The sequence below is a fragment of the Oenanthe melanoleuca genome, chromosome 7 (genome assembly GCF_029582105.1).
Source record: "Oenanthe melanoleuca isolate GR-GAL-2019-014 chromosome 7, OMel1.0, whole genome shotgun sequence".
NCBI classification, from domain to species: Eukaryota; Metazoa; Chordata; class Aves; order Passeriformes; family Muscicapidae; genus Oenanthe; species Oenanthe melanoleuca.
The window spans coordinates 7,236,004-7,495,443 of record NC_079341.1 but is presented as its reverse complement, the minus strand read 5'-3'; the positions used below and the strand labels follow the sequence as shown (position 1 = coordinate 7,495,443).

The 259,440-nt window shown below is 38.0% G+C and overlaps 2 protein-coding genes and 1 long non-coding RNA gene across 3 annotated transcripts; 2 read left to right on the top strand and 1 right to left on the bottom strand.

Moving 5' to 3' along the window:
* The first annotated feature begins 53,424 nt into the window (after nt 1-53,424).
* Nucleotides 53,425-149,926, top strand: COL5A2 (collagen type V alpha 2 chain). The gene is made up of 54 exons (XM_056496295.1): nt 53,425-53,877; nt 102,707-102,931; nt 104,316-104,329; nt 105,589-105,621; nt 106,223-106,255; nt 106,957-107,010; nt 110,599-110,709; nt 112,332-112,409; nt 114,344-114,388; nt 114,892-114,945; nt 115,555-115,608; nt 117,027-117,080; nt 117,850-117,903; nt 118,627-118,680; nt 119,718-119,762; nt 120,697-120,750; nt 121,624-121,668; nt 123,967-124,020; nt 125,751-125,849; nt 126,301-126,345; nt 126,449-126,547; nt 126,937-126,990; nt 127,458-127,565; nt 128,052-128,105; nt 128,799-128,897; nt 129,532-129,585; nt 130,082-130,180; nt 130,283-130,336; nt 130,435-130,488; nt 130,966-131,019; nt 131,586-131,639; nt 131,968-132,012; nt 132,442-132,540; nt 133,298-133,405; nt 133,495-133,548; nt 135,017-135,070; nt 135,194-135,247; nt 136,269-136,322; nt 137,084-137,191; nt 137,299-137,352; nt 137,515-137,568; nt 138,630-138,791; nt 138,892-138,999; nt 139,874-139,981; nt 140,132-140,185; nt 140,506-140,613; nt 140,717-140,770; nt 141,946-142,053; nt 142,874-142,927; nt 143,205-143,312; nt 144,810-145,101; nt 145,250-145,437; nt 147,246-147,470; nt 148,296-149,926. Exons 1-54 carry the CDS (start codon nt 53,775-53,777, stop codon nt 148,440-148,442), a joined length of 4,491 nt encoding a protein of 1,496 aa, XP_056352270.1. The 5' UTR covers nt 53,425-53,774; the 3' UTR covers nt 148,443-149,926.
* Nucleotides 149,927-158,426: 8,500 nt separating this feature from the next.
* On the bottom strand, nt 158,427-207,351 carry COL3A1 (collagen type III alpha 1 chain). The gene is made up of 51 exons (XM_056496173.1): nt 207,140-207,351; nt 189,371-189,576; nt 187,737-187,775; nt 187,048-187,164; nt 185,408-185,479; nt 182,183-182,248; nt 181,550-181,603; nt 181,289-181,342; nt 180,475-180,528; nt 180,291-180,344; nt 179,914-179,967; nt 179,410-179,454; nt 179,175-179,228; nt 178,198-178,242; nt 177,436-177,489; nt 177,049-177,147; nt 176,882-176,926; nt 176,660-176,758; nt 175,853-175,906; nt 175,617-175,724; nt 174,383-174,436; nt 174,164-174,262; nt 173,090-173,143; nt 172,641-172,739; nt 172,434-172,487; nt 172,268-172,321; nt 171,707-171,760; nt 171,320-171,373; nt 171,064-171,108; nt 170,877-170,975; nt 170,682-170,789; nt 170,158-170,211; nt 169,170-169,223; nt 169,016-169,069; nt 168,363-168,416; nt 168,041-168,148; nt 167,822-167,875; nt 167,242-167,295; nt 166,455-166,616; nt 166,222-166,329; nt 165,301-165,408; nt 164,869-164,922; nt 164,586-164,693; nt 163,901-163,954; nt 163,686-163,793; nt 162,483-162,536; nt 162,194-162,301; nt 161,314-161,596; nt 160,656-160,843; nt 160,248-160,490; nt 158,427-159,618 (listed from the first exon to the last, which is right to left on the bottom strand). The coding sequence occupies exons 1-51, from the start codon at nt 207,216-207,218 to the stop codon at nt 159,472-159,474; spliced, it is 4,383 nt and encodes a 1,460-aa protein (XP_056352148.1). The 5' UTR covers nt 207,219-207,351; the 3' UTR covers nt 158,427-159,471.
* On the top strand, nt 201,526-203,077 carry LOC130255467 (uncharacterized). The gene is made up of 2 exons (XR_008840936.1): nt 201,526-201,888; nt 202,797-203,077. It is a non-coding gene; the product is annotated as an uncharacterized LOC130255467 (long non-coding RNA).
* Nucleotides 207,352-259,440: the final 52,089 nt, after the last annotated feature.

The following is a 259,440-nucleotide window of genomic DNA, read 5'->3' as shown; positions in this document are numbered from 1 at the left end:
TATGGCAGATTTTAGTTTGGCCTTATTACTTCCAGTTCTATTCTATCCTTTTTGAAGGCAATTTGTGTAAATTCTTGTGGTATGTTCTGTGTAGTTTCACTTCTAGATTCACAGTTACCTTTCATTGCCTTCTGTGCTATTCTGCTTATAAACGGCAGTAAAATGTGTTTGGTTTTATTTTTTTTTTGAGACACTGAGTGTGTTTACTGTGCTACTGCTATTCTTTTCCTGCTTAACATACTATTCTTCTTCATTCTTTTCAAATTGTTTTCTTCCAAATTTCAAATCTTTCACTAGTTTATTGATCAGTATCAGAGGAAAATAAACTGGCACTCCCTAGTAATTTCCTCTGTCTCTGAAGAAAAATGTCCCCAGCACAGTCCACAGGCTGGTGCATGCTGTGTCCTGCTGTTTTGCTGACATTATAGGTAGGTGTCTAGGGAGCTAATGCCCTTTAATTTTAGCAAGGTTCTGCTATGTGCCCACTTCTATCAGTAAGATTGACACACTACAAAGGTATTTACTATGTCAGGGATGAATAAATAAGATCATATTTAACATTTGTGGATAAATATTTGGCCTCCACTCTTCCCTGAGACTTGCAGCTGTCATAATTTAGGAGAACTCATGGGGACTGGCTGTGAAAGGCTGGACAGAGCTCGTGCCAGAGCCAAGAAAATCTTCTCTTTGGTCAGCCAGCAGACTGGATGTTGAGCAATTAGAGATCCTCCCTTCCCCCAGAGACTGGGTATTTTGTTACTGCAGTGCTTCTAGGCACTTCTGCATAAAGGAGAGAGAGCCATCGGAAATGTTTGGTCTCTTACATGATAGTATAGGAGGAACTGCAGGACTTGGCTGGCAAGGCAGAGTTTGATAAGCACTCAGGCTCTCTATAAAATGTTTTTTTTTGTTAACTAATTGATGACTTCTGTACAATCTGGGCTCTTCAGTAATCATCAGGGCTGAGAAGCAGAACCAAAGGTTATAGTTTGCAGGTTAAATAATCCTATCCTAAAGAATGGTGCAGCTTTTGAAATATCCAGCATAATCTAGACTGTCAAAATAAAATAGCAAAGGTATCAGCAACTGACTTTTTTGGCTGAATTTTCTTACTCTGTTGAGCAATAAGGTCTGTAGACAAAAAAAAAAAAAAAGTAATTCTGAGAGCTCCACAAGAGAGTGGCTGCCAAATACAACAAAGGTTTCCTGTGCAAATCTAGAGAGCCAGGCTTCAGTTAGCCTTATGCCAGTTGCTGGAATTTGCTTACTTCTGCATGTCGTTTGACTGGATGTTCTTCAGGCCCACAGAGGTAACCATTTTTAACTCTGTGAATTAAGAATTTTCAATTTAGATGGAAAAAAAATGTAAATAGTGTAAGAGAAAACCATATCAAATGGTTTGAGCAAAATGCCATGTGGTTTACTTTTACTTGTATGCTGCCATTTATTACTAAATCCCAAAAGCACAAGAACTCTAAATTATTTATAAACTATTTCCATGGGCAGTGCTGCAGGTTCTTCCTGTTTTGTGTTATGTGAAGCCAACTGAATGTTAATTGATGAAAGGTAATTTCTGGGTATTGCTTTTTTCTGATGCTGTAACATCAGCATCATAATGTTGTTTTGTTTGATGTTTTGATATTTTGTTCCCCACTAGCAGACCTTCCTAGTTGGCTTGATGGGCAGGTATCTGGCACCAGCTGCTTAGTTGTGTCATTTTCCTTGTTATTCTTTTCCTCAGGTATGACTCCCTTCTGTTTGGTATGGACTCGTCAACAAAAATATTTTTCTCTGCAACGTACCATCTGCACTTCAGTTGTAAGCTAGGCCGTTTGCTGCCTGGGAAGTCCAAGGGAAATAAATGTTTTATGCTTCCTTTGTCTCACTTCAGATTCAACAGCTTTTCAGTATAGACCCTCCTTTGACCCAGGATGCCCTGATGTCAAAAATACAGTCACCTGAAACTAAATCGGAATAATCTTGAAACAAAATCACTGAAGCTTTAATTTTCTTTTTTATTTGTGGAATTATTATGGAATAATAATTTTGTTTCATAACTTCAAGCTGAAAGATAGATTTTCACATCTTTCAAGATTTTCCTTCAAATGCATGTAATCTTTTATGCTTGATTCCTAAGAGGCACATTAATATTAGGAACAGGGGAATGAAAAGGGACTTCCTCAAGGACAGAGGAATTTTTTTTTTTTAATTGATTAGGTTTTTGTTTTTGTGTGACTTTGAAAGCTTGAGGACAGCTGAGTTTTCCAGCAGCAAAAGAAGCAAGAGGTATGTACAAAAAATGCAGAAGGCAGCACAGGAGCATCAAGACAAAGAAGCAAAGGAGTGTGAAAATAGAAGTATCAAGTTTTTCTTTTAAAAATATTGAAAAGGCAGTAAGTGAACAAAGCATATATTAAGCGAGGGCACAAATCTCAGTATGATGTTACAGTTTTCTGACTTGTTAAGCACACCAGGAATTCTTAGAAAAAAAGGAAAGACAACATTCAAAGCTGAATACTCTGGACTATAATTAGTCTGAAAAGGCAAGTCCCCATGTTGAAACTTTTAGACTTAGCCAAGAGGAGTGTCTTTCCCTTTTTGCCCCATATGACAGGATCTAAAGGTTTAGATCAAGAGACAAAAGAAATATTTTTGGAAAGTCAACAGCACACCAAGAAGCAGTTTGTGGTGGAGGACCAACAGAAGTAGAAAGGACTTAGAAGGTAAAACTGAATTATTTTAATCTGACCTTTTTCTGTGAATGGTCACAGCCCAGAGTTTTGGGAATGTGAGGAGCCAGTTGAAGAGATGCTATACTGCCAACAGTGTGTGCTGTGTGGGTGAAATCAGAGATCCTGGTTTTCACCATCCTCTCCCACTTAATTAGCCATAAAGTTACATATAGTCTTCAAAAAGAGAATTTTTAAACAGTGAAAACTGCCAGCCTGATCTTTCACAAAATAACAAAATGAACCTATTTGTGGCAGCAAAAAGAAAGGCCTTTTTTTTATCAGGGGCTTTGTATCCCTCCCAAAGGTTTTTCACCAGCAGTCTTAGTATAGCACCAAGCGTGAACACCTAACTTTTCAGTTTCCACTGAATAATCACAGAATTGCATGCAATCACACTGCAATTCAACCAAAATGGACAAATTACTGAAGTACTTAAGGTCCGTTTACCTTGAACAGGAGAACAGTAGGACATTTATAGAGGTCTATTTCTATATTCCTTGTGGATGATGTAATGTGCATAGAGTTTGTTAAAATGCTGAATGAGGGAGATGAGAGAAGAAAGGTACCAGACATTCTTTGGCTAGAAGGGCTAGTGTGAAATGAAATGTGAAAACCAATCAACACAGGAGATGGACGAATAACTCCTGTGCAGCTTTCAGGTGGTTCCGTAAGTTGTTATGGGGTTTTTTGGGTGGGGGCTTGGGGTGGTGGTGGTATTGGTTTTGTTTTTTGTCCTGGTTGGCTTGAGAAGTCTTGATTTCTGTTCAAACTGTTAAAGGTATGGAGTGCTGAAGCAGGGAATCCAAGAGTTCGATGCTGATTTAATTGCTCTGCAACTGTCAAGAGTGTGTGACCCCTTGGCAGCTACCCTGTGTTCTGGCAGCAGGCTGAGGGGCAGGGAGGCAGAGGAACAATCTGATCAGTTTTTCCAGTGAGCTAACTGCTGAGCACCTAATGTTACACATTGGTGTTTAATAAATCAGCTTTCAGAACATGAGTGGGGAGAAGTCACAAATTATGTATAGCAGTAGGATATATGTTTAAATATGACAGTGTAGATACTGATAGCTGCTCAATAAACACAGCAGGTGTTAAAGGACATCCCTGTGTCTGAGCTTTGGGAGAGTACATCTGTCATGTACATTAGGGGGTCTGCACCAGATCATACTGCTCCATGGTGTTTATTAGTTCACCTTTGTCTACTTACACTTTCAAAATCCCTTTCTCTGCTTTCTTTTTGCCAGCTCCTGCTCTTGGTCAGCGGTCAGTCCTGATTGAATGAGTTTACATTAAGTCAACTCCTAAATCATCCGCCCCACACTCTGAGAAATGCTTTGGCATAGGAAAGAGGAGTGGCTGGAGCCTAATGAGTCATACCCAGCTGTTAAGTAAGATTTATGTTCATAATTAGAAGTTAATTGAAAACAAAATAGTGGCATTTTTGTTTTGAATGCACTGCACAGTCTTCTACTTCCCTTTCATAAGTGTCCTTCAATTATTTTCTAGCCTGTTATGTGTTTTAGTCCCAGGAGACCTTACCATAAGTAAAGAGAAGGTTGGAAATAACTTTGCTTAAAGGCTTAACTTTGCTTTTAAGTCTGTCCCCTGTCAAACAGAGGCTCTGCTTTCCAGAATGTGACTCATAATTTTAAAAGAAAGTAAAATACTAATTACTAGTTGAAAATGCTAATTGCTAAAATATTTGGGACAGTCTTCTATAAAATTTAAGTGAATTTCTTTTAGTTCTCTCTACACTAAGAGAAGCTTGACTTGTGTATTTCCATTTGGCCTTTGGGAGTACGGCTGAGGTTTGAGAAGATATACTCTAAGAAAAATATTTTGTCTTGGAGAAGTAATCACTTGTTCTGAACTGAGACCTGAGTGGCAAAATCTGTATAGTGCATATTCAGGAGAAGGGCAAAGCCTGTATATCACCCTAAATAAACCAGCTCCTCCTAGGTGTGTGTAGGAAAAAGATTAACTTGCTCTAGAGGAAAGGTACAGCACTGTTAAAAAGAAAGGCATTCAGTAGTTAGGAGTTTTCTAGCAGTGACACATAGATTATCACCCTTTTAAACTGTTCTTTAATATTTTCAGTTTAGTTATTTTTGAGCATCAAAACAGACAGATTTTCTTTCCAGTGTTTACTTAGAACTGACCCTCCCAGAGAGTAAAAGAAGTATCCAGCCCGTGTTATTTTTAAGGTGTTACCTAAACCCATTCCAAAGCCAGTTCTTCAGAGGAAAGCAGAGACATAATTCATCTGCTGAAAACGAATAACTTTTTTCTAGCTATAGCGGAAAAAGCATTCCCTCATTTTGTTAGACAGCCAAGCAAATCCCTGACAAGTAATTAATCAAAATAATATATTGACTTTTAGTAAGAAAAAGAGAAGACTTGTATTCCTACTGAAGGAGGTCCTAATGTTTTAGCTATACTGAAAAATATGCATTTGTATTAGTGATTGTAGCAGTAGGGAGAGAATTTGATTGTTGTATGTTTATTTATGTGGGCTTATTTGAAAATCAGGGTAAAAAGTTTCCTTTGAAATAATTCACACACGTGCAGAATGCCTTCCTAAATTGAACAGATCAGAGCCAGCATCTTCCAAGGACACTGATGATTCCATATGAAGTGATACTTGTCTTCCTCATTCTGGAGAGTTTTTTAGCCACCCATCTTCCTGGGAAATTTACATGATCCACTTATTCTGAAAACCAGGCTTTAAATCCTTTAAAAAGGATTGCAAATAGAGAAATATATATGTGTGTTCACTTTTGGCTTTTTTGTGTTCACCTTTCTTGTAGGGGTTTGTTCTTATAAATATTGTGGATTCCCCCACTTGACTCTTTTGACTTCATTGCACTGTACAGTAGTTAGCAATGTAAATTGTGATCCAGGCTGGGCTTGTTACCAGAGATGGTGCCACAAAAGGTGGGGATGGGATACTCTGCTATACTCTAGACTGGAATTTTACCTTCAGGATGACAACAGTAGTGCTATAATAAGAGGATTCAGGAGGTAAACTGAAAACAAAAGTAATGAGTATATTGCAAACTTCAGACTAGTTCAGTTCTAAAGGCATTTTTATGGGCTATGCTTGCAGGTACACACACCCAGAAGAGAAACTTCAGGAGGAGCAGCCCAGTGCCCTGCACATCCATCCTCATGATGTTGCTTTACTTCATGTTCCACTGCCCTCTTCACTTACCATTGGCATTTTGACTCCGTGTATGAACACCAAACCTTTTACTTTTGTAGAGAGGTTTGTGATTTTCCAGCAAAATGCTATTAACACAAATATTTCTCATTCTTGCTTCCATCTCACTTTGGTCAGTAGTAGAATAATTTTCTCTTGATCCTCTACACTGTTTTATGAAAATGTGGCGTTTTAAAAGGGACGTAAGTACTACATACCTGAATGAACAGCATTGGCTTATATTCCTGAAATATGAACTAAAAAAATGAAAATAGGTGTGTCTTATTTCACATTTAAGAATGATATTTTTTAGCTAATAATTAAATTATTCTTAGTTCAAGGCCCTTAGAATAAAATACAGAATACGAAGTACAGTTGTGCATGTCACTATTTTCTGTCATATTTGTATAGGTTGGATGATTGAAAGTGACCTAGAGCGACCAGGTCTGGTGGGAAAATACCAGTATGTGTTTGACCCTATATATGTGATAGTCTCCTAACACCTGCTGTTGGCCAAGGTTGGTGGTAGGAGAATTGGTCCATTGTGTTTCTTTTGTTCGTTCTTGTTTGTTTTTAGTAAACAAAACCCATATTCTCTTATCCTTTTTGAGCAACATTTTCAGTTTTCATAAAAGTAGTATTATTTTATGTTCCTTCTAACTGCAAACTATTTTTCTATATTTTGAAGCTGCCATGAGGTAGTTAAGAGATGCTGTATGTGACTCCACAGTACTTTCTTTTTAGCTTTCTGTTTCATTTGGTTACCAGTTCATGCAAATTGGCTAGCATTACTCTATAAGAAAAATACAGAAAGCCAGTAACTTGATCTTAATACCTAAAAGATCAGTACCATCTTGGCTCATGCCTATTTCTGCCTTTAACTAATGGGACTAGAAGGGTTTGTGTTCTGAGGTCTGTTTTTTTTATATTGGGTTTGGTACGTTAAGAAATATACCAAACGTTCATGCTGTGTTACCAAGTCAGAGCCCAGGATTTGTCCAGTCTCCAGCTGTCTGGTTAAATGTGGCACATCCTGGGCAGTTTGGCACGTGTGAGATGTTTACTGCCCAATGGTCAGCACTTACCCCTGAACAGCACAGCCCAGCAGTAACTTCACTTTATTCCTTGCTAACTGTAAATATGGAAAGTTCTCCTGCTCTGGAGAAGTGACAACAGCAACAGTACATTTCAAGAAAAGCTAGATAGTTAACCCTGCTGATTTTCTGCTATTTGCATCTACATTGATTAGCTACTGTTGGGGGTTGGGGCAAACCAGGACAGCTACCATCACCTGAGTTCCAAGAACAGTTGTCTAACCCTCTGTATGTTTGGGTAAGATATTTACAGAAATAGCTTAATAAATGTTTTTCTAGAATTCTTAGCAACTGCTTTTGATGACAGTTTAGTACCACATATATAATCTCTTTTTTTTTTTTTTTTTTGATTCGAAAATCTAAACTAAAGCTCTTCTATATTTATCTGTTCTCTGGGCTTGCTGTGACAAAGTAAAAACCCTCATGTCTATGGCATGTTGTTTTTTAAGTTAAGGGGGGAAGAAAGCATATTCATTAAGCATTTGCCAAAGCATGCCTTTGAATAATTTCTGTTCATCTCTTCTCAAATATGGAGCTGTGAAATGTATGTTTTGTGCATGAAAATGGATTATTGGCAAGTTGTCTTCTAATCAGTGTTGTCAAGGACACTTTTTAAAAGCTTTCTTCCTCTTCGTGCAGCATTCTGCTAGAGACTCCATTTTGAAGGAACACTGAATATTATTCTGTATTTCAGTCTGAGTTTTTCTTAATTAAGCTTCCCCACCCACCCCCAGCAATGACCGTCTTGCTTTTTAATCTAGAGTTACAGTATATTAAAACTGAGCAGACATTTTTCTCATGCAGTTTTATTTTTTTTTCTTGGAGTTTAAATGCTCTTAAACTGTGCATGCTTTAGAATCTACAGCATTTCTCAGGGAAACAGATGCCATACATCAAAATCCATTTATAAGGTGGTGTAGCTTGCCTCTGCAATCACAAACTTCTGGTTTGGGAAACAGCTTAAGTTCTAGATGTGTATGTTTTTTATTTTTAATGGGTCTGCTGGAGTGGCAGCCATGACATCAGTCCAAAACAGAATTACACAGTCACTGGAAAATGCACACTTTCATTAGCCAGCAGTGAAAGAAAGAAAGAGTGTGTTAGACTGTCCGAGTTTATGCTGTGGAACAGATAAAAGGCCAAGTGTAGCAGCTGCCAGTTAAATAATTTCTAAAATAAGCCAGTGGATTTTTTTTCAATTGGAAGATCAGTTTTTCCGTAACTCCTCTAATCTTCTAGTTATAGTCCTGCTTTAGAAACACTACTGCAAAACAGAGGCAGCAATACATAATCCAAGTTTTTTCTTGTTAATGTAGTTTTTATTTACATATGTATACAAATTATATGCATATAATTTATTTTTCAAAATCACTCATTGAGCATGAGGCACTATTTATTGCTAGTCTGCCTAGGTCTTTGAAATAAACCCTAGTGAGTTTATTTTTTAATCCTCTTTAAAAAGGTTTGGGAAATCTGTGGCATCTCAGAAGATGCTATCAGGTGATGAAAATGGGTGTGAGGGCTGCAGAGCTGGAAATGACTTTAAAGTATTGAAGACTTAGCTTCCTGTATATCTGAAAGTACTGATGTAGGACAATGGCAACCTCTCCCCCTATTTCTCAGTCTGGAGCTATCTAAAGTCTTTTTCAGGAATTTTGGAGTATTTTTCCTTCAGCTCTAATATTTAAATTATTTTACAGGAAAATTATCAAATGGCATCTTAGTTCTGTCCGTGATTTGTCCTACTGTCATCTGTTATTGTTGCTTGAGCTTCAGAATTGAGACTAAAAGTGATCAAGGCATTCAACAAAACCCCTTTGCGTTTCAGTTTGGAGTTGAAATTTACTTATATCTGCATCAGCTGTGACTTGCTCACATTTTTGTCTGTGCTTACAAAGCTTAGTCCAAGCAGGATGAAAACCCAAAACCCAGAATTTTTCATCTCACCAGCCTTTGGAACATTCTCTGCTGTTTCTTACAGCTCTTTCCATCCACAGTGAATTCAGTGGCAAAAGACGCATTACAGCTAAAAACCTAGTTCTGGTTTTGTAATCTCACTTCTGGTTCCAACAAAACTCTTGATACAAATGTCAATCTGAACTTTGTCACAGGTTTGTAAGAGACCAGGCATGTGAAAATTAGGTTAATTTAGTGATTAAGCTATTTGTTCATTTAGAACCAGCCTTCATAGATCTCTTTCAAGTCATACTTGGGAGCTATGTGTTTTAAGTCATAGCCTGCTTTCTTGGGAAGTGTAGGATTATAGGGTCCAGGATACGTTTCGTGTTTTGTCTTCCTTTGTGTGTTTTTGCTAGTTAAAGAACAAGGCTATGAACGATTGTCTCTGGCTTTCATTCTTTTCTTATTATTTTTTCCCCCTCCCAACATACAACTAATTGGGCTCATGTAAAAAAAGATGTTGAGAACCTGATGGATCCTGGAGTTTCCAAGCTTTCAACAGCTTAAGTATTCATGTACTGTAGATTTAACTTTATCAGCTTTGCATACACACAAGCAAAACTCGGTTGGATACATACCAGCAACTTTCCAAGCAGTAAAATGATGCAAACTTTTGAATCTCTTTAATGGGCTGTTTATAGAGTAACTTTTCTTTCTGTTCTATTACTGAGTTTCTGGCACTGTGGAGGATTCATTTTCAAACTAGGGTTGCTTTACCTTACTGCTAAGGCGGTTTATCTCTGTTTCAGGGTTGCTTAACATATCATTTGGGTAGATTTAAAGTATAGCAAGACAAAATTTGGAAAAGCTTTGTTGGAAGAGAATGAAAAGTTGAGGCTTTTTTCCCACTTAATAGGAGATATAAAACTGCAGAAGGAGAATAAACCTGGACAAACTGTAGCAGATATTCCGGAGATTATGTCCAAATGATTTTGATGCCACAAATACAAATCCAGGAACCATCTAACACTCTTCCTAGTAAAAAAAAAAATACCCTGAAACTAACCTTTGATCTTCACTGATATTCTTGGAACTGCATTGACCAAGTATATGGCATAATAGCTGTCAGTGCTTTGCAAACCAGTGAGAACTTTATTTACCCATTGATTTCAAGCATATAAGAAATTTCCTTTCTGGATCAGTGGAAAGCATGTTCATGGGCTTATATCTGTCCTCATATAAATCTATCTTTAATATGCCAGCGCTAGCCTAGGCTTTGCAGATATGCTTATTTTTCTTCACATATCACCTTCTCTGCTGTCTCCCTTTGCTGTGTTATGGCTTTAATTCCAAATCTCAGGATTTACTAAGCAGTTTTATTGCATGCTTGGTGTTAGCACTAACTATTCTGCCCTTGCTTATGATGAATCTGCAACTGAGCTCAGAGCTGCTGGCACCTTACACAAACATATCAGAGGACCATTTCCTCACAAAAATAGATTTACCACCAGAATTGCTGGGAAACTGAATGTTAAACTGCCACCACAATAAATGTTTTAAGAGAAAGGAAAATAATAAGAGACTTTTAGTACATCTTTCCATCTGGTTGTGCTTATGGCCCTTTCTGACTATGAAATAACACATAGCACTGTCATGATAGAATTTTCCATGACAAAACCTACTGGCAAAGCTTTGTTTTCTGCTTTTGGAAATTATTACCTATTTCTAAAAAGTAGGACATTTCAGAGGGATAAATTATTCACATTATTGAAATATTAATTGCACTAAGAAATCATCTCTGGAGAAGGTGTGAAACTTTGAAATGTAGTCGGAGTTCAGTTTTGAGAAATCTAGTCCAAGGAGATCAGTAATTAATAGGACTTAGGTCTGTGGCGGGGCCAAATAGAAAAATGAAGATGTATTAATCATATCAAGAAGTATTTTCTGAACAATGAATAATATTTTTTTTAACTGATTTATGCATTGTTGATTTCTCTATCCAGCTAATTCCCTGGAAATTATGTAGAGGAGATGAAGTTCTATTGTTCGAAAAAGCAGAAATGCCCTGGCTATAAAAAACTATCAAAATATGTGTGTGCCTGTGTTGTGCATTGAGTTTGAGAGCCCTTACAGAAAGACACAATGCCTTACAGATTCCCTCAAAACACACACTCGTGGTAAGTGCTGTTGTAATAGGCAGAGCTTTCTACTATCTGATAGCCACAGAAATGTAATCAAATTCTCAAAAATCTTTCCTTTTATATTTGTATATCAAACCCATTTTTAGCAACAATAGCTTCTAAGGAGTACCTCTGAAATATCTCTTCACCCTTATCTCATTTATCCTACATCAGAGGAACCACATAGATCTCCTAATACCCAGCAGACCAAGTTTTAGTCTGAAGTCTATTTCAAACTATTTGCAGGGTTTGAATAAAGGACATCAAATATGTATCTAATAAAAAATTCTATCATGGCCAAAGGAAATATCTTTTATCTGTGTTCAAATATTCTGTTCTGACCCACTTTCCTAGGCATCTATTAATTGCAGTATTTTTACAGGTGTTAAAGGGTATGACTTTATTTCAGTTTTTTGCAAGTTCTAAATTGAAAACAAAGAAATAATCAACAGGCTGGTAATTAATGTGGATATAGAAGTGGAACAGAACACTTAGGAATGTTTAATATGCTCAAAAAAAGAATCAGCAGCTGAACTTGTCTGGCCTTCTCTCGAAATAGTCAATTTTCTGTTGTCCCTTGTGGCCCTTCTATGTGCACATCAATGCAAGGTAGCTTTGTGCTTCCCTATAATTTATAAACTACCCTTCAACTTGGTTTTAAAGATATTTGCTTGAATTAATGGTATTATTTTGTTCCCTCATAAAACACAGAAATATAACTCCTTAACAGTAGAGGATACTACATCTATGTAACAAGGAAAATACCATCTGTGGTAGATCAGAGTAGAAAACACATGGTTCAAATAAGGAAAAAAATCCATTGTTTACTAGAATTTTATAATCTGCAACAAATACCATATGAAACTTGGGCTGTTTTTTTCAGGTTGCTGTGTCAAATGTCAAGGAGTAAAGCAGGAAGAATGCATGAATTGTGGCAGAAAATCTAGTGTTACATGTCTTATTTCTTGAAGTATGCCAGAAATTTGTTTGTTTTCAGAAAGGGCAGCTGTAAAGTGGGAAGGAAGGACAGAAATACTTTCTCTGACTGTCTAGGAAGTCAAGCTTAGGACAGCCCTAGGTATTCTGTGCATGTCAATATGTTCACATGGATGTAATAAAGCTTTCCAGGCATGGATACACTCCAGACTTTCATCCTCACCATGCAGCTTACTACTCAGTGTACCTCCTGCACAGCAGATGAGTTTTCCATTGCTATCAGCAATGTGGTGATGTGTACATGGCCACCATCACCCTACCTATTTCATGGAAAGTAACAAGAAAATACTTCATCCTATTACATTTCCCAAACTACTTGAAGCAGCTGTGAGGAATTTTTTTTTAATTTGATTGTAGATAGGAAAACTCTACCTTTTATTGTAAACGTAAAAGTGCTGTTAAAAAAAGGTATTTTACATTGTCAGGCATGCTGTGTGTTTGACTTCAGGGTGAGAGGCTTGAAAGGGCAGCAGATTTGGTTTTGCCTGGTATTCTGTAGACTTACACGCACTTGTAACAAATTACCCTTGAGCAGGTGCACGTTAGGGAATGCATGGTCTGTTGACAGAAGGTTTTAGAGACACATATCTGCATTTTTAGGATTTGTTTTGGGTAAGTAGCCAAAAATTGTTGCTGTTACGTGGAGGCTAAGTAAGGGATCAGCAGACACCTAGAGAAAAATGTTGAGAATGTACATTATAAGTAGTGCTGAGCAAGGTGAGTGATATAGGTAGGTAGTAGAAGTGCAAGAAGAATTTATTGGCATACAGGCAGCTTCTGAAGGGAAATGCGACTGGGTTGGCTGATGATCCTCATGATCATAAGATGTTGCAGGCTTCTACACTTGGCTAAGATTCCTGGGTGCCTAGAGCATGAACTCCAGGCAAAGTCATAACCCAGCCTGAGGCCATTGTGAACGCATACAAGGTTGGTTTGAAAGCAGACTCCAGTCACTCCTTGGCATCTGGGAGCTGGCTTTCTGTATGCACAGCTGGAGCTGTCTTGCTGTAAAACCCATCCAGAATCTTGAGAAATTAATGTGTATGTGTTTTCACACACGTTAATGTGCGGAACAGTTGACACCAAGTGCTACATCTCAACACTGACTTAAAATCATATTCCAATGAAAGCAATGGAAGACTAACAATTTCATTGTTTATACTGATACCAGGATTAACTGAAATTGGTAAAACTGCTTAAAAAATAAGCACAGTAGACTGAAGTTGGTCTCAGTAAGATTATTATTTTTCCCATGTTTAATAACCTCTTATTCAGAAGTCAACTGTCCTGCTGTAGAGACTGCAGAGGGAGCAGCAAACCCTGTCTTGCTTTCACATTTCCTGTGAAAGGGTTCTGGTTGACAGCAGTGGAAACAAATCTTTCCTTGGCGAGACTTCATGCCAGCAACTGCTGGGAAGGGCAAGCTTTTCACTCTGGCATTGTGCCTTTGCCCAGGGAACAAACCCATCCTGGTGCAGACTGCAGCTCCTGGGGCCATCCCATGGGTGTCACCTTTCCTGGAGCTGCTGGTGAGATGTTTGCTGCACCCGGGAGAGCAGCCAATTCAGGGGGATCAGAGACTGCCAGCTTGGTGTTCCAAGCTATGCTGAATAGGAAAGGTCACACAAAAGAAAAAATTTTGTGCAAATTGCTTGTAAGAGAGCTCTTGTTCTGTAGCAGACTAAGGAGGAGATACAAGATGAGTGAACAAACGTTTATTCTGGTAGTTGTATGTGTGTTACTGTGATGAGAAGGGCTGGGAGCAGAAATAAGCTTGGACAGCTTCTGTGATAGAAATTCTTCAGAGATAGGCACTTGTCCATGTTGTACACAGGAATCAATTTAGTATTCATTAAATTCTTAGCTCTTGCTGTTGAAACAATGTTTTTTTCAGTTAGTTCATTTGAAATCTGAAAACCATGTAATATTAGGCCTCAACAGGCCCCAAAACTGAGGATGTTTTGGAAGTGCCTGTGGGACAATGCCAGCCCCTCCCTAGTCCTTACAGTTGTTTCCCAGACTGAAAGCTTAAAGAAGCTAGAAATAACTACATTGATGTTTTATATCAGACAGGAAGCTATTTACTACAGAGAGACTGCCCAAATTGAAAATTGTATAATGATTGCTCCTGAATTTTCACACATACTGTCAGAAGAAAAATATAAATGCTGTATTTCAAGAATATAAAATCAAATGTGAATTTATAGTTCAATGCATTATTGTTGTCATGCAATAATGTGAAGTTTGGAAATTGTAGGGAGACTTGGTTTCACTATGCCTGTAGGTTGTATCACAGGGAACCTGGTTTCTCCTTGGCCATACTTAGTAAAGATATAGACGTCAATTAACAGTAAAGGCATAATTCAAAAAGACGATTTTTCTTTTGGCACTGAGTGTGCAACTGCAATATTCTGTAGTTAGCCAACCAGTAAAGTAGCCACCCCAAACTGCTGTTGGGGTTGCAGGCCAGAAAATAGGAAAAAAAAATCTATTCTGGCTGAATAAGCTGTTAGTCTGATGATGAAAATCTGGAAGTGAGACAGAAAATAAACCAAAAAGAACAGTCTTTACTGCAATGTAACATGATTTTAAATTATAAACTGCATGGTGAGCTTTCACAGTAGTTGTGGGGACTTTATTTGCCATTGTTTCTTGCCCAGCTGTCTGCTACTGTGCTTAAATTGCTTTAATTCCCCTCCCCAGTGAATTCCTTCTGTCTTATCTATTATCTAGAGAACATGTTTTCCATATTCTTTGATTTAAGGTTATTTCTCAAAAGTAATACACACTCCTAGTGTAGGGCTTAGAGACCATCTGTAATGTAAGTGCAATTCTTGTAGTGGCAAAAGCAGTCAGTAAAAAAAGGTGCTATTAACTGTGTGGCTTCTATACTTGCTCATATTTCCTTATAGCAGAAGCTGCTGCTTTTTAGGGATTAGAGAACTGAAATGTCCTGGCATCTCCTGCAAGCAGAAGAATTGCAAACCTTGGCCATGTATCTGCTGAAGTAGTTGTGATACTTAAATGAAGGTCTTGAGACCTTAATTAAGATGAAATGAAAACTAATCAGCAACATTCGGCACTCAGGAAAACTGTACTTCATTTTATTTGTCATGCTATTGCACCTCCTTCCCTGCACATGCACTCAAAATCCTGAATAGTGTTTTTCCCTGTGAAATATAGTCCCTTATATGGTTCTGGGATTTCAGTATTTTTGACTGTCTCCATTATAAAATAAAATAAAAAAAAAAACAAAGAAAAAATAAAACTAAAGAAAAAACACAAGCACAGCTCTGTGTTCCAAAACCTCAAAACTTTGCAAAACGAGTGCTTTTCCATTAATGGAACTTACTTATTACCGTTTCCATGTTTTTTAAAGATGTGGGGTTACAAAAGTTATTCAAAGTGTTCTCTTTGGAGGGAGGCTTGGTGTGTTTCTCTCAATCAGGTTTTACTTGTGTAATCATGCATTTTTGAGGCAGTGTTAAACTGGATTTCTTAAGGTAACAGAAACCTCTTTGTCTGAAACCTTCAATTCTAGAAATACCAAAGTGCAGTTCAGAAAAAAGAAATAAGAAACATCTGGTAAGTCAGGATGCTGTCTGCACTGGCACAAAGATGCAATAATAAAGAGCCATTTTTTCCAAGTCTGTGCTTGCAAATAACATTATTACAAGAGTTTGCTGGCTGCAGAATGCCTTATGGGAACAAGGACATGTTGCAAAGTGTTTTGCTGTATGGAACAGCTACACTTTGGAAATAGTTCTCAATAGTTGGCTACTTGCATGAGAGAATAGTGAGGTTGGCTGATATTTGGGGAGGTTTGTGCATCTCACACAGATGTATTCAAGCTAGAGCTGGTAGCAGAACTGAGGGCAGTGTAAAAGCTTAGCTTCTTAGTAGCTAAGACAGTCTTTGGTCTGTCATGTAATTGGTTCTTTATAGTCTTGAAAAAAGTCTTTTAAATACCATTGGGATCATTCTCTCTGGTATGTCAGCCTGTTTTTGATATCCATGATAGTGAAAGGCTGTGGCCTGCAAGGAAATGGACATTATGTGTGCATATAAAGATTGCACCGCAAACTATATTTTTGCTAGATTCATTGATACAGATTGGGCTCAATGCTCCATTCCCTAGGGACGATTTGTTCTGGGCAAGTAGCTGGCACAGAGGAATTCTCCTGCCCACAAAACAGGGCATGTAGTCGTTGTAGCTGTTCAAGCAAGGTAAGCTCATGCCAGCCACAATCTAAGCCCTTGCTTTCAGAATGAAACAACACTTGAGGTTTTTCTAGTGTGCAAGCTCTGCTCCTCCTGGCACAGATTATCTTAATACAAAAATGGCAATCTCTGTTTTAGCAGCAGCTAAAATTATCTTGTGATGACAGCCAATAGCACCATTTTGGAAAAAATGCATTATACAAAAAATATGATTAATGTTCTCTCACTTCCTTCTCCTGGCTTTAAGTATGTCCCTGGTTTAATTTCTTTTCCCTGTAGTCAGACTCTGCTGTGGCTTGGTGCTGAATAGGTGATGCTGATTTATCTTAGTGTCAAACTAGCAGCTCTTCAGTGTAGTGTCAAGTGAGACCTTTGTCCTCGTGTAAAATGGCTTTGCTGGCACCAGATGTCAGTGTTGGTCTGTGCTAACTGGGCACAGTGAAGGGCACCTCTGTGTGTCCCCTCTGCTCCAGGGCCTGCAAGTGCCTCAACAGGCTGGATGGTGAGAGCCTACTTGTGAGGAGTCATCGCCTGCAACTAAATTAGAGGTGAGGGCTGCTTGCTGCCATAGGGATTTTTTAAAAAATAAAATAGTTGCTTAAAAACGTGATTTGATAAATTGTATCAACAACACAACAGCCATTTAGCTCAGTTAATACGAACTGTTGTTATATAGACAGTCCTAGTTGTATTTTAACTCCTGCTGCTAATTATACTGAAAGTGCAGCCTGTGGAAATCTTCAGAGATTTTGCCTTTACGTAGTGCTAATTGTTTACAGGCTAATTATTTTTACTGGACACTGATTACAAAGAGCAGAATAACATAAATTTATTAGCTTTATCAAGATGCCTGAAAACTTAAAGAAGTAAATGGTCATTATTGTAAAAGAATAATAGTCCTTGATGTAATGGATGACGCAAACGCTGCCAACTCAACCCATTGAAGGGTTTGTATGTGGGAGGAAGGAGTTTGGATAAACTAGCAAGGCAGATGTTTTGAGCCCAGTGGCTGAATCTGATTTCTGGGTCAGGTTCTGTGTTTCACCTTTGGGAGGATTGTAGAGAATTCTTGGATTGTTGTGATCTATGGGCTGAAAGAGCTTTTGACATTACTTTGCCAGGGAAAAGTTACTCTGTGTAATGGAAGCAGATGCTGGCTGGCTTTGCTTTTAATGGCCACAGCGGTGTGAAAGCTGGTGCCAGAGTGTTTGGCCAGCACTGCTGCTAAACGATGGCATTCCTACATAGCAGAGGGAGTCAGAGTTCAGGGTTAGGGATGCTATTTCTTGATTAACACCCTCAGTTTTGAGGGAAATAAACAAATCTGTTTTAAAGTAATTTTACTGAATCAAAGTAAAACCTATCTGTGGCTTGAATTACCTCTAGAGGTTCTTGTTCATCTCTGATCACTGAGGAGAATACAGCAAACAGTACCTGGGCTTGTATATATATAAATCATTTAAGTGCTTAAGATTTAATGTGATTGATATCTTGTTGTTTAAGACATCTTCATAAATTTTTCTACTATCAAGTTATGCAATTGCATTTTGCATTAGGTCCTCAGAGGAGGGAAAAGGTGAAGAAAAGCAAACTAGTTATTTCAGCTTAGTAGTACTGAAAAAAGAAATCTCTTTGGTAAGGCTGGGAGAGAATTGGAACGTTGGTCTAATTGAAAGGAATGCTGAACTAATGTTTGTATTAGAATAAATTACTGGGAAAAAAACCAAGAGAAAGAATGAAAACATATCTAGACCACAGAGTTGAAATAGATTAAATTTTAAGAGAGTATAGGAATGAACTGGAAATTTCCTGTTATTCTCCTAATTTAGATTTGTAATAGAAATAAGAAAATTATCTTAGCTGGAAATGTATTTCATTCTTATCTCCCTTTTTTTTTTTTGTATTACCTTGAAAAAACAGGATAATGGATATAAAGAGCTCCATGTGCCCTAGCATATATGCTTTGCTGATTTATACTTATCTTGGAAAAATTTTAATTCATATTTGTGATAGAAATTAGGGTAAGAATGATATGAAAAAAAATAAACAACTTTTTCCCTAATTGAGAATAGTGGGTACTCTCCATCATGCCATACCCCAGGATCTGAACACAGAGCAAGAAGACATGAAGGAATTGGAACACTGAAACTTCAGAAAATATTGAAGTATTAGCAGGTGCTATTTGATGCTAACATCCTCCAAAAGTAGATAGTGACTAACAATAGACTTTGACCTTTTATGTGAATTTATGTGAATATTTATATCAGATCTTTTATCTTTGCTTTTTAGCAGTGATAATTCCTACAAATTTGGGCTTTTCAAAATATCAAGATTTCTGTCCTTTTTTTTTTTTGTTTTGTTTTTGTGTGGGGTGGGGAAGTCCAAGGAGAGGCCAAGGTCAACAAACAAACATGTAAGGAAGAATAAGTCTATATCGTGTTATGGATGTCATTACATACCTTTTGCAAGCTCACCTCAATGACAGCTCAATTTGTCTTGCATCCAAAAGCCTGTTTTTCTGCAAGGAAAGTGCGAAGTGTTTTATTATAGAGGCTGCTTCTGGGATTTTGCCTCCAAATTAATCCTACTTGTACTCAGTACTGTTTCACAGAACTAATTTAATTCACTTCTAATCTGTTAAGATGTTTTCTCTAATACCTCCTTTTTCAAATGAGTTTCTAGGTTGGAATATGCAGGTATGAGTGAGAAAGGATCTGGATATTTATATTGTCCATTTAAAAGTTATATTTCATACACTGTTTCATAAACTATCCTGACAAGGAGAAACCCCTTACCCCTGCCCCAAACCCCAACCTCTATGACCTCTAGGGCCATCTTTATAATTCCTGTCAAACTGGAGTTACTCAAATACCCAATACTATTTAGGCAGGAGATTATTTCTAATTTTATAATTGCTTAATCATCCTGTCTGCTTATTAATTTGTAGTTCTATCTGTGATTTGCATCTCACCTGTTACACTCACATCTCTCTTACTCTTTCCTGTTCTTACCATAATGCTGTTATGACATAAACTTTGCCTGGTACTTCTAAGTCCTTCCCCAAAATAAAATTAAGTCATCAGTTGTTTGAGTATATTCTGACAGGATAAATTTAAAATATGTTAAAGCTGTGATAACTTGGTTAATAAATGGAAATACTGGTCTATAGAAATGTGTAGAAACCAAAGAGTAGCCACAGCATATATTAGAGCTTATAATTCTTGAAGAATTACAACCTGTCAGTGTATTTCTAAATGTGTAGTAAGACTGCAAATTAAATACTCTATTTACTGAAATTTTACTGCTTGGTGATAGTAAGGCCAACTGATGTTATGGAAATGGTATGTTAATAATGTTTTGAGAGATGAAGTAATATTTTGAGTACTAAAAAGGATTATCTGTCTTTAAGGAATTTTGTCTTGATCTACTGAAAAACTGAGGAGCTTTCATTTGTGTGGATTTTATGTGTTTTATCCAGGGGAAAATAGTTGCCATCTTCTAGTTCAGTGACATAGATCCAAATCCTATCTAAGTTTAAGAACATTTCATCTGTTTCTGAATCTTTTTGCATCAAGTTAGAAAAGAATATCCTTTTGACTTTCATGCAAAGCGATCTGCTTGTGTCTCAGATCATAAATCTAACCAGCAGTGGAAGTCAGACAGAAGAATGTCTCTTTGTAGGCACTGAGCCATTGTCTAGGATTTTTACACGCACTCTTTCTCTTCTTGTGTGCAAGTAGTGACTGAGCAGGACTCAGCTTTCCAGAGGTGAGGGCTGATGAATCTCTTATTCCCCATTTTTTCATCAGGGAGCAGACAGATCTTATCCTTCTCCAAGCTTGCCCAGCACGGTGTCCTCCTAAGAAGGCAAGAATAAGAAGAATGTTTAATTCTTTCTCACATTTCTTCCTTTAATAAGTTCTGTGCTTTATTTTCCTTGTACTGGATTAACTCCAATATTTTCACCATGAGCTCAGATTTTTACTTAAATCGTACGTCTGTTAAATTAATCTATTTCTGTGTGGCAGACTGCTACAATGATTAACATTGGTGTAGACAGTTGATGCAAAGCACAGGATAATATTTTTAAAACTGCACATTTCTAACTAGAATCCTATTAGTCATCTTTTCTAGACAAAAATGAAGGGTCACGTCTACACTCAGAGTGAGGTTAGTTTAAAAAGCAGACAGAAAATACCATGTAAAAGCTCACAGCATTTTCAGACCATGCATTGATATATGTAGCTTTAAAAAATTCCATGGTGTGAGCTTTTTCATTTCTGGAAGAAAATACAGATGTTCAAACTTCAGTACTATCCACAGCACTAGTCATGTTTTCCAAGTTGGCTTCCTAGATGGACCGTGGCTTCCAGTCTTATATCTCTGGGATTCCTCTTCAACTACATCAACATCTGGCCCAGTGATTTTATACAGTGTTGTTATTACTTTCCCCATTTAAAGTACATAGACCATGAAAAATATTACAGGATGGTGACATATGTTATCATACAAAGGAAAAAGTTTGTGGCTTCAAAACGTCACCTCTGCTTTAAAAAATCTTTTTTAAAGATTTAAGTCATGGGAGGATAGAGACGCTGGTCATAACTTTGATTTCATTTTAATTTTTTAACTTCTGAATAAGAACCCTCATCAAACAATAATCAGTGATAACCTAGGCATCTGAGTGAAACAGAGAGAGCAGTCTTTGGAGCAATGGAGACACCAAGGAAGTTTACAATCACAGCTCAGGGATATTTAGCATGGCTGCTGTGGTCCATCCCTCCTTTAGCAACACTGGAAAATGCTGCTGAGATCAGAAGGTTTCAAAGGAGGGAAAGTCAATCATGGTTCTTGTTCGTTCTCCTTAAAGATGATAAAGAACCCATGTGTTGCACAAAACTGAGTTTTGAGAATTAAAGTAGTGCCCAAGGTGAATTTGGGGCAGATGAGAGTGTGACAAAATCAGCTGACAAAAGGTGCCTTCACAGAATTACAGACTTGATCACTTTGGATCACTTCTATAAGTCTTTAGTTTGTAGCATCCAAATTGCAGGGTTTTGTTGTCAGCCTTAATTTGCTTATAAATCAAAAAATCAACATGCCGTATTTCCATTGCCTTTCTCAATTCCTAATTTAAAACTATGGCTTTTATACATTTAATTTTATATGAGGCCTGTGCTTTATGATGTCATGTAAGGTAATTTCTACTATTTCTGCCCAGTTTCTGTCAGAGTTTCCCTAATGTGTAGCTCCATGTGCTGCAGATACAATTAGAGCTGCCAGAGCTGTATCTCCCTGTTACTAACATGGCTGAGCTGCACATAAAGTCATCTTACTGGGGCTGAGAGACCAGGGGGTTTGCAGGACTTACTCAGAGTCAGCTTGAACTTAGTGACTTCTAGGGATACTGGTAAATAAAACATCTCTGCCAGGCAGATTAAACGTTTCAATTTTAGATTATGGAAGAGGAAAGCAATAGCTGCTAGCCAGAATTCTGTGTTTTAGTTTAATTACAATTTATGTAATTAAATTAAATCATCTAGTGTCTTAGAGGAGGGTTTCAGGAATTGATTTAAAATTAATAATAAAGAGAATTATTAATTCTTACGTTTAATCTAGTTCAGACTGTTGCATAACCCAAAGCAGAAAGGAAGACTTATACCAAATTTAATCTTCTAAATCTTTCATTTTATCAAGCAGTCTTACGTCTGTCTTTTTCTCTAGTAAGTGGAATTCATCACTTCTATGGAATGAAGGGGGGGAGCTGAATTCTTAGTGTGGCAGTAAATGTAACTTCCTAGCAAGAAGCCCTGTAATTCAGAGAGGGATGTCCAAAGCTGTCTATAAACACTTAGTCATGAAATAGGAGTCCCAAACACGAAACTGTGATCTTTTCTTTGATAAGAATGCATTGAAATAAATCAATTAATAATCACATTTATTACTCCCAAGCTGTCTTAGCAGCTGTGCCATTGTAATGTCTTTCTTCCTGCTCTGTTCTTGCATTGTCAAAACTTTCAGAGTACAGCTTTGACTTCCTACTGTAGCCTCTCAAGTTTGCCAGAATTTCTGAACTGTAGTCATCTTCATAGCTGCAATCATGGCAAAGTCTCTTGTCTTGTGCTCCCCTGAGAGTGCCTCTTATTGGGATTCTTGGAAAATAAATCAGTGACTGTTTCAACCCACGTTCTAGAAAGTTGCCGACCTCTGTATCCCTTTGGATAGCTCTGTAGTGACTCATAAGTCTTGTCCAATCCTGGCTTTTTTAGCATTTTTCCATTCACTTCAGTTGCAGAACAGTGTTTTTTCTGCACTTCAGCCCTAAGAACATAAGGGAATTCTATTTAGCATACATTAAATTAGCTAACTAAATCTGTGCCTCTTACTAGGTTCTTTACATGGCAGTTCATTTCCTTTTCCCTGCCATGAGCTTCTGAGGTTGGGTGCTGAGCAAGCCAAGCAGGCATCTCCTGGCCAGCTTTTGGCTCTGTGTGCCAGCAGTGACCTTCCTCTGGCACTCCACAGATTGCTGCCATGCTCAGCCTGATTTCCTTTACCCATTTGCACAGATTTTATTTTGGAAAAGAAATCTGGCTATGCTGATATGTGGAACAATGTGTTGACAAAACCTCTGTGTTGTACTTTGGGAAGTTAGTGATTTGTTTGCAAAAATGGACAATCCAAGTAAAGCATGCAGCCAGGACATAAGATTTTTAAAGGTACAAAAACCTACCAGGAATATGACAGACATTAAACTGAGACAGTTCTCATACAGCATTTCCAGTAATAACCATTCATTGAAAACCAGTTACAGAAAATAGTGTTCCATTACATGTACTCCCTCAGCACAGATAATGAGATCTTGGGGACTGTGGGCTCACCATGACCAGGTTTCTGTAACTAGGAAACCATGGCATCAGTATTGGCTCTCCATATTTTGGGGAGGTAATGGATTTCAGCAATGTGCTTCTAGAAGACAGCTTTGTCCTGTCCATCAACAGAATTCTTTTCAGAGCTTCCATAAACCCAATCTCAGTTTACAAGACCTTGTAATTTACTCTATCAAGCAGCATGATTTCTTGTGAGAAGTAAAACTGAATGTTGTGATATTTCATAAACTATGAAAATGTATAATTTTCTTTGTATTTTTCTGGTTTTGGGAATTTATCATAAGTGTTGTACTTTGGCAGACAAGCAACCTGAGATTTAGAATCATGGAACGAATTAATCCAGGTAATTGGAAGTATTTATTAATCATAAGATTCTTGTCAGGTGTATAAGGGCAGATCTAAAAGACAGCCAAACAAAATGCTGTTTTTTGAATGCTTTTTTCCTGCTCCCTCTGAAAGACAAAGTGAGCAGTGTCAATTTTAGTTTTGTTCTGGTTTTGAACACAGCATGAGTGCCATTGTTCAGGCTTACCTGTCACCTGCTCTCTTGAGCAGAACCTGTCTAGGTCTGTGTGGGTAGTCAGGCTGTACCTGGGGTTCCACTGATGTCAGTTTTGGGTTTTACTCCCTTAACTGTTTCTGGCCATAGCCCAGCCTCAGTTCCTGGACTCTGCTGTCCATATTGAGCAGAAAATCCTGTCAGATTAAGCCAGATTTAATCCATGTAAAACACAATATCCATGTGCAGTGACAAAGTTTAGCAATCACAATGATGGATTGATTGTGTAATATAAAAAGAGCGAGTCTCCTGATTCAAATCCTGAAAGTTGTCTTGTATGCATAAACACATCTATGAAACGGTCATTACAGAGGAGAAGGCTCAACTGTTTGAAAAAAAAAGTGTCATTTTTAAATACAATGTTGTAACAGGAAATTTTTATCAGCAGATTTGTCTACTTGGCAAGAAAGACCTACTTTGATGAAAAAGATTGATTGAGTGATGGAATCTTTATTCTGAAGGAAAGCTTGTATGCAGTAAGTAGCAGAAATATTTTGTTATTCTTATTATATTCTTAAAATATTTAAGACTCCAGCATAGTGCAGTAGAAATTATTTCATTCAGGCTGAGTTAATGATGCTTAATACTACCAGTCTCCAGAATGGTTAGAGCTCAGTTTCTATAAAGGGTTCCCTGCCTTACATTGTTAATATTAATTTAGCTTCCCCCCCCACCTTTTCCAGTTAAAATTACCTACACTAACTCATTTAACAAAATACTGCTCTATAACTTCACTGAGCTGAATCTAACGGCACTGATGCCTTCCTTTATTTATGGTACCTACTGCGTTCTTCCAACTTTCGCTTCCATGTGGTGGATGAAAGAGGAGAATTGCTGATCTCAAGTAAAAACAGCTCTCAAAGGTACTTAAAAGTAAACATCTGAATGTTAGATTAAAAATATAAAGCTGCATTTTGTTATTACAGCCAGCATTTCTGGGGCAATGGGGCTTTCTGTGGCTTTCACCCTTTTAAAATTTGTTCTTTTTAAACACTAGAGATTACTTGAGAGAGTTTTTTTTTTTCCAAATAGGGTAATGTCTTAGCAAACCTATGCCTGAAAGGTGGGTCTTATTGAGGATAATTAACTGCAGAGAAAACGCAGCTTTGAAAAGGTATAGCAATCAGTAATAGCAAAATGTTAATTAAAAAGCTTTATATCTGCAACTGATTACATTTCTGATTAGTTTTCATGGCAGCCAAGAAATAGGTGCTCACTTGTTAGCAAAAAGCAATTGTAATGACAGCTGTGAGTCATCCAGGTTGCTAAGAGGTTAATTCACAAATCAGGTGGTACTAGGTGGAGTTGAAAAAGTGTCCCAGGCACTATAGGAGCTTTTCCACAAGCAATCAGGAGAAACCTTCTCCAGTATCATGCAGCTGTGTCAGCTGGAGTGTCAGGGTAGGTGAATTGTAGCTCTCACAAAGAGCTTGAGAAAGTAACCCTTGATTGCACTGGCTTTGACCTGGACTTCTAAATGTGCAAAATGTTGAAGGAAAAACCAAAATGAATCAACTTCCAAGTGGAGGAGTTGATAACTTTGTGTTCTTGAGAAGTGATTCAGATAGCTTGATTTTTTTATGTACTTTACTTGCTTTAAAAACAACAACAAAAAATTCCAACAAACTAAAATTCCACACTGAATCCTGCCCCATCAAAAAACCCCTCACCTGAATATATATTTATATATCTGTTAACCAGATTTTTGTGATGTTTGCCCTCATAGAGCTTAGTTGTGACAGAGTGTCTGTATTTGCAAATCTTGCCCACGTATATTTTCCAGAAAAAAAGAAAATTGATAGATATTAACTAGAGCAGTAATAGAAATTGCTAAAACATTTCCTTTTATCTTTTTGAAATAACCATAAAGAGCTTCTTCTGCAAAATTCTATGGTTTTTTTTGTGGGATTTCTACTTATGTGAAAGGACTTGATCACTTGGTGAAAATTACCAAATCTTCTAGATTCCAGAAATCTAGAGGAATGTGGGTGGTGTTGCCACCAAATCAAGATAACTGAATATATCAGTTCTGACCTTTTCTATCTTTATTATAACCAACAGAACTCTTCAGAGATGCCAGTTACTGCTGTGGTAAATCTTGAGGAGGGGAATTTTTATTGTTTTCTGTTAAAGATTTTAAGAGCAGGTCTTTCAAGCCAACTACTGAAGTTTATGAATTAGAGGTGTGACACAAAATCCCACAGGTAAATTCCCTGTGCCTCTGGGGCTGTAAATCATCCAGCATTCAGATCGGTGGCAAAAACTATAAAATCAGTTACTACTAGTTGTTTTTTTTTTTTTTTTTTGTATGTGTATATTTGTGGCACAAAAAATGTGACCAATTTTTAAAGGGTTATCTGAAGGGCCTCTGAGTTTCTTTGTGCAGGGCTGTGTGGCGTCACTGAACTGCATTTACCGAACAAAATCTATTTTACAGGTTGGACATTTTGGATCAAAATGACATATCTGTTTATATAGAGTTTTGTAAGCTATAAAGACATAATTGGGCATTTTATATGAGCAGTATCTAAGAATGGTTGTGTTTTATTAATTCTGAAAACAGTAAAGCTTGCACAAATTGTTTGCATTAGCCTTTGAAGTCTGCTTTCTTAACATCTTGAATTCTGCTTTGGCTTCCTGGCTTTGTGACAGAGATGCTCTCCAGAATGATTAAAGAATGGTAGCAACTACCCTTGAGCCCAGCTGCTTCAGTGAATCCAGGTTTTGGTACATGGTTCCTATTGCTTCCACAAAAACTGTAATTTAAAATTGACCAGAATGAAGTAGTCTCATTTGTAACATCAGTCATAGAACACAGTCCTTGCAACTTCTGCCTGCTAGAAAACTTGTAGGGTTAAAATTGTATGAATTTGTTCTATATGTCTATAAAATAGAGAAAAAAAATCTGAACTTACGCTCATAAAGTTCGAATTCATGTTTTTTTGTTCCCTCTCTCCTCTCATAGGAGCTTAATAGGCACTTAAAGCATTGCAGTAAGTTCAGTGGGATTGATGCTCTTCCATGCTGCACAGATGTGTGGGGCTTTTTCTTTGCTGTGATTCTCATCAGGTAGTTTGGACTCTTTACTAAATTATGTAGTGGAGGAGAAAATGGGAGACATTGGAGTTTGAGACTAAATAATAGTGAAACTTTGTTATCTCTTTAAAAAAAAAAAAAAAATCTAGTGGGTTCCCCCCCCTCCCAAACCCCATAACCATTTTCTCCATATTTGTTAAATGATTTGCATGTTCTCTTGCATAGTTTTTTATTGAAAAGTCATATAAAACATGTTTTTTTGGTTTTGGGAAAGTTTATTCTAAAAATGTTAAGGTTTTGCATTTTTAACTGGATGATTTATTTCTAAAGCACTTCTGAATTCTACTGGGTTTTATAAGGAAGATTTTCACAGCTGTATAGTGAGGTATTCCCATTCAAATTCAGCTGTAGTTGAACACTGAACTCATATTCTTTGAAAACTTCCCAGAGTACATTTGAGTATTGGGAAAGGGCTGCATGGCTCCCTGCAAGCTTGTGCAATGACTGGGACATTCAGAAAGCAGCTTAATTTGTGGCTTCTAAAATCACTGTATGTGAAAATGAGTAATAAAATGTGATGAAGGATCTTAACAGTGTTTTAAGAATTGCACTGATGAAAATTATGAGAGAACTTGTAAAGAGAGAAACAGCCAAAAAACCTAAGCAACAACAATATTCCAAACCAACTGAACTACTGATATCAGTGTTCTATAGTTAAAAAAAAAAAAAATGCATGCACCCCACACCCCCCAAAAAACCCAACTCAAAACCAACTCAAACCTAAGGTTCTATAGTGTTGTAAACCCATGATATGCTACTTTTAATGTGAATGTGAAAAATCAAAGTGACTAAATGATGTGTTCCCCCAGTTTAATAAACATACAAGCCAACAGAATATACTTTGTAAAGCTCTGAGGTACGACTGCTCTCTTTAGATTATGCTGACAAACCAAAAATTTTGCCTGTTTATTAAGGGTTTTATTTTCACAGTGGGTTAAAGTGTGAGCACTTTTCCCTGACCATCCAGGGAAAAGTGAAATTTAATATATATTCTAGAGTGTATTTTTGGGGTGAAAAAGTTTTATAAATACTCCATGCCTGTAGGACAAGAACACTGCAAAATTAGAAAGGCGGAGAGGGGAATGCAGCAGTGAACAAAATGCCAAATCCCCAACAGTGCTTCCCCCACACCCCTTCATGGCAGTGGTATGGGACCTGTTGTCACCTTGGGGTGCTTATCACTTCCCAGGTGACATTTGCTGACAACTAACTTTGCAGTCATCAGAAGAAAAATTTATAAAAGGCACTTGTAAATTACTCTAGTTCCCTTCTTATATACTATGTATAAGTAATCTAACTCTCAGAGTTAAGCTGGAAATTAAGTGCCTTTGATGTAATGCATTGAAAACCCATATGGGCAGTGGTCTCAGGGTTTTCTGATGGCCTGGCACTTTGCCCTGGCTCATGTTTCCACAGATATTCTAGAGGTGAGTAAAAGGACACCTTTCCTTCAGTCTGTAAAAAGCTGATGGAGCATTGCTTTGGTATGAAAGACAAAGACCTGTCTATGAATTATTCAGTGGTAACTATATGGGAGAAATTAATACTGTAGCTATGGCTCTCCTTCTGCTGGGTCTTGGCAGTAACTCCAGGTTATTCCTATGCAGAAGTGTTGTGTGTTACTGACTGAGGGGAAACTTCAAGGCCTCATGCAGGTCTGGAATATTATTTTAGAAAAATTCACTCATGTCAGACCAAGTAAAACAGTAATGCAGAAACCATAAAAGGAACAGCAAAAACATTTGCAGTGTCTGCCTGCCTGGTCCTCTCCTGCTACTCTTCCCTTTTGCTCCTCAGCACCTGATAGCAGTCAGACCTCTTGGTTTTGTTTGTGCAATTGCTGCTCATGTTCTGGTTTACTTACTGGGGAAATAAAAGAAAAACAAAAACCTCTAGAAATTAAGATGAACAGTTCCCACAAACAACAAGAGTGGAGTTTAAAATTGAGAACTTGAGTGGACTTTGACAATTCCTGTCACCTCCTTAAAGCTTTATCTGAACTTCTCTCTGAGTTTTTGTTCAGCAGTTTGGGCAAAAATTGATTTATGACACATGCACTTTTCATCTAAAGCTGCACTCAAGTCATGAATGGGTAGGATAGGATTTGCTTTTGTGATGGCATTATAAAAATAGCACTGTCTGGAAGCAATTTGAAGAGTCTTTGCAATGTGAACAGCACACTATAAAGGCTTTCTGATTTATAAAACGTTTTCTACACCATCAGACTTAACTCTTTGGTGACTGTAGATGTGTAGGAGTTGACAAAATACATACAGTGATGTGATCTTGCAGGAGACAAGCCATGAAGGACATAAAGGTAAGATATTATAAAGTCATAGATATGGGCATTCCAAGGATTTGAGGATAAATTATTCATGTATTTAGCATACTGCAGATTAAATGTCCTAAAAATTTGTGGAGTTTTACTGAATATTATATAAATATAATATTTACATCCATGCACAGAACTGAAATACATGTATGTTTTATGCTTTAGATACATTTTTCATGAATATTAACTGGGTTTGTGGTATTTCGACTTAAACTGTTAGCAAACACTGTCCTAAGGGCAGTTTCTTGAGTGAGGGCTTTTATGTAGCTTGGAAATGCCTTGCTGTTTATATACAAGTGCATACACAGTATGGACATTACAGGTAGGGGTCTAAAACAGCATCTGTAAGCAGTTTGTGGCCAGCTTGAACTGCAGACTTCTATCTGTGCCCAGGGATGTCACTTCTTGTAACAACACTGAAAGGACTTTGCTCTAAAACTTCGGTTTCTCAATTGCATTTTTAGTATAAGTAAAAGATGTCTTGCCTGGAAGTAGCTGATAAAATTATTATTCTTAGGTTTGTGATGTCTGAGTTGCTCCTGAATTGAATTGAAGTCCACTACAATTTTCCTTGTAGCTCTTAAAGAAAAGTGAACTGTTGGTTTGGGTTTCCTTAAAATTCTGTGTGAGCTGTGCCAGCTGAGGAGATGATTGCTGAATATTCCAGTTGCTCCAGGCAGCTGAGGCCACTGCCTCAGCAGTTTTCTCAAGCCAAGTTGTTTGTCTTTGTGGTCAATGAGCTATGGCTTATTTCTCTTTTCCAGTGTATTTTGGACTTCAATGTACAGCTTTTTCTATTCCTTTTTTCCTTAAAGAATCATGAATTTCAGTGTTACTGTGCTGAGAAAAAGAATGGCTGGTGTCCCAATAAAGGCCAGGTGGCTGAGGCAGGGAGGGCCAGTGTGAGGAAGGGGAGCAGCGCACTGCAAGTGCTCCAGACAGCGTAGCACAGAGAGGGCTTGGATGAAGAGAAGTTTGCTGCATGTCTGCATAATCTACACTGAAGAGGACATCTTTGTTGCTTTCCTATGTGATTGGATAGATTGTCTTCTCTGGCTGAAAAGCAGAAGGCAGAAAAATGCGGTATGTTAGAGCAAGCCAGAAGTTTCAGGTTCTATGAGCAGGGAAACTTACATTTCTGGGGGAGCATATCTTATTGCATAACTTCTGCTTAGCAGCTAAAGGAGAATGGAAGCACTTTCTCCAGCCTAACGCCCACCCATGGCATGCCTTTTGTTCCAATCTGAGAAGCTCTTGAAACAACCATTTACTTTGTACAAGTTTTCCATGTGAGCTGAAAGAGTAGCTCAGCTTTATGATTGCAGCTATTACTTTCATCCAGTGTCAAAGCTGAGTTCCAAAAAGGTCTGAGTTTAGTCTCCAACGAATGAAAAAAAGTTCCCTGCTCCTACTGAAAACTCTCTCATATTTTCCAAATAGTTTCTGTGTGAAACAGAAGATGTGTCTGAGCAGTAGAAGTGGAAGCAGTTATGCTATGTCTTGGCTACAATGGGAATTTGCAGAGAAGTTCTCTCTGTCTGAAATCCAGACCGAACATCCCTTCACTTGAGTAGTATAGCCCTGAAAAGGCAGGATAACAGAAGGAAGCCATGTCCCCTGTGTCTCTGCTCCTTGCTTAGGGATGCACATGAGCAAAGCCTGAGTTAACTTGACAGTGCTTTCCTTTCATGAAATACTTCCTGCTTTATGTACTAGCTATTCTTCTTTATTTATATGCCACTAAACCACTCGGTGGAGGATATTTAATTAGGAAAAAAAAGTGAGTGTTCAATTTTGATTTTTATTTAAAATTGGAAGTGACGGCATTTTAGAATTATGATTCTTTAGACTTTTAAAGAAACTCAGTGGGATTTTTGTTATTTGAAAGTAGTAATGAGAATTGCCATATGGTTGTGAAAAGATTTTTAGGTTATTCCAATCTAAAAACCAGAATCAAAACTGCATTTTGTCCTTAATGTTGTTCATACTTGTACAGAAGCAGTTTATGAAGCTTTTTGTCTTGGAGAGGTGGGAGTTTTACATAGACCTCCATCAGGTACAAATAGGTCTGCAAAGAACAGAGCAGAGGAAATCAGTCTCTGGTTGCTCAATGCTCTTTAACAGCTTTAGCATATGACATGCAAGTTCTCTGTCTGCATTTCAGAAGAGAGGAGTTGATTGCAGCAGTACTCTGGCCAGATTCCAGCAGGGAACTCCAGAACTCCATCTGCCAACTCCCTCCCACAGTTACAGACGGGCAACTCTTGCCTAAATAAAGTACCCACCCACTGCAGACTCTCTCCTGTGCACAAGTACATGCAGTGTGCACAGTTTAAGTGTCTTCATGCCTATGTCTAAATACTCTTGTTATGACACAGCAGCTTCTCGTTGTGTGTTACATGGCATGGATGTTTGACCACCACCAAATTTTCTGAAATGCTGAGTTATTTTCTTCTTTTTTTTTCCTCATCTTTGAGCAGGATTTTGGCTTTAGAGAAATTTTTTTACTTTCTATCAAGTTCAATACTGAAGAAGAAACTGGCAGAAGTTTCTTTTGTAACAATGTCTAGAAGTACAGAAGTGCAAAATTAAGTACTGTTATATAGGAGGTGGCAATCTCTGTGAGGGAAAGTGGAGAAGGCCTGGCATCTCAGCCTGAGGATACTGGAAGGAGGGAAACCTCTCTCTCCATCCAAGAGTAGGATTTAGGTTTTGCATCAGACTTTGACTTTTGAAGACCTGCTTCAAAGAAGCAGTCATTGTAGTTTTACCTATAGGAAAACTACATTTCTTCTCATGCACAAACCAAGATGTGTGTCTTTAGCAGGATGTGAACGAGCATCTTTTCCAGCCCTGGATCTTGTCTTTGCTTTTTCTAAACTGGCTCCTTTGAACAAGAGGACAATATGAAAAAAAACTATACAACAGGCTTCCAGGAAGGAAAATGTTTAAGTGAAAAGAGAAGAAGAGATGCAGTTCAACAGGGCCCCTGATTTGAAAGACATTTGCAGACAGTGGCACAAGGCAGTGTTAGTCTGACATGAACATTCTAGGCCAACAATTGCATTGCCTTTTCCTTTTTGCTGTCTGCAAACCAGAGAACTTAAGCCAATTTACCCTGACCATTAGTGTTATGTATATGGTATATGCAGGCATTTTCTGACTCCAAAATAAGTAAAAAAATCATTATTTGATGCTAAGGTACATTTAAGATTACTGTTTGAATGTATGTTTCTGTTTCTACTGCTACAGAAAAGTAATAGTTATAGAGCCATTGCCATGCTGCTGCTTCTACAGTCTTTGTAACTGAATATAAATGAGGGAAAATTATGTTCCTTATCTCTAGTTTTCAATAGATTTTGTTTTCCCATTTCCCCAAGGTTTAAGGAAGCGATTGCTCTTTGACAGTCAAATTTGCAAAGAGATTGCTTTGGCATATGTGCTTCTGGCATAGCTGTATGTTGATAATCAATTTTACAACAGAATGAAAATAAGAAATAGATGATGGTAATTTAATATTTCCTTGATAATAAAATGGTTATTCAGTATGTTTTTTTTTGTACCCTAGCCCCAGATTTATGTTAATTATTGCTAGACTACTGCAGAATATAATTATTTATAAACTCTTGTCAGAAAAATTAGTTTTAAAAAGTGGTTAAAAATCTGGGAATATCAGATGCAAATAAGACTTTCACAGTGATAGGATTATGTTGAGAGTTGTCACTCAAGAGATGCCTGAAAGCTTAAGCAATTTCTTTTTTCTACTGGGAAATAAGAATTTGTTTCAGGCTTATGTCAAAATCCATCCAAGTGGGTATGGAAGCAGGCAAGTTCCAAAATCACTTTAAATTAAAAATCAGGCCAATGATAGTTTGCATTCCCTGCAAGCAAAAATTTCTCAGTATCCAAATATAGCTTTAAAATACATGGCCCCAAGGAAGGATTAGTACCATCTTATGATAAATATGATTAAATGGAAGAGTCTGTTTGAAGTTCCTCTGGAATTTGCCACTCCTATATTTGTACACCTTTAGCTACTCCTGGAGGAAAGTGAATGAAAGGAATTTTCCTGGGATTTGTATTGGCAAACTTCTTTTCTAAGAGCCAAGGAGTCTTAAATTACTCTAAAATTTATTTGGAATATGAGAATGTGAGTCTATGCTCTTTTTTATATTTTGTCATACTTCTGATAAACAAAATATTGTGACATTTCAACAACAAACCCAGAGAAGCTGTCAATCTTGTAATGCAGTAGAAGGTTTGGTGAACTATTGACTAAATGATTTCTATTCTGAATGTTTAGTAAAGAGTGTGAAGAATTCACAGTTTAATCTTCAGGTTTTGTGAGACATAGCAGGCTGTGGATCAGAGTCTTGGCAGAAAATTAATGGATTTGAAACTTAATGTGAAAATATAGGAGGGCATGACCCAGGCAGTGAATGTTCAGAGTGTTCAGAGTGTTCTGAGTGTTCTGTGGTGTTTTGGTAGATGATGGCACCAATGTGGCTCAATGGATCTTCTCCCTCCCTCATTGTGTGATTTCTCATATCCCCAGGACTTTTGTCTGAACAATTATTGTCATGGAAATCACCAGGTGAGCAGTTCTGCAAATGATTGGTACCACAGTGATGGTCTTTGGTACAGAGGTGGAATTTTTGTGACTGCTAAAGTTGTTGTAGCCATAGGCACACTTAAGGGATCAGGAGATTGTAAGTGTTTCCTTGCTGCCCTCATACTTCATTCTGTTTGTATGGATTCTGTACATAAATAGATGGGTGTAGAGTGTATATGTTCACGTAGAATGAGTGAATTTTGTGAATGGAAAATTCTGATTTGACAGCATAATAGGCAAAATGATTGGGAATTGAGGAGATTCTGTCAGGACAGTAAGGCCTCAGATTTTTTTTCCCCTTTAATTTAACCAGACATAATACTTGTGAGATATGTCATGTTGATAATACTAAAGAATAAAATTCATCTTTTACGAGAACAGACTCAGTTTGAACAGGTATAGATCAAGCTGTTAATTTACTTACCCTAATTCAGAGGGACAACTTTAAAGCATGTTTCAGCCTCCAGGGCATCTTTTGATGGAGAGTTATGACAGTTTATGTACTAATAACACTTGTTCACTAGAAAATTATTTTGAAACCATAGATCTCCTATGTCATCCCACAATTTAACTTTCAGTCATTGGTAGAGTCAAATACATTGTTTGAGTCACAATATTTATGTTTCTTTATGAACCCTCTGGATCCCCTCATGTCCCCAGAATTACTTCATTTAGGCACCTGAATAAGCTGACATTTATTTTAACACAATTAAGGTAAATAATATTTGTACTCTAGAAAATCAAAGTAAAGTAATCTTGGGCAGGGTTATGAGAGATGAAAGGTCAAGCTGGTGTGTATAAGGTGGATGTCTTTTACAAAATAGAATAAATTCATTTAATAGCATAGTTTTAAAAATTCATGACCTTAAAAATTCATTCAGGTTGCTGGTGTCTCCTTTGTAACTTGACAGACATCATGATAACATACAGGCCTCATGATTGCTGTTAAAAGATTGAATAAAATTTGCAATTTGATACTTCTGCTACTCTTAACACCATCATAAGTGCCTCTTCCTTCTTGACTGGCTACAGTGTTTATTTTTTACAGTGGAAAACCATGGCTGATGGTGAATCATCAGACCAGCAACTACTGGCCTTGTCTGTAATGATGTAACTGGTAGTCAGATGCATCAGAAAGGCAGTAATTTTCTGAAGCAATGCTAAAATTACAGTGTTCTAGACAAAAAAAAAAAAAAAAAAAAAAAATCAGATGCCACAGTAAAAAGGTTGCTTTGTGAGAAGGGTGCTTAAGTTACTCAGGATACTCTGAAAATTGTCACAGAATGATGGATCATTTCCTGTTTGAAGCAGACAGGGTTGTTCATATGTAAGCCTTCTGAGGAACCGCTGAGGAGCTATAGACATGATGTGTAATATTTGCCCTATAATTTTATTATCACGTCCTATATTGCTGCACAGTTGACTTTTAAGTTGCAGCTTAGACGTGTTCCTGATGTGTTAAGGTTGGAGTGATCTATATTTAGCAAGTGCAATGGTTTTCAGGATAGCATCTCTCAAATGTTTTTTGGCATACTACTCTGTCAAAAGGCAGGGCTTGAAACAGGTTTGTGCAGAATTCAGTGTTTGGTGAATGGAAGTTCATTCTTAACATGCTAAAATGGCAGCAGGTCCATAAGCACTGAAGATTCACAGCCTATATATTTTCAAACAATGGAGAACACTTTCAATGGACCACATTTAAACATTTTACTGTCAGGGAGGTACTATTAATACCTTAATTATGATTTGTTCTTAGTCTGCTCCTAAAATGCTTTTTGAACACAAACTAGAAACACAAAGTACTTTGATGCACTGTTAAATGACTTATGCTTTCTGTTGAGTCACATCCTGCCCCTTTCTTAAGGGAAATGAATATTGGAGACATTGGATTTTATGCCAGCAATTTTAATGTGAAACACTTGGCCCTAGCAGACCTCACTTTCTTGCTCATGCTGATTTTGCAGATTGGTAACTGCACTTATTTCAATCGTGCTAGTGATAGTTCATCTTGCAGAGCAAAGCTGTGCAAAGGGTAAAATGCAATCTTCAAAATGTATTAACAACTGTTTTGGGAAAAGCAAGTGTTTATAATTTTCTGCTCTACATGAAGATACCCATAATTTCTACACTAAGCTCCTTATGCTACCTGGGAAAGTCAGTATGAATTCATTAATGCCTGGATAGAGGAGATTGTTCTCAAAAGAGAGCTTGAAACAAATAATTGTAGTGTAATTTTATTTTATTGGCGTTGGTAATTAGGCATAACCATTGCTGTGAAGTTCTGTAGGTGTTTTGGAGATACAAATAAAATTAAATTATATATTTTCTGTCTCTGCAAATTATTCTGCAGAGATCTGTTTATCAATGAGACAGAGCTAAAAGTTTTTCTACCATTAACCAAACCAAACTGTCACTTTGCAAGATAACTTTTAGTTAAACTCCTGAATGGTTTCATTACTGCCTTGAGATTTCAATTAACTTTTTATTTCATGGAGTACAATGTTATTAATTGCCAAGAGAAAAATGAACTAACGTAACACAAATGTCTTACACAAATGGAGAATTAAAAGTGGGAAATGTTAGTGCTACAGTGGTCTGTAAAGTGAGTTGTTTATGGTTGATCTGTGCTGAAACAAGTAGTTGTCCAAAAAAAAAAAAGATGTGAGGGAGAGGTAAGGTTTTAGGGAATTTGATGACAGATGCCTTGAAGGTGGAGAGAAGCTCGCCCAGAAAAGTCTGCTCCAGAAGCAGCATAGGAGAAACAGTGTGTCCAGTTTGTGGCAGCTGACAGGAAAGAGGTGACTGCTTTGCCTCTTTCTTGCAGCAGGACAAGGCTGTCCAGCACCTCCAGAGAAAGGAGCTGTGCCCAGAAGTTTATTCCCAACTTTTCATTCTGGTCATAGTGCAGTATTTCCCTTCAGGTTCAGGTTTCAAATTTTTGAATGAATTTTTTAAATGTTGAGATTTTGGACACGTAATTTATAGTTCATAACAACTTGCTTTTTGTAAAAGTGTATGAGGTTCAGCTCTTGCTCAGAAAGGTATTTATTTAATTAGGCCATGAAATATGACTGCCACACCTAGTTTAAAATTTTGTAGGTACTTTTAAAGTCAAGAGGCATGCAAAAATGAACCTATTCCATTTTTTTTTTTGTATAGAATCCTTGAATGGTTTTGGTTGGAAGGAACTTAAATGTCATCTTGTTCCAAGTCCTCTGCCATGGGCAGGGACACCTTCTACTAGACCAGGTTACTCCAAGCTCCATCTAACCTGGCCTTGAACACTTTCAGGGATGGGGCAGCCACAGCTTCTCTGGGTAACCTGTGCTAGGGCCTCACCACCCCCACAGTGAAGAATTTCTTCCTAATACCTAAGCTAAACCTGCCCTCTTTCAGTTTGAATTTATCTCCCATTGTCCTACAACTAAATGCCCTGTTTTTTCCTGTATTAAGGTGTAAACCATATTTGTAAATCTTAAAAAATGTACATTTTTAAAACAGCAGATTACAAAAAGTACAATCTGCACTGTTTCTTGAAAACATTTAAAAAGGTAAGATGAGTGAACCATTCTTTAAAGAAAAAAAGGACGTATTTTAGAACATTTGGGGCTGCACATATTCAAAATAAAGTTGTTCTTTCCTCATCTTTTTCTTCTTCATTTCCTTCACTTGAACATAGCTGTGGAGAAGCTCAACCACTCTGGAATACCAGACTGCTTTTGGTAGGAATATAAATGATGACAGATGCAGCTATTTTGGGGACTAAAAACTGCTAATCCACGTAATTGTAAAAACACATGAAACTCCATAATGGCTTTTTTGTACACTGAAATGAAGATGTCCACTTGCACTTGCCTTTGAGCTTAATCTTAAGAACTCAGGGTGATCAGACTACCCAAGAAACTGCAGTACCTCAAAAATAGAGCACTTAAATCTGAATTGTGAAGTTAATTTTTCCATGCCTTTCTTAAGTCGGATTACAGCTAGGAAAAAAAAAAGTTAACTGAGGTGGAAAAAGCATCTTTATGACTGAAATGAACTAGCTTGATCTGATTTTCTGAAATGCAAACAAAACAGCATCTTCTCATGATTTACAGCTATTCAGCAATGTCTGATTGTACACCAGAGGAAATATCTTGATTGAACAGAAAACCTGATCATATAAAGTGGCTGTTCTGCTTACTATTACTCAGGTGTTATGCAGAACTACAGTTTGTCAAAAAAGGAATATTGAGATGTTTGTGGCTTAATGTGACTTTCTATATGAAATCTTGTCTCAGATTCTGTACTTGGCACAAGGTAGTTTCTAGCTGCCTTTCTTTTTCCTCTCCAACCAAATGTGCTTCCAACCCTCATTTGATATTACTTCAGGACTGGTTGAAATAGAGAATGGTCATTATTAAACTTTGAGTATATAGTGGAATTTTTGAAATCCCTTTTTGATTTTTTTAATGGGTTAAAAGGCATACTTGTAAAATTATTTGAAAATTAAATAAGGAGAAAACCAATTTCATCTTCTCCCTTCATATTTGCTTTGCAGAAGTCAGAGGGACAATAAGAGACTAAGGTCTAATGCCTAAATAGGAGTATTGCTTTGCAAATCTGGTTTTACAGTTGCCTTTTTTCCATTTTTTTGCTTACCAGTGTCTGAATATCTAACCTTCCTTTTCTTCCTTTTGCAAAGCATATGTATTACAGTGGTATCTTGGATACTGGGAGATGTTTAAACAGTAGGGGAGAAATGTCATTCAACTGGCATTAGATTGGTTATTTATATTTAAAACCAGGAAAACCAACAAAACCCTGTACCCTTCCAAATAGTCTTTTCATGTAGAAAGCTCAGTGGTTAAATTCATCATTTTCATGTTTTTCTTGGATGCTTTTTGCATGTCTTTAAACACAGTTAATAGCCTTGGATAACATCACAGGATAGTTTGCAGTCAACTCTGAGAGTTTTTCACCTCAGACCTTCCCAGTTCCTTTGCAGTCTGTTTTCATTTGTTTAGCTGCTGTTTGGTGGCAGCCCCACACACCTACTGTTAGTTTCAAACCCTTGCAGCTGGATTGTAAATGTTTGTTAACAACATTAGCAATGGCTAGTGTTCTCAATTTGGATGCAAATAAAATATATTTTATATATATTTCCTCACTCCATCTGTAAGGATTAGGATGACTTTGAACTATTCTATCATAATACCACCAACAATTTATGCTGTTTCTGTTGAAGTCTCTGGACTTCTTGGCATACTGAGAGTCCCTGGAAGGCCATCAGTAGCTCAACTAACTTCAGCAATTCCAGAAACATGTACAGAGATTTAATTTGTGTCATTGTTGTTTTTTTTTTTTTTTTTTAATAAAAGGGATTTGGTTTTTTTTGCTTTGTAGAAAATCTGGAAATTCAAATTTTTGCTTTTCTTGACTAGAAGTAATTTCAATTTCTGTCTTACTAAAAAGTTGCAGCAATAGAGGATATTTTCTTTTAGATGTATTTTTGCTGCCTGTGCTGAAACTATATAGTCTTTTAAAAGTAGTTTCTGCCTGAACTTGAAATGTTAACTTATGTCAAAACAGCTATCTCCTGGTTAAAAGAAGCACTTAAATACAGCAGGGTGAGATTGTTCAATTCAGATGGTGGCTTGGAAGCAGCTGAATTAATGAAGAAGAGTAAAAATTAACTGGAAAACTCTTGTCTGAAGGATGTTAGCAGGAAAGGTGTGGCTCAGAAATTCAGAGTTAGCAGGGAACAAATAGTCCCCAGAGCATTTTATTTCAGACAGAGATCAACATGATCTTCATTCTTGTTGTGGAATTCTAATCCACATATATTAAAAACTCACTCCTCAATGGATTGACTTTTAAAATGTGCCATCATTTTTTTTTCTTAATACTGTGAGAACTAAGACATAAAGTTAGTGACTTGTGAAAGGGTAGTGAGCTCACAGGACAACCCAAAATGAAATCCTGGTGTACTGATACTGAATAGGTCTATCTTCCTTGTGCTGTGATCAGATTGAGATGCTTGCACTATAACTGTACCAGTAAGTGAACTAACAAATATCTGGATTTTTATCTTAATTTCTTTAGTTCCTATTTATTACAAAATTTAATGACTTGGATCAAATGTTCATATCTAGTTCCGGAGAAAAAGTTGCTGGAATTACAAAAAATGTTTTTCAGCATTTGAACTCCACCCTTCTTGGCATCCCAGTGTGATGTAGGGTACTCCTATTTAATGAAGCTAATATAGCCATTCCTAGGTCTGTGAGAACAGTCATAAAGTTGTACCACAAACCCCCTCTGTCCCACAGTTTAATGAAGTAAATCCTAATGTCTGCACTGCTGAAAGTCAAAGAATTTTTAAAGCACTTCCCAAGGAGCAAGAAAGATGAGTCAATCATGATTCATTTAATGGTTTGGTCCTCCTTAGTCTTGTAGTATTTCGCATCTCACTAACTGTACGGTCAAAATTTTGGCAACCCATCTAGCAGTAAGTGGAATAGGCAGTTCGTGCTTTCCCTGAAGTGAAAATCAGTGATTTTCAGCAGTGATCCTTGAGAATATCAGTAGGCAGATTAGCATTGGCCCCAGCTAGGTCTGAAATGACATCATTTAAGATCCACTGCTGCTTGTTCACTGCATCACTGCAGTCAGAGGATCAACCTACTGCTATCTGTTCTGAAATGCCAATATTTGATCATTTAGAGTCCCCTGTTAGATGGCACACAGTTGTTTCCTTTTATTATGCGTGGCTGGACATGTGAAAAGGCAGCTTTTCTATAAGCATAGGTTGGAAAATATGTTACTTTTGAGAAATATTTTGGGCATCCTTTTAAAAGACTAATTATTTCTGCAAATTACAAAGGTTACCATTATTTCCTCAGAGCCTTCTTGGAGTCAGGAATACCTTAGCCATTGAGTCAGAACCTCTTCACATTTCACCTTTTAATAATTTTCCAGTTGCAGTGGTTGCCTGTGTTGTTTTTCCTAAACCCTACATATGTAAAAAAAAAATAATCTAATTAAGTGAAGACAGACTGAAATGTGACTCATCCTGCTTGTCAGGGATTGGTTTGCAGATGTAATTTTACTTTCTATAGCCAAAACCTGAGAATAGTTATAACTAGACTAACATGATATTATGTTTCTGTTCAACTAAATTAAATCTCAATACTTTAAAAAACAGTTTCAATAATTTTTTTTTTCAGCCATTCTATTATTAAGAAAATTTGAGCACTCTCCAAATCAGTCCTGCACTCCTGCATGTCTCACTAGAACTTAAAAATCCAGCAGGGAATTTTTGAATAAAATAGCAACTTTTATGGTCCAGTAAGAGGAATTCCTGGTGGATGACAGCACAGCTATAGTAACCACATTGTTCAGGGGAAAGTGAGGTATTCCTTAGCATAATGCTGAATTTCCAATCTCCCTCTGTATTTTCTGGGGAACTTTATTCAGAGACCAAAAAAAAAACAAAAAAAACCAGCCAATATTTTTAAGATTGCATTGCTACAGAAATACACAGGAAGTTAATTTTTGATACCTTATAAATTCTTTGGTTCCAAAATTCTTTAGCTCACAATCTCTTTACTTCCTTTATTATTTTATTAGCCTGGCTGGAAAAAAGACTTTTAAGTTCTTATGTGGGAGGAGGAGGAGGGAGGAGCAAATAGATTAACATCTGAGAGAGAATTACAAAGCTGGGAAATAAAAATAGCTTTTGGGACAGCACTGTGAAGTGAGTCAGACTTTTGGTTAGGGACTCAGATGAAGTAGGGCTATGTGAAGGAGGCAGCCAGTTGCTGAGGGATGTTCTGATGGTAGAGTGCTTGGCCATCTGATGGAAAGAGGAAATCTCAGGCATGTCTGTTTCTTGAAGATGATGTGATTTTTAAGTCAGGTGCTTTATTTCATGTTTGTCAGCTCTCTTAATCTGGCCAGAATTGTGTTTCCTGCAATTTGCAGACTTTGAATGTTCTCAGTTGTGCACTTGCATGAAGCTTGCCCAGAACTGTTTTTGAAGCAGTTTTTGGTTCTTGGCTTTTGAGCTGGTTTGAAACAGTTTTGGTTCTCTGTTTGGCTCTGCCCTAGCCCTGACCTGCTTTTAAAGCCCTAGCAGCTTTCATAGCAATTTAGAGGGATGTATTTGGAGCCCTAGTGAGAAGTGGAAATGGGTCCTGAGGAAACAGAACCCTGCCAAACAAGGGATCAATTGTGTCTAATCCTCAGAGCTGCTGTGTGAATTTCATCACTGGGTGCTGACACCAACAGCTCTCCTTATGCCCAGCTCTCTTTCTGAGAAGTGGGGAAGCTCAGAGAACTTCACATGGATGTGCTCTCCTTTGAACTGGCATGTGCTGGGCTGCCAGTCTGAGTCCCTCGCTGTCCCCTGGCAGTGCGGGGACAACGGGAGGAGCTGTGCTCTTGTGAGCCACAGCTGTCGGCAGCTCCAGATCCAGCACCCACAGCTAAGACTCAAGCCAACAAATCCAAAGCCAAAAAAGTTGATTAGTCTGTTGAAACATACTATGGTTTTTGCAATCTTAAATTATAATCTGGCCTACAGTCATAAAAAGCCATGAAAATGAGCAGTCATTCAAGAAGATCTGCAGCTGTAGGAGAGTGTTTTGCCCCTAACAAATGTATAAAATGTCAGTTAAGATTAATGAGACTTACACAGGTGCATTGATGACCTTAGGATTTCAAAGTATTTCATTTTTGTTTGAGTACTAGTGACTGAATTTCCCTGCCTGGTACACAGCTGGCTTTCTTACAAAAATATTTATCTCTGTTTAGCCATTTAAACCCTTCCCCATTTCCACAATGGGAGCAGAGGATTGTGCAGATGAAGGACTGTGCTGATTTCACCTGATTTCCCCAAACAAGTTCTGTAATTATTCATTTAGTTTGAGAATACACAATTTTAAAACTGATTGGGATATTACACCCATAGAGGGGTCATTTCATAGAAATTCTGCATTCATCAGTTCAGATGTGAAATAATAATATTTACATTAATTGTTTTCTAGCTCTTTAAATTTTCTTTCAGAGATGGAGGAAATAGGTGAATTAGTAGAATTCCAAAACCAACAGAGAACTTGGAGAAGGACTAAGTTCCATAGGCCTGGTGTAGATCATGCATGTTTGCTAAAGAAACAGATCAAACTCCAGTTATGCCAGTCCTCAATAGTATGGATAGATTCACTTTCTCATAAAAACACTTGTCAGGATAAGTGTTGGGCACCCATATGTTTAGAGAGCATTGTAGACAAGCCAAGCTATAGGATCAAAGGCTTCCAGTAGGCCCTGTGTAAATGTGAATGAAAAAATGACAGAACTAATTTTGGTATATCCTTATTATTGATAGTGGAGGATGATTTCCATTAAGGCTGGTAAATATCAGAGACTTAAGTTTTAATAGCATTTACAATAATTGTTTCTGCAGTTTCTTTGAGTAATTTCTCACCATCATTATAAAAACATCATTTGGCTTTGAGTTTTCTGACATTGGCTGACCTCTGTGTTCAGGGCGCTTAGAGCTGACTTGAATCTGACTATGTAAATGTGACACTAAATAAAGCTTGAAAACAAACAACTGCAAACAGCCTTTAGACAAATTGAAGGATTTAATGAAGCATCTACTGTTGTAGAAACTAATGGTTCTTTGGGTACAACATACAGAGTTTTAAAACCTTATAATAGCACAGAAGGAGTAATCCTGTTGAAAAGGATCCAGCTTCATGAAAATAAAGGAATCATTCTATGATTACTTAGCTGTTCTTTTCTTTCCTGTATGACTTTGGGTAGTGACTTTTTCTTTTTTTGAGTTTGGATACTTTAGTTCCTGCAAAAAGTGCATGATTCGACCATGTTCCTGTTTACAGAGACTTGTTCTCTGCCAAAGACAATATTTGTCTGTGTGCCACTCTAACTAAGTAATTCCTGTAATCTATGTGTGTGTATTAGGTTCAGCTTGGCCTTCTGATGGTCTGTTAGAGCCTATATATAAGATAGTGGGCTTTTAAAATTCCTTGTAATAGGTCTAGCTGCAAACATTTAAATAGCCACTGCAAGATTGTCATAACAACATTGTATTGTGGTCTGATATCCTCAGTCTGGGGTTATGGAGAGTGTAAAAGGCTCCATCTACCTTGTTGGTTTTTCTACCAGAATCTGTTTTTTGTTATTTTGCTGGTGACAGGCAGGTTGCTTTCCTTTGCCATGGTGGAAGTCCTATCCAGGAGATGCTTTAGCAGATCAGTGGACTGAGTTTCTTCTAGTACTGATCCTGAGGCGGTAGTGCAATGAGCTCTTCGTGGTCTGGTGGTCCCCCCACCATTGGAAATAGTTTTATTCTACAATTTGAGTGATTTTTCAGGGGCCTAAAAATTCTCCTTTATGGCTATAAATAGTATTTTTAAACATCTGTGGCACTGAGGAGAGGTTAGGGGTAACTTTTCCCCCCTCCTTTCTCTTTCTATTTTCTACATGTTAGAAACCTCACAAGATGATTCAGAAAGGCTGGTGTACAAGCCTCAATCTAACATTTCAAAAAGACTAAAAAAAAGAAAAAGAGAAGATATATTAAATAAACTGGATCCTGGAGAATGTCTAAGCTCTAGAGATATTTGACTAAATGCTGGTGACTTTAAAGAGTTTGCTGTGTCCTTGAGTTAACATCTGCATGGAATCCTGTGACTTCAGTGGGGCTTGTGACATTTTTGACAGTTCTGAAGGGAGTCTTGCAGGTAAGGCTGGGATCAATGTCAAATTCCTTACAGGACTTTGCTTCTGACATGTGTTTGCTTTCTCATCAGAGGGACATTGTCACAGGCTTCCTGAATGGAAACAAATTAGGTCAAGATTTTATATTAAAACTTTTCCTCTATTCTCAGAAGAGCAGGGCTACACTGTCACACCAGTTTCTTACTCTTAGATCTTATTCTAAAAACAGTTCCAAGAAGCAGATAAATCTGAAAATTCTTCCAGCTTCATTAAAATTGTATATGAATTGACATTTTCTATTGCAACCTTTGTAAGTAATAGCAAAAAATCTTATATGAATTAATAATAGCAGATAGTTAAAACTTACATTCTAGTTGCAAAGGATAAGGTTTTTTTAACACTAAGCAAAAGTTTATCCTGCTTGAAATTATCCTTCATGTAACTTAAACTTCGCTCTTCATTGGAGAATTACTGCATTATTAAATGTTGGAAGTATACAGAAGAAATTGAATGAGCATTTCCATCTATGTTTTGTATCCAGTGTATGAGAAGTTTAAATATAAGGATAAAAATAGTCAATAACAATCAAACATTTAATTCCCAGTATCCTAAAATCTGTGGAATGTCAAGTACTTGCTATTCAGGCCCCTTTTCTTTCTAAAGATGTGATTTGGGATGTATTTATAATGGTCACATTAAATAAATTAAGCCATACAATCCTTCTGAAAATATAAAACACAATATGAGATATTAATAATCAACAAGCCTGATTACAAGAAATACAGGTTGAAATTAACTCATACGTATGCTTAGTTTTTGTGGGTGTGTTTGTGCTTGGATTAAATAAAAAAAGCTTAGTCCAATAAAGTTTGAATATATGTGACAATTAGAAACACATGATAGTGGTCAGAGAATATTAAAAATCTGTCACTGTCGGGGATTTTTGAGAAGCAAATAATTTGGAAATGTACAACCATTTTTAAGCTTTAATAATTATTTTATAAAATGACTGAGGCTCATCTAAGCTATCAATCTTTAAAAATGATAAGAGGCTGATTTCCTGAACTACATCATGAAAGCAATCAGTTGAGGCAAAATAAAGCATTTCAGTGAGTATGGCCAGTAGATATTCTCTTCCACAATCTGCCTCAGCCCATTAACCAGATGAAAATCCGCTCGGTGATGGGTCATAACTTTGAAAATAAGCCTACCTCATAAAGAGCTCTGCCTTGAAATAAAATTTCAAAATGTTTTCAAAAAGGGCTCAGTTTGCACATTTTTTCACAGCAAAAATTAAATGTAAACTTGATGAATTGTTTCTGAGTAATCTATGTTTTCAATTAGCACTTAGTGTTTAAAGGCAATCCAAAATGTGGTCCCCACATGCATTCACAGAATCTTAGTGCAATAAGGCTCATAAAAGCTATAAAATATTGGAAAGAAGACAGCATGGAAAGGAAATGGGAAAGTAAAGCAGGCAAAATAAACCTCTTTTGCATTCTCTATTTGAACCTAGACACAACTGTACTGACATTTATTTAATGTCCTGTGCTTATGTTTCCAGTAGTGACACCAACATCCCCAGTGCTATAATTATAACTCTATTACAGAAATTTTTCTTTGTTTCTTTGTGTGAATGTGATGCATAAATTCAAGTCTTATATCCCTGACTTACACAAATTCTGATTCCTTTTCCCTCCTTTTCCTTTATTACTTCCTTCCACTGTTGTTGTTTTTCCCCTTTCTTTTATTGACTATCCATAATTTTGTCCATCTTGGCACAGTTTTTCCCTAGGTGCTTAAAGAAATAGGGAATGTCCATATCAACCTGGAAAATACTTTAACTATGACAAGTTTTCCTTTTTCATTATTTTTAAAATTGTTTTTAAATTGAGTTTTATGAATGCCCTGGTTTTCCATGTATCAGATCTTACCACCTGTTAGAGGTAGATTCTATTTTCTAGAGGAGGACTCACTTTTAAGAGAGAATACAGCCCTTACATAAATCACATTTTATTGCTGGAAGGAAAATAGTGCTGGAAAGTATCTAAAATGATCATCTCGACTATTCCAAACCTTTAAAGCAGATTAAAGTTTATGTATTTAGAGAGTGATCAAAAGATTGGTAAAAAAGGGGTGGAAGCTTCCATCTCAAGAGAATACATTAATTCAGCAGCTGAAATATTGCTGCTAACTTCAACAGTCTTTCACCCCTATGTCTACTACTTTGGTGTCAAAAATGTCTGCCCTGAAATTATTAAATCTGTTTCTTCTTACTAATTAAAGATATCGAAGAATGTGTTTTTAAGGTTACCTTATAGAAAGCAGAGCAATTCCAGTAAGATGCTGAGCAAGCTAAGTTCCTTTTGTCAGTGGAGCTGAGGCCTTTCCCTCGATTTAAAATAGTAAATAAGGGGAATTAAAGGCACCTCAACTATCCAGGACAAAAACCAATATGTTTTAAAATTATGTTTTTCTGGAAAATGTATATTTAATATAGGGCATTATATCATAGAATGTGCTGAGCTGGAAGATCATTGAGTCCAATTCATGGCCAAGCACAGCACACCCAAAGAATCCCCCCATGTGCCTGAGAATGTTGTCCAAATGTGTCTGTAGATACTGAACATTCACTAAACATCTGCTAAGGCTTTTTTTACATGGGAAATAATATCCTGTGTAAATGGATCCCTTCAGTCCTACTTTATAGTGTGTGTAAAGTCACAGGCACTTTATTTCATATGTATGTAATAATAAATATGGGGGTTTAGGGGGGAAAATATATTCCTTATGTTAGTGGCCCTTTCCTTTGAGAGAAGACACTCCTTGGACCTGTCTCTACATTTTGGCTTGCACAGTGCCCCATCTGCTCGAGACACTCCCTTCTGCAGGCCACCCGGCGTGGTTCCCCCATGGCTCCCTGCAGGCAGCAGGCTCAGGCCCAGAGCAACTGCTGACAAAATCTCATTTTGAGCTCACACACATTCCAGTGCAATTGGTTACCTTGGGGTTTATCTTACTTGGAAACTTCGTCTGTAGAGCTTGATCAGAAACTAAATTTTCTTGTAGCATTATATATGTATTTTTCTCTAAAATTAATTTTAACATATGTATTCTGCGACTGCCTTGGTGATCCTAAAGTTCCTCCTGGAGCTGCTTTAGCCATTCTCCAGTCACATCTGTAGGCCAGCTCTGTTAATTGACATGTAATTTCAGTGTTTTCATTTTGCTAGGAAATCAGATGTAACTTGGGAGCAATGTGGTTTGTAGGGCTGCATTCTGAACTTCTTGCTTGTGTTACGGTTGGTAAGAACATTGCTACAAGCTTAAATGTTTTATTCCCTTGGTTTCAAGTAGATGAATCCATCAGCTTTCCATGTTCCACAAATTCAATTCTAAGGCTAAGATTATTGCTTTAAAAATAACAGTGTAATGATAGGGAAAACAACTGGCTGGAGAATTTACTATACTTCAGTCACAGCCTGATAGTGGCCAATGGGATGTTAGTCCTTGAGACCAAAATGGAAGCTATGGGCTCTTTTCTTACCCAAACTGAAACAATTATACAGACAGGAGGGCAGAACACAGGCCCAGCAGCATGCTGTGCTAATATGACTGTTTTGCTTCTGGTAGTTGAGGACATATGCTCTTAGGTCCATACCTTGCACATAAATACTGGTGACAATAGGGCTCCATCTGCATGGGACTTTAGATAAGAGCACAGGCAATAAGAGTTTATTGAGCCCCACATCATCTTCCTTTCAGCTGGGCCATTGATGCTTCTTACATTTGTGAGAATAAATTCTGTAATATTTCTGAATATGTGAAACTTGCAGCAATTACATACATTTAAATAAACAGCAACAGATACAAAATTTCAACAACCATGGATGGAATCAATACATAAGGTTTTAATCATGTCCTTAGTTTACACAATTTAAACTCTCAAAGACAGATACAGTGTTTTGTTTCTTGAAGACATGGTATGTTACACTAGGACATAATGAAAAGTTACGAAGGGCTCGTTCTGTGCTTGGGGCTGCACTGTGTGTATTCAAGCACAGTTCAGTGGTCTGAAATCTGTATTAGGACAAAATAGTTCTACATAGTCTTGGGCATGAATTTTAAAATAAAGGAATGACAATGAAATAGTACTATTTTAAAACTATGGATAAAGTTTGGTGGTGCCTGAGCCTCAACACATCTTACAACAAGCCTATTCCCACAAGAGAATAGGGTTAAAAAAACCTTGCAGCCAAATTTTTTCTTTACAGTGCCATTGGTTTAAGTGATTCCCTAGGTCAGAAAAATTATTTCAGTTATTAATATGCTTGTTGGATGGGAATTTAACTCCTTTTGATGGCACTTTCAGTCAATGAAAAAGAACTAAGTAAGATATCTTAGGATACCAAGGTAAATTAATTAAATATTAGGGGGGAAAAAACCTAGTAAGGCCACCAGTTAGGATCCATTTGAATTACAGATTAGCATTTGGCCTTGCTACTTAAGTGGGTAGCTTGCTGTGATCCTTTTATGTTCTCACTTAATCAGTTTAAATTCTTAGGCAGACAAAAGCCAGCTTGACAATGAATTTGTAATAAAGAATAAAATAATTATGCTGTTTTTCCTGTTCTAGGTAAAGAATGAGTATATTTTTCAGAGGACTTCATGCAAGACCTTCCCTAATTATTTTGCTAATTAATTAATTGACTTTTTTTTGCTTAGACTAATGTTGAGTTTAATTTAATTGAGACATTCTAAAGGAAAGGCTGCCAGTGCCAATAACTTATTGAACTTACTGGGTTTGGAGCTCCTCATAGCAAAAGCCCATTTATGGTGACTGACATAATCCAAGAATCCTCACTAGCAGTTTTAAAGCAAAGTATCATCCTATGTCCTGTAATTAAAAATAAACTGAAAAAAACATTACAAAGGTTGAATGCCACTAAGAAAGATATCTTTTCTCTATTAGGACATAAATTCATTAAACCTTCCTATGCAAAGGTTGATGGGAATATTTTCCTGTAACTGGGCAGCAGTGTTACTGATGTAGCATTCATTAAATCTCTAGCTGATACTATTTTTTGGTAGATTTCTCTGCAGGAAAATTATGATTTTGAGGCTGTGCAGTTTGGAATCTAGTCCATTTAAAATATGATTGAAAAGTAGTATAATACTCTTCTGTTTTCATTCTTGCCCTTTTCTGTAGTTTCCTATTACATTTTCTAATTTTAAATAGCAGAATTTTCTTTCCTTTTAGTATGTGAAAGACCTGTATAAAATGGGAAAACTAATTCCTTATGCAGAAATGGTCTTAAAAGTGCAAAGTGAACAAACTTCAAAGGTAGAACTATTTTCCTCTCATATATTATTTCAGACATGTTCATTTTAATGGTTAATTCCAAGAAAGGGCAAGCATTTTATGTGGACTATATTTTTTTGAGTTAAATATATGGTGTGGCAATTTGCTGCTTTTTTTTTTTTAAAGCTAAGTGTGTGATCGAAGGAGTTATACAAGGTGGAAATTTCAAACAGTGCTTACTGTGGGTTTAACTGCCTACATAAAACTTGATGGCAACTCTCACATTGGCGTGAGCTCCCTTTGGTGAAACTGCACTGGCTTTGAAAATCTTGCTTGGCTTTGAAGAGATGCCTTTTGAATTCAGCTAAAGTTTATTTCCAGTTTCCATGAATCCACTGATTTCATATTGATCTAAAACACCGGTGCAGGTTCTCATGTGTTGCAGATACTCATTTAAATGAAAATACTTTTTATCAGCTTGGTACAAATTAGTTTAGAAGAGGAGCAATGTCACACTGTAACAGTGTGAAAGGCGTGAGAGGCTCTATTGGAGAGACCCTCCTAGAGATTGGACTTTAATTGCTCCTATGCATGCATGCTCGGATGCATCTGAAGCTACTAATTAGGTTTCTCTGGCCTAACTTTGAGATTTTGAAAGGTTTAAGTGTGTGAATTATATTTTAATATATTTGAGTCCTCCCAATTACCTAAGAGTATTTCCTAGCCTCATCTATCACTGACAATGTGCTTTGACTTCTGAGTAATTTTGAATTTTGCATGTGACTTTTAGGTCAGCTAATTTACAGTACTAATTTACTAGCTAAAAGTAGGCAACATCAGCCAACAGGATATTAGGGAGTATTTAGTTATACATTTTTTTCCTGAGTATTGCATCTTGACATTTCTAGGAGTGTCCTAGCTTTGGGGACAGCTCTCATTTCACCAAGACTCTTTAGAGCTTGTCATTGAGCACACACTGCTTTTGTGTGAGGATTTTGCTATTGAGCTGTTGTTTCCCTTCATGATGTATAAAGCTTCTTAAAATGTGAAGGTTGTTCTAAAGTGAAGCACAAAACACCTCTCCTGTGAAGACAGGCTGGAGGAGTGGGGGTTGTTCAACCTGGAGAAGGTTTTGTGGAGACCTTATAGTATCCTTCCACTACCCAAAGGGGGTCTGTCAGAAAGATGGGGACACATATTTGGCAGGGCCTGTTGTGATTGGATGAGGGGTAATGGCTTTAAACTAAAATAATCTAGATTCAGACTAGCTATAAAGAAGAATTTTATAAGAGTGATGAAGCACGGGAAAAGGAGTCACAGTGAGGTGGTGGATGCCCCACATCTGGAAACCTTCAAAATCAGGCTGAACAGAGCTCTGAGAAGCCTGATCTATTTGAAGATGTCCCTCCTTGTTGCAGGGGGCTTGGACTAGATGACCTATAAAGGTCCTTTATAATCTTAACTATTCTGTTGATGCTAGTTAAAAAATCACTTTCTATTAGAACATGTCACTTTTTCACATCCTGTGAGTAATCAGCCACAAATTGGTACCTGAGGCAATCCTGAATTCAAAGTGTCTCCTGCTGGTAGAAAGAGGCTGGGTTTGTTTCCTGCTTTTTCACATTTATTGCTCTACTAAGATGGACTAGACAAAGAGGATTCTGTCCAATCACTTCTGCAGTGTCTCTGTCTACTAAATTTGTTACATACTGTTAGCTGGATGTATAACAATGAAGGTGGATTGGAGAAGAATCTGCTTCAGGAATTGGGGCCCAGGATTCTCTTCCCAAGGAATTTTCTTCTTGTGAAAGTTTTTGTTGGCACAGAAGCAAAATGAGCTCTGAGTAAGGCTTTACTAGTGAATCCATGACCTTGGGCTAATTTGCAAAATTCCACATTCCTCTGTTCTTACAGAATCCTAAAATCTATGGGAAAAGTGAAAAAACATTGGAGAAAGGTTACTGCATAAATATATAATATTATTCTTTGCAATGTTGGCTTCTCCCCTGTTGAGAGGGAGAAGGGAGAAGTGAACTGAGCACTTGGAATTATTTATCTCCCCACACTTAATTGCTTGGTCTGACTATAGTTACAGTGGTGCTACCTGAAGATTTTCTCTCACTCATAGCCAATGGAATGCTATCAAGTAGCTTAGACCTGAAAGTGAATTTGTTTAAATGAAAAATGATAGACTTAATGACGCCATATGATGCTTTCAATAAAAATGAACCCAAATTTAAGTTCAGAACCATGATAAAAGGAAGTATTTATAAGGGGGCATAAGGGGATGGATTCAATTAGTATCTATCTCTATTCTATTCCATTGTTCATCTGTTTTAGTTATGTGTTGTAATTTATTGGTGAGACCAAAACAGAATTATATATGAAGAGCAACTTTTAGATATCACTGTAGAAATCTCTCCTAGGAGTGAAATGGCAGAAGGTATCTTTGAATAATTCAGAAAAAAAAAGCGTCAAGACAGCTTGGTGCAAGAGAGTGGGGAACTTTGATGTTGTTCTCTTTCAGTGTATTTTAAGCTGATCTCTGGTTTTACTGTTAGAGCAGGTTTGATGCAGCATTGCAGTGACCATTTTCTGGGTTACCTTTCTTCTTTTGGGCATTCTGGTCCTTTGAAGAGACAGAAGAAAACTTCACAGGCTTTAGGATTCTGCATCACTGAGAGGTGATAAATCATGCTGTGATTAGTACAGATTTGTACTTTCCTGTATGAATCCAGGTGAAGATATTTACTTCAAATAGGTTTGTTCTCGAGCTGAAATGGCTGAATACAGAAAACCTTCCAGTAGATGAATCTACATTTCCCTGCAGCAGGTATAGATGACCCCATTCTTAGCTAATGAGGGGATTAGTGACTGAGCTTCCTTTCAGCAGACCATATACACTGTGGGAAGAAAGAAATTTAACATTCTACTCCCAGTTTTGAGTGATCCAAAAAAAGAGATTTGCTTAGTGCTCGTGCTACAATGCTAATTAAGGCACATTGTTAAGGGCTAAATACTAGGCTGGGGCTTAGGTAGGTTTGTCAGGGAATGGGGCAGAGAACCTTGAAGAAAAGCAGGTAATTGGATAATTTGGATGGGCATTCTGGTATTAAAAGTGTAGAGCATCTTCCAGTGATTTCCAACATTCTTCCCAACTGGTAGGACAGTAAATATAGAGCACATAGGCATTTGAGGAATGGTTGTTCAGCAAAAGAATTTATTTGAGAATGATTATATCCCTTTGGGTGATGAGGGCTTATTTACAAGTTCGTAAAGCAAGCTGCCTTATTTTAGCTCCGTGAGCCCCTCTCAAGGGACTGGAGTCCCGTTTGATAACAGCAGGGCAGGGGGCAGTTATCAGGGGAGAGGAGGAAATCCTCCTCTGGCGCTGCAAGGGATCGAGTTCCTAAAAAGGGAATCGGCTCCAAATGGGGCTATACCCTCCGTTTCCAGGAAGCGTACACTGGGTGTGGTGAAAGCAGAGCTTTCTCTTCCTGACAGCTTCTTAAAACTCTGCTTTTGCTTGCTTAATAAATGGTCCTGGAAAAGCACATGCCCTGCACAGCAGCAGGAAAATATCCTGCAAGTGTGCTAATAAAGAGAAAAGTTCAAGGAAGAGTGAAGCCAGCTCTGATTCGGTTATTTACCATCAATCAGACTGTTGCTTGGCAGGGAGTGGATGATTAGGAGCATGAACGAGCTGAAAAGGGGCAGGAAGAAAGTGGAGGCAGCATTCTTCCTATTTAAAGCTGCATCCCCTGAAAGGAGTGTTTGCAGACTGCGCTGGAGCTGGTGCTGAAAAGAGGGCTCGCAGACTTTGTCCTGGAACTGATGCGGAAAGGCAGAACGACTCCTCAGCTGGCTTCATGGTGCTAAAATAACCTTACGATTCTGTACTTTTTGCTGCCCAGGGAGGATACATGTCTAATATCTAGGCATGATGGCAGTCTTGGTACAAACGAGAACTTTTTTCATCCTCACTGCTTTATTAGGCCGATTTGTAACCATAAAAGCGCAAGAAGTGGAAGAGTATGAAGTTGGTGAGTTTCTCTCTACCTCTAAAACAACTATCATAATCCCTCTCTTTGCATGCAGTGTGTTTATTGTGTGATTTGGCTATTAAGTGGAATGGAAAACCTCAGGGGTAAGAGAGTAAGACTTTTGCTTTCACATATTGAGGAGGGGGCAGAGAGGGGTTCTCGCTTTGGGTTTTTGATCGGAAGACCGAGGCTTGCGGCGCTCGCTGCGGGCACAGAGCGGGAGGGGCGGTCAAAGGCCAAGTGCTGCCGCGGGGCGCTCGGGCTGAGACCCCCTTACCGGCGGGACTGCGGCCGCTGGGAAGCTCCCAACAAAAGAAAGGGCTTGGGACGCGGCTGGAGGACAGCTGGGCAAGCGAGCTGGGAGAGTAAACACCGAAGCCTCGCAGGGTGGAGTCGTTTGCGCTGAACTACATCTGCTTTCTCACATTCTTTGTTTTAGAGAAATGCAGAAACGTGGATTCTCCCTTTTTTCACCCCTCCCCCTTTTCATTTTCCTTTCTTTCCTTGTGCGGCTCGTTTTCCCCAGGCAGCGGAGGGGCTGCCTGGTGCCGAGGATGGCGCAGAGCCGCCCCTCTGCCCGGGGCTGGCGGAGCGGGGCAGCGGCGGCTCGGGGCAAGCTCCGTGCGGGCAGAGCTGCGAGCCTCGCCGCCCAACCTGCGCTGCCTGCGGCGGCTCGGTGACCATCTGTGTTTAATGGCATTTCAGTGCCTGCGAGAGAGACACTGACGGGCAGGAGAAGGCGTAGTGACTGTACTCTTTCATCAGTCGGGATGGATGTCGTGATCTGTGTTGATTTCCTGAAATGTGAGCAGCCTGGCTGTGGGACAGTCTGGAGCTATTGTACTCCTGAACGTACTTCCTAGGATTCTCATATGTAACACTGGCTTCTTTTCCAAATTATACCCTACAAAGACTTTGTAGGGCATTCCAGAACCTTGTAGGATGTACCCTACAGTGTAGCTTGCACTTACTTTACCGTGTATTTTTGAGAGTGTAATTTTTCTTGTAACTGAACTTCTCTGGTAATACGCTGGATTGCATAAGTGAGGAGGAGTCAGAGACTGATGAATAAACCAGTGCCATATTTCTGAAACTTTTGTTCTACAAAGCAAAATGAGCCTGTACTGCCCGTGCACAGCTTTGTAAGAAGTCCCATAGAGGGGGCACTTTATATAAACTTGTGAATGTAATTCATATACTTGCCATAAAGGGAGGCATATATTTTTTTCAGTTACATGTAATACCAAACACTTGTGAAAATACTGACTTCATTTTTGGTATTATTTTGCCTATTTAAAAAAATTGCAAAATTTATATAAGTTTTCTGTGAGGCTATTACATGTAATTTACTAGGTTGTTGGAATTATGGAAATTATGGGATAGGCCAGTAATATAGCAACATGTTCTGGGATGTATTTCCCATGTGCTGGTGGCTGTGGCAACTGAGAGGTACATGGTAACTCAGAGAACAAAATATGTTGTAATAAATTAGTGACATCTGTTTACACTTACATCACTTACTCATCTTCCTGTTAGAGAATTATTAGCTTTTGTCTACTGTACAAACCCTTCTCCAATGTTCATTGTATTAAAAGAAAACCCAACCCCAATCTATTTAAGTGTGGTGTGAGGGTTGATGCTGTGAAGCTAGAAGTAGGGTGTGTTTTACACATTGTTCTGGTTTAATTGCATAAGAAATGGATTTCACCTTTCATTTAGCTCCTGATTGAAATCTACAAATGCTGAAGAGTGGACAGGACTTATCCTTAGTTTGTCTTAGGTTTGGTATTTGTGCAGAGGTCTAACATCAGTCAACATTGTACTGCAGGTGACTTTGTCTGTAGAGCTGCTTCATTTCTCATTCACTTATGTGCTACTTGGATATAGGTACTACCAGATAAACAAATATTAGAGGTATCTGGGAAAGCAAGAAAGGCACTTCAGGAAGCATAGACTAGGAAAAATCTATCTGAATTTCAGAAAGGGCGTAAATCGGTGTTGTACCTGTCATTTTTCATGACAATCCTAGAAGAAATAAATACTGCTTGTCAACTTTAAACACAGTGGCAGAAAGAAATAGCTTTTGTGGTAGTATGCTGCAGAATTTATCATAGCGGGGATTGATATTGATAGATAAGATGAATATAATATGATATAGCAGGTAATATGTTTAAAAAACCTTAATGGAAGAATGGTAATACTTCTTCAAACCAAACATACTGTTTAACAGTAATTTACTTTCTTGGCACTTAATATTGCTGTGCTTTTAAGTAATGCCAGTTTCTTTATTTATTTTCTTTTTTCTCTTGAAACCATTATGGATTGATCTGTTCTGCTCTAGAGCACTTGGCTAGTAGTGCTACATGGTGCATGTGCTGAAAATGCATGTAAAAATGTGAAAACCAGACACTTCCAAATCTAGTACCGAATAATTGGTCATTTTGAGACGGACAGTTTAGATGTCCCTATTTAAAAGTTATTTATCAATAAGGTCAATGCTGCAAAATCCTAGAAGGACTGAAAGATCCTGGTTTTAAATTCTTTGTTGAGATCTGGTCTAGTTCAGAAGTGCAACAGGATCAAAAAGTGCTCAAGAGGTGACTGAAATTTTGTGCTGTTTGAATGCTGAATACCTGGAAGCTCTGAACCTTTGGTGCTGCAATCCTTCCCCTTTCCCTAAGGCTTGGGATACAGGAAACTACTAGCAGAAGCAGAGTGTGCTTCTGGGATCCTTTCCCAATCCCTTGGGAGTGTAAAAGTTTTTTTAAAAATAAATTAGAAACACATCTTTAATGGAAAATCAGTACACTTGAGTTAGATTTGAAATTGTGGGAATCACCTTGTTCAAAATGAGTTGTCTGTGCAAATTGCATGTGGGCATGGCAGTGGTGGTTCATTGCCACCATCTCCCATATATCTTTTTCAATCCTATACTTGCCTTTGGTTTTCATTAGTTTTTGCAATGTACCTTTGTCTGAATTATATTTTCCTGTCCACCTTTTGTGGTGTCAGCCCTCCTTCAGCTGAGATCTGTGTGAACCCTGGTATTGATTTAAAAGTATCTAATTTGCCTTGTTTGAGAGTGTGAACGAGGAAAAAAATAACAAACAGTCATTGTTCTGTTTAGATTAATGATTCTCTTTGCCTTTTTTTGAATTCTCAAGACATTTTGAATGTCTGAAAACCATGCAAGGGGGACAGGAGAGTGGACTGACTTTGGAGACACAAACAGCTCAGCTAGTGGAATGGGGGCTGTTAACTGTGTCCATTATCTTCTCACTGATACTGTCTTTAGGGAGATGGGATATTGTTACTTTGCACAGTCCCCATGGTAGGGCAAGTGTTGGGAATAAGATGGCAAGTGAAAGTCCTCTGTAGCTATGAGAAAGTAAGAGAATTATTGAGTATTTGTGCCAAATGCTTCTTTAGATTTTATGGGTCTTTCATCTATGTTAAGAGTTCTCACAACTCCTAAGGAAAATTATATTGTGTGATTCTATTTGAAGGAAAAAACAAAAACACACCCCTGTTTTTAGAAGAGTGACAATTTTAGTGAGGATCAGATAATACTTAGAATTACAGAATTATTGTTTAGGTTGGAAAAGACCCTTAAGATCATTGAATCCAACTGTTTGCACAGCACTGCTTCAGTGCAGCTTGGTGTTGGCTGTGAACTTGCTGTGATCCTTTCGTGTAGATCATTGGCAAAGATATTGAACAGGACTGGGCGCAGTACTGAGCCCTGGGAAACACCACTGGTGACCAGATGCCAACTGGATTTAACTCCATTCACTGCCAATCTTAGGGCTTGACCATCCAGACAGTTTTTTACCCAGTGGGCAGTGCACCCATCCAAGCCATGAGCAGCCAATCTCTCCAGGAGGATGTAATGGGAAATGGTGACGAAAGCTTTACTAAATTCCAGGTAGACAACATCCCAGCCTTTTCCTCATCCCATAAGAGGGTCACCTTTTCATAAAAAGAAGGTCAGGTTGGTCAAGCAAGACCTGCTTTTCATAAACCCGTGCTGGCTGGGCCTGATCCCCTGGGTGTGCTGTATTGATTCTTTTTTTCCCCCAAAAGTTTGACATCCCTGGGTTGCTCTCTGATCTCTGTATCTCTGCTTTCTTAGTGAGAAAGCCTGCATGTGTGTGTGTGTGTGGGTGCGTGCATGTAGGTATATCTGTTTGGGGGTTTAAGCAGAGCAAATAATTAAAAAATAGAAATTAATACAACTCTAAACAAGCAGCAAATGGGAATCTAGTATCTGTTAAACAAAGTTGTAATTCTGTGGGGACTAACTCATTGACTTAGAATATTTGGGGTTGATTTTCCTGACTGTAGAAGTGTGGGAAGGATACTCTATATAGAAATTTCTACAGGAAGACTCCTCAAGAGGATTCCTTCTGCTTAGCCTGAGCAAAAGTTTACTCAAAGTTATGGAATACATAAAACTGGGGGTCATGTTAAACTATTCACATTAACTCGTTTTTTTGGAAAATGCTTTGTGATTGAAGAATAAATACATGCTGCTTTTGTTAGTGCAGGCATTTTTTTCCCCATGATGTTTACAAATATGGATTATTGCCATGGAAACCAAATGGTCCTTTCATTACTCATGTTTTGACATGCTCAGTCTTCATTTCTTGGGGAGGTCTTTTCATCCTTGCAATTTGTTTCAGTGTGATAACATTCTATCAGCTTGATTTGTTCATGCAAAGCATGCAGGATTAGTCCTGTTTAACAATAGTTAAATGTAAGTTGGTTAAAAATAAGGTTTTTTTAACTTGCTAATGCTTTATAAGTTTTCAGAAAAAAGAACTAGCTACCAAATCCCTTGACTGATGATCAATGCTCCTAGGAAACTCTGCTTAGGAACAAATCTTGGTGTTGAAGTTGTGTTTACTATCTGGGTAAACTGTATGTTACAATTTTTTTGTGGTTAGCATTAAAAGTGGTCAACTTGCCACATAACTTGGTTTTTGGTGTTTTTTGAGAAAAGAAACACAGATTGTGTGTATGTGCAGGGAAGCAGAAACTGCAAAGGCAAACCTTCATGCAACAATATAATCCTTTAAAAAAACTGAGCAGATGTTCATGGCCTGTATACAACTATTTTTCTGTATACAGAAGAAGGCAACAAACTCAGTGCCAAGAAATAACAAAGTAATAAAAAATAGTCGAAATTCCAGCTGGAAGCATGTGATCTATCCTTATATGTGCACTGTTTCACTTATGTTTGTCATTTGACCCTGCACATTTTTGTGTGTAAAGTCCTGATGATATAATTTTCTCAGAAATTCTTCTTAGAATAAATCAAAGTGTTAATCCAGTGGATTCTCATTTGGGTCAGGGAAGAGAGACTGGACTTGCACTTCAGTGTGTAGACAAACCCCCCATTCTTAATATAACCAACAAGGCAAACCCAAGTATCCTTTAATGTTAAATGAATAAAATAATCAGATTAACTTGGAATTTCAGTTTTTGACAAAGGCTTCTTGGAGTTTGAACTTTCAGAGCACGAGGAAGGATTGTTGCACTGCCTGAAATCTCAAGCTGCAACAGACCCACCTTGTTCCACTGTCTTTGAATGCCCTGGTGAGACAGTTATGTGCAGATGGTCAGGTATGATTTGAACTGGAATGCAGGATGCATTAAGTTCAAGTTTAATGAAGAAAATTAATTTATTTTCATGGTATAAAATGAGAAATCAGGTACTTTCAAGATGGAGAAAAATGGCTCATAAGTCATGTAACACGTGGAGTAAGAGACGTACCCCAGGGGGTGGCATCATGTATTGTTTAAGTCTTTTGTGTAATCAGTGCATTGTGTGTGTTTTTCTAGATACTTTTTATTTTTTTGGTCATGGATTTTTCTGTGATTCTATGCTTTTCCTAACTTAAATTTAGAGAAATTTGAAGAGATAGTGCTGTTCCTGAGCTACCAGAAAGGATAAACCAATAGTATTGACTATAGGAAGTAACACAATTATTTTCCTATAAATGGTTATTTTATACTTTCATTTATAATTATGAAAGCAGTAACATGCTGGAAGCCTTGATGGTGGTAAGCTGTGGTAATTAAAATATCCAAACCGTTGCTTACAATTATCTCTTCTTAGTAAGCAACATACATTTTTCATAGCCTGCTGTGCTGTCTTTTATTCTTGCAGTGAGAAACAATTCCATTATTCCGCTATCCCACCCACATTTGCTGCAGAAAGGTCATGTGTTATATAAGCATGAAGACTAAGAATGATTGTCAGAGGGCCAGTAGTGGGATGCACTCTGTCCAGGGAGCTTCTATTCATGCAGACCCTTGGGATTCTGTTTGTATCTGCTGCTGAAGATAGGTCTAGTCTTTGGAGAGCTGTCCTAAGGTTGTTCCTTGGCCATGCTGCTGCCAGCTGAAATTTGATTGGAGCTTTGGAGAATTTGCATTTTTCTGCAGCTTTGTGTGTGCAGTATAGTTGGGAGAGTGATATAATGAATACGTTTTTATACTGTAAAGCTTTCATGGTGTTTTGTGTCTTCACTACTTTTCATTTACACCCTTTGGACTATGGAGCAGTAGCATAGGAGGACTAAAGAATTAATTTGAATCTTTGTGCCCTTGTTCTTTGGATTATGTGACTGAATACAAACACAAACAGCGACTCTGATACTGCTGGCAGGAATTCAGAGCTTTGGACATGAACTCATTTAGAGTAAGAACAGAAGAGCAAACTGTCTTCCTGAGGTCTGCTCCCTGCTGAGCAGTAGATGTCTGGCAGAGAAGGTCCATACAGTATCTTCTCCAAATATTCTTTAGTCATTAAGTCCTTGCCAGCATCCTTCAGCGAGCTGGCCACCTGAAGTGCAGGATTATGGGCATAATGGCAGTGTAGTGTAGGAAGAGAATGAGGGAGATAAGAGTTATCACAGAACAAATTGGGTTGGAAGGGACCTTATAGCCCATCCCATTTCATCCCCTACCATGGGCAGGGACACTTTCCACTATCCCAGGTTGCTCCAAGCCCCGTCCAACTCGGCCTTGGACGCTTCCATGGATGGGGTAGCCACAACTTCTCTGAGCAGCCTGTTCCAGTGATTCACCCAACACTCAGGAGAGAATTTCTTTCTAATATCTAATCTAATCCTGCCTTCTGCCAATCTGTGACTTTGTCGTGGCCCAGTTGCTCCAAGATTATCGCTTCACATTAAAATGATATTGAAAATTCAGCTAAAAGCCAAAAGGAAACTTCCTCGTTTGAGAACTGTCTCAGGCCAGCTGTATTATCATAGGTAACCTCAGAGGTTATGCTGAAGGAGAATTTTGCTTAAAGCAGTTCTCTCTCTTTCAGGAAATCGTGGACAAGCTTGATTGATTATTAAATCACTTTCCAGTCTGAAATCTCATGTCTCCTATCAGGATAAACATCCCAGTAGATCAAGAAAAAATATATAAGGAAAAAATTAAAGCAGAAGCTGCAAACAGAAGCTGGTTTATGCTCAGCTTTTCACAAATGCTTTCTTTACAGGATTCTATCAAATTTTCTGATCTAATAAAAATGTGCTGAATTGCCATAGTGATTGCTATCCTATTTATGTCTTATTTTCTGTCTACTTTAAAGTAGGAGTTTTTTTCCCCCTCAGGTGGAGTGTCTCAATTTCCAAATACTGAGGACAATTTAGTTATCTTTAAGACGTCTTTGCTATTTCAGAAACACCAAGCTACTCTGAATTTAGGTGGTCCAAATTATGAATTAAAATTATAGATAAAAAGTGATATAATCAATAAACTAATAAACTTTTTAAACCAAGTATGATCTATTTTTGGCTTTCTTGCTTATATCTGTGATGAGCCTCTTGGTTGAAAAGATACCATTGAGTATCTGATTTATCTCACTTCTCAAAGGCTCCTGGAGGCTTCCTGAAATTCTTCTGAATAATCCTCAGTGTGTCCAAAGCTCTGAGAATAGAAGAGGAAGCGAAGCAAGAGGCAGGAACTTCCAGAGAGGGGTTAGAAGTGTGATGGGGCTTGGACCTCTCGAGGAGCCCTCAGCTCCATACAACCGAGGGGTCATTGTCCTTTTGTGACATCAGGCTGTGGAAAAGGGATGGAAACAGCCTGCATTTTCCACTCCTTCAGAGGCACAGGAAAAAAGTGCTATCTCTTTTCCTCTGTATTAATTTTCCATCAGAGTGACTTCTTTTATCCTTAAAATTCCCAAACTGGCATACAATAATGCATGCATTGAAAACTTGTTGGTTTCTAATACTAAAAATATTTCATGGACAAGGAAAAGAACGCAGTTCTAAGAGTAAATATCTGTACTTTAGAACTCTCTCGAATTAGGAGTGTTGTGGTCTGTAAAGCTCCCCACTAGATATGCTCACATCTTTAAAGGATGTACCATGTGTTTGTAACTTACTGCATGGTAAAGATTAAAGTAGTTTATGATATAGTGTGTTAGATATATATAGTGTATATTACATATATATGTGAGTGTGTTGTCTTCCCACTGTATGGGAAGGTAGATGCACCTCACTGGTGAAAGCGATTGAGGATGGTTTCCAGATGTTTAATGCTTGCTTTGGCAAGAAGCAGAAAGTACTGGAATAGGCATTGGCGGCAACAGAGGAAGGGAAGAACCCGATTTCAAAGGCATTGAGCCTGGTGACAAGAGAGCAGAACATGGAAAATGGAGCCATGTGGGGAAGGAAGAGCCAACATGACAGTATGGCTGCTGTCACTGCTCTGAGCCTTGGAATTATAGCGGTGACTGGCAGTGTGCTGGGAGCCTACGTCAAAAATTAGGACTGGGATTAGACAAATTGCCCTTTTTTTTTTTTTTTTTCTCTGTAATGATAGAAAAATCCATCTAAACCTGGACACTGAACTTGAATAACTTTGGCATGCTTTGATTTTGTATTTTCACTGTGAAGTGCAGGGCCTTCCTATGACTTTGTGCAGTGCAGAGCACAAAGCATCCTTGATATCCAATGAAGCCTCAGGGTACTTCTGCAATATACATACTGAGTCATTGTGCTAATAATACATTTCTGGAATGGCATAGATTTTCATGTTGAATAGCTGGCTGGTTTCAGAAGTGGAATCTGGCTCCTCAGCAAAGAAATCCCTGGCTAGTGAATCACCTGCTTGCTGTAAGGTTTCAGTAGGCACCTCTCTGGGGCTGGCTGCCCTTTTTAGTGTACACGCCAACACTCTGCAGCTTTACCACAGTTTAGCAAAACACTCGCAGTTCTTGGTTTGGTTTGTTGCTGTTTTTTGGAGAGCAAGGTGAAATGATGGGGAGAGAAGAGATAAATCTTTATCTCTTTAGGCTAGGCATGTTTGCCCTTATGAAGAGTGCCAGGGCCAACCAGTGTGAAAGGCACTGCTTTAATGTTTGTTAGGGATAGCATTCTACTGTTTTGTAAAATGAGGGTATGGAGCACTTAGTTCTTGGGGTTTTTTTTTGCTCCAGCTGTTCTCTGTTTCTTTGAGCGTTTCCTGGTTTCTTAGGAAACCTATGCAGTATGGAATTTATCTGTTTTACAGGCAATTTATTTTGTTTGTGTTTGAATGTAATGAACATGGAAAGTAAATATTTGGTAATTTAAATCTCCCATTCAAGAGAGTACTTTAGAACCGAACTTGAAGCACATGACTAGTCTTATTTATTAACTTATACCTTTATTTTGTTTTCTCCTTAATGAATGAAAAATTTAATTACTTCCATTTTTCTTTTAAAAGCTGCAACAAACTTCAGGATCTTTTATTCTGAAGTAAGATTTCATCAGATGAATTGAGTTATCTTAAATAGAATAGTTATCTTAAATAACCTTTGCCAATTTTTTTGCACAAATTCATGTGATTAGGCTTCCTCTCATCAGTAAGAAACACAGCCCAGTTTCTAGTTTCACAGGAAACCAAGGGAATCTCAGTTGTTTTAGTTTGAGTTTGCTTTATGCTCAAATCTGATTTTGTAAAGGTTCTTGCATTATCTCAGATACACATGTACAGAAGAACATGGAAGTTAACGCTTTCGGGGTTCTCAAGATGATCTGTGTGCCTAATAATGCTTAATATAATAGGTGAACTCCTGGTAAATTTTACATGAAGCTACAAGGGATTCAGTAAAGGCTTAAGTTTGGGACAGACTTCAGCATGCCTTATTCTGGAGAGTGACTTGGCATTTGGTGCTTCTAACATCCAGAACTGTAACTCTGTCTGGAAGAATGCTTTGGGACCCCTAGGCTGGAGTGATGATAGCAGAAGGGAATGTGGCTGCCTGGAAAGGGGATGCTCCTATGGTCCCATTTTCTAACAGGATACAGCTGTGACTTAGTCTGAGTTTTATAAATGTCAGTGAGAGCTGACTCAATGCCATGAGAAGAAACTTTCTGGTGTGAGAGTACCCTGCCTTTCTTTACTGGGATCACAGCAATTCCTGATACTCCTGAGCAATTTCAAAATGCCACGGAAGAGAGCACAACCCTACTGCTGCTCTTCATGACTGCATCCACATCCCTGCATGCAAAGCTCAAGTTAGATCATTGGTACTACCTGTAGAGTTCTCTTGAGAAAAGGAGTAAGACATTCTACCTGTGCTTTTTTTTTTTTTTTTTCTTTTCTTTTAAGTCTTCTTATCCCATTGATTAAATATTTAAACTTCTGAAAAAGAGTCTGCAAATATAGCTGAAATACAGCACTGCTTTTGAGCTAAAGCTGGTCTGTGAGCTGAAATAAGAGTTGAAAGAGTGAAAGCATGCACTCTTAAATACCATTGTTACCCAGACTTAGTATGCATCATAAGTCAAATTAGCTGGGATGGTCTTAGGATGCAGGAGTATAGCTCCTGGAAATGTGGAGCTTCATCAAATAATGAATAATGCCCTCTGGGCTTTGCTCTTGGACGAAGCTGGGAGACACTGCAACGCTTGCTGAAGGGTATTACAGTAGAGGTATAGGCTATGCTGAGCCCACATTTAAAGACCTTTATCCAGTTTGTCCTTTTGTTTCCACCCTCACAAGAAAAAAAGGTATGACTTTAATGGCCCATTATCTCCCAGTGTAATCATATAAATCTGAATCTGGCTAGGATTAATGGAGTGGATCATCTTCTGACTTTGAGTTGTTTACTTTGAAGGCATTGGTCTGGGGCTGCTTTAGCAAAAGGATATGCTTCTACTAAAGTTAGCTTTTAGTTTGTCAGACCTGCCACCTTAAACTTCTGGTCACCAAAACCAAAAAATCAGATTTTTTTTTACCCCAAAGTGGATTTATTTCTTAATGAGATGGCTAAATAAGTCTTATTCTTGTGTGTATATACTTTCTCTTACTTTCTCTCTCTCTCTTTTTTTTTTTTTTTTTTTTTTTTTTTTTTTTTTTTTTTCTTTTTTTTTTTTTTTTCCCTTAAATCTCCTCCCTTCCGGAGGCTGAAAGACTGAAATTCCTCCTTGAAGTCTGCGGACTTAGAGAATTTTAAGTAACTTGTTTATACAATGGAATGCAGCTCACAATGAGATGTAAATACCAGACTCTGATCCTCTGGCTTTTGCTTTTGTCTTGTATTATAACTATTTATTGAAATGGCAGAGTGAGCTTTAGGACATTTTGTCAGAATCAGGCAAGACAAATAACTGACTATTATGACCTCTTTTCATATCTAACAAACTGTGAAGTTTGAGGCTAGATCTTGCTTAGGCTTGGTTTTTTTAGTATTTGTCTCAGTAGGCAGGATATTTTCACAGGGATGGGAGGGGTAAAAGTTTGTTGGATTTTTGAGGGGGATGGGCATAGTTGTTTTGGTTTTTTTTCCCCTTCTTCCTGGAGTTATTTAGGAAGATGAAGATTTGACAAGGGATTTCAGAACTAATGCAGAAGAAGCTTCTCTTGCCCTTTGTGTGTCCTGTTAAAGCAATGCTTCTTGTACTGCTTGCCTTGCTCTGTGAAGACATCAACAAATGGTATAGTACAAATATGACTAAGGCAAGTTTAATAAAAAAAATTGCAGATGGTTCTGGCTGACAGTAGCCTCTGTCACGCTGAAAAACTTATCTTCAATTTGATTAGGAATAGAATGACAATGTTTCAGGAATGTTGCTGTGTAACTTGTAGGTTATTACAGAGGCAGTTACAGCAATTATATTTTTGTGCAATGCAGCACAGTATCTTCAGGCATCTAAAATGTTTCTTTCAAGTCTTAATGAACTATTCATAGCCCCTGTCCCTGAGGGTGATGTAGGTATGTGCTACTCTCTGCTATACATTTCTGTAACAAATCCAATAGATTTGAGGCTGTGAGAAATTACAGATCTATCATCACTAATGATAGATGTACTACTAAAGAACACTAAGTATTTCCTCAAAAAATATTTTTTTTTCTGTTCTAGCTTACACTACTTTTCTTGTTGTTGGTTGTTTTGCTTTGTTTGTTTGTTTTTTATTTGTTTTTAAATTCCCATCCTGTGGGAAACTTGTAGCTGCCTGCAACCAGGCAGCTCTGGTTTTGGAAATGAGATTGTCTTCATGCAAACTGCCTGAAGGGTAATGTTCTCCTTTTAGTCCAACTAAATGCATAATGAGTTTTCCAGTACCTGTGTTAGCACACTCACAGCCCTCTGAGGAAGAGTCTGACATGCTTACAAAATTCAGATTTTTGTAGCCTGTGAAATTTTTGGCATGTCATATGTGATGAAAGCTCGTGGCATGTGTTGCACCAGAACTTTAGACCATGTCTACTTAGAGAAACTTTCTGCAGAAAGAAATGTGAGTAGTATGAACCCTAATGTGTACTTTTTGCTCATGCCATGAATATTCCTTTTCTAATAAAGAGGAAAAATCTGGTGATGCCTTGAACAGACTGGTCTATATGTTATGCAGTCTGCATAAGAGTGTAAAAACAGAACAGAGGGCAGAAAAAACTTAAACATATTACAGCTCATTTTGATCCAAACTGACTTTGTATTTCTGATTAAGTAATATTCTCTGAGTCATCGGGCATTTGTATTCTCTATTTTCCTAACATATGAATAGTTGAGCAATCACCTAAAATTAATCAGTTGTTGTGTAGGAAAGTATCCCACTCAGTTTAAGGTGGTACCTTCGTTCATAATTATAAGCTCTCCTGGTCTCTCAAGCTTGACAGTAAAATGGCAGGAACATTCAATTGTGTAGCTCGGTTACAGGAGGATGTTTTCCCAAAGATTATTACACATTTTTATGTGCTGTCCCGCTTGAAAGAAGATGCTTCTGTAAGCAGGTGGATGATTGACATCAATGCTATTCTGTGCTTTCAGAGTTTATTACCAGGTGTGCATCTGGGATTTAATTTATTGCCCTTGAGAGATTTTCAAGGGTAATTATGTTCTGAATAAAGCAGTCACAGATTTTATTCCTTACCAGTTGGCTCTTCTGTCTCCATGCCTTTATCACTGGGCTTCTTGGAGTGTATTCTTTTCAGAGACAGCTTACCTTGCCAGTGATGAATGAGGCCTTTTTCTATATTGACCTCAAACTTAATTACTTCTTAATTAGATAAATCCAGCCACAGCAATGAGGTATGCACAGAAAATTTACTTAATGGAGGGACTTTATAGAGCTTACAGTGCAGTTAAGTTGAAATTACACAGCAGTTTTGGGAAATGGATGGTTAGTTATGCCCTATGCTGTGCCTTCCCTCCATTCCATGCCATGAAAGAAACACATCATCTGTATCATTCACTCCAACATTGTTTTTGTTGTCAATGAATTACTTTGAGGGTAAAAAGGGAGAACTAGTTTCTTTAATAGGTATCAATTCCTATTAGTGAAACAAACAGAAAACCTTGACTGTTTTGTTGTGTGCTTGATAGCTGATCCTAATTATGATTCTGAGTTGATTCCTACATTGGAAAAAAGAGAATTAACATGTATACTTTTATTGTTTGCCTTTAGAGATGAGCATGAAAGTAAGGAAAATGATTAATTTTAAGGTTTTGAACAGTGAAATTTTATTTTCACAACCATGGCGATTGTGAAGTGGAAATTTGATTCTGATATGCTTGGCACTGAACTACCAACCTTGGATATTTTACATGTAGTGAAAATATCATTCACTGAAATAGTTTGAGGGAGAGCTGCCTGTGGAGATTTTGTGTATAACTGAGATGATAAACACTTTAATTGAATGTGATATTTGCAGGTTTATTTGTACAAGAAAAGTTTTGGCTGGGAAAATTATGAAACTTTTTTATTTTTACCATGCAGCTCTCAGTAACTTCACATGTTTTATTTGATTTTTCTCTCATTTGCAGTATGTAGTGTAAAGTCAGGGCTTGATAACCAGTGGTCTTTGGAAAATGGCTTGGAAATTTCTCCCTTTTGCCAGAAGAGGTTGGGGCCTGATGTCATTGGTGAGACCCAGGAGCAGTTACTCATCCTGAGGTGACATCTAGTCTGCCACTGTGTGTGATGAGCCTGCTCCCTTCTTGTAGGCTGGTACCTTTAAATGCCAAGCCAATCTTTGTAATTCCTGAATTTAACACAGAACCAAGTGAAATAAGGGCAAGCCACCATTTTTCTACTTCAGCTTTCATGAAGGAAGCCTATCACAGGCTCTAGGCAACCTGCCATCAATTATCTATACAATTCATAACAAAAAAGGCAAAAAAGCAGTAAACCATACCCACGTTTGCCAACTGCCTTAGCTTAGGGCTAATGAAATCATTCAGCCCCTTCATTCCCTTAGTCCTGTAACTCTGCCCCTTTCAAGCATTTGTTCCAGAGACAAGCTATGTCTCTGTTGGAGTTGAAAATGTACATGTTAATATATTCCAACAGATCATGAAATTTCCTAGTTTAGAAAGCTGGCTGTGCCAAGCTCTTCTATAGACTATAATTTCCTTTCTGAAGAGAGAAGGAGCATCTGGACCTACTCAGTCCCCAGCACAGAGCTCTTCCACGTCAGCAAACTGGAGCTCCAGTGTGGCTGCCCAGGGTCAGCTGTGGACTGCCTGGAATCTCCCTATTAAACAAGCCCAGAGTTTTGGATCTGGACCAAACCCCTAGAACTGAACATGCTGGGACATTTGAAAAGTCCTGTTTCTATACCAGAACTCAGTTGGAAAAGGTCATTGATGCATGCTGGAGACATTTCTCTGTGTGCTCCAAGTCTCAGATTTCCAGTACAAAATCTTATCCAAGTATAACTATGATTAAACCCCCAATTAATGGAGGGGTATGCTTCCATTAATTTCTCCAGTGGACAAGGGAATAGACTGTGTTTAACTTTCATGATCTTAAACTTTCAGTTTAAGATTGTCTTGGTGTCTTTAGAAAGATTTGTTTAGAACTTGTATGCGGTCACTTAATTTTCCAGCAATTAAACTTCTGTCAAAGGCCATACTTAAATTGTGGTAACATAAAATTATAATTTGGCATGAATGGTAGATTATTAATATTGGGGAGAGGCTAGTGTGATATCAAAGTTCAGTCCTGGTTCTGTCCCCATGGTTCTTTCTACATAACTCCTCTTCTGACTTTGCTGAGAGAAAATACAGTAACATTATTCTTGGCACTAAACCCCAGGATTGTTGGCTACTGCCATCCTTGGGTAGATGGAGACATACAAATGGGATCCTCAGTACACATTAGTCAGGCAGATTGGAACAAGATGCTTCCGCCGGACAGCAGTTGTCTCCTGACCTAATTGCCTCAAAAAACCCCAGCCCCAAACCCTACACTAAAAACCCAACCCCCTAATCCCTCAAAGAAAACTCAAAACCAGTCTGGATTTTCTGGTTTTCAAGGTGCTGTGTTGGCAGCCAAGTCCCACCCAGGATGTTTCTGGTTGAGCAGTGCTGAACCAAGGTCACATCTGCAGTGGATTCTCTGGGGTTGGTTTTCAACACCAAATAATTTTGCAGTATATTTTTCCTTTGATTGCAATTTCATACTTAGGTTACTAATGCATGAAAAAATGTACTGTCAAGTCAGATAATTTGACTTACTCTCCTGACATTTTGGTTTGGAAGAGGCAGATCTTGGAGTAGGTCTTCGTCTGGTGTAAATTACAGTGCTACCGTTACTTCAGGGGAATAATTTACACAAGCTAAAGGTCTGCAAGATTATCCAGAGACCAGGTGTGCCACATTGTTCTGTTTTACCCCATTGTCTGTAAACTTGTAATGTATTAAAGACCGAAGAGTTCCTATTGTGTTGTTTGTTGTGGTGTGTATAGCTAATGCTAATCATACTTAGCAGCCATGCAATGAAATTCTTATCCTTATTAGATTTATCTTGCATGTAAAAGACAGGCATGAATTTGGAAATATTTCCTAACCTCCAGGCTGTAATTTGGGGTTAGGAGAAACTCCCACAACACATACACACACACACACACACACACACACACACACACACACACACACACATACTCACTTCTAAACTGGAAAAAACAACTGAAAATGTAACAAATTGTTGTTTTGGATTCTCATCCAACACAGCCCTGAAAAGCCTGAATTAAGGCTTGGATTAGGGCCTCATTCTGTTGTTGTGATGTTGTTACTGAGATTCTCAGTTCTTTGCCCTAATTGGAGAACATGAAAAATAACTTTTCTTCCCTCCTGGGTGAGAAGCTGGGCCCCAGTATGACCTCGTATTGAGTGATCAGTGGATGCCATTCAGGTGTTGTGTGATGTTGCACAGGAAGAGAGCTGAATTTAGAGCCCTAAGAAGTTTGCATAAGCAATGAGGACTATGGGGAGTGAAACAGACAGGTTTCAGTGTGTTAATTCCCATTCAGAAGTAGGTAATTCAGTATTTTCACTGATACCACTGTAAATGTCTTGAAAGAGGAGCAGATCTTTTTTGCCTGGTCCCTCAGGAGTTGGGTAGTGTTGCCTTAGATGCTGTGATATTACTAAAACTACTAATAGTACTACCTAAATGTAACTGTAGGAGGCTTGTTTGTCTCCTCCTGACTGAAATGTTTTGTTATTCAAATAAAGCACTGGGATATCATCAAGCTTGTGGTCCACTGAAATGAATACAATTAGGCAAATTATGTCCATGTCTATCTTTTCTGTATGTTAAGTCAGGAAGAAAAGCAAGTGATAAGATTAATATCCAGATATTAAGTGAACATTTGAAGTTTTTGAGATCATGTAATTTCCTGGAAGTATAGAAGTCTCCTGATTGCTGCAAAGCTTTTCTTAATAGACTGGGCAAATGCTGAAGTGTGTGTAAACAAATCTGTGTATGCATATGTAGGGCAAAAGTAAGAAAAACATTTACTATGTTGATGAATGAATATTAAGTGTATCACTTAAAAATGAATGTTGGCATAGTGAGATACTATTTCTTGATTCTCCCCAATTTTTATGGAAATGTTCAGGAATAACTTACGCTTTAAAATTTATTTCTCTTCTGGTCAAACTATATTTCTGAAAAAGAGGCAGAAAATAGTATTAAACAAATAAAACTTCTTTTGAAAAATTAAATTTTTTATGTCAGCAAATTGAATTACTAGACATAAATGCACTGAGAAGTTTGGCTTTTTGCCATAGGGGAATTTCTTAACTGATGTTCCTGTGTAAGTAGTCCTCAATACAATGGGATAAGCACCCCCATCTCTTCTACAGCATCTGCTCTTCTACAGCAACTTCTTCCCCTAGAGCCACGAAGATATGTGTCCTTGCTAAGAGCACTACCATAAATGTTCCCAGTATTGCCGACTTGATTCACAAATTATGTAACCAAGAATTCACAAGCTGTGAAACTCAAGTGGGGGAAGAGTTGAGACCCATGCTGAGAGGAGACATTTGTTATTTCACTGGTTTCTTTCTTTTCAGCATCACACAGTAGCACTGGATTGTTGGTGAGAAGGGAGAAAAGGAAAGTATACCTTTCTTTCATCCTTGTGCTACATCAGCACAGATTTCAATTAAAACTTAGGGATTTTCTGTTTTTTCAAGGTCTTCAATTTCTGTACTACTTAGTGTTCTCTGGAATTGTCCCAGAACTCAGTAAGCAATATGGTTGAATGTAAGTTATTGTTTAATATTGTGTATTGGTTAATAATATGCCTTATGTTCCAGAACAAAAATAATCAAGAAAACATAAATTAAAAAAAAAAAAAAAGAATTAATGGCAGAACCTGCTTTTGTATTTAATGAATAATTATAATGGGAAGAGATATTTCTTATTGTCTTAATAACTCTCTTCCCTCTTTCCTCTCCCCCAGTTGAAAAACTGTTGATAGCTGATAGTTTGATAGTTTGGGAAAATGGAAATATGAAATATGACACTGACAATATGACATCAGCTTTCTAAAATTCCATTTTGACAAACATTTTCTATACTTCCATTAGATCCTGATAGAAGCACAATCAAAATATTTTGTAGCCAGTGCAGAAAGGCAGAAAACCCTGTTAATCTTTGTGAGCTGGGGTGTTTATTTTTATAGCTATGGATTAAAGCTCTCTCCTGTAGTTGACAGGAGAAAACCCTTATTTGATAATGCTTAGTAACTTGGCATCACATCGATTTCCATAATTCTCTTTGCATGTATTACACTGCAGCTGTTTCTTTCCAGTGATGCAGGTATAACACTGAGTGACCTGAGGTAAAACCCTTGTTAACAAGTATTTCTCCTGTGGGTGTAATGTTGGTGAGCCCTTTAAAAAAATTGCTTTCTGTATGTTTATAAATGAGTTAAAAGTGTAGCTCTTCATTTGGAAACATTTCTGACTGTAAGTATGCTTGTCACTCCAGTGTATGGAAAAACTGCCAGTTCTGGAAAGTCAACATAAATGCTTAATTAAAACAACCACTACAAAAGTTGTGTTATTCCATTGTAAGGGCTCTTTGGTTATGATGAAAGTAGTGTAAGTAACTGTGTGTATCAGTTGATCCTCTTTTCATGTGACAAAGGTTTAATGTGGAGAAATATTTCTTTTAGTTATGGAGGAGACTAATTATAAAATTTATAGAGTAGAAAAAATAAGAAATATGAAATAAGTTATTATGCAGTGTTTGAGAGTCAAATCTGTTTAAAAAGTACAGCTAGAAAGTTTAAAAACCCACCAGGAGACTGTGTGTGTATGAAAATGAGGGTTTCCACCTAGAGTTAACTTCAGCACATTTGAGGCAGCCAGAAGCCATTTTTTTCAATTGAAACAATCATGTCAGAGGATGGAATGTCCTTGCAAAAGAATTCCTGTGAGGAAAGGTACCAAAAAGTGGGAACTGGACATGTTTATTTGCGTTTGATAGTCACAGATGAGATGAAATCAGAAAGTAGTACCTTTGGTTAGCTGTTGTCTTCTGTCAGCACCAAGCTGTAGTTTGTTCAGTGTGACAAAACAGGACATGCAGTGTGTTACAGAGACTTCTGGATGTGAAGAGCAGGGGTAGATCACTTTCTAGTCAAACTGAAAAAAACCCCAGATACTTGTGGAGCATCTCAGAACAAAACCAGATTTTTCTTTATTTTCCAGTGGATGGAAGGTAGGTAGTTGAATGTGTTCTTTCAATACCAGTGTTATTAATGTTGCATGTGATGTAGCTGTATTTCTAAGTAAGAGATATCTCATTTTAAAAAAGCTCTAAAATACTTTAAAAAATATTAGAAGAATATACTCAGCAAATGTAGCTTCTTGTCCTTTAAAATCAGGTGAAATTAAGTGCAGTTCTCTTGAATGCTTTTAAGATATGACCAGAGAGGCAGATAAAATACAGTATTGCTCCTGTACAATTCTGGGAAGAAATTTCTTTCCAAGAAACAGAACTACATGACTTCTCACAGTGTCTGATTAGGCAAGCAATGGTGAAATGATTACAGAATCATAGACCGTCTTGTGTTAGACGGGACCTGCCAGGACTGTGAAGTCCAACTCCCATCATAATATTAACACCAAGACCACCATCCTCATTATTATGGAGAAGCAAGTAAACTAAGCAAAGCAATAATTTTCAGTCCAACATTGAAAATCCTTTCAAATTTTATAACAGCTATTAATTTACACAAATCAGGTGTTAAATAGACTCTAACTAAAAAACCATTGAATTTATCTTTCCAACTTAGACCAGACTAAGGTCAAATTTCTGCAAAGTGACCTCTAGTTGGCCTGCCAAAAAAAAAAGGGAGGAAGGAATGCACTTGATGAGTAGCTGTCCTCACAGTATCTCAGGGTGAATGGGCCTACTATTTTGGAGAGGTAAAGATTTCAGTGTTCTAAATTGGGAGGCATGTAGGCCTGAATTTCTGAAAGAAGCAATTTATTTGCCCTTTTTACTTCAGGTTGAGTGGTGGTTGTACATCATTTCATTAGAAAACAACAATAAAAGGAGTCTTTCCATCTGAACAACCACAGACAAGGGGCAAACACTTTCAAATACTACACATTCCTCAACTATAATATAGGAACAAAGTAATATTATATAACCTAGAGGGTGTTTTTTTGAAACTTCAAAGTATTTACTATCCTTTGATGGAATTAATTACATTTCAAAGTATTTTATGTAAATTAAATGTCACCTTCAAATTGCTGTTTCATGGTACAATGGAAAAAGGTCTCATTACATTATAAATTTATAAAATAATTTTCTTGAGTATTAATCATAACTGAAAAGGTAGCATGCTCAAATCACATCTGTAGGTTTGAAATACTTTAGAATGTATACACAATATATGCATAATACAGAATTTATTCAATAAAAGTTAAGGATCCTGATCTTAGGAAGAGATTGTACAGGAAACGTCACCAAGTCTTTTCTGAATTCATTAAATGAACAGAAGAAAAAATCATCAGGAATAAAATAAATTTCAAAAGAGTTATCTGAGAATGATTAGCATTAGTAACTTTTAGGCAAGGTGTGTGCAAATTGCATCCCTGATTCCATGATTTGACATGCTGCATCAAGTATTTTAAGGAATTCAGAATTAGCCAACATACTCTGCCTTTTCTCTGGAAGGCACTAAGTACCAGCAAAATATTTCCAACTTCATTAAAATTTACAGCAAATAGTTCATGCTAATTGTGAAAAATAAATACTTGGTAGATGATTTTCATGTTCATAATATAAGAAAAACCAAATTATGTTTTAAGGCTCTAAATAATTTTGCAACTGGAAGATTACCTAATTCAACTCATTGAATTCAAACATTTGCTTTTTGCAAAGCCAGACATGTGCAAGCTGAAACTGGAGTTGAGTTAAACCAAAACACAGGTTATTCTACAAATATTAAAAACCTCCCAGCCCTGTGTGTAGATTATTCAAAAGTAGCATGAAGCTTGCAAACTAGTGCCAGCTACAATCCTGAACATACCAGCATGACCCAACCTGCTGGTGAAGCCATGTGACAGCCTGCTGGATGTGCACACACTTTTGCACACCTCAAAAAAAGTAGAATTTTTTATCTACTAGGGCTACTTAGGGGTTGTCTACACCTTGGTATCCAAAATATCACTAGAGGAATTATATTTAAGCAAGTGAATCAAGCCCAATATATTGATGAATGTGTGCCTGTGGAGGTTTTTCTTTTGCTTTGTTTAAATACGTTTTTGTGCCGACTTTGCACTTGAAGCAATATTCAGGCATTATTTTTGTCAAGTGCAAACCTGCAGTTGTTTTTCAGCAGGTAATTCATAGCCACATTTAAGTTACTAATTTATGTAATGTAATATTTTGAATCTTATAAAATGCTAAGATTTTTTTTGAAATATATTTTACCTTTACTTTTGATTTGAGTGTAAAATTGGCTAGTGATGTGATTACAGAGTAAATCCAGCAAGCACATTAATAGTCACTTATGCTAAGTCTGTATTGGTGAGGGTAATGGTGAACCAGTTGAAAGTTGAATAGCAAGCCATGAGAAATGCAGCCCAGGGCAAGATTCTCAGTGACAAGCAGACATTGAGGGAAGTCAAAAATGCATCAGGAGAACTAAGTAAGGGACTCCAGACCAGGAGCAGGAATGAGAACTCAGAATCCTGAGCTCAGCTGTGTGAGGATGAACATCAAGCAGAAAGAAAACTCAATAGCTTTCCCTTATATAAATAGCATAAATAAATACCTGATATGTCAGGATTTCAGTTTGAGGAAGATTGATTGTGAGTAGTGCAGACCTGCCAGAACCTGATGCTGAACATACAGCCAGGACTCATCATTAAGCTTTTTCTGTTCTCATGACCTGGAAAGGATTTTACAGCAAAATACCTGAGCTCCACTTTATTTATAATTGAGTTGTTTTCTACAAGGTGGGAAGGTAAACTAAGTTCAAACTGCTTGATGATGCAGAAAACCAGTGTCCCCCTCAGTGTTTTTTGGATCAATGCATATGATGAATGCCTGATGCTCTGATGCTGACTAAATGAGAATTTATTAGCCGTGGGTTGCTTTAGGTTGTTTTGTGTGACTCTGCAGATGGTTTGTGGGAGGAGGACATAGGAGAAAAGGTAGGAGCTGGAAAATTATTAGATGCATCTGATACATATATTGCTGATGTTAGGCTTTTCCTGAAAACTGGGGAAATGTGCATTTAATTAAAAAAACTTGGTTACTAATAAACCATTTTGAAATGGAAAACTAGAACTAAACAAAAAGGAACATTCTGATGCTGATAATAGTAGATGAGGTTAATGCCATGAAACTAAAATACTGGTAATGCTGTGTCACTCATTAAGATCTTTAATTCTATAAAAGTTAGCTGCTAAAAGTCTAACAGTACATTTGTTGCCAGAGATGACATTATTAAGCTTGTATTTTTTGTGTAAAAGACTGCAGCCTCTCAGAAACAATAGATTAAATGCAGCCAAAATGGGAGGATGTTTTCTGTTCATGTGCAGGGGAGATGAGCAGACAGCCATGTGCCGCTCTTGCACGGCCTGCTCTGTATGAAATCTATGTTGGAGTGTGACAGCAGCAGAGCAGGCCATTGTGTCTGGTGTTCCCTGGGGCTGGTTCACGTGTGCAGTCAGGTAACTGCAGTGTTCTGTGCAAGGGCTGTCTCCTACCACCATGATCAGGTATGGAAAGGATTGGTTGTTTTCTTGCACAGGTCAATGGGCTGGGCTGCAGCTGTGGGAACATAACAAAGGTCTCCTTTTTAGAAGGTTGAGACAAGTAAACCAAAGAGCCTTCCTGAGTGCTAGAATTACAGAGGTAAAGGTACAGTTTTAACAAGAGACAACATAATTCAGAAACATCTTAGTGTCACCTTAGCAGAACCTATAATTTTGCCTGAAACTTGTAAAATTGAAATTACCTTTTTCTGGAATTCAGCTTTGAGTGGGACCCCACTGGATTTAAGGTAAAAGGTGCAAACATATGCTTATCTGGGAAGAATTCCACTTTGATCTTTCCTTAATCTATTGGTTTGTAGATTGATACTCTTCTCTGATTCTGTGTGTCTAAAAGAGAAAAATCAGGAATAAACCTGTATGGTAGTGAGGATGATTTTATAGATGTCTACTCTCCGTTTAGCTTCAGCTTCTTAAAACTGCAGTGCTTTGATGGTTAGCAGGTACGCTGGTAATTAAATAATTAAACATCACATATATTGATAATAAACACCAAGGGTGCTTCTGGATTCATATCAGCCACCAAAATTAGAGTTTGTGCATTCTAAATGAATCTGTGAACTGTTTCTATACTATCAGATGGAATACATTTGAAAATTGATTTTGTGCCAAAGTGAACAAAAAGATAGCTTTGTCCTCAGAGCCAAGAAGATGTGTTTTCACCACTAGATAATTAATGTGCATTTACTCATGCCAATGTGGAAAACCAGCCTGGATTTTGCTGTAAAGTAACTGTGTGAGATAGAGTTACTCCAGTGATGGTTGACCTTGACTCCATTGGGATTTTACAGTGCACTTTCTAATGGTTGTTCTTCCACTGTAAAAAAAAAGTCCAACAAAGGAAAAACTAAAACAGCTGCTTTGCTCTCATTCTAAGAAACCAAATTTGTATTTATAAAGATTTTTTTCGTAATAGTATGTCTTTTAGTCTATATTGATTCTTTTCCAACCAACTGCAATCATACGAGGTAAGGAACGTAAATAGGGCAGGACTGGTTTGAAACCTGGAAGACCAGATAGAGAGGGAAAGGGTGCCAGAGATTGGGGTGTTCCTTTCCTTTCTGGAAGGAATATAGAGAGTTTTAGGGGATGGTGAAGGAATATTTAGGGAATGAATGGAACTGAAATTCAAAGGACATAGAACATGTGATTTGGTAAGAAAGGGGATGCAGTCCTGACTACATATTTCTAAAGGAATTGCTGAAACAGAAAACCTTATGAAATTATTAGTCTTATTAAAAAAAAAATTAAACTAAGATTAGCTTTTTAGTTGTGTTCTCCACTTTTTTAGGTTTTTAGGTGTTCCTCCATGCTTTTTTTCTTTTAAGTTAATTTGTGTTTCAAAGATTTCCTTTGCGTGCTTGGGGCTAAAATTCTCTTTCTTTTCATGAAAGATTAAATCCTCATAAATAATATGACTCAGAACCTAGAGTTTTAAGAAAAACACCATGCATCTTCAGTTTCATCATCAAATCATGAGAGGAGATAATGTATCCACTATATCTTACTCCTTGGTACTGACAGATATAATTATGTTTGGATGATATGTGAGGTAGAAATGGGTAGAATTCACATTAAAATGCCATTTAAGAATGGAATAATAACTATGTTTATAATAATATTTATTATTACCATTATGATAAATATGTTCTACTTATGACCAGCAGAGAAATAGATGCCTTTCTGTGTCATGGTGAAAACCATGTATTTTCTCTCTGTAAACCAAACTATATTTAAAATGAAATTTTTAAAACTTTTGCTGTTTATTTTTAATTTACACACTTTATTTGTTGTTTTGAATTTGCAGAGATATATGTTTAGTCAAAATATGAAGGAATTAGAACATATAATGCAAGTATTTGATATACCTAGAAATATCTAATCGTGGTGTAAAGTTTCTAAATGCTTTTTGTACCATTACTCTTAAAAATTTCCAAAACTGTTCACTGTCTGTAAGAAAAGGTGATACTGACCTGACTTCAGAGGTAAATGACAGCTAGGAAACAAGGTTCAAGAGTCTAAAAATAACCACACTCTGAAAAAGCTATTTTGAATTGCACTGTACCTTAATTTTTGTGTATGTGAGAAAGAAAGAGATGCTCTAATGGATTTTTGTCTAACTAAGTTCTAGGAAATTATTCTCAGGTGTGAGGCTTCTGTAAGTAAGCATTGGAACAATGATTTCTGAGAGTAATTGATAAAACCTGCCATTCTTTATGTAACAATTGAATCCTCAGATCAATAGGGCTTTGATACCGATTTCTCTCAAAGGGCTTGGAAGTTTTCAGCTCAAGGATTGAACACTGTGGTTGGTGGTGTTGGGCTTCTTGAATGCTCCTCTGGTTCATTAATATGAAATAATGTGTCATCAGAAGAGAAACTGTGCAGTGGTCTCTAAACCAGTATAAAGAGACACAGTTATTTGAACTGTGTCCATTCATCCCCTTTTGTTATCATTGCTACCAATATAGTGATTTGTGCCTTAGTGCAAGCTATGTATAAATTCTACATTGGTTTTATATATATATGTATGTATGCATATATGTATGTATATATGAAATACATTTTATTGTTGTAAGCTGAGAAAATGGGAGGGTACTGATGTGATGTTCAGTTGTGCTATTTCATCATCTTTAGTGGGAAGAATTACTTGTATATGAAAATGCTCTTCATAAAGACCTGGTGTGTTTGCAAGGGACCTTTTGTAGGAATTTTGGCACCACTGACCCATTATTTAAGTAAGCTCTGTGGCTAGTAACATGTATGATTCTCTGTCAGTGAGTGCTACACATCAAAGAAGGTAGGCATTTTACCTATGAAGAGCATTTTTAGAAATGGAAAACCTGAAGCAGTCGAAATTTAACAGGCAGGAAGCCGGGGGGCTTTGCTTTACTGAAAGGAAAATGCTTCACATGTGCCTGCTTTGCATTTCCCAAACACACTGTATGGTGAACATGCAGTCACCACACTGAGCAAACACTGAGTGTACTTCATTAAAGGCTTGTTGGAGCTGCTGGGCTGTTCATACTCTTCCATGGGTTCCTACAGCTCTCTGGAATTTCTGTGCATCTACTGTGATTTTTTTATTTGCTTTATAAAGTAGATGTTGGTTGATGCCATGCTATGAAAGTGGTGTCCTCTCACCACCCAATTGGTAGTTCCTGCTGGCCATGAACTACATTCCCCATAAACTCCCCTTTGGTGATGTCTTTGAGACTAAAACACATCAGTGTCAAGCAAGCAGCTGACTTAGGGTTCAGCCCAGTGGTGCATCTCTGCTGGATTATGCTTTTCTCTTGCCATGAATGGCACCATTTCAGCTGCTGTTGCCTAGACCAGGCTTTTTCTTTATTTTGAGTAAGTCAGGGTGATAATGTGAAATAGAGAGGAAAAAAATGCACAAGCAGTGATTTGTTGAGTGTAAATGGGAAGGGAAATAAACTCTGGCCAAGAGTTGAAAATGAATCTCATCAAGCTAACCTGGGCCTTCAGACTGATTTGTATTCCACATTTTCTGGATTTAATCTGCCTTGGGATTTGGGAGATATTTTTAAAGAAATGGAATAGTTTTCTGAACTCTGGAAGACTGAAGCTATTTCCGTTTGAAATGGCCTTCCTGGCTATATCTCAATTTCCCATATGTACTAAAATGCTGGAAAATGTGCTTTTAGTTCTTTTGTAGTATGGTGGGATGTAATCAGTCATAAAGACAGATGAAATGTAGATTTTTTTTCCCCATACTTGAGTTAGTAATTATTACTGTCAGGAATTTTCCCTTATCACTCTTACATATTTATCTAGTTGTCTGAATCCAAAATATATGGGAACTGCAGGGGGCAGGGGTGTAGTGACTGCAGGAAAGGAAACCCACAGATATTTGCTAAGAGCAGCTGAACCTGAGATAATGGCTTTTCAGCAGTTTTTTAAACGTAAGCCCTGAAAAATGTTGGGAGTGCAGTGTACTGCAGAGCGTTTTAAATCTGCAAACAACACATTGCATTTTCCTTTGGCTTTCTTTAAAGTGAGAGGCTGAGATTCATCTCCTGAATACATCTCAATTCTGTTTTGGAAAAAGGGGACATTTCCACAATCCTGGCTGGTTTGTTTCCTGTTATGCCCTGGGTTTTTTTGGAATGAAATGTCAGGGGCTGACTTAGAAGTTGGGCTCTGATGTCATCTGTTCAGGCCCCAGGTTTGGAATGTCAGGACACCAAGCTGCAGTTGCATTTTATGCATTTAATGTGCTCTGATTTTGATAAGCAAACACTTGTATTTGCTTGTAGTTCACTGAGCTATATGGATGATTTTGTGAGTTTAAGTTTGCTAGACACATTTATAAGACTGTAAAAGTTGCAATGGAAAAGTGATTGGAAAGACATTTGTTTGATTATATTAAGAAATGTAGTCGTATTGAGTATTTCTAGATACTGGCCATGAAAAAGAAATCTTTTCCAGGATCCATCTCCAATCCACTTTTATTGTTTTTCCTGTAGGGAAGTTTTCTGTCTTTGGTGCCTCTTTGTATTGCTGAACTTGGATAAATAAAAATTAGTTAGGATAAAAGAATTATTTACAATAATATAATATATGCCTAATACAAATATATTGATGCCTTCTTTCAGATTAGTTTGAATTTTTTAAAAATAGAGCCCTACAATCCTGATTTGGTCCTGGCCCCCCATATTATTATGTGTCCCTTTGTTAACTAGTCAGAACATGCACTAAATGTCTGTTAAATACAGTAAGTTGAATCTGGTATGTTTCCAGACTGGCCTTTTTGAAAGACAGAAGGAAATTTCATGCATATAAATCCATAAAAAATTCTGAATGAATGAAATCCCAGAGTGATCATGTCTGTTTTCCATTTATTATATATGCTATCCTGCACAGAACAGGATATTATAAAATAATGTAATACATAAGTCATGAACAAAAATTTTGTGAGAGATTTTAATTCATAGAAAGAAAATGGAAAACTCTGGCTCACATTCCTTGAAGCCACAAACTTCTGAATAGAACCCTCACCTGAGGACAGCAGTGTACATTGTAAACTGGTTGTAAGGTGCTACTTCAAATGAATAAGTTTGTAAAAGAGATTTTGCACCCTCTTAATACCCTGCCATGTATATATCTTTTGGCAAACAGTTAAATAATCCACTGTGTCAGTAATGTAGATTTTTGTCTTGCCAATAGAAGTCATTATTTTAGGTTTTTAAAAAAATTCTGGTTTAGGCTCAAATCCATATTTTATGAATTTCTTGTAAATGTGAGATAAATCTTGGTTTAGTTTAAAATGGGAAGAGAAGAAAAATCTCATGTTACTTTATGCTGTTTGCCATTATTGACAGATATCTGAAAGGACTTTTTAAAAGCAGTTGAGGCCATTTCCTGAAAGATAAAATAGATCCTGAACAATGTGCTTGTTAAGTGCAGGGGTGTGTCTGATTCAGCTGCTTCAGTTTTCCAGATCATGCAACAAGGGAAAGAGTCGAGTGCAGTAGGGTCAAGTCTCCTGTTCCCTGGAGTAGGATTGACTGGGGTCCTAGGGATGAAATACCAGAATCACAGCCTGGCTGTGATTAGCAGCCAGTACCAGAAGAGAAGTAAACAGCAGCAGGACATATTTCTCTCCACCATATGAGACAGAACACTTAAAAAGCAGAACTGCTAGTAAGCACTAAATCGAAGAGTCTGGAAAATAAATTCCTGCAGCATCGTTTTGATTTTCACTACGTGTCTTAGAGCTTTGAAGTTGTTCTGGCAAGTGATGATTGGTTTGTTATTGTTGGATGTCTCAGCATGTATTCATTATGCTTACAACAGACATGAAGATTGCAAATAAATTGAGTAAACCATTTAAAATATGCTATATGCTGTAGACAGAGGAAATTTTAGGAATGCATTTAAATTTTAAGCCCTCACCACTTGTTTGCAGCACAAAAAAAAGTTGATAGGTGCTGCCTCCTTTTTGACCCTGAGTTAAGGGTAACTTCTGTGGAGGGATTCCTGTAACAGATAAGTTGCTTACATCTTGGGGTAAGTGTTTTTTTAAAGCAGCATTTCAAGTTCCTACACACATGCACACACACACACAAAGTTGTTTGCTGTAGTCAGCTTCTTAAATTTTATTCTAAATAATTTGTTATTGGTGGCAGAATTTTTCTATATGTATTTATTGGACTTAATGCTGAGGTAACTGAAGCAATTTAAACTTACAGAGAGAGCAAGGAAAATGGACTAAAAATGGTGTTAATAGTTCACTTTCCCATCTGTCATCTCCTGGCAATATGCCACTAAAAGGAATTATCTATGTTTGAAAAAGAAAATCAAAGACTGAACATCAGTAATGGCCTGCAGAGGGCAACTTTTATGTGTGTTAAGGTGAACAGCTGATGCAGAAGATTGATTGTGTACTGGAACTTTAGGTTGCAAAATTTTGATCAATGTTTTTTTAGGTAAAGTTCTTTGATCTGTGTTGAACCAGAGTTCCTTCTCTGGGTGTTTTGAAGCACTCACCATGAGAAGCTACAGTATGAGTGGGCGGATGTGGCAGGAAACTACCACTTTCAGCCTAGAAAAATGATCTCCTGTGACATAAAAATAGATATAAAATGTGGAACAGAAGCTCTTTTGTTTCTTGAGTTTGGCAAGCTTTCTGCGAGGATGAAAATTTATGTGAAAGTGCTTATTGATGGTATTGATTTTACCAGAAGTTTACCAGTCATCTACTGAAGGAAAATGAAAGAATTGCTGTGCAGGTGGCTTTTGAACCACTTGGGATTTGGGAGCCAAGAAATACATCTGCAATAATTGAATAGAAGTCTAAAGGTGTTAATTGAGTTAATCTTACCTTAAACAAACACAACTTAAACAAGTTTAAGTCTAGTTACTTTTCAGAAATGCTTTGTTAGAAGATTCAGTTTTAGTTTTAAAGCTTTTAGAACAGATCTTAATGAAGAACAAGAGAATCATTGAAGGATAATTAAGGCAGATTTTGGAGTTTGGTTTGGAAATGGACTTGTCTGTTATTGCAGCTTGGGCAATGGTGCATCAGTTTCAGGGGACAATATGCTTTGCTTGGTATTGAAGAAGTCATTAACTAACCTCTCATTTTTGTCAAGTTGCTTTTGGACTGTTTAGTGAGATCTGACATTCCCAGTGTGTCTTCATAGCCATAGGTCAGTGTTCTGGTTTCTGCATTTTACGAAAATATGTTTCAGTGTTTTAGTTTTATTGACTCATACTGTTGAGATGAAAGCATCCTGCAGAGCATATGCTGATGATCTAAAAAATGTCAGTTTTGTTGAAAATAACATGTTTACATGTATGAAAACTTTAACATACTGAAGTGGCAATAAGTATCTCTAGTAAGGAAAAAAGTAACCAGTCTGATTTTGTAATTAGAGACTAGTTACTTCATAAAGCTTGGTATGCTGGCTCTCCAAACTGTTCCATTGGTGTGGGCATCCAGGCAGTTCCCAGAGGAGCTGCTGGCTTGCTGCAGTCTGGGGCTCAGCATCCTGCTGGCTCTGTTCCATTCCAGCCTTGTTCTGGGATCCCTGTTGGAACTGCCGCAGGCTCGAGCTCACCCTACGAGTAGAATGCAGGTGTGTTTGGAGATGTCCATGCAGAAACTGCATCTGCTCGGGCAGGTAGAATCTGCTCCACAGATCTTAAATACCATCCTGCTGCTCTCTAATTGACTCAGCAGGAGATGGAATTTATCACTTAGGGCTGCTTTGCTGTGCTCTGTAAATTAGGCTCAGGTTGGGTATCCCAAGCTGCCCTCTGTGCTAAGAAATCTCTGGTTATGGAAATGCTCAGGAGTGGCTCTTTTCAACATCCCCAAACTTTACCTGGATTTCATATATCAGACCATGTATTCTCACAGGCCATTGTGATTTAGTGAGGAAGTTTCACTTCTCTCTTTTATTATCTGAGGTGGCATCTTTGGCATTGAGCTAAAATAATTTCCTGTTTGTGGAGATGGGGAAGTTCCCACTTGTTGAAAGGAGCATTATAACACAGATGTATTAAGGCTGAAGCTCGTGCTGTTTGAATAATTGCTTAGTGTTTGTGCTGTATTCTGTGACTTCAGATTGGAACTGGAGCTTCAGAAGGCAACAAACATTGCTCACTTCTATAGGTGGTAATATATATAAAAAAGTATATATGCATATATATAAAGTATATATAAAATACAAAATATTGGGGGTCCTTATTTACAACTTTTAAGCCTAAATAGTGAGTCAGTGCTGAAGAGGGAATTTCACCACTTTGAAGAAGGCAGTATGATGCTCATCTGTAAGCCATGGGTTGCATCCCAGAATTTTCTCCACTATTTAAAGAATAATTCTTCTGAAATATTTGAGTGAACTACTTATTCCATAGCACCAATAAATGATCCTATAAAGTTATATAGTTTGGAGTAAAAAAATGAAATCATGTTGACCTAATGTAAATATGGGTGGGTATGTATAAACCAGAAATTTTGGTAGTACTTTGTTAAATTTCTGAAAGATTATTCACTGGATTCTTGCATTTGGAGGTGAAAGTAACTGTTAGATGATCCATTATGTGACCCTTTTATCTCATACTTTATTCACTCTAACCACTTTGCTCTCAAGCCCATTATTCTGTGCTTTATTGATTACATCACTGTTGAAAAATGTAATGTGCCTCATTATCCCAGTCCTTCCAGAATTGTTAAAGGTACCTTCTAGTTTTTGATGGCTCCTCACCTATCTAGCTGTTGACTGTGATCGCTCAGGGAGGTTCTTAGGGATATTTGTCTCCCATCTGTGCTTCTGGATAACTTCAGTGGGGTCTATTGTGTCTGGTGTGGTCTAATGTCTTGTCTGCTTGCATGCTGGAAGTCCTGGGGTCTCAGATGCAGAATTAAGGTTATTGTCTGGTATCCACATGCTTATTTCCTAATAGGACAGAATCTGTATTATTCTTTAGTGCATCACTACTAAAGCTCAGCTGTGATTTCTGTTACTTAGAGTTTGAAATTTTTTTGTTATATCAATATTTACATTGGCTAGAAGTCTTGTCCTAGGATTGTTTGAGGGTTTTTTGAAGGCTGACTACAATGTGATTATTCCCTAATAGTGGCCAGGGATCATGGATCCCATTACACCTTGGGAGTTTGCACTGCCTCTTACAGTGAGATTTAGTGGATGGACCTCAGTAATATTTATCTGGATCTGTGGAAGATCAGAGATCAGCTCTAGTACACATAACTTCCTTTTCAGTTGTAAGACTCCTGAAACTGCTGCTAAGCCAAGTGCAATGAGATATGAGTCTCAAGTAAATTACATTATGGATAATTAGAAAACACACTAAGAAATTATACAGAATTGAAATTATTTTTGAGAGAAATAATTTAATATGTTCAGAATCCAACCAGTATGCTGAGCTCTAATTGCATATCTAATATTATTTCTTTAAAAATGAGCAGTGACTGGCCTACTAATATAATAGTTAAGAAAAATATTAGATTAGCAGCAAAAATTGAAATATTCTTTGCATCAGATCTTGAAATGTAATTACCAAGTGCTGTATAATCATTATGGAGATTGTGGTTTCTGCAGATATATCTAATAGTTTACATAGGTGTGCCAAACCAAAGCTTTCAATTCATTTGACAGATTTTATAATAGAATCAATAAATGCCGGTATCTAAGAATTATTTTTTATTTTTATGGTGTAATAATTTCAGTTGGATCATTTGCAACCATTACTATCATATTATATCCTATTTTATATTTAGAGATTGTGTATTTATTGATAATTGAATAAAAACTAGCAAGTGCAGGTATTTCTGGGTTTTGTATTCAAACCTAAAGAATACTAAGACTTTTAGCCTGTTTCAATGGCCAAATACTCAGCAGCTATGCAAAGTTATTTTTTTAGAATGGACATATCTTAATTATGATTAGTCCTTTTATTAATGCTACAACTGTATCTCACTGAGCAGTCACCTTTCTGATATGTTGGCAAGATTCTATGCAGTACAACAAGCAGCTTCTGAGTTATGTGCCTTTGTAAGTTGTTATATTTGATTTATAGACTGTATGGAGTGTAAACTGCACTGCTCTGCTTAATATCAAGAATACAAGGGGCTCTGAAACAACAAGGCTGTTTTATATTCTTCAAGTGTTGATATCCAAGGAATGCCTGAATGAAGTTTGCTTTGAACACAATGTATTTATAACTTTGTTTGTTAAAATGCCACAGTCAAACATGTGAAACTTGGGATTCCATAACTCGTATTGTTCTTCTAATACATTGAAAGGATATTTTGCATCCCAGAACCTTGTTGATGCCACTCTGTCAAGTAACTGTCTTCTAAAATATGACTGGGTAATTTACAAAAATGAAGGTATACTTTGTAGTACCAAAATAATTCTACGTTCTGGCATAATATGTTTCAAGAACTAAGTCAGACTGACTTCTGGTATTTGCTCCTGATAGGAAAAAAAAAATCAGAAAACCAGCAAATTACACTGTTCTGGTTTTAAATTACTAGATTTCTAAATTGGTGAGTGTTGTATTAAACCCAAATCAGAGTGATTTCTATGTAATAAAGGAGTTTATCAGGTGAGCACAGTGGGGTGCTTCTGTAAGCTTCTCCCTGTTTGTCCTACAGTACATTTACCGGGAAGATTCTCCATGCACCCCGAACCAACCCCAAATTTATATCAATTTCTTGTGTTTGCATTTAGAGGTTCAGAATTGCAGAGAAGGCTACACCCCTGCTGAGATGTCATAGAGCTCAATACTCAGCTAAATTGGTCATTCATTCAATTTTTTTTAAAAAAAAAGCCCCAGCCAAACCCAAAAAACAACAGTCTTCAATTTTCTGAAAATTGCCTCTTGGGGGAATTTCTCTGTTAAAAACCCCATGTATGTAATTTACCTAATATATAATTATATATATATATATAAAGCTATTACCTAGCTTTAGGTGAGTGCAAACCTTGTTGCACTTTGTACATTTTCATGGTTTACATATGAGACTGACTGCAATAGCTCATGGCATCTGATACAAATTTAATCTGTCATGTTGACAGTGTTTATAATTCATTTTCAGTGTCTTCCACAGCAGTAAGAAAACCAAAACAGTCTGCCAACCACAAATAAACCCTGTCAAAAATTCCCCTGTCAAGCAGTGAGCAAATTCCTTGTCAAGAAAAGATTTGTGATTCAAATATAGGAGGAAATTCAAACACTCCAAAGTTTCTAGCGGAAGATCAGAGAGCTAGTCAATGTGAATTGTAAATATACAAAGAGGAGCCTGATCCAAATTTATTGAGATAGATCAAGTTATTGAAAATACATTAAATTATCCCAAGTAATCATCAATTCTAGATCAAACCAGTCCATGCTTTTGGGAAGGACAAAGCTGAACTAATGTTTTCCAAAATGTAACTGTGTGACTTGTTAACTTGGGGTTCATTTCAACAGTAATGAAATCTGTGCTGGCTCATCCATTAGACAGAGATTTTTACTGGGCTTTTTTAAGGACTAACCTTTCAATCTCTCACAAATAGCTGTATTATCTGTGTTATTTTCTGTTTCAAACAGATCTTATCCTTGGTTTATGAGTGTTTTTGGAAAGATGTATTGTATGTGCAAATTTGTGCATGGATGGCACAGTGTTTGTGCATGTCAGTGCAGGACAGAGGTGCCGTGGGCTGGGGCTCCGTGCCAGCCAGGTCACTGCAGCAGTACCTGAACAGTGGCTGAGTTACCACTGTGCACAGCAATTCCTGTCAGGAATCTGCTGGGATACCAGCATAGCCTCTCCCGGGCTGCCACCACAAACACATCCCCTCTCTCTTTTCCAATGCTAGCTCCAGAACTACTCTTCCCCCGCTTTTTCCAGGTTACTGCTGTGATTTTATCTTGCTAGTTGGGGTAGAAATGTTGCCTGCCAGCTGGAAACTGCTGGAAACAGGGAGGCCTTTTATGGAAATGCTGACACAACTTTATCTATAGCATAGCAGTGTAAACCATCTGTTTCTAATAAGGTACTTATTATCTTTTCTTGTCAAACTTATCACTCCAAAAATATTTTGCTCACTTCAATATAAAGGTTCATTCTTATCATGTCCAGTTATGGACATGATAAGAATGAACTTTATGAAGGATGGTTTTCCCTTTTGATACTGATTTATGCATGTTTATTTTATTGCCAGAGGCCTTTTATATTCTTCCAGTTCATCTGTTTTGGTAGTTCTTCAGGGATACAACACAGAGGACCACACTTAGACATCTGTTTTATTCTGTGGCTTTTAAAATTGCTACAATTTATTGTTTTAAAACTGGTGCACAGGTGATTGTGCTGAAGGCAGTGGTAAACAGCGGGAGAGTATGTCAGTGAGGATGACGATCCATTAACCTGGTGCAACTCTAACGCTTCATACCAATTCTGTATATTTAGTCTGTGAGAATTTGTCTGGTTTTCTCTCTTGCTCACTTAATGCAGTTCTGTCCATTGTTTTATCATGTGTAATAGATTCATGACAACAGGTAGAGGTTAGGAGAGCACAGACCTTGAAGGATTTTACTTTAAACATTAAATAAGGCCCTGGTGAATAGAAGCAGAGAAGAATTGATTCATATGGTGTTATCAACTCGGTACTAAAAGCCTGCTTCTTGTGGGTGGTCTGCTAGTATCAATTTGTTTTATTACATGCATCTAGTATATGTTGCAACATCACTGAAAGCCTGAGCTCTCACAAGAAGCTTTGAGAGGAGCCAGGCAGAAAGCCCTCTCCCAAGGAGATGTTCTTGGTGTATCAGCAGCTCACTTTTGGATCACGGCTGTCTTTAAGGCAGAAGTTACGTTGTACTTGAAGGCTGGTGAACAGCTGTTATTGGAATCCTGGCTGTTCATTGGGTGTTTGGGAGGTCTGTGTGTGGCACAGAGGTGAGGCAATTGTGCCTGGGATGAGATTCAAGTTTAGTGTCGCTGCACAATGTGGCTCCTTACCCATATCTGGCCTCCGTGTTGGTGCACATCAGTTGTGTCTCTCTCTTGTGTTGTAGCTTCACTGTGGGACACTCCTCTCTCAGAATGCCCTGTCTTGAACACTGATGTGCATCTTTAGTGGGCTGAAATTGTTACTTCCTAAGCCCTGTAGTGCATTTTATTTGAGAAAATTTGTTTGATTGTAACAACCCTTTAATGAATTTGATTCCAAGCCTACCAACCTGGTAGGATTAGTGATAATACAAAATAATACAGTGATGACATATTTAGCCTTATTTGCAGAAAAGATTGCTGGCAGTAGATGCATGAGGCTGTGATAGCCCAGACCACCAGTGGAGAAGGAGTTAGCGAGGCAGGGCATTGGCAATGTTGCAGTTCTTCACTAGTGTAAATAAATCTAGCAATAGGATACTGCATTCTGGAAATTGTCACAAACCCTCTAGTGCACTTTGTGGATAGATGCCAGCTATTTCTAATCCTTTGGGAATTGTCCAATAGGTATGTATCTATGTGAAAAACAGTTCCTGATAAAGGGAGTGAAAGTCAAAATCTTTAGCTGGCATTCACTGGAGAAGGCTCAGTCTCCTGACAGCCATAGATTTCTCAGAGCTGACTCTTCAAATCACCTGTGAATGCAACATAAAATTTCCAGCCTTTTTCTTCAAGAAAAATGAGTAGTTTTTGGTGGTACCCTTGGTGACTGAAAAGTTCAGAAGGAGCTAAAAGATCAGATTTGTTTCAAAAGCTTTATTAAGTCTGAATTATAACATCCTTAACTGATTAATTGAATTGCAGTACCAGGTAGAAGAAAACACATTAATTTGCATAGATGTTCCTGTCTTGTTTTATACAAAAATGCAAGTAGTGACCCAGGCAATAAAGCCACGTCTTAAAGGACTTGAACACAAATATCTTGCAGACTTTGAAGAACCAAGATAATGATCTCACTTCTGCCTTTGAAGATAACAAGCATTTACTTTACTGTCTTCACTGTTACTAGAGAGTATTCCAACATGTTCAGTACTTTGCTGAACTGGATTCTAAATTCACAGTAAGGAACAGTCAAATCATTGTCTACTTAGGGTGCTGTGGTTTACTTCTTACTACAGAATTACTGATACCTTAAAAGTCTCGTCCAGCAGTTCTGGAATGGGGAATTGTCATGTTAAAGTGTCTTCTTGGTGTAACACTCGGATGCGTGAGGTGGTGAAGTAAAGCAAATATATGGTTTTTTCCTTAGGGAAAAGGTTTAAAAGAAAGAATTTGGGGCTTGAATGGAAAAGTTGAAGTGGAAGGCTTTTGTGGTTCAAAAAATGAAAATATGTAGAAACTTAAAAAGATATGAGGAAAAACAAGACCTTCGAGGACTGGTGAGCTTGTGATAAGCTGGAGTTTATCTGAACCAAACAAAATGTTCGAGGTTCCCCAGGTAGTGATTTGAAAAATACTGCAGAGATTTGGTGAATGGACTTGCATTATGTTTGTATGCCAAACTGCTGTTTCAGTCACAGCATGTTGTTTTAATGCAAAGCCAGCAATAATTCCCTGTTCAAATTGAGCCCACTGGGCCCTAAAGTGGACCTTTCTGTCCTTTATGAAACTCCTGAACTATAAGTTTGAAACACATGGTTGGGCTGTTGTTGTTTGTATTGCAGTCTTAAATGCTGTGTGAAAGATCCAATTTGAGATGCATTTCTTGTGCCACAGAAAATCACTTCTAATGATCCACTGCATTACAGAGGAAACAAAATAACTATGCTGAGAGATGTTTATAAGGAGTTGATGTGATGCATCATGAAATTTCAGTGCCTCTAGATGTAAGAATGATAATGCTTTATATGGGATTAAAGCCCACTGACATTAATAAGTGTCTTTTGATGCCATTGGCTCTGTCCCCAAAGATTTCTCATTTAATGACACTGAAGACTTAAATTAAAAAAAAAAATAGCTGAAAAGCTGAGTTTGTGCCAAATTCTTTCTTTGAAACCTTTTCTCTAAGGAAAAGGTATATATTTGTTTTACTTACTATCATGTAAGTTTAGAGATGGCTAAACTAAGACACTTTGACTGTTTAACTGAGTCAAAGGTGTTGTGGAGACTTCCAGCTGGTTGTTTCCTCTTCAGAGCCCAAAGTCCGGTCATGTTAGAGCCCAGTTTTATGTCAGGGTTCCCTGTATTGTTTATACTGGTTACTGAGTGCAGTGAAGGCCAAATTTTGATACCAGCAATGGGGCATAATCACACTAAAGTGTTCACACACCCTGGATTGTTCCCTAGAAGTGATCTCGAGCCTAAGGTTTGAGTTCCATCCTTTAAATATGGATGCTACTCTCAACTACACACGGGTTTCCATTCTTTTATAGAAATGCTTTATTTTCTCTCTTGTACTTTATGCATTTACATGAGCCTAATTTCATCTCCTAGTTCTGCTTTGAGAGTTAGATGATTCAACAAGATGTCAGCATTCAGTGTGCTTTGCTTTGGAAAAAAATGCTATTGTAACTTGGATACTGCCTCCTTGGGCTTTTAAAGGCTCATATCAAAGAAACAATAGTAGGGTGAAATTAAAAAGATCTGAAAAATGATGAAGTAGTTTTGAAAGGAGGAAGTAAGGGAAATACTAAGTAGATTAAGTTCAAAGCAAACAGTAGCTGGAGGTGATGACGGCTGGTTTGTTTTAAACTGGGCATCCCTGCTTGAATTTTAATTCATTCCAAACTTTTTAGTATGGATTATTTGCCTGACAAAGTTCATAATGCTTCCTCCCTGAAGTATGGAACAATATCCAATGATTAGAAGCAGGAGAGCCTGCAGAAAAGCCTTTCATTTCCTCTGTCCCAGAAACCATAATCCTGCAGCAGAGCAAAGTAATGGCTGGTATGTATCCATTTATCACTGCTATGCATCTAAATGACAGGGTGGATAGTATGTCTTCTTTGCTGACCTTTTTATTTTCTTTTCTTTTTTTTTCTTTTTTTAAACATTTGTACGGACCAAGAATTGGGACAGTACCAAAGGCAAGTTAAAAATTAAATGGAAATAAAAAGATGTAACTTTATTCCAGTGCATCATACAGTAACACAGAATCTCCAAGTGGCAAAGATACCTGTAGTTCTTCTTTCATGAGATTTTTTTTACAAAGTTAATGTTGTCTTTTCCCACTGTTGCATCAAGGCAAAATAAGAAAGTGGGTTTTGCTTAAAATTCCTTCTTAAATTTGGTGAAGTTATGCAGCATTCTGAAAATGGAGTGAGGACGTTCTTCACCTTGCCCTAGTTCTATTGTTCTTCCAGCGGGATTTAAAGTATCCTGGTCTACAAATATAAGTCTACTCGAAGTCATTCTTGTTGCATTGTACAATCACCAGCCTGTGCTAGAGGGGAAGCTGCTCTTAAATAACTGAGGTTTCCCTTGCCAGCCTGGATGAATTGGGGCAACCTTGAAAAGGTCTCATGACTCAGAAATGATGAAAAAAATGGAATTGGGTCAGGTCAATGAAAACATTTTTCCGCAACTTGACTTGGATTTTTTTACAAGACGTTTGTTGGTGTGAGGTTCCCTGTAGCAAATCCCAGTGGGTTTTTTGACAGAAATAGGTGATTTCAAACATCCTGAGAATGAAAGAAAATGTTTTCAAGTTATGTAGCTAATAAAAGGACTGTCCTTGGTATTTCAGTAATGAAATGCTTTCCAACAAAAAAAGCCCTCAAAAACCCATGGCCCACACTGTAGAAGAATTCCTGAGCAATGCTAATTGTCTTGCTTTTTATTCAGTCTTAAGGATTTTTGTCATCCCAAACCTTTTTTGAAATGAGCTGAGCCCTACTCACATGTTACTTACTAACACTGTTCCTTTTACACACTGAAAGGAGGAACCTGCTTATTGCTCCTGTATCTGTAAGTAATAAATAAGTCTAACTCTCTCTTGGGCGTGACACACATCTAAATCCTTGTCTCTTCCTCATGTACATGTGTGTGATTATCTTCAGGATTACACTTAGAAACTAGGCTGCTCCTTTAGAACCTTCCTCCCTGATGCTGTGCAGAAAGGAGCCATGGTGCCCTGAGGGCTGCCAAGGTCTGTTCCATGTCAGCTTGGAACCAAAAGTACTGACTGGGCTGTCTCAACTGTGGTCAAGGTAATGGTGGCAGAAAAGAAACAAGAGGCTTTGTTCCTGAATTTTTTGCTGATTTATTTTGCTTACCATTCTTCTTTTTAAATTTCTTAGAGCCCCAGAATTTCAGCAAATGAATGGCTTTGCTGTACAAACAGCATATTATGAGTACAGCTTTCCAGCAATACCTTCCTACTCCACCCAAACACTGGGCAGTTTTCACTTCAACTTGAAATGCTGAGCCTGTTGGAATGCAAGGATTTTTAATTATGGAATTGAGCTTTCTTACTAATTACAAATCTTTATTTTTAGTTGAAAAAGAGGGTGATATTAACCAGCAAGGATGCACTTAGGGGATTACAGGAGTCCACTTGGCAAACCACAATGTAGAATAGCTTTGTGGAAAAGGCAGCATGTAATGATAGGTTTCTGTTGAACTTTGATGTGTATGGCTTCAAAGAATGAGGGTGTTTGGGCAGCAGTGTTTCTCTTAGATATAATAAAAGACATCCATATGCATTTTGTGTGACTTCAAAAGAGCTAAATCTTGCAAAACAAGGAAGGCAAACCAGTTATTTTGCAGTGCATTGCTCTTTTACCAGTTAGACTCTGAGTATTAGAGCATATGTGAAACTGGAACAGTGGAAATTTTAAGATTTGGAATAGATGGCTACAGAGAAGAATAGACAGAGTTAGGGGCTATTTATTTAAGGCATTTCCCCCTTCCCCTTGAATTGGTTAAATCTCATTGCCTTCTCTGAGATGATTGGCTGGGTGCACAAGTGAAGATGCTGTTTATTTTTGGGTCAGCAACACTTTTGACACCATCTCCCATAGCATCCATAGACAAATTGGGGAACTGTGTAGGACTGAACAGGTGGATAACAAGGTGAATGAAGGCCTGGTAGGACTGCTGAGCTCAAAGGAGTAATGGTTGGCAATTCTTGGTCCAGCTGGTGGCTAAATCATGGTGACATTCCTGAGAGATAAGTGCTGAGAGCATCAAGAGATGATTATTTCAGAACCTGGCTGAGACTGCAGTCTCATCCTGCACGGCTTGCTCCTTTGGGCCATAGATTTCTGGCTCACTGGACAGCCAGGGTGAATTGTCCCTAGATTTACTACAGGATTCCAAATGGACTGTGAGTGGAAATTGTGTCTCACTGATAGTGGCACAGAAGTAGCTGGAAGAATTTTCTTCACAGCCAAAGTGCATTCTTTTTACTAATTCACACCAGTCCAAGTCTGGCTTTTGGAAAGACCAAAACCAAACATTTATGGATTCCAGAAAGGGAGCTAAAATAGACCATGGAATAATACTACCTTTTTACTGTAATCTTGCTATTTTAGACTTAAGTTTAGAAATATTATGTGCAGTTTATTATGTCCTGATCACATTTGCTTTAATTTCCAGTGGCAGCAAGTTGGGCAGAATTTCCACTGTTGGGGTGTGTTTGCTTTCAGAAGGTTTCAACCTCTTATATTTTAGGCAGTGTACTAATTGCAGGTTTAGTTTTGTTTTTATTTTAAAGACAATGTCTGCATTGCTGAACTTATCTGTGTCCAGCAGTGCTAAGCCCAGACCCTGCCTCCACTGCCTGAAACGTGTTTGCTGCGTGTTCTCTTTGTGAACTCCCCACCAAAAGAATCTGATATTTCTCTGGGACCAGCCAAAGAAATGCAAATGTAGTGATTCCTCTTATAAATATCATCCCTTAGTCAAGAATGTGCTCCAACATTTTGCTTATAAAACTGAATGATCTCTGTTGCCTCAAGCCTCTTTTGAGATAATAAAGCATAATAGTTGCCCATGATAAGCACTTTGTTTAGGCTTTTTCTGCACTGAGTCAGCAGTAGCTGAACTGACTTTAACTACCTTGCATGACAAAGTCGAAGCAGAGCATTTGTGGCCATGTGGGCTCCAGCAGAGACCAGGGACCCTGCTACCCACTTCAGCTTTTGACTGATGTGCTCCAACTGCTGAAATCTGCAATAGTGATTCTCAGGCGTGCCCTGAATGCCTCCCCATGACAGTCTGTGTGCAGCCTTGGACATTTGGAAGTAATTTTATTTCCCACTGTATGCTGGAGGCTCAAATGCAGTCATCTGAGAGTATTTGTATAAGCACTGCTGGCATATCAGGCTCTTCAACTCCCTCTTCACCCTATTCTCCTGCAGGCACCCAGCAATATGTCCAGCCAGCCTACTTATGAAGTGAAGTAAAAACAGAGAAAAAGAGAGTTAAACATGTTTACATCTAACCTTGTTCATGGGATAACTCTAATGGGTTATTTTAATTTAGTGCATTTGAAATAGACCCATCCAAGACTGGGATAACCAAAAGGAAAGGACCAGTCTGACTAAACTTTGAGCAAGGTTCAAATAATTTGCTTCTGCACAGTTTCCTGCCTTGTCTGGGGTGTATACAAGGATTGAATTGATACTTGTTTAGCAGTTCAGGACCAGTGAGGTTAAGATGCAGATACACCATCATGATTTGCTTTTAGGGACTTGATTAGTGTAATAAACATTGGATAGTGCTGTGGGACAGGCGAGAGAAAGCCTTTTTACTGGAAGGGATCCCAGTATTTTCTGCCTTTGTATTCAGCATGTGTTGGATCTTGTAATAAAAACATTGTTCTGGATTGTTCTGTGTTGGAAATGAAACTTATCCATAAAAAAGCAAGCAAAACTTCTATTTGCCCTGATGGAGACATAAATTCATTTACCTGTGAGAAAAAGGAGAAATAGGGGCTACCAAACCAATTGTAGGGTGGTATTGATTCCATCTGATTAAGTGTAGAAGCAGTTGCATACTTCAGATATTGATTTGCAATTGATTTGGAGGTTTTTAACTGTATCCTAAGCATAGTTTTTCCTATTCAGTTTCCCCCATTCAGTCAAAATTGAAATCACAACACTGAGTGGAAAACAGACTTATTTATTTAGGCACAACTTTCTGGAAGAAACAAATTCCAGCTGCCAAGTCACACTAAGAGGACCTGAGAGATTATTTCTTCTCCTAAGTCAGGGTATATTGTTCTGCTGTTGCTTTCTGCTTCTGGACTGCTGTTTAGAGCTTGGAGGCTGGATTTTCTTGGTTGGTGAATCTCAGAGGATGAACTCCTTGCCCTCAGTGCCAGGCAGAAGCAACTGGCCACATGCAATATATGGCATTTAGGAGGGATTCATTGACGGTCACAGCAATTTAAACAATTAATTAAGTCTCTTCTTGGGAGCTGACTTGCACTTTGATGCTTCACAGTATTTTTTCATACTTAATGGTATTTGTGGCCTCTACAGGAAAAGCAATTTAACCTATAGTTTTCCATCTGAAAATACGTGTTTTAAAATTACCTGCTTTATTTAAGAGAATACCCTGGAACTTTTCTACTTCTGAAGGCTTGCAGCTCCTTGTCTAGAGAGTTGATCTCCTCAATCACATCAAAACTCACTAGGACTTTAAAGCATTCAACACCTTTTATTCTGTGGAATGCTGTTAAAAAGGCTTATTAATTGTCAGCTTTGCAAATTATCTCCTAGGATTTTTTTTAAGCAGGAACTCTGGAGGATGGATTAACCCTTCTGCCTCTTTTCTTTAGAAAATGTTCCGATGAAATCTGGTTTCGTACAGGTTTGTGTTTCAAACTTTGTGCCTGTGTACATTTCCATAAGTAAAATGCAAGGGATTTGTTCTTATCCACTTTTTTTACAGGGAGAGGGGGCAGTAACTTGGAACTCCCTCCTCTTCCTAAATGCTTATGTGCACAAAATTGGCAAAATTATGCATCAGTTCAGTCTTTTATTAGTAAATTATCCCAGGTTCATCCTCATGTATGTAACTGTAAAATACTTATGTGAATTCTCCCTATTAAACATTATTAACAAGACTTATTTCTGTGCAAGAAATGCAAAATAGATTTTGTATTTGTCAGCACTTCTGAAAACTATCTAATTTTCATAATAATTGGTGTTTACATTATAATTTGTAAGTCACAGTAATTTTATATATTAAATATATTAGTATTATAAATTATATTTATTTAGTATTATGAAAGATAATACTTTATTGCTATTCAAAAAGACTACCAAAATATAAACAAAACAGGCAATCTGATTCTTATTGGAGTGAATGAGAGGGTTTTTCCCATTGATTTAATGGGATCTGGATCAAGCCCTACATTATTGTTGCAGCAGGCTGACAGTCAAACATTTTTAACACTGAGCTCTTCTTGTCCCTGTCTTGGCAGTCTGTACAGATGCACAACAGTACATCTGCAGAATGGTTGTTAGCATGTATCATCTTTCACTTTGATTTACTTCTGCACCTCTGCTTTGTGAGTCAGCAGGATTAACTTTTGTAATTCATATCTCAAAAGTCAGCTTTTCATTTTCTAGCTTTTTAAACTTTAAAACCACTGTATCTGTGTAATCTTATATTTTCCTATGCTTTTCACAAACTAATGTGGGGATGACAAAGAGCGGATGAGAAGACCCCTGTGTAAGCTGTTTTATTTTCAACCCTTTTTCATTAAATAACTATACCCCTTCTGTTCCAGGCTTTTTATATTAAACAGTGCAAAAGAATTTGGCTTTGGTTACACGATGCATCAAGAAGCATGGCAGAAGAAAGCCTAAAACTGGCAGACTGCTTTCAGTACCAGCCATCATCTTTTTTGCTATTGTTAGACTGTGTTCTCTACCACTGTAGGTCTGTCAGTCTGTAGACTCCTTTAATTAGCAGATTTGGTAGGACCAGTAACAATGTGATGAAATGAAGCTGCTTTGATGCCAGATCCTTTTATTTTCCTTGTCATTTCATCTATGACTCAATGCTCTTCATGTCTGCAGAAAACACTCATATATGCAGGTTTTGCTTGGGCCATTTATTTTCTTCAAGTAGGTCACTGAAATATATATTCCTGTCCTTCATATACCTGCCATCACCTCAACTGAGGTGGTGGTGGTTCACTGCTTCTACTTTTTATGGTGCACATTTTTGTGGTGTCATTTTCCCTCTTTCTTCTTTCTATTTGTTCTGCCTGGTTCCATGTCCAGGCCTTACTTTCCTTTTTACATGTGCAAGACGCAAACAGGAATCAGTGAAAGCAATATGGGCAGAATAATGTGAAGTAAGTAACTTTAAAGAGCAAATGAAGCAGCAGTAAATTTCCAGGTGTTGCTTTCAAAATGATGTGGTGAAAAATTGAAATGATTTCATATGCTGTCTTTTCAAATCCTTGTCCTGCTGTTGGCTTGAGAATTAACCTTGAGAGAGATGTACTTGAAATGAAAACAAGTTTGGCACAAGCAGCCCAAAGCAGAGAAGGCCTTACACACCTGATCTGTGCACAAACTTTGATACTTGCCTGTGATGCCTGATGGACATTGACAGCCAGCTAGTGGCTGGGATGGCATGTTGGATCCCCTGTCCCCTTCCTCCCCTCCCAGTAATTAGTATGGCTTCAGTGGTGACACCAAACTGGCTCTGGGTATGTCAGTGCTTGGTGTGATTTTATTTCCAGGCTGCTGATGGTGTAGGCTCTGTCTGAGGATCCAGTAAATTAGTTGTAACCGACAGTTTGACTGCTGATAAATTAGTTCTTTAAAGTAAAACCATATTCCAACACATCAATGTATAGCAGAAAAAAAATGCATTTTACTTACTGTGTTTTCCTTTGAAATCCTCTTTCTGAACGTTGGTTGTCGTGTAAGCTCATGGATGAATGAGTCCTTAAAGGTATCATTGGGTATCCCTCCTACCTTGCCTTTTATATTTGCAGACTGCTTTGAAGCTTTGTGGGTTTGAATTCTGTTAGGCTTTAGTCAAGTCCAATACCAATTAGAGTTGTACTTTTTTGTTGGTAAGAAAGGAATTGGTTAATGGTCCTCTTGCCTCATTAAAAATTTCCAAAGCTGCTTCTCAAGCCACTTAGCACCTTATGTTACAGCTGTAGAGGTAGAAAGAACATGTGATATATAAAGAATTTGTGACTTGGTCTCTGTGATTAGAACAAAACTGCAAATTTCCAAGCCAGAGAGGAGATGGTAGAATGGTTTCCTTTGCTGCCTTTACCACTCTGGGTGTAGCTGGATAATAAGCCTGCAGTTCAGGCCTGGGAATAGAATGTCAAAACGTTCTTGTGAAATGAGTTGGCTTTGAAACAGTTGCCCTTTCCAGGTTACTCTTTCAGTGTAGTGCAGTCACAGCAGAAAGAAAAACTAGGAGCACCAAATGTAATCAAAAGACATACTGTTGTGCTTTCTGACAATATTATGAGGTGGTAGGTTTTGTTTTTGTGTGGTTTTTGTTTGTTTTTTTTTATGGATTTTTTTAAAAATTACTATCATATCTGCAATCTGATAGGGAAGCAGACTTCTTAGTATCTTTCAGAAATTGGTATGTGCTTTTCCCCTGCCTTTTTCCCAGCTGCAGAAGCTAGTCACCATCTGGCTCAGCTCTGATTTGCCAAAGCAGTTGCTATGTGGTTTATTTGAAGTTATGACAGAATGCTGACTTTGGGCTCAATAACTTAGAAATTTCATTTATGCAAACTGATGCTCTTTTGAACAGCACAACGAGTTCTGTGGGTGATACGTTAAAGAAGACATAGACCATATGCCAGACATCTGGGGGGAAAAGGCTAAATATGTCAGACAGTGCATTATGTCATGCTCACAAGGGAGAAGTGAGAAGAGTGGTTTCCAAAAAACAATCTGCAGTTTGGAAAATGATTCTCACAGTGTCATAAATGGACTGTACAGCACACTTGGTTGAGGTCTTTACTTCACACTGAAAACATTTCCTCCGGAGCTTCTGCAGCACCTCTTTGAGTTATTTTGTCTGTAAAGCAATTGAAGAGAAGCTGACCTGGTGAAAATTTCAATTTGAGTTTGTGTTAGAAAGCTGTTAGTGATGGCAGGCAACAGTTAATGACACATCTGCTCCCTTTCTTCAAGCTTTGACATTGATGGAGTAACTGGGCTTGAGATGAGGCACAAAGCTGAAATTCCAAATCTGCTCATATTTATTACTTCATAATGTTCTGTTTACATCTGGTTTAAATTAGGGCATAAATGTATAGAACAGTGAAATTGTCTTTGTGCTTAGAGCTGTTAATTTTTGCACTAGTAGCAGGTTTGCTTAAACAAACAATGGTTATGATCTTTGATTAGTGGGATGTGTCCTGTGTATACAATTGACCCTACTCCCAGTCTTGTATCTGTTACAAATTAGACCTGTTTGGGAATTTTTAGTAGTGGTTTTAACTGGATTGTCCAATTCCAAAGATATTTTTGATAGGAGGGATTTCTGTGGAGCTCCCACCCACATAAGATCAATCTTCTCTGCAGCATCTCAGGGTCAGGAGAATAATTTTTGGACTGTGAGTGACAGCTTTGCTGTGTGACTCAGACACTGTCTTGGCACTGGGATTCTTGGTTTGCAAGTTGTGACACATGGTCTAGGGACAGCCTCAGGACGGTTCTTTAGTTTTACAGCTGCTTGCTCCTTTAGAGGATGAAATATTCATTAGGACAAAATGAAAAATCTTTTCTTGCTGCTAGGGTATTCTGTGAAATGTTGGATACATAAGCAAAACTTTCTACTTTATTTTCTCTGACATATTTTAATTTTAGGAATAGATAGTGAGATATACTCACCTCATGATTTTAAAAAAATCCAAACATATCCAGTGTAATTGGCTACAAAGTAGGAAGAGAACAAAGGCAAAGACATATATGATAAAACAGTAGAAATGTAACTATGATTGTGTGAATAAGTACATAGAGAGGATGTATGTATATAGAGGATGAATGCTGTCCATACTGGTTCTGTATAAATAGTGATAAAAGATGGTCTTTCATATATGGTTAAAATATGTAAGGGGCATTTTGTATGTAGTTAAGATATATCCATGGCAGTATTATTGTGTGTGTGCTAAATGGGTTAATCATGTGGGACCACGACCAACTTGACTATAAAAACTGAATATAAATCATGTGAGGAACCTCTTGTTACTCAGCTGGAGACACTGCTGCAAGCACCACTGCAGCTGGTGTTGCTGTTGCCTCTGGATAGATGCTGGCTGTCCTGTTTGGAAGATTTGATTCTCTGTGCTGGTGTTCCCCCACACCAATAAATAAAACCCCACCTAATAAATGGGATGGTCTTCTTTCTTTTCCCCAACTGCTGCTCTGTCTGTTGAACCCTGTCCCATCTGGCCAGGCAGACCAGCAGGGAGCAGGCAGAGTGTGCTGTTCCAGACAGAAGTCACAGGTTCATGTCCTCAGTCAGACCTCTCCAATGCCCTGTGCTCAGTACTTACACAGAGCAGGGAATTAGCAGGAGCTCCTCAGGGCAGAGGTGACACTCCTCTAAGCAGAATGACATCCAAGGACTCATGAGGCAAAGTTCCTTTGATACTGTGGGGAAATTGGTGACTCTATTTTACTTGTTTCTGATCAAGATATAAGGTGGTAAAATAAGAAAGACACATGTCTTAAAAATTCTTAAAATCAGCTTTAGCTATACTGGTGTGCTGTTTTCTCCGTGTATGTAATGCTGCTTCTCATCTCCAGATGTGCTCCTTCCTCGTCCAGTCCCATTCCTTTGATTTCATGGTTGGAAAATGTGGTTTGTGTTCTCTACTCTGTCCCAGGAGATGATGGTGAAGAAACAGCCTGCACTCAGAATGGACAGATGTACCTGAACAGGGATATTTGGAAGCCCTCACCGTGCCAAATCTGTGTCTGTGACAATGGAGCCATTCTTTGCGATGAAATCCTGTGTCAGGATCTGCTGGAGTGTGAGAACCCCCAGGTGCCCCCAGGAGAGTGCTGTCCTGTGTGTCCCCATACACCACGGGATTTTGACCCCACCATTGGTAAGAGCCTTTTCTAGTTTGAAAGGAGAGACAGCCCAAAGAACTAGGAAGCTTGTGATATTGAAATTCCCAATGCTGTTTTTATGGTGAAAATTTAAGTCTGAAAATAGTAGATATTTGACAGTTATCATCCCTCTAGGGCTGCTTCACGGCTGACTCAAAACAGTTTGCTATAGACTATGAGTCTGATATAAGCCCAAATGGCTTTACAGCTAAAAGGTTGGTCTGAAATCTATCTTGATATTTTGAGGAGGTTGAATTCTGGCTTCTTTTTGTGGTTCATCTGAAAGGAAAAAAAAATATATATAATACACATGTTAAGATAAATATATATTGAATGCATAACTATATGTCATAAGTATATTCTTTCAAATGCTTGATTCAGGGACCCTCTAATAAATGTAAACTGAGTAAATTTAAAATGTTTCCCTTTTGTGAGATAGAAAAGTGAATTATTATTGACTTCCTATTTGCATCTTTTATGTTATACCTTAAAGATTATGTCTTTTACAGTCCAGGTCTTCTTCATGGAGAGACTTGGATAAAGGAATCCCCCTTCAATTTTCCTAAAAGAAATTTTTTTTACCTTGCAATTTAAGCTACATAATGCTATGCATTCAATTATTAGAGTTACATTCAATGTATAATAATTAATTTCCTCAGGAGATATAATTGCTGTTGATCAGCTTAACATTGAATAAGGTAGTGATAAAGACCAAAGCAGGGACTTGTGTAACTGAGCAGTGGAGCAATATGTGGTGAGCATTAATAAATAGATGGTGCATTCTGCTCTGTTTTGGGAGGCATTGGGCCAACACCAGCAGGGTACACCCAGCACATATAAAAGCAGTAGGGATAGATTCCCAAATTCCTCACTGTTATTCGAGGAATTTATAAAATATTCTCCTAACGGATTTTTGTGGGCATGAGTGTAGCTATATGCTACATGCACGCCCATGGTAGTGTTTTCTAAAAAAGAAAAGGTCAAAAATCCCTCTGTGAGCTCTGTCTCCTGAAAAATACCATGTAATATGTTGTGGATACATCATCAGTTATTGTTGGAGTCAGTAATAAAGCTTCCCTTGCCTTCCTGTCAGTCGTTAGGCCAGCATCTGACAATCCCCCACAAGATACTCTGTTTTCCCAAAGTGTTTTTTGTTATTCTGTGAAATGAGGGAAAGGGTTGAGAATCAGAGGACGTTTTTGCAAGTGTTTTAATTCCTCACACCTGAACCAGCTTCCTGTAAGCAATGCACCATCTCCTCTACATCTAGGATCAGGGATGGCTCTAGTTGTAACACCTTCACTCAACTCTTATTTTATTCTGTCTCTCAGAGTAAAATCACTAATTTCTTCTCTTTTATTCTTTTATCCTTTCTCATAGGTAGAGGAAGAAAGGTAAGATTTCCTTTACTTTTTTTTGGTAATGTATTGCTACTGTCAAAAGACTCCCATGCACCTCCTTGAAACATATCACAAAAAATATACATAATCTCTGTTAAAAACATTTCTTGGCCTTCCTTGGTGGCTAGGGAGATTGCAGTCCAGTAAAAAAAAGTTGGGATGCAGAAAGGTGGAAATCCTGATCTTAATATAGAGAATCCCCTGGCTGAAAATCCCCTGAAAATCTACATCAAAGTTTAAGTAGTTTGGTTGTGTCACCTCTAGCAGTGCCACAGGCTGAGGGAAGGGACCATTCTGTCAGTAGAATTGTTAAAGCTTGCAGTTGGTTTTTGTGCTGAGGCTGAGCTGCCTAGTGGGCAGGAGGTAGCACTGGAATCGTGTCCTTGCCCAGAGCCATGGTTCTGTGGGCATTTTCTCATTGGGTGCAATAAAACACAGGGAAGACCTGTTCTCACAGAAGAAATTAAGGTATTCCCATAAATAGGCTTCTAAGATAGTGAGCAACTGCAAGAAATAATTGAAATAACTTTTAGATGATCAAGTCCATGCACTCATCAAAATGGAGTGCTCTCTATGCAGAAGTAGTTTTTGGAAATCAATGGACTGTACCTACCTTATTATTTATTACTTGATAAGCAAAGCAGAAATTTTTAAATCTTTGCAAAGTCCTCTTTTTTTTTTCCTTTAAAAAACCAGTTACCACTGGTAGCTCTAAACCCAGTTATCTGATGTAACATACAATCATTGTCAACCATTCAGCTCAAAGAAAAGTCAATTGTCAGTTGCTATTGTCCTTCACTCTGAAGCTGTGCAATATTATTGTCTTCTGTCCCTAGGCTGCAGATGGATTTCTATATCCATGGATTTGATGATACACATTTTAATTTAGTATCTTGAAGGGATGGAATCTAAATGCTGCTCTAGGCTCTGTATTTCACATGAATCAAATCGTCCAGCAACAGAACTCCAATGTATTTCTAGCATTTTCTAGCAGTTCTAACAGAAGAGTTTCATATTTTTTTAGTTTAATTCATCTTTCAGACAGTGTGTTTTGCAGCATTCATTTAATCAGTGTCCATAGGCATTAAAATAATATGGGTTATATGTCACAGGTACTTTAATTTAGTCTTGTATTTTTAAGGAAGCCTTACTTTTTATCACAGTCACAGGGATGGTATTGATGAAACTGGTACTGGTAATTGTACTTGCACTTCTTTTCTGACATCTGATGTTTTGGTATCTTTTTCTTACAGGGACAAAAAGGAGAACCTGGAATAGTGCCACCTGTAAGTCAGTATTTTCCTCATCCATCAGAGCAGCCTAGAAGTACACACATATTAGTGCTTTAAAGCAGAATTACAGTAATGAAGTAAATACAAAAAAACTATGCAGCCTATGAATGAAAGGAGTGGAATTAAGTATGCTGTTTCACATAGGTAACATTAGAAATTCCTGTAAGTTTTATGGCAGAAGAACTAAATCTTTATGGTTAGATTTTTGTGGAAGTGTTATGGTAAATTAGTATCTAGAAAAGGGTGAAATAAAATTTATTATGCATTTATTCCTTTCTAGTGTGAAGACAAACAGATTTAAATAATCAATAGGTTGAGTCTAAATCATTGTAATTAATTTATTTAATCTTTTTTTTAGAAGAGCAGTGATTCTAAGGTTTTTCTCACATCGTTAATAAAAAGACTGCAAACTGGAAAAAGATAACCAGTGGAAATTATATTTACTACTTTCTTTCCCCCTTTCCCTAAAAGACCTTTTAACTTGCTTGGCACTTTAATGTCCTGCCTTGCTATTTGCTTTTCAGTAACTGATTTTCTGCAGGGCAGTCACGACAAATGCAGCCGTGACGTGTGGTGACTTTAATTTCTATTCTAGGTTTCAGGCATACGAGGCCGCCCAGGACCAGCTGTGAGTACTTTTTGATCCTCTGCTTCTCTGATAAGGCATCTGCCACTTTCTGCCATGGTTTGTGTTGGGAGGGTGATATGAAGGAGGATTCTTCCAGGCCTCAGTGGCTATAATCTGCAGAGCCATGGGCTTGGAGAAGGCGAGAAGATGATGGGATGTTTTTACCAGTGCCAAGTCAGCCCATGCCCAGAGTGAATGGATGTGTGCTTGTAGCACATGGACATCTGAGGCCCTTAGTGCCTGGTGGATGCTGGGGAATGCCTCTCCAGTAGGGACCAAGCAGGAGCAGGAGGAGCTGCAGGATGCTCTGTGCTGTGGCTAAGCACAGAACAGTCCTGGACTAGCAGGAAGGGTGTCTCAAACCTCTACATCTCTCCATGAAGAGCCTCCAGCATTCAGAAAACCTTTGCTGGATTAACCTGTAGAGCACATGGAAGATAAAACCATTTTGTAGATCTCTGCATCATGGTTCTACTCCCTTCAGGCAGTGTCCAGTTGAGAAGAAGTATTAAATTCTTAGTGATTGTAGCTGTTTTCTTCATCATGATGTAGAAAACCCCACAAATTAATTTTCAAATAAGCACTGGATTTCATATTTGCAGAGCTTTATTAATCATTAGGTAGTTTAAAAGAGTTTAAATATTTAAAATAAAAGAGTTAAACTTTAAAAGAGTTTAAAGTATTTCTGGTCTTTCTTTTAGGGACCTCCAGGCTCACAAGGTCCACGAGGAGAACGAGGTCCAAAGGGAAGACCTGTAAGTTATTAAATATCTCAGAAATAAAGTACCTGAAGCAACCTCAAAAGATTAAATGGCTTTAAACTGTCTCTATGTCTTCTAGAGTTACCAAAACTGTCCTCGTATTTTCCAGGAATCAGGTAACAAACAGGAAAACATTTCTATTTCATCATTGCTGGGGTAGATTGAAACCTGAATATTTTGAGAAATGGACAGAGGTTTAGCAGTAATTCCACCAAAGCCATACTTTCTCAACAAACATTGTCAGACAGAACAGGAACATCACGTTCCCTTGGTTGGAACTTGATGGCTGTTTGCTGGTGGCTGCTGTGCAGCAGGAGCAGTGTGAGCTGTGTGGCTCAGAGCACTGCAGAAAAGACAAAGCTCAGAAGTTAGCAGGAGTTAATGTGTGACTACATTTGTTGGTATGCTGGCGAATAATGTAACCAGGATTGCTCAGTGGAAATAAAGACTTCATAAGGGAATTTCAGTGTCTGCATGTGGAGAACCACAAAAAGGCCAAAAAGGAGTGCCTGAAAATACCCCAGATGACATGTTCCTTTGAAAAAGCTAGCTCGAAGAGCAGAAGCTGCTAAAAGCAGATTGGAGAGCCGAATCATTGTAATTTCAATGTGGATATTTTCCTATGCCTCAGGAGAGAGCAAGCCAATACTGAGGTTAGGCATAGGCCTAAACCAGAATCTCTTGCCTGTTTCCAGTGTGTGCCTGTTGTCTGTAGATGGTAATGACGTCGTTAAAGTAGTGCAATAAGTGTGTAGCTTCTTGGAGATGCTTGCCAAGCCACTGCTGCTTTTCAGATCTCCAAAGACATTTGTCAGAAAAATGAGTATCAAATTCCTTACTAGAAATCTGGGAGTAGTTGTGCAGTCTTGGGGTGCACAGGGAAATCTTGACCTGTGTTTTCTGTATGAAGCTGTGTCTGAAGTGCTTTCCCAATGTGCAGTATTGTCAATGAGATGCTAAATAAATTCTGATTCCCTGCCATGTATCCCTTGTGTCTCTACAGAGTGCTGGCCACAAGCACCTAAAATCCCAAAAGGCTCTAAATGGCTTTGAGTGCTTTTGACACAGGTTATTATTCTGCTTTCAAGGAATAACAAAGGATTGAGAAGCAGTCAGGCCCTTTACAAATGTTCCACCACAGGTTCTGATGAGCTGTGTGTATGCCAGAGCATGGGTCTGAGACCAAGAACACTGCTCTCAGGGACACAGTAATTGCCAGTGCAGGGTTTTTATTTTTACTTGTGGAAAAGAAATTATAGCTCACACCTGCAGTTTATGTTATGAAAAAAAACCCTCACAGAGCAGATAACCTTGAACGGACTGCCTTTGTAAATTTAATCTGGTTAAATACATTACCAACTGGGGACATTACTAATGCACTAAGCACATTTCCAAGCTGTTTATTTATTTCTTCAGATTGCTTTTTGTTGTTCTTTAAAGTCAGGCTCCTCCTGACTAGTGAGCAGAAAGAACTCAACCTTGTGGATCTCCACCTTTTACAAAAGCAGGACCCTTGGATGTAAAATGAATTCAGGAATATTAGCATGTTTTTTACACCAGATTCTTTGTTAGTGTAACAGTGAGAGACAGCTAGGGCATAGTATGGCTGCATTTTCAGAATGCATCTATGGAGGGGGAGTTTTGGAGGATGATGACATTTTAGTTATTAACAAATGGTCTTTTGAAGACAGAATATAAACTTGGACATCCTCAGAATTATTCATATGTTTTTCTTTCTCTGTGGATTTACACTCAATTTTACTTGCAGTAGCAGTTTAAGTAGATAGAAGTTTGGGAGTGTCTTACCATGAGCTGCTTTTTCCTCCTATTTTATTACAAGCAAAACCTTTAATTGTTTCCTGGCCAGCAGCAGCAGTGGGCCAGGAGGAGAAAATTGCGTGTTTAAATGGTGCCACCTCGTGGCCTATGTGAGAATGTTTTTCCTTTTCCCTCAGTTTTCTCTCTTTTTGTTTTCCTTTGTTTTTTTTTTCTTTTTTTTTTTTTTTTTTTTTTTTTCTTTTTCTTTTTGACCTTACTGACATTCAGCTGGTGAAAGAAAATGAAAGGATTTTTTCCTATGCATGTAAGCATAAACATTCAGTGAAATAAATAAAATTATATCAATATATTTTTTAAATTCACCAAACTGGTTATATGCCCCTAGTTACTTGCTACCTACAAATATGAACATGCATTTTGATGATTTTTTGGTTTTGAGGTATGCAGTTGCTCTTTGAAGCAGCTTGAGTTTTGCTGACTAAAAAGTAGGCCCTTGTCTAAAAAGAAATTTTAAAAAGCCTTTTTTTCTCTATTAGGTTTTGTTAAAGTCTTGTGTGGGTATTGAAAATTGGCAGTCCTGGAGAGTCTTGCCAAATTCTTTATAGCCAACTGTGGTTTTGTTTTGTTTTGTTTTGTTTTGTTTTTCTCTAATGCTTAACTTTGTTTTCTTTTTGTTTTGAGAACAAACAAATAAGGTATCTCATTCTTTTCCTCCTTGGGACAGTAAGCACTTTTAGGTTTGGCACTTGTGTTTGTTAAAGATGGTTTTAAGAATGAAGTTTTGTGCTAAACACCTTCTGCTTCCATCCAACATGCACAGATGCTTTCATTTGCTCAGCATATCATCTACTAACAGCTCCTTCTGTGAACCATACTAGTTCAAACTGTACCAGTTCAGACAGAAATTTCGTGAAATCCTGGCAATCTGTCTGATTGTTAATTGTTTTGAAAAGATGACCCAGTGAGCCAGGCTTCTAAAATTTTATTTAAGGTTTAAGGATCCTTAAAATGCAAGAACTCATTACATAGTCTGAAACTTCCTTGCCTTGGTCAAGCATTTTATTCTAATAAAAAAAGTAGTAACAAGCACTTTAAAGTCTGTATTTTTGATTGAAGCATGTCTGTATTGGCCCCATTACTACTCATTTTGTTCCACTAATGTTTTATTAGCTGCCTCCATATTTAAGTTTTGTTCTTATACGAGTTGAGTGCAGTTTAGGAATTAAAAGTGGGAGTCCCATTTAAATGAGAGCCACAGGATGGGCTCTAACCTATTCTGTAAATACTAGCTAGAGGTGACCTCAACACCAGGTAACTTTGCCTGCATTTCTGCCATTATAACTGTGTTGAGAATTCAACAGTGGTATGAACTGGTTAAACCATTCATGATGTCAAATAGGCTGTAAAAATCCAGCAATAGTTTGGAGTTTCCTAAACCTCTGTGTATATTTACTCTTATCTGAGCTGTACTCATTTTAGAAGTGAATTAACTTCTTTCTATAGAGTGTGCAAAGACAGAGAGTTTTTCAGGAATAATATACTCTAGTATGGAATGATAGGAAACCTGAGTTTCTAAAATATCCTGTGATAGAAATTACTGCAGTTTACTTAAGTGTTGGATTCATGATTAATTTCAGTCAGTGCTTCTGATCTGAAGGTGGGAGCAGAGCTTTAGTGATGTTGTTTGTTTGAAGATCTTTCTGTAGAAATACAGATTTATCCTGAAGTGGCAGGTGTTTGCCAATTGCAATGATTTCAGTAAACACCTTTGCACACTGCTGGAATTCTTGATTTTCTTTGTAGGGTCCTCGTGGTCCTCAAGGGATTGATGGGGAGCCTGGTATCCCTGGCCAGCCTGGTGACCCTGGTCCTCCAGGGCATCCCACTCACCCAGGACCAGATGGAATAAGCAGGGTAAGTTTTTCATTTGCTGAAAGTGGAGTGTTGGACCAGACCCACGTGATATAAATGGTGGCTTGACTTTGGTTCTTTGATCATGGAACTCTGTGCCTGCACATCTGTCTCCCAGTCATGAGGGGCAGCAGCCAGTGGCACTGCAAATTCATCCAAAAACTGGGACAAGTTGAATGTAAGAAACCTGGAAAAGGATGCACCTTTCACAGTAGATTTTAGCACCAACAAAGCTGAACTGCCCTAATCTAGAACCACCATGAGGGTTCTTTTGCTTCCACCAGCCAAGATCTAAGCAATACTATTAAGGAAATCACTGCACCAAATTAGGAATGTAGAAAAGTGAAAATTAAGATAGATGGATTATAAATAACTAATGAGAGAAACTAAAATGTGGTTGATTATACTTCTTGCTGGAATTATTCACACCAACACTGACAAGATTATGTATGAAATTGTTTGTGAAAGCAATGCTAACCAGCCATAGATACAGACAAGGTATTCAGCAAATTTTTTTTTCTCCTTCCCCTTCTATTGTACACTAATTATGATTGATGACAAATTCAAATATGTATTTAATTGACTGCATTCAGTTACACATTTATTGCTGTTTTGACACCTGTTTTGATTTCTCATTCCATTGTTCCTGAGATGTTACTGAAAACAATAGTTACAGTGAAAAAAATCTGCCATATTCATGTTAGGCCAATAGCTTGCAAATTTGGGCAGAATTTCATAACTTAACCACATTTCCCAACAGTTCTGAAACCAGCAAACTCAGCATCCAGGAATCTCTTAGAATCACAGAAACACCATGATGGGTGCTATGCCATTATCCTACACAGAATTCCACAGAAAATATGGAAGAAAGGTGTGGCTTGTTTGCCTCATGTTAGAGACAGGAACACAGTCTCCAGCCTTTAGGAAATGTGTTTGGGGACCAATCTAATGAGGAGCTAAATGTAAATGCTGGGAGATTTGTATCCACATTTGAGCTGTTGCTTGTTCTCAGCCCCTATAAGCTCTGGCCTGCTATAAGTGAGGCTCTACCTCTGAATGAAGCAAAATAAATCTGTTGATTTCAACTATTTGCTTGCTTAAGAAGGAGGGCACTGAAGTTTCCCTTCTCTAGCTTGTTGGTCTCTGTGAATTGATAGGAACAGCACTGGTTTTCAGCTTTGCTGGGTAAGGGCAAGATGCTTAAAAATTTTAATTTGTCATCATGAAATCAACTACATCTTCATTTATCTTAAGATATTTCTGAATTTGGAGCATGGTAAGTGAATCAAAAGGAAGACTTAGAAGACATGAATGAATATGGTAATTTTGGTAAATTTAGATTTGTAAGTCATGAAAAAACAATTAATTTAGTTGGAGGCTTTCCTCTTTTTAGGTAATTTTACACTTGTTTAATATTAAAGTGGAAATAGAATAGTAAGCATATAATGTGTTCACATGGAACTAAAATTTATGGGAAAGGCAAAGTTTTTTTCAGTGATTAAACTAAGAGTTAGGCTGTTAGCACTGCAAAAGCAAGGTAAATAATGAAGATCTGATTGCATTGATTTTTGCCTTGCAAACAATCACAATGACTTACAACTAAAATCACCCATTTTATTTTTCAGCCCTTTTCAGCTCAGATGGCAGGACTGGATGAGAAGTCTGGACTTGGTAGTCAGATGGGACTGATGCCTGGTGCAGTGGTAAGACCACATTAGCCCTGTACCATAAGAGAGGCTGCAAGTGGAGTGCGTGTCCAAAAACCCAAAAGGGAATTCATCCTCTACAGCTTCTTGTACCTCTAGAACCTGGATGTGCAGTGTATTCTAGTAGAGTTTTGTACAGTACCTGATTAAACAGTGTTTTCCTGTTAAATGACATCTTCTTCTCCCACCTGTGTATCTCCTGAAATATTGCAGCTACTAACACTAAGGTACAAGAGAAAAAAAAACAAACAGCTCCTCTTGAGTCACTGCAGTGACTGAAAGTTGTCAGGTATAACACAAAGCGGAATAAAAATAAGTAACTTCTTTTCACATGTGACATCAAATCAGGGATTTTTTGGGTAGTAATTAAAAAAAAATTACTTCCAAAACCCACTCTTAACTCAAATTTATGCTTTGTTATTTCAAGACAGACTTTCTGTTTCTCCAGTGGGCCCAGTTTTTCACTGGCATCCCTCACTTTAGATATGCCCTTTGAGTGCACTGGGGACTTAATGGCATCACTGAAATTTTCTACTCTCCGTGAGAGCTGTTTCACCCCCTAAGTTTTCTCTTCTGGAACTCTTGGAGTTGTTTCTTAATAATACTGCTCTTTTCATTTGATATCTTGGAAATACTGTTACCCTCTTTGCTGGTATTTTTAACATCCCTTCTGAAGGAAACCATTCTTTAGTGATTGTACTGCCCATGAGTTTGCCCACCTGAACCTTATCCAAGTCCCCACTAGTAGCCTTCAAAATCATTTCCAATACCCTATGAAAGGTTCTAAAGGTAATTTCATACTTTGCCTTAGGATTAACATTTACAGTGATTTTTTCAGAGAATTTTTTGATGAATGTCTCTCTTCAGTGAATTTCCTTTCTGAACATAAAACAATTTGTTCCACAAGTCTGTCCTACTTTGTTACTTTCATTGTTTTGCTTAATCCTTTCTCAAGGTGGTGTGTCTCTTGTATTGCCTCCTCTCTTATCATTCTTAAATGTTATTAAATTTAATGGTAATATATCTATGGCCTTACACAGTGTGCTAAAGTCAGTTGGGGCTTGCTTTCTTTGGATTGATTTATCAGGTTATGTGACATTCTTTTTTCCTTGTCTTGTAGACTGGGTAAGCTGTTTACATTGACAGCTGAAAGACTGGATTTTTTCCTAATGTTCATTAGCTTTTTTTTTTTTTTTTTTTTTTTGAACGGCCCATTGCTAATTCTTCTACATTTGCTTTGTAAAAATTAGTAAAAATTATTGAATTTTAAAAGACATAAGTCTTGATCTTCTGTCAAAATGGATGGTTGTCTGTTATGGATACTTTTGTATTCCTAGACCCAAGATAATTACTTTCAAACAAGATGATGTTTATTTCATGTTACAAGTTGCAATTAGATTTGAGATTGTTCCTAAAAGTCCCATGACACTTTCTAAGGGACAATCTGAGTTTTGTGTAACTAACCACAATGATTTGGAAAGCTCTTTTGGTGGTTTGTATGACACATTTAAATATGTCCTTTCATTACTGCTTTTCAGCTCAGGACTGAGAACAAGAAGATTAATTTGTCATTGATTCCATTATGAGATTCATTGGAGTAATGACATTCCCTTCAAGTGAAGACTCCTCCCCCCAACTCTTTTGTTACTACATTTTTTTCATGGAGCTAGACAGACCATATGGTAATAGTGATTCCAGAGAGTGTGAGGTTGCAGGAAGCAGCCAAGTCCATCTTTTCAGCTGCTAATGAAATTATACTCCTGTGGCTTTTGGACTTCGAAGATTTCATTCAACATGCACTTGTGTTTCATAATGCCAGTTTTCTGAGTAAAAACCTTTCAGAAATGCTGGTAGACACTATCAGGCCATTAGGATGAATCTTACTTGGGAAAGGTTGTTTTCCAGTGTGTAACAAGTTATGTGTTCAACAGGGTCCAGTGGGTCCAAGAGGTCCTCAGGGTCTCCAAGGAAAACAAGTGAGTGCTTCCCCTCGGGGGATTTAATTGGCCACAGCTGAAGGAAGAACTTGTGTGAGTGGGGTTTGTGCATCTCTGGGACAGTGTCCATCCTCAGTGTCTTGTGGCTGAATGCCCCTTCATCCAGAAGGGAATTTAAACAAGGGCTCTGCTCCAGATGGGCTCTATACACAGGAATTGGCTCCAAAAGAATAGTTTATTAGATCTTTAACAGGGTTTTAACCCAACACATTTTTTAATGAGTGAGCAGCAATGAAAATGGAGACTGTATGGTTTCGGTATTGGCATGGTGTTGAGTTTCCAGTGGGGTTTGTGTATGGCACAGGATTAATCTACAGCTTGAGGGGTTTTAGCATCCAACTTTCACTCATATGGAAATGTGAACTGGTTCTGAATTAGAATCCAGACTCCCCCATAGGCTGTGATTTTCCTGGTCATGGATTTTAAATTATATCCTTATAATTGCTATTGGAATATGTAACTGTATTAATCTTTAATTTTAGGGTGGTGCTGGCCCCACAGGCCCACCTGGCGAACCTGGAGATCCAGGACCTATGGTAAGACAAATAAATGCAAACATTTCTGCAATAGAATTGCAAATATGCTATACTTCTTTATTTCAGAACAGATTTTTTGTCATGTTGTTTCAGCTGAAACTATTAAGTAACTTCATCGAAGAGTTGTGGTGTTCAAAGCATGTTGTCCTGGGTCAGTGAATTTGAATTGTTTTGAATGTGAATAGCAATGATTATATTAGAAACAATCATTCTCACATTTCCAGCACAGGCCTGAGGATGGGTGGGCAATGGTAAAACCATACCTGATAGTGTAACTTACATAAAGGATGATGAGAACACTTGTTTTTTGAGGCAAAATGATTCAAAAGTAAAAGCAAGAGCCAGAAATTTGAAGCAGCATCAACTGTGATTTTTAATGTTTTGGGTTTTTTTTCCTAAAGAATCCATCCTGTATTTCCATAAAATATAATGCAGGTTTTCTAGAGTGAGGATGGTTAGAAAGAGCACCACAAAACTATGCAAATGTGCTTAGGCATAAAATATTCCTTTTCTTACATCTGTTTTTGTAAAACCAGACTTTGAAATGGAGTAAATAGATATTTAAGTGATGGCTAAACTGACTTCTCAACAAATATATTTATTTATTAGGGGCCAGTTGGTTCTCGTGGGCCAGAGGGACCTCCAGGCAAACCTGGTGAAGATGTAAGTTTGTTATTCTTTGTATCTTGTTTTATTTTTAATAAAATAAACATTGGCATCTGTGAGACAGTGACTAACCAGCAGATGTGCCTATTCTAACTGCTATTGTCTGCTTTCCTTTGTAATTGTACTCCTCATTAAATCCAGCATCTCAACTGTGAATCTTGGCAACCATTTCCCAGCCCCTCCTTCCTCTTCCTTACATGTCATCATCATACCTAAAGTTTAAGCACCATGTCCAATTCTTACCTCAGTAAGTTCTTAACTGAGATAATATTTCTTGAAATCAAACATAATAATAAATCACAGAGGGTCACTTGGAGGCATCTACTCTCTTTTGGGATTGCATGCTGGGTTAGAAGAGCTGTAATGGCAGCATGAACATGTATCTGGACAAGATTTTAGTATTTAATTTCTTTATAATTGCTTATATTCCTTACTGATTTTATTCTTTATCCATGTATGCATACATATATATGTAAAATGTGTGTTTTATACTTCTTATATGAGCATATATGTATTGCACAACAGTAGCCTAAGACCTTACTGGTAGGTGCACAGTATTTATTATTGCAAATCAAACTAATTTCATCTGAACTTGGAAATTAGTTAGAAAACTGCAGATGCCATTTTAGTATAGAAATTATTTGTGTAACAGCCACCTTCCCATTAAACTGTACAAGGATTTTTAAGAATCCTTGGCAACAGTTAACTCTTAGTGCAGGGAAGTCAAATCTTGACACTGCTCTAAGAACTTCCCCCATTTCCAGTGTTTGGGTATCTTTAATTGCATTTGTGAAGCACTTTGCCTTCCCTCTGAACTGAAACTATTTTTCTGAAGCCTCCCACAGTCCTGCATCCTGGTGTTCTGGATGTATTTGGCCTGATTGATGCATGTAAAGGAATATTGGCTGTAACTCTGGAGGGCTTTGATTCATCTTCAAAATATACTTGTTTAGTTTCACCACATTGTTTTTCCTATTGCAATACAAAGAAATAGTCACTAGAATGAAATTATACACGTATTAAAACTTTTAAACAGGAGAGTCACAAGCTACAATGCAGGTAGTTTTGAACTGCTGTCCCAGTGGGAAATAACAGCAATTTGATATTCTATGTGAAGATGACAGAAAGTTGCCTCATGAATTCCCAGGAAAACCAGGTGGCTGCACCATCTCCTGACTGGGATACATTGTGGGCTCAGCCTTCAGTTTTCCCAGTTCCTGGCTAAAAACCCTTTGTGAGTTAATGTGTCTAACGCACATTTGCTAGGCAGCTATGCAGTTGATTTATGCCACTGACATTGTTACAGCAAAGAGAGGATGCATAACACTGATGTGAATGTCCTCGTTTCTTTGAATGGAAGAATGATATTTCATTTTCTTTTAATGTGTTATTTTTTTTTTTTTCTCTTTCCTTAGGGTGAACCTGGTAGACCAGGACAATCTGGTGAGCCTGGATTTCCAGGATCTCCAGTAAGAGCATGATTATTTAAATTTTACCAAAATAATCAAACATCATCATATGGTACTGGTTCCTTACTTCATCATGATGTGACTCATCAGTATTGCTTTTAATTATGAGTGCAGAGTTTTGCCATTCAGAATCAGAAGTCCTTAGCTCACTCCTAGGCTCCAGATTGGTGTTTGCTTTGTTGCTGAGACGATAACTGTTGTTATCTGAGGTTTCTGTTCTGAATTCCTATCACCAGTATTCTGACACAAGGCACTTATCTCCCTTCTGTTAGCCTTTCCAGAGAAACCTGGTAGCAAGCTAAGTGCAAGAGAGCTTTGGTTTAATTGCTAAATGTGTTTTGGTAGCAGTTGTTGATCATGTTTCTGGACTAACATATTCTGAAAGGACAGGTAGAGTTTGCAGGTCTGAGTTTCTACTTAATTTTAAGTGATTGATCTGAATTTTGAGCTCAGCTCAGTGAGTGTTTGTCCATATTAACCCTCAAAACTTGGCCTTCCACTAATCTTATTTCATTACTTTTGTTAAAATTTGAAGTTTGATCACACAACAATATAAATGATAAAGCTTTTAATGTCAGTGAAAATGTGTATAATGCTGGGAATAACTACAAGGCTGTATCATCTGTGAGATGCTCAAATGCTGTTCCTCACTATGATGAAGGTGAAGGAGTGTCAGCAATACCACTATCCCTTATCCCTGTTAGTACCATTATTGTTGTGTTTATCTGCAGAATCAGGATTGTATTTGTTTTTTCTTTTTCCTACCTAGGGCCCTCGAGGCTTTCCTGGTGCTCCTGGTCTCCCAGGTCTCAAGGGTCACCGGGTAAGAGAAAAGTTTTTCCCTCTGATATAGATAATATTTCCTGGCATTTTCAGAATGAAGATCTTTCTTTGTATCTGTGCAGAATCTGCCTACACTACAGTTGACCAGCTGCAGCAGAATTACTGGCATTTGATAGAAAGAGGTCCTTGTAGAAAATCAGTGCTATTCCCCTTTAAGTTGACCTCTGTATTACATGCTCCAGTGCTTTCTTCACTCTATTTTCAAATGTTCTGGGAATCTGGAAGGAGCTTGCATGCGCCCTGCCAAGCTTCAGGAGGCGCAAACCTGACAGTTCTCTCACTTTGTTGGCAAGTCTTGTATTAGGGTGGGGAACTTGAGAGGTGGATATGTTTGCAACATGGAGTGATTACAAATCACCAAGTTTTCTGGCCAGAATTTTACTTCAGGGAGGAATAAATTGGTTTCCTATGGCTCAGAGCCTCCTCCTTGTTGTTTTAGGATTTTTTTAAAACATTCTTGTTTTAAAAAGGAAACCAAATCCAAGGAAATGTACCTTGTACAAATGGTTTCCATTTAGGAAATGTTTAAAAACTTTATTCCATCTGTTTTTTCTTCTTTTTTTTTTTTTTTTCTTTACTTACTCTTACCACCTCAGATCTATTCCTAACATTTTAATATCAAGTTACTGTAACAATAATAGTAGGAGTGCTCTCTGTGTATACATATACAAATACAATTTCTTTGTATTTTTGTAACTTACAGGGATTGAAAGGACTTGATGGTCCAAAAGGTGAAATTGGAGCAGCTGGAGCAAAGGTATTTTTATGGCCCAAACAACTAATTGATTAAGCAAGTTTTATGTAAAACAAAAATCTTAAAAGGCAGGAGATTTTTTGAACACAGCTTTGTACCCTCTCTGACCTTTATATGGGCAGAGAGTTCAATAGTGCCAGACTCAACTTCAACTGGGGCTGCTTGATGTCTGTAAGGGAACACTGGGTGAGTATTTGTGACATGTATGTAATACTGAAGGCAATACAAAGGGCCCATGCGCATTTTGCAATTCTCCACTTGGACAGTTCATGGTTTCTTCTGGCTCTAGATGACCAAGTTGAACATTTTTTAATATAATCAAATGAAGCAATGCATAACTAAAACCTGACTCTCCTCCTTCAAATCATGATAGATTGGCTTAAAAGAAACAGGCATTGGAGAGGAGAGGGGATGTAGTTTAATCAAACTGACTATTTTATTAGCTTATTCTCTTAGAATTTTTGATCCCCATTGGCACTGCACCACTCTTAAAACTTCAGATCAAAGCAGTGGTAACACAGGATAGCCAGCTGGAGTCAGTCCTTTCAAGATAGGTTAAAAGATGTTTTAAGAGAGCATAGAACACCTTTTTAAGACTTTTCCACTTTCATCATTGCTGATGCTGAAACATTTTTGGCCTGATATAAGTGATAATTGAAGGTGGGAGAGAATTCTTTCTTTAGATAAAAAACATCATAAAAGAAGTGAATCTTCCAAAATCTAAATTTAAATGTGAGATTAGTAGTTAAGGAGAGTTTGTGTAAGAAAAGATTTCTTTCCCAAGATTGCCTACCACCTTCTGTGGAGGCAGCAACAGCAGCAGTCTTGGCAGAGAACACTTAAACACTCAAAACACATAAGCACGGCATTTCCATCAGTCTGGGGAGCAGTGTCCTTGCCATGTGTGATGCACACAGGTACCTGTGCAAATCTGCCCCTGAGGTCCAATATAAGAACAGAGGACTCACAAAGGGGTGAGATGTGACTCAATTTTCCTTTCACCCATTTCTCTAATTCTGTTATTTCATTTCCTTTTCTAGGGAGAGTCTGGACCGACCGGAGCCATGGGTCCAACAGGTCCTCTAGTGAGTGTCACATGCATTGGGTATTGCAGAAGGGGCTGTAAATACTATTGCTAGAGGGAATTTCAGAGATTTGATATTTGTGTTTGAGATCATTGAGCTTCATGAGCTCCTTTTCATGAAGGCTATTACTCTGTGAATTTGGTCCACTGTAAGCTCTTCTTCCCCTTCAGTTGCAGACCTAATTAATAATGATAAATCAGGAGGTTCTGCAGGCTGTAGGCAAGGTGATGGTTTCCCAACTTATCTAAGTGTAGGGTTGATAGTTTTCTAACATGTTTTACATGTTGATGCCTCATATGGAGTGATTTCAACATGAGAAAAACTGGCTTGGGTTGCTCTGAGGTTGAACTGGAGTAATTTAGATCAGGAATGAACTAGCTAAGAAAACCATGGACAGAGGATTTTGGAGGTTACAGTGAGGATGAGTATGCATGACATGGAAGGGAAATGGAGAAACTTTATTTTAGAGTAATTTTCATTCACATGTGGTTTTGGACAACTGAATATGTGTGAGTAGTGTTACATGACAAATTGACTCTTGACAGTGCTTCTGGAAATAAAATTATATCTTTCTGATATCAGATAATTGTATCTCTCTGTGAAGCACTATGTTGTGTGTAGAATGTAATATCCCTGAAGTGGAATCTAATTTGTGAATGAGATTTAGTGAGAGAAGTTGCATTATTGTCCCTGGTGAGTATATACAGAATTTATTCTATTGTATTTAAAACTAGAAATACTGTTGGAATGGGAAAACAGAAATTACAGTTTATTAAATTTCCACTGGGAGGCTGTAAGGATTTATTTGAGCCACTACTTCTTTTCTGCTATAGGACAAGATAAGTTACTCCTACAGGAGTGCAAAAAACCAACCCTTTTTATTATTCTGGCATGATGACCTCCTAAATAATGCACTTCATTTTTTTTCTTCAAGGGACCTAGGGGAATGCCAGGAGAAAGAGGACGGATTGGACCACAGGGTGCTCCTGTAAGTAGAATCTTCCTTCTCTCTTGTAATACTTCTCTTGCTAACTTAAATTTAAATCCCTGAGCCTGAAAGTGTTTGTTCATGTGACTTGCTAGTCACTTGTGTTGTGAGTTCTGCTATAGCTTAAGAAAGTTGAGGTGAACAGTTTTGTGGGCTGAGATCTTTACTATAAATTTAAAAAGTTAAATACAGTTTTAATATGAGAGTGGTAACCATATGGTAATTTCTCATAGCAGCAGAGCTGCTCGTGAGTGCAAATACCCTCACAGCATGATTTTCTGGGACATAAAAATGTTTTCTATGTTTCTGTGGGATTTCTTGTGGGAGGGTCATTTCAGCAAAAAACACTGAGCAGGAAACAATAAGTTTCAATTTTCTCTGGAAAAGATTTAAAATGAAAGTTGAGATGAAGTCTTTCAATCCAGATCTCAATTTAGATGAAATCTAAAAATTTAATTCCAGATAATAAGGCTATCTTCTTTAAAAGTATTTTGATTTTCAGCAAAAAGAGGGATTATCTTTGACATGAGATCACATTTGAGTTAGAACTTTTCTCCTGCTGCTTTTACATCCAGTGTCAAGTTTTTCTGGCATTTCTCCCCATGACTTTTATATGATCCACTTGTTTCATGTGCCCCATACAATGACACTCTCAAAATATTGTCCTTTCTGAAAATAGAGAAATCCATTAACTCAAATGGGAGCATAATTTCTTCCAGAAGTTTTCCATGATAGTGTTTGGAGGAATGTGCAATCCAGCATTTCTTCAATCACTTTAGTATATGTAGTTTTATCACAAATGCTGACAATAAATAATTAAAAAAATAGGTAGAGTTCTTACAAATATCCTGTGTTTTCTATTTCTGTGCCTAGGGTGGACGTGGCCAGCATGGTATGCCTGGCAAACCAGGCCCAATGGTAAGTATTTGGTTCTCAGTCACCCACTTTTTCACTCTGTGTTTCCACTTGCCTTTTGACACTAAAAAAAAAAAAAAAATTGGCTGTTGCTGGTATCAGTTAAGTGCATCTGGAATTAATTATCTGAGAATGATTCCTAGTTCTACTCAGTTTTAGTGCTGTCCTCTGCAAAATTGTGCTCTGTTGCTTACTTCATCTAAAGGTTTTAATTTGCAGAGGAGTTGGCCATAGCATCCCCTGGGGAGGAGATGCTCTGCTGCTCTTATGGAGTTCATGGTAGGGAGGAAAGTGTCTTAAGTGCATGCACTGCAATCTAAAACAGTTTATAATTGCATGTTATCTTCCTTTACATGCAAAGCTGGCAGATGAGGCTTGTTGTCAGCAAGAGGAAAGGCACTCATTGATAGCATAACTTGCTCCCTGCAATTGTTCCATTACCAAATGTGTAAAAGGGCCTTTTAATTAAGGCCAGTCCCTTTTTGAATTGAAGGCCAGATGCCTGTGTCTGAATGTCTGCCAAGCTGAGAAAGCCTGGCTTGCACAGCTGCTGAAGTTCTCCCACCATGGCAGCAAGGCTGCAGAGGAAGATGTGGCTGTTTCCACTCAGAGTGCCAGTGTAGCAAAGGATGATGGTTTTGATCCTATAGTGCTGTCTCATACTGCATTTGCAAAATACATGTGTGTGAATGCATATGAGTCAGGGATTATTGCCACACATATAGTTAATTTTGTGTTGCTTTTACACGTTAAAACTGGTGATGGTTTTGTATTATTTGTGCAAATTTCAAAATGTGGTATTTATGTTTGGGTTTTTTTGAAAGTGTCATTTGTAGGATATGGGTAACAGCTTCTACCCACTTATTTAGTCAACCTTTACCATTTTGTGATGTTTAGCTTAGAAAAAACCAAAAACCAAACACAAAACCCAACAACCAAACACCCCAAAAGTATTGCACCAAAAAAACCCCTCCTCAAAACCCTAAACCACACCTGCCTGCAGCTAGAATTTCAGTCTGTGCATACTCTTTATTTACTTGAGACAAAGTTCTGAGAAAAATACATTCACCTGTGTCATCTTATTTAATATACTGTTTTATTAAACACTTAATTAAGAAAAAAATACTGTCAGAGAATCTCAAAAAATTAGTGTAAATGCCTAAAAGCTACAAAACTCAATTATTTAGTGAATCATGAAGGAAAGGTAAGTTGTTAGAAGAAACTTTAAAACAAAGAAAAATTTTTTTCAATATTTAAAACAAATTATAAAGTTGAAAGAAGCTGGGTGGCAAGCTAAGAGGTTTTACATGAAGCTTGCAGTTTTGCTTTGGCATAAAATGCGAGCTCAGCTTCACTGGACATGATAAGTGGTTGGCTAATATTTTTGGAAAATCCCATGAAGTATCACAAGGGAGATACTCATCCTGAATGCACGTGTTTCTCACTGGAGAAAGCATTAATGAAATATGTTTTTATTTGGGTCAGTGCAGTGGTACAGCATAATCCTGGAACTCTTCCTGCAGCAAGAGAGAGATTTGGCAGACATTTGTGGTCCAATAAACTGGGACATAGGTTTTCAAAAATATACTTGGTGAGCTGTTACATCAGTTCTGTAGAAATTCAGTTCAAGGTCACGGCAGAAATGTTGTCTGTAATTAATGCTCAGTGGGACAGATTGTTCTGATTAAGTTTGTCAGGAGAGCTTTATTACATAGAACATTTTTTTTCTCAGCATGAATCATATTTTACAAAAAGACAGCAAATCAGGAAAAGATAAAGAGGGATTATCTGGGAACAGTGTTGCAGTGAGTATTAATAACCACAGTGTGCCGCCATCCCAAGACTTTGGAATACAGTAGAAAGTTCTCTTGAGTGTCTTGTACAGCACAGGAAACATTATGGAAATGGAAACATCTTTGTCTCTCTAGCCCTGAAATTTTGGTACAAGACCTGTGTTTTACAGCTTGAAAATTAATTTTGTGAGTTCAGGAATTTTAATTCCCGTAATTGTTCACTGTGAAATGTGTACATTGTGATTCAAGCATTAATAGCTGAATCAAGAGCTGTAAGTCAGCAAACACATTATTAAAGAACTGCACCACAATTCCATAAAATGTATATGTATCACTTAAAAATGTGGTATTTATAGTTATTTTGGTTTTTCTATAAATGTTTTATGATGTATGTTTTATGTTTTATGAAAAATAAATGTAATTCTAGACCCACATTTGCCCAATGATGAGATACTAATCTGTGTAATCTAAACCACTGAATTGTAGCTTTGTGTGTTTGTCTTTTTAGGGCCCGCTTGGCATAACTGGATCTCCAGGTTTTCCTGGTATTCCTGGTATGAAGGTAAAAAATAAAATGAAAATGTCTTTTTAAAATGTTGAACAACACACAACTGAAAATGTGTACTAGATTATATAGAACTCAGACTGATGTGTGTACAGATCCCCAGAGGCTGCTGTGAAGTCAGTCAAGATCTCCAGATAGAAGATAAAACCTCAAAGCCAAATGAAGGAATTGCAATTCACCACTGTTAAGATGCTTTGCTTTCCCTTTTGCTCATATCAGTGGGTGATTTTAAGATGATTGCCATGCTGTGCTTCAGCAATCTGGTCCAGAATATTCAAAGAATAGCAAGATACTTTGCTAGAAGGGAGGCTGTGAGGGCACGTCGAAGACAGTATAGAGACAGGACCTTCTAGTGATGAAACTTCTCGTTTTGGCCGAGAAGGCTTTTTGAGATGATCTAGACTGATAAGGGAAATGCCTGAACCCCAACACAGACGTGTGGATCATCACAATAGAGCAAATTACAGTTACTGCCTTTTGTGGCTTGGAGTGATTGGGCTGAATGAAGAACTTTCATTTGCTGCAGCACTGTCTCACTTCCCTCCTTTGCTTTTCAACAAAGTGCTCTTTTTTTTTTTCCTTCTTAGCCTTCAGCCACTGTCTTCGAAGACAGAAAAAACAACTCATATAGCTTCCTTATACTTCTTATACATGCCCTGCATCCAGCTGCTCCTCTTTGTCCCTTTACACTCCTAAAACATGATAAGAAAATGTTATACAAGATGAAACTCTCAGTTTGTCAGGTAGCCAAGATCAGCAGATGTTTTCTGTTGTTGTGAAGCTGGCAACATTCATGACACTGTTTGGAAACAAGTCTTAATAACAGTATCCACTTAATCATAGAACAGCAGGTTGGAAGGGGACCTCTAGGATCATCTGCTCCAACCTTTCTTGGAAAAAGCACAGTCTAGACAAGAGGAGTGTACAGTTAAATGATAACCCTTGTAGTGCATAAAATGTTTTAGTATGGCTCAGCATGATTTTACTTAAGTAAATGTTTAAAAAAGCTGTCACATGATGAATCACTTGGAGCTTTTGAAAAGGAGAAGATACATTCAAGTTTGATCATCAGATGAATTAAAATTGGAATTGGTGCTTTGAACTTGTAAAAGCTCAGCAGATTATACAATGAAGATGTGGACTTGTTTTATGAAGATGTGATATTATTAACAGCCATCAGTTCCAAAAGACATATTTTCTATATAAAATTAAAATTCAAAGATGATGCTGGGAGGAATTTTTTATCATCCAGTCTAATCTAACAGGGATTTGATATTTAATATAGCTCTGTAACAGTGAGTTCATCTGTGCAGTGCAAAAAAAGCCCCAAATCAACCAATCCCTGATGTGTTACCATATCTAAATCTTAAGCCTTGCTGTTAATGAAGGTAAAAACATTAGTAAAATTACAGATACATAGTGGGATTTTAGAGAGACAGGTCTGTTCTTCATCTTATTTGGACTCCTGAATAGTGCTGCTTTTCTGCAGAGAGTTTCCTTGTCTTGTACATATTGGGGAAAAATCCTGGCTATACTTTTAATGTTTGCATTCATCTAGAAGTAAGAGAAGCAAAATTAAGTAATCAAAACTGTATTTTAAGGATGATAAACTATTTCAAACATGAATTTTTTTTCTGTTATAAGCTCAGTATTCCTCCTGAGTCACCTTATAGTGCTACTTTTTGGAGCAAAATAATCTGAAATTGTTTTCTCATGTGGAATCCCAGGGTGAAGCAGGTCCAACAGGACCTCGTGGTCCTGAAGGTCCTCAAGGACAAAGAGGTGAAACGGGTCCTCAGGGCCCAGCTGGGTCACAAGGTCTTCCTGTAAGTACATTGAATTGAGTTCCTCAGTGCTCAGCTTGTGCATGTTCACCTCTTTATGGGGGTTTTTAGTGCCTCATCTGACAACAGAGTTTTACTCACATTGCCTTTTTTCCCAAGGAAAAGAGGTCTCATTCCTTTCTTTTGTGCTAATTGTATTGATAATAGCTATTTATTTTATTACAAGTTGGAAAACTGAAAGTTATACCATCTCAATATAGTTTCAGTCTTCAAAGTACTTTAATACTTAAGCTTAAACATAAGATTTTCAGCATTAAAAATCACATTAACTTGCATGCTTTGTTGCTTTTTTTAGCATTTGCATATGTTGCTGCATTTATTTAATAGCCTTTAATTTCTGGTCTCATAAAGTGGATAAAATAACTATCTCCTGTTTTGTGATTGATGCCCATCTCATTAAAATGATTTTTAATGATTGGTACCTTATCTTCAGGGTGCTGAAGGGACAGATGGTTCCCCTGGTGCAAAGGGCCCTACTGTAAGTAATTGTATTTCCCATTGAAGAAATTGTGTATGTTAATTTATTTTATTTCCTTCTTTTGATTGTGTTTTCTTACTCTGCTTCCTGTTTGTATTTGTAGGGATCCCCAGGCACTGGAGGCCCCCCTGGATTATCAGGCCCCCCTGGTTCCCCAGGACCACAGGGCAGCACTGGCCCCCCTGGGATTCGAGGCCAGCCGGTAACTGAGTCTTTGTCTCTTTGGGAATTGTAGTGTCTGGAACTGGAACTGGAACTGGAGCAGGGTTAGCAGTGGGCTTCCAGTAGCATGCCAGGGGGAGGGCTAAGGCTCAGATCTGTGAATCTGCTGTGTATCCAAAATACCACTACTTCTTTGAAAAAGAAGTGTGTCTTTATAAACCTGGGAAAAGAGATTTATTTCAGCTTTTGTCTCGATAACATAATAATGAACAAGCATAATAACGGTAAAGACATTATAAGCATCATATTATACTGCCTACAATTAGTGATTAACTTGGGAAATGTTTGTTTCATGGCATAATAGAAGATGATGAAGTTGTTTATGCAGACTCTTAACTTTACTGGTGCTATTCATGTGTTTGTTTTCAGGGAGACCCTGGTGTTCCAGGTTTCAAGGGAGAAGCAGGACCCAAAGGTGAACCTGTAAGTCACCATATGCTTTTTAAGATGAAGGGGAAACACAGAGGTTTATAACCATGTAACTTTTGGGAGAAAACTGACTCTGCAGAGTTTGAGTTGGTTTTCTTTCTCACCAGTTAAATAATCATGTAATAACTGACAAAAATACCACTGTCTTCTCTGAAAATTTCTATTAGAGTCTCACTGAATTTTGACTCCTTTGCAGCTTGACCAAATACAAATTATTGTGGGTGGTTACAAGAAGCAGTGTACAGCCCAACTGCAGAATTACAGTTTAGTAGCTTATAAACATTGTAAAAGAGAAAAGCAGATGCTGAAAAGCTGTTACTTTTAACTGATCCAAAACCTAACTTTTTTTTCTCCTTTATTTGGAAAAATGTTTATAGTGTCCAGAAGACAGTCTATTTCAATATGCCTGAAAAATGGTGAGGCTCACAATGATTTTTAAAATAACATTTTATTCTCACTAGGGCCCACAAGGTCCCCAGGGTCCCATTGGCCCCATAGGTGAAGAAGGGAAAAGAGGTCCTAGAGGCGATCCAGGGTCAGTAGGTCCACCGGGTCCTGTTGGAGAGAGGGTAAGAAATCTAGAGGAATAAATGTCTTAAGAAATGCACTGCTAAGCTGAAATACCTTTTGGTCTACCCATGGGTGTTCTTAAAGCTTGATTGTGAATGTAGTCAAACCTTATTTTCCTTGCAATACTTACTGCTGTGTGTTATTTTTTTACCCTGGACACTTTCATGTGGTGATTCAGTGCCCAGGATAATATGGTAGGAGAAAGGATGGAGATAGAACAAGCTCATCTGCAGACTTTTTCCTACACCTGTAAAACTGCTCATCTTTGCTTTCAAGGAGGCTGGTCACACAGAAGGAGCTGTCCAGCACGCATGAATGAGACACTGATATTTTTACCACTCTAAGTCATAACCCCAAGTTAAAGTACCTAAGTAAGAAAATTGTAAGGAAACGAACTGAATCTTCAATCCATAGATCTGGTCCTTTATTTGTAATAAGCGCTGTAAAAATTAAGAGAATTGTCTCATATCTACTGCTTTTCCTAGGGTGCTCCTGGGAACCGTGGTTTTCCAGGTTCTGATGGCTTGCCTGGACCAAAGGTAAATTAAGTTAAAGTATCTATCTTTTATGGTGTAGTTTGTTAAATCTTCCTACATCCAGGCATATAAAAAGAAAGTGTTCCATTAAAAATGTCTGTTTCTGGGCAAAAAAGCAGATTCAATTTACAAATGCCAAAAGGGGGTCTGAATGTTTTGAGGCAAAAATTTTTTGGGAAAAGTCACTTTCAGTTCCCATGATGTTCAGCTTTGCTTACTTGTCCCTGGCTTAATGCTCCATCGTTTTGAAATGTGCACAGATAAGGAATTGACCTCTTCTACTCCTACATTGCTTTATGTATTGCTGTGTAGGAGTGGGCTCTGTGAAAAATTGCCTATTCTTTGTGTGTGGTGTGATATCCTAGATTTGTCCCTTAAAAAGATGGGTTTATCTGGCTTTCCTAACTGCTGCAACACTTCCAGAGAAGTGACTCACATAGGCATTTGTCTAGTACTTCTGTAAATTCCTAACTTGGTAAAAATACAGGGATACTAAAATGCTTTGAGGAAGAGACAACTTTTAAGTAATAACTTTGGGGAGAAAATATAATAATTAGGAAAGTAATAATAGTAAAAGTAGTAATGATTTACAACTTTGCAAAAATAGGTCCTTAATAAAAGATACTGTTTTTATTTAACCTTCTCCTGTTGTTGCTGTTCTAGTTGTTAATTAGTAGCTCACTGGTGTCTTTCTAGGGAGCCCAAGGAGAGCGTGGTCCTGCAGGATCTTCTGGACCTAAAGGAGGTCAGGGAGATCCTGGACGTCCTGGTGAACCTGGCCTTCCAGGTGCAAGGGTAAGGGATAGCAGTATCCTATAATCCATGATACCTTTCATTTTTGAAAGGCAGCAGTGAATATGTGGGAATTCAGAAGCTCTTATGCAAGGGCAGACTGGTTTCAGGGGAGCTAAAGGCCAAAGCTGTCTTTATTTCCTGCTGGTGTTGGGAAGCACAGGAGACATAGACCTGATTGAGAACAGCTAATGCAAATGAAGTGTGTATGTAAAGCACAGTTACCACAGGTAACATGGATTGAAGGCCAGCCTTCCTTAAATTGGTGATTGATAACACAGAAGATTGAGTGGTATGTATCAACTAGGGTTTTTTTTTCAGGAAAATTATTGGAGGATAATTCAAAATATCAGAAAAGAGAATAAAGGGAGCAGTAAAATGTGATCTAGATCATAGCAGAAATAAAGATGTGCCTGTGAGAAGCTCAAGAGGTGTAAAGCAAGAAAATAGAGAATAGGAAGAAGATTAAAGACAGTGAGGGATGAAGCTGTAAAGTGAAGATAAGGATGAAGACTTTTGACATAGAGAAGTTTGTGCTATGGTAGTAACTGAGCATTTCTTTGGGATTTATTTATATTTCTTTATTATTACAGAATTATAGACCTAACCCTAACACCAATACTATTCTTGCATTTAGGGTTTGACAGGAAATCCAGGTGTTCAAGGCCCTGAAGGAAAACTTGGCCCCTTGGTAAGTGACAAAATTAAGTCTTTTCACTTAATGTCACAGTAATTCAAAGGTCTCACCTCACTGAAATTGCTTCTATTAACATGACACTTCTGTATTTATTAAGGCTCATGTTCTCTTTTGATAGTTCACGTCACATTCCTAACTTCAAAATTAGTACCAATGCATTTGTTTAGTTTTGTCTGTGTAGCAGTGTCTCTTGCTTATCAGCTGCTACATCGTTGTTAAATGTTTGAAGTAAATATTTTTCTAGTTGTTGCTTTAAGGGTGCAAAAAATTATTTGTGCATGATTCAGTTCTAATAATTGCATAGCATTTGGTTAAACCCAGCAGTATGGCTATTGCTAAGTCTGTCCAAAAGACATTTTGAGTGATAAGTGAAGCCTCAAACTAGGTTAATATTATTTTCTTTATATATAAAAGCATTAATTTGGGATTAATAAGTTCATATGAATAAATATATTTAGAATTTAATGTGGAAAATGTTTTATCTCTGCAGGGTGCTCCTGGGGAAGATGGACGTCCAGGTCCAGCAGGTTCCATAGGAATCAGAGGTCAGCCAGGCAGCATGGGCCTTCCTGGGCCAAAGGGTAGTAGTGTGAGTATGGCAATCCCTGCTTGACTTTAACCATTTTTGTATATTTTAATGGATGAAAAAAAAACAAAACTAAAACCAGTCATTTTTATTTCTGCAATTTAGGGTGATCCTGGAAAAGCTGGCGAAGCAGGCAATGCAGGTGTTCCGGGACAGAGAGTGAGTGTTGCTGTTATTTGAGGTGATCACAGAAAATGGTGCTTTTCTGTTATGTGTGTTCACTATACAAGATTTCTTCCCCTGTCATTTTAATGTAGGGAGCCCCTGGTAAAGATGGTGAAGTTGGCCCTTCTGGTCCTGTTGGCCCACCAGTAAGTCAGCTTTTAACTCTCTGCCTGCCTGCCTGGCACTCTGTCTACTCACTGCTCGTTTGGCTTCTATTCTTATCGACCTTCATGCCAGTTGTTGATTCCAAGCAAAAAATTCCAAGAATATTTAAAGAAAAAAATTGTCCTAGAAAAATTGCTAGCTTTGTGTTAAAATATATATTAGTAGTCTAATTTCTTTTACTAACCATTACAAAAAAAATTGCAAGGAGTAAAAAATTATTGTAGTTAATTTTCCTGTCTTTCTTGGTTTTAATGGAGCTGAGTGTTTTCCTGTTACCAGAGAACCTTTAGGGAAAGGATTTCATAGAAATGATGCACATCTTATTACAACTTTTAGATAGGCCATCTTGTCCTGGGATAAGTAAAAATGTATAATAAATAAATACATAATTATAAAGAAGAATTGTGAAGCCTGCCTATATTTGTCTTCTGGTTTACTTATTACTTCCTTTTGTGTAGGGTCTGGCAGGAGAAAGAGGAGAACAAGGCCCTCCAGGTCCTACAGGGTTTCAGGTACGTGCATTCATTTTGTTTTTTTTTTTAATTAAAAAATAAACAAACATGTCTTTATCAACTTAAATTGGAGAAATTCAATCAAGTGATGTATAATATAACACAATTTCAGAACTAAGGCAGAATGTTCAGAATAATTAATGATCCATAACTTTCATAGCAGCTGTGCACTAAACCCAACTGGCAAAGGCTTAACTATCAGTGAGGTATCCCTTGAGAAAACCTTTTATGTTATTCAGTTTTAATTTGAAGATTTTCCAAAAAGGTTCCAAATATGCAGCAAAATAATTATCTTGATAATGAAGTATTAACTAAATCAATATCTGTTTATAGATAACTTTACTTTTAGGGCTGGGATGTCCTGGAAATGTTAAGGAAGGGCTGCTATCTCATTTAGAGAGGGGGAAACACTTTTGTGCAATATTCATATAACCCTTTCCCTTGGGGATATCTGAGGGTGTGCTCTTGTAATAAGTGCAATGCAACATTCATGAACTTGTCCTAGTTAAGTCTGGATTTACACAACTTTCTGTCATGTTAGTGACCATTTTAATTACTTTTTACAGGGCTTGCCTGGGCCACCAGGTCCTCCAGGAGAGGGAGGAAAGCCAGGTGATCAGGTAATATATGTGTAACATAACATTAAAAAGAATACAATTTATGAAGTACTTTTACATTTTCATCTCTTTCTAGTTGAATTTCCAACTCTGTTTCAAAATACTTACTGATTGACTGCAAGCTGTCTAAGAACTACTTTGGCATAAAATAATTATGAGAATCTGTGTTCTTGGACTGAGCTAGACTATCACCTCTTGTCATTGACAGATAGGATTAAGAACTGGCCATCTACATTTAAAGTACTTTGGAAATAAAAATGTTTGTCTCTAATTTCCATAACTATGAAGTTATGAATAGTGATTTCATTCTAATGGTGAATTTTGTTCTTAGGGTGTGCCTGGAGATCCTGGAGCCGTTGGTCCTTTGGGCCCCAGGGTAAGTGTTTTCTTTCAGAATTTAAATATTCATAACAGTTCTCTGAGATTGGAAGTTGATGTGCAATATGGACTTGAACAGCTAAAGTCAGTATTTGACCTTTTTCCTCACCAAAAAATAGTAGTAAATATGGATATGTTTTAAGATGAATTCTTTAAAATCTATCACCTTTAATGATTTTGTAGCTCCTGAAGTGGTGTTGAGTACTAGCTGCTAAATGATTTGGTTTATGCATGAAATGAATGTTGTTAGTTTGCTGAGCAACATATTTCCCCCACCTCTAACAGTAAAAGCATAAAGCTAGTTTTTATTTAATCAGCTCTCCTAGAATTTGTTCACGGGCTCTGCTACACTTACGATGCATTTAGGATTTTGTCTACCAGATTTCTATCCTGCCTTGTAAATAAATAATAATCTTCCATTTCATAGGGAGAACGTGGCAATCCAGGGGAAAGGGGAGAACCAGGTGCCTCAGGACTCCAGGGTGAAAAGGGCATGGCCGGAGGCCACGGGCCCGATGGCCCAAAGGTAAACTGAGTAGAGATTTGCATTGCTGCAGTGATGTGATGTACAATTCTGCTCACTTGCATGAACACAAGAGAGAGTTTTTTATTATTAATATGAAAGGCATCTCCATTGTATAAGAAAGGGCACACAATTCCAATTATGACAATATTAATAAATTGCAACATACTTAAATGTTGAGAATTCGCAGTAGAACTGGGCAAAGCCATTTCTGAACTGCAGAAAACCTTCTAGCAATGTTTTAAGAGCCATGCCAGTTTACACAAAGACACTTGGCAGGGCTAAGCAGTTAAAAGAAAATGCTGAAATCTTCATGTCTGCATGAATGTACCTGCTGTGGATGTGATTAGGTCATTAGTCAGGTCAAGCAGGGAGTGCCTCTAGTTATGTGAGACCTGTAATAGACATGAGCATCTCTTCCCCTGGCAACTTCTACCTGTACCTAGTTTCTATGCTAAACTTGTGTGACATTCAGGCCAAGGAAGAAAGATTCTCAAGCTTCTTTTTTGTCTGTTTTCATCTCCAGTATGCAATGATTAAATATTAATCTATCTGGAAGAACTATGGTACTACAGTTGAACTTCCTGAGTAACACAATGGGAAAAGAAAAGTATTTGGATGTGAATAAAGTCCAAATTTCAGATAAAATTATTACTTAAAACTGTACCCCAGAGACTTCAACACAGGCACAACATGTTCTGCAGCCTGTAGACAAAGATGCTTCTCAGATGAATAGGCAACAACTTGTTTTTTGTTCCAGGGAAGCCCAGGCCCTAGTGGGACACCTGGTGATCCAGGCCCACCAGGCCTTCAGGGCATGCCTGGAGAGAGAGGGATTGCTGGAACACCTGGCCCTAAGGGTGATAGAGTAAGTCTGTTTATTGCTGTCCTCTTGAGTAGAATGACTTGTCCCTTAACCCAGTGCCATAACTGTGACTTTCTGGGTGTTTTCCATAGGGCGGTGTAGGTGAGAAGGGTGCTGAAGGTACAGCTGGCAATGATGGAGCAAGAGTAAGTAAATCTGTCACTCTCTTTAGACCTACTCTTCACACACAGGTTTGTTTACTGTGCTAGGTTACTCAGCTTGTAGAGTTAAACATAAGCAGTGGTATCATGGTATGTCATGGGTTTACAGTCATTACCTCACCCTCCAAATTTTCAAGTTTTTATTGTGCACAATAAGCCCCTGTGTACCAAGCCCCTATTTGGTATCATCAATAATGCAAGCTGAGAGCTCAATGGAAAGGATTCACAGTTGATTAAGGATTCATCTAGGTTAATTATAGTAAAAAATATGTAAGAATGAACAGGTAGAGATGAATAGACAAAAAGCAAACTTTCCAGCTCTCAGTCTTCGACTAAGGCAGATGCCTCCTTATTGTCTGCATCAAGCTGCCCACAATCTGTCCTGAATTTCATGGGTGAAAATTCCTGTAGATATACTAAGCCTCACATATACAGTAAGCTGTTGGCAATTCTGGAAAGTTTTGAATTTCCATTGAATTAATAAGGTCTCTATTCTGCTCAAGATGTGTTCAAGACACATTGCACACACACTGCTGCACAGACCAACTGTCCAATAATCTCAATTGCACTGGGTTTTCTTTGTATGCACTGACCGTTTTTCCTTCCCAGATGTTTTTTGGGTTACTTTTTAATTGAGAACAAATCTGATTCTTGGGTTGTGCAAACCAGTTGGACTACTAGCTGCTAAGCATCTGGAAATTTGAGGTAGAATCAAAATACAAGGATCCTGTCTGGACTAAACTTATGGTTAAAGAGGAAAACTTTTTTTAAGAAACCCCACTATACAGAAGCTCTAATAAAATTATCATCTTTGAGCTGGAATTGGTTATCTAAATCAAACATCATCCAAAGATACAGAGCAGTTCTTAGTCATTGTAAGGGATGTTTAGAGCTTACAGTAGTTAATGAACAGGTGAAGTAATAGTGAGCTGAAGGATCATTATATGGAGTTGGTGGGATTGGATGGGGAATTTGCAACCTGTTTGCCTGCCTTCTGAAGAGATAAAGGACATTTTTGAGTAGTTTGTAAGACCTAAATTAATCTTCAGAAAAAATGATGGATACTTTAATTTAAAAAGTTAAATACTAACATAAAAGAAACAGAGCTCTGTGCATGTGAGGAAAAAAGACTTGATTACATTTCAAGAGATTGAAATAAAGCTGGGACTTTTTTTAAAATATCATTGGCCTTATTTATAATACTACGTAAAGCAGATGATGAACTTAGAGAAGAAAGAGAGAATGAAGGAAAGCAGATCTTTCGTGGGGAGTTTGGTCATTGGGAGAGGAAATGCAAGTCAATTTTAGATAAAGAAGACAAAAGAAGTTTCCAGAGATTTAGTAGAAGAATTCAAAAGAATGAAAAAGGGAATGGTAATATATGAGAAGTTTTAAATTATCTTTTTTGGTACATTGCTTTTCTAACTTTCTTTTGTCTTAATTTTTTCAAAAGGGTCTCCCTGGTCCAATAGGCCCAATGGGTCCAGGAGGTCCCACTGGTGAAAAGGTAAACAGATTTTTTTATTCCATTCCCTACTGAAGTTTCTTAATATTATCAGACTTCATTAGTGTTTTAATGGCCAAACAAGTAAATTACTTGGGAAATAAAATCCTTCCATTTTATTTTAAGGGTGAACCAGGTCCTCGAGGTCTAGTTGGTCCTCCTGGTTCTCGTGGAAACCCTGTGAGTAAACATGCTTTGTTTTTGTCTGGTGTAAGTTAACAATACCTAACTCTGATCCAAACTCCAAGCATTTTTCTTATTTGCTGATATATTTTCCCTTTTTTCTTTCCCTTTCTCTGTAGCCAAATGTGAAGTTCTGATTTGTTGCTGTGCCCTTGCAAAAGTATTACCAGATTTTCTTCCTGTGACCTATACTTGTTTAAGGACAAACTTTATAGAGTTACCCTCACTTACCTCACTCCTGAAACTATGCCACCACTTACAATTGTGTCAATGTTTTTAAAAGCATGCCCCTAGCAGATACCACTGTAAATAAACAAATATTTAATGGGCAAAGCGCAGAGGTAATCCTTAGTTCATCCAGTTATGTAACTCTTGTCGTCTTCCATCTATTAGTGATTTGAAGTATTTTAAGTGTTGACTTCAATTAGGGAATTAGAGGCTCAGCCCTTCTAGATCCTTCATACTGCTTGAAATTGATTATGCCCCTGTCATAAATCAGAACAGTCTTATTTCCAGTATAATTTGGAGCAGCTTCCACCCTTTTAGGGAGTGCTGGAGTTGGCAGCCTTCAACTACTACTTTTCCAAGCAAATGTTGTGTGGAAAGCTCAGTCAAAGCCTGTTGTGACCTTACAGAAGAGCACATCTTTGAACCACTGCTTTTTTTCCTCCATGTGATTGGAGTGATAAGTTGAATGAAGTGTGTGCTCTTTGGCCGTCCCTGGAAGGGGTGGGTTATGACCAGAATTTCTCCTAATGCTCTGTTAATGCTTGCCTGTGCCTTCCATCTCTGAATTCTGAAAGCTCACTACAGTCTTGAACATATGGCAGCTTTTAAAATCATAGCTAACATCCTTTATTTTATGATTAAAAGATCATTTGATTCTGATTAATAGGGCAAAAGTATGACACTTATGATGGTAAATAGTTAACATCATTTCTGATATATTGAACTGTAACTGATAACTGCCTGCAGAAAGATGGTTGTTAAATACAGTTATTTCAATTTTTCTGACCAGGGTTCCCGAGGAGAAAATGGCCCAACTGGCGCTGTTGGTTTTGCTGGCCCCCCGGTATGTTCTGGAACACTAATGAATTTCATTTGCTCTTGCTTTGAAACACTTCATTTCCTTCATTATGAATAATATTGTGGTGCTCTGGATTGGGAGTCACATTTTTGCTGCAAAAGAACTATTTCTTTCTCCCATCAGTATATCAAGTGAAGGAAAGGGCCAATAAGCACCCTAGACAGTTGAAAAGTGGTTTTCTTGTTAAGATTATGTAATTGCTCACCAGATTTCATATTTTCATTAGTATGTTATGTTGCTCCTTTGAGATTAAAATGAGGGAAGTTAAAAAGTGTAAACTGAAGGTAGCAAAGATTTGTGCCATGACTAGTGAAGGCTGGAATGAAGGTGAGAGACCAGATGGCCTCAAATACTCAAAGCTTTCCCACAGCCTAAATATCCTGTTTCAGGATACCTTTCACAGTCTTGCACCTGCTTCCCCTGGTGGGAAAAAAAGGCCTAAAAAGGACATTGTTTGTTTTGTAGCTGCTGAGGAAAATAGAAAATCTGTAGAGAAGAAAAATGGGAACTAGATAAATGAAATATTTAAATGGAAATACTGGTTCACAGAATGTTTAGAAAATGTCATGTGTGGTCTTCTAAAGATCGTGCTGAATAGTTAAACAAGTGCAGTGTTTTCTGGACTGATTTGTACCCCTGGTATTTATTTTTTTTTACCCTTTTAGAAATTCTCTACAGAATTACTTTGTTAGGAAAGATTTGGTGTTCCCTGCCCTGATGTTTCTTCTAAATATTATTTCGTATAGGGCCCTGATGGTCAGCCTGGTGTGAAAGGTGAACCTGGAGAACCTGGACAAAAAGGAGATGCTGGATCTCCAGGACCACAGGGTCTTTCTGGGTCTCATGGTCCCCCAGTAAGCATCACTTAAATCATGACAGAACCGGTGACATAGGCTGATCTTGCTAATTTAAAAAGTTCTATGTGCTCACTATCATCCCTCTTTTTCTCCTTTCTTTTTAGGGCCCTCCAGGTGTTCCTGGTCTAAAAGGTGGTAGAGGAACTCAGGGTCCACCTGTAAGTAGATATTACATATTGAGACCTGACTGCAGAAAATCTAATACTGAAATTTTATGTAATGTAAATATTATTTGCTCACTAATTCAGCCAAGAGCATTTGAGGTAACTAGTGCTGTGTTTCTTTTGATAAAGATGGCATTAAAAATGGGCTTGTTTTAGGGTGCTACTGGATTCCCGGGATCTGCTGGAAGAGTTGGGCCTCCAGGACCTACTGTAAGTTAATTATCATTTTCCTAATAGGTATGTTTTATAAAACAGTCACCAAGGAGCTGAAGGTTAAATAAAGCAGGAGAGGAAAAGGAATGTTTATGGCCTGATGCTATTGAGGAGAACAGTTTGTCAACACTGACTTCTGTGACTGATTGCATTGTTAAGTAAAGTTCATTAGTCTTCAGCTTGGTCCAATGCCTGATATTGGTCCAAGGCTTTCCATTGCGTTAAATAGGGTTTCAAATTGCTGCTCAAATTGCTCCAATGACTTGATTGCTTAGAGAAATAAAAAACCTCAACTTATATTTTCCTCTATATTTTACTTTTTTTGTCCCCTTGGTGGTGACTGGAAAAGAAAGAGCCTCTCCTGGGCTCTCTCATTGGTGATTACTCATAAGTTCCATTAAAATAAACTCAAAACAAACCTGCAAACACAAAATCTCTCCTGTTTAAACATTTTCAGGAAGACTATTCAAAAATACTAGCTGTAGATCAAGTTGAGGGTTGAGCTCCACACAGAGAACTGTGTCATCCTTCATATGCCTTTTAATGTTATGATGAAAAAACAACTTGCAGTCATTGTAAGGTTATAAAATGTAAAGTTTATGGAAAACTTAATATACATGTGAAGTCTTTTAAAAGTATTTGAGAAATGAACAACGGTCTGTTGAAACATTAATTTGTACCATGGAAATGAAAAGTTTGGATATGGACTTTAGCTTGATGATATTAGAAAGAATGGGCAAGGGTGAGTTTTCTAGTAGTGGTTATATAATTGAGGTGAAAGAAAAAATAAAAAAGGGAGAAACAAAAAGAAGTGTCTTTTAAAGAAGTGAGTTTGGAATTGAAAATTGGGGGGGCATGGGTGGAACTTGGACATAATTTGATGAGATATTTATTTCATTTCATTAATTTGATCATAAAAGAGATGAAAATAGCTTTTAGCTCATTCACATTTGTTAGCCTCAGAGTGTGCATTTGTAGGTAATTGAAACATAGTCCGTAGAATTTTATTAGTCCTGGTCAGGAAAGGGTCCAATGTAATGATGTTTCCATTTTTTTAGGGAGCCCCAGGGCCAGCTGGGCCTATTGGTGAGCCAGGAAAAGAAGGTCCCCCAGGTCTTCGTGGTGACCCAGGTTCTCATGGCCGTGTGGGAGATCGAGGTCCAACTGGGCCTCCTGGTGGCCCCGGGGACAAGGGTGACCCGGGAGATGACGGGCAGCCGGTATGTCCCTGGATTGTCCCTCCACCAGCTCCAGGCTGCCTCTCAGTGCTTACTGCTGCTGACATGACAGTGACACTGCTTTCTCCTCCATGGGTTTCAGGGCCCGGATGGCCCCCCTGGCCCAGCAGGAACTACTGGGCAGAGAGGAATTGTTGGAATGCCGGGACAACGAGGGGAGAGAGGCATGCCTGGGCTGCCAGGGCCTGCAGTAAGTAATGGCATGGCCATGTGCCACCTGCCTGGGAATTTCTGTGGGGCATTTGCACTGTAGTGCTCCTTAGCATGAGCAGAAAAATTCCAGTTGCAGGAGTGAATAGAGAGAGAATAGGATAGAAGGAAGTTAATCTCATGCAAATGAATGCGGTGGAAGGTTTACTTCCTTTTTGTTTCTGCCATAATAGAAAGTCTGGACCTGAATTAAGAGTGAGTAATAGCATTAAGGCTTCTGTCTAAAATGTTCCTATTTGACTTAAAACTTGATCCCTGAAAAAAACAACTCCACACGCTCGTTTAAGTACCCAAAGGTTGCTTGAATGTGAGTAGATACTCTGTAAGTACTGTTTCATAAATTGTGAACTACAGCCTTCCAAATTGCCACTAGAGCTCTCTTCACTTTCATGTAGGATTTATAGGTATTTGTTGGGTAGCCTAAAGATCCAGTAGATCAAGCAATTAAATAGACCATTAGTAAAAGGGTTGGTATGGAGGATCTGTCATTACCACTGGATCCATTAAGTCACGTTATAGCTAAAGTTGGTCAGAAATTTTTTTTAGCTAACAATGTTTGTTGGTAGTAAGACAGAATCCATAATATTTTTCTGAAATCTAAAACACCATACCTATTGCAGATAATGACATCAGACTTACTGATTTATCAGTAACTTCTTAAAAATACAAAGTGTATTAAATACATATTCAAATTCTGTAAGAATATTTTCTTTAAACATCAGGAGTTCTTTAAATTTTCAAATGTACATGGTATTTCAGTCTGGATTAATGAGTAGTTTGGCTGGCAGTAGGTTTTTAGTGCTTTCTTTGTTTTGTGATTGAAATTTTAATATGATACTTGTCATCTTTTTTAGGGTACTCCAGGAAAGCAAGGTCCCACGGGGCCACCTGGTGACAAAGGTCCCCCAGGACCTATTGGCCAGTCAGGTGCCACTGGGCCTGTAGGTGAAGCTGGTCCAGAAGTAAGTATTTCAACATTGTAGCATGCAAGAAAAGCCTGGTGGCTGTTCTCCTTGACTTGAAGTTAGAGGTGGAGAACAACTTTCCAATTCTTTTAGAAATACAGGATTACAGAGTTAATCAATAGCTCTGTTTTTATTCCATAACTCCAGGGACCTGCTGGTAATGATGGTACTCCTGGACGAGATGGAGCTGTTGGAGAACGTGTAAGAATATATTATTTTCTTTTCTTCTGCAAATCCCCATTTTATTCTTGACTTATTGTAGAGTTTCTTTTCGTTCAGTTAACCTGGATGGAGAGCTTGTTCTGAAAGTGTATCACAGCTTTGAATATAGTACTGAGGATTTGAATATAGTACTGGCTAAGAGGCTAAGAACATCTGCCTCCACAAACTCAGACTTGAGTTCTTGCAGCAGGAATATCTTTGTAGGTTGCAATTGCTCAAAAATAGACTGGCAGTGCTACAGCTTTGCTTTGGTTTAGACCAATCCTCTTTAGATAAACAGTTGAAATTCTGCTTTGCAGGGTGATCGTGGTGAACCTGGCCCTGCAGGCTTACCAGGTTCTCCAGGAGGTCCAGGAACTCCAGGCCCTGTTGGCCCTCCAGGAGATGCAGGTCAAAGAGGTGAAACTGTAAGTGAGGCTTTAAAAAAAAACAACAACTTTGTTTATCAAAAATGATTGTGTATGGTTTTCATGTATTGCCTCACATTCTTTCTGTATGCAATCTCTGTAGGGTTCCCGAGGTCCGATGGGTCCCCCAGGTCGTGCAGGAAAAAGAGGTTTGCCTGTAAGTTGTCCATGGTCACTGTGGTTATCTCTGAGATACCACTGAGGAGAGTGTTAAGCCAAGCAGGGCTTCATCTGTGCTTCATTTGTACAAAGCTGCACAAATTTGGATATTTGTATTTGGATACTCCAGTGATGCTTTGGAAGCCTCTTTATTTGGAACATATTGCAGTCTGGATAATGGTAGGACCTGAGTTAGCAAATGGCTGGAGTCTGGTCTAAATAAGGGGTAAAGAAATGAATGCTGAACAAAAAGGGATGTTTTAAGATAAAAATGGCAGAAATACAACAAAATCACCTGTTCCCATTAGGAAAAGGCCTTAATTCAACTCATGAACTTCCGACATCAGTCTGAAAAGGAAAATAAACAAAACTCCTCTCTTTTATGTTACATAAGTCTTTTACAATCCAAGCCTGGAACAGAAAATTAATTGCAAACTTGGGAAATTCAAAACAATGTTTCCTGTCCCTAAGCAGATGTCATTTGAGAGACAGTAAAGTTTATTGAGTAGTTAGCAATAATGATGCCATTGATAAACTATTTGGAATATGGCATTATGCAATATAAGCATGCAATTTGGGCTGAGAGATATAGAATTGAAGCAGCCATGTTTTCCAATGATGCCTGAATCAGTGTAAGAAGTTTGCAATTATCAAAACTAACAACAATGGAATTGTTACAGTAATAGGAGAAAGGTATTTGTGCTGCCTTGATGTTCTTTGTAGTTAGGGAATGTAACTTCAGTTGTACTTTAATCATAATGAAGGTTAAAGAAGCTGTGAGAAGTAAAGATGCAGCCTGGGTGATTTCATACTGAAGATATGCTTTATCATAATAAGTCTGTGAAAGATCCTTAATATTGCAATCTCATCAACAAAAACCATTTGCCATATACAGTAAGGCAAATAAATATATTAATATTAGAAAAATTGGTTTTGTAAATTATTTATTACCATGATTACAGGTTTGTGGATTTTTTACTGCATTATGTAGCTAAGTAAATTTGCTACAACTGTATTTAATCACAGCATAGTTTTCTGTAATTATTATCACCATATTTCCAGCTTTAAAAGGGAAGGAGGTCTGAGTGCTGTGTCTAAAAGCAAATGAGGGGGTTTTAGATTGGAGTTTTGTTCCCAGTTCAGAATTTTACATTTCATCATGGATGTTTATAGGGTCCCCAAGGACCTCGTGGTGACAAAGGTGACAATGGAGATCGAGGTGATAGGGGCCAGAAAGGACACAGGGGTTTCACTGGACTTCAAGGCCTTCCTGGCCCTCCTGTAAGTTTTTCTGCTTTTACTATAATTTTTTTTGTTTGGTACTTAAATAGTAAATAGGAACATAGTTATTTAAAGTGGAAAAAAAAAACCAAACCAGTATTTTTTCCCCACAAGGTGTTTGAGTGGCTTGGTGTCTGTACTTGCTAATATTTTTAATGCAATTTTAAAGTACTGTTGCATGATGAGGTAAAACTGTTGTTGCAAGATGTGTATTGTCCTATTCCCTATGCAAGGCCAATCACTGACAGTCAATGACCTGTCAGCAGAAAATGGTTACAGAAGCTGGTAGTTTCAGATAAGCAATTTAGAGTGTGAAATGCTTTTTGGCACTGTTTGAATTCGTTAGAGTAAGGAATCCAGTGCAAAATCCCAAAAGGACTGTGAGAGCATCTCTTGCTAATATTTTCAAGAACTGTGTAATTTCATTGTCAATTGAATGGAAATATGATGGAAAACTTGCTTTTTAAAAAAATTACATTTATTCACTGGTGCTGTGCAAATGCTGAAAGTTTCAACACACAGGAATAGCAGCAACAAAAAGACCCCAACACCCAAATTACCTTTTTACTTGGCGACAGCTATTGTAAGTCACTCTGATTATAAGTACTCAAAACCAGGGCTGTTCTAGAGACATAGTTTTACAGCCAGGCACCAGTAAATTTTATTAAGTTACTAAGGGATTAAGGTGAAGCTACCCCCATTGTTTATGTGCATTTTAATGGTATTCATACCCAATTGTGTATATCACAGTTTTTAATGCCTTAAAACTAAACTAATATGCTTTAAATGGCACAATGATATGATAATCTCTTCTGTTTAGGGTCCAATTGGTGAACAGGGAAGTCCTGGCATTCCAGGCCCATTTGGTCCTCGGGTGAGTAAAACTTTTAAGGTTTTTCTTGCTTGGGGTTTGTTTCTTATACTTGCTCAGATGTCTATTTCTGCATCCCTTTTATTTAATTGACTTTTACTGACTTTGGTATCATATGGTGATTACCCTAATATCTTTTATATAAGGTGATTTTTAAAAGTTTTTAATAGGCAGAAGTAATCATCTTGCTTCCTGACAAGATACTGCTTATAATAGGCTGTTTTGTAGAACTTTGTTATTAAATGCTAAAATACATTCCATCTGTCTCCTATATTTCTAGGGTCCTCCAGGTCCAGTTGGTCCTTCTGGAAAAGATGGAAGTCCTGGTCCACTCGGGCCAATTGGGCCTCCTGGTGTTAGAGGGACTGTGGGAGAAGCTGGACCTGAGGTAAATCGATGGGAATATGGGGGGAAAAGGTTATCTTCAAATAATCAGATTCTTTTTTACAGTCCGTTACATTTTTTTCTTGAACATCTATGAGCTCAAGACAAATAATAAAATGTGTTAGTTTCTCCAACAAACATCCACTATTACATTCATTCACTTCTGATGAAAACTGGTTTGACCAGTTTGGAAAGAGTCCTAAACCGTGCTGAATGCCCCAGGCATATTCCATATGTACCAATTCAAAATACTCAGAAAAGGATACTTAAACTATTTGAAAGAAGATAAAAAATTCGAGCAATTTGAGAAAAGAGTGATCTGGGTGGTCATGTCTGAATTTAAAAATTAATATTGCTTATTTTGTGGAAGAGGTAGAACAAAATAATAGGCAAGGAAAGGAAGGCAGTTTTTGCTGACTTTGTCTGGTAAGACACGGTTTTTCCTGTGTTTATCATGAGCTAATATTCTGGCTATTTCATTTGAATTTCTGCTGATTATCAGTATCTCAAATTCTGCTCAGACACCAAGACCTGCATGAAAAGTCTATGGCAGAGCATAAGAATGTAATATGTCTCTGTCATCTGTGTAATGAAACCATACAAGAAAGATCACATTCCAATATTTTTAATTTTGCTTTCCATGGGGGCTTGCATGCAGCTGTAAGTTGGAACCAAAAAGCAAGAAATAAAAGTTGAGATTTCACTTTTCAGACATGGTGTGTGTTAGCTTGGCTGTGTGCTCTGTAGGTGCATTTGGAGCACTAGGTGTGTGTTCTGAAGTAATGACTCAAAGGAAAGGCCAGTTCTGATCCACAACCAGCTCATCAAAATTCACCTGGAGATAAATTACAGACTTTGTGCTGCCAGAGAAGGGTTGGCAGGGTGAGATGCTTATTAACAGATATCTTCTCACGTGTCCCAGTTCATGGTGGCAGGAGGAACCTCACAACCCCCTGTTTGGCAAAATTTAGTCAGGAAAACACCTGCTCTTCCAAGTAAGGATGATGTAGATTCTGTCCCACAGAAAGATCAGAGTTCTGTGGCCAGAGAGCTCAGCACTGTGCTGGATAAGTATAAAGATGTTTCTAGTGCCAAATTTTCCATCCAGGAAAATGGTCCTGAGGCAAGTTAGGGGAAGCAGGAATTTTAAGAAATAAAGTTGGTAGGTGGAGATCTGAACAAGGAGGGACAGATGGTTTAACAAAGGGAATGAGGGCATTCCTTGGTGACTTTTTCCAGCTGTTAAATTTAAAATCAGGAGCAAGAAAAAGTTGAGCAAGGCGTTAAGGCAATCAGAGAGGACACAAAGCAGAGTGAATACATACCTCATCTCTTATCCCTGTCCTTTGAAAGGTGAATTCTTTATATCTGAATTATTCCCTGTGATTTAGAGTGACTGGCCCAAAGTTTTGGGGGTTTTTTTTTGGTGGCAGGCTTTGCTGTCATTTGGCATAGTATTTACTCTACTGGACCTCTGTTGCCTTTTTGTTTTGAACCCTAGGGCCCACCAGGCGAGCCTGGTCCTCCTGGCCCTCCAGGGCCTCCAGGCCACCTCACCGCTGCCATTGGTGACATCATGGGACACTATGACGATGCCATGGCGGATCCGCTACCAGAGTTTACCGAGGATGAAGCAGCCCCTGATGACCAGAACAAAACAGACCCAGGAGTCCACGCCACGCTGAAGTCCCTGAGCAGCCAGATCGAGACCATGCGCAGCCCCGATGGCTCCAAGAAACACCCAGCGCGCACCTGCGACGACCTGAAGCTGTGCCACCCCTCCAAGAGGAGCGGTGCGTGTCACACTCTGCCGTGTGCCCTGTCAGGCTGCCTCTGTCAGCACAGGCCTGCTTTGCACTGCTGCAATGTATTTCTGCTTATGCCTTCCCAGCTGTTGCAAAAATCTGTGTAATATAGAGTCACGCTTTGTGTTCTTTCTAGGCGAATATTGGATTGATCCTAACCAAGGATGTGTTGAAGACGCTATAAAAGTGTACTGCAACATGGAAACTGGGGAGACCTGCATTTCTGCCAACCCATCTACTGTGCCCCGCAAAACATGGTGGGCCAGCAAGTCCTCTGACTTAAAGCCTATTTGGTATGGCCTTGATATGAACAGGGGATCACAGGTAAATGAATACAGTCACTGGTAAGAATTGGCTTCTGTGAAGCTTGTTGCCTTGTGGTTTGAAACTTCATGTGCTGCTCTGAGCAGATTCTGCTACAGTCAGAGCATTACACTTGTTGATTGACTGGCTTATAGTCAATTAATTGTTAGTACCATGTAATAAAGGTAGGAAACAGCTGGGAAAAAACAATGCAAGTGCATCTAATGCAGCACTGGCTAAAGCAGGCCACAGTTGGACAAAAACATCAGCTTCACTATCAGTCTTTTACTAAATCTCTGTCTTGTCCTTAAACAACTGTACTTCTACCCTGATACATAATCCAGATCCCTGCTGTTTTAATTAGATTCTAATCTTCCTACATTGCTAAAAATTATGAAACTTACTTTATACATTTGTTTTTGAATTAAAATATGACTGTTATCTTATGTGTCAGGTTGATCCATAATGAATTCATCAGTCTCTAGGCAGAAAAAATTTCACTTACCTTTCTGCTGGGTTTTTCCTCTATGGTAACTTCTAAAATTAGTCTTAATGATAATGACAAATAACAAAAGTTTACCCTATGCAAAGTATATAATTTATTAACTAGTTTTTGCCATTTTTATTCCTAGTTTATGAAAAGCATATTTTCCAATGTTATTTCATAGAGCATTATCATCTTTAAATTAAGTGTTTGGTGTGTAAAAAATAAGGCTATTATCAACTGGATTACTGAAAACAGTTTAGAACTTTAACAGCTGAGAACAGATGTGATATTGATTGCTTTTTTGAGATGCCTTCCCTTATTACAAAATTCAGAAAGCCTTGCCATGAACCAACACATATCAGTTGATATTTAGCTGCTTGCAGAACTAGAGAGAGGGATTTGTAAGGCAGATGCTCTTTGGAGGAACAAATTATCTTCAGGAATACTAAAAAGGAATATTTCAGTATTTTTGAAAAACTGTCAGATTTGGTAAACAATAGTATGAGCTATGTAATAGTCAAGTGCACTCCTTATGGATTCTAAATAATAAATGTGTCCAAGATTACTAAACAAAGGTACCACACTTTATACATTATGACAGTACCAGTGAATAAGATTTTCTCTTCACCAGTTTCAGTGAAATGTATAAATTTTTAGACACTCTTGACTGTTGTTTTTTACATTGCAATGATTCATCAAACATGAATAAAATGGAACCTACATGGACAGAAGAAAATAAAAAACCTCAGGAATTTTAGAATTTCTCTTACTGGTAAAAAAATTGCTTATTTTTATAGAAACAATGACACTTCTTGAAACATGTGTCAAACTCCTGTGCCAGTTGATCAGTTTACAAGACCCATAGGCAAATGTATAGTTATTTTTGTATAGCCAAGCTTTCTTTGTGCTGTTTCTAAATACAATACAAACCCTACAGAAAACAGCTTAATAAACTGGTGATACATCAGGTGCATTGTAAAAGAGTTTTCTCTTTGATTGATGTTTCTTACCTGCTTCAAGGTTCCTCTAATGAACTATTTAATTTGTAAGAATCCCTTTCAGAAATGAGGCAGAATGGGCATAACTGTGGAGGCCAAACTTCCTCTGAGTTGTTCAGTTGCAGAGAATTATGGTCAAAATTCTCCAAAATTCCCCTATTACAGGATATTCAAATTTCTTTGTCCTCAACTGGCAGCAAATTACAAAAGAAAACACCCTTAGATTTTATGTAATAGGGCTCCAACTAGTCATGTCTGAAAGATGACAATAATGGCAGATGTTTCTAAATTCACCAACTCAATTCCCTTGTCCTGTAAGATGACCTATTATTTTATCTCCATAGTTCGTGTATGGGGATACAGCTGTCACTCAGATGACATTCCTGCGCCTCCTGTCCAAGGAAGCTTCCCAGAACATCACTTACCTTTGTAGAAACAGTGTTGGCTACATGGATGACCAGACAAAGAACCTGAAAAAAGCTGTGATTCTGAAAGGGGCCAATGACCTGGAGATCAAGGCAGAGGGAAACAGCCGCTTCAGATACACTGTTCTGCACGACAGCTGTTCTGTAAGTTTGGGGATTTACTGTTTGCTGGGGAGGAAAAGGACTTTTGCACCTTTTCACTTCTCTCTTGAATTAGAAAAGAACCCCCACACAAGGAAGTAATTAAAATGCTGCAGGATTTTATAATGAATTGCAGAAATAACTGATCAAAGAGGGGTTTTGCTATAATTCTAGCTTCACATAACAGAAATCTGCAGTATTTAGAGGCTGTTTGCAAATTCCATCTTAGTGAGCACACTGAAACACATATCTTGGCATTTTGCATTTCCCAGTACTTATTTAGCTCTGAGTGGAATTGCACAAAATGGTGAGATAACCACAAACTTTTGTCTGCCAGAATATTGCAAGCAGTACTGTGGAGGAAACTCACTGGTGCTATGACTGAGCTGCAAAGGAAACTCTCTCTAAAGTTTTGTGGTGAGCACAGAAACCAGCAAGTAGTAGATTTTTCATTTTCAAATGCAGTTTCAGCAAAAACAATACTGGCAAATATTCCTAAATCTAGTCTTGCACCTGAAATAAGTTAAGTGCTTTCAAGTAAGCCCACAACTATGGGTGAAGGCACATATAATTAACATATAGAGAAGGATTTCATAGCATAAGAGAAAAATCAGCCCTGATATGTCAGTCTGATAGATCTGCTCATTAGAGACATTTCAAAATAACCCAGGTGCAGTGCAGACAGTGCTGCTCAGGGCGTTACTCAGCAAAGGTGCAAAGACATCCTCCTCAACAATCAGACAGCTGACTCACCAGTTGCACTTCAGGCTGGTTTTGACATGAGCTCTGGCCTAATTTTTAATTTTTTTTTTCTTCTTTTGCCTCTAGAAACGTAATGGGAATGTGGGCAAGACTGTTTTTGAGTACAGAACGCAGAACGTGGCACGCTTACCCATCATCGATATTGCACCGGTGGACATTGGCAGCACCGACCAGGAGTTTGGAATTGAAATTGGGCCAGTTTGCTTTGTGTAAGAGCAAGGGGGGAATATAACACACTACCCAGCAACAGCAGCAATTAAACATGAACTTAGACTGATTGAAGTTAATCCTGAGACTCTTGAAGTAATGGCTGATATTGGATCAGCATTGTATATACAGCTCTTTCTAGATGCCCGGCCTCCTTTTGAATATTTATTTTACTTACAAAACTTCCGTTTTCAATTATTGAAACCAACTTTTTAGTTCCATTTAAAGAGGATTGATGACCACCTTCTAAAAGTAATATGAATCCTTTTCCTCGGTTTTGTTTCAAATTATTTTGACATTTCCAGGTATTCAAAATAGATAGGTTTAATGTGGAACTATGTAAAGCTCTATGATTATTTCTTTTGCTTTGATGTGTACTAAATAACAGAAAAGTAGAGCACTTTTGTGAACCTTTGGCTATATTTCAATCATACCTACTCCCTCCACCCCAGTTTATGTTCCTTTGGTTGCCATTCACAGAAATCTGTGTCTTTTGTAGAAGAAAATCTCTTCAGAGAAGACCATCTTAATTTGGCATTGTTTTTCTTGCACTTTGCTATGTTTGCTCGGAAGAGTGATCCATAGCCAAGGTTAATTTATGAAGTTAAAACATTACTGGGGGAAATATGAGTTTTTAGTAGGGGTGTCCCATATACTTTTAAGGCTAGATTTTGCTTCTCACAATGTATCTGCGTAATTCCATTAAATTATCCTTAATCTTCAAAATGTGTCTTAAACCAAATACTTGTTGATTTTCCAATATTTGCCCATCTAAGAAGCCATTACGTATCAAATTATACAGATGTCTTATATATGGTGCCAATTTCTATGTGTTGCAGACCATTCACATGTATACCAGATCAACTGCTAATAAAGTAAATTTAGAAATTCCTTGGTTTTAGCTGACATCCAGATGTGCATCACCAGTAATTTGACTTGCTGGCCTTGAGTTGTCAAGGCAAGAAAGTTCCATCATTTCTTAGCATGAGCTACCTCATCTCTGGAAGTTGGGATGCAATTAATATTTCTGGTTTTATTTTAGATATTAAAAGGTGCTATGCTTCTGTTGTTATTTCAAGATAGGAGATAGGCAGGGCAAAAAAAAAAAAAAAAAAGCAACAAAGTGATGGTGCTAAATGACTCTCTAGAAGGCTGATGAAATAAAGATGCCTACTGTCAATGTCATGCTCAGAGCTTAGCTGCTAGGCTTTCAGTGTTTGAGAGAACAATGTTACAGTGCATTTATTTGTTGGTCATTCAGTATATAGAATGTTTTGTACCTCCAACATGCTTTATTTTGTAAAGTATGTGGGTACAAACTTACTTAGGTTTTTTGTTTCTTTACTGCATCTGTGCTCTCCACGTTTTTTTGTTTGTTCCTTAAAAAAAAAATAAACAGCTGGGGCTCTCCCTAAAGAAAGTCATGAACATAGCTTTTTTCATGTATCTTTGCAAAGCATTTAATTAAATACATGCTTCTTGCTATGTAAGTGGTTTCCTTTGTGTAAAACTCCTTCCAGTGTGTTCATTCCATAACAGTTCATTCCCAGGAAATTAAAAATAGAAGTATTTAATTGTTGCTTGGTTGCTGTTTGCATAAATTATTTGCAAGGCATTGTGAAATATTTTGGAGATAGGAGTATAGAAGTATTTGTGAAGTACCTTCTGTGTCAGTTTTTACAGGTAGGTGTCAGTTGTATGAAGGAAATCAGCAGGCCTAAAACAGCTACCTAAATAATATTGTTTGAGACTCCAGAGAGAATTTCTATTCAAGAATGAAATGTGATTTGGCCAATTCCAATTTGGCCATAGTGGCAATGGGAGTTAACACTGATAGGAGACAGTTTCTGGACAAGCCATAAGGTTGCATTTGTACTGAAGAAGGCAAGAATTTCCCTTCCTTTCCCCATTCTGAAGGGACAGGGGCTTTGGAGCTGGTCCAGGTTGTCCAAATGCATGTTCCTGCAGGAGAGGCAAGGACTGGGAAGTTGACAGGTTCATGGTGATTTTACCTGTTTGCTTTACTGCCATGCAGGAACTTTATGGTTTCTCTCTTACTGGCATGAAATAATTTCTATAAATATGTGACTTAGGGGTTAATTTACCATACTGGCTCCTAGAGAAGTTTTAGATAACATTAATTTCAAGCTGCAGTGTAAAGGCTTGGTGCAGTATGTTCAAGCAAAGGTGGCTGTGGTCATATCTCTACACATTTATCCAGATGCACAAAATTAATAACATTTGGAGGATGGGTTTATGGTTGGAATTTATGTTTGGAATTTTTAATCTCTAATTTAATCAACAGAGTATTGTAATCCATGTTTAGTGTAAATAATTTGTAAGGTTGTTGAAGGAAAAGAGTATTTGATTGTGAAAAATACCTTTTCTTTTCTTTTCAAGTCTCTCTTTGCACCTCCATCTCCATATGAAGTGTGCAGTATTTCCTCAGGCAGGTGCCTTGAGCACTAAAAAGAGCTGTAACTAGAGAGCCATCTGAGGTAATATTCTGTAAAAACCAGGGCTGGAGAATCACTAAAGGAAAGTCAGCTTTGAAGTGCAAGCTCTCAGGTAATGAACTGAGGAGTCTGTAAGGCAAGTGGTTGGACATGCTTTTCTCTTCTACTGACTATGTTTAGAGCATACATAGATATTGCACCTCTTTCCCTGTTTATGCACTCCTCAAAGAATTGTAGAATCATATCAAGGAAAAAAACAAAAATGGGGAGGGGGGAGGGCAGTGGGGGGGTGGCATTTTCTTATCCAGGCAACATGGCATTGCTTCATGTAAACACAGCTTTAATTTAATGAACATAGAATGAATGAGCCAATAATTTGTAAGTTATGAAGTAGCACTAAGTAAATGTCAGCTATAACATTTAGTGAAGCTCTGTCTTAGTGACAAATACCTTCAAAAATGATGGAAAAAGGCACTTAAGAGTGATTAAAATAATTGAGTGATTACAGTAACACAGTATCAGACACTGCATTTAGATTAAATTTGAGTTACAAGAGTTGGTTCTGTTTTCCATAACTGACCTGTCTCAGGGAGAAACAAACCCCAGGACTGCCAGCATTGACAGAAACCTTCTCTTGGTTTACCAAAAGCAGTAGGGCAATATTTGTTTGGCACCCATTCATTGAAAGCTCATCTAGAAATTAAATTCCCAAACTCCTTCCTTGCTTTGTGCTAACTTCCTTGTAGCTGTGATAAATAACCAGCTCTAAGTCTTCAGCAATAAAAAGGTTCTGTAGAGCACCAGCAGTACTACTACATGCAGTAAAAGAATGTACCAAGCAACACAGAAATCTAACAAAGAAAATGACAGCTAGAAACAGCACAGAACAGCAAGAAAATGGAAGATTTTTCTTCTCTGTAAAGGCAAGTAAAGAGTCTAAAAACAGTTTAAGAGCAAAAAGCACTGTTTTTCTTATTGTTGTAAAGTATTGTAAGAGCCTCTATGGCTTTCTTTTATCTCCTATAACTGGTTGAGATTGAGCACAGTAATTGAGCTGGTAAAGATTCACATAATCTATGGATGTTTTAATTACTTTTTCAGGAAATGCAGGCTATACTGAAGGTTTAATACTCACTGGGCAGTTTTATCTCTTTGAGAGAGGATTCCAGAAAGAGTAAAACAATTGCAAAAGGAAAAACAAAACTAAATGAAATGTAGAAATCCTAATGAAGGAAAAAAGATTCCCTGCAAGTATGCAAATATTATAGAGAAAACAAGGTAAAAATTAGACCATTGGATGTTTTCAAAAAACATGACAAAAGATAAAACTAAATCAGCAGTTCAATATCTGAAATAGAAATGTCTTAGAAGCTGTGGACCCATAGACAAATTTTATTGTGAATTTGCAGCTCATTCCTGTGAGGCAATTACTGGGCAATATCTTCAGGATCAGTAAAAGAAAAAAAAAACAGTTTGGAGAAAGGGCACAATATGGGAGCCAATGGCCTGTGCAGAGCGCAGGAGAACCTGAGCAAAGTGGTGCAAATATTAAAACTGAAAAGTTTTTATGGTATTGCACAAAATTAGAGAGCTTGGTTGCTGATCTGTTTGCTGTGCTCTTGGCATTGCATGTTTTATCCTTTATGGGACAAGGTCTGGAAAAGTACAAAGGTATCAGGCAATACTAGGCAGGATGCTAAAGAGTCCATTTTTGACTCCCTCCTCAATGTTTATTTTGTGCACATTCTCATTTCCTTGCTGGTAGAGTTAGAAGCCATATTTCTATAAACTCTGGCTTAAGTTTTGTTATATTCTCAATATCAGAGATTGGTGCACTATCAAATGATTCTATTGCAAAATTAGTAATTAGTTCCTTGATTGAGATATTACTGTCCATCCTCCAGGAAAGGCTGCAGCCTAATTTAGGGATGTTTGGGCAGAGAAGAAAAGAAAAAAACAGCCAAGCAAGTTCACATCTGCCACAGCATCACAGAACTGCTTTTTAGCCTCAGTCAACTGAGTGAAAAAATCTGATACAAACCCAACCAAGTATAGCTAGCAAAAGAACATAACTACAATTTTAGAATTTCAATGAAATATTTTTGCATGTTTGGTATGGTATGATCTTCCCTGCCACAAAGAAACATGACAATGACAGAGATGGTGATGAGTGCAGGAGCCATTGCTGTAATTCAGGAGCCTCTTCCCTCTGAAGAACAAGCTGTGTGACCACACAAAAACCAGAGAAAGTCTGAGCATTTCCTTCTGCTGTATTGCTGGGGTTTAACCCAGACTCTAAACACCAGAGAAACACTTGCTTATTCCTCACCCCCCCTCAGTGGGGCAGGGAAGAGATTTTGGGGATAAAAAAAATATAAGATTAATTGGATGACAGAAAAGAAAGAGAAAATAATTATAATAACAAAAGAATTCAAATATACAAAACAGTTGCCTAGAATGCAGTTGCTCACCACCCAGTGACTTATACCCAGCCAATTCCTGAGCAGTGGCCCCTGGCCAGCTTCCACCACAGATTTCTGTGCTGAGGATGACTCCATAAGTTCTGGAATGTCCCTGGGACCAGTTATGATCAGCTGTCCTGGCTGTGTCACCTCCCAGCTCCTGGTGCTCCCCCTGCCTTCTTGCTGGCAGGGCAACATAGACAAGGCCTTCATGTAAACACTGCTCAGCAACAGCATCAGTCTGTTAGCAGCAAGATTTTCATCCCAAATCCAAAGACAATACTGGGGAGAAAATTAACATTTTGCAGCTGACACATATCACAGCCATTTTCTGCTAGGAATTTTGATCCCTGCTTTATAGATGCACCCAAGCTGAGAAGAGGAGTGAGTAGACTTTTCCAGGTACATTGGAGATATTATAACAAATACAATGAAGCTGAAAGGCAAGTTAGAATAGGAATATTCACAAAACCCCACAGGAAGCACATCTCCAGTGCCCTCAGGAGTCACCTTTCAATGACTGCCTTCTCAGTGGATGTGGACTCAACAACAAAACTTAAACTTCAATCCAGAGATGTCCATGGCTAAGGGGTATACTGAAAGGGGAGAAAGTTTGGATAAGTATAGCTTTGCCAGATACAACTTCAGGATTAAAAAGAAAAAAAAAGAAAAAAAGATGATCAGTGTCTTTCTCAGGAACAGCCAACTCAAGCAAGAGGGGTTGCTGTGATGGGGAAGCAGCAGTGTGGGTTACAGTCAGTCTTTCTAGACAACACTCTAGAGTGAAGCTATTGTAGGATGAAGAGCAGTTGGGAAGACAAGATCCACCAGGATTTTGTTCTGGTGGACTTCATCCACCCTGGAACAGCAATTCCCCTTGTAGTGTGAACTACTTTTTGCTTCCTCCCAGTAAACAGGTAGGCAAAAACACAGAAAGCATCCCTTTGTGTCCCAAATCCTGAAACCTGCAAAATATATTTCTCTTCTAGTACTTTAAACAGAAGTGTGTACAGATTTTCTTTAAGATCATAACAAGATATAGTTGAGGACACGTGATTACAAGCACATGTTGAATTAAAATGTTAGATCATGATAAAAAAAAATTAAGATTTTTGTAACATTCTTTGTCCCATTACTCACATTTTCAGAAGTGAGGGGCTTGGTTTAAATATGGAGTTTACCAGACCCAGCTTCTTCTCTGGTCCAAAGAACTGGATACGATTTTTCATTGAACCATCAGGCTTTTGGTCTTGGTTGAAATGAGTATGAAATCTGTATTAAGAAACATATTCTAATTTAATGACTACAACACTGTCTTGTTGCCATAAATAATAACTAGTCCTCCAAAATAACATCTTTTCCAGTCTGTATGAATAATGTGCACCTGACAAGAACCCTTGATTTTCCTAGGGAAGCTATCAGGACAGCCATAGCATGGCAAAGCACATATTGAGAAGAAATTTCTCCTTTACTAATTTAAAATTCTTGTACACAGCTCTTGCTCCAGGTTACTGCCTGGAAATGGAGCCTTAATACTATTTAGCTGAAACCACAATAAGAGAAGGGTTGCAAATTGCACCCAATGCTTATTTAAAAGTTGATTTCTTTTGTTTTAGGAGGGGAAGTTATTGACAATTTGCCATCTCCCAGAAGAAATTCCTAGCAGCTGCTCAAATCCAGAAACCATCATGACCCCACTCTGAGTGCTGCTTTAGGTGTCAACTTACTGCTGGGAGAGGGGTTTGAGGAGGGGTTCAAAGCAGCTGCCAGCCATGCTGGCTATGGAGAAGCCTTGCCTTTCTCCCAGAGGAAGCTGAGGGTGTAACCCACTGAGTTACAGGTGTTTACAATTTTTTTACAATTAGGGTCTAATCAGGTAGCAAAGTTTTTAACTTAGGAAAAAGGTTGGCTGGATTGTTGTTATTTTTCTAGGGTTTTTTACAAATAATTTTTGTAAAAAACAAAGAAATGGGGTGCTGCAATAGTCCCTGTGCCACAGACAATAGGAAGTCCACATTCTCTGGAAGAAACGCTCTGGTGTCCTACAAAAGAGCTCCACCCTGAGATGACAACTTGCACTTAACTGGAAAGGTGGAGTTCCAAGGTAATATTAAAGCCTAACTTAGTGATATTTAGAAGTAATTAATATGCCCTGAAAAACTCCTTGAGGAAGAGCTTTTTGCTCTTGTCTCTCTTCTTGTCTCAGAGAGCCATGGGAGTATGGTCCTGTGAAGTAAATGAGATCAGCTTGTGTAAAAGAATGAGAAGCTGTAGATCAGAATTAGAGATTTCTTGTATCAGTCTTATTACTGTGTGGACATCTTCTATCCTTATTTTTTCCTGCCTCTCATCCAGCTTCATGCCTCTCTTTCAACTATGTGGACTACAATATTTTCTTCTTTTCTCCAAGACAACTTGAAATTTAAATGCTTGAAAACAGGTGTTGGTGTTTTCATCTAGAACAGTTTATACTGAGCAGTTCTGGAGGCTTAAAAATGTAAGGAAGGCAAACAGGGAATTCATGGCTTCAGCCCTCTCTGGATGAGAGGCTTTGTTCAACCCACAGTTTTGGATTTATGCTTCTCAGTTTTAGAGTAACTGTGAAGAAAAGTTTACATTTTTATGGATTTTCCCCTCTGCAGAGGCAAGTAAAAAGTCTAAAGAGCAAAAAAAAAAACCTTTGATTTTTTTTTTTGCCCTATTGTAGGGTGAGGTCCCCTAGGTTTCTTTGTTCCCTTGTAGCTGCCTGAGACTGAGCATAGTAGCTATTAAATTCATAATCTCTGGATATTTTAATTAATTTTTCGGGAAGTTGAGGCTATACTAGAAGTTTAGTATTCACAAAGGAGTTGGTATTGCTGAGAGAGGGTTCCAGGAAGACAAAGAGTAAAACAGTTGCAAAAGGAAAAGTTAAACGAAATGAAAATGTAGAAATGCTGATGAAGGAAAAATTATTCCCTGCAATTATGCAAGTATCATAGAAAAAACAAGGTAAAAATAATAGTTAGACAATGTTGGTGTTATAATTTAAAAAACCATGACAAAAGGTGATGATCAGCAGTGCAATGGCTGAAATAGAAAATGCCAGAGAAACTGGGAATCCATAGATGTTGTTGTCCAAATAGTTTGTTTATGGTATAATATTGGATTATTCTGTCCAGTGCATCACAGTTTGCTTGCTGGGAGTTTAAAGGTTTTTGTTGAAGGGTGTGATTTCAGTGAGATGCTGCAGAGTTCAGAATGTCCACAAGGGGCTTGTTTGGGCAGAGTTGCTACCTGAGTACCAGAAAACTTAGATTGTTTTTAGCCTGCCTATTTTACCTGCTATTCAGAAATTCACCAAGTGTTAAAATCAGAGGTAATGCTTCTTAATGCATGAAATAAATATGAAAGAAACATTCATAAGAAAGAAACAATGAAAATAATCTGCTTTTTCCACAAGCCAAAGAGGAGGACACTGGGTGAGGAATGAGTCACAGGTGTGTATAATTTGTTTGCAAGTAGGGTCTAATTAGATATCAAAACCCTTCTGTTGGATAAGGGTTTGCTGGATTTGTGACGTGTTTTGGAGTGTTTTAAACATAATCAATAAAATAATGTGGAAAGGAGGTGTTTAAATTGTCCCTATGCCAATGACTCCAGCAGAAGAAAAAGCTCTGGTGTCCTACAAATGAACTGCACTTTCATTAGTAGACATTACTAACAGAAGACTTGATTAGTATGTGTGCATTATAAAGTAATCCCCAAAGCTCGAGTTTTGAGTCATTGTTCCCAAAGATGGCAAAGGCTATTTTCTTCTGCATGGGGATTAAGAACAGGTGTTTCCAATGCACTTTTCCCCCAGCCAGCATTCTTACCAGCTGCTTTTGTAAAACTCCAATCAAAGGCATCCTACCATGTAATTTATGTCAGATTAATATTATTATGTATATGTAACTCACATTTTCCATAAACAGTAGTTTATTTTCACCATCAAGGCGGAGGTTTCCTGCAAGAGCCAGTACTTTTTATGATTTGTTGGCACTGTTCTTATATGTTGCATTAAGTACAGTCATGCCTGTGGTGCACTGCATTCGTGCTGTTAGGGTCTCCCCAGAGCCTCACTGTTTTCCTTCTGTGTGAGCACATCCAAATTTGCAATGCCAAAGCAGGGCAGTGTCTTGGCTCAATCTCAAATTTGGTGAGATTTCTTAAAAAAACAGCAGTTATCCTACTTGGGCTAATCAGAAAATATTCTCTGAGGATGCATAATCCATATTGTCAATGAGAACTTTTAAGAGTCAATTTTTTTTCTTTAATGCCTAATGTTGTTATCTGATCTTGCTGTAGAATGTCTTTGATGATCCTGGGCTGTGGAGCAATGTGTGGCTGTGTACTAATGATGTGGGGCAGGCTCTGGACCTTGCTCCATGGGTAAGGCTGAGTGGCATCTTTCAGCATTTAAATGTGGCAGAGCTTTCCTGGCCCAGGCTCCTTGGTGCTGTTTAGTTCCTTCTTCTGGCCTCAAGGGCAGAAAACTACTGCTGCTCCTTAAATGTTACTGTGGGCACTTGCTCCTTAAAGTTTTGCTAAGATCTGGGTTGTACAGCTCCATTGGCCATAAAAAACATCAAGATTTTCAAATGTCAAACTGTTGGTGCTTCTGGCCTGCCCTGTGGGAGCCTTAAGCCCTTCATTTAAGCTGCCCCCTGAAAAGCTGGTAGCCTGTGACTGCCTGGTTATTCAGACTGAGGCAGGTTTCTTGGAGGAGAGAAGGTTAAGATCTTCCATTTGCTCCAAACTGACCTGCCTTGGTGCATGGGCCCTGCTTTGGATGGTGCTGTCACATCTGAATCCCTGCTGATAGAGAAAGTCACTGTACTTGGAGATTTGAGCCACTGGATGGAGCAGAAAAAGCAAGAAATAGAAAATTTCATACTAGTATGCTATAAACTGCATCCCTTAGGATTACCAGGACTTCCTTCAAACAGAGGAACCAGTCTTTGAAAAATCATAGTGGTACCAGAGCTACGTCCTGCCTTGTTCATCTGTTTGAATGAAGGAACAAATAATAAAATTAAAAAAGAAGTCAGTTTTATGAAACAACAAGAAATTTTATTAAGATATTTTATTATGTGTCTCTGTAAGGAATAGACCAACAACCATATAAAAGCTTACAAAGATGGCTAACCTTCAACACTATAAATGTGTTAACGTGACAGAAGAAATTCACAATTTTGCATCTTTATTGACTTTTACAGAGTGAAGGGAGAAAATTCTCAACTATGACATGCCAATGACAATCTTTGACAGGAGACATTTATAATTGCTTTAAATCCTTTATATTTTTTGGTTTTTTGAGCAAGTCAATAACCCTGACTTGCAGAGTTAGGAGTGAAAAATACATTAGCACCATCATATTAATCTTTTACACTTCCCTAATTTTAGTGGTCTTGACCAGCAATGACAGGAAAGTAGAGAAGCACCTTTGACAACAGAATACAATCCAACAATAAAATTATGGTGACTACGGACATTAAGGTATTAAACTCTTAAGATAAACTGTACCTTTCCCAGCTAATCAGTACAGAAATAGACAATTTTGTACCAAACAAATCCACAGAATTGACCACTGGGTCCAATGCATTTTGATTGATTTGATTAATTTTTGGTTTGACTCAGACACATCCCAGTTTCTGTCCATGTTGAGGTAGTTGAAACAGGGAGGTCGTTCTAGCTTTATGGACTGCATCTTAGAAAGAAGGGTAAACTTTGGTACTGGGAGCAATCAGTGCTTTGAAAATTGGCTAACATTCAACTAATAGAACACAGTGTTGTTTTATTAAGTGTTGAAGTTTTTATTATAGCACCACGGAGACATGTTTCGAAGATGGAATTTGGTAAAAAAAATAGAGCAAAAAAAAAAGCATTTTTACTGTATTTTGTGTAATAGCAAAAAAAAAAAAAACAAACAAAAAAAAACCCTTGATATCAAATTGATTTTTCCCCCAGAAATTTTGTTAATAAATAACTGGGATACAGACGGGCACCTGTACTAGCTGACAAGGCTGAAACAAAGGAGCACAGTTGGAGTGTGAATCTGTTTGCTGGGGTTTCAGAGAAAGCAGGATCTTTGATTTATAAGAAGCAGACTGGGCCAATGTCCACGCCAAATTCCTGATCAGGACCACCAATATCTAAAGGTGCAATATCAACCACCGGCAACCTCATTGTCTTGCGTGTCCTGTATTCAAAAACTGTTTTACCCCACTCACCAGTGTGTTTCTGTGGAGTTAAACAGAAAAAGAATGTTAGAGACATGAGTGCTGGCCTGTGTTGCAGTCATTCCATAGGTTATCAGAGTTCCTATTTCTGTAATAATAAACCCTCTCAGCCTGTTTGAAAACTAGTTGCTGTCTCTGTGAAATGACCCCAGGAGGGAGAACTGGACAGCATTAGTGTTGTCCCTTTGTTACTGCAAAGGCTGCAGGTGCTGCTGCTCCCCTCCAGTACTTTCTGCTGCACTGACAACATGGAGGGAAGCAATGCTGGATCTGCAAAATGACTGTTTGCCTCTTCCCATAACCAGAGCCCATGGCTTCAACTAGCTAGCCTTGGTTGGTACAACTAGTTTTAGAGTTGACAGGGGATGGATCAAAACTTGGTGACTGTGACTTCTCTGACATTGACTCTAAAACAAGGAGTTACCTGTAAAGCACAGATTTAAATGGAAGGGCACCTCCCTTCCTACAGGAATGGCACTTCTGGTGTACAGAATCTAGGCTCCCCCTACTAGCTGTAGCTGTGTCCTTTCCTTACCCAGGCCATGTAAAGCTCTCTCTTCCTTTATTATGGGTCTACTCCTCTAGAGGGAATTATTTATTAACTACGGCACTAAATTCCTGTTTACTTACAGTGCAGCCATCTTCCAGAACAGCATATGTGAATTTGCTGTTTCCTTCAGCCTTGATCTCACTTTCTGTAGAGCTCATGAGTTTCAGAGCTTTTTTAACATTGCCACTGTCATGGTCCATGTAGGCAATGCTGTTCTTGCAGTGGTAGGTGATATTCTGGGAGGCACGGCTGGAGAGGATGCGTAGGAAGGCCAGCTGAACTTCGGAGACATCTTCTGGAAGCTCAGGATCCCCATAGCTGAACTGCAGAGCACCAACACAGACAAGAGTGTTTGTTCAATCATCTCTAGAGTCAGCCCACATCATAATTTTTTAACATACTAATAGTCTCATTCATTTTAATTTCAGAATTAGTTTTTAGGATGTTGTGATGCACAATCTGGGCTGTTAACTGTGCCCATTTCTCACCTGGAAGCCTCCATTCATAGACTCTCCAAACCAAATGTGTTTCTTTCCACTGTTTGCACTGGTCCACCAGTTTTTCTTTGGCACAGTCCTGGGGTTAGCATTGAGGCAGGTCTCACCAGTTTCCATATTGCAGTAGACTTTAATAGCATCCATCTTGCAGCCTTGGTTGGGATCAATCCAGTACTCTCCTACAGGTAACATAAATGTTAATATATTTGGAGAGGAATCTTACTGCATTATGGTAAAGCTTATTTCTATGTTAGATTTCCGAGCCAAATCAGGAAAAGTATTAATTTTGACAGAAGAGATGCCTCAGAAAATAACATGATATAAAAAAATACTGAGTTCATGTGAATTCTGTAAGGAGACTGAAATTTGAAATAAATTTAGAACTTGTAATGTTTTTTATTTCCCCCCTAAAACTATTTAAACATATGTTCACTTCTAAGGAGTGAACTCATATATTCTGTGTAAATGCATAGTTAATTAATGTTTCAAATTGTTTTTATGTTTATCATCTTTTTCACGACATTTGTTTGAAAAAAGGTCAAATTTTGATGGAAGATATTCACATTTAAATACTTGAATTAGAGAAACTGAAAAACTAAAACAATCCCCAAGACCTGGTACCATTGGTGAAAATAAAATCTAGACATACCACTCTTGAGCTCGGGATGGCAGAATTTCAGGTCTCGGCAGTTACGAGCTGGATTCTTCCGGGACCCGTCGGGACTAATGATGTTTTCAATCTGGTTGTTAATTGATTTCATTGAAGATATGATGTCACTCAGATTGATATCGTTTTCCTTGGGCTCATCTCGATATTCATACCCATAGGAAATTGGACCTTTCTCACCAGCACCCAGGGCAGCTACACCACCACCACAACATGGGCCAGGAGGACCAGCAGGACCAGGAAGACCAGGCTGCCCTGGTGGACCCTAAAAAAGTAGTGAACAGGTTAAAACTAAAAGTCTGTGTGGGCCCTAATCTTAAAAAAGTGAGAATTCCTATGCAAATGTTTAGTTTACTTATTCATTAATTAAACAGATGTATAAACATCTGTTAGATTTTCCAGGCCTTTATTTTCTTAAAATTGTAATTTTCTCCCCCTCATTTATGTCTGGGCTTTGAGAAGGAACCCTTCCCACTAAAATCCAGAGGATGACCACTTCTTGGCTTGAGGAGGTGACTGTGTTGGTCACATCTTTGCAGCTGTGGCCTCTCTAGAGCAGTGTAGGAAGCCCATTCCATGGCTTCCCAGACCCAAAGGGAACCTGTGCTCTGCAGTGAGGAAATCCTATTGTACACAGGAAAGTCAGTGATCAGCTGAGACCAATACAACACATCAGTAGTTACACTAAACTACAAATGAGCTGCATGGTTTTGGATTTAACCTTGGTAGTTAGATACCTCCTGCCACAAATCTTGTCCATGAAGCAGAGAGTTTCTGAGGGAGATATTTAAATACTTGAGCATCTTGTGTTTCATGAATATTCCCAAAGGTTTGCTTGTGTGAGTTTGCACCATTTACTTACGGCAGGGCCGCTTTCACCTCTGGTACCACGGGGGCCGGGAGGACCAATTGGACCTGGGTAGCCACTGGTACCATCTTTTCCAGGTGGCCCAGCTGGTCCTGGGGGACCCTAGAACAACAAGGAACACAGGTATTTAAAATATTTCTGTATAATTTATCACGTGTTTTTTCTTTCTTCAGCTGCTATCTTTTAAGATGGCAAATTAAGATTTATGTCTGTATCTACATACATATTAACCAAAAAGTCTGAATTTTCCTTGCAATTAGGCTGAGTAAGGAGTTTTTCTTACCCTTGCACCTGAAGCTCCTGGACCTCCAATTGCACCTTGTGGGCCCAGGGGACCCTATGAAAGAAGGAAAAGTCAGTGATACACATCTTGGTAATATCTTTCAAACTAACTAGCTGGATGTGCCTTAAATAAAGGTACTGAAAACATCATCAAGATTATACAAAACACATCCTTATACAAAGGCTATGTCAGGTATTAGAGAATGGTGGCCATTCTTTATTCAGAAAAAATATTGAATGTTCTCCAATATGTTTTCATATAGAGATGTGTTTTCCAAAATGCAAGAAAGCCAACTGACACCAATGAGCTTTGGATGAACTCTTATATTCATGAGAATATGTAGCTATAGCCAAAATACTGCAGTTTAAGTAATATTACCAGTAATATTATTTAAATAATTCTACAAACATTCATGATTTCAAATACATTTACAGATTTGCTTTATGTGTGCACTGCAAAGAGCTAAGCCATTTGTTTAAAAGTTATTGATCATCAGATGAGAATTTATCAATTTTTTTCTCATGTTATGTGTTAGACTCCAGGTTCTATTGTGTTGTTGCATAGGTTAGTATTGGTGCTATCTTTGGTATGTTGAGTGTGCTTTGGTATCTTGATTCTCACTAATGTCATGAGAGGTATTCATAGGTTTTTTTTCAGAAAAAATCCCTTCTTAAACCTTTATTGGTTTTAAATATCTATGGCACTCATGTCCATTCTTGTCTTTCAATTCTTTTAGCTGTGTTCAAATGGCAATGCGTGTTTACAATTCAGTAGTTTACAATTTCCTGCCCATTTTGCCCCAGTATTGTTTTCTATAAAAGATACATGGCAGAAGAGAGGTATTTGGACTCTGAGTAGCTTTAGTTGTCTGTCTAGGATAGATATCTGTTAGATATAGAAATAGACATTTCAACCCCTACTTCTCTCTTTCTGAATTAAATCAGGAATAGGCTGGTTATATTATAAATTAATATATAAGAAGTTTGTTTTGAAAGGGTTATAGTAAATCCATATCTACTTCCTAACAGCTTCTTCCAGTTCTTTAATTATGTCAGGTTGATTTAAGGAATCCGGATTTTGAAACATCTGACAATCAAATTTACATAGATTCCCATCAAATTAGCTAAGGTTAATTAGGTACCTGAGGCCTAAACACAGAAACTAAGAATAGCTTTAATTCCCAATCCAATGCCAAATACTCACTGGAGGACCGGGGAGACCAGGGGTACCAGGAAACCCTCTGTGACCTTTTATGCCATTGCTGCCTCGTTCACCAGGTTCACCTTTATCACCACGAGGACCTTGAGGACCCTGTAAGGGTAGATTTGCAATAAAAGGAAGATAGAAGGGGATAAGAGCACTGCCCATTTAACAGAAATTAAATGGATGACATCACAAATGCTTTAAACATGACTTACAGCAGGACCACGAGCACCAGCAGGACCAGTGGAGCCAGGAGGGCCAGGTGGACCCTATGATATGGTAAGAATGAGAAGTTAGGGATCACTTGGAACTGCCCAGCCCATCTCTTTATTTCCAGATCAGCAATATGTTCACAGCCAGCAGGTGTTGGGAAACAAGGGGAAGCTCCACACACTAGAACCAGCAAGAATCCTGGCCAGGCCATTTTTGTACCAATGTCAGCCTGTCTCAGCTGCCCGTAGGCACTGATCTGTACACAGGCACTACAGCCCTTCCCTCTCTCATTGAGCTGCTCAGTGCTCACTGTGCTGGTGTCAGCACTCCTGAGAAATAACTTGAGGGCTTCCAAAGTTACTCCCTCAGTTTAAATAAATAGCACATTGCTTGTGCTGCGTGAGCACCACATGGGATGGAAATTAGGACAGGGCCTGGTAGGATGATGTGCTTTTTGGCATCCTATGAAGTATGTGAATCTTGAGCTTATTTTCTGTAAGTTGTTACAACATAAACTCTGAGATGTCTTTCCCCTGGATATTCTTATAGAACAGGTTCTTGATATCAAAAAACTCTCATACTAACAAAAGGATGATTCTTCAAAACTTCCTCTCTATTCCTGCATGAAATAGACTTTGCATAGGAAGGGTAAGTAAGCAAGCACTAACCTCGTTACTCTGGTCTTACCTGAAATCCTCTTTCACCAGATTTTCCAGGTGCACCAGCATTGCCTGCAGGTCCAGGGTGGCCAGGGGGTCCTGGAGGGCCAGGAGAGCCACTTTCACCACGGTCACCCTGCAGATATTAAGGGGTAATAAATATCATGTTTTGTAGAACTCAATATAAGGAGTATATACAGTGGAGCAGAGGAGGTGCAAGGAACAAATTGCATAGCATATCCATGACATATATTGCCATGTAGTTCATGTCTCATTTACTGGGCAGTCCAAGGATATTGGTGATTTCTTACTTTGCCTCCTGGGGATCCATCACGTCCAGGCAAGCCATCGGAGCCAGGGTTACCCTGCAAAGCAGAGCGGCACAGTTTATTCATAAACTGCATGACCAGCAGACAGCTTGCTTCCCAGTAAGCTTGAACTATGCTCAAAGACACAGCTTTCAAAGAGGGGAAGATTTCCTGGAGATGGAGTGGCTCCTAAAAGAGCTGTAAGACCTGCATTATTTATTAGGCAGTGCAGTCTTGTGCTCCAGGTGAGACAGACAGTGTCCCCAGGCAGTGAGGGGGGTGGCAGGGACAGGAGGCTCCTTTCAGGAGGGCAGAATCTGCCCAGGCCCCTGTGATCAGGCTCTTGAGGGAGGCCTTGTGAACCTTAAAGCATATATGCCTGTGGAGTCTCCCATTTGTAACTCACAAGCTAGCAGGGAAATCCCATCCACTCACATCTCTGCCAGGCTCTCCAGGTAAGCCTCTTTGGCCAATGGGACCTTGGGGACCAGGAGCACCCCGTTCTCCTGGGATACCATTGGTGCCTGGTTTACCATCTTCACCCTGAACAAAAAGGGAAAGGATTCCATTGCAGATAATGTTCTTAGGAGATGACAGTGTGTTTTACATCTTATTAACAATGCAGGGATTTTGAAGGAGACCTAATGAAGTGAGGGACCCATATGGCTTTGCTGGTTGTGAATACACAAAACAAGAGAGAAAAACTCGGCCAAACTGGTTTCTTTTCATTGCTGGTAATATTAATGCATTTGAATGTTCCTCATTAATTGACAACTAAGAAATAATAAACAGGTATGTCTCTTCTATGTGCTCAAAAACAGTGGCCAAAGCTGTTAACCAAAAAATGCTGGTCTATCACTGTATTAGTGATAAAATACAAAACAAGCCTTACAGCACCTTTTCTGAAGGGAGGTGAGGGTACTTTTCTGTTTGGGTCATAATATTTAAGCAAGAAACATATTGAGAATTAAGCAAGGGTAAACAACTAGTGGTAGGTGAGACTATGACTTGGATCTTGTATCCAGGAGGGGTTACAGCCTCCCCTTATGACCCTTCCAAAGTGTGTGAAGTGGGTAATACACACCTAGATACATAACATAATCTGAAAGACAACCTTCCATCCCACAGCAGCTGGATACCAGGCATTTTAAAGCCTGACCTTATGCATGTAAACACAAATAACTGTAAATTCTCTCATCTCTGGACTAAAAGGCATTAAACCCACCCAACAATCCCAATACATGACTTTTTGTCTCTCTAAGCTATTTTTAGCCCTTCTTGCATCTCTAGGCTATTTTCAGCAGCTGGGTTAGGTTGTGTCAGGGTGAGGGCGAAGCAGCAGTGAAGGGTTCTTACCTTGGCCCCTGCCATCCCAGGTGGGCCACTGGGGCCACGCAGACCTGGCAGCCCCGTGTTCCCCCGGCCGCCAACGATGCCTTGAGGCCCTGGCTCACCTGGTGCCCCCTGTTTGAGAAAAGGTCATTTCAGTCAGCGGCAGCATCTTTCACATTCCAGAGGTGGCTGCTTGCTCTGGACAGACACAATCCCTGCCCCCTGGTGGAACAGAGCCTGGCTGAAGGGACACTTACCCTCTCTCCTCGTGCTCCTGGGGGCCCTTTTTCTCCTGGTGCACCGGGTTCACCCCTGATTCCAGCAGGTCCTGGACCTCCAGGAGCACCAGAACTGCCGGGGGGGCCGGGAGGCCCGTCCTTGCCTGCAGGCCCTGCGTTACCAGGGGGACCTGGGCTGCCCTAGAAAGGAGTGTAAAAAGGAAAGCGTGAGCTGCACACATGTACTGGCATTGGTCTCATGAAAGCCAGCCAGACCCGAGTCACTGCCTGAGGCAGATTTAGGGTCCACCCCCACACACCCAAATTTGATCTGATGTTGTAAGAGAATCCTTTATTGCATCACTTTCACAACTGGTATGTTTTATCCCTGCTGTCTGGACATACATCTGCACATTTTGGATGCCCAGTGCCTGTAATGCATCCAACACAGGGTACACATTCCGTACTTATGGCTCTACCACAGAAATTGGAAACAGGAGCAGGCCCTTCTGCTTTCTTGAGTCACTCCTGCCATATGCCTTTAAATGGTGCCTTGGACATGTGCAGAATGAAATGTCTTTCATTACAATCTTAGCTGAGCCAATGAATGGAAAGAATTGCATTGACCTTAATGGTACCTTAATTAAAATTCTACTTTCTATTCCATACCATAAAGATGGGGTAAACTCAGTTTTGCAGATTTTTTTTCCTGAAGTACAACCATCCTATTCAGAATGTTTTTCTATAATATATTTTAATATATTAATATATGTCTAAATGTATCCACAAATTAAGACCAAAATAAAAGGGGGGTAAACCAACTTACATTGTTACCAGGGGGACCAGGTAGACCACGAGCACCAGGGAAACCAGCAGCACCCTAGAGGAGATCAATACTTTTAGTTGTCATTTTCTGAAGACTGGAAAAACAGGAACAAATTGATTTTTACACACCTGCTCAGTTTAAATTATGGTCACGTTTTGTTTGAAATTTGAAATATGAATTAAATGTCCTGAGTAAATGTCCTGAACGTTCTTCCTGACAAGTCACAATTTTTTTTTTAATATTTCTTTTTGTAAGGGGTGGTCACATATTCTCCTCAAACTTGAGCTAATGGGTTTTGAGAAAGTTAGCAAAGATGGCAAGTAAATATAATAACTGTTGAGATAAGCCATTGTAGAGCTTTGGTTCATTGTGTCAAAAGCTATTTTGGCACTTTACTTATATTAAAATCAATATCATCCAGATCACGAAAGACTTCAACTTTAATTACTACTTCTAGAACATTTTAAATATTCTTGAAGTGCCAATACTAAAATCATTGAAGTTCTTATTTTTCATTTGCATCACATTTGTTGTAATAAAAAGAGGCATTTAGCAGTGACTAAATTGAAGAGATACTCACAGGCCCACCAGGAGATCCACGGTCGCCTTTTATTCCTTGGGGACCAGGTGGACCCTACATGGAGGGAAGTAGATCAAGAAAATGATTTGATAAAGATAATTATAGGAAGTGTCAATACATTTCAGGCAGTTTATCTCCTTGCACTTGTGCCCAGCACCCTGGGGCTGAGGGAGGGCTGAAGAAACCCCTCAGTACCAACAAGGAGCAGCAAACACTTACTGGGGCTCCAGGGCCACCCTGTGGACCTGCTGCTCCAGGGGGTCCAGCCTCTCCTCTTAGACCAGGAGCACCTCTTTCTCCTTTCCCACCAGGCTCCCCATTTTGGCCCTGTAGAGAAATGATATTGTTATACCACCATTCAAAAAAGCAGATAATGCTGTGACAAGAAATGCTATCCAGGTACTCCTCTGAAGGGAATTAAATATTAAATTAAGTGTGAATGCAGTCAAACTCGACTGCCCTACCACTGCAGGAGGGGGAGAACAAAGCCATGTTGCCCTGTGTGTGCCTGAGTACAGGAAGAGTGGTGTAGGACACTTACTGGGGCTCCAGGGAAGCCAGCAGGCCCAGGAAGACCTTGCTCTCCTCTTTCACCCTGTGGAAAACCACATGTTAGCAATGAAAGATGTTAGAAAGATAAACTTCAATTTAAAAGTTAGACAATACTGCTATCAAGGCTGCTGAAGTTTCTTTGTCTTACCAGCCTTTGGAGGAAAAACATCTAATCCAAAATAATAGTTGCTCCAAAGTGCTAAATACAACTGTTCAGGAATTATCTGGTAATTATGTAAAATGTGGTAAACTTAACTCAGCTACATCAGTATAAACCCTGAGCACAATCCATGCTGTTCAAATGAGATCCAAAATCTTAAATATTAAAAAAAAAAATACAAAAAAGAGTATTTTTTAAAGTTTACTTAACTTTAAATCAAGATGGAAATGACTGTTGCTCACACTCTTGCCTTGACCTGTCACCACAGCCCTCTGACCCCTTTTTAGTGTTAAAAGCCTTGATTTTCTGAAGCCTTCAGTACTTGTAAATGCCATGAGTCAACAGGAGCTGAATGTGCTTAGTTTATTTACAACCCAAGCCACATGTATTGCTGATAAGTTTGGTGCAGCACTGATGTCTACACCAGGCAAGAGGAGCTGTGGTGAAGTTATAGAGGAAGGAAGAAAATTTCTGTCACTTACAGGACCTCCACGGGAACCCATGGGGCCAGGGGCACCTGCTGGGCCAGTCTCTCCCTGCAAGGAACAAGGATGGTCACGGGGTGTTTGTCCTCTTCCCCTGAGACAGCCCCCCTGGGACTCTTTACTGTACAAACCCCATTGGGAGGATCCTTACCTTATCTCCAGGTGGGCCAGCAGGACCAGGAGGACCGATGGGACCTACATTGCCCTAAGCAATTGGAAAATTAGAAAATTATATATTTTGTATCAACTCCTCTCTTTTGATTAATAGTATTTGTGTTTCAGTGTAAACAGATTGCCAAAGGAACTTAAATGAAGAAAGTGTGTGGTGCCAAGGTGCATTTGCACACCATGTTTTGGAGTGATGCTCTGAAATCACTCCATTTTGCAGTGTGAGAGATCTCCAGCTAACTGATTCTTTTTTTTCCCCCACCATCCAAACCTAATCCAAAACCACCTGAAATTAATAGGTCTCTTTCAATGGTATACAAGAAAAGTGACCTGTTGCCCTAATTTTCAGATAGATAATGGATCTACATTTCTTCAGAATCTCCTATCTCCCTGACTTATTTCTTTCATGAAAATTTAATCTGTACCTTATGGTCTGAAATAAATTTGTTATATTTCGTCCAACTCAACCAAGCTGCATTTGTATATTTGTCATCCCTCATTACTTTCATGTATATACTGCCTGCAGGTAGTGATTTGATAGATGTATGTATTTCAAGTGTCTATTTTATGGGTATTTGCTATATAGATGTATAAGTTAATCATATTTGATAACCTGTAGGAGTATTCTGTATGAGAATATTTACTATTGATGTCTTTTTGTGATTCATTTTAACATCAGTCAGGTAGAAATTCTATTTCATATGATTTATTTCCCTCTAAAACATTGTCCCAGTCAACTACAATCTTTCTCCAAAAAATTCCATTCCATTTACCCTAGGAGTGGTAATCACAAAAAAGTAGTATTGGGGCTTATTTAGTTTACAAACCCAGTTTTGCACTGCTGGAATGAAACACAATGAGATTACAACTTTAGCTGTCCTAGACAGTATTATTCACTGTGAGGTTACTCATGGTGTAAGAGCTGGCTGTGTAAAACTCATGAATAAACCACTGGATGTTTCAATACTCACTCTCTCTCCTCTTGCACCAGGAAGGCCGTCAGCACCTTTACCACCAGGTTCTCCCTAGGAGGTTAAAGACATAAAAACCATGAGAAAAAGGAAGCATGAGATGAGCCTACATGGAGGGATCTCATACTGAGGGTCTCTCAACAGTCAGATTAATTAATGCAACTGGGATGGTATTTTTCCCAGCATTCAGTATCTGATATTACATTCTTTGATGAGAGAAAAAGAACCCAAATTGATGCAAAATGAAGTCTAGGCCAAATGGTCTTCCCATGGTACGAACTATGCTTATCATTGATTAGATTCATTAGAACTGTTTTGATGTACCCACTCCCCAAGAGATCCAGTGCAGCAAAATATCTAGCAAGTATTAAACTGAGGGGAAAACCCCATATTTTTCAACATCTAGAACCCACATCCCATTGCTAAATCAACAGTACTGCTACACAATCTGCACCTCTGAAATCAGGCCAAAGTGAAGATGTAGGCAAAAACCCAGCATAAAATGAAAAGTGTGTGTGTGTTACCCTCTCCCCTTTAGGTCCAGGGCTTCCAGAAGCTCCTCTTTCTCCTGGCATTCCCTGTAAGCCAGGCAGTCCTGTGCCTCCAGGGGGACCAGGTGGGCCAGGGGGACCCTAAGGAGAAACAAAAAAATAATCAGAAAAATCAAAATTAACACAAATGGTAGCAGAATAGCAGAAAAGGAAAAATTCTGTGGGTACCTTGGCACCTTCCGTGCCAGCAGGACCTGGTCCACCTCTTGTTCCAGGAGGTCCTGGAGGACCTTGTGCACCACGTTCTCCTGGGATACCATTTTCACCCTGTGATAAAAAATTTGTTATTATTTTTTTCCAGGCTCATATTTTCTTAGTTTATTTATGTAATTACAAACTTTGATTTATTATTTACCTTAGGGCCTGGGAATCCAGGTCCTCCAATATCACCTTTTGGCCCCTGTTTATGAGAAAATAAATGGAGGTTATCCATGAACTTTACTTAGTACACCTGCACTGTGGTTGGTATCCTGTTTCTCTTCCCTATTATTCCCCAAATCAGACCGTGCTGCTCTGAGATGAGCTGACAACTATCTGAATTTGGAAATACAAGTTAGGAAGAACTTCTCACTAATTTTTTTGTTACTTAAAAATAAGGAATTACTGCTTACTGGTTCTCCAGGCTTTCCATTCTCTCCAGCTGGTCCTGGTCCCCCAGGCAATCCCTACATGAAGGAACAATATTATTCAGGTTACACAGAAAGTTATGCATTTTCCATTGACACAAAGATGTGTGGCCAACTCGTTCCAACCCTTCAGAAGGAAGATGCCAATTTGATAGCTACAGGGTTTAGGTGACACAATCTCAGCTAACCACCTGGTTTGCAATGATGCAGTAACTTTTGTCAAGTGGTTGGTCTGTTCTATTATATTAAAAATATGATTATATTGGGCACTCCAATGTAAATGTTCAGAAGACTGTATTTGTTTTATTTTAAAATTTTGTGTGTTTGTGTTAATCTATTAAATAGAATCAGAAAACAATAAACACACAGCACCTGGAGGCCAGGTGGGCCTGCTGCTCCTGGTTCTCCTCTCTCCCCAGAAGCACCCTAGAATCAAACAAATGATGAAGAAAATCCATGAATTTGCCTAAGAACACTTCAACATATAAACACCTCCACACCACCTCTAATCTACTTCTTCTTATTGTGACCTGATAATGACATTGCACAAGCTCAAAAACTAATGTATGTTGGTGGTGTGCTATTTGCTGTTTTCACTCCAACTCTTAGATGTGATTCAGCAGACACATTTTAACTTGATAGGAGTTTGAAATGACATAAACATTAAAGGGAGGCAATAATACAGTTCTGCTTGGAAAGACCAAGAGCTCTAAATTGACTTTTCAATCTACATCACGTATACAGGGCTCAAGTTTCTCCTATCAAAGTTTTGAATATTTGTTCATTAAAATAATGACAAAGACCTCTTTTACTTGTCTTCATAAAAGGAGATTGCTTTATGTTATTTAAAATATTTTCCTTCTGCTAAATTCCCATTGTCTATCTGTACCTGCCAGACCTCCATCATTGCCTTGATGGGCCCATCACACTTACAGTAGGTCCTGGAGGACCTGGAAGGCCAACATCACCATTCTTCCCAGCAAGACCCTATTCAAAGACAAAATTAGGCTATGGTTAGAGAGTGATGCCATTTTTGTAAGACTCATTAAGTCATTATTATTATTATGACATTATTAAATAAAATATTAGCAAAACTTACAGGTGGTCCAGGTGGTCCACCAGGGCCTCTTTCTCCATTCTTGCCTGGTGCACCCTTACAAAAAAGACAGACTGCATTTGAAATACTAGTTTGTGGTCAGTGGACAATCTTGTAAAGCAGCAGAGTGAGGTAGCCCCATTATGGAGCAATTCAGTTTAATGTTTGGCTCATAAAGCATCAGCACAAAAGAGGAGAAATCCCACTCACCTCATTGCCCTTAGGACCAGGGAAACCCATCACACCTGGCTGGCCACGTGGGCCTGGAGGGCCAGGTGGGCCAGAGCGCCCAGATTCACCCTGATTGCCCTGGGATAAGCAAAAAAGAAAGGAAGATGGGGCATCTGTGGGGTGAAATAAAGCAATTCTCAGAACTCATTAAACATCGAGTAAGGGGGAGGCACTGATCAAAACTCATTTTGTGTTTTGCATTACAACTCATGTCCCATCTACTCTACATTTCACACAGCATGAAATTGCAGGGTTTGCAGGCTGCTGTTACAGTGATAGAGCATAAAAAGTGCCCTGGCAGCAAAAGCAAACAGAGAGGAGCCAATTAACCTGGCTGTGATAACAGCCTGTCATGTGGATAATGTGGGATGAGGGTAGGGCTGGGTCAGCAGGAGGACTAGGATAAAATATTTGCACAATGTACATACTGGAGGGCCAGGTTTCCCATCACTTCCAGGGCTTCCTGGAATTCCGGGCAAGCCCTGCAAATTGCAGAAAAAAAAAAAAAAAAAGGAGTGTTATACTTCAGTTTAAAATGTACATTATTAAGTTTCAATTCATAAATATATAAAAACTACTTGATGGTTATCATCCTCTTTAATAAAGATTAAAATTCTTGCCATTTGCATCCCATGAAGTGGGAAAATGGGAGAAAGCAAACAAATCCTATCATTATGGGTTTAATATTTTTTCTGAGAGTTGTATATAAATGAGATACCAGACATTAATCAACTAACACAAAATTTTTCTTTCATTATGTAGAAAGAAAATTATATTTAATTGAAAAAAAAAATTAAACAATTCTGACTACACACCTCTACCTGAAAGCAACACAATGTGCAACACTTTTTCATTAACTTGTTTAAATTTCTAAATGTTGAATTTTAAATAGTTCATTTTCATTGCCAATAAAATCTTGTTTAGCTCCCAGAGGTCTCCAGTTGGGCTTTTGAATGTCAATATATTTGTTGTTACAAGTTGCTAGTTCTTAGTACAGTTCCCAGAATGTTGTTCCATGTACACTTAGATGTTGTCACATTCTGTCAGTATTATACAATAGGCTGTCTCTGAAATCTTACTGATATGTACTGTAAAGAACTGATCAGCAGCTTATTTGCTTTAATTAAAAATAAGCCAAAAATATAATACTTGTCTATTGAAATACTTAAATTAATGTATAATTTAATTATTTAAACCTTTAAGTCTATTTGCATAATAATTGAAATATAAATATATTTAAATAAAACCCCTTAATACCTAATGTTAGAATTTGCTGAGATGTAAAGAGCTAATGCAGCAAATCATCCAATGCTAACTCATATTAAAGACATTTCTCGATGCCCCATGCTCTGCAGAGTTACCTGTCCCACCATAAATGGATGATATTACTGCCTACAGGTACTTTTAGAAAGGATTTCTAGATGGACTCCTCTATTGTATCAGCTCAGATGAGTCATCTCTAACAGAGTTTATCCCATTTTCTTGCAGATGTCCTGTCTTACTCTCATTCCAGGAAGACCTGGGCCTCCGTCTTGTCCACGCTCTCCTGCGGGTCCGCTGGGGCCAGGGGGACCTGGGCTGCCACGCTCACCTGCAGGACCCTGGAGACAGATGTGGAGATTCACAGCAAGGGAATCAGCATCATTGAACCTGAAATTGTCCATCCAAATTCACATGGATTCTCCAACAGTTTGGAGGATTATTTGCAGGAAGATTTATACCTTTTCACCTGGAAGTCCATTGCTGCCGGGTAAGCCACGGAAGCCAGGGGAGCCCTGCCAGATAAAAGAACAAACTATGGAGCATAGGCAGTGTGGCACAGGTAATAGCAACTGGGTTTTCTTCTAAACTATTTACCATTAGACTTATCATTATGAAAATCAATGGAAAATAAAAAAGATGAAAGTGGCCTTTCACTGTAGTAAGAAGAACTGAAGACTATTTTGTCTTTGATTGTAGTGTTCCTGTTGAAATCATAGCCTCTCCACCTTTATTTTTAGCTGGCCCTCCATCATTATTTATGAGTTTTCTAAAATACTACAAAAAAAATAATCACATTCAGTATTGAGCAATTATTTTCCTCTAATTCAATACTGAGAAGAGCTCTGTTGTATTATTTTAATATTTATATTTAATTATATCTTTATAAAAGAAATTTGAATTATAAATTTCATTTTGCAGCCCTCTTTATATGTTTAGTATGATTAATTAGTTCATTATGCATCTTTGGTTTCCTCACAGCTTCAGCAAATATTGCAATCAATTATTAAGTAAGGACTTACAAACAGATCAGCTCAATTTCCTTTGTTTATGATGGGAACAGAAATCTAAAATTTGTAATGGTGTTGCTATTTATTTTGTTGAATAAAAAAATTCGTGTGTTCCTCTGTGAGAATTATTACATTTTTGGAAAATTATTTAATATACTAGCCAAAAAAACTGTTTGCAGTTGAAATATTGTAACATAGAAGACATCCTGACAATATTGCTGTTATTGATATTGAAGATATATTAACAATAGAGACATGAATATAAAGACATATCTTGAATGTAGAAGAATTTACATTAATTTTACTTTCCAGAGCAGAAAGGATTTTGATTGTTTATTTTTTTAACTGAGAAGTAAGTTTGAAATTTTGATTATTTGTTCCCTTTGTAGTTCTCATAGTTTATGATTGCTTCTTAGCAAAAATATTTTGGTAAAACTTCCAGATATATGAAATCACTGCTTCTTCTATATCAAAAACTGAAATAAATTTATTTCCAACTGAGATAGATCCAAGAGCTGCAATTTAGAGGAGAAACTAGATAAGAACTCTCCCCAGTTTTGTAACCCAGTTTCACATCTGGAATTTCCTGAGAAGATACATGGAGCCAAATTTCTCCTGAAAGTGTTTTGAACTTCAGAATTTTCTGTCTCTGTCCTAGCTCCAAAGGTCGTGTAGCACAGCTCACCCTTTCTCCAGGGGTACCAGGTACTCCGTTCTGCCCGGGTTCACCATTTGCACCTCTTTTCCCTTCCTCACCAGGAGGCCCAGGAGCACCTGGGGTGCCATTTTCACCCTGGCAACAACAGAAACCCATCAATGAATTAGAAGTCTTCAAAAAACCAAGCAGATTTTTTGTGAAGAATGATTCAGAGTTCAGACTTCCTTGAAAGAAGACTCTGGACAAATTTTTAAATCACTTACACGTTCGCCTTTTGGGCCTGGATCTCCTTTTGCACCATCCTTACCAGGGTCTCCCTAAAAAGTAGAAAATCCCATTAAAATTATGGGTTCCAACTGGACATCACTCTGGAGCTACTAGATGTACAGAAATACTAGGAAGTAGACATGATATTTCAAATTATTGACTTCTTTATTTAACATTCTGCAAAGGAATCAGCATGCATTGGCTGAATCTGTAAGTGGAAATCATGGGACTCCTTAAAAATCCAGTAAAGGAAAGAAGTGATACAGTCTTAAACACCATTGAATAAAACTTAGTGATGTCTGAATTAGCTCAGGAACAGACAGACTCTTTTGTTTAAAGTCCGTGAATATTCTCTCTGACAAAGATGTGATGTAAGGCTGTAAGAAAAGGGCCTGCTGGGGTAAGTGACAGAGTAAGATCAGGTACAACTCATGGGGTTTAGTGGACTTAGGCCTTGGAATTAAAACAGGCGAAAACAGCATTGAAAAACAACAGATTTTGTATGATGTAGCCAATTTGCAAAAGCAGTATCTTTGTTGTATCTGAATTGGTAGATAATTTAGAAAAGCAATTAGGTATTATTACCATATTTATGTATAATCTTTATATATAGCAATACCTATATGTACGAAACAAAATATGTTATATATTTATAAAAATGATTGCCTATTTTCATTATAAAATAATTTATTAGACCATTTCAAGTAAATAGGAGAAGATAAATGTTTTTTTTTTTAATAGTATCAGTCTTACTTCCACCACATTTGTTTGTACAAGCAGTGTGAATACCAGTAGTAACTCACCGGACTGCCTTTCGCCCCAGGGTTTCCACTTGCGCCTGGAGGACCTGGAAGGCCACGGCCTCCTGGCAGACCAGGAGCACCAGGAATACCGGAAGGTCCCTGCAGAGAGAGAACAACAGACAGAGATGAAGAGAGAACAACTCTCTGATGGACTCTACCCAGTCCAAAGAGTGACCCTCACCAACACAGCACAGCAATGGCAGTGATGTGAAGAGTACCCACCATTTCACCCTTGTTGCCAGGGCTTCCAGCTCTTCCAGGAGGGCCCTGGAAAAATAAATATCTGAGTAACCAATGCTGCTAATCCAGGACCAGAACAAAGGTCTGCTGTGGCTCTGTGAAGAGCAGGTGACACAGCACCTCTCAGGTCCCAAGTGTTACGGATGTACCTGAGGCCCAGGTGGCCCAGCATGACCCTGAGGACCAGGTTCTCCTCTCTCTCCAGGACTTCCACTAGCACCAGCAGGACCAGGAGGACCAGCTTCACCCTACAGAGAAAAACAGTCAAATGAAGGCCTTTCAGTAATCTCCAGGGCAATCAGCATTAAATTGATGGTTTCTGCCACTTGGTGGTGTTCTGTTGTGGCCATTCATGAAGGTGAAGGGGATTGGGTTTGTCTCGTGCTGCCTATGGCAGCATGTCTGCTCTAGGCTTGCAAACAGTGTAATAGCAGCCAGGAAAAGGAGGGCTCATAAAATAATGATGTAGAGTGACATAAGCTGTGTAACCAGAGAAAGCACCAAATCCCAATAGTTATGTATCTTTAGTTGAATACCTTAAAACCTGGAGAGCCTGGAAATCCTGCGGTTCCAGGGGGACCTGGGGGACCCTTAAATGTGAAAGAAATACTATTAATGCAAAAGGTAAAAGCCATATGGAATTAATATTAAGTTAAAAAAGAGAGTCTGATTATGGGATTTTTCTCTGAGTAAGGAAACACCTGGAAAATAGCAAATATAAATCATGCTGTAAAAGATGAAATTTGGCTAGCCCTAAAATATCACACCTACATCTTAGTTACCCTGACTTTTACATATTCAGCTGAATTTCTATGTTTTAAATTTAAAAACATGAAATCTATCATTAAGGGGATTAGGTTATAAAAAACTTTCAAAATTTGTTCTAATTATAAAAAATGAAGGAGAAAAGAAAGCCAATACAGCTGTTACACACACAAGTGGACATGCTCAGGTTTTTAGGCAGATGGGAAAGAAAAAGTTTTGCCAACTCCAGACAGCTAAATAATTGATTTGGTAAGATCATTCAAAATTTGATCATCATGAAGTGTAGCAATTCCATCCATCTATGTGCTCTCTGAGAATAATCTGGGTTTGGATTTTTGCATTTCCTGATTTACAGTGTTGAAGCTCTCCTATTGCACTTTCAGTGTCCTTTCAGTATATTAACCAATGCAATTATGAAATATAATTAAATAAAATGCTCATTCTTGAACAAACAACCCCATTTGGGGTTTGATGGCACTGCAGAAGTAATTAGACTAAAGCAACACAAATACTGAAAGTCAAAGTTGCCTTACAGGAGGGCCTGCTGCTCCTGGAGATCCGTCTTTGCCATGGGCGCCCTACAGAAAGAAGAGAGGTGTTGGGTACAGAGCACTACCCTGGACACACAACCCACATCCCTTCATGTCCATGACTCAGAGACCATATTTTTGTGTCTGTACATCCCCACTTAGTTAAGACCCAAGGATTCCTTAAATGAAAAATTCCAAAGTAATAATTAACTAAATATGTTGTGAAGGAATATCCAACGCTTTATGTGACTTGCACTGAGACAGGAAGATGTAAAAATACATTCTTATTAAATTTCTTAAGGAAATAAAAGCTACAAAGCATTGTCTGTATGAATAAGATTGCAACAGATGTGTATTTCAAAGTACCAGTTACTTCTGATTCACATAAAAGACTAAACTTCACTCCAAAAACCTGATGAACACTGATGGCTTAAACTCTGTTGCCTGTCTTGAAGCCATGTTAGCCAGACCCTCTGCTGAGGTTATGCAGTGTCTGCACAAACAGGGTGCTGGCTGTAAACTGCTTTGTTGATTGTGTTGAATGCTATGAACTAAGAATTCCTTCAGATTGAGGGACGTGCCCTCTAACTCAAAGGGGAATTATACAATTTCCCAGAAATTACTTCTGAGATTACGTTTTCTCCCTCTCTCTGCCATCCCCTGCCCCTCTTCCTTCCACTCCACCTCCCTACTTCTCTTTGCCAAATCTGAGCTTAGGCTGAAACACTGAACTCTTCCCCAAAGCTTAATCTATTAATTTTAAAAAGTAAAACAGGAAATAAATGGTGAACATGTTGTGAGTTAGAAGTGTTACATCTTTAACTGGGGACTGAAAAGTTTTCATGTGAGACTTTTACAGATGCTGTATAGTTTTTTTACTCCTTTGCATTACAACTGCTTTAAGGAAGTAGGGAATTGTCAACATATTGAATCCAAGTATGTGCTGCCTCTGGATAAGAAAAAGGCTTGCAATTACTTACAGGGCCACCAGGATTCCCAGGTCTTCCTCTTTCTCCAGCTGGACCTCTTGGTCCCTAGAAAACATGCCAAAATTATTCTGTTAAATGGCTTCTAAAATAAGATGGCTGAACAAAGAGACATGTTCTTTATTCGTATAACTCACTGTTGTCCACTGCATATGGTGGAGTAATTAGAGATAAAAGAGTGAGGAACAACCCAGCTAACATTTAAACACTCCAGGATGCACATATTTACCGGTTGGCCTGGTGCTCCATTTACTCCAGGAAGACCAGTTTCACCCTGTTTTGGAGGGAGAACAAAATGAACTTTGGTGAGAACATTCTTGGTTTATTCAAGGAGAAGAGACACAGTAAAAAGCCCAGTTTGTTATCCCTTTCTATGGGGTGATGGGTGTCCTCAGCATGAGCTGAGTTCTGAGAAGTCTAAACAAGTGTCAAATCCAAAATTAAACAGGAAATAAAAATCAGAAAGATTCAGCTTTTAAAATACTGTGCAAGAAAGTCAGATGACTGAGACATGTCCTTTCATTTTGGTATTATGGCTGGAAAATTGGGACATGCTGTGGTTCAGAACAGCTAACTCCTTGGGAATGATTTGTATTCATTTCATGGAGATATTAAATGGATTTCTTAAATGCTTATTGTATTTTTATAATTGTTTAAGATGCAAAGCACAGCTATACAACAATTAATGGGGGTCATTACTCTACCTACTAAAAAGATGACTCTAGATTTTTACCTTTGGACCAGGAGCACCACTGTCACCTTTGGCACCATCTTTTCCATCAAAACCCTGTGGGAAAGTAAAATCATATCTGTGAATTGCATTCCTCCTGCATTCTGGAAAACTGGATTCCTCTTGGCAAAATATTAAGCCCCTGAAAGGGTCATATTTTCAATGAGTGCTATCAGCTGTTGGAACCCTTTCTGGCATTAGGGATGGGGCTCTACAACTGAGGTAACCTCAGTTACGGAAGTTCAAGAGTACCCTGTGCAAAAATTAACTTTCATTCTATGATTTAGTCTTGGAAATGAAGACTGAAATATCACAGCTCTGCAACACCTTAATTCAAGGAGACTAACAGACTCAGCTATATCAATAAACTCAATACTTACTCGTTGGCCTTTCATCCCAGGCATCCCAGGCATTCCAGGGTGTCCCTTATGACCCTAAACACATAAATATAGAAAGATTAATGAATCATGGACTTATTGTATGAAGGGCACAAGCCAATGTTCACTATGTGTCATGTTCACTTGACTAATTTGATATGGGAAAACATTGGGAGATTTTCCATACCGGTAATCCAGGAATTCCACGATCTCCATTCCTGCCTGGTCTTCCTGGTTCTCCCTGTTGAAAGAAAATAAATTTGTTTTGTGTTTTATTATTGCTTGACTTACTGGCAAAGCACCAACTGTGGTAGGACAAGGAGACTAGGAGAAAGCAGGTGAAACTTCCACCAAAGACAGTGGTGGTCTTGCAAAGCCTCTCAGGGTGACAGCTCACTCTGACACTACCTTCTGAAAAACAACTGCCAGAATTTAGAAACTCAGTTTTTAAAAAGATTCTAGTTAATTTCTAAGTTACTTCAAGACAACCTTTTGCAAGAGATGATCCCAGAAAACTTATTTTTCCTAGCAAAACTCTCAAAATGGACACAACACAAGCTGTGGATGTTTGCACCTTTCCTGGTACTCCACCTACCTGTTCAGGACTCCCAGCCGTGACAGACAATAGTGTCAATGGCTCTAAGTCCCATAGTAAGATTTAAAGGGAGAAGAAAGCTATCACTACTGTCTGATTTTCTTTATAACTGCAAATTTATTTTGCACTAAATAAAGCATGTTTCATGCTTATGTTTTTTTTTTGTTTTTTTTTTTTTTTTTTTAATCAATCATATGACCTGCTAAAATTGAACCTTTTATGGAATGGACAATTAGACCTTATGTAAGCCAGATTTACTTTCTTAAAGTCATGTTGTCAAATGGAGAAATAGGGAGATGTTAAAAATTCTCAAATGCAATAATATCAATATTCTCTGTTGTCTTGTTACTTAATGAACTTTTTCCTTCCTATTTATTAATAACTGGATGAAGAATAGTGAACTTACATCTTTTCCTGGTGGACCAACTGGGCCTATCATTCCAACAGGGCCTGGAGGTCCCTGTAAAAAAGTAATTAATATTAACTACAATTATAACAAATATGAATTCTTTTTCAAACTAAAAATGCATTAGGCATCATAAAAACTTGGACATTTGACATGCATCACAATAAACTGCAAAATTTCCATCTGCTGCAGCAGTGACACAGATTCATGTTTTTGAGATCATGTCTTCAACATGCACAGTGGCACTGAATGGGTACATACGGGAGGGCCAGGTTGTCCTGGTTCTCCAGGGGAGCCCTGGTATCCAGCAGAGCCCTGGAATGCAGCAAAAAAATTCAGTTAAGAGCTGAACAACTACATGCACCATTTCATGGTGCTGTTATATTTTATAATCTCAAAATTGTAAGGAAAACTATAGTCAGATCAGTTGACAAATGACTAAAGGTGAAATTACCAGAACCAGTTAGAACATGCCTTCATGAAATCAGAATTAAAATGCTCCTCTAAAAGGAGATGGATAAACTCAGACCCTTGGTATGTTCACTGAATGGGTATCCCACTTTCCTTTACCTCCTGTTAAATCTTCTGTGAGTAGGCATTTGGGAATGTCAACAGGATGTCAGGCAATGGCGTGTCTTCAAATAACATTAGCTGACACCCCACGGACTTGCAGACATCTCAAGAAGTACACAAGGATTTAAGCCAGCACAGTGTATTGACCTCAGCTCTTGTGTCTTGGTGATAGTGCAGCCCAGGATGACATTTATGCAAAAAATTCTTCAGCATAGTATCCATATTTATCAATTGAAAAGGTACTTAATATTTATGAGAGATGAAAGGAGGAGCTCATACAAAAGAATACAAGATGATTACAAGAAGATTAATGTTACTTACAGGGGGACCTGCATGACCAGGTGGGCCAGGGGGGCCACTGGGGCCAGGGGGCCCTGGAAAGCCACTCTATAGTGTAGATTAAAAAACAGTAGTTACATTGATGTAATATAGCTATAAAGCTTAATATAGTTGCAATAGTCATCAATAACTGTGAAATAAACTTTTACATAATTAGTTCAGAGAAAAATCCTCGGTGACCTGTACTTGGTGCAGTAAAAAAGAAGCAGCAATGTATTCACACGGTGCTGAAGAAATACATTGTCTAGTTGTCCCTTCAGAAAAGACTTCACTGGGTTGCCCCTTGCAGGCCTGGCTAACATACTCCCAAGGTATTTTAAGAGCTGTAACTTTTCATTTTTGAGCCACTATTGCCCTTCTCTAGACCCCAGAGGAATGCTCAGAGCTCTGCTTTTCAGTTGCCTGAAGGGGAAGAATAGAAAGCAGAACTGAATTTGTTAGACAGACTAAGTGAGTGTCATCTTCTCTGCTGTGTCACTGAGCTTAATTAGCCCAACTCTAGAGATTGCTCATGACCTAGAGATACACCAAAATTATGGCCTTAATCCAGTGTTAGTAAGGCAAACATTTTCACCAGTGAAATCTTTTCTGAACTTGAACAGTACTAAGCCATAAGAAAGAAATGAAGTCTAGACTAAACAAAACCTCAATGTTTCTACTTCTTGTAGCAACAACCACAAAAGCGTTTGATACTACAAAACAGAAAACATTTAAAAGTTAGCACAGTGGTCTGCAACTATAGGGGGTTCTTTAAAAAATCCTTTTGTCAAATTAAACTCTTGACATGTTTCCTACAGCCAGAAGAATCATATATATTGATGACATGAGGATCACTGTATTCTGGCAGAGTATTTCATAGTTAATATTGCATGTAATGTGTTTCATGGGACATTGCCATATTGTGTCAGAAAAGGTCATGTATTACAATTTTATGAACCTAATTTTCAAAATACAAGATTATCAATATTGCCGTACTATACTGGCATATGTAGGACAGTACATTACTATACTACAAAAATAAATAATATTAGTTCACTGTTGTCTTTTGTCTAAAAAAGTGAGACATTTTAATATTTGCTGTTTTCTAGGAGAGAAGTACAGCAAGAAGCAGAACTGTGAGGGTTTGGAAATGGAGTTGCCTCTGATTTATGAATACAGTAAGCAGTCCCTGTTAATTGTTAGAACTCATTTGGTATAAGGTAACTATAGATCCAACCAGAATTAAAGCCATCAATTCATCAATAGCAATCAATCAGACATACAGCTATAAACAAATGAGATACAATTTTTTTCAAGTTACAAATTGAGGAAATAAACTGATAGTTAGGGGTGTGCTTGATGCTAGAATCCCCAGACTTTGAACAGACGAGCATCCTCCAATTAGAAAGTGTGCACTGGTGGGAGGAGACAAAGAAAATACGTGGAAGTTACACAGGAAAGTGAAGAGAAACTGTGATGTAAAGCACAAAACCAGTCTACAAATGGTGTAAAGCCATGGGAATGCAGCAATGGAGAGATGTGAGGGAATACCAGGCATGGTAACTACACACAGCAATGTTGGTACTATATTTCAGTGTTCTACTAATATTCCAAATTATTTCAGTTTGGATATTTATTCATTAGTAGTATTTAAATTGAAAATTGGTAAATTTTTAATATAATAAATAAATTAGTCTATGCAAAGCAAATTATAAATGTTATTTAGCCCTAGTGATTTCAGCCACATCTGCTTGTAACTGCTGGTACTTAACTATGAGGTCATGTATGCTATAATGCAATATAAAAGCCCTTATGACTTGAAAATGACAGACAACCCTGAAGATGTTCTAGGGTGCTCAGTAAAGTATTTTGGTGGGGTTTGGGACTCCTTGGGACCCAAGTCAAGGAATCAGAGCACGAAAAATCAACAGTCACTTTCAGGGAAAAAGTCAAAGTAGAGAGCAGTTAACCATAGCTGTGAACTGAAGATGTCTCAGTTATCTGCCTGGTTCAGCACATCCCATATTAAGACACCATGTAGCAGAATGTCGATGGTATGACAGCTGTGAGGAGTGAATATGAATAAATGGATCAACAGGGACAAAAACATAAGGCTGAAGAAGACAAATGCATGGATGACCATATTAGCAAACGAAGGAGGTAGAAACAGATTAAAATAAAGATGAGAAAATAATGACTACATTTCAGGAAAAAGAGCTGTTGTGATTAGTAAACCTTATTTCACAGGATGATCCAATGGAACTCCTTCCTTCCTTCCTCCCTTATTTTCTTGGAACTGCCTTGATATGCTACAATATGTAATCCCCAAACCATAGTATGCAGAATTGGGCTGAAAATAATGATTATGCTTAATGAAGCACAGCCAATTTCCAGTAACAGCAATTCAGCACTCCCTCTATGTAGCAGATTGCCTGAATCAAGAACTCTTCATGTTAAATATCTCTAAATCCCAGTGCCTAAATGGAGAATCATGAGGTGGAACATTCAGATTTATATTACACATGAAGCATAGCACAGGTATAACTTTTCGAGGCAGTCCATGGTTTTTCTCACTTAAAAACCTGAAAATCTTGAATCAGGTCTAGCAGGCAAATCCAGCATCCTTAGTACACAGTCTGAGTAACTGTGGGTAAAAAAATGGCAATTTTTTGAAATGAAAAGAAAAAGTTCAAATATTTTGAGTTTTGGAATGAATAAAGTTTATAAGAAAGGTTTACTTACTTGTTATCAAGCAAGTTTGAATAGTGGAAAAGTTAGCAAGTATGGAATATCATACTCAGTAAATGATAGTGAGTGGGTGAAGGAAGATTAAAGGTGGTGGAAGAGGTAAAAATTGTTGGAAGGGAGGGAAGAAATAAGTGGAGGAATATCAAGAAGATAAACAAGGAATGTACATTAGACAGAAAGGGAAAAATATTTAGGTAGCTTAAGAAGGTGAATCACGGACACAGATCAGGAAAAGGAAGGTAAGAAACTGAAGCAAGAAAGTGAAAAATAAAAAATCCACGATCTACAGCTACTTTCTAGAATAGTACTGATGAACAAACTGGTGCCTTACATCACATTCAACTTGCAGGCAGTAATTAAATGAAAACTTATCTTGTTAGATTAAAATCAGGATACATACACATCCAAGGTATAATCTACGAGCAGAAAATTTGTTCTTTAAAGAGAAAAAAGGACAGACAAAAAGCTTTATCATCTTACAATGGGTTGTGGGTACCCGATACCAGCTCCACCAGCCTTCACATCATAGGAGTCATACTGTGGAGAAAAACTCTGTAAAAGAAATAGAGAAAAAAAAGAAAAGAAAAAAAAAAAAAAAGAAAAAAAATGTGATTGCTACAAATCAAATAAGTATTTTCTTACAGTGGTATAGCAAATGCATGGAAGTAACTAGTTTGACATATAGCTGCCATATATTTAGATAAGAGAAGCCCAGACAATGTCTTCCTTTGAGGCCATGGTGGCATCAGCTCCCTAGGCTGGGTGCATCCAATTTTCTTCTTGACAGCTGAGCCTCAGCTGAACCACAAAGTTACCTTTCTCTCTCCTTTTACTCTGGTTTGACTCCTTCTTAGCTTCTTTCCCCATTTTCTCTGTCTGTCTCTTTTCTGTTGGACTTAGTTGTCACTCAAGGAAGTTGATGAAACATTTTCTGTTGCACTAAAGAACACGACTGTTTATTATTGATATCATGGTCCTGATTTCTTTTACCTGTGCCTAATGAATGACTCATTTCACATGAGCAGTCAGTCACATGATGTGGCATTAGTGCAGTGATGCATTATTGACCCCCAGGTGGTTGAGCAGGAAGGGTTGAGCACAGGCAATGTTCTGCCTGCTCTCCCAAACCACTGCAGATCCAGCTCCTGCACTGGCCAGGTGCAAGGCTCCTGTGCTCCCAACACCAAACCTCCTATCAGGATCCAACAGCACATCTTGGATGCAGTGTTGGAATGGGAGACTAATTCAGCCTCTTTTCCTCTCCTGTGTTTGCCTCTCCAAACCCCAAACCGGTGTCACTGGGACTGGTTAACTGATCCACAGCTCAGTCCTTCAGAGGAATTCTCAGTCCCTCTCAGAATTAAGTAAAATTGAGATATCTTTCCTCAGTTTCTGGCTTACCTAGGAGTGGGAAGTGTATATGGAACTTCCAATCAGTGGCTGTATTCAAAAGTAGCGTATGATTTTTACCATCTTTAAGCTAAAGGAGTCCCATCTTGTAAATCTGGGCTTGGTGGCCTGCATGGATGCCAATGTCACCTCGTAACAAAGCACTGCCTGGGGCTCATTGCTAATAAACTTTAGTTGCAATCAGCTCTCTTGCTGGGTGTTCCCAGCTCTTCTGAAATGACATCAGCATTCAGTGAGCCAGAAATAGAGGCACCATGACAAATAGTACTGCCATGGCACTTCTCTGTGAGCAGAGGAGCAGTGCTTCAGTCTAGTTTCATAGGAATATTCTGTTATTAAACATGAATTGATGAAAAATAGGAAAGTAGCAGACTTCCCTAACCATTAAGCTTATGGGGAAATCCTCCATTACATTCTTTCTGATCAGATTATTTCTTAGTTACCTAAGTCCTCCAGCAGATCTGGCCCTAAAAATTTTAAAAAGTAAGGTAAGGCAAATATTTAATTGCACTCCAGAGAAATTTTATGGACAAACCTCCAAAACAACAGCAAAACCTCACCTACCCCCCAGCTCTGTTTTTCAGAGGCACAGATGGGATGGATGCCACTGAAAGCAAAGCAGCTGGGAAGGTGCAAGGGACAGGTGCCTGCAGCATTGCTCTGCATGGCTGTGAGCACCAAGGTAGAAGCTGGACATAACAATGACTTACACCTCCACTGATACTGGGACACGACTGGCAGATTCCAGGGGGGCCAGGGGCTCCGGGGCTCCCTGGCTGTCCTGGTGGGCCAGGGGGACCATTTCTGCCTGGAACTCCAGGAGAACCCTGCAAAGACACAAACAGAGCAGATACAGATCTTGGCACTTGCCTGTGACTGCAAGGACATTGAGGCACAAATCTTTCCCTTTGTAACAAAGCATGTGTGACTGTGGTGGGAAACCTCTCCTAAACCAGGCCACAAGCAAACAGTCAGGGACGACAGACAAAATTCACACATAGGAACACTTGGTTGCTGGAACATTATTACAACTGATATAGAATCAAACACATAAATATTTAGCAGTTCAGCTCTTGAATCTGAAATATTACTGCTAATGAAGTCTTAAAGATTTTTTTTCCTCCTTCTGTAAATAAATATAGCAATAAAAAACAAATGTGATACAGTTTGGACTAAAGTCTGTGTTCTTTCAGTTTAAATTTTTGAGAGTGTTGTAGAAGCTATTGTTCTAACTTCAAAAGAACTTGAAAATAACTATATGGTACAGTCCTGCTGCAGACAGTTCAGACATCAATGACAGCAGGATATCTTGACAGCTTGAATGGGTTATATAGCACTAGAGGAATGGGGTCTTGATTTTGTTCATTTCCTTGGGGGAAAAAAAGAAAGCTGCACTTACAGGGTCTCCTTTGGGGCCTCGGCTGACTACTCCAGGAGTCTACAAAAAAAAAAAAAAAAAAAAAAAAAAAGAAAAGTAATTAAGTTAAAAAAGAGAATAAAAATAAAACAAAAAATTGCACACATAAACAAGAGCAAAACACTTAGACATTTAAATATAGTTTTATCACATGAATTCCATTAATGCTTATTCAGTATATTTGAAAGCTGTAGGGATTTTGGTCAGTCAGTCTACTATTGCTTTGATCATCCATAGAATTGCACTTCCCCTGAGTGAAAAACATGGCACTAATGAAGTCAGTACAACTTTGCCATCAAGTGGAATGGGGACAGGAGTCCACTCTGGAATGCTGTGACAGGTTTCTTGTGTCCTTTTCACTTCAGCATGTGAAATGTGATGAGCTAATTTTAAAATCTCAGATCTACTGATGCAATTTATTTATTTTTCAATTAATAATTCAGTTACATGTTACTACATGGATTTTCAATTTTTGTGTTCAGCTGCTACCAGTAGTAAAGAATATTCAGCTGAAATGATCTTGGGTCTTTCAAGATGACATTTCCCTGTACACCACCCAAGGTCATCAGAACAGTTTCCAATGGCCTGACCAAACTCCTCAATCAAAGAGAGGCTGGGGGAGTATTTCACATATTCTTCATTATCAGACACTCCAGAACTGATGGGTCTCTAAACACAAGAGAGGGAGGTGTATTTAAATCTCCAGCATGCTTGTCTTCCACCTCTCAACATATTCAGTGAAGTACAGAGGATCCTGGAAGCAGTGGAGTACTGCAAATAAGACTAGGTGACATATCTGTGTGTGACATATTTGTGTGTGACATTCCATGTGTAAACAGATGTGCTGAAGAGCTGCTGAAACGCCTCTTCTCTCTCTTCCTCACAACTCTTTCACTCTCTTATTTTCTAGATAAGGATCTTCAATGTGTCTGTGACAACCTAGGTACTTTAACAGAACCTCACAGATCCTTAACATTGGTGAAATGTTCAGATAAGCTGAAAGCTCAGTGTAGCTGGCTCAGTCACTGAAACTTAGGCAGGGGGCTTGGCATGTGCTAATATTCTTGATTTTCCTGAGGCTAAGTTGCTGCAACTGGTTTATATAATGCTGGTGTCTATAAAAAGATGGTGATAAATTGGGTATGTGCAGTATAATCACCTTTCCTTTACAGAGCATTAAGTCAGCAATAAGCCTGCAAAAGGAAATTCACTCTGTGATGATGTAGATTTGAGTTGATAAGAAATGCAGACTCATAGATGCTATGAAAGTTCTCTAATTTTCTTTGACTCTGTGTTGGCATTATTTTCATGGGTACGAATTGAGTATGAAGCCAAAATAAGGTGTTTACATCATTCCTATGCTTTTCCATACAATCAAAAATGTAATGTCTAGTTGCTGCCCTCTGTCCCTTTCTACTGTTTTCATGTTTGTTGTCTACATAAGGCTGGAAGACTTAATGTTATCCGCTGCATTGTCCAATATAAGTATTTGCCTAAATTCAGAAAGTGGCATTGAAAAGAAAAGCATTTGAGAACATCTAAGCCAAAATGAATTGAGGTTGACATGCATCAAGAATGCAGCAACACCAAAGAAACAGCGGTGAGAATAAACTTACTCTTGGAGGTGGTGTTGTTGTCTGTGGACAAACTGGACAGCACTCTCCAAAAGGAATCTCTGGGTTGGGGCAGTCCAGCTCCTGGTCATCACAGATGATGTCATCACAGAGAACAGATCCCGCGTCGCACACACAGATTTGGCATGGCTCTGGTTTCCAAACATCCCTGTCAGCATAAGCCTGCCCAAGATGGGTACATCCTGTGACTGGAAACAGAGACAAAATTGTGTTGGATATTATTTCAAATGTGTATTCCAAATCACAAATGAGTAACATGAAAACTGTTGGGTAGTTTTTTCGGTTTTCTGGTTCATGCATGTGAAGTAAAAGGCTAAATGCTCCTCTTCAGACACTGAGGAGATCTGTTACATTAATTGCAGAGTCTGCTCTGAGTCTATAAACAGACTTCAGAGGAAAGCTCCTGGAGCTGAGCCAAAGCCCAATTAAATCTCTGATAATCTTCTGTCTTGAGTAATTTTAGTGTCAGACTGACTTACTGTCTAATTAGCAATCGAATTCTCTGCTGCAGCTAAAGAGTAAATGTGCCAAAGCTCTCCAGCAAGAGTGCCACTGGCCCCATGTGCCAACATGAGCCCTTGCACATGGATGTGGAATAAGACATCTGTCCAGCACCAACTCCTGTCTCCAGCATCTTGCATTAATAGCTGCCACCAAGGGGTTTCAAAGAGTTTTTTGAAAGCCAGCATATGTGACAGATCTGAAGGAATGTTCACATTAATTGCCCAAATGGTTTGAAATTATTGTGTCAGCTGGCCTGCTTAAATGTTACAAGTGTCTTTTTTTCAGAAAAAATGTTGTTCATCTGTAATATTCATGGCTTTGTGGATCCCTTCCAGCAGCTGTTTTACTGATCAAATTTGTTATAGACTATGAACATGAAAAGGCTGATAAAAACTGCCTTGACACATTAAACTTTGGGTTGGTATTTTCTTAGAAAAACATGATCCAGAAAGCCAGGTCATTTAAGAACCCAATATAAAATAACACTAAGAGCATCTAATTTTAGTTTTACAAGCTCATTTTAAGTTTTGTAGATGTTATTAGAAGTCAAATTGCAAACTTAAGTATCAGTGAATGTCAAAAACGATTTTCTTTCATGGATAATTAAAAATAATTCAGTTTATAAAAAAAATTCTGGAGAAAGAGCTATTTTTGTGCCTATATCATTCTTAGAAGTTTAATATGAGGATAATTTACCTACTATGCACGACCCTTCAAAAAGAAAACAAAATGACAAAAGATGTAATTCAAATCTCTGACATTAAAATTGCCACTGGCTCAAGGCAGAAATTTCTGAATATCATCAAATTGTAATGGCCACAATTATCTAGCATGAGACTGAGCCCAAAGTTATTGCAGTTCCTTCCTATGGATTATGCAGTTTCATTTTTTTTTCTCCCTGCACCTTTAATTTCTGTTTTAAATCTTTCCACTGTGTAAGTACCCTGGCCTACTTTTTTCCTTTTTTTTTCTCTCTGTATTTGTGGGTGTGTCTTCTCATTACACACCAATGGTCTTTGACAATGGGCACACTTTTTTCTCTTCTCAGGCTTCCTCTGCATTTCATCTTTCCTGTAACATGTAACTTGCCTTTTCCTCTTCCATGAATCCTTTTATTTAGGATTATTTATTTATTAGGTTAGTTTACCCCTGCTCCCTTCCCACCTTCTCACTCAGCTGTTTTTCCTTGGGCATATTGACCTGACATTTTCCTCTATTTCACCCATGGAATTCATTACCTCCTATGAGCTCTGGAAGGGCAATGGGGAACACAATCATGGCATTACTCCCTGAGGGGAGAGCTGGACTGCAGACCTTGGGACAGAAGATTTTTTTTTTCCCAGTTTCAATCCTACTACATGCTGTCCATGTCCATGCTCACCATCTGATGGTTTTTTTGCACTTATAAAAGAAGCAAACAGGAAAATGTTGCCTTGTTAAGGCTGGCACTCCTTATGGTTAAGAGTTGATTTTGATCACTATATTGATTAGAACAACAAAGCTTCAAAACCATCTTCTAGACATTTTCAAGCCAATTTTTTTATTTGCCTGATATCAAGCTGGGATCCAGTATTTTACCTTCCTTTTACAACATGAAAAATCTTAAAATGGAAAACCTTCCAATGGCATATGAAAACTCACTCCCTTCAGATATTCTCTATCACTTAGAAACTCAAGTTTTCTTTTTCTGCTCCTTTTGGACCTCTCTAGAAACTTCATATTCTGCACAAGGGAGATGGAGAGGAGCTGTTCATTTCCAGGACAACCTCTTCCCCACACCCAATGTCACAGGGTTATGGCATCAGAGGATGCTGCTTCAAAGGACACTGCCTAACAATGTGTACCTTTGAAGAGGGTCTAGACATCCTTCCTTAATCTGCCAAGCCAGAGCCAGTTTCTAAACACATTGCTTGGCTTCCCAGTTGTGACCCCACAGAAAACCATATCCATGGATCCCAGGTAAATAAGCTGATTCTCTCCTTAGTTAGGTGCTGACTGTTTCTGCAAGAAACATTTCCCTCCTTTTCACAAACCAAGATCTCGCTGTGGGAACTTAGGGAAAAAACAGGCTGCCCAGTCTTGACAAGGCTAATGACAAATGTTTCCTGACAAACAGGAAGGCTGAAACGTAGAAGTGAAGGATTATGAATGAAATCTTTGTAGCTTCTGTAGTGACTCAAGAGAAAAACCAAATCAGAGTGGCTGGTTGCACACATGAAGCCCTCGAAAGCTATGGGAGGCAGAACCTCAGCAGAGCTGCTGGGGAGGTTAGAGCTTGTAATCCATCCTGAAGAAGTGCTTGCATGCACCCTGGAGAGCATGGATGGGCACAGATCCACATCACCCAGAGCAATGAACTACTCAGCTGTCACTCTGCTTGAGCACCTACCAGTTCCACAGGCTAAAATGTTTTTTTTTTCATTTGTAAACATAATAAGGAAGGGGAGAAATTAATTTTTCTTGGGGCAAGTCATAATTGTTAAATAAAAATACCATTATATGGACCTAAAAGAATTTAATATTTTAACTATTTGCTCTTGTAATATACAATTATATGAATTGCATAAACATATAAAGAGATGCATATGTTTTTCTGTACCCAAAAGATGTGTTTGATTAATTGTGATATTCTGATATTCAGCTCCCAGTATCACTTTATTAGCCTTTCAAAGCCACATATTTTTTTAACTGTGTTTAACACAACAAGGTCCTTATTTACTAGGAAATTCATATCCAAGGATTTTAACCCTCATATGCTAATTTCTTCATTGTTCCTAATTCTTTTTCATTGATTCGTTTTGTTATTTTCAGAGATGTGATCTTGCTGCCTTACAGCAGAGGACAGCTCCAATGAGGAGCAGAAAAGTCAATCTTTCCCATTTTTGCACAGCTAGTTAGAAAAGATTCTATTTTCAAGACAGAAGCGGAGTCTTTCCTCAGTGCCCAATTTCTCACACTGCAAATACTCAACTGCTATATATTATTCAACAATATCAATAAAAACCATGAAAATTTAAAATATAGCACAATGACTGATAATTTTACATTAATAAGGAAATAAAGGAGATATCTCTGCATTTTTACAAGCTTGTCATTCAGTTATGCTACAGTAGATGGCCTCATTTAACAGGAAGACAACAAAAATTTGAAGACATATGGATATAATGACATTCATATTTGCTTCTAACTTTCTGGGCATTGTTAAATGAATTAAGAAATAAGCTAGGAGAGCTGCAATGAAAACTGCCATGCCCTTTGGCAGAATGAAAGTATTAAATAGATTTCCAAAGGAAACTTACATCTGGGAAGACTTAGGGTGTTAAAGACACCCCCTCAGTGCTCAGATGTAGATCTGTGTGTCAGCATGTTATGACATAATGCATTTTGCATTGCTCATAAAGATTAACCATTAGCTCCAAAATCCTTTGGAAAGCTGATTTGCGCTAAAGCACTGGCGAGTAGCATATAGGAATAATGAGGTTATAAAAAAGCTGACTTGTCTGCTTCTAGACTTGTGATATAACAGCCACGTACTTGCCTTAGCCAGCTTTTTTACTGATTCCTAAACATACCCATTAGCCTGGGATTTAAGAAATATTAGAACCGAACAGTATTTGTCTATGGCAATGCACAATCTTATTCTTCCTCCCAGAGCCCTAAATATGATGGCTATACAGCATGTCCCTTCTATGGCACTTACTGCAATGCTTTGTTGGAAGCCCTGTCAATCTCTAGTGCACTTTTAAAAAGTTTAATATTTGAAAGCCTGTATTAAATTGAAATTATGCAGTTTACTGAGCATTCATGTTGTTATAGGTTTTGCTGTGTGAAGCACTTCCACAGGCCAGCCTAAATAGTGAATAAAATTTTTTAAAAAAAGGCAAGGCAATAATTTATATATGCTAGTTTTAAATTACTTCCCATTCTAGGAAGACTGGCAGCTGTCCATAAGCAGACCTATAGTGAAACCTGAAAGGAAAATCACATTTTAGTTCCAAAGGACCTATAAGTGGGATACTTAGAGGATCCCAAATGTGTACAAGGGAAAACAGAGATGGCCATTTTCATATGGCCTGAAAGATGACAGATGTCATACAGGACATAATCCCAATCCCAGTGAGGTGAAGGGGAATTTATTATCACATGAGGATCTGACCTGCTCTGTAGTTGCTTTTGGCTTTGCATTTGTGCAAGCACCATGATTGTGACTTAACCACAATTTTATGGCAAAAGGAAAAAATTTCCTAATAGTATCCTCAAAAACCACAGGCTTTTCCACTTTGGACAAAGCCAATGTCCAGCTATTGCATTAGCAGCAGACCCACATATCCAATTTACTGTGATGTGACTAAAGGGTTAGAAATTAAAAAACATCTTGAACTTGTCTGGTTCTGCCTCAGAGAGGGCAATAGTCCACACAGGGGTGACTCATGATCCTCCAGCAGCTGCCTAATGATGGCCTGGGAAGAAAAACTGAGGAGCTTTGGTCTGTGAGAATTTGATCACAAACATAATGAGTCAAACAAACAACTTCTGCTGTATTTAAAGTAGAGGCTGGTAAAGGCTAAAGCACCAAGATCAAGAAGGTCTTGCCTCTAACTTTGACAGAATCCAAAGCCTGATGAAGTTAAGAAGGGCCTTTGGTTACTTTTTAACTGTACAAAATCTGTGCTTCCTCACCCTGACCTAGTTTTGGTCATTTGCTTTACAGGATGAGTACTTAAAAAATGGTTTTACATTTCTTCTGTAGTAAATACATCTGTTAATTGCATGGCCCAGCACTGTCTGATACACTGTTTAAGCAAAGGACAAAGTAGAAGGGATATATGCTGTCTATTTTCAATACAAACACTATCATTCTCCCCTACCAGAGTAGGTGGAGGAATCCACCCCAACATGTGAAGCAATGCTGCTTTCCATTTCCTGAGCAGAAAAGAATGCCACAGCATCTACCTCGAGGCAAATGGTTTGGGCTCCCTGTCTGGTGTTAGGATGATGTTTATAAGAAACTCAAACACACTTGTTCCATCCCATCATTAGTAATGGAAACAAGCAGACTCTCATAATGAATGAATTGGCTGGAGCAGCCGGCATGGCTGGGTTTGTTGGCACATCTGGTCAGTGCTGAGTACTCGAAAGGGCTCAAGTCCTGTCTGGGTCACAGGAGTCAGGAAAAGAGGTGGAAAAAAAGGAACAGAAATGGTCTAACAAGTTGGGGTTTTTCCACTGCAAGGCCTTCATACATTCTCTCAGCTGGAATTGTCTTAAACAGTTAATTAATTTAATCCATTTCATATGGTGCATGAGGACATAAGGGCCAGTTTAGGTATCCATAACTATTAGGATATTTTCAGGTTTAATGGTATTGATTTTGTAAGGCTTCACCACTTGTGATTGGAGGTAATGAGGCCTCCATTTATTAAACACTTAAATGCAGACTGAAAAAACAGAGTGGGTCAGCCTTAAAAATCCTTTCATGGTCTTTGAGCTGTAGAAAGAAGAACTGCTATCAGGTGGAAGGGAAAAGGAGTGTGAATGAATAGTTCACAGATTTCCCAAGTTTCACACCAAAAGGGACAGCTACATCCTGTTCTTTCAGAATGAAACCGAAGCTTTCTTACTTCTAGGGATGCTTGTCTGCCAAGGAAGCTGGCGTTCAAACAGTTCTGCTGCTGCGCCAGTCCCAGTTTCCCCCTTTTCTCAGATACAGAGTAAGAAAGAGAAAGCTACTTAAAAGAATGCTGGTTAAGCATAATACTGTACTTGTCTGTCAGGAGTGTTGCAGGATGGAGTCATGTGCTGTTCCACTATATATATACAATATACAGAAGAGTCTGGATCCTCAGGTAAAGGATCCTTGTGTCACATAGCCAAACTACCCTTGCTTCAAGACCCACCCAGTCTGTATGTCAGATTACAAAATAAATAAGAAAAAAGCAGGCCTGCACTGGTACAAACAAGTGCTTGCATTTTAAACAGCTCACTCCTTGTTCCTTTCATATGTCTTTATATGCTACAAATGCCACAATCTTTCTGCAGACTTTAAAGTTTTAGAAATATCAGGATTAGAATGTATCCTAAGCATATTTGTTACCAAGTAAAACACAAAATGCCTCTATTTCCCCTGCAAATTATTGGCTTTTTTTCTAATCTTTCAAAGTGTGATTTAAAAACTCTAATTTTATCTTGGTTGAAAAACTCTGCTTTATCTTCAGGGAGCTGTTGCTCTTCTCAAAAGGTAGTGTCGTCTGAAGCAACTGATTCTGTCACACTGTTCCATCTTAACATTTGTGTTTCACAAATTGCTGTATTTGAGCATGCATGCTGACACTCTGGAATGATCTTCATACAACTTCCAAAGGTCACCCTGCCACAGCAGTGCTGCAAGGAAATAGTGAGCAGAGATATCCCATCAGAGATGTTACACAACAGCCTCGCTGCTTCAGCTGGTGTCTGGCGTGAGAAACTGTGGCAAAAGAACTCCCTTGTTTCAAAACTTGTAATAAGCAAACAAAGTGCAAGGAGGTTTCTTTGCTGTTTTGGTTGAGGAAGGCTGTTTTTTGCAGAACTGTCATTTCAAGCTGAGTCATACAAGGAGCAGGATAGAGCAGATTGCTCTATATCTATCACCTTCCTTCTTTCTTGGGGCTGCCCAGAGAAATGTTGTCTGCTCCTGAACTCATAATAGTAATTTTGAGGAAAAACTGCTGCTGGATTCAGAAGACAGCTATACCCCTTTTGTTCTTAACTATTCCTTGACAACATTATGGGCCCAATTACTTTTTTCATGGGAGGAAGACATTCCTGAATGACCATCTGTATTGAGATGTTACTCTGGGATTTCCTCTCCAGTGTCCCCTCTCAACAGTCTGACTCAGTGACTCAATTATATTTATGCTTGTGTCTTTTTAGTAGAGATCAATCTCTTTTTGCCATAAGCTGCAGAATTCAGATAATTCCTCCCTGATTAAGGGTAATCACTGCCTGATCAGAACCTCCCTTGATTTTACTAGGCTTTGAATCAGACCTAAAAAATGTTAGCTTCAAGGCATTCTGGTGGTAACTGAAGCTCCTCAGTGCCTGACAGATCAAATCTTTTGCTAATGCTCTAATTAGCATTAGAGCAGGACACAAAGTAAGAAGACATTTCATCATAATTTAGTCCACTCATTGCCTTTTAGGGGGACAATTGCATCATATTTCAGCTACTCTTAAATTACTAGTAAAATGCCTATGAGATTTTTCCATCCCCTCTGTTCTCACGTTACAATAATTTTTGTGCCATGTGGTGTTATGCTAAGAATAAGCAACAGGCTGCAAAGAACTTCATTTATGGCTATTTAGTTGTAGTGCTGGCATAAATTTTAGTACTTCAGTAATATGATTTTAATGTGATTCTTATCTTTAGAGTGAATGATACCAAATTCTTGCATAAAGACTTGTGTCTTCAACTAAGCAAAAATGGACATAAATTCAAGCTCTAGTATGATTTCTGAAGATTTAATGGATTTATAAGCTATTGCATCCTGCTTATTCCTTGGGCAGTCAATGAAGACTTCTAATCAGAATCCAAGTGTCAAGGTAATGTTAGTTTTGAACACTTGGAACCTTCCAATTGTATTCCATAAAAATCTGGCCTAACATATTTCGAAAGAAAAGCAATAGTTCAAGCTCAACATTACTAGGATTAATTAAGAGGAAAAATTTATGAAAATACAGCACAAGATTTTGCCAAACATAAAAAAAAAAAAAAAAAAATCACCCCCAAGGTGTAACTCAAAGACATACTTCTGCATTCCTGATTCTAGCTAGGACCAGGAAGAGTTTATAACATTGGAGGGTTCTTTGAGACATTTCTTGCAGTAGGTCTGTCCTGGGAAGAATTAAAAATAAACTGGAAAAGTCATTGTGCACAGGTTTCCCAGACTGACAGATTCAAAACATCATGAAAGAGAAGTTCAGCTTTTGATCTGATAAGAGAAAGGGAACAAATGGAAATTGATTGTTAAAGCTTGATCCACGTAGAACCTCATTTAAAACACTACTTAATTAATGATGCTTTAAGCTTCTGGCATGATAAAACCTAAACACTGCATGGGGAAAAATTTATGACTTTTGTTTTGCAATGTCTAAATTTGTAATTAAAACAATTTTTGGCAGGGAATTAAAATTTCAAATGGGACATGATCCTCTCTTTCCCCTTAGCTCTGTGAGAGGGCTAACAGATTTATGCAATTCTGTTTCTGTGGTTTGCCTTGGAAGAGATCAGCTTGATTCAATGCTTCTCTCCTGAGGCTGAAGCAGATGGGAAATATTACAATGGCAGTATAATACATGTGGTAATATCGTTTATACTTTCAGATACCTTGGACAAAGTCACACCAATATATCTCCACAGCCATAATGAACTTACATCTGAGATGAGTAAAGCAGCAGGGGGGCAAATTCTAAGCTGGCCTAAGTCCCTGCACGATTTTATTGGTTTCCCTGTCATTTCAGAAGTTGGAAGTAAATGAAGGATTTGGTTCTTGTATTTCATATTCCAGTGAAGGATTAAGTGCTCTGGCATACTGTCTAAAGAAAAGAATCATATCTTTGGCTGCCAATAAATTAAGGGTATTTGTAATTCAGAAGGTTGTGGTGGGGTTCTGAATGCATAGGGCATCATTAACCTAGTTTCATCTGCAAAACAGTTTGCATTCATTCATTCCTAATTCAAGTTTGTACTAACTCACCCCACATCCATTTTGGACAGTTTGTTGGATATGGATGGCAGTATTTGAAATTCTTCTTAATCTGCCTCATAGAGGATATTAAATGGCTATTTGTACACTGGATACAACACTCTTATTGTCAACCTCCTAGGCCTACTAAAGTAAGTATTGTGAAGGTTTTCTCAGGGTACCAAAGACAACTTAATTTTGGAGACACTTTTAAATATCAAGTTCTATGCCTGGCCATTTTTCAAGCACAAAGACCTATGGATCTTCCTAATTAGGTCCCTTGTGAGGTGAAAATTCACACTTTTGGTGCAGGGAAGAGCCTGCAAGCAGAGAGCTGACTTTTTATTAATATCAGAGGTCAGCAGCCTTGCTACTGAAGTGGCTGCTTGAGTCCTGGCACACATTTAGCTCTCCCTGCTCTGTGCAGCAACAAACCCAGCTGGCACAGGGAGAGAATAAACAGCACCACATAGCCCAGGAGGGCTGGAACATCTGCAGCAGACACAACCCGATCCAGCACAGTTTATCTGCTGCAGCCCTTAAAAGGTATGGGTGGAAGAGCCAGAGCCAGAGAACACCTGATAAATGAAAAGGCTTTGTACAATTCACTTTTTTTTGATTCTTCACTGAAAGACATTTACAGCAATCTTTCTCTCTTCAGCTGCTCTGAAATAATCAGTTGGACTTGAAAACCTCTCTTCTTTCTTCCTCCATATTGATGCTATTCTGTTCATACAAAAAAGAGGGAGCTACAAAGAGGACCACCCTGCCAACAGCCAAGCCACCAACAGCCTTAGAATATTGTGCAAAGAATCTTCACAATGTCTGAGCAGATTTCAATTACTCTTTCCAAAGATTTGCAATTCCCACTACACAGCCCATTGTTTGCTTTCACTAGGACATTCTTCTCTTAAACAGCTGGCACGGAATGACTACTGCTCTGTAGGGAAACAAGCAAAAAACATACAGTAGATTTAAAGACAAAACCAGAGAAGATGTAAGTTCTTTTTTTTTTTAAAGGGGCTCTCATGAACATAAAAGTGTTTTCCAAGAAAATACAAATCCTATTTTTGCTGCTTGTAGCTGAAGGAAAGCATGGGGGATGTAGTTTATTCTCCTTTGATGCTCAGCATGGCTATTGCAGTGAACATCAAAGGAACAATGAGCGATGCTTCCCATATTTCCCATTAACTCTGTTCGGATGAGCAATTGTTTCTGTCTATTCTGTTTGAAAAAAAAAAGAAAAAAAAAAAAAGATGCAATTTTGTTCTTGTTTATTTTCCTAAAAGCAAGTAGAAAGAAGGAAAAGAGAAGAAGCAGCGCAAAGGGAAAGAAGAGAGAAGAAAAGATGTTCTAATGCACCGACTGGTCACTGGGTGTGAACTGCAGGGAGCTTCAGTGGGAACTGATTATGTCCAGGAGTTTTCCAAGAACTGCCAGGGCTGAATTGCTGTGGGAAGTATTTTCCAGACACAGATCATCCTTTCATATCTACTGCTGCAAAACGTGCCCACGATGTTCCTGTGATTCTGCTGCCCTTTGCAGAGCTGGAGTTGGGAATAAAGGGGTGCCTGATGCTGCCCTAGTAGCCCACAAAATGTTTGCACTCAGGAGGAAAGGTTTCACCTGATGGGAGAGCAGAGGTGCCTGTCCCACCCTCCAGGGTGGGATGCACAGCCACTTGAAAGAGAAATTCAGCAGCAGAAAGGGATGTATCTCCAGTGGCTGTGGAGAGCTTTGCATTTTGTTGAAGGCCAAACTCTGCTAAAGTCTTAAATCTACAATTCACGTCCCTCATTTCTTGACAGTCATTTGGGTGCCCCTTTAGCTGTAGGAGAAGGCCTAGGCTTTCAAAACAAAAGCCCACATTTGGCCTTGAAATATATATATTTCCATTACCCTCACATTCTTCCTGTTCAAAGTCCTGTGCATGCCTTCTCCTTCCTGGCAGACATCACTCCACAGAGTATTTATTTGAATCAAAGCAGGACAAAAATGTGCAGACATTGTTAAGGAGGTACCATTTTCATTCTCTTTCTGATAGTTCATGTTTAAATGAAGGGTTTGACATAAATGGGGGAAAATGGAAGTAGCCTCTGAGCTAATCTGAAAGGAATCTCCTCTGCTAAACTAAACAAAGCCAGAAGTCCCAGAGCTGAAGTTTATCCAAACTAAAGCCAACAAATGGTTGTTGTTGGAGGGGGTTATATCATGTTTTCCATTGTCATGTTGACATGAAACAGGCAGAGGCTTCCACTTTTCAAACTCAGAGACAAGATTGGCTCTGAAGTGAAAATAAATAAAGACAAACAGTGGTTGAAAGTAGGTTAAGTTTCCTCAAATCAAAATTCAAAGAACCCTTCCTATGAAAGAGAAGATGAGAAAAAGTAATGATTGTTTGAAAATATAAACAAAAAATATGATGCACTATACCTCTGCATGCAAGATGAGCTACTCTACAGCCAATGGTGGATTTCATTCCTCTTTGCACTTTCCCAGCATTTAAGATAGGCAAACCTCCCCCTCTCTCTCTTGTACTTATAGAAGAGACTTTCTGATTCCTCTAATTCATAATTTTTTACTGCCTATGGAGGGTCTCTCTTGATTAACCACGTCAGAAGCAATGCAAGGGTTAATATTTGAATTTTTGTTTTTTAATACAGTTTCAAAGCCACGTGAGACATATTAACAGCATGATCACTACATATAAATATGCAAATCTTATTTTCCTGAAACAATGTCTGACTGTATGGAATGGAAAAAAATCAGGAAATTCTCAGGGAATTCCTTACAGATTTTTCCAGTGACAAAACGTCTCTTGTCAGGGAAGCCACAGAGAGGACAGAAAGGAAAGCTTCATGAGCCCTGTACATCAAAAGATTCAATGGAAGAAAAAAAATCCCTGGAGAAGCAGCTGTCCTGCAGCAGTCACCAAGGCTGTGGGAAGCTGCCAGCAGTGAGCCACCAGACAGCACCTCTGCCATGGGGCCACCACTGCTGTGGCAAGCACAGCCCCACAGTGCCAGCCCTCCAGGAGGAATCCATGGCATTCCCTGGGCTGCAGACAGGCAGCACACTGAGGGCCAGGGGCTGCAGCATTCCCTGCACCCAGCCATGCTGCTCTCAACAGCCTGGCCTGAAGCTACAGAGGTAAAATAACACTTTTACCCCTCCCGGAGCAGGAGTCACATCTGTGCCCAGTTCTCCTTCTGTGCAAGGTGTATTACCATGGATATGTAGAAGGAGGGACAGGCTGGTAAAGTATTGCAGCAGGTAAATGATGACACTAAAATTTTTGTTTCATGTAGGGTTGAAGGTTATTTATCATCTGTCAAAAACCAAAATAGGTATGTCTCAAAATTATAGACAATTGGCAGTAGATACTGAACTCTAAACCAGGTTAGTCATGTAATCTACAATTTACCAGGATACAACATGGAGAATGAACTAATAGTAGCAATGTTGAATCTGAACAGATTTTATTATACCTTTCTCAAGCCTGCTTTATTTTTTGGGTGCTGCCAGTAATAAATTGAACTGTGCTCCATCATATCAAACTGCCATGTTGTAGGACTCTAATCAAGTTACTTTAAGACCATAAAACTCCCTATTTGTTAACAACATATCTTTGCCATTGCCAACAATTTTGCTTTTCTTAACTGAGATCTTTTGCCCAGTTTCTTAAACAAGCATGACTAAAGAACAGCATAATCTGGAGTATTAATGGTTTGACCATTGCACTAATATCTAATTTTGACAAGTCATTACTCCAAACCAACAAATTAAATGTTGCAACTCTTACAGCAGCTGTGGCCTGTGCTCTTCAGCAGACTGGGAACTACCACAGAAACATCAAGAGCAATACAGTGCTCCAGGTGCCCTCCAGCCTGGGAAAGTGCACTTTGTTTTTGTTTGCCCTTCCTGGTAGGCTGAACCTTTCAACTCTGAAGAGATTGCTTTTAACCCCAAATGCTAAATACTGCTCTGCATTGTTTCTGTTACCGACCCTCAGCATGTGGTCCCAATTTTGGGGGCATTTCTGCCATTTTCTGCAGATTTCTGATTAAAACAAGGTGTGAACATAGCTGGGGCAACAACTAATGGAATAGTATCCATCTGGTTTCTCAGCCAGCCTGTGGAACAAAAAAGTGATGGTAATTTCTTTCTCCTTTTTTGAGCAGCATTAATTACAACTCTTCCCCAGCTGTTGTGTAAGGCTGGCATCAGCAGAGTTTGCAAGTGACACCTGGCTGCTTATTTCAAACCTCAACACTTTGGCAGAAGCTGGAAGAGGAAATAGGATCTGCTTGTAATCTGCAGCGCTAAGAGGAGAGCAAACCTAATGACTCTGACTGAGGCATCAACAGTTTGTGCCAGCAACAACACCCTTCTACCTCTGCCTCTTCCCCCTGTAATAAAGCAGTGGATATTTCCAACTCCACCTCCTCTTTCAGAAAAATCAGTCTGTGTAGATTTGGTGATTTGGTCTCAAGTCAAAAACAAATCTGGAAAATAATGAAAGGGTTATATAATAGTCTCATTTTCCTAAGGCTAATGTGTTCCAGGGGTGTGTGATATAAAATGTGTTTATGAAATTTGTCATATTTCCAAGAACATATATATAATGTTTAGAGGGGGTGGATTCCCCAGGCTTTCATTTGGCATGATTTTTCCAGACCAGAAAGGAATGTTTCAATTTTCCTAAGCATAACCTTGTCTGCCATGTGCTTGGTAAAAAATAGCTAGGAAAAATGGAAGGAGAGGAGTAGACCCCAGATATTTCATTACTTTCATTAGTCCAGGTGACTTACAATGGTTAATTATCTCTTGGCACACAGACATGCATCATCTGGTTTTACTGTCAAAACTCTGAAGGGAAACCTCTCTGAGTTACCAAAACCTTTGAGCAGAGATAGTTCTGTTGTTAGCATTAACAGTTAAACTGGAAATTTATCAACAAAAAGCACATGTGTGCAGTGTTCCATTCAGCTAACTGCTAAACATGACAGTCTGGCAGTCTCACAAATAAATGACATCTGTACAGTACCCATCCTCTTCAAATGCTATCTAATCCTGCCCAGTAAATAAAATAAAAATTAAAAAAAAAAAAAAAAAAAAAAAAAAAAAAAAAAAAAAAAGAAAAAGAAAAAGTAAAATGGCCAAATCAGCTGTTTGCAAGTTTTCCTAAAATATCATTATTTTTCAGGGATCAGAAGAGGGTGCTCAACAGGAAAAGTCATTTGCATTCTGCCTCTTGAAGCCTATATGTAATGGTTATATATAATCTTAAAACTGCAATTTGCAGCTGAAAGTAATATGAAAGGTCAATAAGTCTTGTCAGACAGATTTTAGCATTCAGCCATTACCTCAGAAATGAGTTTCCTGACCAAACATCCAAGATAATACTTGCATTACAAGGAAAACACTAAATTACCTTAGAGCAAAAAACTACTTGGAATAATACTGAAGGGTTTCTGGCATTGCTGTCACACTGCTTTCAGAGCAGGAGAATTTTCCTAATGACCTCAGCGAAGTTCCTCAAGGACTGGGCTGTACCTGGAAGTGTCCTGCTCTGGCTGACTGAGGTGTCCTTTAAGTATCAGAGATGCAGCTGACACAGGCCCAAATCCATCTGACCTCCCTTTTGGCACTGATGTGAGGGTGCTGTGGATGTGCTTCCTTTGTCGGCAGTGGAAACTGTAAAATATGTCCAGCCTGCCTAGCTAAAATTTATTCTGTCTTCTGGAAGTAGCTGTCAGGATTGCCTCTACATACTCAAGAAAAATGGATGAATTCAGGCTGCAAGGCTTAGGAAATGGTTTCACAAGTTGTGCTCACTGGGTAGAAAATGGATTTCCTTCCTCAAGAAACATTCTAATATCCCACACTTTTGAGTAATTTAATATGCAGGATGTGAAGGTGCCTTCAAAGGGTAGAACTGAATATGCATTGCTGGATTCTGAATCATCTGTGGTGTCAGAAGTGCTGGCCTCCTGTCCTGTCAGCCATCAGGGGGCATCTTATCTGGAACATGGGCAGGGCTTGAAAGCCCTGACACACATCAGAAAACCTGGATTGTGTCAAGGTGATGTCATCTCCAGGCTAAAAACATCCTGGTGGGTTACAAGGACATACAGCTTTTGGCTGTGGAATTCACAGAATAATAATTGTTGCACAGTATGCAGATCCCAAGCTCTAGAAGAGGTTTAGCCTGAGGCTGTACTCAAATCTCCATTCCAAGCTATTACAGTAAGACAAAGAAACACATAGCCCAGGGGTACATCTGACTACCCTAAACTCAGTGTATACTGAGCGGTTTCCTTAATATCTTGCCAAGTCTTGTCTCCTGGCAGGCATTCCCGAGGAAAATTTTATATTGACTTACATTTGATACTAACCATATAAACATTTTTCTTGACAAGAGAGAGTATTTCAGCATGTCTGGAAATTTTCTTTTCAGTTGTGGAAAATCTGGTTTCCCAGTCCATTCCCTGCCCTGCACATGAATTAGTGATACGAATAATCAACCCCTTCAATTATTATTTTCTATGAGAAAAGCATATTCAAATGTGTGGAAAGAAACATTCTAAAGTGAGGAGAGAATCCAATTTTTTGAGGGATAACTAGTGATTTATCAGTCTCTCTGTGTAACCTCATCCCTGTAAATAGTATGGAAGTTAGCCCAGTAAGGAAATGTTACAACACCATGAAACAGGAATGTGGCAGAGAAATGAGAATACTCATTCACACTTCATTTGTGTATTGTTCTTCTACCCAAAATTTACCATTTATTGAGTCAAATATATGTTGCACCTCAGAAATGTCCAGGGATATGACTAGAGTGAGGGAAGGAGACTTGACACTCAGGAGGGGTTTGTTTATGGAGAGAAATAAAATGTATGTTCCTCCTCTTTATATTGGATGGTCTTTCAGTGCTTATCCCTCTGCAGATAGACACAGGTATATAAAGAAACACTTACTGCATTTTAAATATAAACAATGTATATACTGTCTGCTGCTGTAAGCAGAGAAAACTCACAGCACACATTTGCTCAAATGTTATAATCACTGCATTTCATAATCTTTTTAATCTAACTGAAGAATATTGGAGAGAGAGTTTGTGTATAGCAAAGCAGAACAGAAAAGGGTCAGTTCACAGTAAATTCTGTTTATGCTCTACAGAATATATGCATTGGTTGTTGTTTTTTTTAATCGGCATTTAGGCTTAGCCTGTGTCTGTGCTAGGTGAGGGAGGCTGGTGCTGCAGAGGCTGCTGCCTGATTTGCCCATGCACAGATCCTCCTGAGCTCCAAGTGCTCCAGTGCCAGCAGGCTGCTCCTGGTGGATTCACACTTATCCCTCGGCAGAGGTCCCTGTCCAGGTATGGTGAGACAGATGGCTTTGCCATGAACTGGCTCAAGTAATCGTTTTCATGGTGGGTGTCATACAGAGTAGTGTAGGGTGTGATTTTAAAGGCATTTGGCTTTCCTTTAAAGCACCACAATTTCTTTGGCTGCTGCTTATCATGTTAATTGTAAGGTTATTCCTTGCCTCTCTGTAGGAATGAATAAATTGCTGATTGTTCATATTTACTGGAGAGAAAAGTGTTTTATCTTAAGGAAGGTCTGGTTTACAATATCTGGCAAGCAGGAACTGAGCACATCCAAAAAAGGTCAGCTGTACTTGTGGAATGCCATCTGTTTAACTTAAATACTCATACCACACTTATCTTCACTCTAGGTTGAATTCTTGTATACAAAGTACTTCTCTCCCCTCTCTATTCCATGTTCACTTGGTTTTTGGCGTTCTTGCTCTCTGTAAACATGCACACACACACTCACATGGACTTCCACATACCATCAACTGCTGATCAGTCTCGTGAGGGGCTGAAACAGCCTGCAGATGCCTGATTCAAACTATTGCAGCTGAGGGAATTAATTTACCCTCCTGTTCTATGCAAAAAAAAAAATTCTGCAAGCTGACATATTTTCATATATCACTCTTAAAAACTCCTTCAACAAAACTGAATTTTAAGCCTTTTTTTTTTCTGCACACAAACTGTTGAAAGAAACCCCCAAGCTGCCAGTGTAAGACAAACAAGTACAAAGGAGAACTCCAAATAAAATAGCTGGAAGCAAAGACTTATTCCTTCTGACAAAGAGCTTCCAGGCAGCACAGAGCTAACAGTTAAAATGTTATTCCAAGAGTTAAAAGAAATAGCTTAGAATCCCTCCAGTGTCTGTAGCAGGAAAACAAGCAAGAACAAGAACAATTGCAGCCAGGACAGACAGCAATGTAAAGTTCTTGTAACTTTAAAGAAAGCAAAGCAAAGAGAAACCTTTGGGATGATATTCCAAATCCTGCAGCTTTCAGCTTCACCATTAAATATCTGATTGCTGAATTAGTGAAGGAAAAGTGTTCTGGTGAGATTCGTGCATACACATTTCTTACAAGCTACTAAAAGTATTGGTAAAAATAAAAATAAAATAAAAACATGAAATCATAAGAAGCTTGAATTACTCACCGACTTGTTGTGCCAAAACAATTGAGGGTTGAAACACGGCAAGAATGAGCAAAGTTACTTTTTGCACAGAGCTCATCATGTCTAAATATTAGACATGAGACTCTCTGTGCAAAAATAAAAATGGGGGGGGGAAGAAAAAAATCTATTCAAAATAGCAACATCGGTTGCTCCCTGCCCTTCCAGCACCGGGCCATGTACAGAACTCAGCCACAAGCATTCCCCAGCTTTGGCCTTAAATAGGAAAAAAATTGGCTTACTTTTCTTTTCCACCCCCTTTACTGAAACATGAGAAGAAGACCCATCCCCTAACAGTAAATGAATGATTAATATTTCTCTTGGCTTTACAGAAGACTAAAGTCAACTAAACAAGATACACAGCACATCTGGAACTTTTGTGTGTGTACGAAATGCATGCTGACACTGTATATGAACAGTTAGTGTGCACTCTGTGTGACATATATGCATGTGAAAAAAAGCCTCGTGCCAAAGCTCCCGGGGCAAAGCATTTTTTCCTGTTAATTAGGAGTCAATGAGTAAAACCCAAAGACGGTTTTTAATTCTTAGTGCTCCCTAACAAATATAAAAGGTAAGTAGCAATGTAGCTGCACAGACTGAAAGAATCCCAGAAGTGGAGGAGCAAACCTGGGTATTTCTGCTGATGAGCAATCTGACTTAATGAAAGGAAGGGCTGAAAATAACACTTCTGTTCCAGTGCTTTTTTCACCATTTCCACCTCACAATGTGATTTTGTGTTACATGGGGAGAAAGCAAACATTTAAAAAAAAATATGAATAGGACAAGATTTCAAATCACAAGCATCAATCTCTCAAACTAAATCTTTTCAAGTAATTTAGTTTGATGCTGTCATTACAACATTTGAAAGGAATGCAAAACATTTTTCTTGTCTGTTTGCTCCTCAAACAAGAAGGTAGAGAGGACAAAAAAAAAGAATAGAAATCTTGAGATTACTAATGCCTTTTAAACCTAGTTATTTCTTTATTCTACACAAAATTTTACTGAGAAGAATACCAGAACACACAAATTTGTTTTCCAAATCAGATAGTTTGAGTAGGTTTTGTTATGAATCTAGTTTTGCTGGGAATGTAGCCTTAAGAGACCCCAGAGGGAGTGCAGACAGAAAGCTGCTAAAACAATGATCAAACCAATTGCTGCTCTCAGTCAATCAATCTGATCCAGGTCACGTCCTGCAGAAGTGCTCATTCATTTGTTCTCAAGTGTTGCTGAGATTACAGTGACCCAGGGAACCATCCCTCCTTTCAATAATTTGTGAGTGCCGTGAACTGCCATCCCAAAAAGGGGCCCATATCTCTGTGTATCACAAAATAAGAACAGACTGAAGTTTAATCTAGTAGGTATTGGATCTCATTTCAAAACCTATTTGTCTGAAATAAATTTGCACTGAAACACCCTCTTCTGCTGGGGTCACCTGAGGTGGAGTAGCTTGAAGAAAGTATGAAGAGTTCTTAAATAATTTGATGTCACTTTTACATATCCTGAGCATCTCTTCTGCCTCTTAAATATTTATAAGGTATGAATGCCTTGATACATTCCAAAGGAATTACACACCACTATTTTACCCTGAATCTCCCAATATTCCATGCTGTATCTGTTGCATTGGCAGAACTATTTCCTGTAGGTTTGGGTTTTCATATCCAGGATCATATGACTTAACAATTAGTTTATTTGGTTTATAGCGTCCAAGTAGCTACAATCAACAAACAGATAACCAGCTCTTGTTGAGCCATCCTAGAACATAAGATAACAGGCTTCCAATTTTTATGCAAGGGCCTATAAGGTTTTCTCCTCTTCTGGAAATATGCTCAGAACAAGAAATAAATCCTAGAACCTGGATTTGTTTATCTCTCTTTTATAGAAATATACAAACAGATCAACCCCTGGATAAAAACCATTCTCAGCTTCAGAAAGAGAATTAAACTGAATAAACTGTTATCAAGATCACATGCAGGTCAATTTACTGTAACACTATCTATGTGTTTGTCACAGTACTTGTTTAATTTTCATGAAGCCTAATGACTGTTACTTGCTAAGTGTTCATCATTGAGGAAAAATAAATTCATTCAATGTCTTTGACTTAAAGATACTTTCACATTGAGTTCTGCAATTTTTTTTAGCCTGCTTGACCATGAAAAACATTTATCTAAATTTCTAAAATCTAACCTTTTGAAAAAAGAACACCCTTGAACTCCCTTATTTTTACTAATTCTTGCTTTCAGTTTTTACACTGCAACACTTGTCTGAGTAAAATTTAAATTCTAACTCTTCTGGATTGTCCACTTTAGATATATTGCTATTCTACAGATAGATTATGAATACAATTTTATCCATAACACTTACTATTTGCCATAGGCATGGGAGTATCAATACATGTGCTTGAACTTGTACAGAAATGGATCCTGGGGTATAGAAGTATAAACCATATCTCTTAATGGTTACATCCCATAAAAACAATAACCCTTCTTTGGGTTCTGCAGTGTATTTTCTGTGGTTTAAGGAACAACACATAGCAATGCTCAGCTGCTAAAATTCCTCATCAGTGCTACTTTCACATCATAGTTGTTGTAGAATTGATTTCATAACTCTAGTGTAAAACTCTCTGCCAATTGAAACTTATTGTCGCAAGTTAACTCCTTTTGAGTGGAATTCACCATTTTACTTACGTGGCCTGAGGAGGCTGTGGCACAGCAACATTCCTTGAACATCCTCTGCACACTTTATGTTCAAAGTCTTCCTTTTCATATCCTCTGCACAGAAACAGCCACCCTAAAAAACAGTTCTTGAGTCTTTCAGGCAATTTTGGATTATTCAGCAGGTAACTCTTGTTTAATACTCATTTTCCTAGGGATGCAATGTCATGGCATCTGGACTAAAGTGGAAGAGGTACTCATATCAAAATTGGTGCACCTTTGATGGAGGAATCTGAAACCTTGTTTGTAAAAGTGATTGAATGTATTTGTGCTGTGTGGGAGATACCATAAAAGATGTGTAGATCAAAACTGTTGACTACCTCTCCGTCAGATGCTGGAATATTCATCAATCTGGGATTCCTTGTGCCTGTTTGAGTATTGTGGTTAGTGACATTCTGCCTAAGAAAGACAAATGAGAGACTTGCTTTTACATATTTATCAGGTGACCGCTGGTCTACCCCGCCAAAAGGTCAGTCCTTAAGTAAGTAAATTATATAAGTGCCACTTTAAAAGTTCCCAAAGCTCTGGCCTGTAGAATCAGTTCATAACTATTCCTTGTTTCTGAGGGCTTAATTTGAACTAAGAATCTTCAGATTTTGCAGTTACTCCTATGCCAGCAACAAGATAGTTGGTTTTTTTGTTGTTCTGTGTAGATTTTAATGACAGTAAAGAATCTCCAAATTTTAAAATGAGTGTTCAGTTTCACAGGAATAAAGTATTGTGAATAGAGCAAGTTGTGTCAGAAACCACAGTGGGGGAAAGAACCTACAAGAAAAACTGAATCTAGAGCCACTAAACAAAGAAAACCCCAAAACACAACCATATACTTCTGAACCAAAACTGTTTGTGAGCTAGAAGCATTGCAAACTATGACTGATGCCCTAATGGACAATTACAAGAATGAAGGCAGCCAAAGCAATGAAATGGTAACATTCTTCTCCCATCTTTCCATTTTCACTGAAATTTTATCCTAAGACTATGGGAAATCAGGTTTTGAGACCCAGCCTCTTGTTCACATGTGCTCTTTTTTCAGCTTTGCACATTCTCAAGGTTTCCACAAACTAAAATTCTCTTTTTTTTTCCAAAGTCCTGTGCAGATTAAATAAAATCCTTCATCTGAGTCATGTTGGGAACTAACTGTGTTACAGCACAGCTGTGAAGGCTCTTAAGGCAGAGCCAACATTATGACTGCATACGGGCGAAGCAGAGACAGCACCCACAGCATTTTCTCTTCCCAGCAGGAGGGACAGAAGCCAAACCAGTTTAATGACCTCTGGGTGTACTGAATGCTGGGGAATTTGACATCTATGGCCAGGGCGGGGTTTCTCTGCACTGAACACGCACCTTCTCCCATCGCCAGGGACGGAATCCGTTAATTCAGATCCTTGGCTCCACGCCTTTGTGAGGACGCTCCTCCTTTGCACCGAGGTGTCAAAATTATTTTGAAAGGAATCCTTTCTTCTTGTCTCTAATCCAGATTTCCACTGGACAGCTGAAAAAAAGCTCTAGATTTTCACTTCTTAAAGAAATAGCACAGTCCTACGCACCTAAGTAAGTACTTAATGAAACAGCTACAAGATTTTCTGTCAGGAGAATGTCTCGTAAAGGCTTTTGTGCTCTGCAGCTTGTGGTTGTTGGACATCAAAATAACATAAGATGGCAGAAAATGTTTATAAATTTAAGAATAAACTCGGTCCTGAATTTGTGTGTACGCTTAATTTTATACAATGACAAAAGAAACAGTATCTTGACATATCTCTAAGTAACAAAAAATTTGGTAAAATCATTAGAAGAACAGTCCAAGAGGGAATTATCATAAATAGCAGGATGTCCTTTCTACCTCAGGGCTAGTGTAGAAAGTGGAGGTACATCACAAAATCACTCCCTCATGCTGGCTCTGCTCAAATCACCATTGCTACAGACAGCACATGTGGGTCCCAGAAGTGCCTAGATTTATGGAACTTCAGCTGTTGGTTCCTATGGGACCTTACCACCAAAATGTTCCAGGTTTTAGGCTTCAGCAATAGCAATCCAGCAGACTTTAGGAGCATTTTTTTTTTGGGTCATCACTTTTAAATAAATAAAAAAAGAACAATAACTGTAAGATATGGCCAAAATATTTTAAAAATCATTGTTTCACATTTTTCTGTTTGCTGATTTATTGTTTTTCTAATGAGGGAATAAATATTCTTGTTCGAATTTACTAAAGAATAACAAAAGGCCATCCGTACTATGACTCATCCATTAGTAAAAACAGAAAACAGAAGAACACAGGATTAAATGTTTTAACTCTTGATCTGTTCAATATTAATGGGCTGGGAAGCAAAAGAAATTACCAAGGCAAAAAAATTAAAATTTTGGAAAAAACCCAACCTTTTCTAAATGAAAGCCACTGGAGTTGTGCAAGAATGTCAGATTGCAATACAAGAGTCTTCCACTACAAATGAAATCCCAGTTTGAAAGAAGAAAATAAATAGCCATCTTCAGAAATAGGGTCAGCCCAGTTTTGATGGTATGAGGCAGGTATGACGTTCTCTTCTGGACTGTAAGTGTTCCACGTGTCCCAAAGTGCTCACTGATTTCCTAGAAAGGAGAAACAGCATCCAGCTGCTTTTCTGGAAAGAGGGGAAGTGTACCACAGTGGGGCCAGCCCTGCTGCTGCTGACACGGGTGGGTGGACAGTCTGGAGAGCTGACTGCAAAGATTCTCTTGGTGTGTATTTTATGGATTTTTTCTGATCTGTGACCTCGTCATATTCTTTTCTCTGCTGCTAACTCCAGTATCTTGTCATAGAGCCCTCTATACCTCTGCTGTTGGCAAGTGCTGCCACTTACGAATTCATGTCATGCATGGAGCAACAACTTAGAACTCTAATTTAGGTATATGGGTTGATCTGTTCTGCTTTTCAAAGGCAGCTTTTAAAACACCTTTCCTTTCAAGATTAATCTTGCCCCAAGAACATCACCACATGGTATTCAAAAGTCTCAAAGTCTATACCAACAACATCAAGTATAATGGCATATAAAGAAGCTATTGATGAAACATAAATAGGTATGTAGCTATGCTACTGATCTGAACTGATTTTATGGTTAAGACCTATATGGGCTTGCAGGTTTTGTCTTAAAATTACAGAACACAAAACCCTACTTCAAGCAGATCAACTGTATGTCACTAGAACTGTCTGGGCTATTACAGGAAAGGGTGGGAAAGTTTTCTTAGATACAGTGGGTAAAAAAATACCACAACCACACGCCCCCTCCCCCCCTGCACCCAAGGTAGCAACAAAGCTGTGGAAGGCTCTGGTAACCAAGTTCAATAGTTAGGAATAATCATCTGAAAGACCAAATGAAAATACCACACATTCATTTCTTTTTATCCCTGCAGACTCTGTGGCATGAAGAGTGGTAATAACATAATTATTTTTAAATTTTTACTTGAAACCCTTATGTACATGGGATTCAAACTTTTCTGTGAATCAGAAAATTGTTATGCCTCATTCAAGCTCCACTTCTCTGTTTCTTAAAGACAAGGGGTGCTTTCTATCTCCTTTCTTAGAAATTGTGTCTCATGGAAAATAGCAATAAATATAATAGGAGAAATATGCTTTTTAATTGGAACAATAGAGCTTTTTCCCCAATAAACAGCTTTGAGGTGTGAAATCTTCTTACTCCTTAATATAAGAATGTCTTCTTCTCAGCACATCATTTTTTAAACACATGGAAAATTCAGAAAAGTGCCTCCTCAAATTAATTAAATCCTTATTTGAATGGTATTAAATGTCCTTTGTTTTAAATGGCAAATCAGTGAATAGGTGCGTATGATTACAGTGAAAAACAATACTATTGTGCCAGCATTGTGATTACAGAAGAATAGCATAGTCATGATTTTGAGATCAAGGAATTGAGAGTATGCCATAAATGAAGACACATCCCATCTCACCTTCCCAGCCTAGCTGAACCTCTGTCCTCAAAGGGATACTTCACCAAACTCTTGCAAGAGATTAGTCAAGCTCCAGGACCAACACCACTGAAGAAATCTTGCATGCAGAAAATTAAAAGAAGGAGCAGCGGGAAGAATCTCTTGGTGAATGCCACTATGTGTAACTAGTCTTTATTCCAAGGTTAGAGATCTGGTGTGGGTGACTCTTAATGTTTACAGCAGTGGCAGCATTCGGCCAGTGCAGTTGGCATTACAGGAGAGAAGCAGAGTCTTGATTGCAAACAGATCCCCTGGTGGGAAGAGAGGGACTATACAAATTCTCCCCTCTTCAGGGCAACTCTGCATCCCACTGGCATGGAAAGAGTGCCAGTCCTCTGCCACCCACTATGCATCTCCCCCATAGCTTCTGCTCGTTCCCAAGGCCAGCAGAACACACAGCTCTTGGGAATGCATGAAATAAGTGGACACGTACACAGGACTGAAAGTCTGACCTGTTGTTACAGAGATCTCGGGCTCTTTGCACTACAGAGAATTAAGCCTGTTTCCATTCCCAGAACTTCTGGTTCTGGTTTTGATTTAGGATTTGCCCTTCCTAATTTCTAGAGGCCAGGAGGTCAGGGTTGTTATTGTACTATGTTTCCCATAAGCTGCCTTCCTGTGTGTCTCCATGTTTTGTTGTTTTGGACTAAACCACTGCATACCATGAATTTTCCAGCTCCAAAGGTATCACCCATGACCATTTTAACTACTCAGAAAAGAAGAATTTTCCTTTGGAAGAGAAATGATATTTTAAAATAACTAACTTACACATTTACCATCTATAGAGATCTGAGAAATTTATCAGGTGCCATCCTTATGTCAATCAAATGGGAAACTACAACATAAGGATGAGAGAATATTTTCTAAAAATACAAAATAAATACATGAGCAGAATAAGCATGCATACTGCTGATCCAGTGCTAAATATAGTGAACTACAGTTTATGGAGATTGTCAGGTACTTCAAACTTGATCCTCACCAGATGACACTCACCATAATTCCTCAGAAATATAACTGGCATTCCCATCAAACTCTTGGCACATTTGGAAAGAGAATTGTGCCACCTGGGAATGAAACAGTAAAACATTCTGGAGTGTTACACTACAAATTGGTTAGTCCTCTGCCACTGTTCAGGTACCACAGATATGCAGATTCAGATCTTCTATACTTTTGGCTGAAATTCTGAAGGAAAAAAGGCATTTCTTAGATACAGGTGTAGAAACAATTTCTGAGGATGTATTTAATCAACACTCTTAGAATGCTTAACATTTCTAAAATCTTGAGTGTGCACAAGATACAGAGAGCTGCACTGCTGTTGAGGTTCATGTTCCAAGTAAAATTGGGCATTGCAGTACAAAAGATATCAATGAACTTATCAATTTTACTAACTGATACAAAACATGTCAATACAAATGATAAATGATTTTCCGACCCACGCCTGTTCTCAGTAAGTGCAGTTCCCTCAGTTTTCATGATTTGCAATGACTGCTCTAGGGAAACAACAGAAAAAGACAGAACTTGCAGGATGCTTTCCATCAGTGTCTGTTCTAATGCTTTTTAGCCTGGGGCAACCTCAGGATAAAGTTTTACAGTAGCCTTCTGCAGGTGTGTGCGTGCACGTTAGACTGGGTGTGATACAAACCAGGAACCCTGTAGGTCATTAAGTATGAAAAACATACTGACAAGAGTATTTATTTGGTTCCACGTTGCAAAAGAGAATAAAAAATCCTTTCCTTTTGAATAGATCTGCAGCTCCCTCTTACGCACCCTTTGCAAGCAGAGCTGAGCAGTGCTGTGCTCTGGGGGCTGAGGGTTTGTGTGTCAGTGCAAGAATGCACAGCAGCCCCTGGAAAATCTAGTGGGAAAAGGAGCAGCAAATCTGCCACATGTTGCAACACGCTGTCACATGATATAGTTTGCAATATTTAATAGTCACCTCCTGTTGTAAAATGGTGAAAAGCCTGTGTGTGGTATGCCACAGTTAAAATTAAATACAAGAGAAGATCGTGGAAAGGTTTATGAACTTCTAATGGGATTGATCCTCAGTATCCTCAAAGTTAGAGCTGCTTTCTGTGTAAGCAGCTGCTGTTGAAGCAGCAGAAGCCCCCTCCTGCCACACCTTGCTGCCACAGGTATCCTGCTCTTCAACAAAACCAAGGGCAAGGGCACACATCCTCAAGAAACATCAAGAGAATGAAAGCTGCACAATAGATTTGGTGAGAATTTGAAACACATACAGTGTATGAACTAAAAACTGTTCACAAGTAGGGTGGACTGCAATTTCTGCTAAGCAAAGAGTAAAAAATAATTAAAACCATAAGAATTCAGAGAATTTGACCTTGAATAACTTATACTGTTATCTGTCTAACAATGTGCACTACTTTTTCTTTGGACCCAGCACTTTGCTATTTTGGAATACAGTGAGCAAGGAATCTTTAATCTATTCATGCAGAGTTAGTGACCCCTCCAAAGAGAGAAAAAAACCAAAACCTAATCATTCTTCCCAGAAATTTCTGCATATGGCACTTTCTGGAACTGATATTGACATTCTGATATGTGTCAAGGAGAAAGGAAACTTTGAAGATTGTGTTTAAAATAAATCAGAATTCCAAAACACATAGATGCTCATTATGCAAGTGTTAAAATAGATAGTAAACATATTTATAGGCCAACCAAGATCTTTTTTACGAACTGAGAAGTGGAAAGAAAGCATAAACAAGCAAGAATTTTTTCTCTATTTTCTGTTTCTACGAAAGTGTGAGGAAAAAATGGAACATGAAAGAAATTCTTGCACTGTAGAGTTATTTCTACCACTTCAGCAGTGGGTGTGGGAAACAATGTTAATAACTAACATTTAAGTCAGACACTTGAATATGTTAAACTCGGTATGAACACCATAACTTTATCATGCCAGTACAAAGACACTTCCCACACTCCTTATCATTGAAGTATTTTTGATTTCCCAAGAGTTACACTAACCATATCTAGGCTGACTTGATCTCCTTAGGAATCCAGGCTCAAATGCATCTGAACTGTGCTGTGATGAGCAAGAAAAAGAAAATTGAAAAAATTACTTTCAATTTGTCTGAAGACAGCAGCTACTATGGAGGTAGAAATAGGACCCCAATACATCTTATTTACAAGAAGAGGAATCTGTGAGCACCTGCAGATATCAAGGCTCCTGCATGGTGTATATACCTGCCATTTTTGCTTGCTGCATTCCGTTTTTTTAGAGCTTCTGCTCTACTTCTCATTCCACTTACACATCATTTTGTTAACTAAGAGCACTGGGAACATCTGGAGTCCAGTTGGACAGAAGGAAAAACCCCACCAATGAGACTGAAGAGGAGCTTTTCAGACCTGTGGCAGCTGAAGAGCCTGCTCTCCAAAGCCCTCACCCCTGTCCCCAGAGAGTCATAAAGCAGCTCCACATTCAGCCAGCGAGGCACAAGCAGGACACTCTGCTTCCACAAGTCACTGCTTGGCTGACCCTGCAGGCTCTCAGCTATCTTCAGGGAATCAAGAGCTAGAAGCTTCTTGCTCTTTTAACATTTCTAAGTTTCACAGTCATCACACTAATGATTTTTTTGTAAACTACTTAACACAATAAAAGTTTAAGGACAGCTAAATCAGTGCTTCTTTGTGTGCTGCTATTTCTCTGCAACTATGTTTGTAGCATGAACAGAAAACTTTGCCCCAAGAAGTTAACAGAATTTCTTCTTTTTGCTTTGACAATTATGTCAAATTTAAATTAATTACTCAAGTTTCATGCTTTTAGCATTAATTTCAGATGTAAAAAATGTTTGTAGTTTTACAGACGCCGCAATTTTTAAGCCAGATGTACTGTAAAATGGTCTTCACACAAGTGAGATTGTAAAATAAGTGTTGCAAATTGCTCCTTTGCACATTATTACAAATATTTTGAATATTTTCAGCAGTGATCTTTATCATTAGCCAGTTCTATTTCTGTGAAATTGTGCTTGTCTGCCATGGGTTACCATCTAACCTCTGTTAAGTTAACAGAGCAGTTTTGCATTTTTGGTTTCTCTTCAAACAGAACTAATGTTAAACCACCAAAACAATCACCTGTCTAGATAGGTAACTAGAAATATAGAGTGTGAGGTGTTCAAGGAGGGAACTCTCAAGGTGTTTAGGATAGGCATTGCTGGAGTGACCAGGAAAAGGGATGCTGGGATTCTGACAGACTTGGATTTTGGGAGGAACCAGACCAAGCAGTTGTGCAGGCAAGAGGTTGACATTTGAGCCACGGACTCTGTGAATGGAGAAAACTGGAACATCAGATCACATGAGGACAGAGCAGAAATGCAGAAAGGCTGACACAGCCCTGCCAGCCCTCCTGGAGCTTTTTGCTCCATCAGAGCCTCTGTGGGAGCGTGCTGGAGGAGCTCTGCTCCTGTCTGCTGCCTCCAAACTCAGGAGGCAAAGCCAGCAACAACAGAACAGCATATTTTCTTTACACATGACAACCTCCACCCATCGAGCTGAACTGGAGTCAAGACATTTTGGCACCTTAATAAATAAAATGCATTCTGTCTGAAATAAGTTAATATAAGGACTGCTCCATCTGTGCTCCAGAATGCACTCTGGAATGAGATAACCCTACAACCTTTACCCTTTGCCACTTAATGCAGACAGAACCTTTGGGATTTGAGAATTTTGAGCTTTAAAAAATTATCTTAATAAAAGTTTCTTACAAATCATGAGTAGTTTTTAATACATTGATTTTTAGAATGATAAAATGACATATTTGAGTTTCAGACAAATCTTATTTTCGTAATTCACAGGGAAAGAACAGTTGTACTTCTCTGAAGATCATGTGAGCCTTTTAATACAATTTTATGGTTTTAGTGTATTCTTTTGGACCAGAATTTAAAAAAAATTAATATGCATCTACCTGAACCTTTAATTTCTTATCTGAAAACAAAATGACAAAACCATCCTTTTTTTTTTTTTTTTTTTTTTTTTTTTTTAAAGTGAAACTTCTTTAAGGTGTAACTTGCCTTTCTGCTGTTAAAAATATTTTTATGCTTAATACACTTGAAATAAATATGGTTTTATATAATTTATTTTATTATAAACTGTCCTTGCTTTCCCAAGATTTGGCCTGTTTCATGAGGTGACTGCCTTGGAAAGCATGTTTGGGTGTCCAAGTTATTTTCACAGTTGGTAGTTATCCTTTCCCCAGTCTCTGTGTACTTTGGGAAGGACAGGGCCTGGACAGAGTCACAGCTCTCCAGCTGAGAATTTGAAAAGCAAAAGAACCACCCACAAAATGAGCAGCCACTTTAGACATTGCTGCAGCAGCAGCAGAGAGGTATCAACCTGTCTGCCAACCTTTTCCTTATCCAGCCTTGTAAGCAAATTTCTGGCATGTCTGCCATGTGATCTTTGTGAAGGACACATGTTTATTTAAAAGCTGCTTTGATTTTTTGTTAATTTATGGCAAATAAATTGATTACATACTGTCCAGAGATTCCTTTTCTAGGGTGTGCAGGTTTTTCAACATTTATTAAAAGATTTATCAGGAGCACAAACAATGTCTGTAAACTCAAGGATTATTCTAACTCACCTGGATAAAGTGGCATTTTTGGTGCTGCAGACATAGGCATATGCAGTAACTCGGAGAAACCTTTATGTTCTACAAGAAATGGACACCAGTTTCTTTGAAAAACTAAAATTAATACATTGATTGATTAGTCACTGATCACTAAAATCAGGGTGAAAGCTGGCTAGGAATTTGTGTTAGGTGCAAAATATTTTTGACTCCTCAGCTTTGAAAATCCCTCTGATGATTGGAACACACAACTAAAGACTAATTATGTTGGGAGTGTTTGCAAAAGATGTTACTCATTTCTCTGGAATGTTTGGATTGCAGATCCTTGTCCTGGCTACAGCTGTCTTTGCCATTTTGGACTGAGTTTTACACCTCTGCCCTATTCATTGTTCTGCACTTTAATTTCCATCTTCAGCAGTCCTATTTTGTATTTTTTATTTAGATAAGTCAAGGAGAAATGTAACAGGCTTAAAAAAATATATTACTAATGCACCATTTCCTGCAGCCTTTTCAATAAAAATATCCCTGGTATTTTCTAATTAGAAAATCTCAGACTATTGCTGGCTGAATTTTCTGAGCAAATTAAAAAATCCAGGTGACTAGATTGCATCTGCAAAATTAATTTTTATCTCTGCTAGCAAATAGGAAAATTTTATTTTGTTTACTAAACAATTATTTTTTTCCCCTAGAGCACCCATAGTAGTATCTGGACATAAAGTTAGTCATAACTCCTCAGTTTTTGGTTTCACACTTCATCACTTTGGTCTTTGCTAATACTATAATCCTCAACTGGCCAAACATCTCTTTCCTTACAAAACATTCCACTGTCTTCCTGTTCAGTGTTATTCATAAAATATCCTTATAGTACCTTCACCTAGCTCATTAAAAACCACTTTACAGGTTTTTTTTGTGCCCTAGCTTCTGTAAAATGAAGCAAGAGAGCAGTGTTTAGATACAACTTTTTCTGCATATCTGCAAAAATTCCCACTAACACTCCTCTGTTTTGTGGAAATCTTAAAAGCAGAGAAGCACAAAAAAATTTACAAATATCATATAAAAGCTCTCACAGAAGTTAAGACTTTGGTCTTACAGCATTTTTTATTCTCTTTCTGGGAAAAGTGAAAAATATTTTCTTCCTGACCTCTGTACTAAATAATAAATATTTTGTAATTGCACACCGCAACTCCTTTACTTTCCAAATTCCCATCTATAGAAAGTATGATCAAAGCCTCTGTATGGTCAGGAAAATTCTAGACTTCATCAAAGAAAACAATGTAGAGTTTATAAAGTCTCATGAAAATTGATACATATGGAAAGTTTGCTGTAAATTAAGTTGGAAAGACTTATAGAGAGAAAAATCTGAATCTTCAGTGCTCTGTTTATCTGATACTGAGGCTTCACTGTTTACTTTCCATCAGTCTGTGTTTACAGTGGGTTTGTGGACATTAGATTAGATAGCAATGAGATGTGTAAAAGCCTGGGAAAAAATGAAGTTGACTTCTTAGTTCCAGAAAACATATAAACTGTCAGTAACTTTTGATATCATAATGACCAATAAGTACATGTTATTAAGTAAGCTTCATATGTTTCAGCTTCAGAGTGCATCACTTTGGGTATTTTTGTGGTTGGGGTTTGGGTTTTTTCCAGTTATAGGGTATTCTTTTTAAGGCAATCACATCCAGAAGAGCTCTTGGCCTTTCCCAGGGGCCAATAAAAAAAAGGACTAGAATTTTCAATTTGGTGTTCTATATTTATGTCCTTTCTCAAATATAAAAACAAGACATTTTTATCATTATAACCAATATATCAACAGAACAAAGTTCAAAATTACTCCCTTGATTGAGTGGAATGACTGGAACTAAGTCTCCTGATTTCTGGGTACATCTTTCAAGGTGAACAAGGTATTTTGAAATAAATACCTCTTTGTTCCTGTTGTCCAATCCATTTCACTTGCTCTCATGAAGACCTAACAAGGAAAGCTGGAATTTAATGTTAGGAGAGGTTGCAAATTTGATAATGTAACAATTTGTGGAAATTCTCTGTTTATGTATGTTATAAATAATTACTTCCTTGTACAAGCATAAATATCTAAGACATTTAATGTGTTTTCTAACCATGTGTAGAAACTGTGTTCAGTAACTTTATACAATATTTCATTTATGCTGGTTCACTTTTTTTTTCTTCAAGAATTTTTCAATAAAGAAAAGGTAGAATGTTATTAGGATACAATAAGTGGCCATGTGTTTGGAAATAGATTTGGTGAATAAGCAGTAAAACTTAGAGAAGTGCAGTTTCTAAGATCTTATATCCTCAGTCTTGAAACAAGAAGCTCAGAATCCCCAAAGAGAGACTGAACAGTTATTTAGAGAACTAACAGCACTCTCTACATTTTGGAAAAGAACAGTGGCAATTTCTTTGCAAGTGCCATAAAAGAAGAAAAGATGAAAAAACAGACCCTGGAAATCTATGCAGATGTTAATATGCCAAAGCATTTGTAATTCCTCTACAATTTTGTGTGCACAGCAGCAGAAACTTTAGACCTACCATGTATATCTAACCATGAAGAGACATTTCTCTTTGGTTAACCTCATGCCCAAAAGGATTTTAAGTAGCAAACTATCACTTTTATGGTAACTCTGATAGATCTTCTGAGGATGCTTAACTACCTTGTACCTTGCTACAGTGATGAAAAGTGTTTTGGAACCTTCTTTTGAGGACTGAATCTCATGAAGATTCTACTGACAGGAGCAAAGTAATTGTAAATTAATTTAAAACTGAGAAGAATCAAGCCTTGTGCAGGGAAAGAGCTGAATCAGGAGCGAGACAGCACGGGAGATGGCCTATAAAGCCTCATCATAACAATGTTTGACTTCTGGAAGACAAGGAGTCTGGGGACATTGTCAATAAAGGCAGAGCTCTGCTTAAAAAAAAAAAAAAAAAAGAAAGAAAAAGCAAGAGAGACAAAAGTTTATGTTTCCGAACAATTAAAATTGTCAGTTTTACCCTGTACTCTGTTTCCACCTAGAACTATGCAAGTTCTGATGAAAATGAATTTGATAAAAAAAATTGAAGAATGAGCTTTAAAATTGCTATTTTTCAGTTCCAATGTGATTTTAAGCCAAATTGCTAGTTGTGGTCTGAGTTTGAAAGGAGAATATGCAACATCTCCAAGTCTTTATGGTAACTAAGGTGAACAAGACATGCAGAATCTGCAAATGAGAGCATTTCTCCATTGAATTTTTTGACCGAACTGACAAATCCTGCTTCTCTTTGTACATGGCACAAAAAAGCAGCAGACAGAGAATTAAAAACTGCACTGCAGGGCATAATCATACACTGGCAGATGTGTAAAGTGGATGACCTAAAAAGCCCTTCCCACTTCTAGTCTCCAAGACTTTGAAAGCATCCTCAAGAGAGTACTTTTTTAGTAAAATGCCTACTAAAGATGAGTTTGTTTGGAAAAGGAACCATTTTTGTAAAAGAGAGGAATAATTCTCCCTGCAGGTTTGTGAGCTGTTGACACAGCATTTGAGAGCATCAAGGGCAGCAGGCAGCTTTTCTAAGGCAGACCAGACCAGAGGGCTGTTTTGATAAGAGCTTTTAGCAAACCTAGAAAATATGCTAAAATGGGATTCTTAAAATCTGCTTCCACTTTCTACTCCTTATGTAGCACTTGAAATATGAACTGGATATAATGGTACTCCAAGATACAGCACTCAGAAGTCTGATCAGCCCTCAAAGACTGGGCAAGAAAAAAGCTTCATCTACTAGGGTATACTAAAGTTCATACTATACATAATTTCACTGAAAGGGATTTAATACATTACTAGGCATTGCCATTTACAGTTCTTAGGTGATACTTTTTCCCCCCAATACTGTAAAGCAAAAGTCTACATGCCCATAGCAAGGACAGCAATCTTCACAGAGACAATGAATAGTTCTCTTTTCTTTTATTTTCTTTTTTTTTTTTTTTTTTTTTTTTTTAAGATGCCTATGTTAAGCCAGTGATGTCAGCGTTCAATGCACAGTGTGTAGGTGCTCTCAATACAGACTGAGGGTGAGCCTTTCACACCCAATACCATGGAGGAAGCAGCTCCTGATGATCTGTCTGGCAAGAAACAAAATAATTTGAAAGATTTCTAAAAGATATTCATTGAGACATCAAGATTCAGAGTTCTAAAGTAATAGGATTACATTACAAACTCATGTATCCTTTAAGTATAAACAGTTAAATAAGGCTGCTCTTGATGAATTCAAGGCACATGATGTGGTCTTTAAGGATTGTAGGTCCTAGACCACATGTTTTCTTAGGGGATGTGGGATGCTACCTAAGGGAAAACTATTTCCTGACAGCGTGGGTAGCATTAGATTTTATACTGAACCTTTTGTAAAGTTCTGTGTTGTAGAAGCCAGGAAAAAAAATTACAACTCAACTTTGCTAGATAACTCCTTGAATGGTGTTAATTTCTTTGAATGGTTTTTCACAAGGATTGTCAAGGAATTCAAGTGGGACTTTAGAAATTTAGATTTAGTAAATGTATGTTTTAAACCAGAAACAGTCTTAGCATTTATTTCTGATCACTTAAGATGTAAGAGTTCTTTATAAAGCCACACAGATATTCACATTATGTAGTCCAGGAATCAGGAATTAAAAGTTAATACACAAATTTCTACAAATTATTACACGGGCACTTGTTTTTCCAAGTCTCCATAATGGGATAAAAAGACATGAAGTAATCCAGTGGGTGATATTGTAAAGCACTAAACAGAGTACCAGAAGTAACAGAAAATGAAAGATACCTTGTTTTACTTCTGATGCTTGACTGCATGCAGGATTACAGTATATATATATATATATGGGTATAAAGCAATACTAAACCACAGGTGAAGTTGAAAAGACAATTTGACAATTGGAGAAAAGAATATTTAACCCAAAGGGAACATCAGACTTTGCAAAACCCATTGCCTTAAAAAAGAGCTGTTGTTCTACCTTGGTACTGATACCCATAAGGTTTATCTAAAGATTAAAAGAAATGGACCTGATATTAAAATGCAGACATGATTTAAATAACAAAAAATAGCCAATATGGTGTCTTCTCCTCAGGCAGATTAGAAAAAAAGTTTTAAAACAAAATGTGTTTTATTGCAAAATTAGAAAAAGTTAGTTTTGTAACAGTATTCTTAACTAAGAAAACAAAGGACACAAGACCTATGAGCAGCTGAGTACCAGCTAGACTGCTTTCTGGAGCACAGTTACTCTACTGTGAAAATTGCAGGTTTCCATATTCTCAACTGCACACCATTTAACAAAAGAGTTTGTTAGAAACAAAGCAAGCAAATAAGGCAAACTATCATTAGCTCTTTAGTCTTGTACAGAAGGAAAAATGGTATGAAATGGCTCTATTTAGTAAATTGAAAGAACAAGATGAAAATCTTTTCTGAATTACAGACTTTGGAATGAATAAAGATAACATACTGTGCATATTTATGCAGTCTATGTCCCGCTCTCTCTCTGTTTCCATTACAGATTTAATCTGCTCTTGGCTTCTCTGCAGGCAAACTACTTTGTAATCTGCAGTGAAGACAAATTCATCATTAAAAATTACACTCCTCTTTTCTCTAAGAGAAAGCACTTCAATTTTATTCTGTTTTTTTTTTACATATTTTGATTTCTGTAAATTCCTATAATTGTGAAAAAACATAACTACATGCTATTCCTACCTAAATGTACAGGTAACAGCAGCATTTTAAATTCTCTGGCCTTGCCCTTGTCACCATCCACATGATGGACATAAAGTTCTACAAACCCTATGAACTCAGTGCATATTTTATTCCTGCAATCATAGATACATGCTGATTACATTATATACTTGCATATGCTATACATTATATAAGTAATTTCATTTATTCCCTCCATATTTCCCTACAAGTATTCCCTGAAATAATCTGCTGTTGTGAGACTTTGATTTGAGCTGTAAGAACTCAATAATGAGAGGGACTGCTTTACTGTGCTTCAGACAGACATCCAGAATATTGACTGCTTTATGTTATAATAAATATCCTTTTGTTTTGTTTTGTTTTCACGTAGTCCTAGAGTTGCCCAGTGATATTATTAACACTTGTAAATTTAAATGAGCCATCAATACTAGATGCCTGGATATTTATAAGGAAAAACACCAGATTCATAAATATTTACAGTAATTTAGGACTAACACACTGACCAGCATTCTCAATTTGGCCTTATTTCATGAAAAAACAAAGGAATCTAAGTTACAGATAAGAAAACTGTCCCTCTTCTATGCAAAACATCTTTTTAAATATGGGGTGTGCTATGTCCAGCTCATAAGAACATGATTGCATTATGTTAAGAGATGGCTGTACAGAAGTATCAGGAAGTTCCTATTTATACTGAATTAATTAGTCAGGCTGCTGGGTCACTACTCCTTACCCCACATTCTTTCCTTCATTAAAAGTATAGTCAGAAACATAATTTACTTCACTTAACACTGTCCTTTTACAGATGAACCACTGTGCATCAGGGAGTTTGCTGCAAAATGTGGTATGCATCACTTAGAACAAGAACATTATTTCCCCTATACTGGATCAGACTAAAGGCCCTTCTGTATTCCAGTTCTCATTTGACCAGTGACCAACAGCAGATACCTCAGGAGGAGTGTTAGGGCAGAGCAATTATAAACTGATACTCTCCCAGAGTAAAACTGCTTCTAGCAATTTACAGCTAGGGGATTTCCTAAGCAGTGGTACTGTTTTAATGTCTTCCAAATGTGATTTTGCTTTTTTCCATGTTGTTGTTAATTTTCCTTGCAAGTTTTCTGGGAAAATTCTGAACCTATACAAACAGCATTCAGAGCATCCCATGGCAAGGCCCACGGCCTTGGCAGTTTGAATTTCATTGTATTGTGTGAAGAAATAATCCTTTTGTGTAGTTTGATATTGGCACTTGCTAGTTTCATTCAATACCCTCTAGCTCAAGGCAGCACAGACCCATTCCTTATTTATCCCTTTCATTCTTCTCATTATTTCATAAACCACTCAAAGTCTTTCTCCAGGATTTGCCTTTGAGGCTGGGGACCATTGGTCAAATTGTTCTCTAACCAAACTGTGGTCTCAAAGCCTCCTCTGTCAGCTGAAAGACACAGGCATGGAATTGCTGTGAGCTCAGACACATGGACCTGGAGAGAAACAGAAAGTGCCCCTTCCCATCTTTCCCCCAAAAGAGTTCAGTTTGTCACATGTATGGTCACTGTTTTGTGGACAGAAGATTGATCAGTGTGCAAGGAACACAAATTACTCTCTGACTTTTAAGATAAACTTACTGAAAGTAACACCAAGGGTTGGGAAAGAAATATGCAGAGAAGTACCAGAATATTTAATGCAAAGTATACCTGAACTTGTTCTTTTCAGAATCACAGAATTCTTTTCAGTTGTTCTTTGGGGCTAGTTTTCTTGAGGGTTGGTTTTTAGTAATCTCTAAAAATTATAATACAAGACCATATGACTTTAAAGATCACATGACTGCTTGAATGTGTTACATAAACAAAATGACTTTGGAAAATATCACTAGAATGTCCAGAATATTTTATTTTGCAAAATTTACTGTTTTGGTTTTGGTTGTTGGTAATAATTGGGCTGTAAAGCAATCAGCTGACAAATTCATCAGACTATACCAAAACACAAACAATAATTTTCTGAGAATAAAATCTAGCAAGAAACAAAGCCATTTCAAGCCATGTTTTTCAACATCAAATAACCAATTCTTACACTCTGTTCTTTCAAAATACTTCCTCACTTTTCATTTCCTGCTCAACATTTAGTTTTCAGTGTAGTCATGAGCTAAAGCTTCAGTAAACTTTATTCATACAGGAGAAAGCTGGCATATGATCCCTTCTGTCTGTGCACTGCCTTAGCTGTAGTACATCCTTTAAAAAACTTCATAAAAGGATATGGACATTTCATATCCAAACCTTATCTGTTTCAACTCAGTTCTCCCTTTCAGGCTCTGCTGCATAAGGTGACTGTTTTCTGGGAGGTTTCAACACCAAAATGATACTTAATGCCAAAAAATTGGACAATTTTAAATAAGTAGAGAATCATCCCAGGCTCTAAAAGATAATATATCATAAACAAGTCAGCTATCACCATCTTACCTGCATTTTTCCACATTTGGCCAATTAAAAATTATTATTATATACTGAAAGAAAAAGAATTTCAAAATGCTGAATGAATAATGAGGCTCAAATATCTGTCGGAACATGGGTTTGCTTAATTATAACCTAAACATTAGGAGGTGTGTAACTGTAGAATTGCTTGTTCTTCCAAGGTTGTCAAAAGTGCTAATTTGTTTACATAAACCAATGTTCTTGCATTTTTTATTGAGATCACCTACAGTAAATGCTTATTTTCTTCAAAACTGGAAAATTAGACAGGAATTTTTTTATGTCTGAAATTAGGAAAAGATGCTATGGGAGTCTAATGGAGATGCTATGGGAGTCTAACAGAAGATATAATCCTTGCCTTCTGAAATTGTAAATAAAAGATTATGTTACTAAAAAAATGTTGCAGAAAAGAAAATATACAGAAGTCCCATGCAGGAAAGGCATCATAACAGCAACCTTATAGTTTCAAGCATCTTATACAAGAAGTGTGTCTGCAAAAGGCAACTTAAAAATTATCATCTATTATATGAAAATTAAGAGCCTATTTCCACAGGATATAGTGGCAACCTTAATTGCAATGTCAAAATAATTTAAAAAAACCCCTGTGCCTTTATTCTATATGAGCTACAGGAATATAATGTTAACAAGAAACAAAAACTGTCTCTGTCTTAACTATATTAAAAATTTTTCTGTGTAATCTTTCAATAGAATAATTTTTACTTACATTGACCTTGAATTCAGTTTATCAGGTCTTGCATCTGATTTTGTTTCTCTTCTCTGTCTTCAGATTAACATATCAGGGCAGCAGCACATATCTTTTTGTCTTGTTTAGCTTTCCTATATTTCCCCCTAATTCTGTAAAAGCAAGAAGAATATTATGTTTACACAAAGTCCTAGCACAGCAAAGCTTTTGCACCTAGTATCAAATACCTGAATAATCCCACTTAAGTCAGGACAATATTTCATAGAAATGCTACATATGGTCTATAGCTGTACTTCTGGATTTTCATGCAATGTGTTTCAGCTAAAGTTAACACAACCTATTAGGTTAAAAATAATATTCTAAATTAAATACTCTAAATTGAATGTTTATTAGGATATGAACATCTCCATGCCAAGAAAAAAATGTGTGCTGAAAGAATGGGACTCATAGTCATACCATGATGTGGTTTCACTAAATATTTTGTTAGATGTATCATTGACAAAACCTGCAGGAAGAATCAGTCTACAGGAATGCTCTGCTTTTTGTTTGCAGAGAGCAGCAATGCTGGACTACAACACAGATTATTGTGACAGTTATCCCTTTGAGTTCCTGCAGACACTGCTTTCTGGGGAGTGGCACAATCAGCAGCAAAATACCAGCACACAATCTAACCAGTAAAAGATGTCCTTTTCTATTATTATTCTTCTTTGTGTATCCCAATGACACTAAAAAAGGAGACTAAGGAAAGGATTGCAATAACTGTCACAGAATCACAGAATATCCTGCGTTGGAAGAGATCCACAAGGATCAGCAAAGTCCAATTCCTGTCCCTGCACAAGACACTCCCAAGTATCTATCCATACTCTAATTGATAAATTCATAACTGTCTATATTGTTATTTATAAACATGCACAACAAATATCATGGTCTAAGAGTCTTGAGGATTCCTTGTGGTGTTCCAGTCTGGTAAGCACTTTAAAGAGAAAAAAAAGTTGTTGCAAAAAAGGCAACAACTTGTAAAATCCTACAGATTTCTGAATGGTAAATTCAGAAGGGAATTTACCTGGAGGGAAAAGTTTGCATACAGTAGAAAAAATTATTTTGCTCTCCATTTAGTCCAAAGTTTTTGGGAAATAAGTTTTGTGGAGGCCAAAATGCCAAAATAGAGAAGGAGTGATCGGAAAGGTCAGTCATGTGTAGCAGCAAGAGTTTCTTCTGAGAGTCTCCTGTTTTGGAGGACTCATTACTTTGTTCTCTCCCACTACAGTCTTTTAAATCAAATTATGTCAGCTGCATGGCTGCCATCCATACATTCTGGCTTCGTAGGAACACGGATTGCTGACTTGCCAGAGACGTGAGCTGAAGTGTGGGAAGGTTTGTGCCTTATAAAATAATTCAGCTGTGCCAGAGAAAAGTAATAGCCAAAAATCAGAGGAGTCAGTATTTCTTAAAATGAATAAAGCAAGGAAATACCTACTGGAGAGGCTAAGAGCCCCTGATAGCCTCATTCATGCAGAACTGCAAGGTTGTGCTATGGGCAGCTCTAGCCACAACACAAGTGCTCCAAGAAATACTGAGCTACTCTCCTCATTTTCTGTGGGATGCTACTTACCTGACTATTATGCAATCCATGTAACAGATTAAATTAATCAAATCAAAATATAATTTAATAATTAATTAGAAACCTAGCAGGATCACTAGCCTTCTATATTTTCTTAGAGGTCAAAGTGGAATGGCTGGAACTGCCATCATGATCTTACACTGACTTTCAGTGTGCCTTCAGCACACAAAGCAGATACATTGATAATTCTTTCAAACATCTGTGTTAGAACTGGAAGTATGGAAGCACCAAGTCTGAACCATTCAAAAGACTTCCTTTTTTTCTGCTGAAGACTTCAGCAAGTCAGTAATCTACATTTGTAATCGATGGAACATCTGTTACTTTTTGGCCAAGCATACATGACATCAGGACAGGAGAAAGCAAGTAGAGACAATAAGAGGAAACAGAACTAAAAATACTTACAAAATATGTATCTAAGTTTGGAATAGTAACATTGTGGAATAAATAAATAAAACACATTTCTTCTGTATTTTGTTGATGACTGGATTACAGAGAAACGTGTAAAAGATGCCTTTAACATTTATAAATTGGCACAAATAATTTAGTTGGGAATGGAATTTTGTCATGAAAGTAAAAAATTTACATTTACAAAACATCATTGCTTTGATTTAGTTACATAATAGTCAACTGTCCCATAAAACTCTGTTAGAAGTTCAATTTCACCTTTTTTTTTAATGTATCCTCACACATGACCAAACCTGGGGCCAAACTGAAAATGCTTTGTTGTGTGGCAAGGAAAACGAAATAACAATAGGATAAAAAAATCTTATTTCCAGTCACACCCTTATCCAAGATATGGAGCTAACTTCTCAGTGGTGAAGGATGAATGCAGCATCCAGCTCAGCCTGACAGCCAGCAATTCTTAGTGGCTTGAACTGAATCATGGCCTAATGTAAAAGTATGGAATCTGTCTCACTTTACAAAGAAATGGAATACCTGAACAGCTTCCCTAACCTGAGCAGAGCCAAACATCTGCCCACAAATCCTTACCCCTGCATGGATTTCCACTGACATCACCGGACTGTGGAGGTAATCGTCTGTGCTACCAGATTTATCTGCAGCTTATGGGCCAGAGTTCGTGTCTACTGGACTGTCTGGTTTGCTGTATTCATCTGGGAGACCTTTCAGTGCTGGAATTAAACTTCACTGCTCAGCTCCCAGAAATTTTCTCTTCTCATTCTTCTCCAACTGAATTTTTGGATGGAAAGTGCCAAAGAGAACAAGATTTTCTCAAAGTCATACTTTGTTTGGGCAAGACTTTGGTCTTATCCGATGCCTGCTGAAATGCTGCTATGCATATAAAAAGACAGCTACATGAACAAAAAGAACTAAATTCAGATCTAAACTTAAAAAATTATAGAAAAGAGATGATAAAAGCTAGAGATACTCTTTCACTACCTAGGCTTCACCACTTTTATTAAAAGGCACCCCTGAAAGAAATTCTAGTCCTATTGTTCCTTCCTGTGTTTCCAGCAAAGCAGTAAATCAGAATGTGCTACTTGAAAAGTTAGTTAAAGTCCAAGATATTTGATAGCATTTGCAGAGATTTGGCTCATACTTAAATTATATACTATATTTAAGTGTTTAAGAAAGAGAGATCTGTGCCATGATACACAATAATTTTAAGTAGTTTAAAGAGAGAGAAGGTATTTTAAGAAAATAATTCATTATGATTGTCATAAATTTGGAAAACAGTTTCCTAAACGACAAAATAATGCTTCAAGAAACCTTGTCTTCCATTTCTGCTTAAAAACCCCACAACCAAAAAACCTATTAAAAGCCACTTTTCAGGTTTGCTTACTTCTGTTGCAGACAGTGTCCTAATGAGAGAAAAGAGAATCTAAATGTTTGCCTTTGATGATCAGTTTTACATTCCTGAGAATCTTGCCTATGCTTTTAGAGGGTAGAAGAATTCCAAAGGATTTTCTTTGAGCACTTAATTTGTCTTGTGGTAGAATGTCACCAAGGAGTGCTTCTGTTTTCTCATTATGAGTCTGAAAATTTTAAGTAAGAAATAAGTGAATGATAAAAATTATGGCTGTATTTTTAGAGAGACAAAAAAAAATGCCAAGAGATAATCAGATCTCGTACTGTGCATGACCTCTGTAGTACAGATCTCAATCCAATACTTGCCTGTATGCTACAAATTCTAGCATTCATGGATATCCTGACTGACTCTCTACTGTCTCTCAGGCATTGTGCTGTGCACAATTGGAAACAGCAAGGGCTGCTGTGCAAGACAAGAAGTTTGCTTCTTGTTGATTGAGCTTACATTTTTTTCTGGCTCTGGACCATACCCAGAGCACTCAGGTGTGTAACTTTGGAGGTTCATGCCCTACTAGCTCTCTCCTTCTGGCACAGGCCTCAGTGACTGCTGTTGTGCAAGTGCTGCTCTTCCTGTCTCACTCCCATCTGGCCAACAAGTTACAGAGACTCAGATTGCCAGACTACAACTCTGTACTGTAAAAGTGTGGTTTTCACATTTAGGTTGCTTGGCCAAATGTGTCTGTCATTCTCTAGTCACAATAACTGTGAAAGGTTGAAAAAAACAGAGAAGAGAGTTGATGGTTATACTTGGCTGATGTAAGAGCTTTCCTTCTTTTCTGCAATGGTCACTTTTAATAGAATAAAAGGCAATAAAAGTTGCAGTGACTGGGAAATCACATGTAGAGGTAGGCACAAGCCACAGGATTCATGTTTGTGTTATAGTCCAGTTCCTCACAATACAAATTTGAGAATGTTTAGCTCAATGACTCAGCTCATGGTGAAACAGTGGCAAACCAAGACTTTCAGTTCACAACACAGTAGTCCACGTGAAGATAAAAATCTCTTCTCCTCTGCAGCAAAGAGACTTAAAGAAAATTACAGAGGTGCTGAGGAGTAAAGCATTGTGAAGGCTGAAATCTGTGTCTTCCACTCTGTTCTCACTCACATGGAATAACAAAACTGCCTCACTCACGACATCAGACCTGACATAACTATGTTGTCATGAGGGAGCACATCAGAGCAGCAGCTGTAGCTTCAGCCTGGTTTCCCCTCATGCTTACTTCTGATGTGCACTGTGGGGTAGTGGGGGTGACCAAAAGCAGAAAAATATGAAATGTTAAGAGAAATGTATGATATTTATTTAGGATATTCTAAGTGATGGAACTCCAGGCTGTTGGGAAATTTTTTTGTTTGTGGATTTTCTTTGATTTTTTTGTTTTGGTTTTTTTTTCTTTTTTGCCACAAATGCCTATTTTTACTCAAATATTTAAAAATTAATTGCTTTGTCTTTGCCGTCTTCCATCTTGCTTCAGAGGAATTTCATAAGTCCTGCCTAGACTCAACATATATCAAGAAGCCTCATTTCAAAGTGTCACTGTAACACCAAGAAAGACTGATTACTGATAGAAAGTACAGTTGTTAGTGTGTATTAAAAAAACCTCAACCAAACTGATTGATTCTCAGAGAAATTTTTAAATTGGGTTTGAATGGATATAAGCTCAGAATTCTTAGGATGTTATTCAATCAAATTTGGCCACCCAAGTAAGAGTGAAGTACTCAAAGGATGTGGCCCAAAGTCCTTTTATTCCTTTCTCAACTAACTATCAAGAAAAGATAGGCTAATACAGAACAGATGCATGCATCTGTTCAAGTGCTAGAAGCAATGGCTTGTATGGCACATTTGAGAAGCCAAACAAGAGAGGAGCTTGATCTCAGTGTCCAAATACATGGCTATACATGCCAAAAATCCAAAATGTTGAACAAAATTACTGAGACAAACAATTTAATTGTAAATATCATATCATGTAAATAGATAAGAGAAAAGGAAGGAAAGTACAGAGGAGGGAAGGAAACCAAGATACTTAGAAACACAGAAACAAGAAGAAATGTAGCTAATGGCCTAAATTCAATGGTAGAGTTGCCTGTTTTGCATCTGACATTATAAACCCTTACATAATATTGAATCATGCTTAAATCTAGTAAAATCAACTTTTGTTCCAAGTAGAAAGCTGTGGAATACTTAAATGTAAACAAATTAGAAATAGTTCTGATTTATTGAAAGAATGACTCTTGGTGTCCCACGTGGCAGCTTTCAAACATATACTTTCCACAGAGAGACCTCATTTCAAGAGGAATAAATAAAGGATCAACCTAAACAGAATTAAAACAGTATTAGTTCCAGAAACAGACACAAGGAATTTTTTTTGTGCCCCTGAATAGTTCTTTTCCAAGCTAATGAATAAAAATAAGTGTTTAGTTTTTTTTTTTTCTCACAGCTTGATGACTTACCTGACGGAGTTTAGAACATAAAAATATTCAGGTAAAAAACAAAAAACCCCAAAACAAAACAAACAAAAAACCAACAATAAAACAATCCCAAACCCACAATCTCCCCCAGAAACAGAAAATACATTGCTTCAGGGAAATTAATTGATGCTGGAACTCAGATGAAGTAATAAGCTACAAAGGAACCAAGAAGTCGCTTCTCTCACTCCGGAAAACTCTCTGTGAAATTGTTTGTATCTTGCAGTAGAAAACTACATCCTAGACATGTCAAATCTTGTTTCAACATAAATTTTACTCCAAACACTCATAAAAAATTTCACTGGATTTCATTAGTGTCCATTGAAAGTATGAGGCCAATATTGGACTAACAGCACACTGTGAAAACAAAATCCAACTAAGAGCTTGAGAGCTGCAGCAAAGAAAACATAATTGAGTTTGGATGGCAGTATCACTTCAAAAATAATTGTTTTCCAATATATATGGACTACATCAATATTTATTTTAAAGCAAACAAATTTTCTGAAATCCAAATTTAGTTGCAAAGCTCTATCTTTTATTAAGACTGATTTGGGCTATTGGCATTTTAAATGCCAGATGGGTGGATCTTAACAATTTTAGTGCTTTTATCTTAAATAAAGATTTATATAACTTAATATAACATTGCAGAGACTTAATGTTCTCTATAAATGTTTGATATACACATTGCTTTTTCATATCTACTATGCAGAAAGGACTACAAATAGAAAAAATATTTTATTCAAATAAGCATTATTTTCTCAGCAACGGTGTCTTCCTACTTTCACAAATGGCAAAGCTGTGGAGATTCCAGCAGGACTAAACCAAAAGCCTTTGGTATAGACAAAAGCACTGAAGAGGCCCAAGGCAGGCAATGGTGGAAGTGTCTCCCTGGGGAAAGAAAGGCATGAGCCCTTCCAGGCTGATAAAGAAATAGAAAGCTCATCTGCAACACTCTGTCTAACTCTTAGAGCAGAGCCTTCCCTAGAGCTTTTAAAATTAAACCTGTATAAACAAAAGTCAAAAGTGCTCCCCAACAGAATGTACGTGTAGTCCTGCATGTGTATTCCATATAGTGGCAGGCAACTCTTTTGGCCTTGTTTAAACTACCACAACTATTGCAACTTTAAAGTTTTCATCTTCCCAAGAACGTGGTTTATGTGCTCCTGGAGCACGCACTGCACTGGGGCTGCCTTGTGTTTAGCTGTTCAGCTGTCTAGTTCTTGGAGCAAAATCAAGTCTGGGTAGAAAACAGGCTCTGAGCTATCCAGATAAAGGCAGCTCTGGACATGCAAGGAAGCAATGCATAACGTACATAAAGAACTGTAATATCAAACAAGAAGATTCCTAGGTGAAAACTGGCAGCACCTTCCACTCTGTCTTTCCATTATTTTTTTTAAATTGTTTTTTTGCCTCAGAAGGCTGCCTTTACCCAGGTCTTTCTTGGGGTGCTAAGCTAGTTAAGATGATGCTTAAATCTTAGGCATATGACCCTGAGCCATCAGCACAATCATTAGAGCAACACTTGAGGAAAGTACAGCACCAAGAGAAGGAGCAGCAGCTTGAATCCCTGGCACTGTTTCTGTTTTGCTGATATGGTGAAGGTTTGGTCATCCAGCAGAATTCAGTACCATAGTCTTCCAGCTTCCTCCTGACAGCAGCAGGCTAGGTACTGAGCAACACTTCCTAATGAATATTTTCTTTCTATTTCAAACAAAACTCTTATCTTTTAACCTGGAAAATTAATTCAATCCCCATTTGTTACTGGGTCATACAGATTTTCAACATTTTTCCATGCTTTCAAAAAATGTCAACTAAACTGTGCTTGCCATTTTAAAACTAGTATTTGATATATGGGCATATGCAATACACAGCCAAAAGGGATAGAGCAGCTTACATTCATGACATTTTAGAAATTTCAATGTGCTATTATCATATTACTGTGAAAGAAATCTTGTGCATACTCAAATAGCTTTATGCAACTGGACCACACGAACAGCCTAAAGTCCACTGTCATACTCAAAGTTTGTTCATATTCAGTGCTGACCTCACAGTGAAATTCAAAATCAGAAAGATTTAGAGACCTTCAAACAGCCCTCATATAAATCACACATGCCTCTCAAACTCTGCAAAAAGAATTGCTTGTTCAGGAAGCTTAAGTGTTTATTTAAAGCTGTATGTACATACATGAAAAATTCAGACCATATTAAATACCCTATTTCATATCCTGCTTTGCTAATCAGTTATCTATCTTGGATGAAAATAACTGTTGATTTACTTGTTGAACTTTGCTTAAGACATTCCAGACTGAAGCTAATACCACAAGCAATACAAAATATGAAAGACAAAATAAGCAGACTTGAAAAAAAAAAAAGTGCTCAAGAGTTTGCATTTGCTTCTCAAAATTAGTCACGCAGAAAGTGGTCTGACTCTTGAACCATGTTTTTCCTACTCCTAGCCAAATCAACAATTTGCATTATTGCTAGTGTTCAGCATGTGAGCAGAGCACACAGATGTATGCCTGTCAGCTTTTCCAGTGCAACACACAAATATTTTCCTTCCCCAGAAGTAGGTCCTTGACTCAGTGTCTTAGCAAGCAGACGTTATTCATTATAACACAACACAGATGTAATTCAGATTTCATTTACATTACTTTCGTTCAATGAGTCAAGCTGCACACTTAGATGAACAGAATTCCATGTCCATAATATGGAAAAGAATGGAAAATTACTGAAGTTTTTTAAGGGTTACAGAAATGGCTTTTGCAGCATGCCTAACCTAACTGCATCTCATTTAAAGACCATTAATGATGCTGTTTATATGTATTTCTAAGAGTAGTGTGACCTATTGATCCTAATGTTGGAGATAAAAGCATGTTACCCCATGCAGCCTTTGCTATCATTGTGCAAACAAGGTTATTTCCTTTTCCTTGCCTCAAGACCATGGAATAGTCTGGGTGGGAAACTATTTTGGTTTTGCTTCTTTTGCAAAGGTTTATAATAATGATGAATAAAATAAAAACAAGAGAAGAATTAGCAGTGAAATTATAAAAGATAAATCAATCTTTGTTTGTTAGGTAAAATTCCTTACATCCAGCAGAAGAGTGGGTTCATTAATTTTGTATTACCCCTTGTAACTTCTACAGCACAACTATCATATAGTGGGTTTAAGGTATTTCCAGCTATGGCTTTGAATAAAACTGGAACTTGAGCTCTATTAAAGTCAAAGTAAATACCACCTCTGTTCTCTGTTATTATTTGGGTTTGATTCAATCTGTCTTTAATCAAGGTCTCCTTGAACTAAAAGACCTTAAGTAAAGTTGGAAAATCTGGATTAATTCATGAGGATTTGTGCCTAACATGACATCAGTATGTAACATAAAATAATTCAATTTCAGTGAATTTTTTAACAATTCTGTGTTTCCACTTGCAAGTATGATGATCAACATTCCTATAATGAAGGATATAAAAGGAATAGGGTTTGAAAAAGACACTCCAGAACAGTTCTGATAAGATAGGCTACAGAACCCAGCATCAACATTAAGATGTACACAGCTAGGAGCAGTGAGAGACACAGCTGTTCCAGAAGGCACAGAAAAACTCATCACTTTTTTGGACATTAGCTAAAGCTCCCTGAGCCTTGAGACTCAAGGTACTGCGTATCATCTGTACAACAGCAACCACCACAGATGGTAAAGACTATCTGAGAGTCTTTGTGGTATGAAAGACTCTTACTACTTCCAGCAAGGAACTTGGAGGCGTCTTCAGCTGTGCTGCATCTCCCAAAGGCTTGCTGTCCGCCTCCTGCCTCTACTCAAGGTGGCAGGTCTGACTCCAAGCTGCCCCCAAAGTGTATTTCCACCCTCCAGCACATCAGGGCTCCTGCAGTGCACAGAACTCCCTGTGAGATAAGTACAGTACCATGGGAAACTCCCCTATGATTTAAGACAAACTGTGATTCCCTACGATTTAAGACAAACTGTGATTTTCATTCTATTTCATGCAATACAGATTCATGGAATTTCAGGAGTGGATGGAGGCCCAAAACAGTTCCTTAAACACCATAGCACTAAATTTTACTGGTCTGAAGCACAAAATAGGGATTTTTCCTGGGTGAGGACTGGGCAGTGTCAAGTGTTCTCCAGTACATTAGGCATCTCTCAGACTCACTAACTATTGTGTAGCTGCTACACTCAGGCCATAGGAAATGCAAGCCTGAGGTCAAGCATTTCCATCTAAATATCAAAGTTACTTTATTTAAACCGAGGGGAATGATTTTCAGTCTCCTAATGCCAAGGACAATACCTGAAAGCCAAAAAATTTGAGTGGTTGTTCAAAATTATCTTGAAGAGTGAAAACCTGCCACAAGTTATCACCTTCAACCACAAACAAATGCAAGCAATGTGTACAATGTGCCAGATGTTTCTCTTCAGGTGTTCCAGGTGAGGGAAAGGCAGGATTTCACCAAGCTTTCTTTACACCTGGAGGCTGAAGATGCTGTGAATCATCTCAAGCATAGCATGTGCCACAAACGGGAAGGATCAGTACTATTACCAGGAGGGATTTGTGTGGCACATCCTATCAGCAAGGATGTGGAAAATGTGTAAGAGAATGGTAATACCACACTATTTAGGAGAGATAGTAACTCGGATGTGGGGAAGCACCTGAGTAACAAATCCATTTTTCATCATAACTATAGGCCAGTGAATAGTAGATGAAACTTCCTACTGAAACCCAGCACATAAATGTAAGTGAATGGATAAAATAACCAAACCAGCAACTAAAATTTCCCAAGGTTCACAAAGAAATGTTCAATTAGTGAATTTGTTACTACTATTTAAAAAAAATCTTTAAAGAGATCTTATACCACTTTTCACTTACAGGCACTCTATCCTACCTTCTCTAGCTATTTTAACAGTGTTAATATTAAAAGTTCTGCTTATCTAAACAGAGATATCATCCATAAGATGCTAAAATTGACTGTGTGAAGTCCTTACATTTGGTCTTAAGAAAGTAAAAGGAAATTAACTCTTCAAGACACAGGATTTTTGCAATAAATTTCCATGTTTGAATAATGCTCAACACCACAACTGTCCAAGCTGCAGACAGTGTAATGCATGCAATTTGGTCACATATAGCTTGTTCAATGTATGACACGTGCACAGCAAAACCCTGTGCTAATGCCCCTCAGGAGCTCAAATAGACTATCAATCCCATCTCCACTTGTATCCTTAAATTAATTTAAATACTCAGAAATTGATAAGTTAACAAAGAAGGTCCATAACTGCTAAGACCTGACTAAATCAGCCTTGAGTCTTTGCATAAAATGTGCTATCTTTGAAATTATTAGAAAAGATAACTTAAGAGCTATATTTTCACAGACTAAGGTGTAACCTCTCAACACTCAAGGTTATTTTCAGAGGAAAGATTTGATGTAATGTTATTCTTCAGTCTTCCCTAACAGATATTTTATAATGCAGCCTTATGGATTGGCAAGCAAATGTTAAGGATGGTGTTACCTTTTGAGATCTAACCTATAAGGCCTAGTAGAAAGAATTTTTTCTTCCTTCAGGGCCGTAACTTTCATCAGACAGCTTCTGCAAACATGAAAAAGTGAGTTCCAAACCTAGATTGAGTTTACTTTGGCTTCTGCAACTAATCAGTCCATGGATTAGTCGTAAACTGTAGGGGATCCTTTGTCACTCCAGGAATCTGCATGTCCTGGAATGTCTTTGGAGATTTTTAATTATAAAAACTGACCAAGCTTAAGATTTCTGAATTTTTAGTTACTGAAGTAATGTGGGTTAAGTGGTAGCCATCTGCCTTTTTGTGGGAGGTTGCCTTTTCATTTAATTTCATTTATGAAGATACATTGCCCTCCTGTTGTACTCTTGCAGAAACTGTATATTTGGCCAGTGGGTCACAGCTGAACATTATATTCAAGATACAAAATAAATAGGGAAAAATAGGCTTTCATCATGCAATAAAACTTCTGTATCAGATCAGAACTCCATCTATTCTGACTTCCATCTTCCATACTTGCTGGTGTCACTTTCTTCCAAGAAAAGCATAAAGAATTCTTGCAGAGCAACTACAGAATAAGAAACCATCAAATTAATCTCTCCTCTCGATTTGACATTGCCAAAACTTTGTTTATATACAACAGTATATAATTCCTTCCAAACCTTGTTTCTTGTTGTGCTGTATTGTAAATGTTTTGATAGATATGTCCAAGACTATCAATTACAGTATTTCAAAAGTTTATCATCCTTCAGTATGTTTGTTCCTGAAATTTTAAGAAGAGTATTTTGGGAAGCGAATTAAAAAAATATAAATTCAGCATATTGAAGATTGTCCATGACAAAATGTCATTAGTAGTCCTTCCTGCATGCCATGCATATATAGCTGTACAGAATGGAAGTAAGTACTCAACTTTCATTTTGAACACTGCCCATTACTACATTTAGCAAAGTAATTAATTCAGTAAGAGCCTACTTTTAGTAATTTAAATATAATCAATCTTTACATTTGTTTCTAGAATGCTTAGAGCATTAACAGTTTAACAGTAGAAAGGGGGAAATAAAAATATTTCATTTTTGTGAATATATCAGATGATTCTCTGTAATAACATAACATAACATAACATAACATAACATAACATAACATAACATAACATAACATAATATTAAATAACCCACTGAAAGTCACAAGTATCCTTCTTTCAACTGCTTCTCTTCTACTGCAACAAGCAGAGCAAACATATTGGTTTTAACTCCATTATGGTTATCCACCTCAGTTTTATTTCCACTGCCTTCAGTGGGTACTCTAAAGAGGGCTCTGTCCTGCCACTTACACTAAAGATGTTGGGCCCTATGATGTAATTTTTAACCTAGTTATATGTAAAAATTCATATTTTCTTAGTTGCTATACCCTTTTACATTGACTTCGTGGAGAAGAACGAGTGAATTTGGTATATAGGCATACCAAACACCATGAAATTTGATGAAAGAAAATTAAATTCTTTCAAATTCTTCTTCATTAAATACAGAATGAAATTTATGTACCAAATGAAGGAATAAAAAAAAATAATTAGTTGCAGGGTACAATAGTGTATATCTATGTTTCCATGTAGAAGTGAGGCACACACTGACTCAGCTAATATGCTTTTTGGAGTATCATTCAAAAGAATTGATTAAAGTTATCAGAATTACACATCTGCATCTTTCAAACAGACTCTTTACCTAAAAGTTGTATCATTGATTTTGTCAGAGAAGCGTTTGGGCCATGAACTCACACAGCAAGCAGATGATTCAATACTCTAGAGAAAGGAAAGGGTGTAATATTCACAGCAGAATATGCTCTCCCAGAACTGCAGACCTCAAAAAGAAAACACCTTGAGCTCCTGATACTCATCTTGGGTCTAATCTGAATCAGCCTCACTGCTTAAAATTGTTAGAATATGCAAAACCATATGGACAGATATATTAAAGAGACACTGTATGTTGAGATCTTGACATTTTTGCAGACTGTACTGCAAAACTTTACTATTTTAAGATAAAAACTAATTAAATTTTTGATGTGTTTTCCTGCATTCAGAAAGAATTCTGAATAATCTGAAGTAGGTTGAGATAGGTATGAAGTGAAGAGGGTGACTCACTGTAAGGCATCATGGTTAGCTACTGTCATTTTGGATGATCCTAGTGATAGGAATCTGAGTGCTACTTGGTTTTTCTTTCAACATAAACAGATGGAATACAGCACAACATGCTTGGATTTACTCTTGCAAAATCAGTTTCTTTCCTTAGAAACTTTTTTCCATTGGATGACAATCTTTTTTGTCCTTTCTTTTTTTAAGTTGGTTCATTGAATTATTTTTTTTTCTTATTAATTTCTTGTTCATCAAATTCTGCTTTTTTTCCTCATTAATACTAAAATGCTTTAAACAATCTCCTGATCTTATAACCTGGTCTCTACTTATACCAACTTTTTATTCCCATAATCCTTTGGTTAAAATAAAGTTTTAAGGAAAGTGTTTAGAAAAGCAAGGAATGTACAGAAGAGTCCCCAAAAACAGAGTCCCACTTTAATCATGGTACCCACAGAAACCAAGAGTATGCAACAGTAGAGACTGGAGAGGAGCAAGTTCCATTCCTTTTTCTTCCTAAGAGATTCTTAGAGGTTCTCTGTTTGAGATGTCCCTTCTCTTATTTTTAAAGTTTAATATTCACACCCTCTTCTCAATCTCTTAAAACACTCTGATTTCATAGAAAACTATTGTGTACTCCTCATTTAAAACTTGTGCCAAAGCTTTCATCTGGATGTTGTGTTTTTGCCCTTGTTTCCCTGTACTTCAGAGTAAAACATCTCCTTTCCACAAGTATGAACAGAACTTAGGTGGCTTGCCAGAAAAGTTCTAAGTAAAGTAGGTTTGGATGCTCTAGTAAAAAGGAAAAAAACATTCATAATAGCTTGGTGACTGCTTTACTTTTTCTTTAGTGAACTTGTTCTCCTTCAAATCCAAAGAACACCTACTTATCTACATAATTTGCTGTAAGCTTTGATTGCTGCCACAGTAGATCATGAGAACTTACAACTCTAAAAGGAAAGCAGATGACTTCTGAACAGTGTTTCTGCTTTGCCATGTGACACAGAAATTGATTTTCCTCAAGAATTTTAAGATATTATTTTCATGATTTAACAAAAAAAAAATTGCCTTTTTTTTCCTTTCATTTTATTAAGCATTCTTGATAGTCTCCAAATTTGTCTAACAAAAATCTGGGGTCCCTGACTGAATTTATGAAACAAATTTTATCCAATAGTTACATAAAATGATTGATGGTTAAACTCAAACATGAGGGGGGAATCACCCACGCTGGCCAGTGGGTCAATTCCATTGGCCTTAGGGGAGTATAATATGCTCTAAAAATTGGCTTTTTAGGAAAAAGGAATTTCATTTATGAGAAGATTAATTAGGTTTTAGAATAAAATGAATGGAGAGAAACGATTACTTCCTCTTCTAAAAAGACAGATATTGTCCTTTACATGTGAATGCTTGTTGGTGAAAATGTTTAAATACATTTATATTAATAAATTATGGCCCAAAGAAGCAGTAGATTAGATTTAAAAGAAAGAAAACTGTCTCTATGGACAGATGAATTTTTATATTGCAGAAGAATTACATGTCTGGTACAGTAGTATTTCCTTATCAGGTCGAGATATTGCTTGATGCTGCATATTTTTATCCCTTCCCATATCCCTTCCTGTTTGGCTTTGTCATTTAAAACTGTAGGTACATTTCCAATTTTAAGATCATGTTAAGTCACCAAAAACTGACAGAACTTAAGCAGTATTATTTTATATAACTACACCCACAAAATAATTCCAAATATTTCTAATTTTACATTTTTAAAATAGTGCCATTACTCATAGTATTAATGTTTTACAGAAGAACTTTTCAAGAGAAGTAGATTTTTACAATTAACATGTAGTAATAGGAAAAATTATGCCCAGTAAACTCTTTTGTGGAACAGCCCCTAGTGGAAAATAATAATTAGAATGCATGACTGTATTAAGCAAGAATTCCCATTTAGCCTTGTTTTGCTCCGCCTATTTTAGGACTTGTCTATTTTTATTGCTGTTTAAAAATAAACACCTCTTGTTTACTATAATAGAGAAAAATAGAGCAACCCAGAATAAAACAAAGATAATAAAGAAGCCTGGATAGTTTGTATTTAAAAGTGTAACTCTGGCATGCCAACATCTGTAGCGTTAAGTTTTCTTTTCCAAATTCCAACTGGCTGCTCTGGAGAAGCAGGTCAATGTAGCATCTGGCAGAGGATTACTCAGAGCCATGGAAATCACACCAGGTAGGACACAACCTACCAATCATCCATGAGACATTTGCACTCTGGGTATCTACTCATGAATATCATATTATCTACTTAGGTATCAACTTATGCTTTTAGTACTTGTAGAGATTTATGTGATTCAGGCTGCCCAGTAGACAGCTGTGATTTAATTTTTCTATTCCCTCACTTAATTTCTAAGCATCACTGGATACATTCTCATAAGCTTTTGTGATTAGAGGGACCAAGACTGGTCTCTGTTTTTTGCCAAAGCACTCAGATTTCTTTCTTTGCACACATTTTGCTTTTTTGGCTTCCTCTTTCCATTCAAGCTGCTACAGACGACTTAGCCTCTAAAATGTTATACTGTAGTTTCCTGATGAAAAATTTAGTGCTCTCTGATTATTACTGTAATTTTATTTTACTAGCTATGCCATTTTTTTTTTTTTTGGTAGCAATTTGCAACTTTGAGTAGGAGAAGATTGCTTCATACCCAAATGTCTGCAGAAAATAAGAGGACTGTCTGAGGGAAGGCCTGAATTCCAAAGATAAGTTCCACAACAAATAAAATGGGAAGAGAGGTGGTAAACATCTCATTTTCCCTTGGTTCATGCCTGCACAGCACTTATGCATAATGTTAATTCGAGCTATGATAATGTATATGTGTTTGTAAGACCAGCCCGTTGGAAAAATGCAACATTCCTAATGGTCTATTATCTGAAATGAGCTCACCACAAAAATACTTCAGCTGCTTTTAGCTTAGGGAGGAATGGCCAGAGCATGACTTTGATAAGATAGTTCTGAAAAGATGACTAATCACCACCAGCACCAATCTTTATTCTTAGTTGGGTTAAATGAGTTGCTACCTGCTTCCAGTCCTTCCTCGGTTCAAGAACTCTTTTTTCATTTAAGGTCTGGGACTTTCCACAGAAATCACAGATACATTACACTGGCTTTTTTTTTTTTTTTTTTTTTTTCCTTTCTTGCATGTCAAATAAATGGAAATTTGGACTCATTTTTGTTCAATACCTCCCCCAGCTGTCATTTATGAATCTTTTTCAGAAGATCTGAATATGTTTGCTTTAAAATTATTATTTTCTCCTAAACTCCCATTAGACTTTCCCTCAGATCAATGTATCATAATTCTCATATTTGTCAAAGCTATGCCAGTTTGATCATCCTTTAGAAAATTCACATTGCTGTAAATTCTTTGACCATTTTTTACAAACTTAGTAATAAATTTTGAAAACCTAACCCATTCCACCACTTTTGTATCCTGTTATTTGATGAACTTGCATAAGACATTTCTATGGATTGTATTTACCAATGTTCCCATTTAGTCTAAAGATGGTCATTCTAGTATTATTTACTTATTTTTACATCTGCTTTCCCTTCACTCTCTGAGTACCTTCTACACTTGCAGAAAGGTTGTGAGACCTACCAAAGTCTGAACAAGAAGGCAATGACATTAGCTTTCTACATTTACAGTTCTTTGGGAAAGCTGAAAACTCCTGTTTATTTTAATCACACCTGATTAATTCTGATATAGGATCAATGGGCTACACTGAGTGACACAGACAGAGAGAGACATGAATCTGCAGGCGCCTGTATCCATCTGACGGGCTGTCCTGACCATGGGTGCATGGTTCTGCTGCCTCTCAGCTCTCCAGATCCATGCTGACAAGGCATGAGTCTTTCTTGACTTGGTTCAACATGCAACCAGCTTGTGAGAAATCCCAGAAGAGGGATTTCTTGGAAATCAGGATGAGAGTAGAAGCACAGCAGCCAAGAGTCAGACTGACCTAGCTTTAAAACCTTGCATTTTACATGTGAAGAGGCTGTGTGAGGTCAGCCTGGTGTTGTCAGCTGGAAGAAAAGCACCATCAATCCACACAGTGAACAAATCTCGTGGGTGCTCCATGTCTAGCTCCATATAAAACCAAAATGACTCTGTTTAAGTCATTCAAAGTTTTTAATTTTTATTTCATAACCTAATATGTTCTGCATCCCATAAATAGTGTTCCTACCATTTATAATGTGTTGTAACAGAACTCTGCAGAAAGAATTTTAAGCAAGAGACTTTGCTGTTTGTGGTATTTTGCAATCTCCACTAACTTTAGTGACATTGTGTGGTTTCTTAGCAGCATCTGAGTTATGTAAAGAATGCATTTCTGCGTCTTATGCTTTCTTTCTGGAAGCTGTTACAAGCAGCCGGTGGATGCAAAAGGAACTCTCTCTCAACCAGGGAACTAATTGTTATAGGTGGACTACTACAGGAAGGCAAATTCAGAGCTGGATTATTCTCAGCAGTACTTGAACCAACTTTTTTTTTTTCTTTTTCATTTTTTAAGTATCTCAAATGACAAATCTTCCATCACTTTCTGATGATTATTCCACCATCACTAAAAGAACCCAAACCAGTGCTCTAAAAGGCTACAAAAATTAAAAGTCTTTAATTTCATCCAGAGATCAAATAATTGATTGTGGATGCTCACAACACTTCCATAGCATCCATTTTATCCTTTGAGCCTCCACGAAAGAATTTTCAAATTTTGGGGTTTGGCTGACCTTGTGAATTTTAAAAATTGGGCCCATTTCTCCTTGTGTCATCCTTTTAACAAACTGCACTCCAAGAAGCATAGTAATGATGTAATAACACCAAAGAAGCAATCAAGAAAGCACAGTAGAATTTTTCCAAACAAGCACAAACCAAACAAATCTAGAAATGAAATTAATTTAAATTAAAGGAATTTCTCTTGCATTCAGTATGTTACAGTAGAAGGTCACTTTCTTGTAAAAAAATTCTTTGTGCATAAATACCAGCTTTGTCAAGCCCATCTCCAATCTACAAACATCGACATAAACATGCAAAATTAACTCAATGGACATCAGTAGTATATATTTCATTTTCTTGACAGTTTTTCAAATTCTTTCTCTCTCCAGATCTTCTCACAGAACAAGCAAGCTTTTTAAAAACAAAAGCCTCTTTTGAATCTAAGATTTTTTTCTTTTATTAAGTTAAAACAAAACAACAAAAAACTCCCCATGTCCTCAGCTAAAGTCAAGTTTAAAGGCCAATTCAAAACACATTTCCCTCTGTGATGCTCCTCACACTGATGCTTTAGTTTCGAAGGGCTGTCTGGAGCTATTTTCTCCTGTTTCTGACTATGTCTGTGTGGCATTTACTTTGCATTTTGAAGAGAGGCCTGACTAAAGCCAAAGAAAAATCTATTAGAACCATTCCAGCAATGCACAGCATTACTGTGCTGCCCTTTTCCAAACTGAAGACAGCTGTGCTGAGCACTGGAGAACATTTGCAGGCTGTTCTCTGCTCTGGGGAAGTGACTGCACTGCTCCCACCTGTGCCAGGACAAACTGCAGGAGTGAGCAAGGGGCTTGCTGCAAACCCTCCATCCAGTGTCACTCAGGTCACAGCTCTGCCTGCTTTCCTTGCAGAGCTGAAGAGTGAGCAGCTCCCACAGGGATGGTGAGGAAAAAGTGGTGGTCAAAGGTTAGTGCCTGGAACTCTCCACAAGGAATGCACAGAAGTTTTATGGAGCTTCCTTGGCAAAGGTCAGGCAGCTGTGCTCACATCCACTCCTTCTCTTAGTTAGGGCTCATTTTTATTTTTTTCTGATAAGCTATAAAAGTGACTTACAATATCAGTTTTCAGCTGACAGTCAAAGTAGGATAATTCAAAGAGCAGCTGCCAGCGGTTTTACTTCATACTGGCCCACACCTAATCACTTTGTCATACCAATCTGCAAGAAATGTTTCAGCCAAGAACTTCAGGCCCAAACATGTTGGCTTAAGCTACTTCAAAGGTGATTAACACTTGTTTTTACACAATGGCTTCTGCAAAAAATTTTGCTTCCTAATATGATTGTTCTTTGAAAATATATTCCAGCCTGGATCACCTTTGCATTGAGTTTCAATGGATTGATTAATTGGTGTCGAGTGATGCCTGGCCACAGCAGCCAATGGCAATGCAGAGCTGACAGTTCAACTTGAAGAGTCCTGTTTAACAGAGTTTTAATCATTAGCCAACACTCTCAGAAGCTCTAATCTACATAAATTAAAATTATCCATATAGTACTGCACAGTATCTTGAACACTCTTAACTCCTTATATCAAGGATATATCCTTAGAGCAAGGATATTTTCATAGTGATGTAGAAGTGAAAAGCACAATACATTTATGATGCTGATGCAGAAGTACAGGTACTGCCCTGAACACAGGCTCACAAACACATACATACACCTCAGACCATGCTGGTAACATCTTGATCACATTTGCACCAGGTGGGTCACCACACAGTTCCATTTTTGGAAGTTTGTACAGTTCTACTACTTAAGTAGAAATCATCCAAGACCAAACTCTCTTTCTCACATGAGTATGGAAGCATAATAAGGAATAACCTTGGACAAAACACTTCCTTCATTTCTGAAAGCAAAGCAAAGGAGAGGAATAATGTTTGTTCTTTGAAAGTCTTTTGCATCACCAAACTAAGAAACAAAGTGTGGAAATACAACAGGACATGGCCTAACATATTTCACTTTTCTTGTGAAAACCCACCAAACCTTGCTGAACACAGAAACATATCAAACACTAAGCCTGCACATGCCTATTAGGGTTTGCTTCACTGTCATTACTCCAGAGGCTCCATCTGTCCTGGAATCTGGCCAAGGATCCAATCGGGATCCTCTGCAACCGGAGCTGTGAGTTGCACTGGTCTCTGCAAAGTCGCAGCACTGAAATTAAGTTCTTTCACTCCCTTATTTTCAGTTATTCATATTAGTCATTGAACTGCTATTTCAAATAATTAGTTATAATCCTTATTAAACTGTTATCAACACCTCTGCAAGCAACGTGGTTCTCAGCATGGCCTGACTGATTTTAATCTGTGCAGAGCCTGATGAAAAGGGTTCCCATGTGCCTGAAAGCCCCCGTTGCTCCAAGAAAACGTGAACTACTGAAAGCGTAAGTGTGGCCCTTGATGGTTCTGTGCTCTCTTCTTCAGGAAAATATGGGAAGATTTAGAGACCATCTGGACCTAGTTTTGTTCTTATCAAGCAGCAGAGGCTTGTGGGTTTTTTTTCTTTCTTTCCAGTTCTCTCTGAGTGACTCATCCACTAATGTTGTTTAGCCACATCTTTTTATCTTTGCCAGAATGTGTTTCCACTGAGCAGTGCATGAATGGGGGGGAGTGGGATGGAAGAAGATCTTAATTGCATCTGCAGCTTTGTATGTTTTCTGCAACGAACATTACTGTTTTAATAATAGTTATATCACAACACCTTCATTTAGCTCTTCTAAATAATATTTGCCCAGGTTTCAAAAGCCATGGAGATCATTCAGGAAATACAGAATGGGTCAAGTCAAAATTGGGTCGACCAAAAGTTACTTAAGTAAAAGGGACTCCACCTTACTGAGAAAATTTTTGAGGGAGAATTAATTAAGAAAAAGGAATGGATAAATCTTGAAATTCCAGTGCCTTGATGAGGTCACACTTAATGAAATCACAGGAAGAAAGTTTTGGATGAAAATGCACAGGAACACAAGAGGAATTAAAAATTAAATAAAAAGTGACCAAGTTAAAGTTAGAAGACATTTACTCAGTAGAAAATACTAAATACTGTGTTAATGAAAAAAAATTCCTGTCCTTACACGTAGGAAGTCAAAATGGCTTGTCATCTATGGATCATCAGATTTCAGTCACTTCTCAAAATTGAACCATCTTCATAGTTAATAAAAATCTTTTGCAAAAATAACAGTAAAGAGGTAGAAGATGGAAAAAAATATCAAGGCAATTCATACTGTATCTTATAAAAGACCTACATAAAAGGCTAGAAACATACTCTAACATACTCTAAATGGTAACTAAATATTATAAATAGCATTTACTGATGTCAACTACCACTATGCAGAACACTGCAAGGGAGGGAAAGTTTGAAATGCTTAAGAATTTTCTTAGTGAGAAAAAAACCACTCATTCCAACAATATATCAGTTTGGTTTGTCCTAAAAATGAGGCTATTCATGTGCAGAGATAGGATGCAGCATCCTCATCTGAAGTTTATACAAGGGAAATCCCTCAGCTGCCTTTCCAGTATGCAGTGAAAGTCATGGATGGGTATGGGTGCAATGTTTGACTATATTGATAGAGTAGCAAACTACTCAGGGAGCACTGTAATTCCACACAGCTGAACAGTTGATCCAAACCCTGCATTATTTGCATTTAAAAATTATTAATTAAAGGCCCATAGGACATAATACAATATTTTTCTTGTCAAGCTTAGCAGCAAACACAAGTCAGTGCTAACTGGCTAAGATATTCCAAACTACCTGATTGTTTCAGTTGCCAAAGCTGACATGAATAAAAGACATAATTTACAGGAACTGCTGCTTACCAAGCTCCTTAAGATCAAATTGCATAAGACATGAACTTAATTTTCCTTTTTTCCTGTATTGTCACACTTGCACACCACACACCACAAAAAACCCAACCAACCAACCAACCAACCAACCAAAAACCCAACAAAAAAAATGCCCGAATGCTTTGCAGTTGTCATGGAACTGTTTTGGAGAAAACCGGAATTAAGACAGCCATTTGATTCAGAAGTTTGAAAATCAACACCTTTCCCATTTCCTAACATATTTCTCACAGTTCCCACTACTATTCTCATACTATTTATGTTGTGATACAAGACTGATATGTTATGAGAGAAAAATCACTCTACAGGGTAAAGTAGAATTCTTTTTAACCAGATATCCCTGTAGTTGGCTCTTTCGTGCTTCTAAAGGGAGTTTCCAACTAACAGATGGCAATGATTTAATAACAGGCATGTGACTGGGCAGAAAAAAGGAACTGGCTGTATCTGCAGTCGATGAAGGATCCTGTGAAAATACAACTTCTGTGCCTGGGAAGAGCTCTGCCCTGCACCAACCATGCTTGCCTGACTGACCCTGCTGCCAATCACTTTGAGTCATCACCAGGACCTCACTTAGCTTGGCATGTTTTGGGGACATATATTGCAAACTCTTGAAGAGCTGACTGTTCCTCTTTGGCAAACTTTATCCTACCACTGAAATGTGAAACACACTGTTTAAATTATATACACACGTACAAAACCGGTGGGTCTAAACTTATCACTCTGCTGGGAGTAGGTCTGAGAGCACAGTTTTGGAGACAAGAGCTTTACTGTTGATCAAAACTCTGGGAACTGCAAAGCAGTCTGCACAGTGCTATTCAGAAGAAGTGTTGTATTTTTTGTGGTATTAAGGTCTCTTTAAATTAATTAGGACCTAATAGGGCTCACTGACACTGGAAGGGTTAGAACCTTTGCTTGGTGTAGCAGCTGTTCCTAGGAATGACTTGTTATTCAGTATCAGCTGCGTGATGACTCTGCCCGGGTCACAGCGCACGGTTTTTTTAATTCAAGGACTCTGGCCTAGTACACTGCAGCTGGCTTGAGAACACTTCATCTTCTACTGCAATCACAGAGAAGGAAAATTGTCCTCACTTTGGCTGTTGCCTGTAAAATGTCGGTTCCAGATAACTTCCCTTACTTGGATAAAAAATTGTGCTTTGCCTTTACAAAATCTATTTAGAAATGCACAAAATTTTTCAGGGAAAACCACAATGTCCTGTAGCTCTATTTGTACACAGCACCAAATGGAAGCCTCCCTCATTTGGGACATGGATGTCATGCAGGCATGGACAGGTTGCATGAGTAGCCACAGGAGAAGAGAATTCACTTTATGTATTGCCAGGAGATAAAGCTTCAGCTACTGCCGTGGGGAAAAAGCACAAATAGACAGTATTGCTCAGCCACTGCAGTGGATAAATGGACTGAGATGGCCGAATTGTTTTAGTTTCTCTCTGTTTCCATAAGTCACCTTTTCTACTTCTGACATCTCCCTCCATATTTTTCTTGACAGTTTTTTTTTTTTGTTTGTTAGTATATGTACTATTGTTCTGTAGAAAGATTATGATTAGATTTTTCCTTCTTACAAACTCCTATATTTAAGTATAATTTTAAATGACCCATACTTACATAGCCTTTTTAAAATTGTAATATGCAAACTTTTTAAGAAATTTGTTTCCCTGCCTTTGGCTGCTTTTTAAGGAATATTTGTCAGTATTTTTTGACATAAAGTGTTACAGTGAGGCAACTTTTTCCTTTTAGAAAATGTTATTTTCAGACAGGTTTTGATTGTATGCTACAGATGAGGTTTATATAAGTACACTATTCATTTTAAAGGTAGGAAAACAAGAAAGTTGAAGCTCGCTTTGTCTACTCATGCCAGATATAGCATTAAAACATTTTACATGTACATACAAGCGACATGTTTTTGACAGAATGGTTGGTCAAAGAAGGAGAATTTGCTTTGGCCTTTGAGCAAGAACTACACTAAGGGGTTTCAGAGATTTTCTCTTCACTGACTCACTCACTAGAAAACCACCGCTCCATCTGACTGACCAGCCAGTATAAAGGAAGCTGTGGTTTTTTAAAATCGAACATAATCTTTTCCATAAAACCGTACTAAATAATTTAAGTCCCAACAAATAACCATAATTTAGTTGCCCCTCTCTATATGTTCCTGATGAGAACCACGATAGTCTCTTGCCTCTGAAACACAAAATCCAGCTGCTTTCATTGCTGCTGCTGAGTCACCATGGAATGCTCCCAAGAGGAACAACTGTAACACAGGGAATCAGGATTGGGCAGGGCAATCAGGAAAGATCAGTCAGGATGGGATTGCTGTACTCAGTGTACTCTCACATTAAAAGGAAGACAATGTTTTACGAGCTGCAAGCACCTTGCCAACAGATCCTTTGTAACATTTTGTGGCACAAGTAGGATCTGCTTGACTACAAAGCCTGTGCTTAATCCCACAGGCATAAATCCTAGGGCTTCAGGCAAGTATTTTCTGGTTTTGACAAATTTTTAGCGGTTTGAAACAAGAGGTTCACGAAACAGTCGTCCCAGATTCAGAACATATTTAAAAATGCAACCAGCAGATTAATTGGTGAGTGTCCTCTCTGCACAGGCTGTTCTTATGGATGAAAGTCAGCCACTGTGCCAAATCACACCCAAGGCATGTCCTGCAAATGTGTTCAATCCTCTTACTGTGTTCTCCAGCATCACTTGATCACATCATTTGGTGTCTGCACAAAACAGAAAGGCTGCAGTTGCATCAGTCTTCAATGACCTTTCCCTACACAAGAATATTGGAAAAAGAAATGTTCAATTCTCCTTTTTTTTTGAACATATTTGTAATAATTGTCAGCACAAGCTTACATATGCTCATTGTAGTAAAATATAAGAAACCATACATAAGAAATCTCTTTGTCAATTATTTATGATTATCATTCCCACAGTGATGAACTTCTGCAGACCTTCAATTATTGGGCTAGATCCAAATTAGGCAAATCATAGCCAGCAGATTATTATCACCAGATATGGACACAATGACCTCTTCAAGTTGTTACTCCTTGCAGGGGGTGGAGCATCAGGTTCATTCTGGTGAATATAAATTCCTTCTCCTGTGGTGCAATGTCCAGCCCGATTAAAAAACAGACAAAAAATCTATTTGTGCATTTTATGTAGGGATGCAGATTTTGTGGCTTAGGAGGAACAAAGATTTTTTGGGGGGTAAAGTGGCTTTATGTTTAAATTTATATTTAATCCTTCAAGATTTTCAAAATTCAGAAAAATCTACCACTTCGTTCCAAAACTAGATGTTTAAAAAAAGGAATAAAAATTAATTACATCTTCATTTAAAAAGGAAATTCACAAATATACACATTTCCCTGTCTAACTTTGTCCATATTTAGGACTCCAGGTCATTAGATTAGTTAGGACCACAATACAGTGGCTTAAAAATGTACAAGTACAGGTCTTAGGAGAAAAAGAGGGGAATGACCTGGGAGACTGGATAATTCTATACCGTATTCTGAGACCTTTAAAGAAATAAAAATTTAAGTACAGAATTCTACATGAGTAAAATTTGCTGCTGGCACAGGCAGAACACAAGAGATGAAATGACAATGCTATTCTGAAGAACTCACAGCATGACAGATTGAGAGTTTCAATGAATTTCTGAGAGTTCCTGAGAATTCCAATGTAAGTGAAAAATATTAGTTTGGAAAAAATACTGCAGTGTCCATTCTGCACTGGTCTGAGACACAGAAAAACTTAAATTCCCCAAATATTTAAATTAAAAGGTGAACTTTTGGAAAACTGTGTTCATTAAAAAAAAAAAAAAAAAAAAAAAGAGAAATACAATGCAGTTACCACATTGCAGATAACCCATTACATCAAAAGGGAAACTCTGAAGCAAGAAGCTGAATTCCCTAAAGAGTCACTGGAAAACACACAAGCCAGCCATATGCCCATTTGGGATGTGAGAAGGTTTGCAGTCCTTTCCACTGCCAGAAGGGAGTATCTGACAGAATGAATGAGGTGTTCCCTAGCAAAGACAACCACAGTTAATCACTAAAATATTTTCCTGACTATGAAATAATAATGTGGTTTTAAAATATCCAGCTGATAATGGTAATAACAGCTTTCTATTTGGAATATCATGGAAGAATAATTCTGCATAGATTTTTAATTTTATATATATATATATATATATATATATATATATATATATATATATCAGCTTCACAGAAATACACCAACATTACTTAAACTTTTTTGGAAAAATGATCCATATTTAAGATCCTGTAAGCTCACAAGAAGATGCTAAAAGATATCTAGATCAGGCAAAAATCTTTCTACATCATGATTTGAGCAAAGAGAATGTGCTGCCTTCAGACACAGAAGGCATAAGCTGCTAATAACAATTTAGCCTTTTACACCCTTGAAACCATTCCAGTTGTATCTTGGTATTCCTCTTTTCAGAATCCTTGCCATTCACCTGCTCTTCCATTCCTTTTCTGCCCCCAACATCTGACCTGGCCCGAATGGTTTTAGCAAGAGCTTTGCTACTGAATTTAGTGCCCACCTGGTTTTTTTTCTCTTTAGAATCTGTAAGAATTTTAGCAACACCTTTTAGGACTACTGTTTCTAATATTTTGTATGCCCATCTTACATTTCCCATTCCCAGGATCATAACTGTGGTGGAACCAAGGAATCTTCCCCCTTTCTCTTTCCCTCTATACTGTACATATTCAATCTTCATGTGTTTCTCACTGTCTTCACTCTGTCAATCTCAGCCCATTTGTAGCCACCTTTCTCTCCGATTATGGATAATTAGTCTCTCACTGAAAGGCTTTGCAGACTTTCGAAGATGCAACTATTAACTTGATTTTCTGCCTCAACATTGCTGACATTTTTCTTTATCTAAATGCATCTCCCTAATGTGTTTTAGATTCAGAGTTAAGCTCCTCCTGCTTGTTTACAGAGCATGAGGAACATGCTGCTTTTTCACCACAGCATTTTTGAAATCCTTACATTAATCTAGCAGTTTACAAATCTAGGTTCTTTACATTTCACATTAACCATCTTATTTCACATTTTTTTTCAGAAGTCTATTGTTTTTGCTTAATCTGGTGTTTATTTTGGCAGCTCTTCTATAAAAATTCATTGCAAGGTACTGTGAGATTTTGATAGGTTTTTACTGTCTGTACAGCTCAGCATCCCTTTGGTTACATTAATAGGAATTATTACAGCATTGCTGATGAGCTTCATTCTCTTAAACACAACCTCCTTTACTGAAATAATATTCTGGTTTTTTATCTAGTCTTAATTACCCTTAGTCTTTATTTCTGACTGCTGAAAATTACCTGGAAGTATACAGGAAAAAAGATAAAATGCAAGTCTTCTTGTTTATTTCTCCCATGTTAGCTCTCACATTAAATCCCTTGGGGAATACTGGAGTTTTTTTCTATTTATATTGTCAAGGGACAGTTATATTTATAAAAGTCCCTGCATGCTGCACTCATACAAAGACTTTACCACTAAGTCATTGACAAAAGAGATATAGAGAACCTGCTTCCCTTAATTAACAAATATTAGAAAAATACTTAAGTTGTGTAAACGGCTTGATTTATACAACAGCCTTGCTATTATCTGGCCTCATGCTGGAACAATTCCATATCAAAAACCTGCTTAAATTGCGATTGTATTATCCACATTTCCCAGCACGCTGAGGGTGTTTGCAGAGCCAGTATGATAAGGGAATATCACAGAACAAATATATTAACTTCAGTAAGCACTGTCAGCAACAAGCTCCAACACAAAAGCCCTGTAATTGCATCAACAGAACTCTGTATCTGACTGAAGACCACCTGGCAGCAGCATCACCTGGCAGCAGACAGCTTCTGGCCAAAGCTGCTGGCCAAAGCCAGGCTCTGACAGCCACTTCAAGTAAGTGCAGAAGGGTTCAGGTCTGTATTTGCTTATGTAGCCATCCCTGTGCCTGCCATAGCAAGCCTTAGAGATGCGTTTTAAATCTGTGAACTGCTCCAGTCCCATCTCTCTCTGCCGAGCTTTCAAGAAAGGCTCAGAATATGCAAAATGCTATTTGAGTGGGTATATAAGTCCATGCTGGGCTGCATCTCAGTAAGGAGACCTGAAATATTCTGCAAAAAACAGTATCAGTGTTGATTTCAAGGTATGTCTACACTGAATCTGCCTTCTTCTATTTGACTCATTTTGTCTCTGTCTGACCTCTGATGTATGACCATGTATGATCAATGTATGAACATTTAGAATCAGTGGGCAGCAAGTTTGGGGCCTGTTGTCATTTCAATAATACTACCAAAATCATCTTTTCTCCCCCAAAAACATACACAAAAGTTTCTATACAGTACATAATACTCGGTTATGCATTAATTTGATTAGTACTGCAAAGTAATAGGGAATGAAAGACAAAATGAAATATTAAGAACAAAGGTTTCACAAATGCATAGAGAGTGACACGAGCTGTTTGTTATTGGCAGAGTTGTTATTTGAAATAGCCTCATTTTACCCTGGTCATTAAGACTGGTTAATGTGGGCATTGGAAGACTGCAGCATAATAGTGTCAAACACGTCAAGGACTATAAAGAATTTCTCAGGGTCTTCTAAAAGAAATTTTCTCATGATCTTTCGAAAGCACATCTGGACTCACTTATGCAGAGACGTTCAGGAAAGACTCAATTAGCTATGTGAAGTTAATGAGCACATATTAAAGCATATTCAAAATCCAAATAGGATCATCTGCAAGGGGATTTAAGATGCTGCAGCTCATGACCGCTAATCCTCCACCAATCACTGAGTCATCCATAGCTGTCCTAAATATTTCCACACAAAGCTAGCTACACTAAGAACAACTCTGTATTCCTCCTCTGGATTCTACTGATTTCCACAAAACAAGAGCTAAATTCTCATGAATTGCTCTATTCAAACCACAGAATTTCACTTTTTACCCTGGAAAGAATTACTCTTCCGTCCATTGTACATGGAAGATGACTCACCAAAAGTCTGCTTAACGCTATCCAAAAGTGACAAGATCGTGTTTATTGTTGCACTAATACAGCTGGTCCTGATCCACATCAGATCCATTTCACATATTCTCCAGCAAAACTAAACTTCCAAAATAAGGGATAGAACAGCATTTACTTATATGAAACAACTACTTAACAAAAGAAAAATACACATCCAAACCCTCTCAAACACCAAGATTTTTGGCCTGCATTTTATAGCTTTAAGAACAATTTTTATGTGTTTCTCAGCACAACAATTCCAAGAAGCAGGGATCAACAGGCTCCACTGAAATATACCTTTCAATTATTTGTTTCTGAAAAAAATTCTTTTGTGTCGCAGATATAAGAATGATCCAAAAAATGTGGACTAAATTTCAGTCCTAATGAATAAAATACCTATCACAGGTGATAGACTTTTGTGTTCAGAAAAAAATAAAAATAATAATAAAGCATGGTGGATTCAAGAAGTCACTATCCAAAAAAAGTAAATAATGAGAATTTTGATTGAGTTGCCAGTTTGCTTACACATTTTTCTATTGTATTCTCAGTTAGCCAATGTACCTTTTATTCCTGCATTTAATACATCCCTTGTTTACATTATTTTTATCAAGGTTTGTTTCAAAACCAACACTTTTTATAACAATGCTAAAGTTTGAGAAAAGAAGGACAAATAAGTCACCAAGCTCTACCTTTCTAAATTGCACAAGATTTTGGAAATGGCTGCTTATGCCTCCTTACAGAGAAATGCACATCCTGTGAGCAACAGTTTGGCTAACCAGATAGAGAAAAATTTAAAGCATCAACAGGCAGCATTGGGTCTCCATATAGAATATATATGAAGTACCAACAGGCTGAATATTTGACATGAAAAATGACAAAGGTAATAAAAACCCCCACATTTTTTTTCCCAGACCTGCTGGATGGCTTTTCCCAGCATGATTGCAATGCAATAAAATATGGCTTTTTTTTTAAACAGCATGACTAAAGTGTTTTTGAGTTTTGTACCAGACATAAACCAAAAATAAATTTTCCAAACCTAGACCTAGACTTGCATATTGAAATGGAAAAGCAATTGCTCCAACAGACACCTACAGTCTTACCAGACCGACCTCAGCAGTATGTGAGATTCAGGACTCATTTGAGAAAATATTTTAAAGCATCTACTGGAAAATGTGGTAGAATGAAACAAAGACCTGAGAATGATATATGGCACCAGATGAAGTGGGTATCTTTCATAAGACAGATGGCGCCCAAAAGCAAAGGAATTTAAATAAATATACTCTTTCTAGATTCTACTTAAGTATGCGATATTGTGTCACCTAGTATACTGCTTGTTGTCCTGGATTTCAGATATAAACGTTCTGAGAAAGGAAGTTTGGCTAAATGAGAGGTAACTGTTGCTGTTGAAGGAAAAACAGGACTCCTTAAATAGTTATGACACACATTTTTGTAATGTTTACACTGAGCAAACTATGGAACTCAATGAGTTAAAGTGGGGAGTATTTTCAGCAAATATGCAGGAAAGCGATCTACCCAATTTAATATCTCAACAACAGATACAATAAAAATGGGACCAAGTTAAGTTTAAGAAAACATAGACCCGTGAACCTCAGTAATAATTAGTTAAAATCATAAAAGGATTAAAACCTGGATGCAATAGGAACCACAGTTGAAAGATGAACTGTCAATACCAGTTGACAGTGTTGGAAACTGCCCCTAATATTGAGCAAGTAGAGTGTGGATTGCTCTTTTTAAAGAAAGGTAAGAACAGATTGGAAGACTTTTAGAATTACAGAAAAACATTAAAAACACAGAAAAACACGGTGAAACAAAATTTTAGCTGTTGAACCTGATAAAATAAAGACTAGAACAGGTGTAACTGCCATCTAGACATTTATCAAATGGATTAAA

Bases quoted from the DNA above. Each gene is read 5' to 3' on its own strand.
- COL5A2 (XM_056496295.1), top strand. From the start codon at position 53,775: ATGATGGCAGTCTTGGTACAAACGAGAACTTTTTTCATCCTCACTGCT. The intron at 126,346-126,448 runs GTAAGTAATTGT...TTGTATTTGTAG, and splicing joins CTGGTGCAAAGGGCCCTACT to GGATCCCCAGGCACTGGAGG. The intron at 133,406-133,494 runs GTAAGTCTGTTT...TGTTTTCCATAG, and splicing joins CTGGCCCTAAGGGTGATAGA to GGCGGTGTAGGTGAGAAGGG.
- COL3A1 (XM_056496173.1), bottom strand. From the start codon at position 207,218: ATGATGAGCTCTGTGCAAAAAGTAACTTTGCTCATTCTTGCCGTGTTT. The intron at 177,490-178,197 runs GTAAGGCAACTT...TTCACATTTAAG, and splicing joins CAGGAGCAGCAGGCCCTCCT to GGTCCCCCAGGTCCCCCTGG. The intron at 174,437-175,616 runs GTGAGCTGTGCT...TTTATCTGGCAG, and splicing joins CTGGTACCCCTGGAGAAAGG to GGCTCCCCTGGCTTCCGTGG.